Raw genomic sequence first — 288,358 nt, forward strand, 5'->3', positions numbered from 1 at the left:
CATCTAGCTTTACATTCCAATAATTGCTTAGCATAGGCTATAAAGTTTGGTAATGACATCTGCAAAGCATATTGTTGCTACATGATCCTCCAACAATTGTCACAGGCATATTAGATAATCTTGTTACTATTACTATGGCTTGAAGTAGTAGAGTGGAGGAAAGGAAGGAATGAGATATTGCATCTCATAGTTTACAAATTTGATTGTGGAGATAATTATAGATAGGAGGTGTGATTTACTCTACTTCTATATAGGGTGGTACCAAAATTGTTTGATGAAGCTTCAATCTTTTGAGTAATAAGTATAATGGATAGAATATCTATTATTGCCAAATTTAAAGGGTATTGATTTCAACCATGGAAAATCAAAATACACTTTTAAATTATTTTTTTGAAAATATTTATGGGACATGCTTAATGGAATTGTTAGAAAACCACAAGATGTAAATGAAGCAAGAAAGTGGTTAGCTAAAGATCGTAGGGCCATGATATGATGGCCTTAGTTTATTAGATTCATATTTGTATCACATTGATCAATTAAAGTCATCAATACAAATATGGGACTAGGTTCATATTTTGTTTGGTTCACAAGCTTCTAGAGCTAAGATGTCCATAAAAAATATTTTTTTTTGGTTGAAGATGAAAGCGGGAGAATATATTGTTCATCATATAACCACATTTTGTTTTCTCCTTAATCAAATTACAAGTGTAAACTCTAAAGTTTATGATGATGATTCCAAGGTGACCTTAATAAGTAGTATGCCTTTGAGTTTGACTATATTGTTTTTAGATTAAACAAAAAGAATCCTAGATTGGAAATTATTATTACCTATCTAATTGATGAAGGAAATAAGGCTCATAAGGGTTTTTAGTTGTTGAGTAAAGTGATCTTCTTTCTAGGGAAAAGTCCAACATTTCAACAAGAAAATAATGTTAGAGTAATAAAGTATTTTCTTATTAATTAAATCATATTGATTTAATTATTAAGCCACTTATTATCTCTAGTTTACTTAAGCTAAATTTTGGGCATATAATAATTAATTCTTTTATTAATTATTATAATACAACCTAAGTTAGTTACCCATTAGGGTTTTGATATCCTTTTATAAGGATTGATCTCTTTGTAATTCATTACTTCACTTTTGATAATAGCAATTTCTTTTTTTGCTCATCAAGAATGTCTCATCTATGGATCTAGGAATTCCAAACTCCATAGATTTTGCTTCTCTCTTTCTATAATAGGTGTTTGCATGTGGGTGATTCTTGGGAGATGTGGGGTTGATCTTTCATCAACTTATACATGGTATCAAAGTTCCAGATCTTCATGCCCTTGTTTTGTTTATGAGAAGTTTGGCTTGGCTTTGAGATTTGTGTTTTTTCTTTCAAAGTGTTTCATTTTTTCAAAGTTATTTTGTTTTGAATCTAGGGTGTTACTAATTTTCGGGTCACTTTGAGCCCAAATGGACATCACCATTGAGCTTATTGTGCCCAAAAACCCCTATTTTCATATAAAATTTGTCCAATTTGGACACAATTGGAATTTGAGGCAAAATAATATTGCTTTTGGATTGGGCACATTTCTCAAGGTAATGATTTTCTAATTCATTGGCACACTTCCCAAGGCAATAATTTTCTAATTTTCTTAACACGCTTCTCAAGATGATGATTTTTTTATTTATTTTTTTGGCATGCTTCTCAATACAGTGATTTTTTTATTTTTGCACACTTCCTAAGGCTATTATTTTTTGATTTTTGACATGCAAATCAAGATATTTTGTTCAAAACTTGAGATTTTTTGGCATTCAAATAAAAAATTTTGCACATAAATCGAGATAGTTTTGGTATAAACTGTCACACTTCATGAGGTAATTCCTGGTACTGGTGGACACATTTTTTGAGACATTTGGCATGAATCCAGAGGTGGTAATTTTGTTTTGTTTTACCCTTCCAATGCTTTTTTAAACCTACATGTGGTTGTTTGGCCATAACTTGCTCATCGGGACACCATTTTTCGCAAATGAGATATCGTTGGAAAGTTAATTCCAAACCCGTATGATGCAATTTATTTGGACTTTTGATTCTATTTGGTTTACATTTTATACAGTCAAAGTCAAAAGTTTTATTTTTCACTTAAGGAGACATCTTGAGACATTTTATTTTCTAGATTTTTCTCCAGGCACATCCCATTCAGTTTTTTGTTTTGATGCACTCTGGTGGATATCTTGGTTATTTTAAGTTCGAAGATTGATTTTTTTGCTTCAAATAATTTCTCATGGGTTGTACTATCTCTTGTATCAACCTTATGTCTCTTTTGATCTTTGTTGACATCCTTTTGTAGTATTTTTGCAAATGCACTGAGATAAAGTGTCACTCTATTGCATTTCGAGATTTTGCATATCTTTGTGTTTTGTTGTACTCACACTACATTATAGGGGGGTTATGTTGGTTCTATTGCTTTCTTGATTTGATGGAGTGATCTATGTATTCAATATTTGATCCTATGTACTAGGTGATTGTAGTGGTTGGATACCTATGCATTTTGTGAGATGGATCATTTACCATATAGACATTCTTTATTCCTATTTTTGGAGGCCATGAAAATACCTTCTATCTTTGATTGATCAACTCTTCATAATTAGTCTTCTCTACCTGGTCATGTTCTATATAGTGGAGGTCCTTCAAATCAGCATTTTGGCAGTGTTTATAGCTTCATACTTCAGTGGTGTTCTTCAAGATCATCCTTTTCTTCCTATCTTTTGGAACATTCTTTCCATCTCTTTTTGGAGTAGGGTTTTTCCCATGCGATTTTCTCTATTTCTCCTCTTTTCAAAAATTTGGTTGTGCTTGGGTACCTTACTAGGCCTTGTCGGGACCCAATTCTTCTTTTAGTACTATTTTTCAGGTTTTTAGCTACTCCCCAAGTTTACCTTAAGGGGGGGTGTTAGAGTAATAAAGTATTTTCTTATTAATTAAATCATATTGATTTAATTATTAAGCCACTTATTATCTCTAGTTTACTTAAGCTAAACTTTGGGCATATAATGATTAATTCTTTTATTAATTATTATAATGCAACCTAGGTTAGTTACTTGTTAGGATTTTAATCTCCTTTTATAAGGATTGATCTCTTTGTAATTCATTAATTCGCTTTTGATAATAGCAGTTTCTTTTTTTGCTCATCGGGAATGTCTCATCTATGGATATGGGAATTCTAGCCTCCATAGCTTTTGCTTCTTTCTTTGTATGACAAGTGTTTGCATGTAGGTGATTCTTAGGAGCTGTGGGGTTGATCTTTCATCAAATTTTGCAAATAATTCAAAAGGTAGTAATGTTATAAAACTAGACACAAGTGCAGATGAATTATATTTTGATGCAACCAAGCATGGTTTTGAGTGGAAGTTATGTTTGCGAGCTTGGGTTTAGGTTTGGGGCCTCTCTATGGATATTTTGCTATGTTTGCATAATGTTTGGATGGATAGTGTATAAGTTAGTTTTCTTTTGGTGGCTACTAGTAGCATATTCTTCCTTTGTTGGACAAACTTTGGAGATTTTTCTAGCGATCTTCAATTTGTGGGAATTAGCTTATGCAATCTTTGATAGCATTTGGACCTATGTCTAAGGTTGCATAGGTTTATTTTATCTTATGAGTTAGTTATGTTTTTAAACATGGGGTCCATCCTAAGTGTTTATTTAATATAATTTGCTAGGTCAAATTTGTGTCTTGATTTGGTATAAATAGAGGGTCTTGTGTTGTCTAGAAGAGTCATTAATTGTAAGTATGGAGTAACAAGTAGTATCTTGAGGGATTATATTTAGGAGGTGGATCTTTGCAGATTTGAGATGTTTAATTGTTTGTGAAATTATTTAAAAATTTTAACCATATGATACTGCCTATTTAAATTAACTAAATAAATCAAGAATCAAATTGTTCCTTTCTTTTTCTTACATTAGTAGATAATCACTAGTGGCATAAATATAAAATATTCAAACTCAGTTTCTAGCATCATGAATCATTGCTCATACTAGTCTATTACATGGGAAAATTTTCCAACTTGTAATATTTTTCTTCCATCTAGGATGGATAAGAATCACTATACCATATTTTCCCCTTTTAAGTTCTTAGTAATTAAAAAAAAACATTTTTCCATATAAAGTTGAAAACAATATCAACATGGAACCCCAATATGCTTATTTTAAGAGGAGATAGAGGAAATCCAAGTAGTCTTTGTCTTTACAAAAGGCTCTTAATACATACTTCCCATTTGAAGATTCGGGTGCATTCACATTCCAAATATAGATTTTGACAGTCACTATGCGAGGGGGGAGAATATTTGTGGTTCTTTAGAGCCTATAAAAACATTTAGGCATATTTTTAGTCTTATCTTACCTTTTCTTTGTAACCTTTTTTGGAGTAGTAGAATTAAGGGTTTTTACTTTGTCATTTAACTTCTTCTTTTTTTATTCCTTTGGTCCAATAGGAGACTTAATTACTAAAACATAAAATATTAGTATCAATACTTGAGCATAATGGATTCATATATGAAGCTACCAATTCTTTTTCAAAGGCTTCTTCACTTTCTTTAATATTAGAGTCATTGAAAATGCTAGTGTTTAACTCACTATGGTTGGACAACATTGTAGCTTGTCTTATCATTTCTACCTTCTCTTTTAGGGGTTCCAAGAATTTTTTTGGTCATTTTTAAGGACAAAGAGATGGGGTATATTTTATAGTAGACTTAATTGCTCTAATGTCCATGTTGGGAGGAGTTGTAGGCTTGGCTCTAATGACTTGAATATCACTCTCAACAATAGGTCCTCAAAGGGGTTCTTTGCAAAAATTTCAATGCCTAAATATAGGGGATTGATATTATTTATTTCAAATACCATCAATTTGGGGTTAGTAAATCCCCCTCAACATTGACAAAATTTTGCTTCAAACTAGTTGCTTGTGGAGGTTTGGAATATTCATCATTCATAATGGTATGCATAAAGGCCCCAAAATGATTAGATCTCAACCTAGGGAAATCCTTCTTCATATTCTAATTTAATTGCAAACAAAAAAAATATTTAGGGAGCCCAAAATGTAAAACTCATCATCAAATAATTATTGTTAATATTGAGGACCCTAGAGATTTCTATCTTTAGCATCAAAGAGATTTCTTTGTATTGATTTGTGGGAGGGTAACCCTAGATTCCTCCACTTGTAGTACATTCCCAATGGGTAAAAATTTCCACAACTCCAATGGAAAATTCTAGATTTTCACTTGATTAAGAGAGGATTTGGTGACAATTTCATCATAATTTTTCTTTGATTCCTTGGGAAAGACACAAATAATTAGTGGCTAACGTTCCAATATTCATTTTTTGCTACTTCATATTGCATACAAGTTTGATTCTAAAGAAAATAATGAACAAACCTTTTTGGATCATTTTATAGAAATAAGACACCTTTATTTCTCCTTAAAACCATAATGATCCATTCATTGAAGAATTTTCAAGAAGGATAAAAATTATAATCTAAAAAAAAATAAAAAATATTCCAACAATTTTTAATCTTGACTCCTTGAACCTTATAGATTCCAACATATTCTCTTTGGGAGAGATAGAAAGAATTTTCATAGGATTTTCAGAAGGCATCGTAACTTTTATTCCATTCATGAGGTTTTCATCTTTGAGGACACCTCTATCTCTACTTTTACTAGTCTTGGCATCTATAAATCATCAATCTCCCACATTGTACTTGGTGAAAATCATTTCTCCATCAATTGTAACAAATCTTTGAGAATTAGGAGTTTTAAGAGTCAAAGAATTTGTGTTGAGGGCCAATTTGTAAGATGTTATAACTACATTGCACATGTTATCTTTAATAGTCCCTAGAGCATTACCTTTCACATTGGTCTCATTAATTCCACTTTCAATAATGGTCTAGCCATTTGCAATATTGCTTGGTGATCTTGTATCCACATCAACAAAAAAACTAGTGTGGGTAGGGAGAAAAGATTCAGGTTCATATGAAGAAAACTCACTTTGCCCAAGAGAGATCAGTGACCAAGGATAAGAGAGAAATATGAAAGAGAGAAATTCATATATGATTCTATAATCAATCAAACAAACAATAAAACCTTAAATCTTGCAGATCAACCAAAAGACTTAAATTTACCAAGGAAACCACAAATGCCACCAATAGAAAAAGTGAATTAAGAGAAAACAAAAATGCTTGATGACTCAAAGGATGCAAAGAGCATGAATCTGGATCTTGAGAAGAAATGCAAAGCTCAAGCAAGCACCAATTGCAAATGACCATTTGACTTCATAGAGTTCTACATCAATGTCTATTACTTTTCATCATATTTTGAGTTCTAAAAAAGCTTTTTATTTGAAATGGATTTTAAAAGATTATTGTTGTTGTCAAATTGATTGGAGATGTTATTATTCTGCACTTATAGCGAGTTAGATGTTCAACGATGTTTCATAATTCTTATCTTAACTTAAAAAACATAATTTTAAATATATTCTTTTAGATTGCATCTCTATCTACTTAATTATAAGTAGTGTTAAAAATTAAAGATACTATCTATTAACATGAAAGCCAGATTTCTAAATGGACATACTTTAAGATTTAAAAAAATGATTATACATAACACATAAATATTTATATGTTAAACATGATAATATTATCCTTTAACACTAATATGTTGTAGACACTTCCTTATTTATTATTTAATATTTTGGATACTCTTATTTTGTCATAAATACATTTTTTTAAACTTTAGTTTTCCACAACTTCCATGACTACTTTATTATAATCTACTTTACGATTGCAACTTAATGGGTATGTCGAAGAGTTTGGAAGTACGAAGAGTTTGGAAGTATATGAGATCAAGTGTTATGCCACTTAGAAATTGATGTTTGTGCAACAAAGTCTAGATGCTTATAGTTTCAAATCAATCTTCTAAATCATAAAGGTAAATTTACATACTACATTACGCAGGGGTTTCCAAGAGACATAAAATCACATTTATAGTCTACATCTCCAAAGTTTCTTAATGGCCAATAGCACTATCACATGATTCATAAATTACATTATACTTATCTTTAGTAATATTTCACTACATAACTATTTCTCTATCTATATGGAGTTAACTAGCTTTCGTTTTTATATTCTTGAGTTAAAATTATACTTGTAATCTAAATGAATTTGACACACACACACACACACACACACATACTAAGATTAAATTTAGATTGAATTCAATTCGATTAGGAGTTTAAATTAACATTAGTTTGAATAGCATAACATTTAAAGTTATGTATTTGCATTCTATTGAGTGCAATATTGGTTATAATATGTTAGTGTTTACATGCACTAGCATTTGCGTTATTAACAAATGTAGTGAAATTGTCATTAAAAATGGATATGTGGACAAATTTAAATATTTGGTCATGATATGTGTCGATTTTTATGAGTTGCACAGATAGGGTCAAGTAGTAAAATATGACAAATATGTGAAATTACATTTGAATCAAATAGACAAGAATTCCTCAATATAACTTATAATCTTTGAAGCATACATATGGATATATAATCATTTGAAATTCTTCGATGATTATTGAAATATCTACATTAAATTATTTGAAATAATCACATAAATCTCATTCACCTAAAATATGTTTCCACATAAACAAAAAAAATATCAAATTAAATTTTGAAACACCAAATCTCAAGTTCCATCATTTTTGAAGATGTGGTCAAGTTGTATGATAAAATACTATCTCAAAAAAAATTATACATTAAACCTTGTTTAAGTGGTGATTATTTTTTCATCCTAGGCATTGCATACTCATTATTTTACCTACTTCAAAGAGGGACAAGCATACAATATACTACAAGATTGTTAGTACTCAAATTTTGAACCTTAACATAAATATGTGTATATATAAAATTATATAAATACATTTTAACGTTAATATGTTTATAAATCTATTCCACTGCTTACGTGATCCAAACTAATAAAATCATATATTATTGTAAACGAAAAACCGTTGCTCTCCTTTCGGATGTATATTCCCTGACCGTGAATATGTTTAGAAGAGTTTTCCATCGTCGATTTGACAGTTTTATGTTAAATGAATAAAACTAAAAATAGAGCTTAAAATCATCAGTTGACAGTTTGGCCGAGTGGTCTAAGGCGCCAGATTTAGGCTCTGGTCCGGAAGGGCGTGGGTTCAAATCCCACAGCTGTCATTTTGTTTTCCTAGTTTTTTCAGTCTCAATCGCTTATCAAAGTTCGATATTTGATAATTTTGACAATTCTATTTTATTGAATAATAATAAATAAATATTTGATGCTTCTGTTTTTTTAAGAAATCAAGAATTAAATTTTATTGGGAGAAATCATAATAGTAAAATTTTAATGTTATATTTTTCAAATTAGAATATGATAGCAAGCAAAAAATTTTTTTTTCATTATAACATATAAAATTATTTCTTCATTACAAAAATAGAAAAAGTCTTACATTAAACTTTGAGAAAAAATTAAGAATTTCAAGAAGTTTCTTATGGAGAAATTGTTGATTGGAAAAGTGAAGAGTTGGTGCAATATGAGAAGATTCTTCATGTTCTTGATTAAATAAAAGAGTTTGCACAAATGTATTGTTCAGATTTAGGGACTTCTTTTTCATGTGAGAATGGCTATCTATGTTCACTTCTCTTTTTTTAAACATGTTCTCAATATCTTTAATGTTAGTACATATTGTTGTAAACATTGTTTATTGGATTATAAGTACTTGTGGCAACTTTAACTCTTAAATTAGCTGTGTAATCATTGTTATAATCATATGTAGACATTTTAGATCATCAAGGTTTACATAAGCATAATATGTATAGAAAGTATATTGAATTAATGTAGAATACAAAGTAGTTGCTATAAGAAAGAACTAGGAAATATGAAACTAGAAATCAACAAATAAAAACTACATAATGCTGAGAAAGCAACGAAAAATGTACTAGCAGATATTACAATGACATATACAATTAAAAAAATGCAAGAAAAACTATAAAATAAGGACATAAACATTTGAGTGTTATATCTACAAAAAATTAAATAATATTTTTTCTATTTAACATAAAGTAACACAAGATAGTTTATCACAGTTTCATCGAGTCAAACATCACAATATAATTAAATCAAAAATAAAATGCAGGTTCAACACGGATCTAGGCATGTTAAGATCATCATCTCAATACATTAGATCAACATAAAACATATGAGAATATCAATAAAAGAGAGAGTATCATTAGTGTCTATTCTTTCATCCATGCAACCCATGATAGTGGTCCTTCAACCCACTTGAGCTATAGACCCTCTTCTCTAATAATAGTATTCAGATTGTTGAGGAGGGCAACCATTGGAGTAGCAAGGGGCCTGGGGAATGGGTTGGATAACAATGTTAGGGTACTTCCCTGTTATGATCTCCATAGAATTCTGAACAAGGATAGTAGCTTCCTTTGCTCCATTATTTGACAACATTCTATTAATTATCTTGCCAGATGTGATAACATCATCTGTTCGATTGACATCTTTAGAGTTCAGCCTTGAAATAGCCCGTATAATTGTTGGAACATTAGGTTCAACTTGTGCAGCAGGAGGATATTGAATGTTGGGCCTAGAACCACTTGGAGTATCAACAATAGGACTTGTAATAGCTTCAATCATCTTTCTTCTAACAATCTTGTTGGTCTTAGAATGGTTTTGACAATTGAATGTCAACACACTTGACCACTTTCTACATTGAAGCCGAGTACACTATGTATGCCGAGCCACAGTGTGTGCCGAGTCAGATTTCCAACAGGTGTCGAGTGACTTTAGGTGCCGAGCATTATATAAGTGCTGAGTGATATTTAAGTTCTGAGTCATAGTTGATGTGGAGCAATTCAGAATGCTTCATATGTCGAGTGAGTTAGAACTATACATGTGCCAAGCAAGACAGAATGTAATAGGTGCCGAGCAAATTAGGATAGTGTATGAGTCGAGCACCAGTAGTCCAGTATGTGCCGAGTAACATAGAATCAACATATGAGTTTGTGCCCTTACAAACTCAGATGTAAACCATTTGGAGCCAACATAGAAGGATTTCAAAGGAGAAAAAGGATAAGAACAAATCTTTTACATTTCCTATGCGATCAGCATGCAACCAATCAGAAAAATGGAGAAGGCATGGAACCAATGAGAAAAATGCAAGGAATAAGTGGGAACTTAAGATTCAATATGGATCGTAGATCCATACCTAACCCTAAGTCTTCACAATCTTTAACAGGAGGTTGAAAAACCCCATTGCATGTGTGGAAGAGAACAATGTATGGGTAAACTATAGCAAAATTTCAATGTCAAGTGAGAAAGGCTTAGAGGAACAGAGCAACAATTACATATCTAGTTGATCAGAACAGTACAAGGGACAAGGGACACGATCAGATATCAGATCTCAAAGGATCAAGACCAGAAGGAGCAGATCAAGTGCCTAAAATCAAAAATTTAAGATTGTAAGCAATCAAGTCAAAGGTTTCTAATACTTTCTTGCCATTGTATTAGATAGTGAAAACCCTATGTTGATAGGTTAGCTTAACAACTACTTTGTAGATCCTTTGAAGAGGTGACTAAATCCTTTAACGAAGTGACACTTCATGTAAAGTGTTTGTAAATCCTCTAACTAGGTCACTATTGACATAGTGTAAAGCCTTTAACAAGGCAGACCATCAGAAGTGGTCAAACAATTATTGCTGCAGTAATTTTTGTGGGTATCATCCCCGCCCCAGTTTTACCTTCTTATTCCTGGAGGGTTTTTGGGTTACCAAATCTGGTGTTAGGTGTGTTATGTTCATGTGTTTGCTTTATGTTTACTTAATATGACTACATCCATGCATCTTATTTTTAGTTATTTGATTTAAAGGATTAGAAAAGCTTAAAAGTGAGATATTTCTAATTCACCCCCACCACCCCCCCCTCTCAGAAGTACTCTTCCCATTTTGAACATTCAAACAAATCTGATCCAACATTTCTTTCAAGGTGCAGTCTTCTCCTTTGCTCTCCTTGGATTGAATCTCAAATGTCAACCCTTCATTCTGTAGTATGTCAGTACATTCCTTAATGACTCTATGAAAGTTCTTTCCTTTGATCTTGAAGCTAATAGAGACATGTAAACAAATATGTTTAATAATGAGTCTCTGAAGAGACCTAGTAAGAACCCTGCGTTTACTCTTGCATTTATCCTCATTTCTAAGTATCGACAAATGCCAAACTAGTAGAGAATAGAAAGTGGCCCAAAGGGTGTTAAGTTGTTTAGAGAAAACATGTATAAAGCCAGATACAATATGAAAAAGAGAGATGTGGTGTCCAACCTAGATACCAAACAAGCTCCAAACTCCCTTGGAAAAAGGACAATAAAAAAGGATATGATCTATTGACTCGAGAAGTTGATAGACTGAGCATGGATAGGGGTCCCCATAAACTTTAATAATAGGGAGCCTATGTAGTAGAACCTTCCAAATAAAGCATTATATTTTAGGCTCTATTGGTCTATGCAATACAAAATGGAAACATTTGATCCAAAAGAATTGCTCAAGGGTATTGTTCCATTTATCATTGGGATGCAAAAAGATAACATCTGAGTTAAATAGGAGGCCATACAAAAACTTGGCTTTTGTGACTACTAAGGGAGAGCCATTAGGCCATTTGACAAGTGGAAGTCTATCAATGCTGGAACCACACTCAAAAGGTAATCTTCTTGGACCTAGGCTTCTTTTAAGATGGAGTAGGTTCTTTTTTTGGTAAGGGGCAACGTATATCCAAGGGACAATTTTTGCCATGGGATCAAACCACCATTGCTAACAAGATCATTGAACTTAGAGATTCCTTGTTTACACCATAGTCTTGTTGAGAAACCTTGAAGTAGAGCAAGGGGTTTATCATTTCTTTCCAAACTCCACCAAGGGGATCTCTCACCACAAAGCTTGAAATAGTCATTAGTTAGTTTAGTTCTTGATATCCAGTGACTAATATGATCCCAACCCTTTCTAAATAACTTTAAATACATCAGATCCACCTGCATTATTTTCCATCTACCAGAGAGGAGGTTGTGTATATGCATATTTTTCCATGTTTTCCCTTCTTGAGGAGCCCCTCTACTAATATTGTTCCTAATCAATACCTTCCATGGTTCTTCCCCTTGAGTTTCTTTAGCAACCCATTTAACTGCCAATGCACACCCTTGCCACCTAAGACTTTTCAATTCCAATCCTCCAATTTCTTTCCTTCTAGGGCACCATTCCCACCTTACCACATGCTTCTTCTTAGCTTCTTTTCCATTTGACCATACACAATTTCTAATGATCTTTTGGACATAATTGATCTAGGCTTGGTTAAAAAAGCAAGCCGAAGAGTAGTAGACACTATAGTCTGAAAGGGTCTTTTGACAAACCTGAACCATGCTAGCCAGGGAAAGGTAGTTGTCGTTCCATCTCCAAAACTTCTTCTCAATTTTTTTAAACCTAGTTCCACATATTGTTGAGATTGGGAGAGATCAAAAAGGGTATCCCAAGATATTTGACTATGTGATTGGGACCCCAGGTATACCAAATTTATTATACCAATTAGGAGGGTTCACTTCCTACCCCAACACAATTGACTTGGAGATAGATATTTTTCTACCTGATGCTTTACAAAAGATATCTAATTTGGTGATGAGGTTTCCACATTCTCTTCAGATCTCTAAATAAGCAAGGCAACATCATCTACAAATTGGATATTTGAAATCTCTATTTCATTAGGTAGAAGGATTCCCTTCACTTTGAAGGAGATAACATCATCTCTAAGGATATAATGTAGACAATATACAACCATCACAAATAGGGAAGGGGAAAGAGGATAACCTAGCTGTATGGATCTTGACAGGGGAAAATCTTTGGACCTAGAACCATTGATTTCAACTGTAGCCATGGCATCCTTCATGAGCACAAATACCATCTTGACAAAGAATTTTGGAAATCCAAGGCTTTCCAAAATCATCCCTATAAACTTCCACTCCATCATGTCATAGGCATTTTCATAGCCAATTAGGAACATAGCTGAGTTTTGATATGATTGTTTGGCCACTCCATGGCTTTTTAGCAGGTGATGAAGTTTTCTAAGATATATTTGTCTTTCACAAAACCAATTTGAGTATGACAAATAACATTGGGTAACACATCTTTAACCCTTAGGGCCAATATTTTGGCCAGAATCTTGTATGACACATTAAGTAGAGTTATAGGCCTCTAGTGTTTTATCTCCCTCTTTAGGAACCAACTTAATAAGTCATTTGTTAATCTTAGGACCTAGTGTACCATTCTACATAGCATGATCATACAACAAGAGGAGATCTTGTCAGATCCATTCAATATGCTTTTTATAGAACTCCATTTGAATGTCATTAGGTCCAAGTGCTTTATGTTGCTTATTTGTGTAATTGTATTAGTAATTTCTTCTTTAGAGATAGGCTGGTTTAACCTATCTCTATCTTCTTTCTTTACTCTGTTGGGGATGAGTTGACTAGTCCTCTTCCTCTCCTCCTCCATTACAACTCTATTATCTTCAGAGATGAATAGTTGGTCACAGAGTTATGCAAATTCATTAAGAATCTCATTTTGATTTCAAAGTGTTTTATCTCCCTCTAGGATTACTTCAATCTTATCCCTTGCCTCTTCACACTTCAATAGCTGGAAAAAGTATTTGGAGCCCTTATCACCATACTCCAACTAGTTAATCCTAGCTTTGGTCTTAACACCTTGAATCCTATGATTTTTTTTTACTTTCCTTAAAGAATCTCTAGCACTCACAAGCTCATCAAGAGCTTTGGGTTTGGAGGGGTCATTTTGTAGCATAATCTCTACATCCACTAGGTTCTCATGTAATGTCTTCTCCAATTTCCTAGAGTCTTTGGCTTTCTTCTTTCCTATGGTTTGAAAAATATTCTTCCAACCATCAACCATGTTATTCCATATGTTGTTGGCATCAGAGTGCTAAAAAATACAAATATTATACCATCTCACTAAAAATGTTGCAAAGTTAACTACATCATCTTCTAATAGTGAGAGATTGAGAGAAAATTCTCCCTCTTTAGATTTAGTTGATTTGGGTTGGTTAATCAAAAAGATTGAGGCTACACTAGAGGGTGAAAGGATAGACTTGTACACATTCCCCCTCACCATCTCTAGTAAAAGAGAAATATTATTTTCTCACATAGAATCTATCTAGCCTACTATAAATCCCTTTTGGTCATTTTTGGAAGTTAGTCCATGTAAACTAGATTCCCTTATGTTCATTTCTATTACCAACAATGGGGTTCAAATAGCTGAAATTTACTTATAAGTTTTTCCCAAAAGAAGCTTTCCTCCTACTTCCATTCAACTCTATGCCCTCTTGATTTGTCTTGTTGCCTTTCTACCATATTAAAATCTCCAGCCAGAATCCAAGGGATATCTTTTAGTTGGTTCATCTAGCTCCTTAGTATTTCCCTACTACAACTATCATTTGGAGCATATATAGAACATAATCCAACCTCTTTACCTTGATAGTTGAGGATAACCCAAGCAATCCTATTACAAAAGGAGACGCCCCATTCCACAACATGTTTGGACCAATTGGGACCAATTAGGATAGTTTCTCCACCCCTACCTTTATCATGATTTGCAAACATTAGCTTGGCATCCTTCTAGATGCACTTAAGAGAAATATCCAACTAAAAATTGGAGGCTTTGATCTCTTGTAACAAGAGAAAATCAACATCAACACATGCTCTCAGGAGCCTCTTAAACACATATTTCCTATTTGGAGTTTCCAATCCTCTTGCATTCCAAGAAATAAATTTGGCATCCATTAGGAGATGGGATTGGGCTCAGAACTCACAACATTGTCTATGCTTTTATAAAAATTATGAAGTTTACTCTTTTGGATCTTATTAGGTTTCATAGATGCAATGGAGTTTGGGGGTTGACCCCTCTTCTTGGAACCAGTTTGCTCAACATCATTCTTGGCATTGCCTTCCATACTAACTTCTTCATTGTTACCTATAGACCCACTCCTAGGTTTTTCTTGATTTTCTTCTTTGCCTTGAATATAAAGGATTCTCCTTCAATCTCTTCATCCATCTCATTAGGTTGGCTCTTGTCCTTATCCCCATAACCTATGGGTTCCATAGTATCATCACCCTCAAGATCGAGGACATGGATAACTGATGCTAATCTAGCAAGTTGAGAGTGTTTCATTGGGTCACCAACTAAGGATCTCAGGTTGGAGGCTAGGATGACAACTAGGTCAAAATTGTGAAGTTTATCCTCCACTCTATAGGTGCTTGTACCAGTTTTAAGTCTTTCATATGAGTTACCCCCCTTCAAAGAGGGTACATTATTGGGGGTAAAGGAATTCCCATCAATATCCATATTTAGACTATCTGCTTGACTATCTAAAGAAGAGGAGGGCCTAGGTTTCCCAACCAATAAGACATCAACTTCTTTGGAAGGAGGAATAACTAGAGGGTTTTGATCCCTATTCCTGAATTTATCTACAAAGACTCTTTTAATTTTCTCAAGCACTATATGTTGAGAATTCATGGTACGATGCTTGGGCTTAGGAGGAGTTAATCCCAATGAGAAGGAGTTTGGTTTGGAGATCAATATGTTAAGGGAGTTTCCTTGGACTGAGTAGGGGTTTCCACACTCGGGGCCTTATAAGCTCCAAATAGAGAGTCTAGTTGTGAACACAATGTTTTGGATATAGAAGCATGGTTAATCTTGAGAGAGGGCACCGCAAATTTTTGTGTATTTCCACTAGATAGTTCCTACAATCCAAGTTTCTGATTGCATCTCTTTAGGATAGGGCAATCTTTTTGAATATGTCCCTCTTTTCTGTAAAGATAGCAAACATTGAGGCCACCAAGAAAGGTAATAGGGAAAGAGTAATGACGTCTACTAATAGAAAAGATAATTTCTTTAGGGAACTCCTTACCCAGGGCAATGGTTATAAGAATCCTAGCATCAGAATGTGGAAGAAAAGTTGAGAATCTATCAATCTCGATTACCTTGCCAACGGGTTCCAAAGCTTGAGATATGAGGTTCCAAAGAAATAGTGGAAGACTACCCACTGACACCTAATGTGGAGTAGAAAGGAATAATATGTTAAGCAAAATGGATTTTGGTGAACAAGGGAAAGCCCTAAATGTTGAAAAACCAATTTTCTAGAATTGTTTATTAAGAAATTATTTTTGAGCATTAGGTTCTTCAAAGAACAATATAAACAATTATGTCTAAATCATCCTAAGAAATGAGAACCAAAAATTGAGTTTCTTAATCCGATTATTATGCAACCATTCATTCAAAAAATCCCTAGAGAGAAGTTTGCTAAGGTCTTGGACAACAAGGAAGATGACATATTGTTACATTCTATAGATCTCTTCTTTAATGGTTGACTGCATTTGCGAGTTAGGAATGAGAATACATGTAGAGGATGGATTCTTACCCAAAGATCCCTCTTGTCCTCCTCCATCTCTAGGCGCTTGTCATTTCTCAATGCCTGGGCAAATGGCTTACTCAACAGACCAGTTTTGTTAACCACCTTCGATGGTGCAGAGGGATGAATAAAGCTAGGGGATTGGCAATGCATAATTAAAATACTTTGATAAGGCTTGCATTAATGGCACACAACTCTTGTACTCTTTGTTGGTGCTCATACCACCCAAGTTACAAATCCCCTTCCTTCACTGTAAAAAAATACAAAATGTTTGAGTAAGTTGAACAATTTTTTTTACCAATGATGACAGTTAGGGTCAACCTTAAACATCACACATAAAGGGATAAATTAAGTTTTGAAAAAGTAAGTCAACTTTGATTATTGAGCACTTTTAGCCTAGGAATCAAGCCTTGGTGTGTGATGTTCAAGCTGTCCAGACAACCACAAAATTGACATTTAAGGAGAAGAGAAACCAAAAGGAGAAGCAACTTATCTGCAAAGAAGAATCTTAGGCCTTGTGTCATTATGTGAACATTGTGATTTTATTAAAAATTATTGAAAGTATCTTTATTAAAATGGATTAGGAAGTTGTTTCTTTGAAATGATATATTATTATCAAATATTAGCTACATAATTACTATTATATATTCTATTTCTAATTATAGTTGTTCCATAACCAATTTTTCTTTTCTATGAACTTATATATTGATGTTGGATAAAATGACAAAATTGAAAGGATTCCTTTTACCTACAAATTCATTTTGCTACAAAGTTCTGCAAATTGATCATGTATGTTTCAATTGTTTGGGATAATTAGTTGTATGTATAAGTGACTATTATGATCATATCACTTCGATATAATCTCATTTTCTTGCCAAATCCATGCATGAGAGCTTTTAAATCATAGTCTTACAAGTCTAGATTAGCTAATAGTTCTTTTATGCAAATCATCTCTTTGACTGTTTGTTTTCTAATCAAATTTCACCTAGTCTTTTGTTGAGTCACAAGCATTACTAGGTCTTAGTAATTTGATTTTATTCAATTGTATCAACTTTATGTTGACTCAATATGGAAACACAGGAGGATATGTATCCACAATGGCATCAAAAGAAGTTGGGAGATTATTGCAACAAGCGTAAGATTCACACGAGTGTAATCCCCTTATTCAAGAAATAGTCCAAAAGCATGGAAATATTAGAGTTTATGTATAAACATTTGTTCATATTTGATTGTGTTTTGAATTTTTGTGTGGACATAAATTAGAAACTTATGTTGGTGGTGTGTAAATGTACGTTATGTTAAGGTGAGGTTTAGAGCAAGGAGCAAGTGTGTTGTCTAAGGGCTCTAACACATGCATAATATCAATTTTTTTATAGTCTTTGAATCTAGATGATTAAAATTAGTCTTAACCATTTCATAGTTGTAATAAGCATGTTTCATTAGTTATTTAAGGATTTGAGCAATACAAATCCACAAAGCCTGAAGAATACTTGCATGTAAAAACCTGTCACATCAAAGAAAAATACAAGAAGAGACAAGGGTTTTTCTATAAAAATATGCAAATGAGTCTGGATTTATCAAATCACCAGAAGGTTTAGTTTAAACAATTAAATAAGATACATAGACTATCTCGGGACGACATTGGTTAAATATGAACAACTGAATCACTAACTCTATGTGCCACTACCAAGGACATAAATCTTACACACTAAACAACACGATCAAGTGCAATTGCATATAATAACATAGTCAAGCAAAAAATTCATTAAATAACCTAATTTAACCATTTATTTAATTATATTGAATAAATTCATTTACATCACTCACTTTCACATAAAGCATCATAAAGAAAGAATGAAGTAAATAACCATACCACATAACCAATGAATCCAACATGGAAAATTCATTTCTAATTATTTAAGCATTTAATAATGGTTGTTTAAACAACATAAAATGACACTTAAAACACATAAGTGAACATGGTCAAATACATGACTAACCATTGCTACAGGAACCTAGTCGAGTGTAGCAGGATAGTAATACACAATGCAATCTCTACACACATCTTAGGGTAATCACGGAACAACATCATGATACCACATCGATCTTGGTAGCCACTGGCACAAACCTCAGTGAACCATCTAACACATCATAATCTTGTAAATCAGCCATAAGTCTAATCAAAGCAAGTGATATAGTAACATAAATCAAATCACCTCAAGGGTATAGACCACTCATGGTCCCAATCACAATCCCTTCTCTAGGAGAGATCAACAAGGTTGCATCCATTGGGATGACTTACAAAAATCAAATGGGAGAGGCACTACAACCATTGTAATAGATAGGGGGAAGTCTTAATCTATTTTTGTAAAATTGATTGAGGGGGGGCAGAGATGAAATTATCTATTGGTTATTTTGTCAAATGCTTAAGAATAAACAAGATTTAGCATATTTGAATCTGTAGGTTGTGGCATGTGGTTTTCTAATTTAAGTATATCTTTGGGTGATTTCATTCATTCTTAAACATTGTTTTGTTCTATATCTTCAGGGTTACATGTGCATTACAAGTTTGTAGGCTTGATGTTTTCACGTTTATAAATGAACATCATGATATCTTTTGCCTTTTTGTTTTAGGAAGATTAGATTAGTGATATGTAGTTCACTTATTTGTTTCTTTCTTATCATGCAAACATTATAATCACATCCGTTTAATGTTTATGAATGAATGTTAGAAAACCCTTTGTATCTTCAAGTTAAAGATGCGCCCTGTTATTTAATTCATTGAATATATTTTATGAGGGAGTTGTACCTCTCAATTTAGAGGAGAGTTATCAATCAATGATAACTCATCCAACTATTAGTAACTTTTTGTTCTTCCATTTGGGTGTATTGAGTCATATATTGCAATTCTTTTCAAAGGAGAAATATGTTTACTAATAGTATGTATCTTTCGAATGTAATATCCTCTTTATATATATATATATATATATATATATATATATATATATATATATATATATATATATATATGAGAGTGAGTAAAGAATAGACATGTCCCATCATGGGACATGTTTGTACATTAACATAATCACAATCTTTTATGTATGTATGTATGTATGTATGTATGTGCCATAGTTTATCCGAGAGAAGCTATAAAACATCAACACAAGTGGGCACCTATTGGTATTCATGAGTTTTTAGACAGTAATTAGGGGATTGGGTGAGTAAGGAGAAAATGGTTATTGGAACATGATCTTGCTTATGGGTACCAATAAATTTGCACAAATCTCAAGTCTACAAATTATAATTGGTTGAGATACAAGTAGACACTTGTAATTACATGATTTGATCTTTTGTTATTTTTTTACTAATGAATTATAGAGTATGATTCAACATGTTGATGAAAAAAGAGCATGCACAAACAAAACTAAAAGCCGAAATCACATAACTAGCTTTTGATTATCATTTTTTTTTGTTTCTTTAAAGTTATTGATTAAGGGGTTGGGCGAGCTAGGAGCAAATGGTCAAAGGAACATAGTATTGTCTATAAGTATCAATAAAGTAGCACACCTCCTTAGCCTACAAATTATAACTACTTGAGTTACAAGTGGGCAACTATTAGTATATGTGAAATATATTGATGCTGTAGTATGTAATAGGTGTCAATGTTAAATATAAAGTAGTTGTCAATTAATTACAATTGGTTGCCAAAATAGTAAGAAAAAATATAAGTACTCTTAATAGTTATTTGTAACTATTTATAGATGTATTAGGTGATTAATAATATAAGCAGTAAGTTCCCTTGCCCATTTTTCGTTCTTCTCCATCTTCATGTTTTAACTATTAATTAGTTTTTAGTTATCAATTTGTTTTAGTGGCGTTGAAGTTAGTAATTAGAGAGTTGATTTAACTAAAATTTAATGACCTTTAGAACATATTGGCTCTGAATTCCATAAATAAATATTTTTAAAGCTAGATTTGTGTCAGATTATTTAACATTTATTGAATCTCACCTTTGTAAGCATCGCCTAGATTCAATGACTACTAAGTGTTCCATTCATTCTCATAAGAAATGGGTTCTTGTGAACCAATACTCATGAAACATAAATCAATAAAATTTGACTAAAAACTACATTACAATATCACAATTTATTAAAACATTGAAAAAATAAATCTACAGCCTTTAGTCTTTTTGTATTCAAATAGTGTACTTAATGCTAACAAATAATTAGTTAAATGAACTTACACCTAATTTATAAACCCCAATCAAGTGTTCATAGCATTTGGGCCACAACAAACATTGAGTAGAGAGCTCCACACACATTGCACCAAAAACCTTCATCCAACATTGTTCAAATTGTACATTGCCCTAGCCTTGTCATTCATGACTTGCCTAATGTACCCATCATTGGTGTTGTTCCCATAAATGTTGACAATGAGGTTAGCAATTTCTACAAATTTGTAACTACTAATTTTAAACTTTAACTTATTACAACTTCATAAATGCAATTATCTTAAGGAGATGTCATTTTAATTTATAAAACCAAATGTCATGAGATGAATAAAACTAGAGACATGCTTCATGTATGCATACTCAATTATAACCATAATGATTCTTACTACAAAATTTTTTTGTCACTTTGAAAATAAACATATAGCACAAATAATTATGGGAACAACTATTCTTAGCAAAAAAATTTAAAATTCTCTTTTATTTAATAATAATTTGGACACTTCTGATTGATGCAATGCTCTTCTTGGATTAGATAGTGTAGCAATTTTTTAGCATCGACATTTCAGATCATACTACATGACCCATCATCAAGATGTAGGAGAGCAAAGGAATAGAAAAAATGAAAAGAGGGGATAAAGGGCTAAATAGGAAGGAGGGAGAGAGAAAGAAGACATGAAGACCAAGGAAGACAAGACAACCAAAACTTAAAATAAGAAATTGAACAAGTCCAACAAATTAAATTACAAGTTAAGTGAAAAGAGAATGTGTGAGAAACATCAAGCCTACTTACATAAATGAGAAAGAAACACCCAAAAGAAATTTAAAAACCAATTAAAATCAAAATGACCCAAAAGCCTAAAACAACCCCACACAAATCACACAACTAAAAAAGGGGCAAAGGCACTCAAAACTGTTAACATAAGAGGAGAACAAACACCTAAAATTGAAAATAAAGATTAAAAATAAATCCAACAATATAACGAGCCTAACTAATAGAAATCGAGCAAATTATTTATATATATAACCTAAAGGAATAACAAAAAACTAAAGAAAAGAATAATATACAAGAAAATAATTTAGAAGAAATAAATAATATACTAATTAATAATAATTCTAATATTAATTACCCCTTCAAAATTCAATTTATAATACACCAAAGCAAATTATATGCTTAAATAACCATATTAAAGCCAAGAATATCATAATATCTGTAGGAGGGTAAAAAAAACATGAATAAAAATACAAAAATGTCAAATATCTCTAACATTAAGTGAATAAACAAAGAAAAAGTAATAAAAAGTATAAAATTGTATGGATCAAAAGAAATAATTAATATGTGAATTAATAGTGGTTCATATATTAATTCTTTCTTTTGATTCATACTATTATATACCAAGAAGATACAAAAATAACAAAATATTGTCAAAATTGAATGAATAAAATATAAAATGTCAAATAAGATTAAGTACATAAACAAAAGAAAAGGTACAAATTTGTATGAATCAAAATAGGAATTAATATGTGAATAAATAGTGGCTCATATATTAATTATTCCTTTTGATTCATACTATTATATACCAAAGAAAATATATTAACAAAAATAACAAAAATGAAACATAAACTAAAGCTATATACAAAGCAAAAACTAAAATAATGCAAAGGAATTGACGTAAGGATTATTAGTCCCTGCATTTTAAAGGCTGGAGACTAAAATTTTCGTGTGACTTTTTTCAATTACTCATGTCTCGAAAACTGTGAATATGTGTAAACATTCCTACAAAATTCCTCTTCCTTCAAATTTCTTCATTAAAGATAAATTTTTAGTTGAATATTCCAGATTTTTTATTGGTAGATAACTTAGTGATGTCTTCCCAGTAGTTGCCTAAAGAAGCAATGGGCTAAGCACAACTTTTATCACAATTTCAGTCTTTTTCATTTTTTAGATCAGAAATTTCACAGAAAATATGAACCTAGAGATTATTGTCAATTGTCACAAGATAATGATGCATGGTAGTGAAGTTTTCTATGTAGATTACTATATGTGGCTTAAGCATGTTGCCTTGACAAACATGTGGCATTTGAAATATAAGTGATTCTCATTCTTGTTCCCTACTGAAATGGATTCTCATAGTATCATCCATTCTTGTTATGTCAAGGAAGAAGCCATAGGACCTTACAAAGCATCATCAAAATATTGTTGGATAAGAGTGCTTCCATATATTTTATAAATTAATATTTCTCCAGAGACATCTCTTCCCCTTTCAACTACCAATTTTATACACATAGCTGAGGATCCACCTAATGCTGCCAGAGAAGAGTCTAGCCCTTCCCCTAATTATATTTGTTCTCATCTTTGTTGTAGAAAAATTTCTATATATTAGGAGTTAGGTTTGAAGAAGAACCCTAATAAATATAAATATAAGAGTTGTGAGATTTTTGGTAAGTTCTTTCTTTTAAGATGTCATTTTAAAATTATTTTCACTTCCCTTGTTAATAAGGATAACACTAGTAACTAAAAAACCTAAGAATAAGATCATTTTATAAAATTGTATAATTCCTTAAGAGTCTAGATAAATTAGGGTATTACTACAAAGTTTGTATATATTATGATTTAATTAATTTTTAGATCTTCCATTTGTATTAAGGTTTTATGTTATATTTTGCATATCCATATCTGGTATAGTTTTATGTAGCACAAATTTTTTTCTACTTGAACGATATATTTCTCATCCCTTCTAATACCCTTCTTCACATCCTTCACTATCAATTTCTCTATATGGCAAGAGGAATGCCAGTGTATGTTTCATTAGAGATGGAGAATACAAATTTGGGGCCTCTAATAGATAAATCAGCTTTAAAATGGTGTTGGAAATTATGGGGGAAGGAAGAACATAGATTTGTAGGTGAGCTGATCCATCAAATGTATATTATAAGGAATCCTCCCTTACCTTTAATTTTTAAATGTGTATACTATCTCTCAAGAATCTTAACTACTAATGAATTTTCTTTCTTCGTATGGAACTAACTTTCAGTGACTACTGATGAATTCTCTTTCTCTATATGGAACTAACTTTGAGTGACCATTGTGAAATTTCTATAGTATTAGTTATGGAAAACAAGTTCTATAAAATTGAACAAGGAAGTTCTTTATTTTAGTTTTCATTCAACATTTTTTTTTCTTGTACAAACATGATAACCATGTATTTACAAATTACTTTAATATTTAAGGCTTTTCATTTAATGGAGGGAAAAAAATTGGTAAGAGATGTGTATATACAATATGAAATATATTTAGTATGTACAATATGAAATAGATTTAGGTGTAGCATAGCGAGGACATCTGGGGCAGTTAGATTGAGTTTTTAGGACTCTCTTATTGTATTAATGAGCACATATAAAATAGGCCTAACTAGCTACATATAAATGCACTCCTTTTAATTGAATTTTTTCTCTTTATAGTTAGCCACCAGTTATTGGTGTGCACCTTAACACTAGAAATGATAAATGATTCTCCCTTTCAAATGAGTGTGCACTTTTATGAGGTTCATTCCAATACATCGTGTGTGCCTATATGTAAAAATTATATCATTCTCTTCTTTTAGATAAGCGTGTTATCCTATTTACATCTCCATTCTCTTTAGCCTTTGAAAATATCTGACCATTTGGGGTTGCTCACTCCTTATTTCCATGTACAAAATATTTAATATCTAGGTTCCATTTTCACTCATGCATATTGAATCATCCCATTCTTTCATACCATTTGTGATTATCATTTCCAGATCTTGTGTTAATTTGTCACTAGAATCACTACCCAAGTGGTGGTTGTTGTAAGGATATACCATGTATGACCCACGTTGAAGATCTAGCGGAGAAATGCCAATGGTGTCTGTGAGAGATAGATCAAAGTCAAGTTCTTTTGACAAGTGTAAAACTGGAGACGCAGAACTTGCAATAGTAGATCCCTCATTAGAAAGTATTTTTTTCTTGAGAGAAGTATGCCAATAGTTATTTATTTCAGTGTTTGTCCTTCCTTGCAAGTGCTTTTCTATCTTTGCCCATCTGATACATCCAAAAACATTATATTAGATTAACATTGTGGACCACCATAGAAAGAATAAAAATTGTAAATTGCTTTTTAATTTCCATTTGCATTGTAATCTATTGTTGAGCATTGCATGAAGACAAATGATTAGGCTTTCTTCTTCATTGGAGAAATTTCCCCGCTTAATTCCTGGCCTTAGGTAATTTATCCACCTCAACCTACAACCCTTTCCACAACATTGCAATCCTGCATAAATTCCAACCTTTCTTAGAATATAATAATTCACTTTACATAGTTTTTTAGTAGATACATATATGATTACATGTGTTCTCTCTTGATTTATGATTCTTATCATAAGATTCATATATGTTTCCTAGTGTGTTCATTTTTTGAACAAAATTATTTGACATGAAATGATGATTTATCCACAATTGGATAGTTTGAGATACATAGAGGTAGCTTGATATATGAAAATTTATAAATGGTAATTGATTTTATTTTGCAATTCATTTTAGAACTAAAAAATTTAAAAAGAAAAAAGAAGGAACTTTATGTAGAGGAATATATTAAATAAATCTATAAGGGTCTCATCTCAGTCATAATTTTCTTTATAATTGTTTAACAACAAAGAAATTTGAGATAAAAGTTTGCAGAGTGAAATACAATTTATGTTTAGTAACTAAACTTCTTACTTTTAATTTTTAATATTTTTAAAATTTATCTTTTAATATTTTAAAATCTTATGATTATTAGTAAAGTGATATTTTAATTACTAAGGAAAGATCAATAACTATATTTGTGCATTAAGATTGAGATCAACAGATTCGTAAGACATAAAGACGTTAGAGCTAAGGTACAACTCCTCGAGTCAAGGACAACTCAATAGAATCCTTGACTCTAACTATTTGTCTAGGGGTGGGTTATATACTTCTCTATTTTGATTTAGGATTATGGGGATAAAACCTACAAAAAGAATTTAAAAATGATTTTGGTTGGTTGGTTGGTTATTGTTGGACAAGTGTCATTATTATATAAATTATCAAAGAATTCATCGTATTTTTTTATCTAAGTTATATTATGTGTATTCTAATATATCTTATAGTTGTCATTATTATTGATGATACTTTCCTTTGATTTTTGATAACTACTACAATTTTGACTCTAGCAGATACATATTCTTATTATTCTTCTTTGAATCTCAGATTAATTAGCACTTTATCTTTATTCAAATATAATGCCCTCCTACTTTTCTAAATTTATACTCATTACTATTGTCCCATATGCACAAATTTGTTTACTCATATTTAAACCGACAAACTCCTATTTTAACCATCTATGTTTCCAACTAATTATTTCCTTTTAAAATCTACTTCCCACTCTTCACAAAAGGCAGGGACTCAAGCTCTAACAGAGCTCTTGTTAAATTAATCCTTATATTAGTTTGTTTTGTCCAAACTATATTAATAAGTTCTCATTCTCCTTGCATTCTGATGATAGATCATGATGCTAAAAAATCGTTGAACAATCTAATCCTAGAAGAGTATTCCATCAATATGGATTGTGAAAATCTAATTGACTTGATTCTAATTGAATAAAATTTTGAACCATTCAATCAAAATTGAAATTATACAATGTGTGCATGAAGACGACAAATCCATATTAAGAACTATCATCAAACTTTTTACTAGTGAAGAAAATTGAAAAAACATAAGTGCACATTACGAATACAACATTTCTTTCAAATACGTTCTCTTTTTCTATACAAAGGAACAACATATTATTGATCTCATTTCTCCTTAATCTTATTTATTGATCTCTTTTCTCTTAGGAATAACTACACATTTCCGATACAATATTTATTTCAAATATATTCTCCTTTTTTAACATAAAGGAACAACATATTATTGATCTAGTTTCTCCTTAATCCTAATCTTATTCATATCTTTTTTCTCCTACTTTAAAAAATACGCACTAACAAGGAAAAAAACACTATGTTTTCCCCTTAATATAAACTTATTTTCCTCCGTTACATTGTTTTAAGATATTAACAACTTATATAAACTTATTTTCCTCCATTACATTGTTTTCTGATATTAACAAATTATGTAATGATTCATTCAATATAAAGATGTTTTCTCAATGAGATATACATTAAACAAAAAACATATCCTCATAGTCACCTTTGTACAATATTTTAGAAATTAATTGGTTACTAATATGCACTAACAAGTACTTGGCATCTCATCTTCAACAAGCACAATGAGTGTAGTATATTTCTAAATTTTGCAAATTCATTGATACTTGTTACACAATAATAACTTCTTTAACTATAAGCTTCTATTGAAATTTGCAACGACAAAAAATAGACACTATGCATCCTTTTTTTAAGTGAGGTGAAAGCTTGTGCAACTCAACTAGTCTACAAATGATAACTACTCCAAAAACAACATACAACTACAATATTGTTGTAGTATTTAAGAGTTGTCATTGGTAAACCACAAATTAGTTGTCAATGGTATACAATTACTTATCAACACAATTAATTAACAAACTAATACAAGCATTAAGTTTTCTCTTCTCCAAGATTTGATAATTAATCGATTATGGTGCTTAGCTTTTGGATTAGATTGTGTTGAAATTTTTACCATCAACATTTCGATTCACAATACGTGATCCATCATCAGGATGAGAGAACAAGAGATGTAAAACAATGTAAGTTGCAAATTTAGCATAGCCTCACAAAATAAAAGGACCAAGAAAAGAGGGATTGCACACACCCAAAAGCTAGATCCTCACGAGATGTAAAACAATATAAGTTTAGATATAACAGACTCACAAGATAAAGGGAACAAGAAAAGAGGGATCTAGCATTGGGGTGTGTGCAATCCCTCTTTTCTTGGTTCCTTTATCTTCCAATGTTGGGTTGTGTGCAAGATAAAGGGACCAAGAAAAGAGTGGTCTAGCATTCGAGTGTGCAAGATAAAGGGACCAAGAAAACAAGGATCTAGCATTAGGGTGTGTTCAATCCCTCTTTTCTTGGTCCCTTCTCATCATGTTGATGATAATAATCCCAACACAATCTAGTCCACAAGCACTATCATGAATCGTGGAGATCTGATATCCTTAATTACTCAATTTTTAGATAAAACTTGTTTTTATTGTTTCAAAATTTGACTTAATCGGTTTTTAAATAAAACTCGTTTTTATTGTTGCAAAATTTGACTTAATGAGTGAATAGACCTATCTTATGATGTGCTCCAAGTTCTAATAATTGAAGTGCTTTAAAATTAATAATTGTAGAGTTTATTTACTACATTAGAGAGTTGATTTACCACGTAGGGAATTGTCATTACAACATGATCTACTCTCAATCCCCAAAACAAATAATTTTTTTTTAAAGCCATATTTGTGTCATTATTTAACATTCATTGAACCATTGGAAAAATATCTTATAATCTTTTTTGTATTCAAATAATGTTCCTAACCATAAAAAGTAGTTAGTTAATTGATCCTAAACCTAATATGCAAAAATCTATAATTTAAGTATTCACAGCATTGGGGCCATAACAAGCATTCAGCACAGGGCTCCAAACCCACTGCACCAAAAACCTCCGTCCAACACTATTCAAATTATAAGCCGCACCAGCCTTGTCATTCATAACCTGCCCAGTATACCCACCGCCGGCACCGCTCCCATAAACCCCGACGCACAGGTCAGCAATTTCCGTCGGTGACGTGGGATCATCTCCCGCATACCAAGCATTCACCAGCGGATTAGACGACAGCTCAGCGAGCTCGTGGCCAATCACGCTGACCATCCCCTCCACGCCGATGTCCCCGTTGGGCGCCACGAAGGGCTTGAACCCTGTCTTCGCCACGTAGGACGGCACGGCGAACGGGAAAGCGCACACGTCAGCACACTGCCTGCCGGAGTTCCCCACCCACGCATACGGCAACGTGGCGCCCACGATGGACGGGAACGTGAAGTAGTGGAACCCGCAGACAGCTCGGCAGAAATCCTGAACCGTGACGTCATCCGACGTCAGCACGAGGTAGACCCCGTTCTGGGAGTCCACTGGTAGCGGGTTCGAAACCCCGGGGCTCACGGCGTTCTTGATCACGCTCTGTACGGTGAGGCGCGTGAGAGATTTTCCCTCCGAGTACTGTGAATCGTCACGCTCGGCGCCCAAAGTCAGGGTTTTGCTGATGTTCTTCCCCGTCTGGTCCGTGTAGAGCTGAATGGTTTTCCACCACTCGCTCACGGAGGGAGTGGGAGCGCGCGAATCAGAGAAGGAGAGGAGAAAATCCTTGATTATTTGCTTGCTGTAGGGCTTCCAGTCGCCGTACCAGATTATGTGCACGGTTATATTTTCCGTGAGGACGGGGCCCATGTGGTACTTGAGGTCAACCAGATCGGATGAGCCCTCGTTCCGCTTCGATGATTCGAACCCTAGACCTCGGAATGCCTTCAACTGCGCCGCGTCCGCCTGCCATGAAGCTACGATGATCGCCATGGCCATGAACAGGCTCAGGTTCAGGCTCCTCATTCTACAATTTACCTAGGGTTTCTGCAAGTCACCTAGGGTTTATCCTTTGCTGCTTCTAAATTTGACTGAGCGAGGGTTTTTTCGCATAATATTTCAGATCACACACTGTGATCCGTCAAGGAGAAGAAAAATGCGACCTAGACTAGAAAATGAGATGAATAATGAAAATTCCTAGGGTTTGTTAGGGTTCCTGCAATTTACCTAGGGTTTACCCTTTGCTGCTTCTAAATTTGACTGAACGAGAATTGTTTCCGCATACTATTTCAGATCACACACTTTGATCCGTCAATGATGAGAAAAATGAGACCTACACTGGAAAAAATGAGAAGAAAAATGAATCTACCTAGAGTTTATTATAATTTGTTGCAGAGAGCGATTTATATAGCGCTTGAAAGATCGAATTGAATCGAATTCGAATTTGGAATCCGCAAACGAAGACGTGTGATGTTAAATACAGCTGTAACGAAGAATCCCTGTGTGTGTGTATTCCAGCATGCCCGATAGAAGATACAGACCGGTTGATAATGGCTGCTTCATAATCTGTGCTGTTGAGTGTGACGGATTAAAGTATTCGTATTAATGCAAGCTGGAAAGTGGGGACGAGAGATAGATGGTAGGCATTACCTGCGTACTAGCTTCCATACTCTGCCAGCTATTTTGATTATAGAAAAAAAATGTCTCTTCCGCCCTCCAATGGAAATTGATCTGCTGGATGGAATCGTTATAAAGACAACCCTTACGGGAAGGTCACGGTACCCGGTTTTAAAGTGTTCTTAGCAAAAGAAGAGCTTCATTAGCTGTAGATTCATTCATTGAAGCTTCCACTGCACGTACACTGTTATTCGAGCCATTCTAGGGTTTTATATACATGTATTATTTGTTTGGAATCATATTTTTAAAGGTAGATTCATTTGAATGGATTCTTTCTAATGAGCTCATTACAAATCCCATTATGTTGGGTGAAACATTCATATTAGGAGATAGGAATAGGAGATAGGAACAAGGTTGGGAAGTGTGTCCCTAGTTGAATTTGGTAGAATAGATACACGAGTCTAAGAAGGTTAGTCTAAGGCTTGTGCTCCTATATAGTGTATACGAGAAATAAGCATGCAAGAAATACTAAATTAAGAAATCAAAAGCATTTACAAATTTATTAAACACAACATAAAGTGAGACAAAGAGGAAACAACTCAAATGAGAATATGAGCCATTAAGGACCTCTTTCAATAAAATTGTTCTCTTGTTTTAAGAATGTGTCTATTTGCTTAAATTTGGTATGTATGCTCAAAAACTCAAAATAGCTTCAATGGAGGATTTGGATTTTGGATGTGGGTATATGGTGGTTGATGTGAAACTTGCTCTCAAAACAACATTATGGCTTTAGGATGATGGAGTGTGTTAAAATGGCTTGGGAGAGGATTCCTTAAATAGGCAAAGGGCTTGAGGGATCAAGGGCTAGGATGCAAGAATGGGAGAAAGCTTATGGAAGGTTTAGATTGAATAAGAGGAGAGCACATGGATTGTGCTTCTTTATAGCCAATCAAGGAGTGACACATGTCACAGGTTCATTGGTTGGAGCAAGAGGGGTTGAGGGGTCAACAAAAGAAGCTCAAAGCTCATAAAGACCTTCATAATGGCTTGTAAAAGCAATGAATGAGCTTGTAAGAGTCATTTATGACTTTGTGGGCTTCATAAAGTTTTATAGTTGGGATATTTGTGAGAGAGTTGAGATATTTTGACTTGGGTTGGATTAAAAAAGTCTTAAGCTTGACTTAGGAATGTGCAAATGATTAAGGTTTGGATTAGGCTTGGGTTAAGATTAGATTAGGGATGTTAGAGATGGGCAAGTGGATGGCATTTAATGAGGGTGGGTGAGTTAGTAGCTAAGCTTGGTTAGTATGGGTGGATGGGGTGGATTAGGCTAAATGGGAGATTAGAGATAGGCTTAGGATGAGGATAAAGACTTTCTAGAAGAGTCTAGAACTTCATAGGATGAGGATAAATAAAGTTTTTAAGAAATAAATAAAGTTTTATTTATTTTAAGGGTTTGGGTTGAAGAGATATTTATTAAAATATTTTTAATAAACATGAGGATTAATATTTAATCTTAATTAAATATTTTGAGTTGGGATTAGGGGTAGGAAATGATGGGATGAACCTTTAATCGAAATTAAAAAAGGATTAGAAGATTTTGGAAGAGATTAGTGGTCTTAAAGAAATTGGCCAAGTTTTGGGCAAAAAATAAGTAAATTATTTATTTTGTTATTTTTGGTCAATTTATTAATTAAATAATTAATAAATAAAGAAATAATGTTTAAATAAGATTTAAACATTTTTGGGAGGGATTCCTTAATTAAATATTTTTAATTAAGATAAATGGATTTAATGGCATAAAAATAAATAAATAAATTAAATAATTAATTAATTAATTAATGATGATGTCATTAGGAACTTTTTCAGAGAATAAAAATACTTTATTTTCTAAAGGATTTAGGTGTCAATGTATAGAACACTGATTTATATTGCAAGATTATCATACATTTCATAATAATATAGAAACCCAAGAAAAACTATAATAGGGTGTGAACTATGATAGACTTCAAAGCATCTCCCACTCATGCATTGCCTTTATATCCATCCCAGAGATTGTTAACTTTCCCTTTTATTGTGCATTAACGATTCTTGGAATAGATACCCTTAACTAAGAGCATTAACCCAAGGCTTCATGTATAGAGAACCTAAAACACCTCCAACACTTGTTTATATCTCAAGATTATCATATGTTACATAATAATGTGAAAATCCTAACAAACCTGTGACAAGCTTTGCACCTCAAAGCATTCTTCAATTCATGCCTTGCCTTTATGTCCATGCCAAAGGTCTCTATCTTTCCCTTCTATCTTGCATCAGAAGTTTCTTTTGCTTTATCACTTCTACATATCCCACAACTAATCATCTTTTAGGTTGAGCAAATCATTAGTAATAATAGGATTCCACAAATAGAGCAAAAAAATAAAGGCTTACATATATCTTTGCCTTCTCCACAATCATCTTCAGATTCAACCAATTTTTATTATAAAATGAAGGTAAACATTTACCCAACTACGATTATATCTTGCACTAGCAATTCATCTTGCTTTGTCACTTTTACATATCTTCTAATTATCTTTTAGGTTAGGACAAATCATAAGTTCTGATAAGCTTCTATTGGGTGGACACCTAGACAAATGGTTGATTGTATGCATTACCAACACCACACTTCACATCCCATATAACACATCATTGATAGATAATATACCTATATTATTCCTCTAGTGAGATTTAACAATATAGAACACAACCTCTCACAACATGTATGAGGACCATGATTACAAAGCTCACTAATAAAGAAACATGTTCACCTAACTATGTCCTTATATATTAACAATAAACACAAGTATATTTGTTATTACTAATTAGTTTTGCATTGCCACTTTCAAATGTGAAGTCTAATTGTCCCAGCTCTTTATTATCCAAATAATCTACAACTTTGTTGTGCTCCTTATTACAATAAATCACCCTAGCTTGGTCATACTATCTAATTTGAAAATTATTCTAGATAGTTGCATTTACAACTATTTGTGAATCACCCTCTATTACCAAATTTCATTATCCTTTCAAAGAAAATATCCTTCGATATGACCTATGTTTTTCATGGTAAGAATGGTCTTGGATCCCAATCACTTTCCAAGGAGGTCATCTAGAGGGATGATCAAATATAATTGCAATTCTAAACAAGACTTTCAAGGCTCGATCTACATGAAGGGGTCAAATAATTTTTTTTCCATGAAGTGCCAAACCATGACATTATGTGGATAAAAGCCTCAATCCTCTAGATTTTAATGACATGCAACAAAATTCCTAGGAAACTTAATGAAAACCCTTTTAATTTTCTCGTGGTAGACTAAATAAATCACAAGGAAGTGTCTTTAGTTTCACGTATGAAGCCTTGAAGGAATCCCAACACAAATAAAATAGATATGGACAATTGCAAGAATCTTAGGACACACCTAAAATTTCTCTACCAAAAGAGGAGTTTTGTGATCCAAACCCCAACATTTTAAAAAAATTCATAAGAAAAACTAATATGTAAGAAAATCTATACTTGGAAAGCAAACAATATTCCCAAGAATATGGAAACTTCTCCATGACAATTCTAGTTTAATTGAAGTAATTGAGCTAAGAGAGCAAGGAAATAAAGTCCATTATCTACAACATTGTCTTATCTAACTAAATGGAAGAACCAAAATCTTTGTAAATTTTATCCAAGCATTTCATAGCATGTTTTAAATTTTTCTCCTCTTCAAGAAGAATGAGGAATGATTCATCTACAAAGTGGCTAATAACAACTTCATCCATTGAATTAGATAATGCAACACCTTTGATCAATGTTTGAGACATATAGTAGGGACGAAAGCCTTCAATTATGAGAACAAGAGAATAAGGTCTAAGAGAAAACCTTGTTGAATAGACTTTAATAATCCAAATACATTGGATTATTAACCATTAATGGTGATGCAACATAAGGCATTAATAAAGAGCATGGAAACAAATTAAATGAAGTGGAGTCCAAACCCCATAACTCAAAACATGGTCAAAATAAAGGGTCATTTAATAGTATCATACACATTAGAAAAACAAATTTAAATAATCTGTCATTCTATTGAGAGCACGTGTCCTATATCTTCCTAGACCACAATTGTATTGTTTATAAGGATGTGCACCTAGATTTAATGAAACTAGTTTTTTCTAACCATAATTTATAGAAGCAGATGGTGGACCTTCAAAGTCAAAGCTTCAATGATGATATTAAAGTTAACATTAACAAATTTGACATGTCTCTCATTGTAGATATCCTTTAGTTTCTAGATTTATTAAAGAACATGATATTTCCTTTATTTATAGGATATGGAACAAAAATATTCAAGATAAGAAATTTATAGATCATCACTAATACAAACATTGAGGCCCTTGTGAAACAGGGAACTGATCACAATCAAGAGTCTTGTCATCTTCTGTGGTGCCAATGACCTCTTTAAGATCAACAATAGACAAAAATTAATACAAAAGGACTATTGTGAAAAGAAAATATGGTAAGAAACAATCTCAAGGCATATTTAAAGGTCCTTCAAAATTAATTTTTTGGGTTGTAAATACTATTTGCGATTTAGAAATGAAGGAAATTATAAACAAGATCAAAGATCTCGTTATTCCAACATTGTAACAATGGAGTTGTTCAAATAAACACATACAAAACAAACATTGCATAACATTATATGTTTGATAAAAAAATACTCCATTTTCCTTCTATTAATCAATATCCAGTGTTATAATAAGTTCTCTAAAAAACACAATGTGCAAGGAGATATGAAGAATGAAGATTAAAGGATTAATGAAAACTCAATTAAGAAAAGGCAAAATAGTTATAATTTGGATGCAAAATGATCTTAAAATAATAGTCAAATTTCAATGCAAGAGATATTGAAAATGCAAGAGTGAGAGGGATGAAAGATATAAGAGGCTTAAATAAAGTGAGGGGAAAATGCATTTATAGTTGTTCTTGTATGGAAGAGAAGGTTTTAGGAGAAATGTGGGATAAAGAAGGTAGTTGGAGACAAGTATTTGACCCACATTTTCTAAGTGAATGCAAATGGTAGAAGTGAAAGTTATAAATAATTGAGTTTATGATATGGTAGGGGCTAGGGATATAATGGGTCTAGGTAGATTATAGATTCATTAAATAATTGGATTAATATGTAAATTGATTTAATGACTCATATAAATAATTTGATGATTAAATGATAGAAAATCATAGCGACGAATTAATTTAATGGATAATACAACCCATTTAATAAAAAGAAGAACTAAGATTAATCTTGAGGATTAGTTTATGTGTCTGCATTTTTCCCATCTTTGAGAATATATATCTTGTCAAGTTGTTTCAAAGAAAAATTGATTGATGTATGCCCTAGGTATATCCTGGTAAGAATGATGATAAATATGAAATTGCCTTTCGATAGATTGATTAGCTAAAGTTTGATAAGAATCTCTTGATAGATCATAAGGAAAAAAGATCTGATGATTGATATTGAGTGAGTGGTGAAGCTAAGATGCACATTTGATGAAGATGCACAAGTGATAAGCATAATTGAACAATTAATGAAAATCATCAATATATCCAAGATGATAAGTCAATTAAGTTGATTGAGAATGGTGCTAGTACAAGATAATTTGGCACAGTTATTTCTTGATTGGACGATCAAGGAGCAATGTGATTGCATGCTAAAAATAAGTTGATTGGCTTAAAATAGGAATTCAGAAGCATTTGAAAATTGGTTAAAGCAAGTTATTCGTCTCTGAGGTGATAAAGATGAAAAATGAGAATTATGACAAGATGATGAAAGCAATAGCTAATAAGAAAGAGATATGAAAGTGATGAATGAAATGCACTAATGAAGAAAATGATAGGATACAAATGGATGAGAGAAATGAAATGAAGAATGAAATAAGAGGAAGGGGGAAATTAGATGGATGTGAAAGGGATCATGAGAAGAAAAGGATATAAAGATGGTGATATTTATTGTTCCTTAAAGTACTTATATCACCATTAAGCTTATTATGGAAACAAGATGAACTCATTTGGATGTAGAAATTATCCAAATGAATCTACATACCCATTGTGCGGAGGAAGAAACATCAAATAGTTAAGGAATGTACCAATTTATATGAGACCTATACGTACTCGATGATGGTAGAAAATCATGTCCCAAGGTGAGGAGTCATATTACTAGAGAAAAAACCTCAAGAAACAAGAAACCAAACATTCCCCATCCCTATGCAACCCTATCTATCACAACAATGTAAGGAAGACCGTGAATCCTTACCACCTCTCTGTAGTGCCTGCCCCTAGATCGCATTTCTGTTATCATTGTCAAATTCTTTTAGGTTGATTTTATGCTTTGATTAGCTTTAGAGATACTAGATTTGTAATATTATGATATTATTTCATGACTTTGATTACAAATGTATCAGTTATTGTTGCTTAGTTGATTTCATTCAGGTGTCATTAATGATGTCTTAATGATTCCTAATTAGTAAATGTGGTTTCTTTTGTAACAATGTTAACGTGATATCTTTAATGATGATTATGTTGTATTGATAGAGATGCATTATTACTTGTGCGCATTTGATATTAGACTTGTGATTTTTACGATACTTACCCCATACTTGCATGTGTATGGTGCGCGTGTTTATTTTATCTTTCTGTCTGATGTGTTTGATGTGGTTAAGGGAGGGAGTCGTAGTCACCTGCTAGTCGGGATCTACACGATGAACCACTCCCTGCCATTGTCTATTTAGTTTAGATATATTATATACATGTACATGCTTGGCTTTTATGCAGGATGCAGGTACCAGGCATCGACTTCCCTGAATTGCCAGGATGAGCGTGCCCTATTACAAATACTCAAATGGTGAGAATGGGAAGATAATGATCAGGTCCAATCCTAGCCATAAGCCTATAATACTTGTCCTGCAAGGAGGACTCGTAACAGACTGTCTACCCTTTTTAAACCTGTGTGTATTTTGTGCGTATGTTGTTTTGTGAGTCTTTGATGAATTTCTATTAATTAAGTCTAATTAATAGATTAAATTAATAATTTAATTTAATAGAAAATTATTATGATATTATGAATATTTAATTATATTTAATTAATTGAGATATTAATTAAATATAAAGAATTAAATTGAAGATAAAAGTTTTAAGAGTAAATTTAGAACATGATAATATTTATTTAATTTAATAATAATATATTTAGAGTTCATTTTTAAATAAATGCTAAATATTATTGTTATCTAAGTTAATAAATATTTATCAAGTTAAATGTTCAAAAAAAATATTAAAAGGAGAAAGATATTAAATTATGAATATGTTTTAAGTTCACATGAATAAGTTTAAAATATAGAAATTAATTTAAAAGATAAAAACATGTGAACTTGAATAAAGGTATTTTAATAAAGTACGCATGAGATTAAAATTATAAATTAACTTTAAAAGCAAAGTCAAAGTGGAAAGTTAAATAAAGTAATTTAACAATTCACTTAAAGTGCATGAAGGAATAATAAAAGAATATCTTAATTAAAAAGAAAATTAATTGTGCATGAATGAATTAATTAAATAAGAGAGAATTAAATATTGGAGATAAAAGTTAAAGTTTAAATTTAGAACGTGATTATATTTATTTAATTTAATAATAATATATTTAGAGTGCATTTTTAAATAAATGCTAAATATTATTGTTATTTAAGTTAATAAATATTTTATCAATTAAGTTTCTAAAAATGAAATTAAAAGTGAAAAGATATTTAATTATCATAAAGATTATAGTTCGCATGAATTATGCATGAGTTAAAAATAAAATTAATTAAAAGATAAAAATGTGAACTTGAATAAAGATATTTTAATAATGTGCACATGAGATTTAAAAAGTTATAAATTTATTAAAGTAAAGTGGAAAGTTAAATAAAGTAATTTAACAATTCACTTAACGTGCATGAAAGGAATAATAAAATAATAATTTTAATTAAAAGGGAAATTAATTGTGCATGAATGAATTAATTAAATAAAGTAATTATTATTTTAGAGTTGTGGGGACAGAAGCCCTAAAAGGTAATTAGATTCTATATTAGAGGGTTTTGGGTCATTATTGCACACACAGGTTTTCAGGGAACACACTTTTGGAAAGGGGAGCAAAGAAATCTTTGGAAGCTTGGAAGGGTTCGGATTAGCAAGGGTTTCACCAGATTGTTAGCATCAGATCAAGGTAGGGTTTGTGAACCATTCTAGAAACACTTTCGGATCTTTGTCTTCTTCGTGCTTGTTGGAAATTGCTTTCTCAAATTTTATTGAATGAATCTTGCTACCTTTCTTCTGAATCTTTTGCGATTTGATTTCTTCTGGGAATCGGGATTGAAAAAAACTATTTAGAAAACCTTGTTCTACTTCTGAAAGAAATTTAGTATTAAATTGAAATTTGGGTTTTGAATTAAAATGGAATTAAGAAATTTAAATTTGGAAGGGGTTTGTTTTTGGAAATGAAAATCTTAGGATTGAAAATTCGAAGGGTTCAATTTATTTTTCCTATCAGTTTAATATCGTAAATGTTATTAAAATATGTATATATTAAAATAATATTTTTATGAAGTTCGTTGAGAAAAATATTATAAAATAAAGAATATAGAATTATAATACAATTCTTAAAATTTTCATATATAATAATTTATCTAAATTTATTAGAAGGGTTGTTCTTCTAATAAACAAAATTATTGAAATTTGACTTAGTTAAAAAAAAAAAATAATAATAATAATAAAAAAATTAAATAAATAAATTAAAAAAATTAATTTAAAAAAAAAAAAAAAAAAAACAAAATTTTTAATAACCCCTGCCGGCGCCGTACGCTACTGATGTAGGCTGCAACAGCAGTGGTACAGCGTACCACTACTGGCGCAGACCCTGCGCAGCAGGGTACGCTGCTCGGCAGCCCCTTTATGGGGAGGTCGGCGGCCCTTTATAAAGCCGGTGGGCTTTTAAAAAAATACGCTATGTTTATTAATCTTTTTTTTTATTAATTTTAAAATGTAATAATGTTTATTAATTTTATTAATGCAATTAATATGGTCAATAATATTTACTATTTAACCATTTGAATTATTAATGGAATTGGGAAATATTTCTATTTAGTAATCGAATAATTTAATAAATGATTAATATTACTTCTAAGTCTTGATATGTTACTATATGAACAAGAATGAGTTTAATTGCAAGGGTTAATTATGAAGGTTAACTGGAAAACTTACTTACTTGAAAACATGTATTAAGCTGGAAATTTAAAACCTTAATTCAAACAAATACACAGGTGTATTGTATGAGTAATACTGAGAATCGTATACACTTGAACATACATTGAAACGCAAATTGAAACTTATATTGAAGACTAAAATTGAAACCTTACATTAATTCAACAATATATTATCAATCAAATCCAATTGTGAGACTATGATGTTTTCTATGTACTATCTATATTTCTTTTTGGATTTTGGTGTTGTTTAGATGTCGACCAGTCTAGGATGTACACCAGAGGTTTTGTGAGATTTCTTGGATACTATTATGTGGCTAGATGTTATGATGATTCTTGTGATTCAAATTGGAGTTTATACTTATGAGATTTGTTTTGTGAGCATTTATGTGTATTTGGATTTAGTTTGATCCATCTTGTTATCAGGTTGCCTGTTAAGGAACCAAGTTTGATCTGTATGGGTGTTGTGGTATGGGACACAACTGTATTTTTATGTGGTTAGGAGAGGTTGTCTAGGTATGTGACTTGGGAGTGGCTTGCATAGGGGTCCGGGACCCAAAGTGGTCAGTACCAGGGTAACCTGATGCAAGTTATGTAATAAGTGATAACCTAGTAATTAAAATTTATGGGGGGGGGAAACACACTAAAAAGATAAGTTAGAGATTTTTGATTTACCCATGCCTTGAGTGCTTGTATAGACTAAGGATGGGAATGAGATGAGTGCCTCGTCTTCTTGAGAGGGCTTTCTAGTTTTCATATGTGTGATGTTGAGGGTCCGGGGTTCATAGTAACTAGTCCAGGGTAACTCAACGCTTGAGGGTCCAGGGTCTCTTAAGAGATCAGTCCAGGGTAACTCAAGTAGCCATGTGCTGACACTCCCTAGTATGTAGCCTGAGTCTCCTCTGTAGATTTTGTGTGTACCTCTGGTGGTGTACTTATTGTTGGTGGTGTATCTATTGTCGGATGTGTTTATTATAGTTACTTACTTTCATTGAGGATGATTGGTGATTCATGGATGTTGTACTTTTGACATGTGGTTTTTGACTTTAGATGATTATCTTTCGTTGACTTTATCTTATGATCTTGGTATTTGGTTTATACTTGGTTTGTGTATGATGTTTGGTTATGTGGTGTCAGTATTGGATTGAGCGTTCTTACTTTTGGATTATTTTATCTTCTTGAGTAGCATGTGTTACCTTTGAGGTAGTTTTGGCTATTAGGGGTACCTTGCCTAGGAATGTTTTATGTTTGATAGCCGTTTGTGGATCGTTCATTATCTTCCCTGCACGGTGGGAGTGGAAGCCTGACTAGGTAACCACGCAGTCGGGAGGTAGTGCCTTCTTACCATTTGGGTCCCCCTTCACATTGTTAGCTGTTGGATGTTCGTTGCAGAAGATGTACCTTTATCATTCTTAGTTCTTATCTTAGAGACTTCTTTTCTAATGATGTATATATGTTATCATATATCTTGGTGTATTGTATCTATTTTCACATACCCTGCGACATGTGCAGTGGATGTTATTGATTGGATGTACTTTCATTGTATTGTTTATACTTATGTATTTTCTTATGCGATTATGTATCTGTTATTTCTTTATGATCTTGATACATTGTACTTGGAACTTAAACTAATTAATTTAAAATTATTAAATGTGACTCAACGTAAAGGAACTCTTGAGGAATTGAAACTGTATCTATATTTGCATATGTGTATTTGTTGTGTATGTTCATATTGCTTCCGCATTAATGTTATCTTGATGTTGTTTTAACTTCAAAAAAAAAAATAGTTCAGTAAACATTGTAACATGTTAGGTTTAATTCTCTTGGGTTCCCGAGCGGGGCGTTACACTCTCTAAAGAACATATTTTCAATATGGGAATCATCATTTGTGCTCTTTCAAGGAAAAAACTAAGCTATCTTGATAAACCTATCCACCACCACAAATACAATGTCATGGCTCTTCTATGTTCTTGGAAAACCCATGACAAAATCCATGCTTATGTTATTCCATGGTTTATTTGGAATGGGCATTGGTTGGTACAAGCTTTTATTAGTAGACATTGCCTTATACCTTTGCCATATCACACAAGATTCTACAAATCTCTTGACATCGAATTGCATTTTAGGCCAAGAATAGTACCTTCTAACATCTCCAAATTCTTGTCAAGACCAAAATGTCACGCAAGCTCCCACATTGCTTCTCCTTGATGATATTGTCCCTCATAGAACATTTAGGGACACAAAACTGGTTTCTCTTAAACAACATTAAGCCTTCCTCCATCAAATATTACTTAGAGTACTCAACATGATATGTATTAGACAACTTTGCACACACCCTGTGGGATTTATGTAAATCTTCATCCTTTTTGTTCATAGACTTGAGAGAATCCACCTCGACACTTTGCAATTGTACCTCATGTATTGTCGAGGCCCTCCTACTCAAGGCATGTGCCACCTTGTTGGCTTGTCCTGTCTTATGTGTAATGTTGCATGTATAGGCTTGTATATATTTCACCCAATTCATGTGTTTGTGACAACTTATCATTACTATTTAAGAAACTTAGTGCTTGATTATCTATATAAACAATGAATTATTTAGATAAAAGATAATGACTCCATTTATTGAGGGCTTGTAAAAGTTCATATAATTCAAGATTATAAGAGGACTATTTCCTCTTTTCTTTATTTAATTTCTCATTAAAGAAGGCAATTAGTCTTCCTTCCTAGCATAGGACTTCTCCTAAGGCCATTACTTGTATCACATTCAATTGTGATTGATTTATCAAAATTGAGTAAAATAAGTACGATTTGTTGAGATACTTTATCTTCAATGTCTCAAATGCCTTGTTTTTTGTCTCTATCCAAGAAGACTTGCACTTTTTTCCCTCATTTGATAGTCTCCAACATGGGTGCATATATCTGACTAAAGACATTAATAAAATTCTTATAACATCTAGCTAGAACATGAAAAATCCTAAATTCCCCATTGTCTTTAGAGTTGACCAATGCACTATGGCTTCTACTTTCGATGGTTCCATCTTTAGAATTCCCTTAGAGATGACAAATCCAAGGTAAACTAGTTCTTGTTTCACGAATTCACACTTATCCAAGTTAATGAGCAACTTTTCCCCATACAAGTTCCTCGATGCCATATCCAAAAAAATTAGGTCCTCCTCCTTTTCCTTACTGAAATTGAGGATGTCATCTAAGTACACCACAAAAAATCCCCCTATCAATGCTTTAAGAAATTCATTTATTAGCCAGCTCATGAAATTTCTAGGGGCATTACTTAGGCCAAAAGGAATTACCGTACATTCATACATCCCTTTATGAGTTTTTAAGGTCATCTCCCACTCATCACCTTCCCTTATCCTCACTTGTTGGTATCCACTTTTCAAGTCTTTCCTGGAATAATAGAAATCCCCTCTTAAACAATCCACTTGATCCTCTATTCTTGGCTTGGGGAATTTGTACCTAATAGTGATTTTATTTATGGCCCTTGAATAAGTGCATAGCCTCCACTTGCCATTTTTCTTAGGTGGAACGATAGTAGTTGCTTGAAATGGATAGAGACTCTTTATGCTTAACCCTTTTTCAAGTAATTCCTACACGTTTTTAGAAATCTCCTCATTGTAATATGGATTCATCTTATATTTTGCCTTGTTTAGTAGGGTAGCCCCAAGGATGAATTCAACATGATGACTTACATCCCTAATTGGTGATAGAGAGTTAGGCATTTCCTCCAAAATAATACATTCATACTTTTGCAGCAACTCTATCACCTCCTTAGGGATATCCTTCCTCTTGTCATTGGATTGCTTTACCACCAAGGAAAATCCTACCTTCAAAGCTTGCAACATTTCCTTTTCTCTTACTAATAATAGTTGTCCTTGTTTCATATCTCCTACATTATCAAGTAAGGAGTTCATGATGTAACTCATACAATTGTATAAACATTCTTTTGCACATGTTGAACCTTTATATCATATCGCCAAGGGTGAACATGTAATAAGTAACATGCACCCATTGTAACTCCAACACAAAGAAACTATTTTATTCCCCTATTTGGAATTCTACCCATGTTTTCTTATCAACTAGAGTTTTGTGACCCTTAGCCATGACACAAAAACCCTCCTTAGTTTTAGTTTCTCCACCATTTCAAAGGACGCTAAATCATTTGTTGAACTAGAGTCTACAATTACCTTACATACCTTCCCATTACATTTGCATGAAGTCCTAAATAGTGACATCCTTTATGGAGGAGATTCTTGAGGGATTCATGTCTTCAATTAAGTCTTCCTCAATATCAAGATTTATCCTTGATCTATATTTGTAGGCCTATATGGAGATGCCACACTTTGATATTCCTGCTTTTGGATCAATTGTGTCCTTCTTTCACTACCTGATAATTGTTATGATATGGAGCCTAATCAGACTTAGAGGTTAATTTTTGCCCACTTTATTTAGTGTGGTCCCCCCCCCCCCCCCACCCAAGTTATTTCTATGGGGGGGGGGGGGGGGGGGGGGGGTTTGGGTGCAATGCCCCCAAGATGGGGTCAAGGGGAAGGGCCCTTTACAGTGTCCTAGGGCAAAGGGAGTAGACCCCTAGATGTGCTCCCTTTTGTAATACATGGTGGGGTCAAGGGGCAATGCCCTTGCAGGGGTTTTTGAGGGCAGTACCCCTGAAAGCTCAAGCAACTTTACTATTGTAGAAAGTGTTGACTGTTATTTTTTCTATAGGACGACTTATTCTAGCCCTAATTTTGTAAGCAACAAAAAACTTGTACAAAATGGCTTAGGGTTAAGGATTTCATAATGTACGATGAGATTGTAGCTTCTTGTGGAAATATTGAGTTGTAAGGGATTGCATATTGTAATTAGGTTGAATCACTAGATAGTAAGAATATTACACTCATTGTTTGGTGGACGTAGCCTAGAGATTGGGTGAACCATGTTAAATCTTTGTGTCTTGTGTTTTTTGCCGTATGATTTATTATTTTCTGATATTGGTTATATTTGCATGTAATTATTACTTGTATCTTGTTAATACTAACAATAATTACTATGGTTATCCTTAGGTAATTTAGTTACAAGATGTCCCACTTAGCCACAATATTAACGTCTACCAGTGAATGATTCATTCCCTCTTCATGATATTTTGAATCTTCATATTTCATTAGGTCTCCTTCCTCTGAATTTCTCTCTAAAGTTTGTGTTTCCCTACTTCTCCCCTTGGTTAGACTCTCCTTGAGTCCTTTAAGGTTGACTTCTTCTACCAAACCCCCCTCTACCTTTAAAATCCTCTTCTTATCTAAGTGCCAATTGGAAACACTTGCTCAATGTATCAAGGGCTAGGATATTTATTTCATCTTGGATATTATATTTAAAACCATTAAGGTATCTTTCAACCTTCTCTACCTCATCTTCATGATACTTGGATTTGAGGCTTAGTCTTTGGAACTCCTTATGTAGATGCTTACATATAGGTCTCTTTATTTCAAATTGTGCATCTTCCTATAAGGTTATACTTTATAGTCAGTTGGCATAAATTGGGCCTTTATTCTCCCTTGTCCTATCCTAGGATGTGATCATACTTATGCATTATTTCACCCTCTGCATGTGTGTGTGTGTGTGTGTGTGTGTGTGTGTGTGTGTGTGTGTGTGTAGATAATTATACCATGTAAGGGTTGCCCCATTCAAAATTGGTTTTGTAAACTTAACCCTCTTGTCTTCAAGAATCTCCTTGTACTCAAAGTGGTTATTCAATGGCTCTATCTAGTGTATAACTTCTTCTACATCAATTTTCTCACTAAACATAGGGATGCCACTTTTTCTATCTAATGAATCCCAACCAATAAACTTTAAGGCCTCAACCAATGCTCTTTTTTTCTGCAAGTAACTCTTATTCCCACCTTCAATCCACTTCCTCTTTCTCATTGTCATATTTATCTTCATCAATATGCAATCATCCCACTTTTCTTTTTCCTTTTTCTTTTTGATTTCCCTAGTCTTGGCTTCAAGTGCATCCTAAATCATTTTCTTAACCATCTCCTAGGTTAGTCCCCCTTTTGGAGGCATGCTTTCAGCCTCACTATCACTCCCTAACATACACCACTTGATCAATTATCCCAAATGATCAACCTACTATAATACCAATGTGATGCACTTCCCATAGGGCAACAATGGATGAATCACCCACAAACCACAATTCTCCTTCAATAGGACACTTTAATAGGTTACTCCAAACTAACACCACTTGTGGAGATCACATAATCTTTTGAAACTCTTTTAAAATCACTTTGACATATCAAACCAAGCTTTCTCCATGATACATCTTCGCATACCAAGGACTCCTTTTATAACATCTATCCTTATTATGTGTAACCCTATGCACATGGGATAACTTCACTCCAACTTCAAAGGGATGGATTAGAATTCATTTCTTTCCACAATCTAACATCAGGGTATCAAATTAACATCAATCAACCATTAGTGAGACCACACCAAAATTCTATGGTTATTTACCTAGTAGAGGGTTAGTTTGCTTCTAGCCTTACTTTAATTGTTTTTCCCCAAAAACTTAAAAATCCCACAGACAACCTACCAAACAAAACATAATTTAGAATACCCTTTTGGCCCTAAAAAAACATATATTAGTATGGGTTCTTGACTCCTTATCTATGGTCATAAGTGTTGATGGATCACATAGGCATAATTATCCAATTAGGCCACTTTTATAAAGAAACCCCTTAGATTTCAATTGATTCTATTGATAAAATTCTTGGAATAGGTCTATACACATGTGAATCCACCAAATCCACTCTTATATTGGGTCTAACCCACCCTCCAACACTTCTGCAACCACGTTTATAGTCAAACCACAACTAGTCACATAGAGATGTCTGGTTAATTATTGCCCATATCTCATTAATGCCACCACTTCCCTGTCTAATTCCAAGATCAATATAAAATACATTGGAAACCTTAACTCTCTTGTAGTGGCCAAAATTTCCCTATGGTGAAAATTTAAGATATCTCCTTTTACTTCTAAAAGACTAGGTAAGCAAGGTTTTGGTAATTGTCTTCAATAAATTTAATGTATCTCTCACCAAACTTAATGGAATTCCCTCAAACCATATGTAATTGAAATTTAACTCACCCCTCTATGCAATCATGTTAATTAGACAAACAAATGAATCACAAAGTAGGTTCATAGAGATTGATAGGGAAAATGAGGTGTTTCAATTGCATTCAACTCCAAATTTGTCAAGAACTCGTCTCTTGAATACCAAATCATTTTATAAACATGATTTAACCAACAAAATTTTCCCCAACCTAAATTGAAACCAAATCTGGTTGTTTGGGTCAAGTTGAACATATTATGCAAAAGTTGCACAAAAGTTGTTAATGTCGTCAATAAACATTTTGACAACATTTTACATCTTTGTGCATTTGGGATCCTACCTACCCATAGACACCTCAAAATGATAAATTATGATTCAAAACAACATGGAAGACCTATCCAATCCTTTCTTAGAATTCTATTGACACATTGACCAAGTTTGACCGAGTAGGTTTGTAGATGCCTATCAGGGCCAATGGCTTTACAAGAGGGTCTAAAACATTACAAATTGTTCCCAATTGGTCCTAAAGACTTTATTACATCCATATCTACTCATGACACATATTCTGTGAGGCACTAACTATGACAAGACAAGCTTTTTCAACAGGAGTATAGTTCAGTTCATAGCCCACTAGAGTATGACTGATATAATAAATACATCACTCTTTCCATCTATGTCATGTTGTGCCAAAAGTGTTACTAGAGTTATGGTACTTGCCAATACATAAAGGAGTAGGGGCTTGTCATTTGTAGGAGGTACTAAAATTGGTGGTGACATCAAGTATTCTTTGAGATGTTTGAAATATTGTTCACATTTTTTTTGAATAAAAGGGGTAAAAACTTTATTGAAGATCAGAAAACAACATTACAAAAATAGCCAGGAACTAAGGTCCCAAGTAAAAGAAAAAGCATCAAACCATCAACATCAATTGTTGCCATTCTCAACCTTATCTTCATCAAGAATATTCATTAAATCAAGGCAGATCTCCTGGGGAACCAATTCCCACTCCTCAATTCTCCATCCCTCAACATGCTCTAAAGCCCATTTTGCCAAACAATCAACTACCCTATTCCATTCTCTTGGGATATGGACAAATGTCACCATTTCCATCATACCTGTAAATTTTTTTGCACAAACCTAGCCAACTACCAACTAACATTAGTCACTTTCTACTCAATAAGAAAATTGATCAAAACTTGTGAATCTGATTCACAAACTATTCTCTGCCACCCCAAAACATGAGCTCTCTCAAGAGTGACCATAATAGCCAACCCTTCCACTAGGTTGATGGTCTGTATTCCTTCATATATCGAAAAGAGGAAGATCACTGAGCCCAAGGAATCCCTACCTATCCCACTAGTACCAGCTAAACCCGGATTGCCCTTTGAAGAACCATCAGTATTGATCTTCAAAATGCCATAACGAGGAAGTTTCCATTTGCCATTCCTATCAATTTTTTGTTTCCCCCGAGACCTTATCTTAGCCCTAGTCAAGGCCAAGGAAGAGCCCATAATCCCCAATCTCTCCACCAACTCCATATCCCTTTTCCCCAAAGGGAATTCGACTTCACATCTAGCTCCCACTGTCTCTTGAACCATACCCAATAACTTCTGCCAAATTTGCTGCACTAGTCTCTATTCTCCCTGAAAAATCCTTCGATTATGTTCTAGCCAAATAAGAAGATAGGTCCCACAAATCATACCTCCTACAAAAAGGGTGCCATAGAAGGAGGCTGGCCCATCCCTTGCCAATAATCGATCAAGGAAGAAGCATGAACACAAGGCGTTGTCCAAACATCCCACCAAAAATGCCAAAGTTATAGGGCAAAGTAGCAACAAAAGAACAAATGGGTAGAATCCTCCTCACTAGGACCATACATAAAACAAATAGAAGGACCAAGGAAACCTCTCTTCCAAATATTATCCCAAGTCAAACACTTATTCCAGGTCAACATCCAAGCAAAATAATTACATTTTTGCCAAGAAAGCTTGTTCTATACCTTTTTCCACTACTGAGTTTCAGGCCCAACCAATTTTTGAAACAATAACCTATTATAGCCAAAGGGTATAGTATAGATCCCCTTAGGATTGGGGGACTAGGCAAGCACATCATCTTCCCAGAGAGAGCAACATCTTCAAATGGAAAGGATATTCTACGACACAACACATTCCTTCTGCAAACCTGCAATCGATGACACATTTGGGGACTTCCAACTAGCCAACACTAGCTAACCACAGGGGACAAAAGATTTAAAGTCGCTCACCCGTGACCAACCAGCCTCTAGGAATCTTTGACAAAGAGCCAATAAGTTGGGAAACTGAGAGATAATGGGAGGAAATTCATCCCAAGAAGCAGACCAGAATTGGGCCTCTAACCCCCTCTTATAGATCCGAAATAATCCATCCTTAATAAGCATAGCCCCCTTCTTAAGAGTGTCCCATATCACAGATCCCTTACCAACAAGGGGATACCTAGAAATTTCAAGTTGAGGAATCCCTAGGAGATACTTATGGGAGAGAACCTTGGCCCAACTCTTATCTCACTCATTACACCACCTCCTATATAGTTTAGGAGCCAAAGCCTCCCCAGTCACAACCAACTGCCTCAGACCTAATCCACCATATTATTTCAGACTACAGACCACTAACCATCTTACCAAACTCCATTTGGAGGACTCCAAGCATCTTGCCCAATAAAAATTATCTCACCACAGAATGAAGATCTTTTAGGAAGCCCATAGGGGCAACTTGGAGCATGCATCTATAAATGGGCAAAGCCTGCACAACTGACTTAATCAACTGGACATGACTAGCAAAGGATAGCCAACAATGAGTCCAATGATTAACTTTCACTCGAAACTTATCCAAAATTATCTGCCAAGACTCCTTGGGAGGTCTCCTCACAAAGATGGGAATGCCAAGATAAGTCAAAGGGAGGTTGTTGATCTAAAATCTCAGAGTACGAGCAATCCTTTACTGAATAGGGCCCAGATGTTAAAAAAGAAGATGGAATATTTTCCTTCATTAATTTGCTGCCCAGAAGCAACCAGGTAAGCATCCAAGACCCTTCAGAAATTAGAGGCCTCCCTTATTGTAGCCATCCCCATCAAAGCAGTATCATCCACAAATTGCAAATGAGTCTGTGGAGGTAAGGTGCCACCCCATCTCCAACCTTGAATGAAACCATCCTCCACATTCCATTTAATCCATCTCCCCAAGCCTTCGGCCAAAAGAATAAACGAATAAGGGGAAAGAGGATCTCCCTGATGAAGCTCCTTAGAAGCCCCAAATAGCTTAGAATGGCTCCCATTAATAAGCACCAAAAAGGAAACTGAAGTTACACAACTCCAAACACATTGAATCCATTCTTCTGCAAAGCCAAAAGCACTAAGAATCCGCCAGAGGAAGGACCACCTCACTTTTTCATAAGCCTTAGCCATGTGCAGTTTGATAAACATCGCTTTTTCATTTGAGTTATCCATAGAATGGATGACTTCAGTTGCAATTACAATCCCATCCAAAATTTGCCTACCCACAAAAAAACCACTTTGCTCTTCAAAGATCAAATCTACAAGCCCCTTCTTCAACCTATCCGCAATAATTTTAGCAATAATTTGATAGATAACGTTGCATAAAGAGATGGGCTAAAATTGGCTTAACTTATTAGCCCCCTCATTCTTGGGAATAAGAGCAAGAAATGTAGCATTTAGAGCCCTTAACATCTACCTATTGTGTTGAGACTCATGAACCACTACTAGGAGATCAAGTTTATATCCTAGAATTCTTGAAAAAAATCAATTGGGAAGCCATCTGAACCTGGCACTTTCCCTTTCTTCATATTAAAAATAACCCCTTCAAGCTCTTCAAGCGAGATATCCCTCATGAGCTGTTGATTCAAATCTCTAGACACAAGAGAAGGGATACAAGAAAGAATTTGCGCTTCCTCAGGAGACCCCCCTTGCGAGTCCTCTCAAAAGAGAGATTCAAAGTACTACACCGCCTCCCTAGACATTTTTGAAAAAGAAGAAAGATGGTCTCCCCTATCATTCACCACTCCAGAGATAGAGTTACCATAATGCTTGGATTTCATAGAGTTGAAGAAAAAAGTTGTGTTTTTGTCCCCTTCTTGAAGCCACTCAATTTGCACCTTTTGTTTCCAATACAATTCCTCTCACAGTTCCCACTCTTCCAACAATTTCATAGCCCAAGCCTCATCTTGAAGCAATTCAACTGTTACCCCACCCTCCCTTATCCTTCTTGTGACACCATCTAGATCTGCCTAGGGTAATGCCTTTGCATGGAAGACATTTCCATAGTGCAAACAATTCCACCATTTGAGCTCAAATTTAACATACTGAAGTAGCTTAGCAAAGACATACATTGAAGTGCCATGGGTTGGTCTACCTTTCTTCCACCACTTAGAGACCAAGTCATTCAAGGATGAGTCCCGTAACTACATAATCTGGAACCTAAAAGAAGGTTTTTGAAGCATCTGAGCTGACTCTGTACAAAGTTTAATAGGTCAATGGTCTGAACCTCTCCAATCCAAGATTTTAGAGCAAGAAGTCCACATTCCTCCAACCCAATAACAAGAGACTAGAAATCGATCTAACCTTTCTGCAATACAAAACTCTCCAACCCATCAGTTGTTCCAGGTGAACTAACCATTGTTGGGTTTGATATCCACAAGATTTAGGGCATTGATATTGTCTCGAAATAGTAGTGCAGAAGGATCCAATCTTCCAGTTCCACCATGCTTCTTAGCTAACTCACAAATAGCATTGAAATCTCCAGCCAATATCCAACGATGAAAAGGCAACATGCTACGGATCAACTTGATGTGGGACCACACAAATTGTTTACCCTAAAGATCAATAGGAGCATAAATATTAGAAAATAATATGATGTCCCCTGTCTCTAGGAAAGTAGCAATCATAGACATAGAGGCTTTAGAGGAAATCCACCGAAGAGGTTGGATTTTTTGAGGATTCCATAAACATGTCAGACCCCCAGAAACTCCTAGAGCTCCAATGCATTGACACTCCCCACTTCTCCACAGCCTAGGCATCAAACCTTGCATACTGTCAACAGATAACTTAGTTTCCTACAAAAAAACAACATCAAGACCTTGCCTTCTAACTAACTCATGAATCACTTTTTGTCTAGGGCCGCTGTTCAAGCCCCATACATTCCATGATAGAAAAATCATTTCAAGGGGCTTGAAAAAGTAGAATCCAGAGGTTTAACTGCCCCTGACTCCACCAAATTTTCACCAACTAATTTAATCTTTTCCATATCCTTTTTCTTGCCAGGTTTAACAAATTTCTCTGCCCCACCTTTGATATCTTTCTACAAAATGCCCAATTTGGGAGGAGGCTTAGTCTTTGCTACCAAGTTTGAGCCACTATTCTGCCCAATAGACATGGAATCTACTCTAGTTGTAGTAACAATGGCCAAGGGTTCCTGCACCTCAAAAATCTTCCTTTGCTGATCCACTACTAGTTGCCAACAATCATCCCCAAGTGGATCCATTGAAGAATCAAGAACAAGATCCTCTTGAGCTAAGCTCACCAGCCCTTGATCCAAGTTGACCAAACCTGGGTTAACTTGTTGTTGGTTGAGCTCATCCAAAATCTCAAATCTGTTGAAGGTACCATCATCTTGCCTTTCTTTAAAAGGCCTCTTTTGACCCTTGTTCTGATTGCGAGCCCTAATTGGAGAAAATCTGTCAGAAGTACCTACCTCATTAGGAGAAATACGCTTCACTTTATCTGTCTCAAGAGGGTTGCTCATAGGTTGTGAAGACTAGGATTCCTGAGGTGTGTACCTTGGGCATTATCTTTGTAAATGACCACATTCTTGACACAACCGAAAACAAAAAGGAAGAGTTTCATAGTCCAAATGTTGCACCCAAGAATAATAACCCGCACACATCTCTATTGCATCTAGTAAAGTCCTACTTAGATCAATTTCAACACAATTGCATGCAAAAGTCATTACCTTTTTACCCAAGGTTTGGGATGAAGTCCCTACAGGATTTCCAAGCACTGAGGCCAAAAGGTGCAACACATCCTCTCAACAGCATTCCATCGAGAACCTCGACAAGTGAACCCACACTAGGACATGATTTGTAAGCTCCTCTGCAAGGTTGAAACCAACATGCCATGGTTGGATAAACAACCCGACCTTATTATGAAAATAATAGCCACCCTCAAATACCCAATTGTGATCTGTTGTGCAATTAAAAGTAACCATGAAATAGCTATTTGCCAAAAAAATTATCTCCATTTCCCCTTTTGACTCCCAAGTCCTCCAAGCCCAAACCTCCAAAAATTTCAAGGAGACCCTCATCCCCAAAAACTTATAGTATAAGGAGTGTTGTGAATAATACTCCACATCTTCAGCAATCATTTCAACCAGAATAACCAGTTTTGGCCTCTCCTTGCACCTCTCAAGACATCCATTAGTCTTCGTAATCCTTGACCCATTAGATAACCCCAAATCAGCAGTTCTAGATTTTGAAACAAACATATTTTTGTCAAAGGTCTTCATCCCTTGATTTGAAAACTTGGGGCCTAGAGCTACCCAAAAATCCAATTGAGACCTCCTCACAACCGTCTCTCCCTTGGCATCCTCCATTTTTTGACTACCAAAGAATGGGAAAAGGGGTCCTCCCCCACCCTAAATCTAATCTCCTTCCAATTCCAAACTCGCACCAATAATCCACCTATTCCTCGCAGAGGAGAACAAACCAAGGCTGCAACCAAGAAGATCTACAAACAACAGTCCCAACTTCCCACACACAGCACAAAAAAAACAACATGCACAATAAACCACCCACTCGTAGCTCAAAGCTCGACCACCAAAAATATGGCCCAATCCATGACCCGACAGGAAGAGCCACCCACTCCACGCCTTGCAGTGTAATGGGCACCTACTGGTTATAACTTCGTGAAACACTTTGCAAGCAAGCTCTAATACCACTGTAATGGACACCTAGGAATGCCCAAAAGGTAAACCAAGACTGAAATTATATTAATGCTGAGAATGTTGCAATCAATTACAAAGATATGTATTCCAAAGGCCAAACCCTAAGGGAATGACGTCTAGAATGTTACAATAGAGAATGAATGTTCTCTATTACCAAAAGAAGGGAGTGTGATTCACACATTCAAGCTCTTATCAAATGCAAGTCATAATCATCCGATGATTAGCAATATGACTTTCAGCCCTATTTATCCTTTTCTTCATCCTTCTGGAAGGAACTAAAACATTAATTAATTGCAAGAGCTAGAAACTTCCTCCTTCCAATAATTAATGCATGCCTAGAAATTCCTCCCTGGCAATAATTAATTAAATCATGAGAGGCTTCCGTCCTTCCAATAATTAATACATACCCTAGAAGCTACTCCCTTCTAATTAATAATTAAATTTAAATTAAATACAAAGTCACCTTTTAATTTTTAATTAAATGACTTTATAAGAAATTAATTTAATTTCTTCTTATCCTCCACTTAGACTTTGGAGAACGTGAAGGCCAAAAGATGGGATCATTACAAATCCACCCTCCTTGAAATTGCTTGTCCTCAAGAAATTAAGTACAATAATGGACTCCAACCTCCACCTAGATCCCACTATGTGATATCCATATGGAAGTTAAACCAACTGCAAACCTGCATCATCATGACCAACCCCTATAGCCTAACATTCAAAACTTGTGCTGATGAAGTTAGAATGTCACCATAAGGCAACTCCATAGAAGATTTAAGAAACGTCTTCTTCCCTGTATCCATCCACATAATATATATTGGACTGGAATGAATATTATCACCATCATGCATTGGAAAAGATGTAGCTGCAGGTGAACCATATGTACTCATGCTAACTGTATCAACAATAGGTGTTGCCGCATCGAAATAGATGGACATAGGAACAACATTAACTACTACAATAGAAAACTGAACTGCATTTGTAGTTGATGAAAACTCATAATCATCAACATGTGTGGCTTCATTAGAAAATACATCAACCACTGCATTTATACCATTAAACTCCTCATTGGATGGTTCAATTGACACAGAAGTGGCTGCTGATATGATAGTATCCTCATGTTCTCCTAATCCCACTATTACTGCAGCACCATCTCCCGATAAAGCTTCATATGTGGTCTCCTAACTTTACACACATGTTTCTACTGATTCTACTGAAACACCCATATCACCAACATCATACATGGGTGCCTCTATACATGTCTCGATCCCAACTGAGGAAACAACTTCTTTCTGCACTGGAGCAACATACAAGTTGTCAATATTGATGCCCATCTGTCTAGCCATAAGCTGCAATATCATATCCATTCGCCTATTTTGCTCATGTTGCATTTGTTGCCCCTCCTCTAATGTACCCAGTAACCTGAATATTGCATTTTCTTGATTTGGACTGGTATACATTTTGTCAAACTCTTTTCCCTTTATCTCATTTTTCCAAATTCCCTATAAGAACTCTATAGGATGGCAGGACTAATAGCTCTGATACCACTATAATGGGTACCTACTAGTTATAACTTCGTGAAACACTTTGCAAGCAAGCTCCGATACCACTGTAATGGACACCCAGGAATGCCCAAAAGCTAAATCAACTGCTGAAATTATATTAATTCTAAAATGCTGCAATCAAGTACAAAGAGATGTATTCCAAAGGCCAAACCCTAAGGGAATGATATCTAGAATGTTACAACAGAGAATGAATGTCCTCTATTGCCAAAAAAGGAGTGTGATTCACACATCCAATCTCTTATCAAATGCAAGTCATAGTCATCTGATGATCAACAATATGACTTTCAGCCCTATTTATCCTTTTCTTCATCCTTTTGGAAGGAACTGAAACATTAATTAATTGCAAGAGCTAGAAAATTCCTCCTTCCAATAATTAATGCATACCCTAGAAATTCCTCCCTGGCAAAAATTAATTAAATCACAAGAGGCTTCCGTCCTTTCAGTAATTAATGGATACCCAGGAATGCCCAAAAGCTAAATCAACTGCTAAAATTATATTAATTCTAAAAATGCTACAATCAAGTACAAAGAGATGTATTCCAAAGGCCAAACCCTAAGGGAATGACGTCTAAAATGTTACAACAGAGAATGAACGTCCTCTATTGCCAAAAAAGGAGTGTGATTCACACATCCAAGCTCTTATCAAATGGAAGTCATAGTTATTCGATGATCAACAATATGACTTTCAGCCCTATTTATCCTTTTCTTCATCCTTCTAGAAGGAACTAAAACATTAATTAATTGCAAGAGCTAGAAACTTCCTCCTTCCAATAATTAATGCATACCCTAGAAATTCCTTCCTCGTAATAATTAATTAAATCACGAGAGACTTTCGTCCTTCCAATAATTAATACATACCCTAGAAGCTACTCCCTTGTAATTAATAATTAAATTAATTAAATACAAAGTCACCTTTTAATTTTTAATTGAATGACTTTATAAGAAATTAATTTGATTTCTTCTTATCCTCCACTTAGACTTTGAAGGCCAAAAGATGGGATCATTACAAATTCGCCCTCCTTGAAAATGCTTGTCCTCAAGCAATTAAGTAACATAATGGACCCCAACCTCCACCTGGATCCCAATATGTGATATCCATATGGAAGTTAAACCAACTGCAAACCCGCATCATCAGGACCAACCCTTGTAGCCTAACATTCAAAACTTGTGCTGATGAAGTCAAAATGTCACCATAAGGCAACTCCATAGAAGATTTATGAAACATATTCTTCCCTGTATCCATCCACATAATATATATTGGATTGGAATGCATATTATCACCATCATGCATTGGAAAATATGTAGTTGCAGGTGAACCATATGTACTCATGCTAACTGTATCAACAATAGGTGTTGCTGCATCAAAATATATGGACATAGGAACTACATTAACTATTGCAACAGAAAATTGAACCGAATTTGTAGTTGATGAAAACTCATAATCATCAACATGTGTGGCTTCATTAGAAAATACATCAACCACTGCATTTATACCATTAAACTCCTCATTGGATGGTTTAACTGACATAGAAGTGGCTACTGATATGATAGTATCCTCATGTTCTCCTAATCCCACTATTACTGCAACACCATCTCCCGACAAAGCTTCATATGTGGTCTCCTGAATTTGCACACATGTTTCTACTGATTCTGCTAAAACACCCATATCACCAACATCATAGATGGGTGGCTCTATACGTGTCTCGATCCCACCTGAGGAAGCAACTACCTCCTGCACTGGAGCAACATACAAATCTTCAATATTGATGCCCATCTGTCTAGCCATAAGTTGCAACATCATATCCATTCACCTATTATGCTCTTGTTGCATCCGCTGCCCCTCCTCTAATGAACTAAGTAACCTAAGCATTGCATTTTCTTGATCTGGACTGGTATACATTTTGTCAAACTCTTTTCCCTTTATCTTACTGTTCCAAATTCCCTATAAGAACTCCATAGGATGGCAGGACTAATAGCTCTGATACCATTGTAATGGACACCCACTAGTTATAACTTCATGAAACACTTTGCAAGCAAGCTCTGATACCACTGTAATGGGCACCTACTAGTTATAACTTCATGAAACACTTTGCAAGCAAGCTCTGATACCACTATAATGGACACCCAGGAATGCCCAAAAGCCGAATCAACTGCTGAAATTATATTAATTCTAAAAATGTTGCAATCAAGTACAAAGAGATGTATTCCAAAGGCCAAACCCTAAGGGAATGATGTCTAGAATGTTACAACAGAGAATGAAAGTCCTCTATTGCCAAAAAAGGAGTGTGATTCACACATCCAAGCTCTTATCAAATGCAAGTCATAGTCATCCGATGATCAGCAATATGACTTTCAGCCCTATTTATCCTTTTCTTCATCTTTTTGGAAAGAACTAAAACATTAATTAATTGCAAGAGCTAGAAACTTCCTCCTTCCAATAATTAATGCATACCCTAGAAATTCCTCCCTGGCAATAATTAGTTAAATCACGAGAGGCTTCCGTCCTTCCTATAATTAATACATACCTTAGAAGCTACTCCCTTGTAATTAATAATTAAATACAAAGTCATCTTTTAATTTTTAATTAAATGACTTTATAAGAAATTAATTTAATTTCTTCTTATCCTCCACTTAGACTTTGAAGGCCAAAAGATGGGATCATTACATGCAGCCACCAATCTCCCACCTCTGCAATGCTAGAAGAAACCAGACAGAGCTAGGGCATGGGTGCCCTAGCTCAAGAAGTGTCTCAAATGCCCGTCGCTCACCATCCTCAGCTCTCATACCATATTGTTCACACTTATCATCCCATCTGAAAGGAACATTTCTACATAACATATATTGAAAGGGGTAGCATATATTTGCTAGTTGTTATTCCCTGCCTATATATAAGCAAGGAACTAATGTTTTCATTAATGCCCTTCAGTTAATTGACATGACACATAAAATTCACAATTGTAACTTTGTGATGGTAAATATTTTTAAAATCTATTTTCAGATATAAATCCATTTTTCTTATTGGTTAAAGATATTTTTGGTGGGGTTATTTTAATTTTTGAACACAAAAAAAAAACAAGAGCTCTATTGAGCTTAAGTCCCTGCCCTATGTGAAAATGCAAGATAGATTTATTAACAATTAAAGCATACAAACTACTTTTTGTTTATGTAAAACTATATATATAGACTTGATGAAATCATTTTTTAAATTTATCCACTTGTCTTTTAGAATTTAAAATATAAATTAAATTCAAAAGTTTTTTCTTTGATTTGAAATGTCTAACCTCAATTCCTAAATATTTAAAAACAAAAAATTATATATAATCTTTGAATAAAATGGAAGAAATTAAAATCACAAACTTCTTCAGCAACATGCTGATGTGCTTCTAGACTTTGAGTTGTGATGTCACACATGGATCCCGTTCATCGTCACTTGCCTTTTGTAACTTGTCCATGCTTTTTCGACAGTTGCCTCGAAATTTCTCATAAATTTGGAATTAGAGAGTTTGTCAATTCGGGTAAGATTGACAATCTAGAAGCCTCTAGATGGTTGCTCTGGATTATTCTGGACATATAATACTGTTATTTCTAAATGTGTTTATATATACACGTTGAATCCACGACCAATACAATATCAACAAGTTTACAAAATTTCAGTTATAACCTTTACAAAAATCATAGCATGGCACTTGCATCTATTCCTAGTGAAATTCAGAGAATGTTTGATTCTATGGACGAAAATGGCGATGGAATCCTCACTTTGCATGAAATCAATTGCTTTTTGAATAAGCTCAGAACACAACTAACAGAGGATGAATTAAAGTGTTTGGTGATGGGTGTTTCCCAGAGCAAAGATGATGATGATAGCTTAACATTTGATGAATTTGTTGGGCTTTACCAATATCTTGATCTGGATGAGAGTAGAAGTACTAGAAATGAAGAATTGCAAGAATCATCTTTAATGGAGGCATTCAAAGGCTATGATTTGAATGAAGATGGTTATATTTCTTCTTCTGAGCTTCAACATCAGGAGAGCCTTGACGAACCTGGCGAAACATGTAGAGCCCGAAGATGTGTTGTTTTTCCATTACAATGGCCATGGTGTTCGCCTAATAGACATTGGAACATTTTAGATCTTGAATTTTGTCAATTTTTTGCATCAAAAAATAAATTTTGCCTTTGGAAAAATTATGATTGACCAATCAAATATTAGAAATTACTGTTTAAAAATTAATTTAAAAATAAACTGCTTTATAAACATTAGAAATAGACAAAGAACTATTGTAATAAAAATTAATTATGACCATCAATGAAAATATTAGTACCCTGCCTATAGAGAGGCAGGGAATAACAAGAAAAAAGAACACGAGAAGAACAAATTAATTAGGCTTACAAAAAACTAGAAAATTCACACTTCACTTACAAATGAGGTATTGGGGGAAGTGCACTATTCGTCAACCCATTGTTATGAAATTGTCGGTCTTGAACATGTTAATATATTTCCTTAAAATATATACATTTAAATTTTAAATGTGATCACCTCCTTACTAGGAAATCATTGCATAGTTATTCACCTTATATGTTCATGTGATTCTTAATTCAAAAGATAATTAATGTAATTTTCACAGCGAAATCAGATCCAATGTCTCATAAATTCTAGAAAAAACAAGACCTCTTTGGAGCTCGAGTCCTTGCCTTTATAGTGGATGTCATATTTCTTTTGTACTATGTTCAAGTAGTCTATGTTCAAATTAGTTTTTTACATCTATACATCTTGAGTTGATGTAGGAAAAAACATAAAATATGTTGGATACAATTAAGTAATTGTGTATTGTCTTTGATGTTACACAAATGTCATATCAGTTATCAGACAGAGTCTACCGAGCTCAGTCGGTCAGTAAAAGCCTTTTGCAGTGTATACTGAGCGTTCCTGTATGTCAAACGGTGAGTTAGTGTTAACTGAGTTCACACGGTAAGCTAAGGAAAGTTTAGTTCTTACCGAGATCACTCGGGTATCAAAGGATTTTGTAGCAAACGGTTAGTGTTAACTGAGTTCGCACGGTAAGCTAAGGAAAGCTGAGTTTTCACCGAGCTCACTCGGTAGTCGAAGACAACTTTTACCGAGTCCAGTCGGTTTCCAAAGGAAGTGGCAGGTTTACCGAATTCCCCAGTAATTGTAGTTTTTACCGAGTTCTGCCGGTTAACACAGGAAGGAAGTTTTTGTTCTGTATTGACCGAGCAGCGTCGGCCAGTAAAGAATTTTGTTTTTTAGTTCAAGCCGACTTTGGAATATGTTTCGTCAAGTTGGTTGGGCAAGCCGACTTTGGAATTGTTTTGACAAGTTGGTTGGGCTGACCTGGTATTATGAATAATATATAAAGAGGTGCTCAAGATGCAAAAAAAAAGGAGAGAGAGTATGTACGAAAAGTGCAAGGAAGTGCAAGGAAGAGACTTGTGTGTGCCTAAGTAGAATTGAGCAAAGGGAAATCTTGGAGCTACAGAGATATATTTGATCAGTAAGGATCTTGTGGAGCTAAACTGAGATTTGTATTCAGCAAGATAAGTTGCATGTATTTTCAGATCATTCATTGTTGCTTTCTAACCATTGTAACAGTGATTCCAAAATCTCCTAACAGAGTTGGTTTAACAGCCATTCCATAAATCCTTTAACAGGGTGGCAATTCAGTTGAATTGTTCAAAAGACCTCTTACAAGGCCACTCCTAATAGGGTGATTAAATCCTCTAACAGGGTCACACCTAACAGTGTGTTTTGTAACCTTTAACAGGGTTGGCTCCTAACAGGGCTCACTTCAGAAGAGTGAAAATTGGTGACTAGTTGCTGGTGGTTTTTCCCATATTGAGTTTCCACGTAAATCTGGTGTCTACTGTGTTAATGATTACTTTCTTTTGCATAGTCGCTTATTTCAGTAAATGCTTCATAAATTAACTAAACATCTATCAAGTTTTAAGCAGTAATTTTTGTGTTTATCGAGTAGAAGCAGCAACTAAGTTTAAGGCATCTTTGGGACTTTAGAAAATGTTTTTGTGGTAACTGATTCACCCCTCCCCTCTCAGTTACCCCATCTTCATTTTTCAACAATTGGTATCAGAGCTTTTGGTGCTTGCAGGAGAAGATTTCAAAGATCTAAGCCAAAGATCAAGATGTCTTATAAGAGGGAAATCCTAAGGCTTAACCGAAACAACTTCTCAGCATGGTAGGGATTAATGAGACTTCATCTAGCTTCCATTGGTGACACTGGTCTGAAATATCTTGATGAGAAATATGTAGAACCATCAGGTACATTATCAGTCAATGACATTGCTATAAAGAAGACTCATAACATTATGATGATTGATATTGCATCTTCCTTGAGTTATGAAGAGTTTGATGATGTCAAGGACTGCACTACTGCCTATGAAATGTGGGAAAGACTGAAAGAGATCTATGGTGGAGATGACAATGTCAAAAGAGCCAAAGCTGAAAATCTGAGAGGACAGTTCGATCAGATGAAAATGAAAGAAGATGAAAATATTGCCAAATATGTTGAAAGAATTAAAGCATGTGTCAGTGCTATCAAAGCTTCTGGAGGAAGTATCAGTGAAGAGACAGTCATAAGTAAAGTTCTTAGAACTCTACTTCCAGTTTATGCCATCAGGGTATCAGCCATTCAAGAAAGAAGGTGTGAGGCCAATCACAAGATAAACCTAGAGGCCATAGTTGGAAGATTGACAGCATTTGAATTAGATAATTTTGATAATTATGTTCCAGCTGCAAAGAACATTGAGTCTGCATTTGAAGACAAGCTTTCACTCAAGGACAAAGGCAAAAAGAAGAAGGAATCTCAGTCAGAGAGTGAAGATCAATCAAATCAGAGCTCTGACAGCGACCTTGAAGTAATTGAAGCCCTACTTGCAAAGAAATATTCAAGAGGAAGAGGTAAATACAGAGGTAAAGTACCCCTAATCTGCTTTTCATGTGAAGAAGTCGGTCATATTGCTGCAAGGTGTCCAAACAAGAAAGATAAAGATGAAAAGAAAGATAAGAAATGGAACAGTAAGAAAGATTTCAAATCATTTAAGGATAAAAGTAAGAAATCATGTTTTATGGCTAAAGATTCTAATGATTCTAATGATGAAGAAGAGGATGAGATTGTTTACATTGCTGTAAAAGATGAATCTGACAATGAAGAAATGGAACTCATCTCTCACATAAGTAAGAATGATACATGGATCATTGATAGTGGCTGCTCACATCATATGACTGGAGATAAAACAAAGTTTGATCAATTTGAAGAGTATGATGGTGGCAGTGTAATATTTGGAAACAATGAACCTTGTTGCATCAAAGGAAAAGGAAGAATCACTCTAACCCAGGAACTTGTATGTGATAATGCTTATTGGGTAGAAGGACTAAAGCACAATTTATTGAGTGTGGCACAGTTACTCAACTATGGACTCAAAGTAGAATTCATCCAAGGCAAAGCAAGACTGTTGAACGGTAAAGGAAAGTTGATTGGATCTGGTATTCAAACTAAAGGTAACTTGTTCTATCTTGAACTTGATGAACATTCATGTTTTATTGTTCAAATAGAAGAGAGTTGGTTATGGCATAAAAGATTATGTCATGTGAATTTTGACAATCTGGTAAAGATAAGCAAATTCAAGAAAGTGAGAGGCATTCCTGATTTAAAGAAACCAGAAGTCGGTTTATGCAAGAATTGTCAAATTGGAAAGATGGGTAAGTCTAGTTTCAAAAGCAAAAATTATCAGTCTGAAGATTTATTAGAAATTGTGCATACTGACTTATGTGGACCTATTGAAATTGAAAGCTATACTGGTGAAAAATATTTTATTCTTTTTGTTGATGATTATTCAAGAATGATGACCATCATGTACCTAAGGAACAAATCAGAAGCATTTGAAAAGTTCAAATGGTATTTGGCAAGAGTAGAAAAAGAAACAGAGAAAAGATTGAAATGCCTAAGGTCAGACAGAGGTGGTGAATTTATTTCACATGAATTTAATAACTTTTGTATTGAAAGAGCAATCAAAAGACAGGTTTCAGCACCAGGTACTCCTGAACAAAATGGCATAGTTGAAAGAAGGAACAGATCCATCATGGATTGTGCAAGAACCTTGATGATAGAAAATAATGTTGCTATCAAATACTGGAAGGAGGCTATCAGTACAGCAGTTCATACCTTAAACCGAGTACAGTTAAAAAAGGACTCATTCAAAACTCCCTACGAAATATGGTATGGCTATAAACCCAATGTAAGTTATCTGAAAGTATTTGGAAGAAAATGTTATATCTTGAAAGAATCTAGAAAAGGTAAATTTGATGTAAAAGGTGATGAAGGTATATTTCTTGGATACTCATGCAAGAGTAAAGCATATAGATGCTTGAACTTATCTACTCACAAAGTCATAGAAAGTATACATGCGAAAGTTGATGAATTTGCAGAAAAGACTGAAGAAGAAAGCAGAAAAGAACCAGAAGATTACAAAAGATTCGTCTTCAGTGATTCGGATATAATATCAACTGCATCTGAAAATCAGAAATCTTCTTCTACCGAGTCATCACTAACCGAGTTGCAGGAAACATCTACCGAGCCAACATCTACCGAGCCAACGTCTACCAAGTCAGAAAATACCGAGTTAGAGATTACCGAGCCTGAGGTAACCGAGCAGGTACATACCGTGCCAGTTGATACCGAGCCAGACCAAACCGAGCAAGGAGGAGAAATGCAAGAAGATAACGACAAAATTCATCCAAAAGAAAAAGAACCTATTCTAGCCAAATATGTCAGGAGACATCATTCAGCAGATCAGATCATTGGAAATAAATCTGATGGAACCATCACAAGAAGTAAGTTGAAAGGTACTTGTTTACTTGCTGATTTTGAACCTAGAACGTCAAAGATGCATTAGAAAATGATAATTGGATTGAAGCAATGAATGAAGAAATAGAGCAGATAGAGAAAAACAAAACATGTACTCTTATACCCAGGCCTAAAGACAAAAATGTAATCGGTACAAAGTGGGTTTTCAGAAATAAGTTGGATGAAAATGGTAAAGTATCAAGAAACAAAGCTAGATTAGTGTGCAAAGGATATTCTCAAGAAGAAGGCATAGATTATGGAGAAAATTTTGCTCCCGTTGCTAGATTGGAAGGTGTTAGAACCTTATTAGCATATGCTGCCTACAAAGGATTTAAAGTTTATCAGATGGATGTCAAGTCAGCATTTCTAAATGGTATACTGGATGAAGAGGTCTACATTGAACAACCTGAAGGTTTTATTGATCCAGATAAAAAGAACATGGTTTGGAAATTGCACAAGGCATTGTATGGTCTAAAACAAGCCCCTAGAGCATGGTATGAAAGATTGCATAGCTATCTTATTCAAATTGGATTTCAAAGAAATAATGATAACAGTAGTTTGTATATCAAGGAAGGACCAGAAAATAAGATTGTCCTGGCAGAAATATTTGTAGATGATACTATTTTCACAGGGAATGATGATCTTTGCAGAGAATTTTCTAAACAAATGAGCAAGGAATTTGAAATGTCAATGTTCAGTGAAATCAAATTCTTTGTGGGACTTCAAATTCAACAGAACAAGAATGGCATCTACATCACTCAAGCAAAATATATCAAAGAGATATTGAAAAAGTTTGGTATGGAAGACTGTAAACCAGTTGGAACTCCCATGTGTACTGGACTAAAACTTACCAAAGAAGATGATTCAAAGGAAATAGATCAGACATTGTACAGATCTATGATTGGAAAGTTGCAATATGTAGTTCATACTAGGCCAGATATTGCTCTTGCAGTTGGAATTGTGGCAAGATTTTCAGCCAAACCAAGAGAAAATCACATGATGGCAATCAAGAGAATAATGAGATATCTGAAAGGAACTGAAGATTATGGATTATGGTATAAACTTGGAGGAAACCTAGACTTAAAAGTGTTTACTGATGCTGATTGGGCAGGAAACCTTGACGACAGAAAAAGCACAAGTGGAGGTGCATTCTTTCTTGGAAAGAGGTTGGTTTCTTGGATAAGCAAAAAGAAAAACTGTACAGCTCAATCAACAGCAGAGGCAGAGTATGTTGCTGCAGCAGTAAACTGTTCTAATATTGTTTGGTTCAAGCAATTGCTACAAGGCATGAAGATGGAAATCAAGGAACCATTCGTCATGTTTTGTGATAACACAAGTGCAATCAATATATCTAAAAATCCAGTAATGCATTCTAAGACTAAGCACATTGCAATCAAGTATCACTTTGTCAGAGAATTGGTGCAGGACAAGGAAATCAGATTGGAATATGTACATACAAAGGAACAGATTGCTGACATATTCACAAAGCCTTTACCTAAGGATGCATTTTTGTATCTCAAAGGTAAGTTAGGGGTTATTCCCCTATCTGAAGTTCACTAAAATAAGTTTTAGTGATGCATCAGCTCTTACAAAATTGAACAATCATCAGTTGATGCAGCAAATCAAGGAAATATTGCATATGAATCAGTACTAAAGGTACAATGAAATTCATTTGAAATTAGATGGTCTTTGGCATGTGTTGTCAAAGAGGGAGAGTTTTACTGTCATATCTTTTTCGAAATCCGAAATTTGATTAAGTAATTTCTTCACAGAGGGAGATTACTGTAAGAGGGAGAGTTCTCTATCTTAGAGGGAGAATTGTTAATTGTGTTGTGTTGCAGTAGACTTGCTTTCAAATTTCATTTCTGCTATGACATGTTGTGTTGCCATCAATGCCAAAGAGGGAGATTTTTGGATACAATTAAGTAATTGTGTATTGTCTTTGATGTTACACAAATGTCATATCAGTTATCAGACAGAGTCTACCGAGCTCAGTCGGTCAGTAAAAGCCTTTTGCAGTGTATACCGAGCGTTCCTGTATGTCAAACGGTGAGTTAGTGTTAACCGAGTTCACATGGTAAGCTAAGGAAAGTTTAGTTCTTACCGAGATCACTCGGGTATCAAAGAATTTTGTAGCGAACGGTTAGTGTTAACCGAGTTCGCACGGTAAGCTAAGGAAAGCTGAGTTTTCACCGAGCTCACTCGGTAGTCGAAGACAGCTTTTACCGAGTCCAGTCGGTTTCCAAAGGAAGTGGCAGGTTTACCGAATTCCCCGGTAATTGTAGTTTTTACCCAGTTCTGCCGGTTAACACAGGAAGGAAGTTTTTGTTCTGTATTGACCGAGCAGTGTCGGCCAGTGAAAAATTTTGTTTTTTAGTTCAAGCCGACTTTGGAATATGTTTCATCAAGTTGGTTGGGCAAGCCGACTTTGGAATTGTTTTGACAAGTTGGTTGGGCCGACCTGGTATTATGAATAATATATAAAGAGGTGCTCAAGATGCGAAAAAAAAGGAGAGAGAGTATGTACAGAAAGTGCAAGGAAGTGCAAGGAAGAGACTTGCGTGTGCCTAAGCAGAATTGAGCAGAGGGAAATCTTGGAGCTACAGAGATATATTTGATCAGTAAGGATCTTGTGGAGCTAAACTGAGATCTGTATTTAGCAAGATAAGTTGCATGTATTTTCAGATCATTCATTGTTGCTTTCTAACCATTGTAACAGTGATTCCAAAATCTCCTAACAGAGTTGGTTTAACAGCCATTTCATAAATCCTTTAACAGGGTGGCAATTCAGTTGAATTGTTCAAAAGACCTCTTACAAGGCCACTCCTAACAGGGTGATTAAATCCTCTAACAGGGTCACACCTAACAGTGTGTTTTGTAACCTTTAACAGGGTTGGCTCCTAACAGGGCTCACTTCAGAAGAGTGAAAATTGGTGACTAGTTGCTGGTGGTTTTTCCCATATTGGGTTTCTACGTAAATCTGGTGTCTACTGTGTTAATGATTACTTTCTTTTGCATAGTCGCTTATTTCAGTAAATGCTTCATAAATTAACTAAACATCTATCAAGTTTTAAGCAGTAATTTTTGTGTTTATCGAGTAGAAGCAGCAACTAAGTTTAAGGCATCTTTGGGACTTTAGAAAATGTTTTTGTGGTAACTGATTCACCCCTCCCCTCTCAGTTACCCCATCTTCATTTTCCAACAATTGTATACATTATTGAAGTGGCTGGTCAAAGTGTTACACCTATCTAGTTAATGTCTAATTTTGAAGGCAATCATTAGTACATAAAAATAAACACTGAAACAATGTACATAAAGCATTTTGAATATAGAAATTCTTTCATTTAGAATTAGCAATATAAGTATTTATATAAGTCTATGAGCTATGAGTTTTTAGATTACGGTAAAAGTAGGTTTTGAAAGGACCCCGAAACCCTTTAACAAAAAGCAAAAAGATAAAGCATTACAGCCCAATAGGAAAAAGAAACCTACAACAAACTATAGAACAGTTTCAAAATCAGGTTTTACAGGGACCTGAAACCACTAGAAAAGTCCAAAAACAAACTAAACCAAGTTTTACAGGAACCTGGAACCACTAATAGTCTAAACGAGAAAAACCAAAAACCAGGACCAGAGACCCCAACCAGAAACCAGCACCAGACAGGAGAAAAACCAGAGAACCCCACCCAGAGCCACTATTGCAACTCTAAGATCATTTTAGCAGCTTCCTTACCAATTGCTGCAGTCTCTTGAATGGTATCAGTAGCCGAAGCAGTAGTGAATTTCATTGCACTCTTCCTCGAGCTCTGCCTTGTTCTTTTGCTCGAACCCTCAGCCGAAGTGATATCTTCATTAGCCCTTTTGCCCAGGCTTGCAACGGTCGCACATATACTCAAGGTGACCTGCTTCATCTTAGTGCCGCTCTCTTTGATTAAAATTCTGAGGTTCTGCTCATAGTTGTTAAGTTTGTTAGGGATGTCTCCCATCTGCCCTTCTAGTTGGCTAAGTTTGGCATAGATAGTGTCCTGGTTTTGTTGCAGAATTTCCACCTTTTTCTTCAAACCCATCATTTGATTATAGATCCAGGAATCTACTTTGAGCATGGTGTCGGCTTTAACCTTTACAGAATGCAGGAAGGTGAGCATGGTATCCCTCTGCGTTGAATCACTATCACCTTTAGCAGTCTTGTGTGGGGGGGATCGGACATTGTCATTTTTATCCTCCATTTCTGTTTGATCCTCCTTTCGAGCCCCAAAAGAGTCCTCAATACGAGCAGAGTCCTTCCTTTTTTCTTCCTCTATCCCCTTGACAAGAGAAGCAGTCTTAGCCGTATGGTCCTCATTACTCTTCTCAACAGGGTTCCTGATAGTGTTATCTTCCACTTTATCACCCCCACTAGATATAGCCTGGTTACCCTCATTAACAGATTTACTCTATTCAGAATTATCTTCACTATTGGCTTCCTCTTTCCCTTTTTCATTATTACCTTTAGTCTCCAGGTACCCATCCAAATTAGAGCTTAAATCCCCGGCATCAGTATCATCCTCATCCTCAAGGTTAATATTCTCACGACTTTCCGAATTCTCGGTCTCAGACTCCTCATCCTCATGTTTTTGAGAAGCTGAGGGTTTCAAATTCAGGGCTTTATCTTTACCTTTAACAAAGTCCCCTTCTTACTCTTAATGGAGTCCTTCTTCTTGTCCTTAGAGGGAGTAGAGACAATGTGTTTATTTTTACAATACCCCTCAATAAGAAGAATCAACCCTTCATGTAAAATGGGTCTGGACTCCTTCTTCTTATGGGCTTCTAAACTATGAAGTAAAGAAAACCGCAAATAGAAGGGGAAAGATATTCTATCTTTGTGTCTAAAAGTGATTTAAAAAAACAAAGTGGCATTTATGAACTCTTTTACTTCTTCCATCAAGTATGAAATACTCACGGATACAGCAAAGAACATCCCTCCAGATCTCTTTTATTTGATGCACATCAAAGAAATCACCACTCTTTTCCAATTGCTTCTCCTCATCTTCCGTTTTTGGAAACTTTTTGTAGGCTGCATTTGAAATACTGGTTTGCTTGGTGAATTTTATGCCCGCCGTGGGGAACCCCGTGATTTTTGCAATAAAATCCTCTGTAAGTTTCACAGTAACACCATGGAGAGTGACTTTGTCGTTGGACCAGTTCTTAAAGAAAGCCATAGTGATGTGTGGCTTAAAACCTTTGAGTTGCTCCAGATAACAAGTCACATTTCCTTTCTGCAGAATTTTCCATACATCCTCACAGGCCTTCCAGGCATCACAGTTTTTTGGTTCCTGCTTGTGCGGTTCACCCCCCATCTGTAGAGAATAGAGAATGCACTCAAACCAGAGTAACCAGATGCAAAGAATGAAAGGGTTAAAATGAAAACTATTTTTCATCCCATCAAAAGAGATGCCCTTTTTCGGAGATACGTGTGAAAGCCACATCGCATTCATTTGAGTGTACTTCCTTGGGGAAGAAAATCTGGCAATAGTATGATCACTCCACGAAATCATTAACTTTCTAATCTTTACAAATCTTTCTCACTTGCACATGGATGGCTTCATAATGAATAATTGCTTTGAGATCAACTTGGTTAGTTAATTCATCGATCCACCTCACCATTTGCCCCGTTTGGACAACATAGTTGGCAATCCAATCAACAACACCATTGGCCTCCCGAAAGGTATGGGATATGACAATTTTTTCAAATTTTTGAATAAGGTATTTGATCTCCTTGATTGTGGCCTCTATCGACCATGAGATAGAACTTTTATTATTTAGGATATTAACAATATTTAAAGAGTCACCTTCCAACCATAAATTCGGACATCCCAAATCCACGGCAATTTTCATAGTATAAAGGGCAGCCGTTGCTTTAGCAATGTGACTATTAGTCCTGCCTATAGGGATTGCTATAACATCTTTAACATTTTCCATATGATCTCTCAACACACCTCCACAACCTGCACTTCCGGAGTTGCCCTTAGCAGTACCATCAAAGTTTCCTTTAATCCAACCATTAGGGGGAGAACTCCAAGAGATGGTCAATCTTGGGTTATTAGTTTGAAGTTTAGGATTTTTAGAAAGCATTGGATTATCAATAGGAAAGGTTTGATCAGGGTTCTTCAGAGATCTGAAATTCTCCTTAAAAGCTCTAATAATATTCTGACCAAGCACCCATCCTGGAACCTCTTTGTTTCTATTAATTCTATTATTTCTTTCTTTCCAAATACACCACCAGAGATGAGGAAGAGTAATTTTCCATAGGAATTGAACATCAGAATTCCTAGAAGGGCATTTCCAGCTATTAAAAGAAGATTCCACATTGTTTTGATGAACCCAGGTCAAGTTCCAATACATTAGGATCTCAATCTAGACTTGCTGGGTATAAGAGCAGTTCAGAAACAAGTGGTCTCTATCTTCAAATCCATTCTTGCATAAAATACACCTATTCACCAAATTTATACCTCTTTTCTGCAAGTTATCAAGGGTTAGAATTTTATTTTGAAGCAGGACCCAAAAGAAGATGTTAATTTTAGGAATGAGACCCTTAGTCCAAGCTTGGGACCAAAAGGGAAGATTTTCCTTCTCCTTAGAAACAAAGAAAGAAGAAACTTTGAATTGCCCACTAGGATCAGCATACCAAATAATCTCATCCTCAAAAGAAGGGTGGAGAGAAACAACATTGAGAGATAATTGGATGTGATTGAAGCTTTGATCAAAGTCCTTCAAGTTCACCCAAGAGTCGTTCTACCAGTAATGACTAACAAGAGTGCCATATCTCTGCTTGCATAAGTCAACTTGTGTCATATCTTGAACATCTTCAATCAGGGGGTGATCCTTAAGCTAGACATCTTCCCAAAATCTCACCCTAATCCCATTACCAATTTTCCAAGAGCACCCTTCTCCAAGAATTTTCTTTGTTCCCTGCACAGCTTCCCATATGGAGGAAGGATGAATAACATCAGATGAAGAGAAGAAACCAGAAAGAGAAACAGAATTAAGAAGGTACTTGTGTTTCCAAATGGTACTCCACTCTTTGTTTTCATGGAGAACACGCCATCCTTGTTTAGCTAGAAGAGCTTTATTCATGCTTCTGATTTTTCGGATGCCCAGTCCACCTTCCCTGACCAGTTTACAAACTTGGTCCCAAGCAATTAAAAGCATTCTCTTTTTTTCCTCTGAACCAGTCCATAAAAAATTCCTTTGAATTTTGTCAATAGCCTCAGCAAATTTAGTGGGGATTTTAAAAAGACTTAAAGCATAAGTTGGTATACTTTGGAGAGAAGCTTTAAGAAGAATTAATTTACCAGCCTGGCTTAAAAGGTTCCCTTTCCAACCAGCCAACTTCTTGCTGAATTTGTTAATAAGGTCTTCCCAGAAGGAATTCGGAGCTTTCAAGCCTAAAGGAAGACCCAAATAGGAAGAAGGGAAAGAACCTATAGAACATCCAAGGATTTTGGCAATTTTATGTTGTCTAAGAATAAGGGTATTGAGAAAAAACACAACACTTTTATTCCAGTTAACCAGTTGGCCTGAGGTAGAAGAATAAAGATTTATTGCTTGCTTCAAATTTCTGGCTTCCTTGACTTCACATTTCCCCATAAAGATGGTATCATCAACAAATTGGCCATGCGAACATATTAGAGGATGGGAAGAGGGTTGCAATCCCTTAATAACTCCTTTATGCACCAGATCCCCAATGTACCTCCCCAAACAATCAGCCATAATAACAGAGAGGATGGGGGATAAAGGGTCCCCTTGTCTCAATCCCCAAGAGGGATTAAAAAAATGAGAAGAGCTACCATTAACGAGGACAACAATAGAAGAAGTTGAGATCAATTGATGAATCAGTCCAACAACCTCGTTCTCAAAGCCAAAGGCAATCAAAATGGTTGAGAGAAAAGACCAATCAACTTTGTCATAGGCCTTAGCAACATCCACTTTCATTACAAATCCTTGCTTGTTAGAACAAGATAAAGAATGAATATTCTCATGAGTGGAAATAACAGAGTTGAGGATTTGTCTACTTGGAGTGAAGCCATTTTGTTGGTCAGCAATGATCAAAGGGGTCACCAGAAGCAATCTAGAAGTAAGAACTTTGGAGATAATTTTATAGAAAGAATTACAAAGATTGATCGGCCTAAACTGATCAGGCGAATTAGCTCCAATTTTCTTAGGAATCAGGCACAGGAAGGTGGAATTGACTTCCTTCAGCATTTGTTTTGCCCCAAAGAATTCCTTCACCGCATCACAAACATCTTTTCCAACAAGTTTCCAAAGTTTTTGAAAGAAAAACATGGGAAAGCCATCAGGACCAGGAGCTTTATCTCCTCCTAGAGAACAAACAACTTAAAAAATTTCATCATTCTTAGGAATTGAGCTTAACAATTTGTTCTGATCCTTTGAAACCAGAGTGGGGATCACTCTGAGGAACTCAGCCTGGTGTTCCATATTGATCTATGAGCTATGAGTTATTTTTAGAAAGTTAAGCTATTATGTTGAAAATAATAATAATAATAATTTGCATTTAATTGTTAACAAATGTTTGAGTTGAATAAATAACTTTTACACCTTCCTAACCAACAATAAATGCATAAATTATATTTTATGAACAAACAAATAAACAGGAACAAAAACTATTTTTGCTAATCACAAATTAAATTTAGTATATAATAATTTTATTATATTTTCTTTGTCAAAAAAGAAATAGGTGGAGAGTCAAATAAAAACATTAGCGATCACCAACTACCTGATATTACCTGTCATAATGAAGGTCCCTTTTGTAATATTGATATAGAAAAATCTTGTCAAGAAAAGTATACTGTTGTCGAAGTAATTGGATTTCTAAGAGATTGATGATACACACTTTTAATTTAATGAAGTGAAATCTATCGCTTGGATTCTCCCGTACTTTGCATACTAATACGATTTGTTCTGCAATATTGCTATCAAGATTCCGTCTGTATGAATATGAACAATTGTGTCCTGTTTTATGGGCACAACAATCTAAATGATAGAAGATTTGAAACTGCAAGCCCACAACTACAGGCTGAACAAGCTATGTCTGGAAGAGGGCTTGCAATATCCAAGGCCAAATGGCCCTATCTATCGATGTCATTATCCAACTAGGCAAAAGATGTAAAAATTCTCTAACATCTTCAAACTGCTGCAAAATTCATGCTGATTGTTATGAAAACCTTGTAACCATTGTGGAAGGCTTCCAAATCATGAAGAAGTGGATATCTCATGAATTGTTGCTCTCGGGTCTCTTTACAATGTTAGTATAATGGATGCAAGAATCGAAGCCATGGCTAGTCAACTTCATAGTCTTAAAATGTTGAATGTTTCAACATGTTATTTTTAACCTAATGCTACTATATTTGCCCTTGCCTAGGTCTGCATTGTCTTGGTCTTTGTGTTAGATATATACAAACTGAATTGGAATCCACAACACTGACCATAGTGCAACATATTTGCACCTAGCCACTGTCCACCTACATGTCTTGGCCTACTTGTGTCCTCGGTGTTGTTCTTCGCGAACAATAGTCAATGAAATAAGTTTCTCTTACCATGCAAATTAAAACTTTATTTTTTTAACCCAAACCATTTTCATATATTTTAAGATTTAGTTTAATGTGTAAAATTATATAGATAATATATTTTTATTTCTATATTTATAATGACATGTAAAAAATACATATATTATTAAATTTTAGATAAATATAAAACAAAAAATATTAAAATAACATAAAAATAATTAATTTTTAAAAAATAATTATTTTTCAATAGAAAATTTATTTATAATTAAATAATAATTATTTCATAATTGTTTAGTTAATTGATATAGGTACTCTATAAGTAATATTTAAATAATGCTTTATAATGTTGTAATTAAATTATTCTTTAATACAAATTAAATAGAGTAATTATAAACTATTGACAACATTAATTAAATTATAAAAAAGAAACTTAAAGGTTTTATCTATATTAATATTTTAATATATTGAAATAATTATATTATTGATATTACACTGTATTACATAGTTTTTTAGGGAAAATATTTTTTTTAAATGTCTAATTAATTAAAAATTCTAATATTTTTATTTTAAAAATAAAAGTAATATGATATTATAATTATATAGAAAACTATTAAATATGTAAACTTATAATTATTAAAAAATATATTATTTTTTAATATTCTATAATAATAAATTTAAATAAGATCTAAGAACCTATTATTAAAAGATTTATTTAAAACTAAATTATGTAAAGTTTTACCTATAATTCTAAATATTTAAATAAACATTAATCTATGATTTTTTATTATATTTAAAATATATTTTAAACTATAATTTCTAAATATTCAAATAAATAAATTATCTATAAAAATACTTTAAACTCATATTTCTAAATATTCAAAAAAAATATTAACTTAACTTGTCATCCAACTAAACCATATAATGCATAAGAAATTTGTTTCATTTTAAAAAAATCAAAATTTCCAACTTTAGATTCTTATGTCTTTTCATTTGTTGTCAGTCAAACAAATATATTTTTTCATGTCAGAGAAGGATGACAGGTTGAGGGTAGAGGGTAGACGGGCATTGCATCGTAGCCGGTGCCAAAATCCACAGTATATGAAGATGCTCCAAAACTTAGCTGGAGAAAATAATTTTTATTATTGTAAGACCACCACCTTTGAATTTTATGAATTTTCTGCTCATGAAAATAGACATAAACCCTAGGAAAATACTCACCGTCCAATCAAAATTTCAAAATTAGTTTATTATAATTAGTTTTAAAAATCTAACCTTACAAACTTTATAATATGACATTTGATTTCTGTGCAAAATTTAATATTGATGAAGCAACGGGGGTCTAACGGGAACATTAGTTCCCTGTCTTATATAAGGCAGGGACTAATAATCCTCTCCGGTGATATCTAAAACATTAACCATGCGAGTTTGACATTATAAATAAATAATTCATTGTGATAAATACATTTTAATTAAATATCAATTCTATTATATTTCTTTAATATGATCATAAATAAAGATTCTTTGAATATTATATTTCCTTCTTTTGTTATGTTGTTTAATATAGAATTACTATATTTTGATAGAGAATGGTTTTCTTAGAATATATTTCAATTAAATACTAATTTAGAGAGTATTATTTATTTATAATAAATATGATTTTTTTTCCTTTTTATTATAGGGAAAATTGAATATATATGAATGTAAATGGATTTGGTAATATAAGATAGTTTAAGATTAATTTTATTTGATTAATTGAAACAAACAAACAAATATTGTATTTATGCAATGTGATCTTTTAACATGATGGATCATATAATGTGATGGTAAAAGTGGATGTAAAAAGTTCTCTACAAAGCTGAATCTAGAAACATGATTATGGACTGCGGCAATCTATATCTTTGCATATTGTATTTTCTATTTATCATTTCCTATTTAGTTGAGTTGAGAATTTTGTATTGAATTCTAATTTTATTTTAAGGTGTACAATATATTTAAATAGTTAAAAAGATCGACTGTGTTATTTTCTATTTATTTTATTTTTTAGATTTACACTTTATTTTGAGTGCAATAATTCAGAATTCAATTGAAATATTTTATTAGAGTCATTGGGTTAGTATTGAATAGTTAACAATTAATACCAACATCAAACAACTATTCACATAGATGACTAAAAATTGAAGGACTAGACTTTTGATATGTATTAGGTGTAAAAGTTAGAAAGTTAATAGAAGAATTGTTTTTATGCTCTCACTTGTGTACTCATGAATTTCCTAATGTTATGTAGCATAGATGAACTTATTTTATTAGAATGGGCAACATGAAACTTTGTCAATATACCTATTTCAAAATCATGGAAAGTTAAGTATTTTATACAATGAGGAAAACACATAAATTTCTCAAGAAAATTTTGTGCCTAGAAATAAAAATGAATAGCAACAATGTAATTACACTTACATTAGTTGGAAGGAACATGTTATGTTACTTTTTGTCAAAACATCTCTTCCTTAAATTAGTTACCATTAGTTGACCTTAGAGGGAGCACTACTATTTGAGTCGAGATTGCAACTATAGTCATGGGTTATGTTCTGGACTGAAAGAATTAATTTAGAAATGATAATATGACCGATGGTAGAACAAATATTTACACACAATGTTCTAATCACAACAAACTTTTATTTGGCGCAAAAAATGATAATATCATAGGTGGTAGAACAATTATTCATACACAATGTTCTAATCATAAAAATATTCATCTTTCATTTTAAACAAAAGGCAGGGACTCTAGCTCCTCCAGAGCTTTTGTATTATAAAGTTGCAAATACATAATAGTTTCTTTTGTAATGATCATAGCTAACAATTTTTTTAGTGATATTTTTTTGATATATCTTTAACTTTAGCATGACTGAGATCAATTCCTTTAGCAAAACTAGTGTGATACAAGTGGATCTCAAGGACCTCAAAAAAGAAACTAACTCAGAATCTCCTAGAATAGGCATAAATGCATAGAACATGATAAAACATTCCAAAAATAACTTGAAGCATGTTAAAAGGAGTTTATTTTCTTGAGATATGTTTGGTCATAGTTTGAGAGAGCTAAGAACATTGAAGGTTGACCGAAAGGGGAAAAAACTAATCATCCCAAAATTGATATTAAAAAAATGGTCTCAAATTGAAGGGTCCATGAAGATTTTTCTAATACATTTTAAAGGGACCAAATCCAAGTCCATATGCAAAAATAATGGCCAATCAAGTTTCTGAAAAGGTGAGGTGGTAGTTGACTAATCATAAGGTGACACGTGGTGATATAAGGACATAAAAGGTTGTTGACATGGTATGGTCTAGTGTTGACATGTGGTAGCTTTAAAAATCAATACATGGACCACTCTTTACATAACACATGGCACCTTGGTATATCCTTACTAAATGTGGGTTTGTTTGGTTTGTTACAAGTTGAAGGGGAGGGTCAAAACCTTGACCAATACACCATAAATGAACTTTTTAATATAATGTGAGTTTTGTTTAATGTTAAAACTCTTTGCTTTACGGAAACCTCAAGCATGGCATTCCGCTAAAAAATTGTGCATTTTGTATTAGAGATTCTTTAATTGCGCTTTTTCAGGAGGCAAGGTTTCATAAAATGGTTATTCCTTAATAAACATTTATAATAGAAGAACTAGTATAGGAAAGAAAATGAAAATAGGTTCCTTTCATCATTGGATCTTGTAGACATCATTAAAATTCCTTCATTTATTCATATAACAATAAGTTTAAGCATAAGAGTAGATGCAAAAAGTCGCTCTTTTTACAAAAACATGGGAGAAAATATATTTTCAATGATTTTTTTAAAGTTCAATCTAAAAGATCAAATGGTCCATTGTTTGAAACTCTGTCAATAACAATGCTAACTTATAATGCTCATCGATGCCTTACAACCAAAGTGTTTTCCATCTTTCCAAGTCTCAAAAGGGTAGGAGCGCCACTCACATCTTCTAGATTTCTATCTCAATGAATTTCATTTCTGAGTTAGGGTTAAGTTTTTGCATGTTCCCAGATTAATTGTGGCACAAATAGCTAAGTGAATGTCATATCTGAATTCGGTTGACACAAAATGAGTCTCTTGTCCATTGTTGCCTTGTTGATATAGGTTGGTTTATGTAATTTGGTTGTATGATTTTGGTCCTTTAGCTTGTGTTTCATCTTTTATACTTATCAATACCTTTGACTACCCATGTATGCCATGGACTATTTGGCCTCTTGAAGGTTCTTCAGTTATTCATTCAACCAAACACTAATTATGTCGTAGGTGTTTCTTTTTTTGAGATGCTTAGTCTGATTTATTCAACCAATGGTTTACATTTCTCCTCAAGCATGGATGACCATTGAATTCATCATGTCCGTTTGTTTCTTTTTACCATACATAAGATTGCTTTATCCCTTTTGAGGTGGAATGACACCAGTTAGGCTAATGTGGGTCCAATGTGGGAAAGATCTATGGATCAGACAGAGGAGACTAGTGTTGCACTTGTTTTCCACTACTTAAGTAAGCGGATGGACAAGTATCGATAGCTACTTTAGGATTCTTAGGCATAATAATTATAGATATGTGTCAATCCTATTTGCAATCTGTCATCAAGTAGAGATTATGAGACTCTATATGTCATCTATATCATATATGTTACTTAACATAGATTATGCACCACTGAGTATATATTGGTTACTGTCTACTAATTTGACATGGAATCAATGCTTAGAATCTTTGAAATAGTCGTAGCTTTGTAAGAAATAATATTTTGATTTCTATGGTTTTCTCTCAGAGTTTAATATCAGAGACTTAGAGACTTTGTACTGACATGAAATCTGTCACAATAATAATGGTAGTCTAAGACTTTGTGATTTGACCTTTGATTTTTATCATCAAAATGATCATCTCAAGATGATAGTTTGCAATACATCATTGATGAGTTAACAAGATTCTTTGAACGTGTGTCCTCTTGTAAGATCTGGTCTCCAAAGCCATCAAACATCGTCCATCTTCTATCTAAGACATGAGTGTGGCCTAGGCACTTTTACCACGCCAACCATAGAGTGTTTAGCTCCCGTAGGGTCCTTCCTAATACAAAAAATGCCTCGACCCTAGCACGAGAAGCCTAGAAACTCAAAACAAGAGGATAAGATGGATCTGGTGCAGCTGTGATACATACTACTTCCACATATGTCAAGTAGCTTAATCATTAAATATGATAGGGAAAAATTAAAAAAGTACACTACACATCTACACATATGCAGTGAATAGTTGAAACACATCTACTCATATGTAATCAATAAAAGTAAGCATATCTACACATGCATTACAAAATAACAACATATCATATGTAGTAAAATAAAAATGGCTAGGCCAAGCACTTAATGTTAGAATTCATTGAAAAGGAGAAACAAAACGTAATGAATCCATCTTATCCAAAATTGGCAGGTAGAGAGAAACAAAACGTGATGAATCTATATCTAACCCTCTCATTGCCACATTACACCCAACCATAAAGAAGTAAATACGCTTTTACAAAGAAAAAACACCATGTCAAATTCTCATTTTCTTTATCATATACTTTCTGATAATCATCAATGAACTCTACATTTCCTTGAAGGAAACAAACTTCATATTTCTTGTAATGTATAAATTATCAAAATTACAACTCCAAGTTTATGTTGCATAGATAAACACCTATTGTCGGAAAAGGAAATTATTGCATAATACACAGCATGGTAAAACATTCACTAAGTTTCAAATAAGTCACAAAAGTAAAGGGATTATTCAACCAACAATGTTACAGATTTCAATTCCATTGACTAATCAAATTCTGAAGTGTGGCTTGTTACTGAGTATAGGAATAAGAAAGGTTTTGTCTCCAATCAAGATATCTATGTTTCCAATCTCAACAGTAAAAAAAACTACATATCACATTTACCCCTAGTAGTTTCTTTATTTCTATATACAATGCATTGTAATGAAGTTGTAATATTTCATTATTCTTCCTATACTACTTAGAAATTAAGGGACCAAAAGGTGTTTTGAAGAACTCGCAAGAGTAATTACATACAACTATCTAATAATTGAACCCTCGTGGACCAGATGGTTTAAACATCACACACTAAGCTTCATTCCAAGACTAAAAGTGTTAAATAGTTAAAGTTTAATTATTTTTTCCAAACTTAATTTTCTCCTTAGTGTGATGTTTAAGGGTGGCCCTCGCAGACTTTGTTGGGGTTCACAAGTTTTTAGAAATGAATGGATGCTCAACTCCTTCACTACTTTTCATTGTGTGAGATGAAAGTTCAGACCTAGGCATGCACCTATATGATATTTGATGATGCGAAACACTGGAATGTTATAAAGGAATTGATGTACTACTACAAAAAATAGAGTAAAAGTACAATACCACTCAGGGGTAGCGTATTTGGAGTAGTGGTGTACCATTTCCTTTATAGTGTCATCTCATTTTACAATCATCCATCCTATGATTTATTCTTTCATATGATCTTCTATTTACCTTCAAGAAAATATGCTTGAAAACCACTTTAGAGAGACCCATGCCAGCCAATATATTTGACTTGTATTTCAAATGCTCAATATTTGCTCACATAGATTCCTTATCAAGTTTGTAGAAACACTGAAAAAACTAGGTGTTGAGTATGAGAATCAAGAGATATCAATAGATGAAGCAAAGTAAACACAGTAAATTGGTCGCAAACATCAAAACAGACAAAGGAAGGAGCACCAAAGAAAAGGAAATGGAAACTAAAACATTTCTCAAGATATATTTTGGATTGAGAAGAAAGTAAGTGAGGTTGAAGGATAATGATGTTGTTAACTCCACGTTCACCAGATTTCCAATCACCAATTGCACAACCAATCCATCACTTTGCAACAATTTAGGATTAAGACGATCATACCTAGTTTTCTTTACTTTAGTTACCAAGACATCAATAATGGTAGGTTTTTCAATGGGTCCTTGGTCTTCTGGTGAAGTTGAATGGCTCACAAAGAGCCCACCAGGACTCAAGTCTTGCTGAGTGCAATGCTCTGACATCATAAGGAGTGAAGCCATGATCATGTCTCGAGTGATTTTAATGGCATGGTTGTCCCTCAATCCTTGGCTCTAAGCCGAAGAGGGACTTAGAGACAACTGGGTCGTATTGGATTCCTAAATCGTCTATGTGGTGGCCTTTGCTAGTTGGTAACTCGTAGGTTTTGTGTCTTGCTAGGTTGCCTTGCACGTTTGAACTCGAGTGCATACTAGAATAATGCTAATCTTTTTCCTTAATATGTTAGAAGAAAAAGAATAAAACATTAAGTTAGATTATAGAGAGTTATTGCTTATGTGATTCCACTGTGGATTGTATTGTGACAAGATAATTATTAGCAATTGACTCTAAAGTACATAGTCTTTTTTAGTAATTTGAAAGAATTTGATTATCTTTTCCTTTATTTTTGTGTAAAACAAAGAAAGTAACCACTTATTGCATATATTAAATTAATATCACTATCTTACGTTCATCACATTCTATCACTCAAGGGTTATAAATAAAACATAAAACTCCAAACTAACATCCTAATTTTAAGTGTTGTGTGGGCTGTAAAGGGCTATCCGAATATCCCCTTCCAAAAGGCTAACCCTATCTACCTTGACCACATTCTTGTCATGTTGAATCTTGCAACCACTTAGACACTCGCAACATGTAACATAATGAACTACTCACAAACATCATTGGCATAATCATTAATGTTACTATAGCAAAGAAGATGCAACATTTGATATAAACACACATCCATGCATTAATTAACCTTTTAATCACACATGGGAAAGACATTATTAAGTTTTGTAAATGAAATTAAGGTAATCCACTTGTAACATTCCTTGATCATTGTTGAAACAACATTTGACCAAATCAAAGCCACCTAAATTGCCACATAAGTAAGTATACTAAGAGAGTCGAACAATGAGACGTGACAACAATCCCAAGATCACATTATGGCACAATATGCCAAGACTCTTACAAAGCTTATCTTTGTTCTAACCAATGCATTTTATGCGAATTCTTGCAATGAGACATGCGTTTGAAGCATTATGTGAGGTCACTGACATTCTAGAAGCCAATTTAGGCCAATAGCGACTTTCATACTAAGCAACTCTTAATTGTCGTTCTTTGTTTTCTTATTAATTTTTTCTATTGCTAATGTGACTAAAATGCTTGTATTGGTTTTCAAGTTTGTCTTTTTGGTATAGGGATCTTGTTTAAGAATGGCTTAATAAGAGTTCTATGTTTATCACATATTAGGAAAAGAGGCACATTTTATACCTTGAGTTTATGACTGCTCAAGAATGGTAGAGCTATTAGTTGCACATCTATTGCATTAGTTCTATATATGTTTGCTTTGGAAAAAGATGTAGTAGGAAAAAGATTAAAAAATAGAAAATAAGGATTTTTATTTTATTTTATGGTAAAAAACAATCATACATGATTAGAAATATATTTTATTAAAATAAAATGAAGTTGAAAATAATATAGTTTATCAATGAAAATATTTATAAAATTTTGGTGTGACAATTTCACAGATTATATTTGATTAAAGTGATCAAAAAGGTGTAAAATGAAGTTGAAAAATATATTAAATGTATTTTTTTATAATGAAAATATTTTACATAGTTTAGTATGACTAACTTATAAATTGTATTTGATTAAAATGATCAAAAAGGTGTAAAATGAAGTTGAAAAGTATATTATATATTTTTATTTTTATTAAAATAATTACTTTTTATAAAATCAATAGAGCAATGATCTATAAATGTTCAATAACTAGGAATGGATATTAAAAAAGGTGTAAGATGAAGCTGACAAGTGTATAATTTGATGTCTTTTATAATTATTTATTGAAATAAATAACTAGTGTATTTGACTTTTATATCAATTGTTTAATTTCTTTTATAAAATTTCATAGGCTTTGTTGGCCATTTTTGCCCCCCATTCAACCCATCATTGATAACCAATCTAAGAGATTTTCAATGCGGTTGATTATTTGATGTGGGTTAACACACTTTTTAGTTGGGTTAACATCTCATGTTAACTCAGTTTCTTCAGAAGTCGAGTTGGCTCAATTCCTTCATTGACCGAGCTAGTTCAGTTTGTTCATTAACCAAGTTGGCTTGTTTTTCTTCATTTGTTGAGTTGTGGGTTAACATGCATTTTTTGTCGAGTTAACATTTTGTGTTAACCATTTTTGCCATTTTGGAGAATGACTTTTTTTGCTCTTGTTGAAATAATGAAATTCACTATTTCAGAAAGCTCATCTTTTTTGCTTCCACAAAATCGCAAAATCATTGCTGCCTCTTCAACCGTGCATTCGAGAAATATGTTGACCAACAATTTCATGCCACATGGTGGATGTTTCTTCTGTTGGGACACAAATCTTTAGATATGTTCTGGATGCATTTGGGTTGTCCATTCTTTTGAAGATCTTGATCTACAGTTGTGTTTTATTCATCTGTTGGGGAGATTTTTTGTAGCATCTTGGTCGTCCATATTTAAATAAAAATATACATCAATGGCTCATCTTATTGGGAGAAAACTAGATTTATTCCACACAGGTCAACTCCATTGCATGTTATCCCATCCCGCAATTTTCGACAGTGGTGCGAATTTATTTGTTGTGGCCATGACACGTGACAAGGACTATTCTTTAATGTTGAAACAACATTCTTTGGCCTTGTTTGCACAACATCTATGCATCTCCATGCCTCATTAATGATTGTAATGATCAAATCTCATGGGATTTGATTTCTTACGGCTGGGTGCATTTGTTTTGCCCTGCTTGTCAGTTCATTAAAATAGATTGATTTCAAGATCAGATTTAGTTCTAATATTCATTTATTGTTGCTTTCTGGAACTTGACTCCACCTTGGGTTGGGGTTTGAACTTCATAGTTTAGATATGAGTCATACTTGAACTCTTTAAAAGGCAGTTGCAAATACTTTTTTCCGAGTTCTTCTCTATCTGCATTTTTTACAGCAGCATTATGTTATCTAATTACTTGTCTTCCATTAATGAAATAGTTTTCCTTCTTTACCTCTTCTTGTCATTCGTCAATCGTGCATGTATCTTGCCTTTTGGTTGGTGTTTCTTTCTAGTTTTAAGGTTTTTATGTTGTGTCCAAACTAATGATGGTTGTTGTATATGTGAAGATCTTTCCTTTCAGCACTTGATCAGTTCCAAACCTACATGCGAGTTCTTGAAAATAGAATAGAGCCAGGATTTGTGTATTTGGACTTTTCATTGATGTGTTGTGCATACATGGACAAAATCATAACCATATTTCTATCTCGGTGCATCACCCCCCTTTCCCTTTCTGCAATTTATTTTTGTTTCCTTCTCCCTTTTCCTCTCAAGTAGTAGTTAAGGTGCACCCTAATAGTAAGGACGCCGACCTTCTCCAGAGATTTAGCCTAAGAGAGAAAGTCCCACACTTGGAGGCTATTTCCATGTTTCACAAGGTCACCTAAGAAGTAGTTCCTTAGGCAAGGGTGCAAACTTTTGTGACAACAATTTTTGGCATGCCCGGTGGGACAGATTTCAACTTCATAAGTCTGTTGGTAGCCATTGCAATCTTTATCCCTTGAGAAATTGGGTGTTTTATCTCAATTCCATCAGCCTTTGGAGGCATTCCATCTAACACCATGGTGACTCTAGTGTAAATCTATTGGTTTCAAGATGAAATAGTGCTGTTATGTAAAGATCATTCTTGATCTTTTTGGTGATTTTCATTTTTTTCTATGAAATTGCAGTTTTTATGAAACTATAACCATCGATCCATTACTCTTCCACTACTACTATTTTTAGGTTTAGGGGTTTTTGGCTTTCTCTTTTAGCTCTACATGCTTGGATCTCCAAATTCTAGGAACCAATTATTTCGAATTCAACTCAAATTTACCTTGTGCAAGGGGTTTTTTTATTGTGAAATTTGCTAATGTTGATGATAGAAATTCCATCCTAGGATGTGGCTTCTCTTGGGAGGAAAGGTTCCCCCTAATGGCCAAGCCTTGGTATTTGACTTTTAATCCGAATACTAAAATCTTCAATAAGATTCCTCTTTGGATTCGACTATCAAACCTCCCCCTTCATTTTTGGTTGGATTTAATCTTGGAGATTGTGGGGGAGGTGCTTGGAGATTTCTTGATGGTTGATGCGGCTTCCTCCAACATTTATAGGAAAATGTATGCCCACATCCTTGTGGAGATTGATGTCTCCAAGGGGCTTTTAGAAAAGATAAAGTTGGCTTCTTCTCATGGATCTTGGATTCAACTTCTTGATTATGAGGGTATCCCCTTTAGATGTAGGAAATGTCATATGACCAGTCATCTTGCAGCGCTTTGTATACGGTTTAGAAAGTGTCCACAGTGGTAGATGAGTTAGATTACTCTTCTCTTGCTAATTTGGATGAGGTTTCGGTTGTTGTCTCTAGCGATTTGAATGTTGTCCCTTTGACTACTAACAATTCTCTTATTGATGGCTCTTCTCCTATTGTTGACTTTGTTGATTCAATTGCTATCCCTTTGGTAGATTTGAATCAGAAGGTTGACGTTGGCCCTTTTTCTGCTGCTAACTCTAACCAGAACTCTCATGCTGATGCTTTTCCTGTAGCTATGGTTTTGGAGGTTAGTGGGGATTGGAAAAAGGTTGCTAGGAAGGTGGAGGATGGTTAGACATCAGTTAAAGGAAAAAAATGCAAGTCCACCAAACCCTCATTTGATATGGCTTTATGTTCTCAAAAGTCGGGACCAAAATGTAAATCTTGATGATCTTTGGTTTCTTGGGTTGTTTGCCCTCTTGTAGGGAATTTGGTTGTGTCCCTCTAGTTTGTCAGGTGGTTTTCCATAGTTATGTTATGGTCCTCATTGTTATATCTTTCTTCTCCCTTTGTACAAGGTTTCGGGTCCTTTCAAAACCTTTTTTTACTTAATCAAAACCATGGACCCATTTTGTAGAAATAACTACTATTCCCCCCCATATCATGACAATAATATTCCTCAACCCTTATATTGCCAATTTCAATTTCAATTGCCAGTATGCTCAAAAATTTTACTCTTCCCCTACCCCTACTCCGCCAATCCCAACATCCCCACATAGAAATCTTTAAGATATGATGTTGGAGTTCCAAAGGAAGATTGACTGCAAGTTCTAGGAGAGGAATGAGAGGATGGACGCATGGAATAAGAAAATGGATGAAAGCCATGAGCAAAAGTTGGACCTTGATAGGTGGCTTGACGAGGTTGCAAGACAGCAAGAGATATAAAGATAGCAGGAGGAGATAGCATACCAAGCCTATCTCCAACAACAAGAAGAAGAGAGGGAGAAATAGAGACATTTTGAGGAGAATCTTGCAAGGCAAGTTGTTGTAGCAAGAGAGGAGGAAATAAGGCTCCGGTTAGCTCATTTTCAGACCAAGGAAGGAAAGACAACCCCTTCTCCAAGATTTGTCACCCCAAGCTTCAAGAAGCCCCCTCCATTACAAGGGCTTGCTACTATAACCGCTCCACTCCATGTGCAAGAAAATTGGTTGGGTCATGAGTCTCCTGGGCCTATCACCATTTCACTTTTTGAGGGTGGACCGGTTTTATGGACTCTTGATGGCCCAAATAAGGAGTTTTGGGAGAGTGAAAACAAGCCCACAAAGCTATCATGGGAGGAGTTACAACCTATTGAGGAAGACAAAGAGGTAGCTATTGAGCTAAAGGAAGAGGACCCAATCCTCTTATTTGAAGAGCTTCCCTCTTTTGTTGAGGAAGAAAAAGAAGAAAAGGTTGTTCCTTTCTTTGAGGAACAAACCATGGCTTTTGAGCCTTTAGAAGAAGATGAGGATCTATTGCTAGAGAAGGAAGAAGGTCATTTGTTGCAACAGACAGTCCTCCATGATGTGGAGGATGGAAAAGAGAGCCTCAAGGATAGCTCTGTCCTTGAGGAGGAACATGTTTATATGCATGAGGTTGCCCCTCAACCTATGCATTTTATTGCAACAGAGCAAGAGGATTCTGATGAGGAGACTTTTTGGGATGAACTGGAGATGTTTTGTTCATCCTTGGACATGAAACAGTCTGCTCCTTCATCTGATGATCATGAGTTGAAGCAACAACAAGTGGAGACTCGCACCATACTAGTAGCTCCAAAGGAGGTGGCTCATGGGCATCATGAACAAGATGTGGAGATTATTTCTTCACAAGAGGAGGAGCCACATTCAAACCAGTAGGATACCAAGGTTGCAAAGCACAAAAATGTGGTCAAGGTTGATTTCTTAGACCTAGTGCCATCAAGAGGGTGCCCCATCAGGCATCTAGCTCTACAACAAATCAACATGTTGCCCCCGGTCATGCTTACACTTAAGCATGACGATGAAAATTACAAAGAGGAGCAAGTATGTTTTGCTCCAAAAGGCATCTTAGTGCTGGAGAGCTTCATTGTTTTCAACATTGGGAAAGAGGTTTTTCATGCAGTGGCGTGTTTGTTATGCTTGCTGCTATCTTTAGCTGCCCTCATGCATGGAAGGAAAAATCAGCTTGAGAGGAAGGACAGCTATTTTAACAAGCCAGTCAATAGCTTTGTTTAATTTTTTGCATTGTGAATACTTGTACATAGTAGAGTAGGACTTTTTTCTTTCCAAGAAGTGCACGAGCACATTTGCTCCTTTTGCTAGAGTTGTTCTGAGCTTCTCGGAGCTCCCTAGAGTTTTTTTTTTTGCTAGTTGCAAAATTTTGATAAGTTGCAGGTGGGATAACACAATCATTTCTTTTGGTGACTCTATGCCCAATGGATTGCTTAAGGCCATTGGTCTATGCTTAGCCGGCAAGCATCCCCTCTAAGTTGCCAAGAATGTTGGCCCTTTTTGCCCCCAATTCAGCCCATTATTGATAACCGATCTTAGAGATTTTCAATGGGCTAATTTTTTTGATGTGGGTTAACATGCTTTTCGGTTGGGTTAACATCTCGTGTTAACTCAGTTTCTTCACGAGCCAAGTTAGCTTGGTTCCTTCATTGGCTGAGCTAGTTTAGTTTATTCATTAACCGAGTTGGCTTGTTTTCCTTCATGTGTCAAGTTGCAGGTTAACATGCATTTTCTGTCAGGTTAACATTTTGCATTAACCATTTTTGCCATTTCGGAGAATGACTTTTCTGCTCTTTCTAAAATAGCAAAATTCACTATTTCAGAAAGCTTACTATTTTTGCTTCTGCAAAATTGTTGCTGCCTCTTCAATCGTGCATTCAAGAAATAGGTTGACCTATAGTTTAATGCCACGTGGCGGATCTTTCTTGTGCTAGGCTACAAATCTTTGGATATTTTTCGAATGCATCTAGGTTGTCCATTCTTTTGAAGAGGATCTTGATCTACGGTTGTGTTTTATTCATCTATTGGGGAGGATTTTGTAGCATCTTGGTTGTCCATATTTAAATGAAGATCTACATCGATGGCTCATCTTATTGGGGGCAAATCAGATTTATTCCACACAAGTCAACTCTAAATTTTTTGTGGTGGGTTAACATTGTGTTATCCCATCCTGCATTTTTTAACAATAGTGTGAATTTATTTTTTGTGGCCAGTACACGTGACAAGGGCTATTCTTTCATGTTGAATGACATTCTTTGGTCTTGTTTGCACAACATCTATGCATCTCCATGCCTCATTAATGATTGTAATGATCAAATCTCATAGGATTTGATTTCTTATGGCTAGGTGCATTCGTTTTGCCTTGCCTGTCACTTCATTACAATAGATTGTTTTCAAGATCAAATTTAGTTATGATATTCATTTATTGTTGCTTTCTGCAACTTGACTCTGTAGACACCTAAAAATCTTTTAGAAAATAAAGTATTTTTATTTTCTGAAAAATTCCCGATGACATCATCATTTATTAATTAATTAATTATTTAATTAATTAATTAATTAATTTTTATGCCATTAAATCCTTTTATCTTAATTAAAAATATTTAATTAAGGAATCCCTCCCAAAAATGTTTAAATCTTATTTAAACATTATTTCCTTATTTATTAATTATTTAATTAATAAATTGACCAAAAATCCTAAAATAAATAAAAAATTTATTTTTTTCCCAAAAGTTGGCCAATTTCCTTATGACCAATAACCTCTTCCAAAATCTTCTAATCCTTCTTTAATTTTGATTAAAGGCTAATCCCATCATTTCCTACCCCTAATCCCAACTCAAAATATTTAATTAAAATTAAATATTAATCCTCATGTTTATTAAAAAAGTTTTAATAAATATCTCCTCAACCCAAACCCTTGAAATAAATAAAACTTTATTTATTTTCTAAAAATTTAATTTATCCTCATCCTAAGAAGTTCTAGACTCTTCTAGAAAGTCTCCATCCTCATCCTAGGAAATTCTAGACTACTCTAGAAAGTCTTTATCCTCCTCCAAAATCTAGACTCTTCTAGAAGATGTCTTTAAACCTAATCCTAATCCCCTCCTAACCTTGTCACATTCCCTAAACATGAGTTAAAACTTCCTAACCCAAGCCAAAGTTAACAAATATCTCCTCCTTCACCCACCCTCATTAAATGCCATCCACTTGCCTATCCCTAAGCTAATCCTAAACCATCCTAATCCATCCTCTAATCATTTGCACAAGACTAAGCAAGCTTAAAACCTTCCTAATCAAGTCCAAGTCAAATTTGCTCTCATCACCCTCAAAATATCTCAACCATAAAACTTTATGAAGTCCACTAGGTCATAAATGACTCTTACAAGCCCTTTTATTGCTCTTACAAGTCATTATGAGGGTCTTTATGAAGATTTTATCTCTTGAGCCTCCTTTGTTGACTCATCCTTGCCCTTTCCTCCATCCTCTCACCATGTGACATGTGTCACTCCTTGATTGGCTATAAGGAAGCACAATCCATGTGCTCTCCTCTCATGCAATCTGAGCCTTCCATAAGCTTTTTCCCATCCTTGCATCTTAGCCCTCAATCCCTCAAGCCTCTTGCCTATAAATTGGATCCTTCCCCTTTACAAAATAACACAATCCATGAAGTAAAGTTATAATGCTATTTTGAGAGCCAAATCCATACTAAAGCCATCTATCCACACCAAAAATCCACACTCATCCATTGAAGCCTTTGGAAGCATATTGAGCATACATCCTATCCATTTAGATAAAGCTACTCAACAAGAGAGCTTCTTATTGAGAGAGTCCATTAATGGCTCATATTCTCAATTGAGAGCTCATCTTAGTCTATCTTGAAGTTTATGAATTTTGTTTAGTTTGTAGAAGCTTTATTTAAATTTGGTTTCTATTAGCATACTAACATTGCTCATATACATTTTGGCACGCCCGGTGGGACCCTGCATGGGTCATCTTCATTAGCTTTTTTTAGTCAAGTTTTGTATGTCATTTTCTAATTTTGGCTAATTTTTTTTGTTTTTGTGATTGGTAGGATTTTATAAATTGGTTTTGTAGGTCCACATGAGCATGAAGAAGACAAAGGAACTCATAATCTATCTCATAGTGTTTGCAGATTTTTCAAGCTTATAGGTGGACAAAGAACTTGAAATTCTTCTTCCTCTTCTTGTCTATATTCTTCTTATTCCATATACTTCTTCTTCTTCTTCTTGTGGGAGATCTTGGCCATTTTTTTTTAAGGAAGCAAAATCATACACACTTCTTTTTAGTGCTTAAAATGAACCCCCAAATCATACTTAAATCCATTGAAAAATTAAAAATTTGCAAAAAAGAAAAAATCTTTTAACAAGTGAAACTAAACCAATCTAATCATTTGCATCCTTGCAACATCAAGGTTTTAGATACATTCATGCAAAATTAGGAACACTTCATTTTTGGGAATTTAAAAAGAACTTCAAGTTTCCATTTCAAAAGGTTCAAAATCAACACTAAGTGCACACTAAAGTTCTTTTAAAAAATCTCATGAAAACTAAGAGTCCTAAATGGTTGCCAAAAATTGTCCTAAAAGCTTTGTTATTTGTTCCAAACAAATGTCTTATTGCAAAATCTTGAATGTTTCTTAGGATTTTCATGCATCAAAACAATCTAGGAATATCATTTTTGGGCTTAAAAAATGCAAACTAGAACACAAAATCTTGAATGAAAAGCAAAGTCCAAAGAGTCATTTTCACTTTTGAGTCCAAAACAATCTTGAATGATCTAAGCTTAAAACAAAGCACTTCAAAGTTCTTAAAACAACACACAAAATCTCAATCTTGAATGCTCAAAGGAAAAAATTTGAATGTTTAATCACTTGTCTTTGAATGCATGTTGCTAAACACACTCTTGAATGCTATGGATTAAAATCAAATTTTCCTTGAATGCATGATTAAAACAACAAATCCAATCTTGAATGCCAAGGATCAATTAACCATTGAAATATCAAACACTTCAAGTTTGGGCACTAAAATTGAACTATTGACGTGGAGGGCCTCCGGGCGCGCGCTTGGCAATCAAGTTTCACACATCTTTGTTTTGGGCTTAAAATAAACTCACACTCAATCTTGAATGCCTAAAAATCAATGAACATTGCATGGTTTTGACGCATTTTCAATGGCGCTCGCATTTCTTATGTTGACGATCTCTCGACTTTCATTATGCTAATGTTGCTGTCAAATTGGAATGAACATTGTATGCCATAATCACAAGTGTCTTCAATCATAGCTTACAAAATCTAAATCATCAATTGGAAAAGAACTCTGCTTTTTAGCCCAAGGTCATCTGAATCTTCTCTCCCCTTGTCGCCTTTGCAGGCCATCTTGGGTGCATAAGACTAGGATCCAAAACCTTGTTTTTAGTTTTAGGAGGCCTGCTTGGGGATTTCATCACCCCTTGGGACGACCTCAACTCTAGCATTCTGGCGGAGTATAAAGATTGGGAGGTGAATCCAAAGACACCTCTCTTGGGATCAAAATTTTGTCACTCGGGCTAAGCCTCAAGGAACTTTATACCCTTGAGAAGTGAAAGAGGAGAAGTGGGTTACCGCTCCTCTCGGCTGTGTGACATCTTTTTGGTTTCATCTACGGATTTGGGCCTCACGTACCTTGCGTATATCGAGGACTCCCTAGCTAAACCAAATTTCATCCTTGTAGAAAGCTTCCTAAGATGTTGGTGTGTTTGACGTGCTTGCTCAAAACTTTTGTCTGCTTGTTTGTTCATAGCTTTTGAATGAATGTTTGCCAATTTTGGTCAAAATCCCAGAAAAGCAGAAATCTCCCAACTCAAGGCATACTTAGCGTAGTCACTGCCTCATCAGAAAATCATCCAAGCTCCCCTGATACAACCGAATCTATCTAGTTCCTTGCTTTAGAACAATCCCAAATCCAAAGTCTCTCCAAATCATCCCCCCCAGCCAGCTAGAAACCCAATCCAAAATCACACCCAAGCCTTTAGAGAGTTGTTGTCATTCTGCTAGAATTTGTTATCCAATCAATCCGACCAATCCACTAGCCTCACCAAGGTTATCCCTTTGACAGAGCTTTGTCTAGGGTAATCTAGCTTTGTCACTTGTTATCCCTCATCACCTTGAGCTAAAGGTTGGGATCCACAAGTGGTCAATCTCGTGTCATGCCCGTAGGATCATTAGTCTATCCTTAAGTTGACACAATCTCCACCAATCCAACGCATAGGAAAGCAAAACTCTCACTTTTTGACAGCATGCCCTTGAAGTCTTCCATCCACACGAAAGCCAAAAATCTCCAGCCAATCCTCCTTAGGTCTGTCATACAGCTTTGACTCTCCTTAGGAAATCCTTCATCAACCAATCCAAAATCTGTGCTTAACCCAAATCCAACCATGAGCTTCTGTGTTCATCCATATGCAAGACCCCATACCCATCAAACTCACCATCAAAGCATGAAGTACCAATCCTATCATGATGTGTTTGGTCGCATTGTCCTTGCTCCCGCCACCTCCTATTCCAATGATGATGAAAATCTTGTTGACTATGACGGGTATATTGAAAGCCTTAGAAACATTCCCCCAAGCATCCCCCAAAATCCAAGAGTTATTCCAAACTATCTAGTCATGCCATCTGATATCCCGGCTTCCCCTCCATCACCCCATCAACCAAGCTTCCAATCTTCCACCCCCATCACACTAGCTATTCCTGTCAATCCACCTCCGCCTTCGACACACGAGTCTCCAAGGAATCTCCTAGAGGAAATACAAGAAAAGTTGCCTCCAACAGTCGATAAGCCATGTCATCTAATCCAACCATGTGAAGTAGTAAGTGATGAAGCTTCCCCATCTATAATATCACCTCCATCTCCCATAGCTATCATCCCCATACCATCCATCAAATTGCTTAAAATCCTTCCACTTCCCGCAAGCATCAAAATCCCACCACCTGTCAAATCCTTCCAAATCCTATCCACATCGCCTCCAAGCATTTCCCAAATCTCTTGTAATGACCCTTATGCATCCATCTTCTACTCACCCATTTCCACTACTGAATCTCCCATTTATCCATCCGCTGCCTTTGAAGAATCCATCCCTTCACCTCCTATCGCACCATCCACTCCAAACCAATCCTATCAAGATCCTGACCAAAAGCATGTTGACATCCCCCAAAGCATAAATGAAGATATCATCATACCACGTCTTCCATCCATAGTGCAGTCACCATCTCCTCCATCTCCAAAACCTCAAGCCATATCTCCTCCACTACAAGATATCTTGTCATCCCACCAGCTACATCAAGAACCTATCCTTCCATCTCCCCCGCTCCATGCTTCCATCTTACCACCTATCCAAGCTATTCCACCATCTATAATCTACCCTCTTGGTTCACTTACATTCATCCACGGTGGCCCTCTCTCAGCAGAAGAATTAAGAACAGTATCTCCCCATTGCAATACACCTAATAAATCACTTCTACCATTTTTTGCAAGAAAAAAGTTTCCTCGGCTTGTTCAAATGCTCAATCGATGGCATTATCAAGGTCAAGGTTTAGGACCACAAGAGCAAGGAATCAGAGAGCCTATTATTGCACAAAAAAATCTAGGATTTCATGGTCTTGGATATGTATCCAAAGGCTCACCATCTAAAGGTGTTGGTACACCACACCCCCAAACCAAGCCTATCTCCAAGCCCACCATGCCAGCCTCCCATCACTCCTTCAAGAAATCTTATGTCATCCCCCCTCCACCATCTTTGCAACCCAAAACAACCTACCATATCCCCCCTTCATCCGCTAAATCCATTTTGGGTCCCTATGTCCCAAAATCTACCATCCTCCATCCTCCTATTAGCCATCATAAAAATCCTATTCCATCCATTCCTATGCAAGATCAACAAAGGCACATATCAGGGCACATCATCCATCATCATCCCCCTACATGCTCTTTCATATCCTCTCCATCTCACAAAGCTTCTCCTAACCATCCTCCCAAAGCTTACCACAACAATGTGAATGCCAACTTCAAAATGCATAAAGCTAAAAATCCACATCCTAGGCAATCATATGTCTATTCTAAAAGACATACTCCAAAAAGGAAAAATCCAATCAAAGAATGCAAAACAATGCAAAAGCCTATGAAAAGAAAATCCAAAACCATGTGGATCCCCAAGAAAAAAGTTGAAACCCAATGCATAATGGCATCCACCATTGCTAATCCCCCATCTAGTGACTCATGTCCCCCATCTCCTAACTCCATCTTGGGTGCCTATATCCCCAAGCACGCTTCCACAAATCCTCCATCATGCCCGCATCTACCATCTATCCCCCATATGCTCTTTTCACACCCGTCCCAACATGTGCCAATGTTGCTCTTGCAAGCATCCCCATATCATGCTCCTTTCCAACCTTTTCATCCCTCCATCTCCTACCATCAATCCCATCTAATCCAATCTATTGCATAAATCACACATCCGGTGTACCAACAACTAGCAAGAAAATTGAACATTCCAACAGCCAGTGAAAAATCCCAAAAAAGCCAAAATAGCTGAAGAAAGCCAAAATCATTCCAGCTAAGTCCAAAAGTCAAAAAGTCAAAAAAAAAAAAAAAGAAAGAAAAAAAAAAAAAGAAAAAAAAAAAAAGCGTCCACTGGTGAAAACTTGGCAATTCAAGCACCTTGGACAAGTACCATGATGAAAACTTGGCAAACAAGTGTCATGCGTAATCCCGCCATCCCCAGCTTAGCCTATCACCCTCATGCTTTTGGTCATCTCTTGACATCCAACTCCATCTTCCAATCTATCCACCTATCCTCCATCCTCCAGCTTCCATCTCACACCATCCACTAATCTTATGCAGCTTCAACCAATCATCTCAGCTATCATCCATATCCCTAGCCCCTTCAGCTTTTTCCATCCTAGCTTCAATCCTATCACATCTATCATAAGACCTCCTTTCGCATGTTATCTTCTGATTGGGGGCACTATATTCCTTGGAGATCTTGTCTTGTCCATCCTCCCTTGTCATTGGTATCTAGCTCTAGGCTATCCTCATGCAAACCCAATGTCATCTCTTTATATCCATCATAATCCTAGCTATCTACCATCCTATCCAGCCATCGCATCCTGCTCCTCTAGCTATCCTTGGTCACAAAATCTCTCATCATCATTGGATGCATCCTGCCAAATCCATATCTTTTGCTATCACCCCACCCTTAGCTTTCGCATCTTGCACAACATCGAACCATCCCGCTATCCTATCATCCTGAGCTTTTGCCTACTTGTAAATATCTTGATTAGCTCACTTGTAAATATCTTGGTCTGTTAGCTTGTACCATATCTTGATTAGCCCGCTTATAAATATCTTGGTCTGTCAGCTTGTACATCCTCTTTAGCTTAGTACCATTGTATCTATCTAGTGTTCGTGTCAGTTTGTCCTTGATCAGCATCTTGCACCCATCACACATCTTGGTTAACTATTCCAACGCATCGTTTAGCTAGATTTCCTGTCACCAAAGTGTTATCTTTCTTAGTTCAGCTTGCCAGACGCATCACTCATCCAAATCCACCAACTTAGGTGCTCTCCGATAGGTCCTTGCAGGATATAGCTTTCCTCATGTCTGATCTTGGTCCGTTAGTACCTTGTCCTACCCATCTCGTTGGCAAACGGTTCTCTTTTGGATTTTCACTTTCTTTTGATTTAGAATCTTCCATTTTGGGTCTTGAAGTATCTTTTCCAAGCAATCTTTTTGTTCCCTCCTCAAGGTTGCCACGATCTTCCATATCATGGTATACTGTGAATGGGGCAATCTGGGCATACGGTTTTGATCAAGTCTGTCGTTTGTTTCTTTTTTGCTTGTGGGTTACCCAGTGTCGGTTCCACACTATTTCCTCCGAGTTTCATGTGTGATGTTGGGGCAATCCTTGTGTGTTTGTTTTGAGTCAGTCTGTTAGTCCTTTGGACGGTTGGTGAAAAGGCCTTGATGTTCTTGGTAACCTTGGCAATTAACCAATAGTCCTATAGCAAATCTAGTGCTCAACTACATGGTGGTACTTCTCTTTGAAGTATCCCCCCGCTCAAAAAGCTTCAATGGATTCCCTTCATCTCCATTATCCCCCATCCATATCCTACATCTGTTGCTCCTACCCCAGCTTATGCATCAGTATCTCTTTGAATCACTCCTCACGCTTAGCTTTAGGGATCCACAATCCTAGTCTTAGGGATCCACCAATCAAATCAATCCACCAAGCCTCATCTTTCGAGATCCACAATCCTAGTCCTAGGGATCTCCGAAACCCATCTTCCACCAATCTGACTCTTTGAAATCCTGTTGCATCAGCTTTATCATCCTATCATCCATCTCCCTATCCTAGATTCTTTTTTATAGCACTCTGCTCCTTCATCCTCTGCAATCCCTAAGGTCTTAAGCTTGCTTCCTCTTGTGCATCTGATTCTCCTTTATCATTCTCCCATAGTAAGAGTTTGAGCTAACTAAACCTCTTCTCTTAATCCAATCTGAGTCTCCTTGCTCATCCCAGATTCTTGTATTTTTCAAGAAGCCACCAAGCCTCGCTTTCTCTCCTCGTTGCCTTCTTGAGGGGGCATCTCATAGTCCATTCTCTCCTCTTCTGCTCTAGCCTTGGGCATCTTATTTTCTTATCTTTGATGTCATGCCACTTGCGGCATCACATCAAAGAGGGGCAAAATGTAGACACCTAAAAATCTTTTAGAAAATAAAGTATTTTTATTTTCTGAAAAATTCCCGATGACATCATCATTTATTAATTAATTAATTATTTAATTAATTAATTAATTAATTTTTATGCCATTAAATCCTTTTATCTTAATTAAAAATATTTAATTAAGGAATCCCTTCCAAAAATGTTTAAATCTTATTTAAACATTATTTCCTTATTTATTAATTATTTAATTAATAAATTGACCAAAAATCCTAAAATAAATAAAAAATTTATTTTTTTCCCAAAAGTTGGCCAATTTCCTTATGACCAATAACCTCTTCCAAAATCTTCTAATCCTTCTTTAATTTTGATTAAAGGCTAATCCCATCATTTCCTACCCCTAATCCCAACTCAAAATATTTAATTAAAATTAAATATTAATCCTCATGTTTATTAAAAAAGTTTTAATAAATATCTCCTCAACCCAAACCCTTGAAATAAATAAAACTTTATTTATTTTCTAAAAATTTAATTTATCCTCATCCTAAGAAGTTCTAGACTCTTCTAGAAAGTCTCCATCCTCATCCTAGGAAATTCTAGACTATTCTAGAAAGTCTTTATCCTCCTCCAAAATCTAGACTCTTCTAGAAGATGTCTTTAAACCTAATCCTAATCCCCTCCTAACCTTGTCACATTCCCTAAACATGAGTTAAAACTTCCTAACCCAAGCCAAAGTTAACAAATATCTCCTCCTTCACCCACCCTCATTAAATGCCATCCACTTGCCTATCCCTAAGCTAATCCTAAACCATCCTAATCCATCCTCTAATCATTTGCACAAGCCTAAGCAAGCTTAAAACCTTCCTAATCAAGTCCAAGTCGAATTTGCTCTCATCACCCTCAAAATATCTCAACCATAAAACTTTATGAAGTCCACTAGGTCATAAATGACTCTTACAAGCCCTTTTATTGCTCTTACAAGTCATTATGAGGGTCTTTATGAAGATTTTATCTCTTGAGCCTCCTTTGTTGACTCATCCTTGCCCTTTCCTCCATCCTCTCACCATGTGACATGTGTCACTCCTTGATTGGCTATAAGGAAGCACAATCCATGTGCTCTCCTCTCATGCAATCTGAGCCTTCCATAAGCTTTTTCCCATCCTTGCATCTTAGCCCTCAATCCCTCAAGCCTCTTGCCTATAAATTGGATCCTTCCCCTTTACAAAATAACACAATCCATGAAGTAAAGTTATAATGCTATTTTGAGAGCCAAATCCATACTAAAGCCATCTATCCACACCAAAAATCCACACTCATCCATTGAAGCCTTTGGAAGCATATTGAGCATACATCCTATCCATTTAGATAAAGCTACTCAACAAGAGAGCTTCTTATTGAGAGAGTCCATTAATGGCTCATATTCTCAATTGAGAGCTCATCTTAGTCTATCTTGAAGTTTATGAATTTTGTTTAGTTTGTAGAAGCTTTATTTAAATTTGGTTTCTATTAGCATACTAACATTGCTCATATACAGACTCCACCTTGGATTGGAGTTTGAACTTCATAGTTTAGATTTGAGTTATGCCTGAAAGGCAGTTGTAAATACTTTTTTGGGGTTCTTATCTATCTGCATTTTCTGCAACAACATTATGCTATGTAATTACTTGCCTTCCATTAATGAAATAGTTTTCCTTATTTACCTCTTCTTGGCATTCGTCGATCATGCATGTATCTTGCCTTTTGATTGGTGTTTCTTTCTAGTTTTAAGGTTTGTATGTTGTGTCCAAACTGTTGATGGTTGTTGTATATGTGAAGATGTCTTTTCTTTCAGCACTTGATTAGTTCCAAACTTGCATGTGAATTCTTTAAAATAGAATAGATCCAAGATCTGTGTACCTAGACTTTTCATTGATGTGTTGTGCATACATGGACAGTCATAACCATATTTCTATCTTGGTGCATCACCCTGCTTTCCCTTTCTGCAATTTATTTTTGTTTCCTTCTCCTTTTTCCTCTCAAGCAATAGTTTAGGTGCACCTTGATAGTAAGGAAGCCGACCTTCTCCAAGATTCAGCGTCAAAGCGCAAGTCCCACACTTGGAGGTTGTTTCCATGTTTCACAAGGTCGCCTGAGAAGTAGTTCCTCAGGCAAGGGTGCAAACTTTTGTGACAACAGGCTTTTCAAACAAATTCAAATTTAGGGGTGAGAAAAACCATGAATGGAAATCAAAAGGGTGTAAGGTAAAGTTATAAAAATATATTTGATTTTTTTATAATTAGTAATTGAAATAAATAACTAGTGTTTGATTTTTATATCAATTGCTTAATTTCTTTTAAGAGATTTTGTGGTCTTTTTCAGCAAATTCAATTTTAGGTGTGAGAAAAAGCATGCAATGATAATGATCACTTACCCTAATAGCCACACACGAACAATCCCAAAACCCCTATCGTGCCTCTATTACCTTGTATTCATTATGTCTACAAGGATTGGATAGGTATCTTTTCTTTCATAATATATTATTTTGTGTAAGATCCTATATCATGCATATCTATTTTGAAGTTCCATACTAGAATAGTGGTCGTATACAATGAGCAATGTGCAAAATTGGAAGATTAAAATATGTGAACCATCTCACCAAAAATTTCCTAACATATAACTCCCCATGCAAGATAGGTTACCAAGTTGTTACTCCAAAAGATAAATTTAATAGTACCAATGGGACAAGAGTACAAGTGAGGTAATTGCCCAAAAGATCAAGGGATCTCTTAGAAGAGAGATTCCCAACACATGAGATATGGTGTAAGATAAACTCATTTGAGGTAATTTGATGGAACATATAGAGTAGGATTTGGAGTGAGAAATAATACTAGTCCAATTACGTAAGTGGTGAAGGGGAGTTAAGCCAAGCAAAGAAGTGGCATTCTTGGAAATTGCAGTGATCTTGAATTGCATGAGCAATTCTTTTTATTCGTGTTGGTAATGACAATGAGCAATTCTTTTTATTCGTGTTGGTAATGACAATAGAGATGATTAAGAGAATGAGGAAGAGTGTGGATAAAAATATTGGAAAGCATACTTAAAAGTAATATCAAAAGAGCATCCATGGTAGATCAAATTGCTCAAAATAGTGATTCAAATGGGAACCCCACTCAAGAATGTAGTGATCATGAAATATTGAACACATTGTTGATTCAAAAAATACCCAGGACCTACAGTCTATACTATAATCTATAATTTAAGGAGATAGAGAGAGGTATGGAGATGGAGATGGAGATTGAGATTGAAATTGACAAGAAGAGGAATATGGAAGGGGGAGAAAACTAGAAATAGAGATGAAAACAAAGTGAGAGGATGGGAAATAAATAGAGATAGATAGATAGATAGATAGATAGATAGATGAGATATAAAGAAAGAGAAAGACATACACATGAATAAATACTAAGATGACCTTCTATACTTCCTCAGTGTACCTATTGCACACTAAGATGCAATTGCTAGTCATATTTCTCTTCATTCAACTAAACTCTAATTCTCTAATCCATTTTATATATTTTTTTTAAAGAAGTATGCACCAGAACCTTAAAACTCTCGCTTTCCTCTTGTACACGGAAATACTTTCGAGGCCCATTAACTGAGATTCGTGATAAGGCAAATTTGAGATATTTAGTTTTACTTTAGGTACTGTTTTGTTGCCCCAAGAGTACTCAATCAAAACATTTCATTTTCTTATACTTATTTGAATCTGTAACTAGGATTTAATTCAATTTTTGTGAAGTAAAACGATACGCTTATTAATTTCTTTATGCTTGGATTCAGATTGAAATCAGAACTTTTAGGAATTGCTCCTTGATTTATTTAAAGCCTTCATTTATTAGGCTATTTAGTTATTTCAACCATTAAATCCCCAATCTACCAGATTATGTTATTTCCTTTCCCTTATCATGTTTGCTTATGAAGTGCATTAATTCCAAAGATAGTAGATTCTCTCAGTGCTGTGCTACTAAGTTGCTTAACAGAAGAAAGGGAAAGAAAACAATTACATATCAGGAAGTAATGAAGAAGAGAGTTGACAGCTAAAAACTTATAGCTAAACAGGGAATTCCGGTTGGATTCATTATATGCTAAAAGTCTCCGAATGAACACTATTACAAAATGGCTACTTACTTCCGAACTAAGAAATGCCATAAATGCTTTAATAAAATTATTCTGGAGCGCACAGATATAGTTCAATGACACTCAACGGCAACGATTTTCTCATCATGTGAAGAGTTCCTTTCTGGCTCTAAAACATGTTGAGCATCCGTATGTATGAACTAATCGAATACTAGTCATTAATTGAGAGATGACATCATGGATTTTGGAGCCACCATAAGCAAATTCTCCCATGTTGCTTCATAATACAATAGTTATAGGGAAGAGAATCATAGTTCATCCTGCCGAAACAAGAAGAAAAGAAAACATCAGCCATCTTTCTGGGGGAGCAATGCAAATGCCATGTTAATATTTCATTGATAAAAAAAGAGTACTTAATCATTCTTGTTCAGAAAATCAAGAAATTTTTAATTGTGGAGAAGATTTACTTACATGATAGTCATCATAGTCATCATACTGCTTGAAATGAACAAATTAAAAAAGTCAGCTACCATTCAAAGAGTAAAATGAAACAACCAAATTCATTTAAATTTGTGCAGATAAATATAGAGGACCATCAGTGTGGTTCTAGACAATCAAAGAGATTGAATATTCATAACACCAGTTTAAACGATAAAAGCAAATTCAGTGTGACAGAAGATAAATTGTAAGCTACCCTTCGGTGTTTCTTCCTCATCCGGTCCCTCATGCGATCTCTATCTCGATATCCTCGGTCACGATCACGTTCTGATCTCCTTCGTTCACCCTCTCTTCTTGCTCGTTCAGCTTCCTGTTAAAATTGAGAAATTCAAATTTTAAATTTATGGAAACTTAAACAAGATTAAATAGAGAAAATACATCATCTAGAGCCTACCTGTGTCAGAATGTAATCAAAAGAAAAAGAAAATATATTAATGCTCACAAGCAACCAGAGTTGGCTAATGGGATTCAGACATACAGCCCTTACAATACAGAAAGTCCAAGGCTTAAATCAACCGTAGGAGCCTAAAGTTAGAAACTACTAAAACAATGTAAAGACAACAGGAGGTAATCACAAAGTAAATGAATTCTGAAGCTTGTTATTCAAACTAAATCTTAGGAAAAGAAACAGAACAAGACGCAAAATAGAAAAGTATATTGTATATTGATCTCCAAAGATGAGCAAATAGGTTAATATAACAAGTTGGCTGGTAGCAGACAGAAGGACATTTAACAAATTTCTAATGACCAATTAAAACAGAATTTGGAGATATTCCAAGAACATGGAAGACGAGAGTTAAAAAGATGGTTCTGAAGTTCATCCAAAAAAAATATAACACTTAAAATTGCAAACATTTGCTATTACCTCTTCCTCTTCTTTTTGCCGCTTTTTCTCTGCCTCATCAAAAGCCTCCTTTTCAGACTGAAAATTAACAGCCAATAATGCAAAGTATGAGCAGTGTAAAAAAGTAACCACCAACATGAATTTGAGTGTGAACCAACATGAATTACCTCCTTGTTTCTTCCCCACGTCTCCTCGACAACCTGCCGGGCATATTCAGGGTCATCGCAGACCAGAATATTGTCAAAGACTGAGCCTGCCTTTACCTGCATTCAAGTTAAAAGTGGGTGAGGGTCTAGCTGCTTACACCACTTCCCAACTAAATGATAAATGAGATATCTAAAGTGATTAGACCCTCACCTGCCAGACTTCAATCCCAATATATTTCAAAGGCTTGAGCACATAAAGATCTGGATCATCTTCAAATTCTGAAAAAGACAAGTTATGTAGGTAACATGAATAACACGGATGAATTGAAGTCAAACACATACAGGACATGCTTGTAAATGCTGATTCTAGAAAGAAAAAGTATTAATACACTTGAGAGACAAATGCCAAATGGAAACTGGACTGGCCATACCTGGATTGTCAATCCATGGAGTTTTCCACTTCCCTTTGTAATTTGGGTTTTTAATTTTCTGTTGATAATCATAAATGTTATTCAACTGATTGCGGCAGAAAATTGACATATAGAATGTAAGAGAATGTGGCCAAAAAAAAAAAATTGCTGTGTCACAAACCTTAGGCTTCCAAGGCCCCTTGTATGCTGGATTGGGAATCTTTGGTCGTTTCCATACCCCATCTTCATCCTCATCCCAATCATCCGGCTACAAAAGCAATACACAAGGTTCGTTGATGAAAACAACAATTAAATCAAAGTACTTAATCAAATCTTTTCAAGATGACTGTCACATTTCTTTCAGAAAGGTTCTGCATACCTCTTTAGCTTTTGGATCTGGTATTTCTTTTGGAATAGAATCGTAGCCCTGTATCATAAAATTGTATATATTGCATAGTTTCAGAACTCTTGTTGCATATTCTGATTTCAACCAACTTGGCCTAATGCAAAATCAAGTAAAATGCTTCTATGCACAATCCTACCTCTGGTTTTGTGGCATTAGGATCATCAATATATTCTCTATCATCCCAGTCCTTGGGCTGTTAAAAGTTGTACACGAGCAATCAAGTTAATAGAAAACAAAGTCATATTTATCAACAGAGTGATATGCAGTGCCAAATCTTGTAAGGAAAACAATTTTAAACTAAATTCATCACGATGAAATAACCTTTGAAAAACGACGTGAAAGATTAAAAACCATACCTTTTTGGCATTAACTTCTTTAATTTTACGGGGTGGAAGTATATCCCAATCACTGTATAGGCTTCCAGATTCCCTTTCTCTATTGTCGACAAGGATGCTGTAGGTTGCATCTGGTCTTATTATTAGAGTGTAGACATGTGTAAGTTTGTCTGTCTCACAGGTGAGCTCTTTCTTGATTGGATAATTCTGACCTTGATATGACACTATTGTATGAAGCTTCTTTGTTTGTGTACCACATATGTCAGGACCAAACATTACACTGCAGCAAGGAAGCATAACAGAATAAGAGATATTTGATAAACTAGCGTTAATATTTCAAATCAAGTAACATGTCTCCAGCATATCAAAAATTAGGCCTAGTTTCTATCCTTACCAATCAATTTTGTAGAGATTATTTTAATTTTGTTGTTCATGTCCTTTTCTAACAATTAATCCTTTCGCACAGAAAGCTTAGAAATGTCATATTCTGCTAGACAATCCCCAAAGTAACGTTTGGTATAGATCTCTTTGATATGAAAACTTAAATTAAATGGAATTCAACGCAAAGCTGTATTTTGTTAGGAGATCGTAACATCAAACTAGAAAGAAATGGCTCAGAATCTTTCTAGGCACAAGGCAGGCTTTACTATGAACAGCGCAAAAGAAAGGAGAAAGCAAAAAATGCAATTTCAGTATGTCCAAGCCCATCGTAGACTTGACAAATGGTACACCATAGCAAGTATTGAAAAATGCAAAATCGATGAAGAAATGATATGGATAAAGATGTCAACACTAAGAGAGTGAAAAAATAGGAAAAAGTGAAAACCGAAACAAGTGTGCAGCACCTTGATTCTGAAATGAGAATGTAAAACACCTTTACTTATTGATAGATTGTCGGGTAATAAAATCGGGTCCCAGAGTAAGCTAACAGACGTAGGCATAAAGGAAAAAGAAATTTCGGAAATTTCCTGGGAAAGTCGACAAATAGTTTGGAGGATACTTTCTTCTAGGACCAGTCCTAACTACTTTATAAACCTAAAATAAGCAGTAGTAGAGTTTTATCATGTCTTATTTGCAGTTTATCATTTTATATGACGACCATTAACATATCATTTTACTTAACGAACATATTTTGATTAGCTTTTTCAGATATTATTTAGTGACATCTTGGTCTCATGGCGAGGCACTCACCCAAAAACTACTAGATGAAAATTGAGAGATTAAAGCACCGAAGACTTCTAATGGACCCTAGACATCTGAACTTGAAATCAGGCGAATAAGTATTATGGTGACAAGCTTAGTGATGTTGATTCGACAGACTGAGTTCATCATATGCTCTAATCTGGATTTTAATGTTAAGATAAAAACAATTCACACTAACTAGAGTTGAATTGTTAGAGATGATCTCCAAAGGAGAACTACCGCTTGTAAAAATATTTTTTTGCTTTAAAAAGGAAGCAATTCGTAGCGAAGCACCCAAAATCTTGAAGGCTTTAAAACTGAACTGGAAATCAAAATAATCTTCCACCCCAAAAACTAAGGTATTCTAATTGACTTGCAGGGGTGAATAGAATCCATTCACAGCGATGACATAAAACTCCAAGTATAAAATAGTTACTGCCACAACAATGTAACATACCTGTAGGGCGTATCTTTACCAAACTTCTTTTGGTTTACATAGCCACTAAGAAGCTTTATATAGCCACCACCGCATTCTATATCTTGTTCGAATTTGATAGAATATTGCAGTACTAAAGTCCTGCCTTTGTTGTTAAACTCTGGGATCTTTGCTGAAATCGCAAAATGCCTGGCATCTGTGTGCGTCTGGATTCCTGTAGGCAAACGGACATGACAAAATCAGCACGGCAAGACCTCAACATCATGGCAATAGTAGTAAAGATAGATGTTGCAGCGTTAAAGCTGTTAAATATATCATTTCACACATAAAGGGTACAAAACTTTAAAAATAAAACAAAAGATTAAGAGGCAGTAGAACCTTTATCTTCGGGATCTCCAGGCCATTTCCCTGCGGAGTGTCTAAATGATCCAGCTAATCCTTCGCTTCGCTTCCAGTCAGATTTCACCCATCGGCTTTCCCATCCATCTTCAAAATACAAGATATGTAGAAAACATTTTCAATCATATCCTCACAAAGGTCTATTGGAACAGAGCAAGCTAAAATAGCATCTAGAGAAGATTCCTGCAGCCTATATGATATTTACCCTTGCTATATTAATCAGTTCTACAGAGGCCACATGCCAACCATTTCACTAAGCAGCTTAAGTTTACAAGTTATAACAATGCTATCAGATCCTATCATCATTTTTTAACAATTCGGGAAAGAAAAATCTAAACTTACAGTCTGAGTATCCTCATCCACAATAAAAAAGATCATAATAGAATCTACATATCTCTGCAGCGTATATGCTATTTATACATTGCTGCAAACAACTTACAGTAATAGTTGCTGCAAATAACTTACACTAATAATTTCTGTAACCACCAAAGCAAAACAAGTCAAAATTGTAGATCGTGAGCATGTTTCCTTAAATTTGGAAACAAACCCAAATACAACAATTGGTCCTGGTTTTCAGTTCCTATCCAGAAAATCCTAAAATATGCAAAGATATTTTGAAGAGGTCACTGTGACACATAGGCATCTATGATGCAGCGCTGACTACACATGGCAGAAAACCCTAAGTACTTGTTAACTACTCACCCGACACAGGAAAAGGGCCCCGCTGGAGCACTCAATCTAACACTACTTACAAGCCAAACACACAGATTGTTCTCTCTCAAAACAGTAAGTCCAACACACTTAACCTAACAAAAGAAGTCTCTTCGGAGACATCCGATAAAATTGGAACCTAACAAAAGAAGAACAAAACCAAAAGTATTTGAACAATCCTTTCCCACACATAGGACACAAATGGCGTTCCCCGAGGGCCTATTTACATGTAAATTGACGAAGACGAAGAATACACATTAAACTCAACCAAGGGTTTAATGGGCGTGTGTAGAACATCTTGCAAGTCTCATAAAAGAATTCATAGACACAAACCAAAACCGATCAGCCATTAAAAACATCGAGCTTTCAGAAGCTGAATATGCACAGATCATAGATATTCTCACTCTTCTTCCTCTACATACGCATAGAGAATTTGAAACTCTTCAAAAGACGAAATAAACACAAATGGAAAAATCAAAAGACCCACCCTCAAATCTTTCTTCAAAGATGATTTCTCCATAGCATTGGCAGTGTAATAGAAGGAAAAACAATAGAAGGAAATGATAAGCATTCCCCATCGGGATGAAGCTCAGACAGGAAGCGAATCATGCAATTCTGTGAAATGGGAAGGATGATCAAGGGAAACTATAAACACATACCACAGCTCCAAGTCAATGGATCTTCTGGTCTAGCAAGACCTTGACCCCGAGGCCTATTTCGACTGAGACTCTTAACGGGTGCGCACCTCTCAGTCTCGCCGACCAATCATCTCTATCGGACAGCGCATGTGATGGTTCTCATTGGCCCTCAATGTCCTAAAGTGTGCACTGGTTAATATGAAGAAAATGTCTTCTGTATATGAAGATATGCATCCCATTTTGACACGGCAAATTGGGGAAATTGACCGTGATAGTGGATAACGAAATTGCATACTGATTTCCTTTGATGAAAAAATTAAGGTATTTTCTATTTATATTTTTTACAAGGCAATTGTTAATTCAAGACAATAATAATAATAATTTTCTTCACTTTTAATGTTTAATGTTTAATATGTGGCTCATCCATTGGTCTTGATTGGAGGAGATGTGTAAATTTCGTCACTCCAGTAAAATGATTGGAACTTTTAAAAAATTGAAATAATTAAATATATATTGAGAGGGAAATGGATGAAATGGACACATTTAAGATTCTATGTATACCTAAGCACTATTAATTTTAATTAAATATGGAAAGTTGGATTTAAATAGATTATCAACAAATGTATTATTATTTTATTTAGAAAGTTTAATGTGGGAGTAAGCAAGAATTTCGAATGTAGGTTCAATGTTTTAGGATGTTAGTATTTATAATAATAATGAGGTTTCTATAATGTTAATTATTTTCTAATATTTGTGTTATTCATTCCTACAAAAACATAATACATATGTCAATTGTAATTCTATAGAATACTCTATAAATATGAAAGTAGTAGTGGATTAATAAAGACGTTCATTCTTTTGCAAGAGTTCTTAGAACAAATGTTTATTGACTTGCTAGTCTTAAATAAGTTCTCAATGTTTCTGAATAATTATGGGGTCGATGTTCTATACCTAAGTACTTTTAGTTTGAATTAAATATGAAAAGTTTGATTTAAATATATTATTAACAATTATAATTATTGAATAAGTTTTATGTGTAGGTTCAATGTTTTAGGGTGTTAGTTTTTATTTATTTTTTATTTTTTAAAGGCTTCTATAATGTTAATTATTTCTAAATATTTGTGTTATTCATTTCTTAAAAAAAAAAAAGATAAATCAATTGTAATTTATATAGAATACCTTATAAATATGAAAGTAATAGTGGATTAATAAAGATATTCATTCTTTTGCAAGAGTTCTTAGAACACGTGTTTATTGACTTGCTAGTCTTAAATAAACTCTCACAATTTAATAATTATGTCTAATAATTATTGGGGTCGAGTGCTTTATGGAGTATAAATATCATTTATCATTCAACAATTAGATTATTATTAAGTCATTAGCCTTCAACTTTTGTAGCCAAATGTTTTTTAAGGTGGGGACAGAAAGGGGAAGAGGTTAGGTCACTCATAGGGGTGCTTGTTTCTTTCGGTCAAGTGTTTCTATATAGATAAGTTTCTAATAGTGAATGTGTCTATTCATCAATAAATACATAACATTTAATTGAATCTAAGGTCATACATCAATTCTTCATCTCAATGTACATTCTATGATAAAAGATATTGGTTCTCCATAAGAGGAAAGATGAACTACAAGAAGAAATAAGTTTAAAACAAGAACATGAATTATCTCATACAATGATCTCAAATACTACTAGAGATGGAATGAAATTAATCTAGGAAATTCCAAGAGACCTATATATTTTGTGTTGGAGATTTTAAAAGCACCCACAGATCTTGTCCTAAATTGATTCTAAAATCAATAAATTAATATACTATACATTACATTTTAGTATGTTTATGTCCACTAGATGTGACAACCTAATGGTAATTGCCTTGTAAAATAAAAAGAGATGAGCTTAATCTTTATGCATGTGTTGAAACTAACTTAGTTCAACATAATAAGTAGTTTAAACTAGCATCCTCTATTGAGCAACCTCTTCTCTAAATACAATAGTTGGCTCCTCTTGAGCTCCCATGTTTGATGTCTTCACCTTGCCATTATAGATTTTTCAAAGATTGGAGATGGCCTAATAAAGGTAAGATTCGTTTCTTTCCCCTTAAAGTTGTTTATAAGAAGCTTCTCCCTACTCTCATGATTGCGCCTTCTCTTAATGCTAAATGAAAATGCAAATTTGGTTGGTCAAAATGGAACAAACTTAGCTTACAATTATGGAAATCCAAATAGAATGCCCAATCTCATCTCACTTGGAAAATCCTTCATGTCAAGTTGCCCATCAAAAATTGCTTCAAATTTCTTCATCCTTCGCCATCGTGTTCTTTTTGTGCTTGAGTAGAATCCATAAAACATGCCTTTTGGTTTTGTTCTCATGCACACAACATTTGGTGTTCCCTTTTCCGATCTCTTCTTTCTCTCTTCCAACATGGTTGGACATGGAGAATAACTCTACTTTGTAGCTCCCTCCATCGTAATATGCTCCACAACCTCATAGACAGGTCATCCTTTAGTCTATTTGAAAGTTATGTTGCTCCACTATCTACAATTCCATGTTCTTTCCCCTCCAAATTGAACTTCATATAATTTGCTCGATTCTTTCCATTTAGGTATCAAGTTTTTTCTAGAAAATCTTCAAGATAAACTCATCACAATATTGAACTTAAAGATTATATAGTCCATGAAAAAATCTACTTCTTCTTAATGTAATTATTCATAGCATAATGTCTAGTTGTTCTTGTTATTAGTGTTGATGTAGTTGGGTTTTAGTTGTTCTTTTAAAAAAGAAAAGATTTGTAATTTTTTTAAAATTCCAATTAAGAAAAAAAGGTTATACCACTCACTATTTTTAGTTATAATGAAACTATGATTGTATTGCTAAATTAGTATGCCCAAGTTATCATAAGAAAATAGAAGATATGGTTTTTTTAGAATGAAAATATCATAAAAGTTTATGGTAGGAAAGAATAAAAGAAACGATGCAAACAATCTCCAAGGAGGGTTTCTTCTAAAGCAAAGTAATGTTAAAAACTACTACTAGCAATGTTAACATAATTAGCTAAAGAAAGAAAATTAATAAAATGAACAATGGAGAGTGTCTTATTGATTTATCACAACCTCAATAAAAATCCATCACTCTCTCCCTCATCCTTAAACCTCTCCCTCTTTGGATGATTAAGATTCAATGTCATCTTCATCATTCTCACTTCTCATATGCTTACAATTAGGTTTGTCTCATCTATTGTCATTGTCATCTTCTTCCAACACTTGGTCGTTATTTTTTATTAAGTAAAACATGTTTTAATGGGTACCTGAAACCCCACTGTAAACAAAATAAGATTGAGTTAAAGTCCATAACATAAAGCAGAACAGTTAAAAAACAATAGGCCAAGGAAGGCCACTAACCAGTCCTAAGAAAAAAAACCCTCTGAAGGAGCAAGCAAGCCTAGCCAAACAAAAACCAGGGGGAAAAAATAGACAAGCCATGAGAATAGATCAGGGCACCATATCTTTGACCATTTCAATTGTCTTAAGCTCCAACTTATCCATGGTCTCTCTTGCTTAAGTCATTAGCTAATTGCCACTTGGCCATTGTTATCCTCGTCCTTAATTGATTTAATGTTTTTCACCACCTTCTCCAAATAATCATACTCATAAAAACCACTCTCATAACACACCGAAATCTAATTCCCCTACAGGTGTTCTTATTGGTGTGCGTAATTACACTGATACAATTTTTGTAAGAATTGCTCAATCACTTCCACCTATTTTCTAATAAATGTATAAAGTTGTTCCTTGCCATATCTATAATACATAAAACATTTTGTGGTCCTCTCTTTTCTCTAGTAGTTGGTATCAGGGTACTCCTCATTCTTGTGATTACTAGGATGTAAGACAATCAAGATAGAAATTTATCATAGTGAAGACATTGGAAAATTGAGGATATTCTGGGCATCTTGATATTTCAATGCATTAGAACATAATTTATTTGTCTAACTTCCACAAACTCATCCTTAGTTTGTCAAGGAAAGGAATTTGTATGGATAATGAGTAGATAGGTTGAAACTAGTTTTTCTTTTGGTGCATATCTTCATTCTTAGGGATGTTGGTGTAATGCCCACCCATAGTTTATTTTTCCATTATATTTACCAAACTCTTTTATGCCTATTTCATGGATGTGTTAGTTTCAAGGATATTATTTCATAACTTGGACTGGAGATATATCAACGATGATTACTTAGTTGACTATATTTCATGTGTTGTTTAATGATTATGGTTACTGGTGCATTAATGATGCTTTGATGATTCATAGTTAATAAATGTGATTTCTTTCATAGCAATGTCAAATGATGCTTTAATGATGATTACTTCATATTCGTAACAAGGCATTATTTTATTTGAGCATTTGATGTTTGACTTATAATTGTTATGGTACTTACCACATACTTGCATGTGTATGGTGCGTGTGTATGTTTTATCTTTCTATTTGTTATGTTTGATGTGGTTAAGGGAGGGAGTCGTAGTCACCTGCTAGTCAGGATCTACATGATGTACCACTCCTTGTCATTGCTTGTTTAGTTTAGATATATTCATATACATGTACATGCTCGTCTTTTATGCAAAATTTAGGTATCGAGCATCAACTTCCTTGAATTGGTAGGATAATCGTACCCTATCACAATAACTCAATGGTGAAAATGGGGAGATAATGTTCAGATGCAATTCCAGTCATAGCCTAATTACTTGTCCTGAGAAGGAGGACATGTATTTGACTTTCCACCTTTTTTAAAACCCATGAGTTTACCTTCGTATATGTTATTGATTTTGAGCTTTGATCTATTTTGGTAATGTTGCTTTTATGTGGATTTTGCTATGTGATTTAGTTGGTAAATGATTTAATTATAATATTTGTTAATCATATAATTAAATATTAATTGATTAAAAAGAAAATATTAAAGTATGAGAATATTTAATCAATTAAAAAACTAATTAAATATGTGTCTAAATTTAGAAAATTAGTTAAAGAGAAATTAGAACATGATGATATTTAATTAATTATTAATTAATTAAATATGTACTTCAGTTTAAAAGATTTAATTTAAAAGTCTGATCTGAGAAGTTGGACAAAAAAAGAATTAAAATATTAAATATTATTTTATCATAATTATTTATTTAATAATAATTGAATTAGAGTTGCATTTAAACAATGAGCTTTGATTATTATTATTAATTTAAATAATAAGCTACGCTTTAATTAGTGCTTGTGCTAATTAATAAACTGGAGGAAAAGAAAATATAAAATAATAATTTAATTAGAGAGTTCTTTAAGTGTGCATGAAAGGATTAAATAATAAAAGCTTATTTTAATGAGAGTCTTTTGCATGTTTGAAACCCTGAGTATAGTTAAACTCTTTATTAAGAGATTCGAGCTCATTTCTATACACAAGTTTGGAGCAAAATTCAGAATTGGATCAAAAGAATTGTTGAAAGTTTTGGAGAGTTTGGATTTGCATACATTCACAGATTGTCTCAGATTTTAGCTATGGTTTTTAGGTGGGGTTTGAAAAGTCATTGTAGAATTTTATTGAAAGATTTGTTTACTTCGTGTCTTCATAGGTGCTTGTATTATGCTTATTAATTTATTGTATTAATTTTGCATGAAGAATTATGTTGTAGATTTTGAAAAGAAAAACTTATTAATCAAGATAAGTTGATTGTGGAATCATTGTAGAAAATTATTATGATTGTATTCATTTAAACCCCTTTAGAAAATATAGGGAATATTTGATTATGGAAGTTTGGAAGAACATAATAACTTGAACAGTTAGAGTTTCAATTTTAAATTTGTATTAGAACCATGAGATTATCATGAATTTTCTAAATATAGAGAAATATTACTCTTATAGCTAAAATAATTTAATTGCAAAATTTATTGGAAAAAGATAAAAGATTAATTGAGAGGAAAGTATGTTGTAATTAAACTTATGCATGCATGTGAAAACAAATATACTAAAAATAAAAACTAAGTATAGTATGGTTACATGCATGTGAAAACAAATATGCTAAAATTAGAAACTAAATATAGTATGGTTACATGCATGTGAAAACAAATATGCTAAAAATAGAAAATTAAGTATAGTATGGTTGCATGATTTGAGAAATCAAAGACATGCGAAAATACTAATTGCATGTGTATTTTTATTTTATATAATTTAATTTTCAGATTTATTTATTTAAAAAATAATAATAATTTATTAATTTCTAAAATTAATTAAATATTATCCATTTAGTTATAAAGTAATGTTAGTATTAGTGATTATTTAAGTCTAATTAAACTCTTAGTTGCATATAAATTATTTTATATTTATTAATGTAAGAAGGAGGTTAATAAATAAATATTTAGAATTTTATTATATTTTAAGAGAAGTTGTGGTAGAGTTCACTTTGTAATCATTTATTTAATAACTATTTGACTTTATGAGAGAAATTATAAATAACTAAATTAAATTTATAATTTTATCTCTATTTGTATTATGAATTAAAGAAAAATTAAATGTTAATACTTGACTTAATAGAAGTTAAATTAATATTTTAGAAATGAAATTGATATTAGTATTTAATCTAATAATATACATTTATGTTATTTATAAAATTATTTATGATTTAAGATTATTTAAATTAAAAACATGATAATGTTGCATGATATTTTATATGCACAAGGAGATTTGATATTCAAATACTTATTGTTTTAAATAAGCATATTAGCATAACAATTTATATTAACATATATGTTCTTATTCTATTTCTAAACACATCCTTACGACCCAAACTAAATAAGAGAAATTGGTGGAATTAAATCATATGGCTGAAAACTATGTGTTTCCTAATATTCTATTTATAGTCTTGTGATGTTTATTTTCATGATGGTTTTTCTTTCTGGGTTGTTTAGTTGGCCAAGTTAGTATATGAACTAGAGGCGTTTTTGAGATTTCTTTTATGATTATTTGACTTGATGTCATGATGAACTTTGTGATTTGAATTGAAATTTATGTTTTATGAGCTTTATGCTATGGAACATTTATGAGAACTTGGTTTTTGAGAACTAATGTTATTTTTTGGGTTGCCTGTTAAGAAACCAAATTCGATCAATATTACTCTTGTGGTATGAGACATTATTGTGGTTTTTGATTTTTGGGAAGGTAGTCGAGGTGCATGTCTATGGGAGTGGCTTACAATGGGGGTTGGGGCCCAAAGTGGCTGCTAGGGTAACTCATTGTAAGTTGTGTAATAGTGATAATATAGTAATTAAAATACCTTGCCTATCCCTTTTCCTAGAGATACACTAAAAAGATAAGTTATAAATGTTTGCCTCACCCATGCCTTGAGTGCTTGTATAGGCTAAGGATGGGAATGGGATGACACCTAGTGAGACATATGACTAGTTTCCTCATCGTCACGAGAGGGTATTCTGGTTTTGCATAAAGTCACTAGGGGGTCGGGGGTTTGAGGGATTGCTAGGGTAACCTTAGAGTTGGCTAATGTGATGACACTCTATAGTATGGAGCTTGAGTCTCCTTCATGGTTTTTTTATATTTGCCTCTAGTGGTGTTCTTGTTGGATATTACTTTTGATGGTGCATTTATTGTGAGTTGTTACTCATTGATTGGATGTCATTTATTGTTGGTCTATTTGATTTTTATTAATGAATTTCAGTTATTCATTGGTGGTGTTTTTATTGTTGGAGTTAGTGATTGGTAGTTTACTTTTATTGATGCTAGTTGTTATTTGTTGGTCATTGTGCTTGTGACACTTGACATTGATTTTGAGGTGGTTGTATATTTTTGGTCTTGGTATTTGTATATTGACTTGGTATGTGGTGTTGGTACTGGATGAGTATCATTTTGATTTTGATTATCTCTTCTTCTTGAGTAGTTTGTGCTACCCTTGAGGTAGTTTTTGGCTATTAAGATTCCTTGTCTAGGATTATTTTATAATTTGATTATTTGTGTGTGGATCGTACATTATCTCTCCTCTACAGTGGGAGTGGGAGCCTGATTAGGTGACCATGTCGTTGAGAGGTAGTGTCTTCTTACCATTTGGGTCCCCCTCAAATTGACAGATTTTGGATGCTTGTTGATACAGTAGTACCATTATCATTCTTCCTCTTGTCCTGAAGACTTTAATTCATTTAATGTATCTATGTATCATTTGTTTTGAGATCCTACAGGATATTGTATTGTTTACTGATGTACTTGTATCTATTTTCACATACCTTGTGACATGTGCAATGGATGTTATTCATTAGATGTGCTTTCATATTATTAGTTATACTTATGCATTTGCTTATATGACTATGTAAATGTATATTCATTTTATGATTATGGATATTGTAATTGAGATTTAAACTTATTATTAAAACTTTCTTAAATGTGACTCAATGTGAAGGAACCCTTAAGGAATTGAAACTGTATTTTTAATTGATTACGTGTTCTTGATGTGTATGTATATATTGCTTCCACATTATTGTTACTTTGATGTTGTTTAAACTTTAAAAAAACAATAGTTTAGTAAACTTTGTAACATATTAGGTTTATTTCTTTTGAGTTCCTGAGCGAGGCGTTACAGTTGGGAATCACCAGTTATATTATTAGCATGATTGTTGTAAATATTGTGATGTTAGGTTTAAGGATCTACAAGTAATCTCTTCCCAAGAACTAAATAGATTAAAATGAAGACGTCCTAGAGGAATTGTCAAATAATTTTTCCAATGAGGTAACAAATGTTAACTGATGGAGGTATAAAAAGGATAACCAAGATACTATGGGGGTGGGGCAAATCAGAATCTTAAGCACTTTTACTTTTCACTAGATCATTCACACATTCATCAATTATCCTATGCATGTAAAACTTGTAAGAATGAACATGTTGTATCATGTAAATTTGATCTATCACATACATGAAAATAAACACATAACACAATATTTGTTACCCAGAAATCCTCCAAGGTGAAGGTAAAATTGGGGTGGGGATGACACCCACAAATCTTCATTACTATAATAATAAACTTAACCTATTATGGTTACAATGTTTGATAATAAAATATGATCTACCCTATGAGGGATCTACCTTGTTAAAGATTAAGAGACTGTTAGGTCTCACTTTGTTAGAGGATTTAGCACTTACAAAAAAGTAAGGACTTTGTTAAGAGATTTACAAAGATCTGTTAAGACTACTTTGTTAAGAGATTTTTCCTGATTCAAGTCGGTTAGAACTGATTTTGTACTTGACTCTCGGTATGCTTTGTAAGTTTATTTTGAGTCTTCTCCTTGCTAACTAATCATCTCCTCTGATATGATAATATTTGTCTTCCCCTTCCATTTCACTACTATGAATAGGTTACTTGCTTTATTAAGTGATAGCATATCCCTTTCATTGACTTTTGATCTGAACTTGATCCTTCACTTCACTAATCACACATTAATCTTTGTTCACATGCATACACTTCTCTTCTCCACTCTCTTTGTCTCTCTATATTACCCTTTCTATGTATATATGATCTAGGTTAAGATCTTCTCTATTCAAAGAGTTTCATAAAGAGTTTTCTAGATCCTTCCATAATAACCTCTCCATCTGAATCATTGATCACAAAACATAGGGATATGCAATCCATGCCATTCACATGTAAAACTCTTTGTAACAACCTCTACAAATATTAAATGTTCCTTCAATGTCAGCTCAAAAACGTGTTAACTCAAAATCTGTTCCATTCCTGACTTTTATGTAAACTCTGCATTAGTTGACCTTTAGCATTTTCTGAGACTTGACATTGTTGTTGCTTGGTCTATATTGTGCTTGGCACTTGTATGCTTGAAACTTGCTCAGTCGTTGTTGAGCTCAGTTTGTATAGAAAATACTCGATGACTATACACTTGCTGAGCTCCTATAGAGCTAGATACATAATTGCTTATGTACATGACTTGGCCTATGTAGAGTAGCTTAGTTGCAGTGATGACCATCTGGCTTTGCCTTGGAAATGACTAAGTTTTTAGCACTAATAGACAACAATAGTTAGAGATACCAACAATCTCCCCCTTTGACATTAGTAGAAATGACACTTTATCATATTTACATCCTTACAAATATAATAATATAATCTGGCATAAATTATCCCCCTAAGTCTTATGACTTATGCCAAAAATGAATAATGAATAAGCAATGTAAAATGAATATGTCATATCTATTTCCTAAATCCAATTCCCCCTTCTTCAAATCTACTTTCCCAAATCCAATTTCCCTTTATTTTTGAACACTTATGTCACAATTGTTGGGGTGGAATGGGTGGAAGCAATGTATATTTGTCAATGAATGTCTTGTGAACTTGGATGATCATGGAAAATGCATAATCCCATGTAGTTCTTGTTGCTCCCAAAATGTGATTCAACAACTGTACTCTTTCAATTAAATCAATTAAGTTGTTAGCCACTAAAAGATTGTGATCTTATGTGATAAGATCTTGGGCTGATTGTAGCTCCCTTTGCATAACCTCCAAATGAGGTATCATCATTACTTGAATAGAGATCAATTTAGATCTCATATTTCTGTCAGCTGACTGAAGATCGACCAATGTGCCTTAAGAATTTAATAGATTTTTTTTATGATCTATGGTAGATCCTGGTGACTATGAAATAATATTATTAGATCTCTTCATCTTATCTCGAATGTGATTTATTTGTGCTTGAAGATCACTTGTGAATCTTGGCATGTCTGACAAAATGTTGTACCTTTTGAATTAATTCTATCATAACCTATATTTCCTCTTGCAAATGCACTTTTTTCTCTACAATGGTTATGGAAGCTTTGTCCACAGCCTTATTTTTTAGCCTTCTTGGAGGCCAATCCATCAATTATTCATTTGACTTCATATTTCTAGTATTGACTTGATCAACAATGTTTACAAGTTGGGTGATGATTGGAACCTCTTCATTAAAATTTTGTATATCACACTACAACATTTGGGGTCAAATTGTGAGGGTAATTTGCAATGGCAATGTAATTTGTGGTCATTTTAATATTTTTTTTTGCAATTTTTCCTAATGCCATCACAATATTGATGTTGGCATTGTAATTATGACCTTTGCATGAGTATAAACCAAAAAAAGAAAACACGACATAAATTATTCCCCATTTGTTTTGATAGTGGAGAGTTGCACGCAAAAGAGGGTGGAGAGCTTTGAACGTTGTCATGCTCTTGTCATTAGTGCATTTTGTTGTTGTGATCTCTACATTTTGTTGCCATGCCTTTGCTCTAAAATTTCATTGTTGTGTATCTCTACATTTCATTGTCGTGCCTTTTCTCTACAATTTGGTTTTTATGCCCTTGTGATCTCTACATTTCATTGTCGTGCCCTTGCTCTATGATTTCATTGTTGCGCCCTAGCTTTGCAATTTTTTCCCATGTCATGCCCTTGCTCGGCGATTTTGGTTTCCTGCCCTAGCTTTGTTGTTTTCTTGAAGGGAGCTATGTAAATGTTTATTTCTTTTCCTTCTAAATAGATCTCTTTGTATTCCCTTCTAAAAATGTATAATTAGAGATTTTTTAAGGTTCTTATTAAATCTTAGCACAACAAAAAAATTGATCCAGTTACATACATATTCTAGAATCCAAATAATAAAATAATAAAGCTCACTCAACTCATGCTAATTGACTTACATCAAGATCCTCCACAAAAATAATGCAAACTAGGAAAAATGGGTAGATCATCACAAGGAGACTGTGGAAATACTTGAAACACTCTTATAAGCATTTGATATTTGGACTGTAAATTCTCAAAGACACTTGCAAGTGATTCCAATGTCATAGTACCTACCAAAACACTTTCCTGGATTCTATCTAGTGGATCTATAATATTTATTATAGCAACATGAGTAGAAAGAAGATGATTATGTAGTGCTTGATGATACTCCAAAAGTTGATGTTCTAGTCATTCCTCATGATGTGCAACAACAACAACAAAAAATACCACATACACTAGTGAATGTTAGATGGTCAAATAGGCAAATTAGACCTCCAGAAAGATTCTCTCCCTCTTTGTATTCAATTCTACTTATTGATGTTGGTGAACCTGAATGTTATGATGAAGTCGTGTAGGTGGATACTAAGATTCAATGGGAGTCTGCCATGAAAGTTGAAATGGACTCTTTGCTATAAAAAAAAAACTTGGGATTTATGCAAGTTGCCTGTAGGTAAAAAGGCTTTATAGAATAATTGGGTTTACAGGTTGAAAGGAAGGAGATACGAAAAGATTTAAAGCCAGGTTAGTTGTAAAAGGATTTGCACAGAAAAAAGGAATCGATTTTGATGAGATATTTTCTCCTGTTGTTAAGATGACTTCTATTTGTACTATTTTAAGTATTGTGGCTACTCAAGGTTTGAATTTAGAGCAACTTGATGTTAAAACAACCTTTCTTCATGGTGATTTAGATGAAGAGATATATATGGCTTAGCCATGTGGATTAGAGGTCAAAGGTAAGGAGAACTTAGTGTGCAAATTGAAGAAAAGTTTATATGGCTTGAAGCAACCACCTCGACAATGGTATCTAAAATTTGACAGTTTTATGCATGAGCACAGTTATAATAGGTGTCATTCAGATCACTGTGTTTACTTTAAGAGGTTGGATGATGATAGCTACATTTTTATGTTTATATGTTGATGATATTGTTAGAATTCTTTAGAATAACTGAGAGGGTGGGGGGGAGGGGGGGTGAATCAGTTATCCAAGGTCTAAATGCCCTAATAATACTTTTTCACTAATTATAGTGAGCCCATTAAACTATTCATCCATCCAAGCTTAAAACCAACCATCTTAGCAAGTTATAGCAAATCAACATGCAAGAATAAAACATGCAAGATCGACACATGACACAGTGATTTACGTAGAAACCCAATTTGGGAAAAACCATCAGTAACATGCTACTCAATTCTCACTCTTCTGAAGTGATGCCATGTTAAAGGCTTACAACACATTGTTAATTGTGACCTTGTTAGAGGATTTCACCATACTGTTAGGAATGGGCCTAGTCAAAGGACTTTGGAACATTCACTTGGAATGTCACCATGTTAAAGGATTTACAACATGGCTATTAAACCAACCTAAGTCCATAGGATTTATACTAACTGTTACAATTGCTAGAGAGTAACAATAATGGCTTTTGATCTGATACAACTCACAATATATCTTGCAGATTTCAGATCACACTTCAGTTCAATCCTTTGCTTGGCTTTAATCACTGCGGCTCTGACAACTTGTCTTCATCTCAAGCTTCATCTCCTTGAGTCTTCTTGCTCATCATACCAATGCAATCATCTTTGTGGTCATCTATCGAAATAGAGTTTCTATGTTCTCTTCCTCTTTAGCACCTGCTTCATTACTTCATGCTTTCATACTTGACCAACTCTTTGCTTCATGACCTTATGACTCCTAAAATAGAAATCTAGAATACTTTTCCTTCTCGATTCTCCCTCTCTAACTTTAGGGTTTCAATAGATTAGGTAGGATACAATGTATCTATCCCATATCTCGTCTTCATCTAGAAACTTCATTTAGAATCCAGTTGTATTCGTTAAAAATGTTTTACATAGTGTTCTGTGCCACCAGCTCATCATTCTTATCTTCTATATGGTTCACAAAATTCTAGATAACTACCATGTCAGCTCAGATCTGGTGAATCTTCAACTTTTCAAAAAAAATGCAGCAACTCGACATTATTGGTTTACCGATGCTTAGCTCCTTCTGTGTTACTCGGCTCCTATATCATGCTCGGCACCTGATCTTTACTCGACACTTGAAGATCACTTGGCACTTGATCTTCACTCGGCACCTGAAGGCTGCTCAGAACCTGAAGATCACTCGGCACTTGATCTTCACTCGGCACCTGAAGGCTGCTTGGCACTTAAAGATCACTCGGCACACACTAAAGTTGAACTTTTCTCGGCTTCAACTGAGAATCTATTTGACACTAACTAGCTTGCTCGACTCTCTCTAATGAACTTAGTTAGGCTTTACAAATGACTTAGCTAAACCTTACATCTTTGATGTGTTTTAGTGTGTCCATTTTCTGTTTCTTAGAGTATGTCATCAATACACTATTTTATCAATGGCTTAATTGATCCTTGTACTTCATTATAACAACATAACTTCAACCTTCCTCTAGGTGCTCTAGTTACATCTTATTGATTGCCTCCTCCTTGTCAATCAACCAATTGATAGTATTTGGATCACTAAAGCAATTGTCATTCTTGCAAGTAGCAAGTTTGACATCAATGACAAAACAATGATTGAAAACATTCTTTACTAGTTCCATTATTCTTCATTCATGATCTTTTCAATTATTTCCAACAATCTCCCTCTTTGGCATTGATGGCAAACCAAACTGATCAATTGATCAACTTAGTTACCACCAAAATTATATACGTTTTTTGCTTCTTTCTGCTTCTCCCTCTTGACTGCTACATCCTTACTATTGATCTCATATATCTCCATATCTTTACCTTTCATTGATCAGTTTCTCATAAATCTCCCTTAGCATCTTTAACATGCTAAATATAAGCTTTGCATCTCATGTTTTTCTCCCTCTGTCACCATGCTTGTGACTGATCTGGAGTTTCTGCTCCTGTTGTCATCCTCAACATCATTCTTCTGATATTTCAATGATTTGTTCCTATTGATGCAAGGCAGCTTCTTTCTTACTTTAAACTGCTTGAGTTAGGGGCATTACCCCCAACTTGCCTCTAAGATATTCATAAGTATCCTTGGGCAATAGTTTGGTGAAGATATCTGTAGTTTGTTCCTTTGTGTGAATGTACTCCATCTTCACTTGTTTGTCTTCTACCAATTCTCTGACATAGTGATACTTGATTGCATGCATTATTGGATTCTTGGATATGTTTATAGCACTTGTATTATCACAATACAATATCACAGGTTTGGTTACCTCTTCTTTCATTCCTTTCTATAGATGTTTGAGCCACACAATGTTTGTGCAATTGACTGTTGCTGCCACATATTTTGATTCTGCAGTGGACTAAGATGCACATATTTATTTCTTGCTAGTCCAAGTAACTAGCCTTTTACCTAAGAATAATGTTCCTCCACTTGTGTTTTTCCTATCATCAATGTTGCCTCCCCAATCTATGTCTGTGTATGCATTGAGCTCAAACTTCTCATTCTTTTTGTAATATAGTCCAAAATCATCAGTTCCTTTGAGATACCTCATTATTCTTTTTACTGCCATGAGATGATTTTCTTTAGGATTAGCAGAGAATCTAGCCACTATTCCAACTGCTAATGCTATGTCCGGTCTGCTATGTACAACATATTGTAATTTTTCAATCATGGATCTGTACATTGTTTGATTGACTTCAGCTGATTCATCATTTTTGGATAGCTTATGTCCTATTGCCATTGGTGTGCTGACTAGTTTGGAGTCTTCCAATCCAAACATTTTAAGTATCTCTTTGATGTACTTTGATTGTGTCACAAATATACCATGTTTTAGTTGATGTACTTTCAATCCAACAAAGAACTCGATTTGTCCAAACATAGACATCTCAAACTCATGTTTTATTTTGTCAGCAAAAATTTTGCAAAGCACTTCCTTTCCTCCAAAAACTATGTCATCCATAAAGATTTCAGATACAAGAATATCCTAACCTTCTTTTGATTTGATGTACATGTTTTTGTTATCATCAGTTCTTTCAAATCCTATTTGCACTAGATACTTGTGAAGTCTCTCATACCATCCTCTAGGTGCTTGTTTCAAACCATAGAGTGCTTTATGTAGTTTACAAACCATATCCCTGTTGTTCTCATCAACAAATCCCTTTGGTTTTTCAATATAGACTTCCTCTTCCAATATACCATTCAGAAAAGCAGACTTTACATCCATCTGATAGACTTTAAAACCTTTATATGCAACATATGCAAGTAAAGTTCTTACTCCGTCCATTCTAGCAATAGGGGCAAATGTTTCCCCATAGTCTAATCCTTCTTCTTGAGCATAACCCTTACATACTAGTCTAGCTTTGTTTCTAGTAATCTCACCATTCTCATCTAGCTTGTTTCTGAATACCCACTTGGTGCCAATCACATTCTTGTCAGCTGCTCTGGGAACCAAACTCCAAGTTTTGTTCTTCTTTATTTGATCAATCTCTTCTTCCATAGCTTTATACCAGTCCCCATCTTGCAACGCATCATATACTGTCTTAGGTTCAAATTTGCTTAACAGACATGATTCATTTCTTAGTCTATTCCTTGTCATTGGTCTTGCATCTTTGTCACCAATTATCTATTCAGCAAGGTGATGTCTCTTCACATATTTGGATAATCTTGGTCCTGTCCTTGTTTTCATGTTTGATCTTTTAGATTCAGGGTCACTATGCACTTCGTTGTCAGGTAGTTCTACATCTCTTTTATGTGTACTAACTTCAGAGCCAGAATGTGCATTTTCTTCATTCTGCAACTCGGCTTTTGAATGCAGCTTGGCATTCACTGGTTGTGACTCGGCTGAAATTGAAATTTGTTGTTGAATCCCAATTTGATTGATAGCATCCTCATCAATAGGCATTCCTTCATAAGAATACACAAAGGTTCTGTATTCATCCATTCTCTTTGGTTCTTCAACTTGGACTTCTGTATGCTCATCAAAGTTTACATTTGTACTCTCCACAATTTTGTCAGTGTTAGTATTTAAACACTTATATGCTTTACTTCTAGTGGAGTAACCAAGGAATATGCCTTCATCACTTTTTGCATCAAATTTTCCATTTCTAGTATCTATAAGGATAAAGCATTTGCAAGCAAATACTTTGAAATGCTTTACATTGGGTGAGTGACCATACCATAGTTCAAAAGGTGTTGCACCTATACCTTTCTTGACTTGTACTCGGTTCAGTGTATGAACAACCACACTTATAGCTTCTCTCCAATATTTTAGAGCAACAGTCTTTTCCATCATTAATGTTCTGGCACAGTCAATCACAGATCTATTTCTTCTCTTAGCAATTCCATTATGTGGGGGAGTTCTAGGAGCTGATGTTTGTCTCTTGATTCCTTTGTCATTGCAAAATGTCTCAAATTCATTTAATGTGAATTCACCACCTCTGTCTAATATTAGGCATTTCAAACTCTTTCCTATTTCTTTTTTAGCTCTAGCCACATACCACTTAAAAATTGAAAAGCATCAGATTTTTGCTTTAAGAACATAACAGTCATCATCCTGGAATAGTCAGCAACAAACACCATTATATATTTATCTCCTTTGTAGCTTTGTACTTCTATTGGACCACATAAATCAGTATGGACTAACTTAAGTACTTCTTTAAATGTATAGTTTTTACTCTTGAAACTTGACTTAGTCATCTTTCTTAGCTGACATTGTTTGCACATGATGATGTCAGGCTTCTTCAGTTTAGGTAAACCTCTGACTTTCTTCATTTTACTGATATTGACCAGATTATCAAAGTTGACATGACATAGCCTTTTATGCCATAACCATTCATCATCAAATTTTGCAACAAAAAAAGAAGCATTTTCCATATCAAGATAAAATAGATTAATTCTTGTTTGATCTCCTTTTCCTATCAATTTACCATCAGTATCATAGATTTTTGTAGTTTTTTTTCCAAATTCTACTTTGCACCCTATATTGCCTAACTGTGAGACACTCAACAAATTGTAGTTTAGTCCTTCAACATAGTATGCATTATCACATGAAATTTTCTCTGTAAGCTTAATGGAGCCTTTTCCTTTGATTTGACATGGAGCATCATTACCAAATCTAACACTATTTCCATTATACTGAGTAAAGTCAACAAACTTACTTTTGTCTCCTATCATGTGATGTGAACACCCACTATCTATGATCCATCTGTCATTCTTGGTCATAAATGTTACCAGTGTTGTAGGCTCTTCTTCATCAGACTGGTCCTTCATGGCCACATAAATAACTTCATCATCATTATCATCAAAATCCTCTCTAGCGATATAGCACTTCTTGCCTTTATCTTTGTAATCTCTCTTATCATCTTCTCTTCTATATTTGTACTTGTTGCCTTCCTTGTAATCCTTTTTCTATGTACACCTTGCAGCAATATGTCCTAGTTCATTGCAATTGAAACAAATGATAGGCAACTTACCCTTGAATTTTCCTTTGCTTTTGTGGAATCTTCTAGCTAGCAATGCTTCCAATTGTTCCACATCTTCCTCATCAGTGCTACTGTCACTGGATACATATTTCATCTTTCTTCCCTTTTTTGATTTCACTTGTTCAGTATCTTTTAGTGATAGCTTGGCCTTGAAAGCAGATTCAACATTCTCAGGTCTGTAGTTGTCAAAGTTAGATAACTCAAATGCAGTGAGTCTACCCACTATACCTTCAAAACTTAGATTGTTTCTTGGTACACATCTTAGCTCTTGTACAGCTGATACTCTAATAGCATAGATAGGGAGAAAGGTTCTTAAGAGCTTACTATTAATAGTATCATCATCTAATTGACCACTCAAACATCTTATTGCACTTACCACTTCCTTTATTCTAGAGGCATACTGAGCAACATTCTCACTTTCCTCCATTTTCATGTCATCAAACTTTCCTCTGAGGCTTTCTCTTTTTTCTCTTTGGACATTCTGATCTCCTCCAGAAATGTCTGACAGGGCTTTCCACATCTTAAATGTAGTGTCACATCCTTTGATATCATCAAATTCAACATAGTTGAGTGCAGAAGCAATCTCCAGCATTGTTTGATTATGTTCCTGTTTGTTTTTCAAATCTTCTGCAATAAGAGTATCAGTTGGATCAACATGTTCAGTAACAATTGAATTTTGGGCATAATCTCCTATGGATCCAAGATGTAGCTTCATCAAACTTTTCCATGCAACAAAGTTGTCTTTGTTGAGCTTGGGAACTTCTCTCTTAGGCATTTTGATCTTTTTTGCTTCTAGTCCCTTTAAACTAAATCAATAGTGATGCTTTGATACCAATTGTTAGAATTCTTTAGAATAACTGAGAGGCGAGGGGTGAATTAGTTATCCAAGGTCTAAATACCCTAATAATACTTTTTCACTAATTATAGTGAGCCTATTAAACTATTCATCCATCCAAGCTTAAAACTAACCATCTTAGCAAGTTACGACAAATTAACGTGCAGGAATAAAACATGCAAGATCAACACATGACACAGTGATTTATGTGGAAACCCAATTTGGGAAAAACCACTAGTAACATGCTACTTAATTCTCACTCTTTTGAAGTGATGCCCTATTAAAGGCTTACAACACATTGTTAAATGTGACCTTGTTAGAGGATTTCACCATACTATTAGGAATGGGCCTGGTCAAAGGACTTTGGAAAATTCACTTGGAATGTCACCCTATTAAAGGATTTACAACATGGCTATTAAACCAACCTAAGTCCATAGGATTTATACTAACTATTACAATTGCTAGAGAGTAACAATAATAGCTCTTGATTTGATACAACTCACAACATATCTTGCAGATTTCAGATCACACTTCAGTTCAATCCTTTGCTTGGATTTAATCACTGTGGCTCTGACAGCTTGTCTTCATCTCAAGCTTCGTCTCCTTGAGTCTTTTTGCTCATCATACCATTGCAATCATCTCTGTGGTCATTTATCGAAATAGAGTTTCTATGTTCTCTTCCTCCTTAGCACCTGCTTTAGCACTTCATGCTTTCATACTTGACCAACTCTTTGCTTCGTGACCTTATGACTCCTTAAATAGAAATTTGGAATACTTTTCCTGCTCGATTCTCCCTCTCTAACTTTAGGGTTTCAATAGATTAGGTAGGATACAATGTATCTGTCCCATATCTTGTCTTCATCTAGAAACTTCATCTAGAATCCAGTTGTATTCACAAAAAATGTTTTACATAGTGTTTTGTGCCATCAGCTTGTCATTCTTATCTTCTATTTGGTTCACAAAATTTTAGATAACTACCATGTCGGTTTAGATCTGGTGAATCTTCAACTTTTCAAAATAATGTAGCAACTCGACATTATTGGTTTACTGATGCCCAGCTCCTTCTGTGTTACTTGGCTCCTATATCATGCTCGACACCTGATCTTTATTCGACACTTGAAGATCACTCGACACTTGATCTTCACTCAGCACTTGAAGGATGCTTGGCACCTGAAGATCACTCGACACTTGATCTTCACTCGACACTTGAAGGCTACTTGACACCTAAAGATCACTCGGCACACACTAAAGTTGAACTTTGTTCGGCTTCAATTGAGAATCTGTTCGGCACTAACTAGCTTGCTCGGCTCTCTCTAATGAACTTAGTTAAGCTTTATAAATGACTTAGCTAAACTTTACATCTTTGATGTGTTTTAGTGTGTCCATTCTCTGTGTCTTAGAGTATGTCATCAATACACTATTTTATCAATGGCTTAACTGATCCTTGTACTTCATTATAACATCATAACTTCAACCTCCCTCTAGATGCTCTAGTTACATCTTATTGATTGCCTCCTCCTTGTTAATCAACCAATTGATAGTATTTAGATCATTAAAGCAATTGTCATTCCTACAAGTAGCAAGTTTGACATCAATGAAAAAACAATGATTGAAAACATTCTTTACTAGTTCCATTATTCTTCATTTGTGATCTTTTCAATCATTTCCAACAGATATGCTTGTAGTTGGGTCTAACATGGATCACAATAAGGGGCTGAAATGCCAGTTAGCACATGCATTTTCTATGAAGGATTTGGGGGCAGCAAAACAAATCTTTGGTATGAAGATTTGTAGAGATAGGAAGAACAGAACATTGATGCTATCTCAAGCTAATTATGTGGAGAAGGTGTTGCAATGTTTCTCTATGGAGAATGCTAAAGCTGTTAGCACATCTTTACCTGGTCATTTGAAGTTGACTAAGGAGATGTTCCCTAAGACATAAGAAGAGGAGGATAAGACATCCAAGGTACCCTATGCTTCAGTTGTAGGAAGCTTGATGTATGCCATGGTATGTACTAGGCCAGATATTGCACATGCAGTGGGAGTCATTAGCAGGTATATGAGTCATCCAAGAATTGAGCATTGGAATGCAGTCAAATGGATTCTCAGATATTTGAGAGGAACATCCAATAAGTGTTTACACTTTGGGGGCTCTACTACTAATTTATAGGGCTATGTTGACTCAAATTTGGTAGGGGATATTGATACTAGGCAGAGCACTACAGGTTATGTCTTTACTATTGATGGGGCAACCATGAGTTGGGTTTCTAGGTTACAAAAGGTTAATGCCTTATCCACTATAGAGGTAGCCAAGGAGATGATATGGCTTTAGTTCTTCTTGGAAGAATTGGGACATCCTCAAATGGATAATTATTTATTTACAGATAGTCAGAGTGCCATTTATCTTGTGAAGAATTCAGCTCTACATTCAAAGACAAAACACATACAGTTGCGATACCATTTCATTCGATCAATTTTGGAGGATGGACAGTTAAAGCTGGAGAAGATACATACAAATAACAATCCAACATATATGTTGACAAAGGTAGTAACAAGGGAGAAGTTGAACTCCTCTTTAGCTTCGGTTGGTCTTCTAGACTAAACATGAATAAAAGAACAGTAGAGTCCAGGGTGGTTTGATTCAGTGGGAGCCTCATGGAGTAGCGACATAGCTACAAGATCAGTCTTCAAGTGGGAGATTGTTAGATTGTGGTGATTGATCAGGAAAATACTATACATAATTCATAAATTCTTTGGGGCCCTATTTTATCAAGATTTTGGGCCAACATGTAATTATTAATTATAACCCTAAAGCAGTAAAAATACTTGTACAGAAGAGCTTAGGGTTAGGGATTGTTTTATAGTTGTGATACAAAATTGGTTCTTGCAGTGGTATTGAGTTGTAAGGGATTATAGATTGTAATCAAGTTATAATCATTAGATCGTAATAATATCAGACTTCCTATTTGGTGGATATAGCCTAAGGATTGGGTGAACCACATTAAATCTTGGTGCCTTATGTTCTTTTCTATGTGATATATTATTTTTTGATATTCATTATATTTGCATGTAATTATTTTTTCTATCCATGGCTTAATCCTAACAATATCTTCTATGTTGTCTAGCTGTTGTTTCTGTCATGTAGTCTCTTTCTAAAGTTGCTCTTTCTCCTTTGCTCTCATGCCTTAAATTTTGATTATCAAACTTCTGAATATCTACCTCTACCTTATCTAAAATTAACTTCATATTGTGTTGTAACTTTGGCATAGGTGTTTGATCATTGATAGTTTTCATTTCAGCATTCAAGTTTTCAAGATTGGTCAACACTCTTACTTTTAGACCTCTCATGTCAAGCACTTTCTATACTATTTTAACACCATGTTCTTGCTTTTGAGCTAACAATTCTTTAGGTGCATTTTCTTGTAAAATATTAATTTTGTTGAACAATTGTAAACTCTTAGAAAGTGCATTGTTGTTTTCATGTATGTATGTATATATAATAATGAATAATAATATTTTTTCATTTATGTCAAAATAATAACTAACATTACCATTAGATCATATAATAATGAAGTAATCAACCAAGCTAATCAACAACTAGATCGGTTTAACTGGTTTTTTCAATGTCATAGTACCTACTGCAACACTTTCCTGGATTCTATCTAGTGGCTTCCATAATATCCTCTATGTTTTCTAGTTGTTGTTTCTGTCATGCAATCTCTTTCTAAAGCCACTCCTTCTCCTTTGCTCTTGTGCCTTAAATTTTGATTATGAAACTTCTGAATATTTTCCTCTACCTTTTCTAAAATCAACTTCACAATGTGTTGTAACTTTGGCATAGGTGTATTTTCTTGTAAAACATTAATTTTGTTGAACAATTGTAAACTTTTAGAAAGTGCATTGTTGTTTTCACATATGTATGTATGTACACACACACACACACACACACACACACATATGTATGTATGTATGTACATATACAAAGAGATCTTGTAGATTATGGATTTTAAACAAAAAAGAAAAGAAAACATGACATTAATCATTCCCTAGTTGTTTTGATTGATTGTGGAGAGTTGCATGCGAAAGAGGGTGGAGAGCTTTGAACGTTGGTGGAGATCTAGGATTTTGTTGTCGTTCCCTTGTGATTGTTGAATTTCATTATCGTATCGTGCCCTTGTGATCTTTGTTCCCTTTCTTTGAATTTTCTTCAAGGGGAGAAGAGGTACCTATGTAAATGTTCTTTTTTTTTTCCCTTCTAAACATGTATCTCTTGTTCATATATAATAGCTTTGGTCAGATTCAAGGATAATTGATTATGATGACTATATGCATATGTGCATGTATGTATGTATATCAGTTCACTATGTGAACTACTTTACATGCATACATACACACTTGCATAGTACTTGTGCTAAATTAAATTAATCATTCATGTCTTGAATTCACATAAGCAATTATCCTTGCATTCAATCGAAACTAGTCATACCAAACTAAGTATATAGAAATCTATTCATGTTTGCATTCTTTCAATATCACATATATATAAATGACTAAAGTAATCTTAGGATATGACTTTTGCATTGATAAAAAAAATGTTTATTTACAATCTAGAAAAAAATGTGAAATAATGTTGATTTTTACACGATGATAGGAAATTGTATTTGGGAAAAAAAAGTACATTCATATTTCAATCAAAAGTAAATCAAAAGGGGCAACGATATAGAGCTAAATACATGGAATAAACTACAGAACCAAAATTAATGACAGTATGCTTTAAAAATCCTTCAATATCATTATGTAAATATTTGTCTCTCAAAGTAGCATGATTAAAATCTAACATGCTTTCTGTAAACAATTTATTTCAATGAAATTCTAAAATACTCATATTTGGCACAAAATCGAAGCAAATCTTCAACTTAAGTTAAATATTGCAAAGGCAATCATTACCTTTTAGAGAGGGATTGTCATATGCATGGATGATTTAAATTAAGAAAGAAATTATATAGCAAGCCTGGTAAAGATTTATGGTATTTCATTACCATGCCTACATTTGCACTTCAAAATTTTGCATAAAATATACAATAAAATAAGTCAAGTAGGCTGTTGAATCTTCATGCATTTATCCCTTCATTTACCATTGTAGAGGTGCTTCAATTCCTTTCACACCCAACTAACTAGCTTGTAATCGACCATGCAAATGTCAGAATCAATAATGGTGAAGTCAATAAAGCTTCCTTAGTCTATTTTTCCTACATAAATATTATAACATAAGAGTTGTATTATAATAGGTGTATTATTATTAAATATATTTCAACAATGATTCTTTCTTTCTAATAACAACTTTATTATGAAATATTTCAAATATTCAATATGATTGTTTGGATCACCTTTTTGTAGTTAGGAACACAATAATAGCTGAGAACAATGATAAAAATGGCTAGTTCTTGTTTTAGTTACAAAATTAATTGAATAAAATTATGTTAATGTTTAGTATTATTAATATGATTTATCTATCATTTTAATATACATGATAATGAAATGATAGTCAACTTTTTTTTTTATATGATAATTTTTTTACATTGATGAATGCTTCCACTGTAGAAGGCCTCTTAGCTTAATTATCTCTTGGTGATTGGGTAAAGATCAAATACAATTTTCCAAGGTGATAAAATTGCATATGTAGATGTATGTATGTATGTCCCTTTACATCTTTGCATTTCATTGGTGTGCCCTTGTGATCTTTGCATCTTGTTGTCATGCCCTTGTGATCTCTGTATATGTATGTATGTATATACATATATACATATGTCTATGTATGTATGTATATACATATATACATATGTATATGTATATATATGTCTATATATACATACATACATTGACACACACACACACACATGTGTGTGTGTGTATGTATGTATATATACACATACACATACATAAAGAGAAGTTTCTCTAATCACTTGCTAAGGGAAATATAAAGAGATACATGTTTAGAAGGAAAAGAAAATAACATTTACATAGGTATGTCTTCTCCCCTTGAAGAAAATCACAGAGCAAGCATTACTACATTTGGGCTCAAATTACACCACAAATTGCAAAAAACAAATATGGAAATTACCACAAATTACACCATCACCACAATTTGACCCCAAATATTGTAGTGCAAATGGCACAAAGATTACAAGGGCACAACAATAAAATCATAGAGTAAGGGCACAATGATCACAAGGGCATGACAATGAAATGCAGGGATCACAAGGGCATGATGATGAAATGAAGTGATCACAAGAGCATGACAATGAAATTGTAGATCTCCAATGACCTCCACCAAGGGCATGAAAATGAAATGTAGAGATTAGAAGGAAAAAAAAATGAAATGTAGTGATCACAAGGGCAAGAAAATGTAATCTCTACCAACATTTTGAGCTCAAAGCTCTCCACCAATGTTCAGAGCTCTCCACCCTCTTTCGTGCATAGCTCTCCACAATCAAAACAAATGGGGAATGATTTATGTCATGTTTTCTTTTTTTGTTTTATTTATATCTAAAATCAACTTCACATTGTGTTGTAACTCTAGCATATATTTTTAATCCTCAATAGCTTTCATTTCAGCATATCAACATTCAAGTTTTCAAGTTTCCTCTTCATTATATGTTTGGTTTATCAATGACTTCCTCTAGTTCAATTACAATGCATCTCAACTAGCTACTCCAATGATTCAATCACCCATCTATCTCCAAATAATGTAAGCACTTGTTGTATTATTGAATCTAGATAGATACTAAGAGTTCCAATGCCATAAACCTGAATACCATCATGTGTGTGTCCCAACAATGGAAGCCAAGGATGTAACCATGCATGTATTGGCACACTCTCCCTACGAGGATCCCAAGTATCTACTATTGCTATTAATTTGGGCATCACTATATGATCTAGAATGTTATGAAGTACTGAAGCGGGTAGTAACTTCTCCCATGTCTTCAAAAAATGTAGCACAGGTTTAGGGTCCCTTGGCTCCCAAGAATTTGTAACATAGGTTTAGGGTAATAACTCCTTACGTTCAACTCTTCACTGAAGTAATACTCAACCAATTTTACATTTGAATAAAGGCTCCCCTTATAAAATGAAGAATTTGTTCTTGGGGTTTATCATAAGACATTTCAATAGATGCAACCTAGTCTACCTGGCTTTTGATAATACAAGGCTAATCTCTGAGTTTCAACATTAACTTGATTGGTCTATTTAAACCCATTGATTATTGTCACAAGATTTTAAACATAACTATATAAGGAGTGAGTTAGGACATATATAGGTTAACCTTACATTAACTGTAAACTACAAGAAAAAGGTTGCACAAGGGTATTACAATATTTTAATTATAGAAAAAACCCTGATTTGCTTGAGTGGGTGTATGATGGCGAAGAGTTGTATTAGGTGAGTAAAGCTCACCAATGGTTATAGGAATAAAACTACATCAAAACAATTAGAAACTAGTATTAGATATTTGTTAGAGTGTGTAGTTCAAGCATCTTGATCCTGTGTATACAGGTATGTAGGCAGCTTGGTAGGTAGAGTATGCCTCCAATGTGTAGACACCTTGGACATAGTTAGGTAGCAGTTAACTATTTTAAGAAATTATATGTTAGCACATGAGACTCATTCCCTTCTTTAGAAGCATTTGCCACAATGACATTACCTCTAATCCATGCAAAGGATGTCGAAGTGGTTCCCAACCTTGAAACACTCTTATAAGAAATGACAAAGAAAATGCAAATGTAATACATATATTACTATTATTTATGTATATGTATGTATGTATATACATATATATACAAGCCATAACCCAGTTAAATGGGTCTACTTTTTGATTAGTTGGGTTGATTACAAATTCATGTAGAACTACCATCAGATTAGGTACAATAAAATAAATAATGAGTGATTCCTAACTAGTAGGATCAAATATAGTTTTCCAAGGTGATAAATTGCATATAGAGATGCATCACTTGAATGCCAAGAATGAAGTGAATTCCCCAATTTATAATGAATGGTTTGATATATAGGATCCATATGCTGGCCCAACAATGGAAGCCAAGAATGTAACCATGCATGTATTGACACACTCTCCCTCTGAGGATCCCAAGTATCTATTGCTACTGTTAATTTGGGCATCACTATATGATCCAAAATGTTATGAAAAGTTCTCCCATGTCTCCAAAAAATATAGCATAGGTTTAGGGTCCCTTGGCTCCTAAGAATTTGTAGCAGTTATTCTCACTGCTGGAAGAATAACTTCAGTGAAGAGTTGAGTCTAAGGAGTCAAAGAAGAAAATTCTTCTATGTATATGCTATAATCACAAGGCTCATTCCCTTGTAGAAACCTTTGCCACAATGAAATTACCTCTAAACCTTGCAAAGGATGAAAATGTATGTATGTATATGTATATATGCACGTGTATATGTATGTATGTAAGTAAGTATATATGTATGTATGCATATATATGTATGTATATGTATGTATGTATGTATGCATACATACATACATACATACATACATACATACATACATACGTACATACATACATACATACATACATATATATATATATATATATATATATATATATATACAGACTAGAAAAAATGGGCAGAATTAATGTCATTGTTAATGCGCATTATATTCCCCCCAAACCACCCCACCGCACCCCCCCCCCCCCCCCCCCCGCCCCCCCAACACACACACACATTGCCTATTAACTCTATATTATTTGTGTGCAAGATTTTGAGGTAAGTCACCTAACATGGGTTGAGTGAGTTTTATTGTTTTATTATTTAGATTCTAGAATATGTATGCAATTGGATCAATTTTTCTATTATGCTAAGATGTAATAAGAACCTTATAAAAGATCTCTCTCTATATATATACACACACATGCATACATGTATATGCATGTATGCATTTATGTATGTATGTATGTATGTATATGTATGCATGTATGTATATGTATGTATGTAATAGTGGAGATTGAGGATTTCGTTGTTGTGCCGTTGTGATCATTGCATTTCTTTGTCGTGCCCTTTTGATCTCTACATCTCATTGTCCTTCCTTTGTGATCTATGCATCTCATTCTTTTTATTGTACCTAATTTGATGATAGTTCTACAAGAATTTGTAATCAACCCAACTAATTAGTAACTATACCCATTTAACTGGGTTATGACTTGTTTCTTTTTAAAAATATTTGGTATGATATGTTTTTGTAAGATTTCTTTCGAACTCTGCCCATTTTTCCTGGTCTGCATTATTTTTGTGAAAGATCTTGAGGTAAGTCACTTAACACCTTAAAAAAGATCTATATCTATATATGTATATATGTATATGTATGTGTGTATGTATGTGCTCTTGTGATGGCTACATTTCATTGTGCATCTCGTTCATTTTATTGTACCTAATTTGATGATAGTTGTACAAGAATGTGTAATCAACCCAACTAATCAGCAACTAGACCCATTTAACTAGGTCATGACTTGTTTATTTTTAAAAATATTTTCTATGATATGTTTTTGTAAAATTTCTTGCGAACTCTGCCCATTTTTCCTAGTTTGCATTATTTTTTTGCAAGATCTTGAGGTAAGTCACTTAACACCTTAAAAAATATCTCTCTGTATACATACATACATACATATTTATTATGTATATATATGTATGTATGTATATATATGTATGTATGTGCTCTTGTGATCACTGCATTTCATTATCATGCCCTTCTGATCTCTGCATCTTGTTGTTGTGCCATTGTGATCTCTGTATATGTGTGTGTGTATGTATGCATATACATATATAAAAATATGTATATGTATATATACATACACAAATATGTGTGTGTCTATGTATGTATGTATGTATATAAACAAAGAGATCTTGGCACAACAAAAAAACAAAAAAACTCACTCAACACATAGCATGGCCATAGATGCAATGACAATGCCTATTGGTAAGTACATTCCTCTTTCTCTCTCTCATTTTTCATGTGTCTATTTCACTTGAACTATTTTTTTTTAGGGGGTATTTTGTAATATTAGATTCATTTTATGCAGGAGGTTATGAGGACATTCTTGGAAGTACCCATGTTAGATGTATGGGAATCAATAAAGAATTGTGATGAATTTCTTGTGAGAAATGAAATGGACTTTAGGAGGCAATGAGGAAATTCCAGGGACATTAAATATTGATCCTTTCTTAAAAAAATTAGATGTTAACAAGGAATCTAGATGTTGGGGGAGGGGGGGTAGAGAATATTAAACTATTATTGAAAGCAAGTGAAGCTCAACATTAACCTTATATGATTGATGATGTGACAACCAATCTTGCTCTAAAACCCCAAGCTCTCCAAGGTCTCCACTAGGTCATTCACTTGACCAAATAGGGTTTCTACACACCCTATGCCTCTGAGGATTCTATCCAATAGATTCTACTCCTTCAACTAGTGCACATCAATTAGATAGTACAAGCTTACTCATTAACTCCCACCAAAACACATAGCCCCAATGCTCATTGGATCTTCCCATATAGTTAAATGGATACCTAGGAATGTTTTAGGTCTCCCTCCAAGCTTCCACACCCAAAAAAATGTTACAACCCTAATAGAGTTGCAATCTACAAGTGTAAATGAACTCAAATGCTTGGAAAAAGGCTACAAGGATTAGCCCTCCAAATGCACAAAAACATAGACAACTTGAAAAACTCCTTAACAATGGCCAAAACAAATAACCATTATAGATACCCTTTTTAGAGTTCTTAGAGATTTTGGGGGTATAGGGTTTCCACACTGTTTGTATTGTACAGGCACAAATTTAGCCTAAATTCAAGGGTTTTATTGGTTGTCTACACATAAGAAACCATTACTCACCATGAGACTCTTCACATAGACCCCATTTGACTTGGGGCTTGAAAACCTTCCATGCTTAGGTTGAAGTTTCCATACGTTCAACCACTCCTATCAACTTTTCAATGGATTGTGACCCCTAACTAAATTGCTTTAACTTACCTAGGGAATCACTACAATATTAGCTCTTCCACTTTCTAGGGCTCATCTCCACTGTACATAATGTACATGGAGTCAAGTTCTGAATCCCAAGAGACTATATTGTACCTACGATGGGAAATGGCCCTATGACTTCATTTTCTTAGATAGTCTTTCTCAAGACAACAAACTGCTTAAAAACAAAACAATTAATCAAACCACACCAAAATGTGCGAAACACCCAACCAAATATATACATAACCTTTAAACAACTACTAGTAACTCTTCCAATACAAAGATTATAGAATCTAATCCATACTCAAACCAAGAACACAAAAACAAGAAACTATTATTGGAAATCTACTTGCTTAGTTTGTACAAGTGAAAAACCAAATTTCTCCAATTGAGTGAAAAGGTTCAAAATGACCTATAAATTCTCCCTAAGAGTTCTCCAAAAAATCTCTAACTAAAAAGTTTCTCATTTTGCAAGAAAATTGTCAAAAAGTTGTCACTGATAACTTTTGCAAGAATGAGCAATTTTTGCAATTTTGAGCATTCGCTTCTCAAACTTTCTCCAATTAATACCAAACTATGAAAAAGGCCTTAGATGGTTACTAAACACTTAATAAGGTCCTTAAAATTCTTACTTTCCCTATTTAGCCTTCAAACCCAAAAATGCTCTATAAAGCCAAATGAGCAATTTGTGAGCAACTAAGAGCAATATTACCATTTTGCGCTCTTCCAATCTACCTATCCAAACTTTAGGACCAAGTTAGTCCTCTTATTGATCTAGTTATGTGGCTAGCATCACTACAATTCAAAAACACCTAAGAAGCCCTAGGTGTACCACTAGCCTGCCTAGGTTGTCCTGCAACATACTCTGCCCCACTAAAAAAAAACTAAGTTGTACCTAATGGCAACATGTCTAGGGGAATGCCAACCTTCTTGAAATTTGTCTCAACAACCCAAGTAGCCTCTGAAGTTGGATTTCCCTTCCATTGGATTAGGTGCTCCATGTATACCTTGTGCCTTATAGACTTCTTCACTCTTGAATCTAACACCTTCTTTGCCTCCAATTTTCTCACACTAGGTGTTGCAAAAGGTTCAATGTCATCTTGAACACCTAGAATAGTCTAAGCTAATGTGCCTTTACATGTCACCAATTCCTATACATTGAAAATATGGGATATGCCTAGATTTGATGGTAAATCTACCTTATAGGCATTTGCTCCATACTTGACCAATGTTTTGCAAGGCCCTACCCTCTTCATTTGTATCTTGGTAGGCACACCTTTTTGTAGCCTTGATTTGTTCAAATGGACTAGAACATAGTCACCAACAAAAAATTGAACATCTTTCCTCTTTTTATCCACTTTGGCCTTTAGTTTTTGAGTGTTAGCTTGGATGGTTTGTTTGACTTGCTCCTGAATCTCCTTCATGGTTTGAACAAAATCTTCAACTTGACCACTTCTCTGATCCATGTCTCCAAGATACCTCAATCCACATACACCCCTTGGATACATTCCATAAACAATCTCAAAAGGACTCTTTCCAGTAGTCCTATTCTTGCTATCATTATAAGCATATTCTACTTGTGAGATGATAACATCCCAAGTTTGACCATATTCTTTAGTTAGGCACCTTAAAAGGTTACCTAGGGTCCTATTAACCACTTTAGTTTGACCATCAGTTTAGGGATGGTATGTTGAACCAAAAGACACATTTTTTCCAAGCTTTCTCCATAAAGTGATCCAAAAATGGCTCATAAATTTGACATTCCTATCTAATACTATGCTTAATGGAAGTCCATGGATCCTCACAACTTCTTTGAAAAAAAGATGGGCAATATGACTTGCATCATTAGTTATCCTATATGGGATGAAATGCCCCATTTTACTAAATCTATCAACAACAACATAAATGCTATCATACCCTTGCTTGGTCTTGGGAAAACCTATGATAAAATCCATACTCACACAATCCCATGGCCTATTTGGAATTGGTAAAGGTTGATAAAGACCTGCAATGCTCATTCTTCCTTTTGCTTTCGTGCATACAGTGCACTGCTCCACATACTTAGTCACATCCTTTACTAGTTTGGGCCAATAATAGAACCTTTGCACAAGTTCTATAGTTTTACTCACACCAAAGTGTCCACTTAGGTTGTGTAGGTGCACTTTCAATACACCATTTTAAAAACTTTTAAAGTCGCCTCCCATAAAGAATTTCCCAAAATTGTTCCTAGTATGCTTAACAAAATTTCTATGAAGGATTGAATTATTTTTGAGTCCAGATATGTAAATGTGGAAGCAAATAGAAGTCAAAGTTCATTTTTCTACCATGGAGAAGCACTTTTTGAATTTTTCACAATGGAGTAGTCAACTTGGGATTTTCCACCAAAGGGAAAAAGCAAAGTGGAAAACTCATTTTTTGCGGTGCCTTTTGCAGTCATTTTCAAATTTTCTATTGGAGAAGCACTTTTTGAATTTTTTGCAATGGAGTAGTCAACTTGGGATTTTCCACCAAAGGGAGAAGCGTAGTGGAAAACTCATTTTTCGCTACGCCTTTTGCAATCAAAGTTCAATTTTCCACATGAGGAGAGAAAAGGAAAATCTCAATCCAAAATGAAGATATATGGGGTCCAGTATCAAAATCACTTTAGAAAAATAATTTGGGAATCGATCCACATCAAAATGGTGCCCACTACATGAGAATGGAAAATTGAAGATTGGGTGCGCTTTTGCACTCAAAAATGGAATTTTCAAAAAGCGTTAAATCCACAATAGAGAGATGGAAAAGAGCTCTTAATTGATTAAACAAAGAATGGTAATCTCATAATGATTTATTGTTTGAAGATTTGGACATCAACATGACATTAAATATGAAGTGAAAAACTAATTTTCTGTTACGCCTTTCGCAGTCAGTTTGGAGTTTTCCACAAAGGGAGAAGACAAAAGTCAAATTTCCACAAAGGATGACTTAGAGTGTTTCATAGCCAGTGACCTGATAGCAAAGAAGAAGTATTGCTTGTTAATTATTTTCAAAGTGCAACTGTTACTAGAATGTGTGAATTTCACCTACAATAGAGAAGTGGAAAACAGAGAACTTGGTACGCTTTTCAACCTTCATTGGGGATTTTCCACCACAAGCATTCTAGAGAATCACTTCTAAAATTCAGCAAGGAATAAACATAGTAAGCATGGAAGATAACATAGTGGAAAATTGAAGACATCTGGGTTACATAGCATGTGAAGGAAGAGTGGCTGGAAACTTTATTTTATCAACTCTGATTTTGCAATAGTCATATAGACTAGTATTTAGTAGCTCATATCTTTTGACTCGGTGATTATTTTTTTGATCACTCTAGTCAGAATGAAGATAATTAGATTTTGAAAAACATATCCAAAGATGAGCTCGATTCAATAGTGGAATCAAAAGATATGCTATCCGAAACATTACCCATTTTTACCTGGCAACAGTATTTATTTTGTTGTCCGCTCAACAAAGGAAAGATTTTGATATTGATTTAAAATATTTAAATGTCAATTGTTAAAATATAATTTAAATATGTTAACATATATCATTATTAACTTTAAAAGTTAATAAGCATATTAGTTTTCAAAAGGAAAAATATGAGAAGTCGAAGAGACAAGATCAGTTACAGAACTGAAAAGTCACTAGAAGAAACCAAACGGTTGCTAGAAAATGTATTTATTGTAAAACCTTTTCATTTGAAGGGGTTCTTCTTTTCTACAAGAGTAGGTATTTCTAGAGTAGAGGGGAGACAATAGTTTATTTTATGCATTTCATTTCATGCATTGATTTTTGTAATAGATTTGGCCAGAGTTGCAGGCAAATAAAAATTAGAGCATTGTATTTGTTGTGTTCAAAACAAAGAAGAGTTTTTCTTCAAATCAAATGATTTGGGTTTTATTTTTTTGAATATATTCAATCAGAGCATTGTTGTATTCAATTTTGGACATTATCTTGTATCTTATGTCAAATAATGAAGGTGTTGTAGATCAGAGTATTTGCATATATTCCTATTGTAGAAATCTAAATATTAAATCTTCATTTATTCATTGCAGTCACATAATTTGCATCCATATTGCATTACCGGTATCAAGAAGTCATAGGAATTGTGGGTTCTTGGCATTGGATAGGTTTAGGAACTAAAATCTGCCTAAGTTAGTTCTGTCTAGGGCTGGCTTGGTTTTCTTCTTCCGTTCTTGGGTTAAGAACGTACCCAATTAGTTTAGGAACAAACAAATTCATGGAATATCATTGTTAAGGGAGCTATACCTTTCAATTCAGAGGAAATCTATCAATCTCATGATAGATTATCCAATTGTTGGTATCAAATTGTTTCTCACAGGTTCGAGCATATAAGAGTTACATTGGAAAGAACAATCTGTTTACCAACAGATTTTTGGCGACTCTAATGGGGAAGTGGAAAAGAAGAATAGTGCTAAAGTTTTACTTCCTCAATTTTTATTATTATCTCTACTTGAGATTGGCTCTATTTTGATTCTCATCATTTCTGGTTGAAGACTCCAGTGCTTTCATTTTTAGAATTATTATTATCTCTACTTGTAGGAGATTGGCAACTCTGTTATTAAAAGACCATGCCCATTAAAGTTGTGAAAAGAAGAAGGCTAGATCCTTCTTTGATTGAACTTCATCAAATGCATGATCCATTATTGCATAATCTTTTTGATGCTTTTAGAGAAAGCATTACTCATGGAAGAAAAATGAACTTGAGTGTCAAAGAAGATCATGCACCAGTTGTGTTATGAAAAGGTGTCTGTGCTAGGTATCACAAATTGAAAGAGCTAGAAGAGTTATTACAACACCGTGAGGAAAGGGTGTTGCCGATAAGAAATGAATTAAAGGTGGATGATGAAGTGGTTTCAGAAGTCCCACCTGATTCTATTTCTTATAATTTTTCAATCTTGGGTGAGCAAGAAGTTCAACCAAGAAAGAAAATCAGAAGGAAACCCACATTTAAAGAAATAAATGCTGAGAGTGATCCTAACCTAAAATTCCTTTGGGTTTCATTTAAACAAAGTATCACTAAAGCTGAAAGAAAAGGATTAAATCCCTCACAAGATCATCAATCCGCTCTATTGTTGAAGTGTGTGATCCAAGGATATTTTAATGTTGAAGACCAAAGAAAAGGGAAGTATGTTTCAACAAGTTTACCTGGAGGAAAATCAATAAAAGAAGAACCAATACTAGTGAATTGCTTGGTTCTTGGAGAACAAGAAATACCCCAACTTCCAGAGGCACAAATTTCAATGAACAAAGACACTCTTGACAGCGGCAAGGAAATGGTAAGCAAAATAGAAAATGAGGATTTACCCATGCTTTTCTTTTCTCCTGTTGTTGAAAGTTTTAGATTTGAAGAGAATAATGAAGATCACTCTTTGCATAATATTTCTTGTGAAAGTCATCCCTTGGTTTGTACACAAGCAAAATACGAAATTTTTAAGTTTGAAGAAGATGATATTAAAAATGATTTTCAATCTTCACGAGTTTATAATGATCCTGTATTAGAATCATTTTCTTTTTATGAAAGTCAAAAGTTAAACATTCCCAACGAACTATGTATCAACAAAAAGGTTGGATCATGTTTTAGTGATTATAAAATTAAGTCTGAAATTTTAGTTGAAGAAAAAGATGCAAGAATAGGTTTTGTACAGGGATCTTTAGTGGCTAACAAAATGTTGCAGCACCATGAAGATGATTCAGAACTGGATTATATTTTTCTTTATCACAAAATGGAAGCTAATCAAATCTTGATGCCGGCCAAATGTAAGTCATCTTATACTATTGATTTGCGTATTGAGATTTTAAATTTAGATGAATTTTTTTTAGAATTGATAGCCATGAAAAGTTCAGTTTGATCCTATGTGTGATGAAGAATCATTTTGTTTCAATCTCGGTTTGAAATCTAAAATTGCTATCAATGATGATTGTAGTGAATGTGAGTATGATGCAACATATGTTTTAGAATTGTGTGGACATTCAAATTTTTACAATCTCAATTTATCTACTGGGTTTCCTCTCAAGAGTGATTACGTCGATAGTTACAAGTGTGAAAATGTCACAGTTCCATTTTCAGAAGTGTGTGATTATTTTTATTTTCAGCAAAGGATGGTTGGATGTACAAGAAATGATGTGCAGGAGGGTACAGAGAAATCAAAAATCTATGATGAGGCATGGTTGTTTGGAAAGTATTTTTGGGTCACTAATTCCTTACACTATGGTAATTTTGTTTTCAGAAACAGAGATTTTGCTAGGAGAGCTTGGTTTTGGTTCAGCTTAGAAAAGCATAATACACTTCACCAAAGGGGCTCATATTTTTCTTTGTCGGTCAATGGCCATGTGTGAGCTTCTTCCTGCTTGCTCTTCTTTTGGTGAGGTATCCTCACCTGCATTTGTAAATAATCTTTTTTTTTTCGCAATTTTGGTGTGCTTAGCTTAGTGTTTCTCGCTTTCCCAGTTTTGGTTTTGCCTTGCTCCCCTGCACCCTCCCGACAAGCAGCTCTATGTTTACCCTCTTTTTGGCTTGACTTTGTAACCCAATGGATAAGGCACTTGTTGTCTGTTAGAGATTTTGGATTCTTTATGTACTTTGTAGCACATAATCCCCATTCAGAGCTAGTTGTAGGTGCACTTTCAGTACACCATTTTAAAAACTTTTAAAGTCGCCTCCCATAAAGAATTTCCCAAAATTGTTCCTAGTATGCTTAACAAAGTTTCTATGAAGGATTGAATTATTTTTGAGTCCAAATATGCAAATGTGGAAGCAAATAGAAGTTAGAGTTCATTTTTTCACCATGGAGAAGCACTTTTTGAATTTTTCGCAATGGAATTGTCAACTTGGGATTTTCCACCAAAGGGAGAAAGCAAAGTGGAAAACTCATTTTTCGCTGCACCTTTCACAGTCATTTTCATATTTTCCATTAGAGAAGCACTTTTTGAATTTTTTGCAATGGAGTAGTCAACTTGGGATTTTCCACCAAAGGGAGAAGCGTAGTGGAAAACTCATTTTCCACTATGCCTTTTGCAATCAAAGTTCAATTTTTCACATGAGGAGAGAAAAGGAAAATCTCAATTCAAAATGAAGATATATGGGGTCTAGTATCAAGATCACTCCAAAAAAATAATTTGGGAATCAATCTACATCAAAATGGTGCCCACTACATGAGAATGGAAAATTGAAGATTGGGTGCACTTTTCGCACTCAAAAATGGAATTTCCACAAACCATTAAATCCAAAATAGAGAGATAGGAAAGAGCTCTTAATTGATTAAACAAAGAATGGTAATCTCATAATGATTTATTGCTTGAAGATTTGGACATCAACATGACATTAAATATGAAGTGGAAAACTCATTTTTTGCTACGCCTTTCGCAGTCAGTTTGGAGTTTTCCACAAAGGGAGCAGATAAAAGTCAAATGTTCACAAAGGATGAATTAGAGTGTTTCATAGCCAGTGAGCTGATAGCAAATAAGAAGTATTGCATGTTAATTATTTTCAAAGTGCAGCTGTTACTAGAATGTGTGAATTTCACCTACAATAGAGAAGTGGAAAACTGAGAACTTGGTACGCTTTTCAACCTTCATTTGGGATTTTCCGCCACAAGCATTCTAGAGAATCACTTCCAAAATTCAGCAAGGAATAAACATGGTAAGCATGAAAGATAACATAGTGGCAAATTGAAGACATTTGGGTTACATAGCATGTGAAAGAAGAGTGCCTGGAAACTTTATTTTATCAATTCTGATTTTGCAACAGTCATATAGACCAGCATTCAGTAGCTCATATCTTTTGACTCGGTGATTATTTTTTTGATCACTCTAGTCAGAATGAAGATAATTAGATTTGGAAAAACATATTCAAAGATGAGTTCAATCCAACAATGGAATCAAAAGATATGCCCCTCGAAACATGACCCATTTTTACTTGGCAGCAGTATTTATTTTGCTGTCTGCTCAACAAAGGAAAGATTTTGATATTGATTTAACATATTTAAATGTCAATTGTTAAAATATAATTTAAATATGTTAATATATATCATTATTAACTTTAAAAGTTAATAAGCATATTAGTTTTCAAAAGGAAAAATATGAGAAGTCAAAGAGACACGATCAGTTACAGAACTAAATAAGTCACTGAAACAAACCAAACGGCTGCTGGAGAATGTATTTATTGTAAAACCTTTTCATTTGAAGGGGTTCTTCTTTTTTGCAAGAGTAGGTATTGCTAGAGTAGAGGGGAGACAGTAGTTTTTTTATGCATTTCATTTCATGCATTGATTTTTGTAATAGATTTGGCCAGAGTTGCATGCAAATAAAAATTAGAGCATTGTATTTGTTGTGTTCAAAACAAAGAAGAGTTTTTCTTCAAATCAAAGGATTTGGGTTTTATTTTTTGAATATATTCAATCAGAGCATTGTTGTATTCAGTTTTGGACATTATCTTGCATCTTATGTCAAATAATGAATGTGTTGTAGATCAAAGTATTTGCATATATTCCTATTGTAGAAATCTAAATATTAAATCTTCATTTCTTCATTGCATTCACATAATTTGCATCCATATTGCATTATCGATATGAAGAAGTCATAGGAATTGTGGGTTCTTGGCATTGGATAGGTTTAGGAACTAAAATCTGCCTGAGTTAGTTCTGTTTAGGGCTAGCTTGTTTTTTCTCTTCCATTCTCGGGTTAAGAACATACCCAATTAGTTTAGGAACAAACAAATTCATTGAATATCATTGATAAGGGAGCTGTACCTTTCAATTCAGAGGAAATCTATCGATCTCATGATAGATTATCCAACTGTTGGTATCAAATTATTTCTCACAGGTTTGAGCATGTAAGAGTTACATTGGAAAGAACAATATATTTACCAACAAGTTTCCATTATGTTTCTCATGTATTAGGTTCTCTCTTATTGAACCCCTTGGCACATGCAACTGGTTACCTTTGAATAACAATCCATTTTGCAAGGTATACTCTAAAAATTTTCTATGAAAATGATTCTCAAAATTAATGCATACCTTGTAGGCTTCAACAAAGTCCTCATCTTCCTTTTAGAGGTTCTTAAAGCTTTCTATCCTAATGCTTTGGAGCTAAATCTCTTGAACTATCATTATCCTTCTACTTAGTTCTTCAATTCCTCCTTCTTGTGTTTGATTATTAAGGTGAAGGCCTACAAGTACTCCATCCACTTCAATTAGATGTTGCTCAGTTTCTCTTGAGTGTTGATGAAGCTAAGAGCTTGATTATCTATAAACACAACAACTTCTTTGGGAAAAAAATTATGTCTCCACTTCCTATGACACTAAACTAAGGCATAGAGATCTAGGTCATAGTATAGATACTTCTTCTTGGCCTCATCAAGTTTCTCACTATAGAAGGCTACTGGCCTACCTTCTTGGCTCAAAACCCCACCTACTACTAAGCTACTTGCATCACATTCTAAGGTGAATAGTTTTTCAAAACTAGGCAATTGCAGGATAGGTTGAGTAGCTACTTGTTTCTTCAACATGTCAAATGACTTCTTAGCTTCTAAAAACCACTTAAACTTTGACTTGACTCTACCCTTTATAGTATCAAGAAAAGGTGCACAAATACCATTGAAATTCCTAATGAATTTCCTATAGAATTGGGATAGTCCATGAAAACTTCTTATCTTAGTAGATGTGGTAGGTGTTGGCCAATTTAGTATAGCAAGAACCTTCTCCTTATCTATCTTCAAAGATCCCTTGGATACCACAAAGCCCAAATACACCAATTCATACTTGAAAAGTCACAATTTTCAAGGTTGATGGCTAACTTCTCTTCATGAAGTCTCTTCAAAACTACCTCTACATGCTTAATATGGTCCTCCTTAGTCTTACTGTAGATGAGTATATCATCTAAGTATCCCACCACAAATCTACCTGTGAAGTCCTCAAGTAATTCATTCACGAGCCTCATGAATATGCAAGGAGCATTGGAAAGGCAAAATGGAATCACAAGACATTGATAAAGACCACCAGTAGTCTTAGATGTTGTCTTCCATTCATCTCCCTTTTTTATCTTGATTTGGCGATAACCACTCTTCAAGTCTAACTTGGTGAAATACATGGCACCTTCAAGAAAATCCATAAGGTCTTCAGTTCTTGGTATGGGAAACCTATACCTGATTGTAATTCAGTTAATAGCCCTTCAATTAGTGCACAACATCCATTTTTATCCCTTTTTGGATGCCAATACCACATGGATCGTACAAGGGCTTATGCTCTTTTGGATTAGACCTTGGTCTAACAATTCTTGGACTTGTCTTGCCACTTCCATGTTCTAGTCTGGAGTGATCTTGTAAGCTACTTTATTTGGCAAGGAGGCACTTGGAACAAAGTAAATTTGATGTCCTATCACTCTCCTAAGAGGTAGGGTAGCTGGAGTACCATCACTCACTACGTCCTTGTATTTTTCAAGAAAAGTTTGGACTTCAACTGGTAAGAGTTCCTTGACTAAATTTTCTTCATCTGTAGACTTCAATATCACTGCATATCCTTGGCTTTCCTCATGTTTGAGGTCCTTCAAAAACTCTTTTCCACTACATAACAACACACTAGGTACTTTAGACTGTGATTCCTCCCCTTCCGACAAAGACTAAATTTTAAAGGTCTTACCTCCCTTTTTGAAGGTTGTGGCATTAGCCCTACCATCCTACACAACCTCCCTATCAAATTTTCAAGGCCTACCTAGAAAAATATGACAAGCATCCATGGGAAAAACATCACACAACAATATGTCCTTGTACCCTGCAATGGAAAAATTCACCCAAGCTTTCTCATTGAACAAGATGCTCTGCCCTTTGTTAAGCTAAGTGACCTTGTAGGGGTTGTCATGGGGAGTCTTCTTCAGTTTCAACTTAGTAACAACCTCCTCTGATATCACATTATTAGTGGACCTTGAATCCACCACCACTTCGTACACTTTTCCTAGGATTTTGCATTTTATCATAAACAAGGCCCTTCTATGTCTAGGTTAATCGGGAGCTAGTTTTTTGATCAGTACTGTCCTAAACATGAGATTATCATATTTTTCAGATTCTATGTGGTCTATTTCTGTATCCTTACAACTTGAATTGTCTTCTTCAATATATGCCACTATTTTATCTTGGTGTGAGGAAGAAGGCTTCTCTAGGCATCTATAGGATGGATAGCCCAATTGACCACAGTTATAACATTTCATACTTCTAGAGTATGAGTTAGATCTACTTGGTCCTCTTCCCCTATTTTACCATTCTCGGTTGCCTCTCCCTTGATTATAACTACCTCTTGAGGAGTTGTCACTAGTTTTCTCTGTGAGATTGTTCTCACCTTGATTCTTCTGCTGATTACCTCTACTTTGGTAGCCTCCTCTTTGTCCTCTCTAATTTATGCCCTTGCCTCTATCTTTGAAATTGGAATCCCATTTCCTCTTATTCTTTTCCTCCACCTTTAGAGCTAGCTGATGGAACCTTTGGATAGTGGTACGTGCCCACAAAATAAGATCCTCTTGTATATTCCACTTCAAACCACTTAAATATCTAGCCACTTTGATTAGCTCTTCTTCTTGCTTTTTGGATCTTAGACATAGCCTCTAAAATTTGTCAACATAGGAGGTTACATCTTTTTGCTTCAGTCCTTGTCTTCTTTTATGGAGTTGGATCTCAAAGTCCTCAAGTAGAAAGTTCTCCTTCACTTTGGTGACCATATTATTCCAATTATCTATAGGAGTCTTTCCCATGTCGACTCTTTCATCTTGTACATATTTCTACCATGTTAGAGTTGAACCTCTGAGCCTTGAATTAGCCACTTCAACTCTTTGTGCCTTTGATACCCCCTCACATTCAAAATGATTCTCCATTCCATCTATCTAATCCATAATTACATCTATATCCATTTTCCATTGAAAAATGGCACACCTTCCAAAGATTTTCCTCCTAGGGTTTTGATAGCCTTTAAGAAGGGATCTTCATTCATGACAAGTTTAGGTTCAAGTACAACATCTTCCTCTACTACCTCCTTACCCTTTTCATTGTCTTCTTCTTCCTTCCTTTTTTCTGCATCAACAACTTCATCTAATTTTGTCTTCACCTCTTCCAAGGCTACTAAAAGGAGCCTATTCTTCTCCCTCTGTTCATCAACTTCCTTGGCTAGTTCTACATTAGTCACCATACTTGTTTCACCTACTTATTCCCTAGTAGCTATAGACATCCACTACTTTTCCCAAGTCTTTAACTTACTCTGAACCCCAAGCTCTCTAGGGTCTCCACTAGGTCATTTACTTGACCAAATAAGGTTTCTACACACCTTATGCCTCTAAAGATTCTAGCTAATAGATCCTACTCCTTCAACTGGTGCAAATCAATTAGATAGCACAAGCTTATTCATTAACTCCCATCAACACACATAGCCCTCAATTCTCATTGGATCTTCCCATATGACTATATTGTACCTATGGTGGGAAATGGCCCTATGACTCCATTTGTGTAGATAGTCTGTCTCAGGAGAACAGACTGCTTAAAAAAAAAAAAATTAATCCAACCACACCAAAATTTGCAAAATACCCAATCAACTATATACATAACCTTAAAAAAACTACTAGTAACTCTTCCAACACAAAGACTACAAAATTTAATCCACACTCAAACCAAGAACACAAAAACAAGAAATTGTTATTGGAAATATGCTTGCTCAGTTTGTACAAGTGGAAAACCATATTTCTCCAACTGAGTGAAAAGGCTGGAAATGACCTTATAAAGGATCCCCAAGAGCACTCCCAAATTTTTCAGAGTTGAAAATCTCTAACTAAAAAGTTGCTCATTTTGCAAGAAAATTGTCAAAAAGTTGTCAATGACAACTTTTGCAAGAATGAGCAATTTTTGCAATTTTGAGCATCTACTTCTCAAACTTGCTCCAATTGATACCAAACCATGAAAAAGGAATTAGATGGTTACCAAACACCTAATAAGGTCCTTAAAACACTTACTTTACCTGTTTAGCCTTCAAACCCAAAAATGCTCTATAAAGCCAAATGAGCAATTTGTGAGCAACTAGGAGCAACATTACCATTTTGGGCTCTTCCAACCTACCTATCCACACCTTATGACCAATTGAGTCCTCTTATTGATCTAGTGACGTGGCTTGCATCACTACAAGCAAAAAACACCTAAGAATCCCTAGGTCTACCACTAGCCTACCTAGGTGCTCCTGCACCAATTGCATGGCAACTAACTATATGAATCTCTTTGTTTCAGGGAATATAGAAGTAGGCCATAGTTCAATATGCAATCTAAATTCATATGCATATGGCATCAGGGGCAGCTGAAAAATGTAACAGGTTTGCATTTTTTCTTAAAGGTCTTTAATTAGGTATTTTAAGTTATAAACCATCACAAACATTCTTTTGGCCATAAAAACTAGAGTTTTAATGTTCATGGTGGTCTATAATTTTAAAAACTTAATAGACCTATTAAATAAATGTAATCATGCTTCATTTTTTTAGCTATTCCTATTGTCTATGCATATAGAATGCAGTTGCATGTGCATTCTTGATTTAGAGTGGTAGATTCTTATTTTGGATGTGATGGAAAAATGACATGCACCAGAAGATAGGAAAATGATGTCACCTTTGTAGGCCTAAATTTTTTTTTTGTACTTTAAAGATTGATCATTTCTTAAATATTTTAAATGTTAATGGGGAATTTAGATGTTATGGGGGGGGGGGGGGGGGGGGGGGTTGGCAAGTGAGCCTCCACCTTCACGCGGTTGGCCCTGCTTAGTAGAGAATATTAAAGTATTCTCAAAACCAAGTGAAGCTCAACATTAACCTATGATTTTATGAAAACTAACTGTTTGAATCTATTTTTTTTAGGAAATTTAGAAAGATGCCATAGTTCAATATGCAATCTCAATTCATATGCATACAAAATCAAGTGGAGCTGAAAAAATCCATCAAGTTTGCATTTTTGTTAGAGGTTTGCATAGACCTATTAAATAAAATGTAAATGTGGTGGGTTCTTTCAACTCCTTATATTGTCCATGCATATAGAACGCAGTTGCACATACATTCTCAATTCAAAGTGGAAGGATCTTATTTTGGATGGAACGAAAAAATGAGATGCACCAAAAGATGGGAAAATGATGTCACTTTTGTAGGTCTGGAACCTTTTTTGTACTTTAAAGATTAATCCTTTCTTAAAGATTTTAGACGTTAATAGGGAATTTATATTGGGGGGAGGGGGTTGCAAACAAGCTTCCATCTTCATGTGGTTGGCCCTAGTTAGTAGATAATATTAAAAACTATTCTTGAAATCAAGTGAAGCTCAATCTTAACCTATGATTGCATGACAACTAATTGTGTGAATCTACTATGAGCTATGAGAGCATCATAGATGACTTTGAGCCATTTTTAAAAATTAATATAGCAAGTCATCACAATTGTGATGGATTCTTTAGATGGCTAGCCATCACTTCCAGTGAATTGTTGTCATATACCCACCACTCCCACCGAATTGTTGTCACATACCAGTCACTATTGCGACAACATGTGCCGATGGCTAGCCATCATTCCCACAAAATTTTTTTTCACTTTCCATAATAATTGTGATGGTGTAAAAATTAACTCTTATCATGTTCTTGTTCCAAGGCACAAAAACTTTATCCATCGCGATTGTGACAGACTCCCTTGCTGTCATAATTTGCAATAGCAAAAGTTCGACGCTCATCCAATGACAACCAAATCATGTTGGTGTTGCTTGGGTGACGAGTGGCCATCACAAGTTAGGCCCAAATGTATTAGTGTCAAAAGAATTTAAAAAATATGCTTTACATTATAGAGTACCTACTTTTGCTTAAGCTCTCTCCTTAACTCTTCTTGTCATTTCCTCTTTGCCAAATCTCTTGTAGAAAAATAGTTTTCTCTAAGGTGAGATTTTCCAAGTCTAATTGTGACATCTCAATTACTTCATCTAGACTAACTTTAATATTTGGTGAAGTATCCTTAATCATTTTTCCTCTTTTCCTCGGCGAAGGAGTGTTTCTACTCGACACTACTTTGCAAGTTGGTGAAGGAGTTTCACCACTCAGTTGTGTTGGTGCATCAGTGCTCGAGACAACAATGGTCACACTCAGTTCAACTTTACTTATTTCTTTGTTTTCCTCAATATGAGGTGTTGAAACTGTAAGAATTTACCTAAGGACAAAATCCACCCAGGAACTAAGAACTCAAACACAAGCACATAGTAGACCAAAGAGAGAGAGAGTATGATCAGAATGACAATGTTATAATTAATGCAATGTAATGTAAAAGTACACTAGGAGTGCCTGTATATAAAGGCCTCTGAGATACATCTAGAATGTCTTGTAATCAGCACCATGAAGTGTCATACAACCAAGCACATCATGTCCACTAGATATGGGTTATCCTCTATTAAGCACAGAAGTATGTGCGATGATGAGAGGATAAGCCTACAAGGGTGTGTGACACAAATCGGTGTTGTAGACACCATCTGCTAAAATAGAGTTGCGTACTCCTGTGTTGTCAACATGACAAATGAAAAGGTGTGCAAACTCCTAAGTGTCTCACAAATAAAAATAATAAAATAATGCAAAATAATAAATTAATGCATTAATCTAAGTAAACTTAAGTAAGTGTAATAAGTAAATACTTATTTACACCAACACCCCCCCTTAAGTGCAACTTAGGGGAATGCCCTTAAGCTTACAAACTAGGAGGAAGATGCATAATGGGTCCCAGCTACTAGGCCATGTTAGGTACCCATGTACATAATGAAGATGCAATCTCCCATAAAGTGAGGAAAGAGGGAAAACCTCATGGGAAAAACCCTCCCTCGAAAAGAGAGATAAATAAGGATGCATCAATGGATGGAGTAGTCAAGACCCCCCCATTATGACATACATCCAATATATACATAAGAGAATGAGAGAAGGAAGAGAGACAGAATAGGCTCTCCCCCCCCCCCCCCCCCCCCCCCCAAAAGAAGAATGCCAACAAGTGAAAGCTGCTCGGATGAAGAAGCTGGTCCATGAATGTAGAAAGGTGTTCCTCCCCTTAGGAAGAAACAATGCCAAAGGTACACTCCTAAAGATGTGTGTTGGCCCTAAAACCTGCTCAAGTATTCCTATGCTAATGCTGAAGTTCTCCACTTCCAACTGTGCTAAAAAGAACGAATGCAGATCTGGCAAGGATGTCTATTGAACCTGTTCCACTAAAACATCTGTCTCCTCAACTGACAAAGAGACATCCATTAATTGTTGTTCATAAGGATCCACAATCACACCAACTTGAGAAGATTGATCATGTAGAGAATGGACATGAGGGTCATAGTGATCCCTCACAACAACTGTAGAAGAATCATCATCAATGAGAAGATGTAAGTCCTCAAGTCTGTCTCCCAAGTCAAGTGAAGCTGGAGTTGGAAGACAAGATGTACCATGTTGTGTTGGACCTTTCACTATGGTAATGCAAGCATGTGGACTGGACTGATGTGACCTCTCACTGCAACTGTTGATAGAACCCCATGTGTTTGAACCTATTGAAGCACTATCGCTGGTCTCACTATCAGTTTCCACGGTGTATGATGTGCAGAGAGGAGTAGAGGACAAGCTGGGTGAACTTTCCTCAAAGTGAACATCCTTCACCACAAAAATCTCATGTGTCTCTGGATCCATCAGTTTGCAAGCCTTCACATTGTCTTCATAACCGATGAAGGTACAAGGCCTAGGTGCTAGTGCCTTACAACTCTTGGAAGAAAGGTTAGCCCATGCTGGACAACCGAAGACTCTAAGGTGACTCACAACCAGTTTTCTGCCGCACCATGCCTCAAAATGAGTCTTGCCATCTAAGGTTGGATGAAGAGACCTATTAAGTATGTGAGTAGCACTGCTAATGGCTTCAACTTCAAGTGTAGGATCAAGAGACTTGGCCTTAATCATGAAACTTGCCATGGTCTTGAGAGTCCTAATCCTCATAGTTGTAACATCTGTCTTGTGCGAACTAAATGCTGGTGAGTTCTGAAGATCAATCCCCTCAATTCTGCAAAAGTTCTTGAGTCTTCTGTCAACATATCTATTCTCATTGTCCACCCTTAGTACCTTGATGGCTTTACTTGACTTGTGTTCAACATGAGCCTTGAAGGCTTGAAGCTTATGAACTACTTCATTCTTGTGATGAAGGAAGAAGACCCAAGTGAATCTCGAAAAGTCATCAACAAATGTGAGTATGTAGCGGCCTTGGCTGACTGAAGTCACTACAAAGGGTCCTACTAATACCATGTGAACTAGCTAAAGAACAACTGGAGCTCAAGAAGACTTTTTTTTATCATACTTCTCCTTGAGATTCATATCCACTAAACAAGATGAACATTCTCCCTTAGAAAAGATGATATTAGGTAGACCTTTGACCATATGTTTAGAGCAAAGTTGTTGAAGAGAGCAAAAGTCAAGGTGACCAAACTACTCATGCCATAAGTTGATTTGTGAAGTAGAGTGAGTTAACAAGGCTTGAGAAGGACTCTTAGGCACAAAGTGGGAGAAGGAGTATAACCTCTTCTCATCATTGACTTTCCCCACTACTACCAATGAATCATCTTTGAGACTTCACACGATCATTGAATCTGGAAGGAACTCAACCTTATGACCATCTCCAAGGTGAGTGATTTGGTAAACTGAGAGGAGATTAGAGCTTAGATTTGGAATGTAGAGAACATCTTTGAATTCCCCATCTTCCATTTCCACATGTCCTTTCCCTTCAGCTTCTACCTTAGCATCATCTCCCACGAAGATGTGTGGTACCTTTGACTACTTCAATGAAGAAAAGTCTTCCCTTGAAGAACCCATATGGTAAGAGGCACCTGAGTCAAGTATCCATTCCGAAGAAGAACTTGTGTTGGCCATAAGTGCTTGACCTTTACCTTTCAAAGAGGTAGGAGCTGAATCCTTGGAAGTACCTGGCACTTGAATCTTGTTCTTCTTGAGTAGATTTTCTAACTCATCGATTCTTTTTGTCTTGCAATGATGCTCGTCATGATTTGGCTTTTTGCAATATGCACAAAAGAGTTTGTCCTTCTTTTCATTACTTCCCTTCTTGTTTGAAGAAGAACCGCCTTGTTGAGAGGAGGATTGTTCTATCTCAGATTATGTTTTCTGCTTCTTGTTGTTGTTGTTTTTTTCCCCTTGACTTGATTTGTGATCATCACTAGCCACCAAGGCTTTTGTCTTAGATGACTTGAGAAGTCCAAAATCCACCAAGTGAGATTTTTCAACAATCAACATGTCTGCAAATTTGTCAAAGGAAGGCTTTTGGTAAGTAGATCCCATGGTTAACCTGTGAGTATTAAAACTCGAAACAAATTTGGCATACTCAGAAGGTAGCCTCTTCAGGATGTGATGAATCAACCTGTCATCCTTTGTGGGATTTCCACAATCTTTAAGAAGTGCCCTACACTCATTGACTTTGATGATGTAATCTTGAATTGTGTCATAATTCTTAGGATCCAAGAGAAGTAGATCATCTTCAATTTGAAATCCTTTTTCTTCATCCACTTTACCATACAACTGTTCAAGTTTATCCCAAGCTTCCTTAGATTTTGAACAGTTTTTAATGTGGAAGAGAAGATCGCTATGTACACAACTCCTGATAACACCTAAAGCTTGTCGATCTTGATTTTTCCAATCAATGAGTTCTTTAGCATCAGTAGGTTTGGTAATTATACTATCTACATAAAGACTAAATCCTTTTTCCATTAATCTACTCCATGCAATATCTTTCCATGTAGAATAGTTGCGTGAAGTTAATAGGACATTTAAAACCCATGATGCAGAAATGAAAATAGCACAAAATAGAGAGACACAAAAACACAGTACACACCCCCCATTTTCACTCAATCAAAAGACCCCCCCACAAGAGATGCTTTGGCACTTTATAAGTAGTGCGTTTACAATGGGCCACTTGTCAAAAATGAACAAAGTGGACTTTCTAATTTTGCTTTTACAACTACCTTATAAGGCTGAAATCTGTCACCTAAGCACTATAGCTTAGATTTACAAAAAATTTGAAAAAGAACCGAAGCTTTATAATGCCAAAGAAGGCCTAATTCTGAAAGTGAAAAAATGGTCCACACAACACTAGAACCTAACTTTAGATGTGGAAAGTAGATGAAAAAATACACACTTTCAAAAAAAATGGAACCTGTAAAAGTGACCAGATGTGCCCGTACAGAGCTTCTGAAGTTGCAAAACGCAGGATTATGCAAGTACAGTCACCAAAAAATGCAATTTTTATAAAATTTGTGCACCAAAACTAGAAAAAAACACCACCACTAGAAAATTCAAAATTTTTTACCCGATTTCAAAAAAAATTGCACCTAAATCAAAGTCCGGATGTCCAAGATATGAGCTCGCAAAGTCAGGCTGCCAAACTGAAAAGCAATTTGAAGAGGGGTTTGGAAGAAAAATTGCGAGTCTAAATTTGACAATCAAATGGCCATCACTACAGTTGAAAAATGCCTGAGAATGACGGTTAGATGACTGTCAATTTTAACATAGTGTTTTGCTGATGTCAACAAAAAATTAGCACCCTAGATGACGTGGCAGCTGAGTCAGCTTGTCTGTACTGTACGGACAAGACAGGTGTCAATATGTTCGGCTATCTACATGGATGACATGGAAATTTTGGGTTTGTGCTGATTGGGCGATCTTGCATGTCTACGTGTATGAAGTAATTGAAATTTGCCACGTGGCGGCTCCTTGTTCGGTCACAGGCGTGATGACTATAGTCGTGGGCGGGAGTAGAAGTCACAGATTTAAAAATGTCATTGTCAGAAAGAGAAAACCATTGTCATGGATCCTTCATGGTTGGGAAATGTATTAAAAAACAGCTATGATTTTCCAAACCCTTGTTGCTGCCGGAATCTCTGCTTGCGATGCTGGGAGATTACTAAACACAATGTCAGATTTCATAGTGAATATGTCACTATTAAACATTGCACTACTGAGAAAAATGCATGGAGTGACTGGAAAATGGAGATCGCGCTGGAAGTTTTGGACGCTGCTACTACCAGAGATAACAAATGCTACATCGAAATTCACAGATCGATTATAGAATGAATCACAACTGCCAAGATATAGTGTAGGTTGCCGAGATCTTCAAAAATTCACACCAAAATTCTTTGAGCAAGATCCCACATTGTTGCGGGTGTGGTGTTTTAAAACCTTTAAATAAGACTCAAGCCACAGGCAAAATAAGGATGCCGCGTGGAGGTGTAGGCACCAGATGTGGTTAGATTTCACCGAGGGTTTAAGCTATCCTGCCAATATTTAGTATACAGGCCGAATTTGCAAGCTCTCAGAGGTATATGGCAGTAGAATTAAAGAAGCCAAAAATTAAATAATGGAACCCTATGAAACAATAAATACCTCTAAAAATGGTAGATCCGGGGTGTCACTGCCCGGGTCTGCTAAAAAATTTTCTCTGTCAAAAATTAAATCTAAAAAATTTGTAGAAAAATATGATGGAAATACAACAGAAAAATGCACAGATCCAAAAAATTAAATTATTGATTTGAAAATAAGATCATACCCATACTGCAAATCGGGGCCTCCGAGTTTTGATTTGCAAAAAAAAAAATTGCCTCGCAGTCAACTTTGGGCCAAGGTAGCCGAGTTTATAGTCAATTTTCACTGATTTAGTGTTCCAAATGCAATGGCGAGGTTAGATCTGGGTCTAGACACTCCCAATTTTTGCAGCACTCCAGATTCGGGCTAAAGTGACGAAGCAAACATTGTCTCGAATGGCTATGTGATGAGAAAATCTCCAAGTTGCTTTAGTACCATGTAAGAATTTTCCTAAGGGAAAAATTCACCCAGGAACTAAGAACTCAAACACAAGCACACAATAGACCAAAGAGAAAGAGAGTATGATCAGAATGACAATGTCATAATTAATGCAGTGTAATGTAAAAGTACACTAGGAGTGCCTATATGTAAAGGCCTCTGAGATACATCTAGAATGTCTTGTAATCAGCACCATGAAGTGTCATACAACCAAGCACATGTCCACCAGATATGGGTTATCCTCTATTAAGCATGAAAGTATGTGCAATGATGAGAGGATAAGCCTACAAGGGTGTGACACACAAATCAGTGTTGTAGACACCATGTGTTAAAATAGAGTTGCGTACTCCTGTGTTGTCAACATGACAATTGAAAAGGTGTGCAAACTCCTAAGTGTCTCACAAATAAAAATCATAAAATAATGCAAAATAATAAACTAATTCATTAACCTAAGTAAACTTAAGTAAGTGTAATAAGTAAATACTTATTTACACCAATAGAAACAATCTTACTATTTGCACTTGTGTCTTTTGCCTTAGTTCTTGCCTCTGTATTTGTAAGCCTTGACTACTCAACTTTTGGAGTGTCAAGGGTGTCAACATGTACTGGTGACATGCTGCTTTGTGGACTCAAGACACATGAGCTTTATCCACTATTGTAATCATCTTTAATGTTTATAGTTGTTGTCTCTATTGCCTTGGTAGATAATCCAAAAATACCTTTCCAAAGTAATTTATCCTGATGTGCTATAACTTCCATTTTATTCTGTAAGATCAAAACATTTTGTATTTAGGAACATATATGCTTCTGTACTTTTCCAAAAATGTGTCCTATTGATCTTGGGAAAGATCAGGCATAACTTTGACTAATGTGTTAATCCTTATATTTTTCTCTTTTACCTTTTCTTGTTGACATCTTATTTTTAATCTCTCAAATAAATCCTTAGGTATTTTCTTCTCAATTTCATTAGGAGATAACTTAAGATTAGAAATCATATCCCTCATAGCCTCCTCAATTTTGGTTTGGTCAGTATTATCCAATGTATCATACTTTATAAATCTAAAATTAGATAATCCTGAAGATCCTCATAGATTTGCACATACCTCTTCAATAGATTTAGATAGCTCTTTAGGTGATCCTCTAACCAATCTCCTTCTCTTTGTTCTAGGGGCACAGGGCTCTGTAGTCTCTTCTAGTCTCTATTTTGCAGACTACTTGGCACTAGAAATTGCCCTAGTCCTTGGCTTATTTGGTGCTGGAGGAGAGAGAGGTTTCACTATTGGATTCTTCTTGGCTCCTTGATCCTTCTTGCTTAGTAGAGTGAGAAGAACTAAAACTTTACTCTTTTCTCCTTCTGCTTCTTCCTCTTCCTCATCACCACTATCTTTTTCTTCATCCTTTCCAAGTCCTTGTGTTAACTGTAGTGATTCCTTTCTCTTGCCTATGGTACCCAATTTTTCTTCTAGGTCTTCAATCATTATTTTCCTTTTCTTCTCCTTAGAAGAAATATTGATATTTACAGTTATTCCTTCTTTAGCTAACTCATTTTTACCAAAAGGTTTAACCTTAGTGCCTATCTCTTCATTCAAGAGTGCAACAATGTTTGCACTTACCAGATCACTATCAATTTCATAGTCAAAACTTTGTAGCAAAGCCTTACTCGGCTTCACTACCTGCACAAATGTGTTGTCTGTATCTACAATAAAACATATGTCACTGTAATACCTTGTGACCAATTCTTCTAGTATACTCATCCTCATTTTTATTCTTTTCTTAAATTCCTCAAAGTAAGCATCCATATCATTCTCAAAATTTGCTCCTAATTGAGTAATGTATTCATTTACCTATCTAGTCAGTAGTTTGTCTTTTTCCAAAATAATATCACCAACACTGGGAAAATACTTCTGGATATAAAAGAAAATACATACAATGAGTGATCCAAACTTGCACATTAAATTCATTTCTTTCCTTATAGATGATAGATTTTGTGCAAGTTGTAATTTTTGTAGCTCGGCAAGATCATATTCATTATCTTTTACCACTAACTTCCATGCTTGATCCACTGCCATACATGACACAATATTCAATCTAATTAACTAGTAAAACTTATTAGTTATAACCCTCACCGCAAATTCAATTAGTGGATCAGAAATGTTTGTAATGGACATACCTCATCCATTCCACTCAGCTCTAGTGTTTGCCTCAACTTCTTCTTAACTCAGGGATCGCATGGTTTTCTTCTTATCTAGGGTTGGATAGCTTGTACTAATTCTTTGAATCATTTTCTTCATGATCTCCATAGTGTGTGCTAAAATGTTGTCACACTTCTATGAGTCATTACATGTAAGAAAACTCAAGAACGAGCCCTCACAAATTGATCCATAGCTCTCTACTCACAGAGTGCAAGGGTTTGCAATGGAGGCCCTCAGTTTGACCTATTTTTGTGCCCATGCAAGTACACCATGAGATGAGAGATTCAAAGAGGAAAAGCAAGAATGCTAGTCTCCATGATCTTCAAATATGCATGAAAATAAGATCTAATCTATGAAAGAAAAATCTATTCTATAAATGCAAGATCTAAGCTAAAAGCCCATGATGGGTGCAAGAGAGAAAAAGACAAGAAAATAGAAGCTCTCCACAAAAAGCTTTTGTATTCAAATTCCTTCAAAATTGGTCTTCAAACCTGTAGCATAACGATAGCATAATCATGGGTGTCTAACATGAGGAGAGGGCTCTCCCTTATAAAGAAAATTATGGAGGTGAGAGGCTTCTCACAACCAATATGGGATAATAGAGCTTGATCCATGTGAGACAAAATTCCACCAATTAGAAAAGAGGAGTGGTCGAGGAGAAAGTGGAAATATAAATCCCACTTAGATCACATTTTTAAGTGTAGAGAAATTAAATAAAAAGAATTTATTTTATTTCCTTTTTTCATCAAAAGAGATATTTAAGTGGGATTTTTATTTAATTAAAAGGGAGCAAGTTCTTTTTAATTAAATAGAAGATATTTAATTAAATTAAAAGAGAGGTTTTTCTCTTAATTAATTAAATGTGGATGAACTATTTAATTAAAAGAGAGGTTTTCTTTTAATTAAATGGGGATTTTATTTTATTTAATTAAAAGAGAAGATTTTCTTTTAATTAAATAAGACTTGGAATAAAATGATCAATCTTAGAAATGAAATAAATCGAATTTGATCAAGGAAATTGATTTGAATTGATTTAATAAAATATTACAAACCATTGATTCAGAAAATTTGATAAATTGATAAATTGAATAATGGGGGCCCGTAGTCTAGGCGACCATTTTTGGGTGCATACACATAGGTCCATTATATAACCAATACTTCATGTCATGGATTATTCTCATAATAATCTTAATCCATTCAATCTTGAAATTATTCGAGAATTCTAGGGCACAATTAACCCTTTCCTCTCAACAACTTTATATTCATCCTTAAAGATTCTTTCATTGCATAACTTTTCATATGTATCTTTGATCTCATAGTCTCCCACTTCTCTGATTTTACACATGTATCAAATCCTAACATCATGGATCATAATAACTTTGGATGGTATTGAGGACAACGCACTGATTGAATCTCCTTTCATCACAATTTCTAGAATAGCACTAAACTTTGGTGGAGGAAAAATGTCACTCTTCACTAGTTGAATTTTACTAACCTCTTAGCTCACTCCAATGATAGATGAAGTTGTCATATTCGCTATTAGGGTTCTAAGTCTCTTCTTTCACCTTTGAATTACTTTACATGGTTTAGATCTTCACTTGTTTAGGCTTCTTGTCCAAATCACTCTTGAAATCTTTTCTAATCACTTTGTGCTCTTGAAATCTGTATGTAAGATATGACATAATGTCTTCAAAATTTGATATATACCTTCTTTTGAATAGGGTCTCCATTAATGTTGTGTACTCAAGTAGGTGGAAGCCAACTATCTCGGTCGATATTGGTGCCTTTTGAACTAGGTCTTTACTTTATAGCATAGTCTCTTCCATATTACTTGGTCTCAATCTTTTCATTCAATCTCTACCATTTCATTGTGAAGTTCTTGATATATGTTGCAATGCTTGGTCAACATAAGAAATTTTACCGATGCTTGACAATCCTTCATAAATTTGTTGTTATACGTCTTTATATATGCAAATATGAACTTTGGCACATTTCATGTAAGGAACTGATGTATGATATTTTTTCTAGACTTTTAGTCTATCCCTTTTAAGCTTCCGTTTTGATGGTATTCATTGCAATTATGTTCAGTTGTTTGTCTAGACAACTTCTAGGTGGCTTTCTTCTCGTCAAGCTCCCCAAGGCTCCCACTTTGTATCTTTTTTGGGTTTCCCTTGCTCCACCTCCCCTTATGCCTCCTTGCATAATTCTTTTCATCCCACTACATTAAGGTCTTAGGTGACCTAGGTATGCATTGGATATTGCTTGAGTGTCTTCCCAATGAGAAGAGAGTCTTACTTGCTTCTTTGATTCTATTCCTATCTTAGAAGGCATGTTTTCTTCATATCCTGAACCATCTAGCTAGCTATCTACCCTTGGAAAACTTCATCGAGTAGGAATATGAAGAAAAAATTTATGAAAACATCTATAGATATACACCCACTCATTTTATGGTGAAATACGAAGAGGAGCAAAGACATAGAGCTAAGAAACTCTCAAATTGAAATTCCAAAACTAGATTTCATTTATGTGCAGAGAGATGGAGCTTCATATTTTTAGCTAACTATTTTCTAGAAATGAACTTGTTCTATTTTGTTCCCAAAGCTAAGAAAACTTGTGCTCCATTCAAGAGATTTCATGCATTAAGTAAACCTAGGTGCAGTGTTGTAGAAAAGTTCATCCAGTCCCTTGATGTGTATCACTAAGATGATGAATCCACAGTCAACAATTCATTTCAAATATATATAAGATAAAAGACCAAGTCAAAGGAAAATGCTTCAAAATGCTTCTCTTTTTAGAAAATGAAAGTCTCAATGGTGCATTTCCATCTTTTGGAGATGTCCAAGGCTTGTTTTTTGACCGATAAGAAAAGTAAAGAATTTTGAAAGTATAGCATAAAGAAATTTTGCAGAGATACCCGAAAGATGCTTCTAGAGAAGTTAGTCATATAGGTGCATCCTAGATATAAAATAAATCAAGTGTTCAAATGATCGATGCACAAAATCTATTTCACCGAATTCCCCAAGTTAGGTTGTGAAATTAAGAAAAGAAGCCTTGCACAAAAAATAAAGAAACAAGGTGCCCAAGGTATCAAAGGAGTATTGCTCATGCTACAATCCCAAATTAAAGAAGAAGGAAAGCTTGTGGAAAGATATGACTATGATTTATCCTCCACATATAAAGAATTGGTGTGTGAGCCCTTGATCTAGATTCCAAAGTAAATAGGGGAGTTCCTATTAAAGTCAAAATCAGCTGAATTGGTAAAGTGGTTAATCTCGCTGCTATATGAGCTTTAAGTAAATTACATAATTATAAGATTTATGAATCTCCATTTGTGGGTTGAAGTGAATTTTTTTAAATAGTTGTTAACCATCAAATTAATTACAAATCCTACCATTACAACCATTGGTTGTGATTTACTTCATTCATGTGGTGCCAACGTTCAAATTTTTGCATCTATATGATCAAATTTTGTCTAAGCATAGTTCTCCAGTGCCTTAATGACTATTTATTGAGAAATTTATCCCCTTTATGAAATTTTAAATTAATGGCTATGATCATCTAATTAGTCTAGAAAGTGAATTCAAGAGCTTCTCAGATACCTCATTCAAGTTCTATGATTTAGGTGATCTACATAGAAGGCTCAACTCTTAGCCAATTCACCCAATAACCTAGAAGTTGAAGGAAAGTGGATCAATTAAAGCTACTAGATTCCCCATGGTTGTGCAAGCACCATAACTAGTAAAGGAATGTATTGAAAGGTATAATCTAGAGACAAAGAAAATATTGCTATGTAATCAATTCATTCTGCTATCTATAAACAAAGCATTAATGTAATTTGCATTTGGCATTCCAACAAAAGAGAAATACTATGATATTGAATTCTCATCCTATATGTTGATGTTCAATAAAAAGAAGACTCTAAGAAGAGAAGACATGCAGATAACTTGGTTCCAAACACCTTGTTCTAAAAAGAGTAAAATGCCCAAGACTCTTTTTGGAACCAATTTAAAAAAAGAGATTGTGGACATCTTGGAAATATTACTAAGATTGAAAGGAAGGGAGGAAATCTTAGATTTCATAGAATTCCACTTCTTCTTGGTGCATTCCATATGTGCCAATGGACTATAGATCAATTGGACTGAGATCATATGTGAAGAACTTGCTCTTGGCTAGGTTCAGCTAAGGCATTCAGATAGTTCTATATGTCGTCATACTTAATATGCCTTAGCCACACATCACCTCTGGCTGGGTCTTCCTAATATCAAAGACTATGATGAAGATATGAAGGTGTATGAGTTCTTTACCCACCTATAGTTGCAACGTAGCTTTTAAGAGTATGTGAAAGTTAATGACACCTTCACAATGAGGTTGTGTCAAGAATTGTAAGGATTCCCCAAGCAAAGGTTTTAACCTAAAGCTACTTTGGCTACATGCCAGTTCAAATGTTATTTTATCAAAATTTTGACCTTCTCCTACTTGAGGATTGGCACATTTGATTTTTCCCAAAAGGCTTCCTAGGTATCCTAAGGACAAGCTTGTTCTTGTTGAATTATGTTGACAAATGCCAAAAGTGAACACCTTTTGTTCCAATCTGAAGAAGTTAGTTGGGATTTCCTTCCTTATAGTGGTTGAACCTTACTCCTGTGCTTCTAGATCTGATGCCCAAGATCTTGTCAAAAGTTTTGAGAGTAAGATTAAACTAGTTTATTATGAGGTGATAAGGCCTTAATATGACCCAATGAACTTTGTGAGAGATCATTTGAAGTTTGGGTATGCTCATAGACATATTCTAGATATTGAAGACTATTGATCCAGAAGCTATGATGAATACCAAACCAAGGAGAGGTATTGGTTCAGGCTAATAATTGATGAAATTAAAATGTATAATGAAATTGTTGATTTTTCAAATCTTGAAAATGATGGCCCCTACATGCATCCCTCGTCCTATGAGAAAATGAAGAAGATTCCCATTATGTCAACTCTACTTGAAGGTCCTATTGTTGATATAATGGAGGTCCTAATGCATAGGATCATCAAAATGATGGATAAGTGGGTGGAATGGACCAGAGAAAGGAAGAAAATAATGAGAAGTACAAGATCTATCAGAGGAGTAGCTTTCAAAATTGCTCAGTCAACCGTAGCTTCCTCCACAACTATCACTACCACAACATCAGTAGGTCCAGCCCAATCTACCAGTGGAGGCTGAGATTAACCTCTTGAGAAGAAAGTTTAGATGGAGGATCTCTACCAAACATATGAAAGGTTGGGGATAATGAGAAGATCAAAGAAAAGGGGTAGGAGAAGTCAGTAGCCAAGCCTTCTGATCACATGAAGAAACATATGTCTTTTTGACCCTTTTTGTGAACATTTGTTTATAACATGCTGAACTTTGTCATCCTTTAAGTATAGTATTTTGTACTTTTTGATGTATAAGATATGAACATATGGCATAGAAATGATAATCAAAATTATGTCTAAAAAGGGTTCATATTATTGGTAAAAATCTTTCTTCATGAATGTTTGGCATGCGTAGATCTTCCTGCAACCGAAGAGATTACAAAGACTGTTAATTGAATATTAATGCTTTTTCTTTATAAATTAATACTTATAAATAAATTATTATAGGAAGTCTTGTGTGCATTAAATGGTGACCACATGTATCCAAGGGTAAAAGCACAAACCTGTGTCACCTTTTATGAAGAAACGTGATATCAGAATGCGATAGTTCAACATTAATGACAAAAAAAATGGCATTTGTGTTTAGAATTTGAAAATGATGTAAACTAATGAAATGTTTAGAATTTGATGAACTTTATGCCTATCATATTTTAAAAAAAATTGAGTAAGAATTTATTCATTTCTTTTATTTTGAAGTCCTTTTTTTAACTATAAAAAATATAGGGTGTAGTTCCCGTCAAAGAAAAAAATGCAAATCATCTTTTTTTGTTTTGATTTGAAAATATCTTATAGATGACATGTATATCTAGTGCACAAAAAAAGAAATAATTATTTTTGATCTATATTTTCTTTTTTATAAGTACTCAAGCTCGACCTTTTCAGAAGCCAATAGTTTTTTCCTCCTGTCAAAACTTCCCAATCAAATCTAAAAATTCTTGAGAAAAAATTACATATTCACGAAGAGGATTCTCTCCTCTAGAGATAAATATAATTTTTTTGTTTTTTTGGTATGATTTACTATTTTTTCCATTTTTTAAGTGAGCATCTTCTGAAATGTTGAAATATTGACTTATAATATTTTGAAATTCTAACATATTATAACTAATCAAAACACTCATAAATTTATATAATGATGATATTGAATCTAAGATCTATAAAAGGGTATTTTTAGTTTTTGAATAAAATTGAGTTTTGATAGAGAAATGAAATTTGACCAAAACAGGTTTTGATATCACAAACGGTGACATAGATCTGTGGTTTTACCCCCAAGCTAAGTCAGAATTGGTCAAAACAACTCAAGCAAAGGACTAGTACTGTTGAATCACAAGTATTAAAGGAGGAGTGTCATGGCACCGTTGCACCTGGAAACTTAGAAGTAAAACTAGAAGGGACCTATTCTAATAGAATAAGAGGGACCTGATGAAGCGGCTAAGCAGGAAAGCAAGCATCTAGGCAATCAGTTAAACATGCAAGAAATTGTTACATAGTACCTAGATTCTTGGAAGTTACCAAAGTCATATAGCAGAGTAGATCTAGCATCCGCTATGCTCTGTATTTATGGGAATTTAAGGAGATACCCAATGGTTTTATGTTGCATACTTGCATGAATATTGAGTTGTAATGAACTATCCTTTATGAGGAAGTTCTGATTGTAGGAATCTTTATTTCCTTCCTTTCAAATAAGACCTTCTCTATATCTAAAAGGTCAAGTAGTAAGTAGATTGATAGAGTTATCAGACATTCTATTTTCCAAGCAAGTGTAACATTGCCTATTGAATGAATACATGAGTTTACTGAGTTTCTACACTTTCGTTTGAGTTAATATTTTCTTCATTCTTCCATGGGGGCCCATGCGGAAGGTGGAGTTTACTTTAGTAGTTAGGAGTTAGACTCAATTTTCTAAGTTAAGTTTAGAACTGTTGTTCTTGTAGCCACTGGAAATAGAACCAATTACTATTCTTGTAGTAGTAGGTGCATATATGTATGGTTAAGTAATTAGAAGTTTCCTTCCAAGCATTCAGTAGTTGTCTTTCTTTATGATAAAATAGATTTTCCTTAATGGTTATTTTATTCAAGGTAGTAGTGACTTTTAGTAGAGACTAGAGCATATACTTTGCAGACATCATCTCAAGTTCACACTCCTAAATTTATATTTAATGAAAGATCAACATAGTACTTTGGTAGTAAAGGATGTCCAATCCTTCAACTAAAAGGGCATTATATTGGTTAGACATTTTTGGCACCATTGCTGGGGATGGTGTCAGTCTAGTGTTCACTATTGAGTCATCTAGTTAGTTTCATTCTTTAGTATTTTGCATGCATAGGAGAAGAGACCACCTTGGAAGATTTCTTTCCAACTTCAATCAGGAAGATCCCTTTCATCTTGGTCCTAAATAAGAAGAAAGAGAAGAAGAAGAAGAACTCTTTGAGAACATGTTTGTAGAAGCACTTGATCAAGTACAACCACCAACCACATCTGAAGAATCCTTCCATTTAAATAATATTTTTGCTAAGCCAGAATATCAAGATAATCCATTAGCTCTAGTCATTTACCAACCACCAATAGGAAATCCACAAATGGCAACTTCTTAGCCTACCTTTCCCCTTCCGATCCCCACTTAGCAGGGTAATCAAAATCTAAAAAATATACCCTCAGCTACCCTGCCAAAGTTCTATGGCCTTATTACTGAAGACCCATAAACCTTTCTTTTTGAGTTTGACATTATTTTTCAAAGTTATGATTACACCACAGATGCTCATAAACTAAAATTGTTCCCATCAACTCTCAAAGAAGCTACCTTAAGATGGTTTATGATTCTAGATGCCAATGCTGTGATAGATTGGCTAACTATGAGTCACTTGTTCCTTACTAAATATAAGGAATATTGTAGGGGCCATGACTTAAAAGGAGATGAAATTTTAAAAATGTCATAGAAGGAGGATGAAACTTTGGAGGATTATGTTGCATGATTCATGTTCAACTTGCAGCGTAACATGCAGTATTAGCTGAACGAGGAGTCCCAAAAGCATCTCTTTTTAAAAGGAGTGCATGAAAGGAGTATGGAAGCCTTGGACTTAATTGTTGGAGGTGACATTACACAAAAGATGTGGGCTGAAATCTAGAACATTTTCTTGAACTATTCTAGAGCAACAATAAAAAAAGCACGAGTCTTGAGGGACTTACTCCAAAAATCTCCTAGTGCAGGAGTATCCAAGATAGAACTATCAAACCTCTTATCAGATTTCAAGCAAGACATCATTAATGATGTTGCTACACAACTGGACATCATGCAAGCATGGAGGAAGAAGGAGGATGCTGACATTATGTTAGTAGAATATTGTCCTCACTATAGAGAAAAGAAATGTAACTGCTAATGCAAGCCTATTGCTAGTCTAGAGTCACAACACGTGCCTACTAAATTTAAGGCAATTGATGAAGATGGAAAAGTCCTCTATGTTGCTTAATGAAGGCCTTAGGCTCTAAGATCAAGTATTCCTCAAGACCCAGTTCATAATTATAATGGTAATAGTCAATGGAAACAACATCAAAATGGTGGTTATAACAATTTTAATAATTGGCAATAACCTCAGTAAGGCTGACAGTAGCCTAACCAAGGTTGGCAACAACCTAACCAAGGTTGGTAGTAGCCTAACCAAGGTTGGCAGCAACCTTAGCAAGGTTGACAACAACCTAACCAAGGTTGGCAACAACCTTAGCAAGGTTGGCACCAACCCCAAAACTGGCAACAACAATAGCCTCAACGAGCTTTGATGTGACCTCCTTAACAACAAGCCTTAATGCCTTCTGTAGCCAATACAACCCCTCCAAAATAGCCACAATTGCTTGCACAATCTACTCCCAATCTTAATAATGCAAAGCCTTCAACCCAACAAAAAAGCTATTCCATTACCTTAAATGAAATTCATTTATGGTCTGGGACAACACTCCCATCACTTCAGTAGCCCATTATAATAGAATTTGATGATACCTCTACTGAGTTAGTTCAAGAGCCTACAACTACTATCTCTCCTGTAGTAAAGAAACCACAATTTCCTTGTAGGTTAATAGAGCAAGCTTTGCTAGTTGAGACTCAAGCTGCACTGGATTTTCTTGAACAACTCAAGTAAATGATAGTAAAAATTTCCTTTCTCGATGCACTAAAGGAAGTACCCGTATATACCAAAGCCATCAAAGAAGCTTGTACTAAAAATCTAGGAAGGAAAAAGACTGACCCAAAGACTATCCATGTCCTTGGCCAACTTTTTGATCTTATGCTTGATAATCTTAAGATACCCAAGTATGCTGACCCTGGAAGTCTAGTAGTAACACTTGCCATCTAAGGAATATAAGTGTAGAATGCCCTAGTAGACTTAGGAACATCCATCAATGTAATGACCAGGGAAGTCATGTCCAAATGACATATCATTGGTCTTAGAGAAACACCAATAATTTTGCAATTAGCAGATAGTTCAACCATCATTCTTGATGGTATGTTAGAAGATGTCACTGTTACACTACATTCATGGGATTACCCAATTGATTTCATGGTACTCTCTCCAAAAAAAAGTACTGGTGGATATCCTATCATTCTAGGGTGCCCATGGTTAGCCACAATAGATGCTTATATTGCATTTTGATCAAGGAAAATGACCATCTTAGATGGTATGAACACTAAAAAATTAACCTTGTTTTCTCTTGCTCAACCTTTGCTGCAGGATGATCAAGTTGTCTGGCCCAATTTAGGTGATTCTGATATGGACATGAATTCTATTAAATAATTGATGATGATCTCAAGAGATTCGTTTGTAAGCACTAAAGATTAGGATGAAGTCATTTCTTCCATCATATTGAATGAGTATGGCATACAACCTAAGACATGTTTTGAAGAAGCTTGCATTTTAGAAAGTATTCTACCATTACCTTATGAACTCCACTATTCTAAGTATGCACAGCTTCTACATTTTCTCTTACCACATGAAATAGACTCACCACCAATTGCTCAGATTTCAATGGCTAAAAAAGTAGATAAAATAGCAATTTCCCTAGGGAGAGAACTAAACATGAGTAAATCCTTATCTTAGGCACAACAAAATGACATCCTGTAGTTGTTACAAAAGCACCAAGATGCTTTTGCCTAGGAATATATAGATATGAAAGGTTTGGACCCTGCATTCTGTACTCATAGGATCTATATAAGTCCTGATTGCAAACCTATAAGACAACCTCAGTGTAGGGTAAACCCAACATTACGAGATATTGTTAAAAACAAACTCTAAAAGTTACTCAATGTTGGCTTTATATATCCTATTTTAGATAGTCAATGGGTTTCACCATTGGTTATTGTTCCAAAGAAGGGAGGAAAATGGCGAGTTTGCATAGATTATAGAGAACTCAACTTAGCTACTAAGAAGGATCATTTTCCTGCCATTTGTAGATTAGGTTCTCGACAATCTTGCAAGAAAGAAGTACTTTTCCTTCTTGGATCGGTTTGGTGGCTACAATCAAATCCAGATAGCACCAAAGGATCAAAACAAGACCACATTTTCATGTCCATGGGGAATGTTTTCTTATTCAGTCCTACCATTTGGTTTGTGGAATGCACCTACAACTTTCCAAAGAGCTATTATTAGTATTTTTTTTGATATATCTACAAACTGCTTGGAGGTGTATATGGATGACTTCACTACATATGGGTAGACCTTTGAAGAAGCCAAAGAAAACTTGGAAAAGGTTTTGCAAGATGTAAAGACTACAACTTGTCCTTAAGTAGTGAAAAGTGTTTCATGATGATGTAGGAGGGTGTGGTGTTGGGACACTTTATTTCCCCTAAAGGAATTGAAGTAGATCCAACAAAAATAAAGGTTATATGCACATTGGTTATACCAGCTAAGTTAAACGATGTTAGGAGCTTTCTAGGACATGCAAGGTACTATCAACATTTTATCAAGGACTTCAGTCAAATTGCTGCCTCTTTGTATAACTTGCTTCAGAAAGATGCAGAGTTCTTCTGGAATTCTGACTACACAAATGCCTTCCTACAGCTTAAGGAAGTCCCCTTAATAGCACTAGTTCTCCAAGGACCAAATTGGGAGCTACCTTTTCACATACATACTGATGCCTCATATCATGCAATTGGAGCAGTGCTTAAACAAAAAATGGATTCAATGGAACATGCAATTTTCTATATTAGTAAAAATCTCCAAGGATTCAAGTATAATTACACTATGACTAAGAAAGAATTGCTCACTGTAATTTATGCTCTAAATAAATTCAGACAATATGTTATAGGTTACCAGATATTTATACATACTATAGGACCAAAAAATGGGTTAGAAGCATAACACACTATGAGCAAATCACAAACTCAATCAACATGTATTAGCACCCACTAGTCTACCATGAAAGCCAAACTAATCAAAAGAAAGCAAACATGATCAAAAACTCCCTTTTCTGTTTGTAGCTCCCATGTCCTTCTTTCTTCTCTGAATGATTGTAGCTCCAATTTGCCTATAGTGCACACAAGATTGAAGAAAAAGCCTATGATAGGGATAAAGCCATGAGAATACTTGAAGTGTGATTTTATTGTGGGAGCGAGAATGCAAAATGCAAATTAGTAGAGACTCAAAAACTCAAAGATTCAAGGACTCAAGACTTAAGCATTCTAGATTCAAGGACCAAAAATGAGAGAAAGAGTGTCCAATTTATAATTGACACTCAAAGTGAGGGCATTGATTTGTCACCCACAGACATGTGATGTGGCAAATAATTCCTATGCCGCATATGATAGAATATGCCAAAAGTAAGATTCTATGACACGAGAGTCAAATTTGGAAGAGAATCTATGACGCGTCATAAGATTCCTCAACTCACTTAAAGCCAAGAATCTATGACGAATAAGCCAAATAGGGACATGCATAAGAGGTAATAATATTTGATTATGACAAATCTCAGCCAAGTGTCCAAGGAGAATCCATGAGGTGTCACATCCAAGTGTCATGATGATGAAATATTTTATGGAATATTTGAATTAAAAATCCTTTTATTCCACAAAATAAGAATTAGTAGAAAATGGAATTAATGATGGAAAATGGAACTTAGGAAATTGTAAATTTCCATGGTTTGCAGATAATGAATCAATTAATTAATAAAATTAATTAATTGAGGATGATAATCAGGAAGAATAATTAGTGAGAATAACATAATTAAATTATGGGTTATTTAAACCTATAGAGAAAATTAGTAGATGATTGGCCAAATTGATTAAATGAATGCGACCGTATCCTTTGATGAAAATGTGACGATGATGGATATCGAATAAGATGATGAAAGGTAGACCAAATCCATGGTCAAATTAATTGATAGATCAAAATTGATAACATGCCAAGGACACATGACATGAATTAATTGATATGTAACATTTAACTGATATTGTAAATGCTACAGGATTGAAATTGATTGATAAGGTTTGATCATAATAACACTGACGGACACTGTCAATATTATTAAAATGGTTGATTATGCCATGATCTGACATTGGAAGCCTCAACAACATCAAAGATTGAATGACATGAATGATATTTTGACCTAGTATTGAGAGCCATGACAGTACTAAGGTCAGATTGATAAGATTGATAAGTTGATAGGTTTCCAAGGCACTGAAAGCCACAACAATGCCTAGGAGCAGATGAATGATGATTGATTTGGGATGTTTGATATGTTTTGGGTTTATTAGGACCAATTTTGAGTGATTTTGAGTTGATTTGGGGTGATTTCGAGTTGATTTGATATGATTCTGAGTTGATTTGATATGATTCTGAGTTGATATGAAATTGATGTGAAAGGGGATATAAATGACAAAATATGGTCAATCTGGCCAAAAGATCAAAGTTAGTAGAATGAGAAAATGGAACAAATTAGTATGAAAAAGTGATGAGGTTGTTGATGTGAACCATTTTTGAGCATCTACACATACAAATCACTCCACCATCAAATATCTGATGAATAAACTAGCAATCTCTAGATGTTTGGCTCGATGGTTACTACGAATACAAGAATTTGACATTACCATTATCGAGAAACCAGGTAAGACAAATGTTGTAGTTGATTTCTTATCTCATCTTCAAACACCTAATGATCCTGTAGCCATAGAAGACAACTTTCTCGATGAGCATCTCTTTCTTTTGTCAGCACAAAACCCTTGGTATGCTGACATTGCCAACCACTTAACAACTGGTAAAACACCTCCACATTTGAAAGACGATTGTTGGCTGAGAAGAGTTTTAACTATTTATGGATCTCTAGGTTCATGTTTTATACTAGACCAGATCAGGTGACACGAAAATGTCTCAGAGAGGATGAAACTTATGATGTTCTGTGCGCTTATCATGATGAACCCTGTGGTGGCCACTTTGCTTCCAAGAGGACCACATTGAAGATTTTAAATACAGGCTATTAATGGTCCACACTTTACAAGGATACAACTCAATATACCAAAAGATGTGACAAATTCTAGAGAATGGGTCGACCAACAAAAATAGATGAAATGCCCCTACATCCACAGATAGTGGTAGCACCATTTTATAAATTGGGGATTGATTTTGTTGGCCCTATTGAGCCACCTTCAAAAGGGAAGAGTTACATCCTAGTTTGCACCAATTATGTCACCAAATGGGCAGAAGTGAAACCAATGAAGCACCCTCATGATAACAATGTTGCAAAGTTCCTGTAGGAATGTATCTTTAAAAGGTTTGGTGTCCCAAGAGAATTACAATCAAATCAAGGTCCTCAATTTACATCTAATTTGATAGCTACACTCATGGAGGAATACAACATTCAGCATGGAAAATCTTCCCCATATCATCCACAGGCCAATGGACAGGTTGAAGTGACAAATAGAGAGTTGGAAAATATACTCACTAAAAAAATGTCCTTGCATAGAAAAGATTGGTGGCTCAACTTCTTGAAGCCTTATTGGCATACATAACAACATGAAAATCTACTACTGGTTTTACACATTTTGAGCTCTTATATGGTAAGACAGTTGTCATGCCCATTGAATTTGAACATAAGACTCTACAGATAGCTTTGGAACTTGGTATTACTCTACCTGCAGCACAACAAGATCATATTTTGCATCTCAATGAGTTGGACGAATGGTGGAAGTTAGCCCTTCATAACACATAACTAATTCAGAGTCAGAGGAAGCAATGGTGTGACATAGTCATTAAAGATAGAGAGTTCTTTGTTGGTGATTAGGCGCTCCTGTATGACTCCTGATATTAGCACCACCAAGGGAAATTTTAGACCAGATGGCTTGGCCCATATGAAATTGTTGCAATTTTTAACAATGGAGTAGTTTAATTGTAAACAATTGGTCCGATCAAATTCAAGCTCCTGGTTAATGGACATTGCTTGAAGATATATCACAAACCAGCAACCCAAGAGGAATTTCTTAAATAGTTCAACACAATAGAAACATCCCTTCCTGCAACCACTTTGTCTGAGTCTTCCACTTAGATGCCTACAACCCCTTGAATTTATTTCAAGGCCTTCATAATAAAATTTTGTATTTTATGTGAAATCCATTTCTTTTTCTGCCTCACTCCATCTCATTCTCTTGTCTTTCCATTCGCACTCCACTTCATTAATTTCTATAGTATGGTACCACTTGGAGCACCCTTCCTATCGTGTATCAGGTTAGTTACACTTGACCTCTCTACATTTATTTAATTTATTATTTGTTTAGAAAAGTGTGTTATTTCAATTTTCAGAATTTACAATCTCTAAGGTCTGGTGGGACCCTGTCTTTGATAAGTTGGGGGGAGGGAAAATCTAAATCATAAATTGAAATCATAAATTGATCTTAATTTGGTATGTATGATGTACGGGGGAAAGGTCACCTTAGTGATGAGCTAGTGGCTCTTTGTACTTTCGTGGTGTGCAAAAAATAATTAAAAACAAACCAGCCATTAAATTATGATTTCAGAAAGTACACAACCCCTCATTAATATGGCATATGTTTTGGGCATGATCTTTATCTTCATTATGTTTTGGTGATTAAAATGTTGTCACGAAGTATTGAAGGATATGATATTTTTAGGTGCCTAACTAGAAGTGTTTAAAAATTGTTTCTCTTTCCCAATACACGATTATTTTAATTGAAACCCCTGTAGGTATTTCCATTCGAAATTTCAATCAACCACATTGAATTTATCAGCTACAACATTTTTCAAAGGATAATATGGGTGGAGAACCTTAGTGGCATGAACCAGCAGATCATAGAGTCCTACTGGCAAACCCAAGAACATGTAATTTTTTTCAACAACAGGGTTGGTTAGCTTACTACCTCAGCCTCAAGCAATTTGATCAAGAAATTGCATTGCAATTTTGTAATACACTAATGGATATGCAATTGTCAAGGGTGTTTGGATATAATTTATAAAATAGATGGTGGCAGAGGTTACTGGTCTACCTACAAATGGGGAAAAATGGCCAGAAGATATGGATGCATGAGTTGCAAAGGAACAATTCATAGTGCATGGAGACCCTTTGCTAGAGGAAAACAAGAAGCAAGGTACATTACAGTTATCTCTTCCCCTTCAATTCATTCAACTTGCTGAGTTTATCATAAGGTATTTTACTTGTGAAGGGTGGTATACCTATTTACATACTATTCATTTCAAGATTTTTAGTGGTTTGTGGCATGGTGAATATCCTATAAATCTTCCTAGTTTCCTTTACAATATTGTCAAAAGGAAAGCTACCTATGTGCAACAAGGTAAAACCTAGTCAGTGTCCCACCATTGTTTAATAAGAGCGATAGTTGAAAGGGAACCGACTAGGCAGCATCTAGGTACATAGGATGATTTTGTAAAACTCAAAATAGTGGGACCCCAAAGGGGTGGGCCTATAGGGCAAGGAATGGGGACAAGAGAGAAAACTATCATAGGAGTTAGAAGGGTAGTATATACAATAGTTCAAGAAGCTTCAGCTTCCGTGTCCACACCCAAGACTATGAAAAAGAGAACTCCACCTTCAGAGGCTTTAACCTCTAAAAGGAGAAAACCACACACAAATACAACAAGGAAAGGTTTGGAGGAAGCACCTCCAGTGCCATAGGAAACCATACTTGACCTTAATAAAGGAAAATCTATTGATAATAAGGGTAAACAAACAATCTCTACCCTACGACAAGTTACTAGACTATCCTGAGTAAGCCTGAATACTTAATCTTCCATTCCACCTATTGATTTAGAAAATCTAATGCATATGCCTGCACAATCTCCAGAGCATGTAATCCATGCCCCTGAACATGGAAATGTTCCTGAGAAAGCTTCTCCAAAGACAAATAGCCCTAATATTAGCTTTGTTAATATTGATAGTGATTAGACTCTTTACAGAAAATAATGTCTTTTGAATAGCAAGTACAAGAGGCTGAAGATTTTCCACCAGAAGAGTATCCATCATTTGCACTGGAAATAGTCCAAGAAATTTTTGAAACATTTCAAACTAATAAGGCTATGGTGCTATATACTGCAGCCATTGTGCCTTCAAAAATATACCTTCAAAAAATGTGCCTTCAAAAAAAGTTGATAGTCCTGTTGTTTGTCACCCTGAAAATGATAGCCCTTTTTCCCATCACCATTCTAAAAACAATAGCCTTGTTTGTCATGACACACCACTGGACATTTCTACTCCATTAATAGTCAATCTTAGTTTGTACCAACAATTTCAATGGGAAAAGGAAAATAGGCAAAACAAATTGAAGAAAAAGACAGTGAAATCACAGTCCTACAGTAACATGTCACAAAGGTGACAGAGCTCATTCCAGAGCTTATGAACTACACATCACCATCTCCAATTTATACACTATTCTTAAAGGAGAAAATGATTAATTTTCAATTGTCTCAAATTGCGTGGGGGTTAAATTCTTCTTTGCACACTCCCCATGATTTTTATGCATCATTCAAATAAGTCCCAATGGCTCTACGAAATCTCCTCTATAAGCTATATGTCCATAACCTTGATGTTCCAAATGATAGGGATTGGAATTTACTATTATATGTAGGGATGTACAGTTTAGAGTGATCATGTCATGAATGTAGAATGAGATCAATTGAGAGAATTAGGCTGCCCCTTAAATAAATGTTGGAACCACTGTACATTCGACCTAAGGTACAAAATACTCATAGGGTGTTCTTTGATTGGCTCTTTGTTAATAATAATAAAAGTGGTGCTGCTAAAATTTACCCTATCCGAGAATATAAATTTCTAGATTGGGAACAACGTTGTTCCACAATTGCTCCTGACGCCATAAGAGCTTCTACTAAAAGATGGGTTCAATTGTCAGAAGATTTGAAAACAAGGGAATTGCACTCTCCTCAAAATTTGGAGTTGGCTATTAGAAGGATGCCCAAGTATATGATGCTAGGCAAAAATCAAAAGAGTTATTGGGTTTCTCTTCATTTCCAACCACCAATACTCTTGCATCCTATGCTCGGAAAGCATGATTATTTTGCTAGTTATAATATGGCCATTGAAGATTAGAAATGGGAAAGGTTAAAACAAAATCATGGATACTTTAACTACAGGGCTAATGAAGCAGGTGAAAAGATCACTAATGATCTTAGGCTGTGGACAAGGATAAAATTTTTATAAATTCTTAAGGGACCATCATCAGGTTGGTTGGGGGGAAAAATGATGACATGAAGAAATAGATGTCTTTTTGACCCTTTCACGAACATTTGTTTATAACATGTTGAACTTTGTCATCCTTTAAGTATAGTATTTTATACTTTTTGATGTATAAGATATGGACATATGGCATAAAAATGATAATCAAAATTATGTCTAAAAAGGGTTCATATTGTTGATAAAAATCTTTCTTCATGAATGTTTGGCATGGGTAGATTTTCCTATAGCCGAAGAGATTGCAAAAATTGTTAATTGAATATTAATGCTTTTTATTTATAAATTAATAAATATAAATGAATTCTTTTAGGAAGTCTTGTGTGCATTTAATGGTGACCACAGGTATCCAAGCTAAGTCAAAATCTGTCAAAACAACTCAAGTGAAGGACGAGTGCTATTGAATCACAAGTATTAAAGGAGGAGTGTTATGGCACTGTTGTAGCCAGAAACTTAACAAAAAAACTAGAAGGGACCTATTCTAATAGAATAAGAGGGACCTGATGAAGCAGTTAAGAGGGAAAGCAAGCATCTAGGTGATTAGTTAAACATGCAAGAAATTGTTACATGGTACCTAGATTCCTAGAAGTTACTAAAATCAGATAGCAGAGCAGATCTAGCATCTGCTATGTTGTGTATTTATGAGAATTTAAGGAGATACCTGATGGTTTTATTTTGCATACTTGCATGAATCTTGAGTTGTAATGAACTATCTTTTATGAGGAAGTCATGATTGTAGGAATCTATTATTTCCTTCCTTTTAAATAAGACCTTGTCTGTATCTAAAAGGTCAAGTAGTAAGTAGATTGATAGAGTTATTAGACATTATGTTTTCCAAGAAAGTGTAACATTGCCTATTGAATGAATACACGAGTTTACTAAGTTTCTACACTTTCTTCTGAGTTAATCTTTTCTTCATTCTTCTATGGGGGCCCACACAGAAGGTGGAGTTTACTTTAGTAGTTAAGAGTTAGACTTAGTTTTCTAAGTTAAGTTTAGAACTACTGTTCCTGTAGCCAATGGAAATAGAACCAGTTACTGTTCCTATAACAGTAGGTGCATAGATGTATGGTTAAGTAATTAGAAGTTTCCTTCTAAGCATTCAGTAGTTGTCTTTCTTTCTGATAAAATAGATTTCGTTAATGGTTATTTTATTCAAGGTAGTAGTGACTTTTAGTAGAGACTAGAGTATATACTTTGCAAACATCATCTCAAGTTCACACTCCCAGATTGATATTTAATGAAAGATCAGCATAGTAATTTGGTACTAAAGGATGTCCAATCCTTCAACTAAAAAGGTGTTATATTGGTTAGACACCTTCCTCTCTTGTGCAAGTCATCAACCTTGATGGTGACAACAATCCCCTCGATGATCAAGCATAAGATGCATCTTAGGAGGGTGACACTCTAGCCCTCTTAGTCACCAAGGTAACTACTTTCCCCACTACTAATTAGAGAAAGGTAACACCCCCAGTAGTGAGGAAGCTCTTTGATCCTACAACCCTATATTTTGTAATCAATGTCCTTTCAATTGAGTCATGGTTAGAAGAGACTATTGATCAAAAGAAGAGAAGGTACGAGGAAGCTGCCCCTTCCAAGGACCTCATCATGCAATCAACTTTGTCTCAGCTACAATCAAAGAATGTGAAGAAGAAAAAGACTATAGCAACATTGGCCACTAACTCTTCTATTGCTCATATGCTAATGGAGATAGAAGAACTTTAGAAGGAGGGTAAGTTTCATGAGTTGAATGTTGATGATTTCCACATTAGAGCTCTCAACATTGGTATTCTTGTGCATGATTCCATGGTCAACATATGGAAATCAATGAATGAGAAGATTGAAGATAGAATAGAAGAGTTGAGGGTAGAGAAAGAGGTACTCAAGGCCTCGAATAAGGAATTGATGGATTGCATTAGAGCTACACTTGGAATCACCCCTACAAGTGCATTTGACCCTAGTGTAAAGGAGAATAAAAATCTGCTACTAAAGCTACAACAGGTAAGGCAATTCAGTCAAATTGGACATGCTTAGATTAATCAAATGAAGGCCCAAGATCCCCTGTAATTGAGAACCTTGGTAATTTTCTATTAGACATTGAAAAATTGAGAGAAGTAGTGTCCAGTCATCAAACTACAATGCATAAAGCATAAATGAATTTAATAGAGTAGTTGGCCTTGTTGTAGGAGGTAATTAATATGAAAACTAATGTTGCTATGACCCATGAGACTCTTAAAATAGGCCAAGAACCATTGGTTCATTGGAAGAAACCATTGAAATTCATGGTTGAGAGCTCATTAAGATTTGCAAATGAGCTAAAGGATGTAAGTGAGTTAGTGCAGAAGGTCATGGAAAAGATATTTGGATATCTAAAGGTGCTGCATACTAAATCATATATCACCAATGATGGTAAACTAGTTGAAATTGAGCAGATGAAAGTCAAAATTCTAGCATTTGTGGAGGAAGCCACCAATCCATCCAACTTATAGATGTCAAAGTTTGAAAATCTTTCAATAGCATACTCATTCTAAAGCATGCATCAGAAAAGCTCCAATCAAAGATCACCAAAGTCAAGGAGTTGACAGAGATGCATGATCACTAGATGATTCAAGATGATAACATGATCATCCCAAGTGTCGATGAATTGAATAACATAACTGAAACAATTAGAGCATACATAGGCAAGGCTATGACTCTAAAGAAAAATTGATGCTCTAACGTTGTCTTTGACAAGTGTCACCTCTTCCCTTTCTTAAAATCTAATATTGTAGCCATTTTTGGCATTCATCTCGTAGGCTAGACTCTATAACGGATGATGACTTAGTTAAATCCTATTTTTAGTGTCCATCTATTTAGATATTATCAGTGATAAAATCATCAGATGTAACTAGTCATCGCAAAGAAACCTATAAATGTAACTTTTTGAGAAATTAATAAGATTGACAAAATTATTTTGTGGGAAAACTTGTGCTGCTGGGACTACTATGTGAGACTTTGAGTCTATATTTTAATTTTGATGTTCATTAGTTTATGTATGGTATTTGGGATGAAATGTGGTGTAAATGAAAACATAAAGATTGCAAATAAACTTGGTTTTGTTTCTTTCATTTTAGTAGATTGTAAGCTTTACTTTATTCACTACAATATTTTTTTTTTACATGCTAGGTCATATGCATTTCATTTTTGTATGAGAAGTTTGGGATATGGTTAATGAAAGCAACTAAGTAGGAAGCAATTTGGATATTGTTAAATCTTAGATGTTGAGCAGTTTGGTCATTTTCAAGTTAATCATTCTTTCTCTTCTCATGTAGTGGTATATAGTCTTACATTGTTACAATGTTGTATTCAAAGGTAGAATAGATTGAATTTTAAGTGTTAGATGGGATTAACTATGGTTCATATTCATTCGTAGTTATGGAAGTTGAGAGTCAAAATTTGAAATCACCTGGATTGTTTGAAGTGTTAGGCAATTTGGTCATACCTCTTTTTCTCATTGGTTAAGAGTATACCCCAAAATCTAAAAGGGAGTTGAAACTAAAAATCAACATCACCAACAAGGGATCTAACAAATAGTAGAATATACACATCTTCCTCAACAACATTGAGAATCCCACAAGCTATATTGAATGCTTGAATGTGGCAGCTAGGATCTTGATCATTTCCTCTAGCATACTTAGAAAAGTTCTTTTTGATCTGATAGGCATGGCTATGAAATAAGGCAAACCAAAAGGACCAAAATGTGGCTGCCATGATTGAGTAACAATCAAGTCCATCTTTATACTGGATTTATTTTACCAAATATATCAAAGTCACCAACCTCTATCTTTAGGGAGGTACCTTTAGATATCCATGGAAAGAAAGCACTAGAACTTCACTTTCTCTCCCCAGCAAAGTCACTAAATATCTATTAGTGAAAATATTTGTCCTTCTACAATAATGAAATACATTAACTCTCTAATACCCAGAAAGAAAAACAAACAAAACTAACAAATGGATAGATTATCATTGCATTGATAATCTTCCTCTAAATTGAGAGGTATAGATCCCTCCTAGAAATATCTACAATGAATTAAATAACAGAGTGTATCTTTAACCTGAAGATACAAAGAGATTTTTGAAATTCATTCATAAGCATTAAATGAATGCGATTATAAGATTTGTGGGATAAGAAAGAAACAAATAAGTGAACTACAAATCACTCATCTAATCTTTCTAAATAGAAAGGCAAAGGAGATCTTGATGTTCATTTATAAATGTGAAAACATCAAGCCCACAAACTTGTAATTCACATATAACCTTTAAGATATGGGAGATAACAATATTTGTTAATGATTAAAATCACCTACAAATATATTTCAATAAGAAAACCACACACCATAACCTAAAAATTCAAATATACTAAATTATCTTTATTCTTAAGCATTTGACAAAATAATCAACAAATAATTTCATCTCTACCCCCTTTCAACTAGTTTTACAAACAAAAACATTAAGACTTCCCCCCTATTGTCTACTACAATGACACTCAAAAAATGTGTCCTCTTCTTGTCGTAGCCTCAAGACTCTCCACTATGAAAAGAAGAGCCCTTTTTTTCCTCCAAGGTGTTCCAATAAATAACATTTATGAGTTGTTATTCAGTTATGATAACTACTATTTGGAAGAAAATATAGTTACTTAAAATAATGCAAGTCTTCTCTTGTCATTAAAAGTAGCATTGAACCCAACTTCTTTCATATTTTTTATCGACAGGTGTAGATGAAATTTGTCTCCACTTTATAGTTCAAATATTAAATACTTCATACTAAGCCCTTCATTTTGATATACACCATCTTCATGATTATTAAGATCAATGTTGAGCTCAAAGTAACATATAACTTTAATTGGTTCTCCATATCTATCATTTATCCTGAAATTGGATTAATCGAGAAGAATTGAAATTTAGGGTGCTCCAATACCCATGAAACTGATCCATTCTAAATGTAAGGTAGGTATTGGTATCACTATGTCTACTTCATTAATCTATAGAATTACTTGTATGGAAATTGATCTCAAGCCAAGCATTTCCTAAACTGACCTCTAAATATCTTAAATAGTGTTGAGGTTCACAATTCACTTTGATGATGGAGCTCAACCTTTATCAGGTTTTCCATAACCCTATCAATGATAAATTACATACTGTTGATATAAATAATGAGACATGACTATCATAGTCATGATTGACATCACTCTCCCCAATCCTTTTCATGGTGACTTAGAAATGAATTCTCTCTTCTCATTTGTAGGCTTAGGCCATGATATTTCTAGTTCATGAGACTCCCATCAAATTTTATCACTGTCACCACTATCACTCAATGACACAATACATGTTTGCAACATAAAATGGGAATTTTGGGTACTTAAGTTATTGACTAGTCACAATGAATAATTAGTATCGGGTTTCATCTTCACAGGCTCAAATCATATTTTCACAAGTCATCCTAACAATAGGGAATTTTGTTAAACAAATCATGAGAATCCTTCTTTGTGATGAGAAATCTCCTTTATGTAAGTGCCCACACAATTCATATTTGAGGGATGTTGCACTTATTGATTCTCCCCTTTACTATCATTCATTCTTTTCATTGGTCAATGGAGACCAATATGTTGCACTATTAATCCATGAATTGGTTTTCTATTGTGATTTTCAACACTTTCTTGTACAAGCCTTATCATGGATTCATGGTGTGAGCCCTGAATTGTTCCTTATAACAACCTACAACTACGAGGATGGAAGCATAATCATTGACACCCACAACTTTGATTAGGATTTGATGTGTCAAGGTATGAGAAGGAATCATCATAGTCATTAGGTTCATCTTATTTGTAATGAGACTTTACACCTTCATCTTTGAATTTCAACACGAACTATTCACACATTGCATTTGACTAGGACCATGTGAATAAGTTATCATCTACACATGCCTTGAAAATAGTATATGTAATTTGGTATACAATGGATATTCTCAAGTTATTTGGGGAATCCAAATGATGTATAATAAGCTTTTCCTCATATATCAAAGATTGAGTATGAACCATATTCCAATATGTCTATTGACTTGGTGCATTTGTAAATAACCCTTTATATTCCATGACTTTCTACTTTAAATTAATATATCCACACTTGGGATGACTGACATGCCCTATTCTTAGGGGTGACTCGTGTTGTGCATTGAACTTCTAAATTTAGATCCTGAATAACCTACACTTGGAATCTAAAATTCTGAACTAAACCACTTGAATCCTTTTGCTAAGATTTTGAAAAGAACCTTCAAACTTTGAGTGATGGAATTTTGAGTTTGAACTTTGAATTGTGGATCTATATTTGAAAACTAGATTGCAAATTGGTTACTTGTGTTCTCAAACCCAAAGTCTAAACTTTTTAAAGATGGGCCTTTGATGAATCTAGAATCTAAACCTTGAATTGCGGATGTCAAGCCTTCAAACTCTGAATATTTGCACCTGAACTACATGACCTCCTTGAACCGTTGCTTTTGAATTGAACCTCTGAACTGGAGAATCTTAAACTTTGCTTGTACACTTCAATATTTGAACTTAGAACCACTGAATATGAACTAGGATTTGAACCTTGACTCTCTAAATTGCAAGCTCAATTTTGAACTTTTAACTCGAACCTCTAAATTTTGAGGTTCAAAGTTCAAGTTCAACATATCCCTAAAACATTGTCTTCTTCACAAGCCATAGTCTACAAACCATCATTAGAAATAAAAAACAACTAAAGATTCCTTCTATGGAGTTGATTTTGAAGTTTAAAATGCAGGTACTAAATCATGCTTACAGATAATAAGTGTCCTTTGAATAGTAAACCTTCCTCCAACATCTAATCAATAAAATTAACTTTGAAACCTTGTTTGAATTTTTCACATACCTCATAGGCATCTTTGAAGTCTTTATCCTCCTTGTAGAGGTCTCTTAGATCATTCATCCCAACACTCTACAATTGTATCTCCTATATGGCTAGTACTCTTCTACTGAGAGCATCAACAACCTTGTTGCTCACACCTTTCTTGTGCTCAATCACAAAGGTAAATTCTTGCAAATATTCCACCCACTTGAGCTATCTCTGATTTAACTTCTCCTGTCCATTCAAGAAGGTAAGGGCATGGTTGTCTGTATACACTAAAAATTCCTTTGGTAGGAGGTAGTGCATCCACTTTTAAAAGGATTGGACCATTGCATATAATTCAAGGTCATAAGTAGAGTATCTTTGTTTTGCCTCATTCAAGTTTTTAGAGAAGAATGCTATAAGATGTCCTTCTTAACTTAGCACTACCCAAATGGTTAGCTTACTAGCATCACACTCTACAAAAAATGGATGATTGAATTTTGGAAACCTTAGGGTAGGTAGGGCTGAAATCCTCCTCTTAAATATTTCAAACCCCTTATTTGTTGCCTCTGTCCAATTAAACTAACATTTTATGCCTCCTTTGACGGTGTTAAGGATAGGTGCACATAAATGGTTGAATCCTCTCATATACTTCCTATAATAAGATGAAAATCAATGAAAACTCCTAACATCTCCTATGTGTTTAGGTGTTAGCCACTCAGATATGGACTTGACCTTATTTGGATCCATTTTAATACACCCATTGGAAACAAAAAACCCAAGATATACTAATTCAGTTTTCAAAAACTCACACTTTTCTTGATTAATCATTAGCTTCTCTTGATGTAGCTTCCTCAAGACCATCTCCAAGTGCTTCATATTCTCCTCTTTGGACCTGCTAAAGATTAAATCCAAATAAGGAGTGAAAAACTTACCTATGAAGTCTGCTAGCACCTCATTCATTATCCTCATGAAGGTACTTGAGGCATTTGTCAAGCCAAAGGGCATCACTAGCCACTCATACAACTCTTCATTTGTCTTGAATATTATCTTCCATTCATCACCAGGCCTAACTCTAATTTGGTGATACCCTAATTTCAAATCTACCCTGGAGAAGTAATAGGATCATCCCAAATTATCTAACAAAACCTCAATCCTTGGTATAGAGAATCTATATTTGATGGTGATCTTGTTGATTTCCCTAGATTTAATGCACATTCTCCACTCACCATCTTTCTTAGGTGCAAGAATATTTGGTACAATAAAAGGGCTCAAGCTCTTCCTTATTAGGCCTTTTTCCAACAAATCTTGTATTTTTTTTGCAATTTGACCATTCTAACTTGCAGTCATCTTTTAAGTTGCTTTTTTAGGTAAATTTTCTCTTGGTATCAAGTCTATTTGATGAGTTACCTCTCTCATTGTTGGTAATGCACTAGGTAGCCCATTGTACACTATTTCATGGTATCTTTCCAATAACTACTACACTTCTTGAGGTACATGGATTTTCTCCTTAGTTTCTTCTCTAGGTCTTACCATAACAAAGTCCTTTCTCCTTCTTCATGGCCTTTAAGAACTCCTTCCCAATCAATAACATCACACTTTCCCCCACATGTTTCTCTTCCTTAGGTTTAGTCAAAGGGTCCATCTGAAACTTCTTGTCATGCTTGGTGATCACATAACTATTATTCTCCCCATCATGTATAGCCTTTACATTATATTGCCATGGATTCCCTAACAAGAGATGACAAGAATCCATAGGCTTTATGTCATATAGCACATTTTCCTTTTATTTCCCTATCTCAAATTCTACACATGTTTGTAGGAGTGGTGTGGGGTACCCTCTTGAGATTCAAGTTATCTATGATCTTTGTAGATACTATAATCTTAGTGGAACTAAAGTCAACTATCACTCTAAAAATCTTTCCATGTGACCTGCAAGCGGTCTTAAAGAAGCTCTTCCTCTGAGGTGGTTCTACCATATTAGGTACCTTCAAAAAAGTTCTTCTCAACATTAAATTCTCATCATCCAATACTAGTCTTACCTTGGAAATAGGTGATGTGATGCTTTGGGTGTCATCCTCTTGCACCAATTGTGTTCTCCTTTCTCCCATGAATGAAGTGGAATCCTTCTTAAGACATCCACCCATAGTGTGGCCCACCTGATTATAGGTATAACATCTATGAGTGAAAACATAATTATGTCTACCTTAGGACTAAAACTTTCCTCTAGGTGGTACTCTTCCTCTATATCCCTCTCTTTGGAATGTGTTCTTGCTTTGGTTACTCCCATTATCATTTACTTGAGTCTCTTTTGGCCTACTTGTCCTTGTCCATTGCCAAAGTTACCCGTGCCTTTGAAACCTCTATTATCTCTGCCTCTTTGTTGTGCATGATGTCTTCTTCTATCCTTTTCTTCTACCCTCAAGGTTAACTGAAAACATTTATGCATACTGTCAGGGATCATCGTGCTGATCTCATCTTGAATCCCTTACCTCAATCCATTGAGGTATCTTGCCACTATTTCCACTTCCTATTCTTGTCTTCTCACTCTTAGGCTTAATTTGTTGAACTCCTCAGTGTAGGCTCTCACTATGAGGTCCCTCTACCTTAGGTTTTTCAACTTTTTATACATTTGTATTTCATAATCTGTGGGTAGGAATTGTGCCCTTAATCTGATCTTCATCCTCTCCTAAGACACTATCTTTTTCTTTCCTCGTGCTACTCTATCATCCTGCATCATGTTCCACCATACTAGTGTTGATCCCTTGAGTCTAGCCTTAACATAGATGAATCTCTTCTCATCTTTGACTTCCATGTAATCAAACTAATTATCAATGGCCTCGAGCCAATCTAACAATTCTCCACCATTCATGCTTACACAATAATAAGGAATATGCTCCATGCTATCTTTGTTGAGGGATTTAAAGGCATCCAAGAACACCTTATGTTCCTTCTCCACCTCTAGGTCCTTTCCTCTTTTAGATGTCTCCCCTATTTGACTATCAGCATATATCTCATCTCATCTCCCCATTCTATGATTTTCTTCTTACTCTTTGGGTCTGCATGATTGGCTTTGGCCAATAGATTTGATGTGGAGCTTCTTCACCTAAGAACTTTATTTCTCTTCCCAAGATATTCCTAGCCTACTTAGGGTTTCTTCACCTAGCCCTAACCTAAAGGATCCCTCTACAATACCCTTTCTCCAAGAAACTCTCCCAACAATTTAAGTTCCAATACTATTCCTCCAAATCACCCTATATGCATTCTTTGACCTAGAATGCCAAAACTTTACCATATGTGCCAAGTGGCTCAAAATCAAGGTTGAACCTTCCTCCTAAGGATCTTGACCAATTTCCCATCATTCTGCATCATTCTTTTGAGTTTCTCACTCACAAATCACCAAATTGCCTAGTTAGTCCTTGTAGCCCTAAGAGCCCCTATTAGCCCTCCTAGAAACAAGGAAAAGTGCAATAACTCACAAAAAAAATTAATAAGGCCCCTTGGTATATTCAAGAATTTTGTTCCCTATGATCTAACCTTGAGGATTTTTTAGGTCTTGAGCCCAGAATTGGTCATTCAGTACAGCTTTAGAAAACCCTCTTTTAAGGGTTTCGAAGGACATGTTTATGTTTTCTTTACCACAACTATCAAACTCTATCTCCAACCTCCTCCTCTGAGATTTGATCCCTTCATACACTAATCATACATTTCCAACTCAAGATTGACCCATGCCAATCTTTTTTTCACCACAAAACTCCATTGTAAACATTTCCTTGCACCTTGCCAAGCTCTCTTGCTTGTCCAAGGCTCACTTGTAAAAACAACATTTGGCCTTCCACAAACTCCAAAAACCATTTTTAGGCTTCAAAAAACCCTCTTTTTAAGGGTTTTAAAGGAAATTTTTATGTTTTCTTCACCACAAGCATCAAACTCCATCTCCAACCTCCTCCACTGAGTTTTGATCCCTTCACACATTGCTTCTACATTTCCATCTCAAGATTGACCAATGCCAATCTTTTGTTCACCACAAAACTCCATTACAACCATTTCCTTACACCTTGCCAAGCTTGCTTTCTTGGCTAGGTATCACCTGTAAAAATAGAATTTGGCCTTTCACAAACTCCAAAAATCATATTTACACTATATACAAAGGCTATTGCTTTGTCTCCAAGAGCCATGGTATTTTGACCAAGGACACTCAAACCATATCCACTTTCATGGTTGCACTACAAAATCAGATAGAAAGATTCCAAAAACAAAACAATTTTGTAAACCCTATCAAATACTTACTTATAATAAAAAAAAATGCACATAGATTCAAAACATGATCAAAATATACTATTCCATAAAAAACAATTCATTGTTCAATCCAAAAGCTCTATTCAAACTTAAAAAACCACGTTCTAATGCACAATATAGCTCTGTTACAAGTGTTGTCCATACAACCAACTATCCAACCCTTGGAAATGAGTTGGAAAAGTCTTAAATAGACTTCATTCTCCATTATGGATTTCAGTTCAAACCATAACTACCCAATTTATTGGTTAAACTGCATAAAAAGTTGACAAGCAATTTTGCAAAATTGAAAAGTTGTCAATGCAACTTTTTGACAACTTTCATAATTTTGTTCATTAGACCTCCAAACTAAGCCAATTTTATCCTAAACCTCCTAAAATGACCTTATTACATCTAAGGACCCTTCTAATACACTCCTTGCCCCTTCTTGAAGTATTTTACCACATTTTGCTACCTAGAGCAACTTTTGAGTAATTTTACCTATTAGGACCTAATTGACACGATTTGCCTCCCATGCCACATCCTACCTATTCAATCCACCTAGAATCCCCTTGTTGTTTTGTCACTAGCCCATATTACCCCAATTATTGGTTAGGTCATCTATAAACTAAAATTTAGATTAGGGCTTTACCTTACCCTAGCTGCTCCTACACCATTCTCCCCCTACAAGAAGAAGTCTAAGGTAGTTTTGGAGATAAGAACTCCTTGCTGATGCCAAGCTTATTTAAATCACCCTTAGCAATCCAAGTTTCCTCCGCCTTAGGTAAATCCATCCATTTCACCAAATGTTCCTTATAGGCTTTGTTCCAAATAGTAGGGGGCTAAACTAGGAAACTCTCCTACTATTTTATGGGCTAGCCCCACCCACCTTACTGGCATAGCACCCCTAGCCTTTAGAAGAGCAAGCAAGTAGGGCACCCACCTACAAAGTTATATATGGTTAGTCTCAACCCCACCATCCATAGCCACCCTACTAGTGTATTATTCCCACCCCCTTACACCCTTATAATAAGTTTTAGGTCCCTTAGCCTACAATTCTAAGGGGAGGGAACAATCCTACACCAATCTACATTCTTCCAAATATGATATGCCTATACCGATCTGGCTAGCCCCAATGTGTGCTTATGCTTGAGTACCAATATGCCCTATAATCTAATAGAAGGGTGTTATCCCTCACACCAAAATGCACCTTCCTAATTGACTATAGAAATATTGGACCAATATGTGACAAGGGATTCTTTAGCCACCTTAGTACCATTAGTGGACCTAGAAAACCTTGAACATCCCTCCTTTTTATTGGAATTGGGTGGCCCCTACAATTTTATAGGTGAATCACCTTTAGAGAGAGATGAGTACTCCTATTATCCCATAGGGCACCCATTGAGTTGTAGGGTTTGGAATGTGATCCTGCTATTAGTGGTGGGCTTGTTCCATTATAGCAATATAAGGGATATAGATGATAGGGGAAGGGAAGGGTTCTCTCATCTCCTTTTGCCTTAGAATAGTAGGGGAGGGCGAGAGTGGGCATCAAGATTTTATTCTAAAAATAGGCCCCAATTTTCCCTTGCAGGAGTTGATGAAATCCAACTCCGCAGTTGCCAAGATCACCTACATGCAAATAGCTTGCTGAAGAGAAAGCGAAGGAGCAAGAGCTTGAAGCAAACAATGCAAGAGAAAATATTTCACAATAGGAAAATGAAATTGCTATGTGAATTGATGAATTTACAATGAGAGAGAGACCGTTTATAAAGGCCTCAAGAAAGCTTGTAGAACAAGCTGGAAGGAGGTAGAAGATAAGGTTGACAACTAAGCACTCTTCCACAAAAAGGTGGAACATGCTAGAAGGGAACAAACTCCCGTGTTGTCAACAAATCATCACTACAACTATTAACTACTAAATATTAAATAAATCCATTAACCTAAGTAAGTTTAAGTAAATAGAATAAATAATTATTAATTAATTATTTATTTACTCTAACACCCCCCCTTAAGTGCAACTTAGGGGAATGCCTTAAGCTCACAAAAAAATAAGAGAAAATGTAGAATGGGTCCTGACGACAAGGCCATGTTAGGTACCCATGTACAATGCAAAGAAATGCAACCTCTAAAAATGGAGAAAGAGGGAAAACCTCATGGGAAAAACCCTCCCCCAAAAAGAGGTTAAAAACATGCTGAAAAAATTATGAAGTAAAGGAAGGAAGGAAGGAAGGCCTCAACAACACCCCCCAAGGACAACTTCCACCAAAAATGTTTCAAGAGACTCTCTCAAAACCATAAGTACAACCAACACCCCAATGAGAATAGACACCAAAGCCCCCCTAGAATGATGGAGCTCCTATAGAAATGATCAAACCAATGAAACTCCAATGTGAAAGGAACAAAGGCACATAACAAGGGAACCCCTGGATGAGAGAGGAAATTGGAAGGCCTAGTTGATGCCCAAAGGAAAAAGTATGAGGATCTAGAAATGGAATCCCCAAGGTAGGTGTGATGACATTGTCATGAATGTCCACTATAGTATTCACAACAAGTGTACCTAGAGTCTCAATGAATGGAGTTGGAGGATTAGGCAAGCAAAAGAAGAAGAATCCTATTGAAGAGAAAAGTCCTCGACTGGATGTGGCATGGCAGTCAAAATAGGGATCTGAGGAACAATACAAAGGTTCAAGTATCCTAACTGCACCACATGACACTCCTGCAAAAGAGAAGTAGTTTGCTCCAACAATGGAGATGGTGGACCAAAGTGCGAGAAGGTGTAGAGATGAGTAGAAGGATCAACTACCCCAATAGCAATAAGACTTCCTATTACATGATCTTGAATGAATACTGATAGATTATTTGACCCCCTAGGCATAAAATACTAGTGGGGTTCAAATGAGAGGCTATTCCTGCTAGCTGGAGAATTCTAGTTCTAGTTCCTCACCCTCACTCTAAACAGGGCTGGCCTCATGGATCAATCATCCACTCACCCCATTCATCTTTCCCTACTATTCAAAGAAGGGGGTAGGGCCATAAGAGGGGGGCTAGGATAGAACCTAGATAGCCCTACTATTCTAAAGGTTTGAGAAACTATATGCCTATAACTTGAATGCCTACTATTTATTCTAAGGGGTAGGCAAGTGCCCTACCATTCTATAGGTGTCAGGGTTGGTATCGAATCCTATAAACTCTTATGGGCTAGCCCTTATGGCGCCACCCTGGAGGTAGGGTTCCCTATACCCACTAAAATATAGGGTGGGGTGTCCTATAAGATGGTAGGGGCCTACAATAGAATGATGGTTTGGGGTTCTATGGTGGCTATTCTACATGTTACCCCACCCTATATTTTAGTGGGGACCCCCACAATTTTATAGGGCCATTATGGGGGAATCTGCCCATTCTAGGCATTGCCTAGAGCCTATAGAATGGTAGGCCCATAGAATAGTAGGATCGCCACTTCTGTGATAGTTTCAAATATTCCCTATATAATGTGGGGTAACATGCATGCCCCTAGCAATGAAAATTCAATTGAAGAAAGTTTCTTTGGAGAGATGACCCATCGACCCACTATTTTATGGTCTTGCATCAATCATCACATTGGGATCAAAACATTATTAATCAATTAGTCCCATATAATTTTAGGGCCACCCACCCAACCCTTGGCGAATAGTAGGGCTCCCTGGCCCCACCCTATTATAGGTAGGCTATCCTTCATGTGTGGGGTTGGAACTCTAGTTTCCCTCCAACTACACCATGCATGAACCCACCCCTATGTCATGATTCAAGCTTCTTTACTAGTTTCTCCACCATGGAATAGGAGGGGCAGGGGTGGGCATTGATATAGTTGGCCTTGAATAGAATCAGGTAGGCTAGGCATTGATCTAATTGGTGATGCAACCAACTCTAGTTAGATTTTTCTACGGACACGTGATAGTACCTGTTTATTTGATAAGTGGAGTGAGTCACTCTGTCATGTTTATTCAATGAGTCTAGTGAGTCATTATCCATTAGATTCATCCACCCTTGATGAACTACCCAAATGCATCTAGATGAAATCAAGTACCTTCAACACTATCAAGAATCTTGTTCCGGAGCACTTTTGCTTAAGAAAGAGCACTTCACCATGAACTACATGTAGGATCGATAGAAAGGTGAGTGCACTTGATCCATCATGATCAGGCTACATGCATGTCTAATTTTCCACATGACCCTATCTATTCTATCTAGAAGGGATGGTAGCTTATCTATTCTATCTGCCCCGACTAGATTTTGAACCCCAATTCTACCGATAGGGTATCGACCTATGAACCTATATTCACCCTAGAATCTAAAACTTTCTCAACCTGTTGTTCCTTCTTTTTAGGTACCTTTAGGTCTATCACATCCTTGTTTAGTTATTATTAGTACTCTAATTCATCCATATTAGGACCTTTATAGGGTACTAGGTCTTTAACATGGAAAATTGGAGAGAGAGCCATGTCCTTTGGTAGATCTATCTTGTAGGCATTGGGTCAATACTGTATAGTCTTAAAATGGAAGTACTTCCATGTTAAGAGCATTTGGCCCTCCAAGTATGTTGTCTGGGGTCATGTCAAGCACCTTGAATGGGTCTTTGCATGAATTCGGTAGTTTCCCCCTTGTTATTCTTTTCTCTCTTTATTTCTAACCTATTTTTGAAAAACTATTTTGTGAAACTGAGAACTTTGGCCTTTGCATCAAGGAAGACCTTCTAGGTCAAGGTCAACATGGACCCTAACCTAGGTGAAGGATGATCTCAACTATAACCTAGGGCAGGGTTGATTTTTTTCTTGACCCCAGGTTCCATTTTTAGTTTCCAAGAGTTTTAGGATCTTGGGCTTTGGAAAGTTTCTTTTCCCACTTTTGGGTCGATTGTTTTGCGTTTTAGAATGGTAAACTCTTAAATTACATTTAATCTAGGTCTATTCCTAGGGGTTAAGGTTAATAGGATTTAATGCTCCCATGTTGGCCTTCTCTAATAGTTAATGCTTGTTGGTGTAATTAAATATTCACTAATTACACTTACTTAAGCTTACTTAGGATAATGAATTGCATAGTAGTTTGTGACATCTCCCTCATATGAACTCCTTTTTCTGAGCATTTTTTTTGGTTTTGGGGTAGAATTTTACAATCTACACAGTGGTATAGGTGATTTTGGATCTCTACTTATGAATTTTTCTAAAAATTGCCAGTCCCATTTTTTGAAACTTTCAAGGCTCTATTTGGGAACATTTAGTAACATTTTTAGGTGCAATTTGTTTTGAAAGTGCATGATTTTTCCTCTACTTTGTAGATCTGCAATCAGATTTCAGTGATTTAGAATGGACATATCACTTTTAGAAATAGGTCTTTTTTGGCTATATTTGCACTTGGTGAATACTTGGATTTCAATTTTCTTAATTGAATTAGTAATTTGAAGGAGTTATTAGTTGATTTTAGTCATTCTTTGATTCATTATGGATTTTTCAAAAGTTCCATTACTCACTCCATATAACTATCATAAATGGAAACAAGCATTTTCCAATTAGTTGATGAGTATTGGATTGCTTAGAATGATTCTTCGACATGATCTAGAACCAGCTACAAGTGTTGCAAAAAGAAGGAAATGGTTTGATAGAAGGGATAAAACACTTGGGTCTCTTAGATCTACCATCTCCAATGATTTTCTATATCATATTGCATCCTAGACACATCCTCATGATGCCTAGACAACATTAGAAGGAATCTTTGGTAAACCTAATAGAATAAGAAAACTCAAATTGGAGAATGAGCCTATAGGTCTAAGTCCATGTGATTTTGACAATATTTGAGACTTTTTCTCTATGTTCAATTCTATTAGATTGGAGCTTTCTAATTGTGGCATTACTAAAGATGATGAGCAATTGATACTATCTAGTCTTTCCAAGCTAGGTCTTGAATATTCAATATTTGTTTCCACATTCTATGCTACTATGGATGCTCTTGATAGTGCATATAAAATGCCTTCTCTTGATGAATTTGCAGCTCAAATCAGAAGGGAACAAGCAACATTAGCACACATGGGTCAATTAAAGCCTTCAAAGCATCAAATATTGGTTACAAATGAATCCTCTCCAAAGGCTCCCAAAGGAAAGAGAAACAAACGACACAAGGATCCTAAGCAACATGAAAAAGGTGATGGCTCTCCTTCACAACAATATGTTGAATCCAAGTCCTCTTCAACAGAGGAATCATCTAGAAGAAAGAGAGATAAATATGCTTATTGCAAAAAGTTAGGACACGATGAGCATAAATGTTTCCATAAGAAGATTAATGAGCTTACTCACATTCTTCAAAAGAACAATATCCAGTTGCCCTCATCCGTGTCTTCTCCTTCTTCTCAATATCAAGTAGTTGCTACATCTACATTTTCATCTAGAGGAAAAGGACAAGCACTCATTGCTTCCACACATCTTGAGCAAGGTAAATGGCTTCTTGATTCAAGTGCATCACATCATATGGCATCTTCTATGGATATGTTTTCTTCTATTGAGCCTTGTAATTCTCCACCTATATTGATTTGTAATACTACATACATGAAGGTTTGTGGGAAAGTTTCTATTCCTATGGGACAAGGTACATTTAATGATGTTCTTTGTGTACCATCCTTGACCACCAATATCCTTTCCATTTACCAAATTACTCATGGGGCACAGGGTAAAATTGTTGAGTTCCCTCCTGATTATGTCTATATTAGGGACATGGAGAATAGAGATGTCATAGCTATGGGAGTTGTTGATCATACATCATGCTTGTGTTCTTTTGCACATTTTATTGATAATGATGATGATATTCATTATGTACCTAACCCTTTATCAAGGGTGAATAATTCATGTGAGGAGAAAATTGGACACTTGAATTGTTTTTTATTGATACAAGTGTTGAACTTCCTACTCCTCCACCTCCTTTTTCTTCAGAGATGAGTTCTAGAATTCAACAGGATGATCTTTATGCTTCAGATCTTGTAGTGTGGGATGAATTCCTAGATGCTCTTTCATATGAGTCACATAATACAGATTTGGTTAATACATCTAAGCGGGTTTCTCTTCGAGATACTTCTTCACCTTCTTTGGAGATTGGATTTCCCAACTCTTCATGTTCTCTTATTTTTTCACATCTCATAGGTTATATGGATGGTGTGACAAAATCTTTGAGCTTGGAGACACCTATTTAGTCTTTAGAGATGCATACATGGAGACCTCCTTCCTCACTTTTTACATGGAGTGGCTTCTTCATCTTTTGATGTATTTATCTCTTCCTAAGGAGAGAAATGTTTCTTGTAGGTATTAGATTATATTTTGCTTGCAAGTACTCTTCATATACATTGGAGCTTCTTCATTATGGGGGGGATATTATATCTCCTTATTTCCTTCATATGGGGGGATCATTCTTTGTATATACATGATGTATGCAATTTTTGGGGGGTCTTGAGTACTCCATCCATCCATGCATCTTGTTTCATCTCTCTTTTTGGGGGAGGGTTTTTCCCATGAGGTTTTCTCTCTTTCTCCACTTTATGAGAGATTATATTTCATGTATTGCATTGCATATTGTACATGGATACCTAAAATGGCCTAGTAGCCAAGACCATCTTGCATTGTGAGTTTAAGTGCATTCCTCTAAGTTACACTTAAGGGGGGGTGTTGGTGTAATTAAATATTCACTAATTACACTTACTTAAGATTACTTAGGATTATGCATTGCATGATAGTTTGTGATTGAGACACTTAGGAGTTTTCACCTGAATTAAACACATGGTGTAGGAGAATTCCACTATGGGTGGTCATAGTTGTTATCTCATTCCATTTTTAGTGTACTTATCGCATTATCATCCTCATCATTGCACATACTTCATTATATAATGGAGGATGATCCACCTTTGGTGGCCATGTGATTCAAACTTGTGTGGGTGATAACTTATCTTCTCCTTGTCATTGTCTCTTATCACCTCTCCTATATAAGGAGGCCTATTATGTACATCTCAAATCAATCCATTTGACGTAAATCAAGTCCATTATCAATAATAGCATTCTTGCATCTTCATACAATTGTCTTGTCAATCTCTTGTGGAAGTTTTCTTGGTCTTTCATTTGATCCTGGGGGTTTTGTAGAGTCACGTAAGACTCTAATAGTGCTCTAGATCTCTATATAAGGAAGCCTTCTTCCCTAATTTTGATATCTACTTTCCATCCATAACTTCATTAGTGCATCCACTATCTACAATCAACCTATGATCAATTTATGAAGTGAACTTTTGTAAAAAATTCAAGTGTTCAAGCATCCAATTCATCAAGGAGATCCATTATTAGCCATTGAAGGATTCAATCTCTATGGAGCCCTTTTGTTGAAGATTTCATCCACATCCATTCAAGCCTTATTCTATGCAAAGATACATTAGAGATTGGTGTTGAAGATATAATGACATTGATTTGAGACATCCTACATACATCCTACGTACATTCTACATACATTAGGAGCATCAATACTTGTGGATTCAAGGATTTGAATCCTCCACAATGTTTTCTATATAAGCAACATGAATTATTTAATTTAATTTGTTTATGCATATATATTTTTTCAATTATATTTCAAGGTTAATTCCAAATAGGGGCTTAATTGAGGCAAACCCCCAATCAACAAACAAACCATTTTTCTTGCAGATACAGGTGTGGAACAATGAATCAGAGAGTAGATTCAAATACCCTTTTTGTCAAACTTGTGGGATCCATGAACATAAATTTCATCAGAGTAATGCAGGTCAAGGACAAATTTTTGGGGTTCACTTGTGTCTCAAGGTAAGATTGTGCCCTGTCAATAGTGTCAAGGTCGACCTCCCTACAAAAAGACAAAATATTTCTAGGTTTTCTCTGTCTTGAGATTTCCAGTCCATAACCAATTGCAAATTTTCTAGAAACTTCATACAAACAACGGAAAACAACATTTTCTAGATTCAAGATCAGTATTTTTTCTTTTATCTATTTTAGGTTTTTGGCACATACTCTTTTGTAATAGAAAGATAACACATAACTCCCCTCTTTCCCTCCATTTTTTAATCACTTGATCCATTTTTGTATTGAACACCTTCTTGTGTTTAATCAATTTGGATCATTCCTTTTGAAAATTAGGGTTGTGAAGAGGGTTTTCCATTTTCTTTGTATTTAGATACTTCTCAAGGACTTTGCATGGCCCAATCCTCCTCATTTGAGGGATTCCTTTCTATAACTAGGCCTTGTGTAGATGCACCATTTCTAAGTCTCCCACCTGAAACTGCAACTCTCTTCTCCCCTCATCCTTTTTCTCTTTCAAATTATGATTTGCTTTGATCAAATATTGCTTCAATTGATCATGCACCTCTTTCATTGATTAAAAAAAGTCATCAGCTTTCCCACTGATCTTGTCATGTAAATGTAGGTCCCTTAACTCCATGATACCTCTTGGGTGAGTGCCATACACCACTTAGAATGGGCTTAACCCTGTTGTCCTATTCTTACTATCATTGTATGCAAATTCAGCTTGGGGAATGATTTTCTCCTAATTTTGTCCATACTCTTTAGTGAGGAACCTTAATAGGTTTCCCAATACCTTGTTTATTACCTCTATCGAACCATCAATTTAAGGATGGTAGGTAGATCTATGTGCTAGGTTTGTTCCAAGCCTCTTCCATAGGGTCTTCTAAAAGTGCCCCCTAAACTTGACATCCCTGTTAGCCACTATGTTCCTTGGCAGGCCATGTATCCTAACCACCTCCTTGTAGAATAGGCTAGCAACATTACTTGCATCATGTGTTGTCTTGCATCATATAAAGTGGCTGATCTTGCTGAACCTGTCTAGTATGAAAATTACACCATCCATCCCTATTCTAGTTCTTGGTAAGACCACTATAAAGTCCATGCTGATGCATTCCCAAGGCCTATTTGGAATGGGGAGAGGTTGGTAGAGTCTTGCATTTGATGAAGTTCTCTTTACCTTCTGACATATGCTGCATTGCTCCACAGACCTCCTAACATCTCTTTGCATTTTGGGCCAATAATAGAACCTTTCCACAAGGTCCAAAGTTTTGTTCAAACCAAAGTGCCCCCTTAGGCTCCCATTGTGCTTCTCTTGTATGAAATTTTCCCTCATGGATCCTCTTGGGATGCACAACTATTGACCTTTGAACAATAGTCAATTTTACATGGTGTATTTAGAAAAAATAATATGGAAATAATTAGAAAAGTTAGTACACACCTTGTAAGCCTCTAAGAAATCAATGTCCTCCTCATATAGATATTTGAATCCATTCAAGCCAATGCTCTACAACTTGACTTCTTGCACTGTCAACAACCTCCTACTCAAGGCATCTGCCACCTTATTGTTTGTCCCCTTCTTATGCTATGAGTTAATAAAACTCAAAGCTTGGTTGTTTATGAAAACAACAAACTCCTTAGGAAAAAAGTATTGCCTCCACCTCTTGATAGCTTGGAAAAATGCATAGAGCTCTAGGTCATATGCTGAGTACCTTGTCTTGGCTTCATTAAGCCTCTAACTAAAAAATGCCACTAGTCTTCCCTCCTGGCTCAAAACTATCCCAACTGCTATGTTTCTAGCATCACACTCCACCACTAATGGTTTCTCAAAACTAGGTAGAACCAAGATAGGTTGGGTTACTACCTCTTTCTTCAATCTCTCAAAACTCTGATCTAGTTTTCATGCCCACTTTAATGGTATCCATCATTGATGCACAAATTTCACTAAACCTCTTCCTATAAAATTGTGCCAATCTATGAAAACTCATGACCTTAGTAGCAGATCTAGGTGTAGGCCAACTCAAAATAGCCTCTACCTCATCTTTGTCCATATTGAGACATCCTTGGGATACTAAAAACCACAAATACATCAGTTCCTCTTTCATGAACTCACTCTTTTCCAAGTTTACTATCAACTTCTCCTCTTGGAGCTTCCTCAACACCAATTCTAGGTGTTTCATATGTTCCTCCTATTAGAAATAATTGTCCATCCAATTAAAACATTTATCAACCTTAATTAATCTTAACCATTCAATCAAAGTAAATAGAAACCATAACAAGATGCATAAACACAATTAAACCAAATTTGTTAACTAGGGAAACCCTTGATCAAAGGGGAAAACCCTAGTGGGAATGATGCCCACAAAGATATACTAATATATATATATATATATATATATATATATATATATATATATATATATATATATATATATATATATATATATATATATATATATATATATATATATATATATTCCTTGTTAGAGGATGTACCCTATTAAGAGTCTATAAACACATTTGTTACATAAGAGTCCCTGTTAGGAGACTTTGAATCCTTGTTAGAAGATTCCAACCCTATTAGGAGTTGTGCCAACCTTGTTAAGAGTTGTAGAAGGTAGAAGGACCCACTATCCAAACAACTTCTGGGGCAAGAGCACTAAACTTCACTGTCCAATTGATCTCTCAACTATTCCTTGCAGAATGATTGTATGTATTGTGCTTTATCCTCCTCGCTCTATCTTGTCAACCAGATCAATCATTGTCAAACCTTGTAGACTAGATCACAAGCCTTGGATCCAAATATCAAACTTTAGATCTCAAAATAAAACCTTGGCAACAAAATTTTCTTCAACTTCACTTTGCTCTGCTTATCTTCACAATTACTCAACATTAATCTCTTTTCTCCTCTTTTTTTCTCTTCGTACTTCTCTAAATTGTTAGATTGTGTGATTGATCAAGAAAGTACTATACATACTTCATAAAAAAAAATTGGGCCCTATTTTATTGGGATTTTGGGCCGACATGCAATTATTAATTGTAACCTTAAAGTGATAAAGATACTTGTATAAAAGGGCTTAGGGTTAGGGATTGTTTCATAGTTGTGATGTGAAATTTGTTCTTGCGATGGTATTGAGTTGTAAGGGATTATAGATTGTAATCAGGTTGTAATCACTGGATCGTAAAACTATTGAACTTGTTGTTTGGTGGACGTAGCCTAGGGATTGGGTGAATCATGTTAAATTTTGGTATCTTGTGTTATTTTTCTATGTGATCTATTATTTTCTTATGTTGTTTATATTTGCATGTAATTGTTATTTTTGTCCATAGTTTAATCCTAACAAGTGGTATCAGAGCGAGGTTTTTTTAGTTTTTATTTTTTAGTTATCCTCTACAGAAAAGTCTCACCATTAAGTGGGAGTCTCATGGTTGAGTGGGAGTGATGGTAGACGAGGGTAAGCTAAGGGTTGACAGGTTTAATGGGTAGAACTTCCAGCTATGGAAGATGCAAATAGAAGACTATCTTTATTAGAAGGATTTATTGAAGCCGTTAGAAGGTAAAGCCAAGAATCAGGGATCTATGTCAAATGATGAATGGGATCTTTTGGATAGAAAGGTACTTGGAAGCATTCAATTATGTCTAGCACCATCGGTGGCATTTAATATTACAAAAGCGAAGACAATAGAAGAATTGATGCAAACCCTAGCGAAACTATATGAAAAGCCCTTAGCTTCAAACAAGGTATTTCTAATGAAGCATTTATTTAATATGAAAATGGCAGAAGGTGGATCTATTGCAGATCATTTAAATAAGTTTAATACTATTACTAGTCACTTATCTTCTATCCATATCAATTTTGATGAAGAAACTAGGGCTCTCTTGATTTTGTGTTCTTTGCTTGAAAGCTGGAATGGCTTGGTAATGGCTGTGAGTAATTTTTTTCTTGGATCTAGTACCCTAAAATATGATGATGTGATCGGTGTTATTTTTGAGTGAGAAAACTCGTAGGAAAATCGTAGGTGGATCTACATCAAGAACTACTTTGAATACAAAATGCATGGGCGGATCGACTTAGAGAGGAAGTAATTCTAGAATGCATGGAAAATCAAGAAGAAAGTCAAAGGGGAGGATGTCTCAATTGAGAGGACTGAATGACTGCTAGTACTATGGGAAACCAGAGCACAGAAAGAAAGATTTTTGGAATCGAAAGAAAAATGAAGGAGATAAACTAGATGGAGGCAAGGAGGAAAATGTGGTAACAAATCCAAAGACGATGCTTTTCTTTTGTCTTAAGAAAGTGTTGATGATTCATGGGTTTTAGATTTTGATGCTTCATTTCATGCTACACCTCATAGAGGTTATTTCATTGATTATGTCCAAGGGGATTTTGGACTTATTTATTTGGGGGATAATGAACCTTGTTAGATTGTTGGAAAGGGAAAAGTTAAGATTAAGTTGCAGAATGGGAATCATTGGCTACTACATGAGCTAAGACATGTTCGAAAGTTGAGTAGGAATTTAATTTCAGCAAGGCAACTCAGTGATAAGGGTTATCTAGTTACTTTTAATGATAAAAATTGGAAGGTTTCAAAATGTTCCCTTGTAGTAGCAAAAGGTGTGAAAGTAGGAACCTTATATCTTTGTATAGGTCATATTTTTCCTTCTACTTTAATTGTTTTAGAAAAAAATGAATGTTCAAAAATAGTTGTTGCAGTTGATCAAGAAGAACAAATAGTTGTTATAAATTATGATAAAACACTATGGCACAATAGACTTGGGCACATGAGTGAGAAAGGTATGAAAGCACTTCATTTAAAGAAAGTTCTACTAGGTTTGAAATGTGTTAATATGGATTTTTATGAAAGTTGTGTGTATGGAAAACAAAAGAAAGTGAGTTTTGTGAAGACTGGAAAGGAAAACAAAAAAGAGAAATTAAAGCTTGTGCATACTAATGTATGGGGACTGACTTAGGTATCTTCCCTTGGTGGATCTCATTATTATGTTACATTTATTGATGATGCAACTATAAAAGTATGGATTTATTTCCTTAGATAGAAATATGATGTATTTCAAACTTTTAAGGGATATAAATGCTTGGTTGAAAATGAGACTTGTAAGAAATTAAAATGTGTCAGATTTGATAATGGTGGTGAGTATTGTAGTTATGAATTTGAAGATTATTGCTCCACTAATGGTATTTGTAGACAGAAAACTATTCCAAGAACTCCATATGAAAATGGAGTGGCTAAACACATAAACAAGACTATAATGGAGTGTGCAAGGAGCATGGGGTTGCATGCTAGATTGCCCTTACACATGTGGGCAAAGGCTGTCAATACTACTATATATTTGATTAATAGAGGTCCCTCTAATCCTTTGGGTTGTGGTATTCCAAAGAAAGTATGGACTAGTAAGAAGGTGAGTTATTCTTTTCTTAAAATCTTTGGTTGTGAAGCATTTGTTCACATAGATTTTGAAAATAGAACCAAGCTAGAAGCTAAGTCAAAGAAATGTTTATTTTTTGGATATGGAAATAATGAATTTGGTTATAGGCTTTGGGATTTTGAAAATCATAAAATTGTAAGAAGTAGGGATGTCATATTCAATGAGAAAGTGTTGTACAAAGATTTGTTGCAGCAACATGAGAAGAAAGAAGATGATTATGTAGTGCTGGATGATACTCCAAAAGCTGATGTTCCAGCCATTCCTCATGATGTGCAACAATCGTAACAAAAAATACCACACACACCAGTGAATGTTAGATGGTCAACAAGGCAAATTAGACCTCTAGAAAGATTCTCTCCCTCTTTGTATTCAATTTTACTTACCAATGTTGGTGAACCTGAATGTTATGATGAAGTTGTGCAGGTGGATACTAAGATTCAGTGGGAGTCTACAATGAATGAATTGAACTCTCTGCTGAAGAATAAGACATGGGATTTATGCAAGTTGCCTATAGGTAAAAGAGATTTACAGAATAAGTGGGTTTACAGGTTAAAAGAGGAGGATGGAGGTAAGAAAAGATTTAAAGCCAGGTTAGTTGTAAAAGGATTTGCATAGAAAAAGGACATTGATTTTGATGATATATTTTCTCCTGTTGTTAAGATGACTTCTATGCGTACTATTTTAAGTGTTGTGGCTATTGAAGATTTGCATTTAGAGTAGCTTGATGTTAAAACAACCTTCCTTCATGGTGATTTGGATGAAGAGATATATATGGCTTAGCCATAGGGATTTGTAGTCAAAGGTAAGGAGAATTTAGTGTGCAAATTGAAGAAAAGTTTATATGGCTTTAATTAAGCATCTCGACAATGGTATCTAAAATTTGATAGGTTAGTGCATGAGCATGGATACAATAGGTGTCATTCAGATCATTGCATTTATTTTAAGAGGTTAGATGATGATAGCTACATTATTTTATGTTTATATGTTGATGATATGCTTATAGTTTGGTCTAACATGGATCTTATTAAGGGGCTCAAATGCCAGTTAGCACATGCATTTTCTATGAAGGATTTGGGGGCAGCAAAAAAAATCCTTGATATGAAGATTTGTAGAGATAGGAAGAATAGGAAATTGACACTATCTCAGGCTGATTATGTGGAGAAGGTGTTTCAACATTTCTCTATGGAGAATGCTAAAGCTGTCAGTACATCTTTACTTGTTCATTTGAAGTTGACTAAGGAGATGTGTCCCAACACACAAGAAGATGAGGATAATATGTCCAAGGTACCCTATGCTTCAACTGTAGGAAGCATTATGTATGCTATGGTATGTACTAGGCCAGATATTGCACATGTAGTAGGAGTTGTTAGCAGGTATATGAGTCATCTAGGAATTGAGCATTGGAACGTAGTCAAATGGATTCTTAGATATTTGAGAGGAACATCCATAGGTGTTTACACTTTGGGGGCTCTACTACTGATTTATAGGGCTATGTTGACTCAAATTTTGCTAGGGATATTGATACCAGGTGGAGTACTATAGGTTATGTCTTTACTATTGGTAGGGCAGTGGCAAGCTAGGTTTCTAGGTTATAGAAGATTAATGCTCTATCCACTACGAAGGCAGATTATGTTGCTACTGTAGAGGCAACCAAAGAGATGATATGGCTTTAGTTCTTCTTATAAGAATTGGGAAACCCTCAGAAGGATAATTATTTGTTTACAGATAGTCAGAGTTCCATTCATCTTGCCAAGAATTTAGCTTTGCATTCAAAGACCAAACACATACAGTTGTGGTACCATTTCATTCAGTTAGTTTTGGAGGATGGATAGTTAAAGCTAGACAAGATACATATAGATGAGAATCCAACATATATGTTTACAAAGGTAGTAACAAGGGAGAAGTTGAACTCCTATTTAGCTTCGGTTGGTCTTCTAGACTAACCATGAATAAAAGAACAACAGAGTCTAGGGTGGTTTCATCCAGTGGGAGCCTCATGGAGTAGCGGTCAGTCTCCAAGTGGGAGATTTTTGTTTAGTGTAGAGCTTGGTTAGTCCCCAAGTGGGAGATTGTTAGATTGTGGTGACTGATTGAGATTTTGGGCCAACATATAATTATTAATTATAACCCTAAAGTGGTAAAATACTTGTATAAAAGGGCTTAGGGTTAAGGATTGTTTCATAGTTGTGATACAAAATTGGTTCTTGCAACAGTATTTAGTTGTAAGGGATTATAGATTGTAATAAGGTTTTAATCACTAGATCGTAAAAATATTGGACTTGCTATTTGGTGGACATAGCCTAGGGATTGGGTGAACCACGTTAAATCTTGGTGTCTTGTGTTCTTTTTCTATGCAATCTATTATTTTTGATATTGTTTATATTTGCATGTAATTGTTATTTTTTGTCTATGGTTTAATCCTAACAACAATCAGTTATGTATAAAAAAGGAAAATTCCCTTGCTTTATATCAAATCCATAAAACAATTCTCTTGAGTTGGCTATTACACCTTCTCAATCAATTATTAGAGGACCTCATTAAGAACATGTTTTACTTAGTGATAACATTTGATATTATGATGAGAAAAATTAGCCATGTCATCTCCAAAATGTCTTCTACATGCCTTTAATATTTCTTCTTATAATAACAAATCTGTTAAGAGATATAACAAGTTTACCAGAACATGCTTTTGTAAACTGTAGGGCCCACTTGCCGTTGCACCAAAAGCCATGACTATTAGTGAACATGGAACACCACATAATTAACCACCTGTGGGCAGGGGAGCGCGTCGCATCACCCAACAATCTCCCCCTCGACGCGCATACCAGGTGCTTACGCAGGTCGGGATGGCACCGGGGAGATTTGAACCCATGACCAGGCCAAAACTAGGCTCTGATACCAATTGTTGGGCCCATTTTTCGTTGTGCCAAAAGCCATGACTGTTAGTGAACATGGAACACCACATAATTAACCACCTGTGGGCAGGGGAGCGCGTCGCATCACCCAACATAAACTCTATCTCAAAACAATCTTCACCAAAACTTGCAAATTTTTCTAGACTTAAATATCTTTTTCTTCCGAGGTTAGATGCATATACTAGAAACTTAGTAGTATCTCCCTGTAACCTCACTAGTGAAAATACTCAATGATCTATCTATACCAACTTGATCTTTACTGTTGTTCTTCTGTCAGAAACCATAGAAAACTGCTATGTTGACATCAATGATAAACATAGTCATGCTTCTATAATGCTCCCCCATAGAAGTACCATCAATATTCATGGTTCCAACAATCTCCCTCTTTGGCATTGATGGCAAGATAGATGAAAAAACATCTAGTTCCAAGAATACCAAATATTAAAGACTATTTGTCCTTTCTTTTCAAATCCTCTTCATCAATGATTTTTCAAGTCCTCTTCATCAATCATTGTCCCCCATTGATGTAACTTCTCCATGTATCAAAATGTTTTTCATGATGTAATCTCTCCCCCATTGACATCAATGTCAAGGGTTTCAACAACCATCTATCATTGCATCTTGTCAATCTCTACAATAATGGTCTCTAACTTGCTCAAGTGTCCAAAGAAACTATTTAAAAAAATCTATCAAGAGTCCTAGATGACTCTATCCATCACAGCTACTCCCCCAAATAGGAAGCATCAACATTTAGTCTAGACAAACAATAATGCTCTGTATCACTAGACTGATGCACTCTTGCATCATCTACTTTAATGTAGGTAGGGGCATAACCCCCAGCATACTTCAAAAATATTCAAAAGTTTCTTTGGGAAGAGGCTTGGTAAAAATATCTACAATCTTCTCTTTGGTGCTTACATACTCCAGTTTGATTTCCTTTTCTAAAACTTTCTCTCTCAACATGTGATATTTGATAGAAATGTGCTTAGTCTTAGAATGCAACACTAGATTCTTAGACATATTCACTATGCTTTTGTTATCACAATGTATGACAATAGGTTCATTGAATTCTATCATTATATCCTTTAGTATCTACTTCATCCAAACAACTTAATTACAATTGTTTACTATTGTAATATATTTTGCATCTGTTGTACTTTGTGAGATACAATCCTACTTTTTTCTTAACAAAGAGACCAATCTTCCTCCAAGAAAAAATGCTCCACCACTGGTGCTATTTTTTTCATCCATACTACCTACCCAATCAACATTAATATAAGCATATAAAGTGAAATCATTAGATTTTTCATACCACAATCTGAACTTTGGTGTTCCCTTCAGATATATAAATATCCTTTTAACTAATGCATAATCTGCTTTGCTATGTCTAGCCTTGTGTGAGTCATATGTTACAATCCTTCAATCATAGATTTTTACTTCTTCTTCTCAACAATAGGTGTCTCACCATTTGTAGATAACTTGTGTCTAGTTATAATAGGTGTTCCAACTTTTTTACATGTTTCCAAACCAAACCTTTTCAATAAATCTTTCAAATACTTAGTTTGAGAAATAAAGATTCCTTCTTTATCCTACACAATCCATAACCCTAGGAAGTATTTCATTTCCCCTATCATGCTCATTTCAAATTCCTTCTTTATTTCTCTTGCAAACTTTTCACTTTTATTGTCATCTCCTCCAAACATGATATCATCAACAAACATTACCAAAGTCATCAATCCATTATCTATTTCTTTCTAGTAGAGATTATTTTCTGCCATACCTTTGCTAAATCCAAGTTTTGTCAAATGCTTATCCAACCTTGCATACTAGGTTCTGGCTGCTTATTTTAAGCCATACAATGCTTTCTTTAATCTACATACCATGTCCTCATCATCTGTTAAAGGAAAACCTTTAGGCTATTCTATGTATACCTCTTCTTTAAGTTCTCCATTTAGAAATGTTGACTTGACATCCATCTAATACACTTTGAATTTCTTATGTGTTGCACAGGTTAAGAATAACCTTACTACTTTAATTCTTGCCATAAGAGCATAGGTTTCTTCATAGTCTATTCCTTCTTGTTGTGAGTAATCTTTACATATAAATCTTTCTTTGTTCCTTATAAATTCACCTTGTTCATTCATCTTGTTCTTGAATACCCATTTTGTTCCTATCACATTCTTGTCTACTAGTCTAGGGACCAATTCCCTTGTCTCATACTTCACTATCTGATCCAATTCTTCTTTCATAGCTTGCTTCCAATAGTCATATTTGCATGCCTCATCTACATTCTTTGGTTCTACTTAAGATATCAAACATAGTTCTTCACTAATTCTATTTCTTGTCATCACACATTTATCTTTTCTATCGATGATCTACTCTGGTGGATGATTCTTTGTCTTATTCTTACTAGAAGTAGGAGTTGTTATCTGAACTCTTAGCTCCATTCTAGGTTTTGAACTTTATTCCTACCTTATCTAACCTTCATTCTACAAATCATTGTTAGTCTTAAAAAATACTCCATCATTCCTTGGTTTAGAAACAACAACATTCTCATCATCAGAATTGTAGTCAACTATTCTTTCTTGTATTCTGAATTTCTCATCAACTCTTACACTTGCACTTTCAACAATAGCATTAGTTCTCAAATTATAACATCTATAAGCTCTTCTTTTCAATGAATAACCAAGAAACATACCTTCATCACTTCTAGAATCAAATTTACAAACATCATTATCTCTTTTGATATAACATTTGCTACCAAAAATTCTAAAATACTAAACTATAGGTGAGTGACCAAACCATAGTTCATAAGGGGTCTTGTTTGTGTCTTTCTTGACCTACACTCTATTCATAGTATAAACTACTATATTCATATCTTGTCTCCAAAATGTCTTGGATATATCATTCTCAGCTAACATAGCTCTTGTTGCTTCTATTACTGACCTATTTCTTATTTATGCAATGCCATTTTATTTAGGGGTTCTAGGAGTTGAACGTTGTCTTTTGATTCCATTAGCTTTAAAAAAGATGTTAAAATCATTTGAAGTAAACTCTCCTCCTCTATCTAATCTTAAAAATCTATTCTTCATGCCTGATTCATTCTGAACTCTATTCTTGAATATCTTGAACTTGTCAAATGTCTTTGATTTCTCTTTAAGAAATGTAACCCACATCATTCTAGAAAAATCATCAATAGTAATCATGAAGTATCTTTCACCATAGAATCCTTTAGTCTTTGTAGGATCACTAAAATTTGTGTATATGATCTCCAAATTTTTTGTAGTAGCAAACCTCTTGTTGGGAAAAGAAGCTTTGTTACGTTTTGCCAATACACACTCTCTACAAATTGTATTAGTAGGCTTTACAATCTTAAGAAAATCTCTGACTGCAAACATATTACTAATTTTCACAATGCTATCAAAGTTGATATGACAAATCTCTTATGCCATAACCAACTATCATCTACCTTTGCAACCAAACATGTCATTTCAATGGGATTCAGCTGAAATACATTACCTTTAGATTTTGTTCCTATTCCAATTACCTTTCCATCTTTTTATTTGATCATGCATGTCTTCTATGTGAACTAAAACTGATAAACTTTATCCGCTAGTTGTCCAAAACTCAAAAGATTGTGTTTTAAACCATCAACAAAATATACATACTCAGTGTTAGTCTTACCATCAAGAGTTATAGATCCAATACCTTTAACATGGCAAGCTACATTATTTCCAACTCTAACAATGCCTCCATCATAACTTCTAAAGTAAAAAAAATTGTTCATATCATGATTCATATGATGTGAATAATCACTGTCAATTATCCAATTAGATTTCTTTTCAACATGTGATATCAAAACCATTTTCTCTGGACTTTCTTCTTTAATAGCCACAAATCCTATTTCATCATCACTAGCACTTACTGCTTGTTCATCAGATTCATCTTCTTCATTGACATACAAACAATCTTTATATCTTCTAGGTTTGAACTTTCCTTTATACCTTTTCTCTTTTTTAGGACACTTAGATGCATAATGACCAAACTCATTACAAGTCCAAAATTTAAATATTTTCTTACCGTCTTTTTCTCTTCTTACAGGAAGGGCTACTCCTACTTCTATCTTTCTGTCCTCATCTAATCTTCTACTGCTAGCAAAATCTCCTCTAACACTTGTGCTCCTTGATAGATTAGGTTGAATATTTAGGGCACTAATGGCTATCTCTATTCTAGACAATTCTCTAGACTATCTAAGCTCATTCTCAACTGCTTCAAGTCTCCCAAGTAATGTTTCCTTGGTGCAATCTTGAATAGAAGTGATCAACAACTGTATCATTTGAATTGCTTACTTAAATGGTGGTGTTAAACTCTTCAATATCTTCCAAATCACCTCATCATCTTCCTTGGTTCCTCCTTGAGATTTGATACCTATAGTAATTTTTGATATTCTACCTACATAGGTTCGTATAGATTCCTCTTCCACCATTTTAGCATCTTGAAATGCAAAAATCCAACTTTCTAGCCTCATTTTCTTAGAATGTTCATCACCTTCAAAGCTATTTTCTATAGCTTTCCAAATATCAAGCGTTTTTACCCGATTATAACTTATTTCAGGAAGTGTAGACAAAGTGCTTCTCTAGCTCTCATGCTGCACATAAAAAGTTCTCTCATCCTCTGTACAAGTTTCCATGTCTTTTCTAATTTTGTCAAGATCCAATATCTTAGACCCATACATAGTAGATGTGTCTTCATCTTTTCCTTCCCGCTACCATAATTTGTTCCATAAAAATTCAGACTATCCTTTCTGAATATGCTACTCATGGATTTCCCAAAGTTGTTAAACTTTATCTTCAAGGACCTATTGCTCTGATACCAATTATTAGAAATAATAGTCCACCAAGATAATGGGGGGGGGGGGGAGGTGGTGGCTGAATCAATTATCCAATTAAAACATTTATCAAACCTAATTAACCTTAACCATTCAATCATAGTAAACAACAACCATAACAAGATGTACATACACAATTACACCAGATTTATTAACTATGGAAAACCTTGATCAAAGGGAAAACCCTAGTGGGAATGATGCCCATAAATATATACTAATGTATATATTCCTTGTTGGAGGATGGACCATTTTAGGAGTCTATAAACACATTTAGTATAGAAGAGCCCCTGTTAGGAGACTTTGAATCCTTGTTAGAAGATTGCAACCCTATTAGGAGTTGTGCAAACCATGTTAGGAGTTACAGAAGCCAGAAGGACCCAGTGTCCAAATAGCTTATGGGGAAAGACCACTGAACTTCACTGTCCAACTGATCTCTCAACTATTCCTTGTAGAATAGTTGTACGTACTATGCTTTATCATCTTTCTTTTGTCCTATCAATTGGACCAATCACTATCAAACCTTGTAGACTAGGTCAAAAACCTCAGATCTCAAAATAAAACCTCAGCAATGAAGTTTTCTTCAACTTCACTCTACTCTACTTATCTTCACAATTACTCAGCATTCATCTCTTTTCTCCTCTTTTTTTCTCTTCATACTTCTTGCAATCATTCATGTAGAACAAAGGAAAATGTCCTTTCTTTATACCAAATCCATAAAACACTTCTCTTGAGTCAGCTATTACACCTTCTTAATTAATTATTCTAGGACCTCATTAAGAACATGTTTTACTTAGCGATAACATCAATGTGTCACCTTGTAACTTGAATGAATTTCCGTGTGAGTGATATCATGAAAAATAATGTTAGCCACATCATCTCCAACATGTCTTCTACATACCTTTAATCTTCCTTCTTAGCATAATAACTCTTCTAAGAGATATAACAAGTTTACCAGAATATGCTTCTATAAACTCTATCTTAGAACAGTCTTCACCAAAACTTGCATAACTTCTTCTACAGTTAATATCTTTTTCTCCCAAGGTTAGCTACATATAATAGACACTTAGTAGTATCTCCCTTTAACCTAACTTGTGAAAATACTCAATGATATGTCCATACCAATTTGATCTTTACCGCTATTCTTCTATCAGATACCACAAAAAATTGCTATGTTGACATCAATGATAAACATATTCATGAATGTTACATATAATCATGATAATGATATAATCATGTTTCCACAATACTCCCCTATAGGAGTATCATCAACATTTATGCTTCCAACACATCCTTGGTCTTACTAAAGATGAGGATGTCATCTTAGTATACAAAAAGAAATACCCCTATGTAGTCTTTCAAGACCTCATTCATGACTCTCATGAAGATATTTGGTGCATTGTTATGACCAAATGACATTACCAACCACTCATAGAGATCTTTAGCATTCTTAAATTCAGATTTACAATCATCTCCTTCTTTCATCCTAATTTGATAGTATCCACTTTAAGATCAATTTTCCTAGCTCCACCTAGACAGTCCATTAAATCCTCTATCCTAGGAAAAGGAAATCTATACCTAAATGTGATTCTATTAATTTCTTTGGAATTAGTACAGATTCTCCACTTACCTTCCTTTTTGGGTTCTAAGATCACTGATATGACACATGGGCTGATGCTCTTTCTAATCAGCCCCTAGTCAAGTAGCTCTTGAACTTTCCTTGCAATCTCCTTGTTATGCTTTGGAGTCATCTTTTATGCAGCTTTGCTTGGTAGTGATTCTCCTGGTATGAAGTCAATTTGATGACTTATGGATCTCTTAGGTGATAGGGTTGGTGGTGCTCCATCACAAATGATATCTTTAAATTGATCCAATAACTCTTTCACTTCTACACATATAGGTTGGGTGAAGGTGAATTCTCTTCCTTGGGTTTCACCATAATAACATATCCAATTCCTTCACCCTCCTTCAAGTCCTTGAGGAATTCTTTCCCACTCATGACCAATTTCTTATCCCTAGTCTTCTCCACCTTGTCTTCTTCCACTATAGACTAGATCCTATAAGTGACTCCATCCTTCTTGAAGGAATACTTGTTATCTTTCCCATGATGTGCTTCCTCCCCATCATACTTCCAAGGTCTTCCCAACAATAAGTGACAAGCATCCATGGGAAGCACATCATATAAGATCTTGTCCTGATACTTGCCAATGGTGATATTTTCCCACACTTGTTCATTTACTAGGATATTCTACCCCTTATTCAACGAAATCACCCTATAAGGACACACATGTGGAATCTTGGTCAAGCCAAGCTTTTGTACTACCTCCTCTGACAAGACATTATCAGTAGACCCTGAATCTATAATCACTTTGCATACCTTGCCCAATAGTTTTCATGTTGTTCTAAACAATGCTCTTCCCTATTTTGGTTCATCTTTAACTAGATCCTTAACCAATACTCTCCTCAACATGAGGTTCTCACCCTACTCAACATCAAGGTCCACTTCTCCTACCTTCTAATTGTCTTCTTCTTTTATGTATGTGATTTTATTTTCCCCATAAGCAGATGAGGCTTTCTCTGGACATCTGTAAGAAGGGTGTCCCAACTTGCCATAGTTATAACACTTCGTGTTACTAAATTTCAAACCTCTGCTACTAATTTTGTATCTGCCTCTACCAACATTATTGGATCGTCTACCTCTACTAGAGCCTCCCCTCGGACTAGACTCACTAGCCTGCTCATTCCACTTGACCCTCCCCTCTAACTAGACTCACTAGCCTAATCATTCCACTTCAAGTCTCCATATCTTCTCTACTCATTATTCTGGGCACTAGAACCTCTTGCTGACCCACTTCTAAAGTCCTTACCTCTACCCTTGTTCTTGGAATTTGAGTCCCCTTTATTCCTTAGTTTTTCTTCCACTTCTCTAGACATTTGAAAACAACTTTGTAGAGTGGCGAGGATAAAAAAGCTCAAATCATCTTAGATGGACCATTTAAGGCCATTTAAATATTTGGCCACCTTTATGCTCTCCACTTCTTGCACACTTGATCTTAAGGCCAATTTTTGAAACCCCTTAGTATAGGTAGCCACATCAAGGTCCTGCTGCCTTAGATTCTGCCTCTTCTTGTGAATCTAAATCTCATAGTCTTCTAGTAGATAGTTTTCTTTTATCTTTGCCACCATAGCCTTCCAATTAGCTATAGGCTTCTTCCCTTCACTCTCTCTTTCATCTTCTACAAACCTCCACCATGTCAAAGCTTGACCTTTCAACCTAGATTTTCCAAACCTCACCTTTTGGGCCTCTATTGTCCCTTTACTCTCAAAGTAGTTCTTAATGCTCTCAAGCCATTCTAGGACTACCTCTACATCCATCTTGCCATGGAATAAGGAAAAATTCTCTAGGATCTTCCCTCCAAATGCCTTGAGGGCTTTAAAGAATGGTTCCTTCTCACCAAGTGGAGGATCTTTTTTAGGAATCTCAACCTCCAAACTAACTGTTTCTTTACCCTTTCCAAAGTCTTTAGCTTCCTTAGCTTGGGCTGCATCCTCTATCTCTTTCAACTTATCTTTCACCTCTTCTAGGGCCTCATCTAGAACCTTGGTCTTCTCTTCTAGGAGCTTCTTTTTATCATCTACCTCCTTTTCCAACTCTGCATTGGTAACCATCTTTGTAGACCCACTTGACTCCATAGAATACAATATACCACCACAAACCTAATCATATGGCTCTAATACCACTTTGATGGGGAGCTTCTTCACCTAAGAGATTTATTTCTCTTCCTAGGATACTCTTAGCCTACTTAGGGCTTCTTCATCTAATCTTAACCTAGAGGATCCCTCTACAATTCCCTTTCTCCAAGAAACTCTCCCAATAATTCAAGTTCCAATACTATTCCTCCAAATCACCCTGTATGCATTCTTTGACCTAGAATGCCAAAACTTCACCATATGCATAAAGTGGCCCAAAATAAAGGTTTAACCTTCCTACTAAGGTTCTTGACCCATTTCCCATCATTATGCATAATTCTTTTGAGTTTCTCACTCACAAATCACCAAATTGCCTAGTTAGTACTTGTAGTCCTAAGAGCCCCTATTAGCCCTCCTCAAAATAAGGAAAAGTGAAATAAATCACAAAAAAATTAAGTAAGGCCCCTTGGTATATTCAAGAATTTTTTTACTTATGACCTAACCTTGAGGATTTTTTAGGTCTTTGGCTCCAGAATTGGCCGTACAATATGACTTCAAAAAACCCTCTTTTTAAGGGTTTCAAAGGCAATGTTTATGTTTTCTTCACCATAGGTGTCAAACTCCATCCCCAAACTCCTCTAAGTTTTTATCACTTCATACACTTTTCCTACATTTATAACTCAAGATTGACCCATGCCAATCTTTTGTTCAACACAAAACTCCATTTCCTTGCACCTTGCCAAACTTGCTTGCTTGCCTAGGGCTCACTTGTAAAAACAACATTTGGCCTTCCAAAAAATCCAAAAATGATATTTACACTATTTACAAAGGATATTTCTTGGTCTCCAAGATCCATGGTGTCTTGACCAATGACACTCAAGCCATAGTCACTTTCATGCTTGCACTACAAAATTAGATAGTGAGATTCCTAAACCAAAACAATTTTGTACACCCTATCAAATACTTACTTGAAATTTGAAAAAAATGCACAAAAGTTAAAAACATGATCACAAGATACTATTCCATAAAAAATAGTTCATTGTTAAATCCAAAAACTCTATTCAAACTTCAAAAACCACTCTCCAATGCACAATATAGCTCTGTTATAGGTGTTGTTCGTACACCCAACTGTCCAACCCTTGGAAATGAGTTGGAAAAGTCTTAAATAGACTTCATGCTCCATTATAGCCTTTAGTTTGAACCATAACTACCCAATTTTTTGGGTTTTTTAAAAACTTCATAAAATGTTGTCAAGCAATTACACAAAATTGAAAAGTTGTCAATGCAACTTTTGCAATTTTTCTCATTAGACCTCCAAACTTGGCCAATTTTCTCCTAAAAATGTTAAAATGACCTTAGTACATCTAAGGACCCTTCTAACATACTCCTTGCCCCTTCTTGAATCATTTTACCACTTGTTTTCACCTAGAGCAACTTTTGAGCAATTAGGATCTAATTGACAAGATTTGCCTCCCATGCCACAGCCTACCTATTCAAACCACCTAGAATCACCTTGGGACTTTATAAATAGTCCTTATTACCCCAATGGTTTATTAGACCATCTAAAAGAAAAAAATTAGATTAGGGATTTACCTTACCCTAGGTGCTCTTGCACCAATATCCTTGACCAAATCCACAATTGTAACCTTGCTCATTTCCTTGGGTGACATATTATCAACCTCTTGACCATATTCCATGTTTGACATACACCAAACTAAAAGTTGGCTTTGATACCAATCTGATACAAAGGGTTATAGGGTTCAAACACTTAACCACTCCTAATTAAGGATCTAATACTTGAACCATCCAATGGTTCTTGTTTCCTTGATCTTTCCACCAATCTTAGCCTCCAATAATCTTACCCCAACTTGTCTCCTTAGTATAATTGGGTTGGTGTAGACTCAAACTCCTTTACCAAGGCACTAATCATACTAGCCCTTCCTTCCCTTAGAACCCTAACCCTTGCTTAGGATATTTATCTCACCCTTCATTGGCCTCTACTAATGTTGTCAGTACCATCCATATCCTTTTTGACCTTTTCCAATGCCTCTAGTCATCTAAATAATGACTAAAAAGTCACTATCTTCAAATAGGACTAATTAGGCCTATTTGCTTTAGGTCTAGTAACCCTATTTTATTCCATTTTCCCAAATAATTTCAAAAAACCTCATGGAAGAACTTAGAAATCTCAAAGATATCACTTAGCACTCCTAGATTCCAAATTTGTAGAGCCCCAAAGCACCCACAACCCTATTCACCCTTGAGCCCTAGTTTCTAGCCTATATTTAGGCCTCTGAACCAGTTTTCACTAAAAGGATTTTAAGTCCTTTCAAACTTAAAATCATTACTTAAAATTAATTGTTCCTTAAATTTAATATCCTAGGTCTCTGGTACATGCCATTAGTTTGGCCCAAACTGATCCTGGGTGTGCTCTGCAACAACATCTTTTCACTGTCTTGGCTCACCTACTCCTAGTAGCCAGCCTAGGGCATCACTCCAATACTTGGAAACCAATCAAAAAAATGAAAAAATAATGAAATAAATTTATTTAAAGTGTCTAACCTATCATCCCAAAAGCTTTCACACATTTTCCACTGTGGGTGATTAGGTTGAACCATTATTTTGGTAACAAGCTTGTGAAAGAGAATCACAAATCAGTCACCAAGAACCCTTCACTACTCACTAACCATGAAACTTGAGATAGAATGTGAATATGAAAAACAAAGGTAAAAAAATCACTACAATTTCCTAAAGTTAGATCATCAGTGCCAATTCATACACAATCGTACTAGCACATTAAACACTACAAAAATAATGGAAAAATTAGGAAAACATTTGTACAACAGGCTCATACATGCATAATCTATCTTGAAACATTCCAACCTTCTAAAATATGATCCCCATGCTCAAATGACTGAGAATGGGTAGTTACAACTTCCCAAACCACCATTTACAACCTTTTTGCCAAAATTGCAAAAGTTACTCAAGCAACTTTGCATCTTTTGGTCAAATGGGTCCACCTAGGACCATTCTAGGACCCTAGTCAATATTCCTAGGAACTATTAGGTAAAAAAATACTTTAGTTTCCCATCCCTAACAAATTTTAACCCATTGAGAAACTTTTGGCTCATTGAGAAACTTTTGACCAACTTAGGACGTAAGGAGAAATTTTGTCTCTTTCTACAAACACCTTGGGACTAGTTGCATTCCAAGGACTCTTGGAACTTATTAAACACACAAAAATTCTAAAATAACCCTTAACAACTTGTAAAACCAAAAATAAGGGAGATGCCCTGCACCACTCATCCCTTTTGCTACCTCATCTAGAATTCAAAGATGGAGAATATAAGGTCGAAGTACTCTTCAGACCTAATGTACCTAATAATACCGAATCATGGAAATTTTTTACCAATGATAGGCCAATCCAATATTTCTTAGAAGGAGTTGAACCTTTCACTGACTAGTTCTTTGAAGGAAGTGAAATCGTCTGCTGAGAGTTCTCCCCAAATAGCAAGAAAGATTTGGAGCTTGGCATTGAGCAACTTAAAGGTAAATTTTTTTTTAGGCATCTAATCTATTTAGAAAATATGTTCAAGAGAAATGATACATACATTAGAAGAGAAAGGGGTAGGAAAGGAGGAATCTCTAGAGATTATGAGGGAATGAATATAGGGATTGAGTTTAAGCCTAAAATGATTAATATTGGTAGTATTTTTTCTAATGAATAAAGGAAAAGGGCTAAAATTTTGCTCTCTAAATACCAAGATATTTTTTCTTGGGGATATGAGGATCTAAAACTTTCAAAAAATGGTGAGTTTAAACATAAAATTCCCCTTAAGCCAAAGGCAACTCCTTTTAGACAAAACCAACACAACTACAATCCAATGATCCCAAGTCTCATATTTAGAGAAATCCATAAAATGCTAGAAGCAAGGATCATATATCCTATACACCATTCAACTTGGATAACTAACATTGTCCCTATCCAAAAAAAGAATGGGGAGATAAGAATCTGTGTTGACTTTAGAAACCTAAATCACGCTTCTCTTAAAGACAACTATGTTCTCCCTAACATGGATCATCTACTAAAGATAATGGCATGATATAAGATGATGTCCATGTTGGATGGTTTCTTAGGATTCAATCAAATTGAAGTAGACCCAAGTGATCAGTTTAAAATAATATTCAACACTCCTTGTGGAACCTTTGCTTATAACAAAATGCCTTTTGGGATAATTAACACCAGAGCTACTTTTTAGAAGGCCATGAATTCATCCTCATAGATCTAAAGGATAAAATTATTGTCATCTATCTAAATGATTTAATAGTATTCTCCAAGAAATGAGAAGGTCATTTTAAGGACTTGGAAAAAGCATTGATGAGATGTAGGCAATATGAAATTTCCCTTAACCACAAGAATATATATTTTCTATGTTATAGAGGGCAAGATTCTAAGCCATATAGTGTCTCAAGAAGGCATTAATATTGATCCTGATCATGACAATTCTATCCAGAAGCTCAACTTACCAGCAAGAAAATTTGAGATTAAATCCTTCTTTGGACAAGTAAATTTCTTGAGAAGTTTTGTTCCCGATTTCTTTGAAATTACCAAGTGCATAATTGACATGATGAAGGGCAGTCAATAATTTAAGTGGTATGACTTTTGAAGGAAGTGATTTGACAAAATCAAAGTTGTTGTTGCCAAGGCCTCTATCCTAATTCATCCATATTATACCAAAGAGTTTAATTTGTATTGTTATGCATCAACTCATACATTATCTGCCATAGTCATGCAAGAAAGCGAGAAAGGTATTCAAGCACCCATTGCCTTTATGAGAACCCCTCTCAAGAAGCATGATCTAAAGTACTCTCAGATGGAAAAGCATGCTTATGTTGTGGTAAGAGCACTTAAAAATTTTAGATTCTATGTTTTATATTTGCATTCTATTGTGCATGTTCTCCATTCAACAGTCAAGAGTATCTTGACTCAGCATGAGATACGATGCAATACTAGAGGAGTGTAGATAGACAAGGTCTAGGAATATGAAATTTAGTTAAAACCAAAAAAATTGATCTGAGGAAATGACTTGTGCAAAATAATTGTAGAAAATTAGGAGCCAAGAAAAGAAGAAGAAATGCCAAGACTTTTAATTGTAAGTCTCTAAGACACTTGGTTTTCAAACATTTCTTACTTCCTAACTTACGAAGAAGGTCAACATGGATTGACATACAAGAAGAAAATATATTTTAGGACTAAGCCAAGAAAGTATGTCATTTATGATGCTCAATTGTATAAGAGGGCAATTGATGGAACCTTCTTGAGGTGTGTGGATAAGCCTTAACAAGAAAGGTTGCTCCAAGCATTTCATAGTGAAGCTTGTGGTGGAAATTTTTATTCTAGAATAACAACTTATAAAAATTTGAGGTAGTGCTATTATTGTCCCAGTATGTTCAAAGATGCTTATAAGTGGATAGCTCAGTGTGACAAATGTAAGATGTTTTCTAGCAAACCTTAGTTGGCTGCCTTACCACTAAAGCCAATAGTAATAGAAGGCCCCTTTAAGTAGTCGGGAATTAACTTCATTGGTCCAATTAATCTCTCCTCTTTTGGTCATCTATACACTCTAACTACTATAGACTACTTCAGCAAGTGGGTGGAAGCAAGGCCTACCAAGAGAACCACCTCTAAAGTCATCTGTAGGTTTATCAAGGAGAGCATCCTTGTGAGATTTGGTGTCCCATTAAACCTTGTCATGGATAATGCTATGTATTTTTCTTCAACATAGATTGTGGAATTATGTTATGAAAATAACATTCATCTAAGTCATTCTTCATACTACTTTCCTTAAGGGAATGGTTAGACAAAATCAAGCAATAAAAACTTAATCAACATTATGAAAAAAAATTGGTCCATGAGAATTAGAAGGATTGGTACAAGAAGTTACATGAATCTCTTTGGGTGGATAGGGTGACACCTAAAAAATCTATCAACATCTGTTGGGTGATGCAACGCACTCCCCTGACCACAGGTGGTTAATTATGTGGTGTTCCATGTTCACTAACAGTCATGGCTTTTGGTGCAACGACAAATGGGCTCTACAATTGGTATCAGAGCCTGGTTTTGGCCTGGTCATGGGTTCAAATCTCCCTGGTGCCTTCCTGACCTGCGTAAGCACCTGGTATGTGCGTCGAGGGGGAGATTTTTGGGTGATGCGATGCATTCCATTTCCCATAGGTGGTTAATTATGTGGTGTTCCATGTTCACTAATAGTCATGGCTTTTGGTGCAATGGCAAATGGGCTCTACAACATCTCCCCATTTGAACTAGTATACAAAATAAAAGCTAGTCTTCCCTTGCCATTGGAGATATCCATTTGCAAGTTGCAGCAAGTAACTAAGAACCCAGTATTTCAAGGTGGTCTGGAAAACAAATTATGTATCTCACCAAGTTGGAAGAGGAATGTGAGAAATTATTTGATCATATTGAAAAACATCAAAAGTGTGTGAAGAGCTTCTTTGACAAGAAAGCAAGGCCAAGAAAATTCATGAAAGATGATCTGGTCCTAATGTGGGATAAGTGACATGAACCTAAATGTATACATCATAAGTTTGATTCTCTTTGGAAAGGTACCTTCAAAGTTGTGCAAGTGAATCAGAATAACTTTTTCATCCTAGCCTATCCTACTGGAGAGGTTCTTCCATTGTCCTACAATGGCCAGGACCTAAAGTTCTATAAGATCCACAATTGAGAGTAGGTAACACATGCAGTTAGAGCTTAGTGTAGATAGGTTTGTGTTCCATGTTTCATTTACTACTTCTTTAGCCTAGTTTTCCTTTCTTTCATGTGCTTATCTTAGTAGTTTCCCCTTTTAAGTTTATCATTTCAGCTATGCAAAACTAGAGATACTAGGTCCCTTCTCAAGTATTTGCAATTCCTTAGTCCCCAGTCATAGCTAGTTATTGCCAAATTTTCAATCTATCTCTTTTGAGCTTCTAGTTTGATGGTATTCATTGCAATTATTTTCTATTGTTTGTTTAGAAAACCCATAGGTGGCTTTGTTCTCATCAAGCTCCCCAAGGCTCTCACTTTGTGTCTTTTCTATGTTTCCCTTTCTCCACCTCCCCTTATACCTCCTTGCAAGATTCTTGTCATCCCACTACATTAAGGACTTAGGTGATCTCGGTATACATCAAATATTTTTTGAGCATCTTCCCGATGAGAAGAGAGTCTTGCTTGCTTCTACAATTCAATTCTTACATCAAAAGGCATGTTTTCTTTGGATCTTGAACCATTCGACTAGCTATCCACCTTTGGAAAACTTCATCGAATAGGAATCTAAAGAACATAAGTACGATAGAATCTATAGATATACACCCACTCACTTTATAGTGAAAATATGAAGAGGAGAAAAGGCATAGAGCTAATAAACTCTCAAATAAAAATTTCAAAGCCAGAATTCATTTCTGTGTAAAGAGATGGAGCTTCATGTTTTTAGCTAACCATATGATGGAAATGAACTTATTCTATTATGTTCCCAAAGCTAAGAAAACACAAGGTCCATTCAAGAGATTTCATGCATTAAGTGAACCTAGGTGCAGTGTTGTAAAGAAGTTCATCCAGACCCTTGATGTGCATCACTAAGCTAATGAATCCATAGTCAACAATAGATAAAATTCCAATTCAAAGGAAAATTCTTCAAAATGCTTCTCTTTTTGGAAAATAAACATCTCAATGGTGCATTTCTATCTTTCAAAAATGTCCAAGGCTTCTTTTCTGATAGATGTGATAAGTAAATAATTCTAAAAATATAGCATAAAGAGATTCTATGGAGATGCTAGAAAGATGCTTCTAGAAAAGTCTGTCATAAAGGTGTGCTCCAAATATAAAAGAAATCAAGTGGTCAAATGATCGATACACAAAATGTATTTCATTGGATTCCCCAAGTTAGGTTGTGAAATTAAGCAAAGAATCCTTGAGTGAAAAACAAAGAAACAAGGTGCCTAATGTATCAAAGGAGTATTATTCGCGATATGATCCTGAATTAAAGAAAAAGGAAAGCTTGCAACAAGATAGGACTATGCTTTCTCCTCCACATATGAAGAATTATTGCGTAAGCCCTTGATCTAGATTCCAAAGTAAATGGGGGAGTTCCCATTAAAGTCAAAATCAGTTGAATTGATAAAGTGGCTAATCTTGCTACTAAATGAGTTTTAAGTAAATGGCATGATTACTAGATTTATGAATCTCCATTTGTGGGTTGAAGTGGAAAATTTTAACAAGTTTTTAACCATCAAATTTATTATAAATCCTACCATTATTGTTGTTGGTTATGATTTACTTCATTCGTGTGGTGCCAGCATTCAGATTTCTGCATCTATATGATCAAATTTTGTCCAAGCATAGTTCTCCAGTGTCTTAACAACTATTTATTGAGAAATTTATCCCCTTATGAAATTGTAAGTTAATGGAAATTAGAGTGGCAAGGTATGATCATCTAATTGGTCTAGAAAGTGAACTCATATAACTCATTCAAGCTCTATGATTTAGATGATCTACATAGAAGGCTCAAGTCTTAGCCAATTCACCCAATAACCTAGAAGTTGAAGGAAAGTAGATTAGTTGAAGTTGCTAGATTCGCCATGGCTATGCAATCATCAAAGATGGTAAAGGAATGTATTGAAAGGTACAATCCAAAGACAAATAAAATATTGCTACTTGATCAATCCATTCTTCTATATATAAACAAAGCATTAATGCAATCTACATTTGGCACTCCAACAAAAGAGCAATACTATGATATTGGCTTCTCTTCCTCTATGTCAATGTTTAATGAAAAGAAGACTCTGAGAAGAGAAGACTTGCAAAGAACTTGGTTCCAGACAACTCATTCCAAAAAGAGTAAAATGCCAAAGATTCTTTTTGGAACAAATTTTTAAAAAGAGACTGTGGACATCTTGGCAATATTGTTGAGATTGAAAGGAAGGGAGGAAATCTTAGTTTTCATTGAACACCACTTCTTCTTGGTGCGTGCCATATGTACCAATAAACTGCAGATCAACTAGGATGAGATCATATGTGAAGAGCTTGCTTCTTGGCTAGGTTTGGCTAAGGCATTCAAATAGTTCTATATGTCTTCATACCTAATATATGCCTTAGCCACACATCACCTTTGGTCGGGTCTTCCTAGTATCAAAGATTACGATGAAAATATGAAGGTGTATGAGTTCAATCCCTAATTACAGCTATAAAGGAGCTTCAAAGAATATGTGAAAGTTAATGATGCCTTCATAATGAGGCTGTGTCAAGAATTGCAAGGCTGCCTTGAGTGAAGGTTTTCACCTAAAGCTATTTTGACTATAAGCTAGTTTAGATTCTCTTTTATCCTATTCCTAACCTTATCCTACCTAAGGATGGGCACATTTGATAGTTTTTCCAAGGATAAGGTTATTATTGTTGAATTATATCATAAATTATTGGAAGTGAACACCTTGTGTTCCAATGTAAAGAAGGTAGCTGAGATTTCCTTCCCAATAGTGGTTTGACCTTACTCTTGTGCTTGTAGATTTGATGCCTGAAATCTAGTCAACATTTTTGAGAGAAAGATTCAACTAGTTGATTATGAGGCGATAAGGCCTTAATATGACCCAGTGAACTTTGTGAGAGATTATTTGAAGCTTTGGTATGCTCACGGACATGTTCCAGATATTAAAGACTATTAGGCTAGATGCTATGATGAGTACCAAACTAGGAAGAGGTATTGGTCTAGGCAAACAATTAATGAATTTAAAATGTATAATGACACTATTGATGTTTTTGATCTTGTAAACGATGGCTCCTACATGCATCCCTCATCCTATGAGAAAATTAAGAAGACTCCTATTGTGTCAACTCTGCCGAAAGGTGCTATTATGGACACAATGGAGGTCCTAATGTTTGACATCATCAAAAGGATAGATAAGTGGGTGGAATGAACCAGAGCAAGGAAGAAAAGAATAGGAAGTACAAGCTCTACCAAAGGAGTAGCTTCCAAAACATCTCAGTCAACTATAACTATCACAACAATTGTCGCTACCTCAACATCAGTAGGTCTAGCCTAGTCTATCAGTGGAGGAAAAGATCAACCTCCTGAGAAGAAAGTCCAAATTACTCCAACTTTTAGAGGAGGATCTGTATTAGAAATAGGAAAGGTTGGGGATAATGAGAAGATCAAAGAAAAGGGGCAAGACAAGTTAGTGGCCAAGCCTTCCTCTCCTGTGTAAGTCATCAACCTTGATGGTGATGATAATCCCCTTGATGGTCAAGAGAAATATGCATCTCAGTAGGGTGGCACTCTAGCTCTCTTAGTTACCAAAGTAACTACTTTCCCCACACTAGTAAATTTAGCCCTAAATTTTGATGTGAAAAGGTCAAAATTGTGACCAGAGTAGGTCGAGTAGATGACTAAACTTGTTGTCAGTCTTTTTTAGTCAATTTTTTAACCCAAACATTTTTGCTTCAAAATTTTGACTTCATAAAGGTGGAGTTACCAATGCAAATTTCGTCGATTTCTCTTGTCCTTATTTTCCCATTTTTGGGCATCCTTGGTCAAAATTTTGACGTAAACCCTTTGACATGCGACAACAAAATGACCAACCTGTCATCGAAATTGTGACCAACACCCCTTAATTTTCTATGTCGTTGCCATACATTCAACATCAAAGGGAAGACATGAGTGTCAAAATTGAGACCAACACTAGGTAGAAATTTAGATGATCTATGCCAATCATTGTAAAATCTTTGCTCTCATAGGAGCCTTCTAAACTACACAAAATTTGATTCTTAAGTGTAATTGCTTAGTGCATGAGACTCAGGGTATCGTGCACATTTCTACCTCGACACCATTGTTTCATTCATCACATGGTTTATTTCATAGAAAACAATGGAAGGAGGAAGAAATGTGCACGATATCCTTACTCTCCATGAAGCAATTATGCTTTACAATCAAATTTTGTGCAGTTTAAAAGGCTCCTATGAGAGCAAAGCCTTTGCACTAATTGGCACATCCCGTCTAAATTTTGGTTCTTGAGACACCATTTCTTGTAAAGATTGCAGGGAAAAATAAAATTAGGAAAGAATCATTTATCAGGAATGAAAGCCAATAACACTAACTAATCTTTATTTTTCAAATAGATAAACATGACAAAAAAACTTACAGTCCCAATCACATTATCATAAGAGAACATATATAACTATAACTATAACTATGTCTAAAACCAACATAATTTACAAATATGCACAATTCAAATATTATCCCTTGATGTTTTATTTAATGCAAAGTTTTAAGTCAACTATGTTATTTCCCTGGATGTAATACCAAACTATCATTAGGCTAAAGACTGTAGCAAGATTTACAAATGCAAGGAGAACTACCCAACCAAAGTAGAAAGTGACATGAAAAGTTAACAATCTATAAATTGACACCTCTAGATGAAATATTTCTAGCAATTGAAATGTATGTTATGGAAACAAAAATTACCTTAAAATTGACACCTCACTAGTTGTAGTTCATTTGCATCCATAACGGCTTCACAAAAGTTGAAAGCTTACGATTTGTCAAGAACACAAAAGGCACTCATAGTTCAACTGCATCAATAAAAGTAAAGTAGTTTAGTTGCATGGTGAGGGCAAGAGACTATCAATATCAATTGTGGAGTTGCAGATAGGTAAGTGATAAACATAAAAAGGTAGATAAATCTATTTAGGCAGTACCAAAGTAAATCAAAGTTTCAGCTTGCTGTGACACCTAAATAGAACAAGCAGTTTGATTACAAGTTCTAAACTATTGGCATCAATCTTTCAGAATCAAATCGATCACCAAGGTTTTTGCACAAAAAGGTCTACTATTGTTTTTTATAAGAATCAAGGACCATGTCATGAAAGAGTTCATAGAAGTCTGATTATTTTATGAATATTGCATTCCTATTGTGATATATAACATAATTTTTTGAGTTTAGACCTTTATCAGACAAGAAAGACCATCTACACATTAACTCATTTATCCTGACATCAAACCAAATGCTACAACATTTCAAAGATAGTAATATAGACAAACAATTTAAGAAAAGGGTTTGTCTATACTTAGCACACATTATGGAATGGTCAATGTACTAGTTCAATATATCCATGAATATGAAGTTTCAACATATATCATGGTTCAATAATTTATACTAATATAGTCAAACATAGTATATGAAATCCCAATATGTTTAATGAATCATTGGAATCACATATCTAGTATAACAAGGAATATAAGGATTCCTCAACAATAATTACTCTTTGATATAACATTTCTTACAACAATTTCACCTTTAGCAAAACTAATTTAGTTATTAAGTACATAGACTCAACATAACTCTAAATCAATCATATTACAAACTCTTACCAAACATAAGAATAAATGAAGTGCATTAGATTATATGCTTACACTATGTTCTACCAAGCATATTGTTAAACCAATGCCAAAAAAAAGATTTGTAATGGTTCAGAGAAGTATTAAAGTGCAGATGTTACTATTCTACATAGGCCCACATACCCAAGTTTAGAAGAGTAAAGATGAAATTAGTAAATTTAGCCCTTGTGTTGGTCTCTGAGTCTTGTAACAATACATTCATGTAACTAGATCGAACTTAAGTTGTACTATGACACCTATCAACACTTTTAAAATCAACCATTACATTTCCTAGTTGCTTCATCCACTACCTCTAAAAACTATGTATTCATCTTGTCCCTACGAGTTCATGGATTTAATTTACCATTCTTTTAAACTTCACATTATCCAACTAGATATCTTGTTAGTTTGAGGAAGGCAACATCCTTGTTACTATATCATTGTTATGATGTTTTTTGCAGTCAACAATCTTGTGGGTTTAGTATTTATTGATTCATATTTCTTTAAAAGGTACTCACATTTACCAGGATTTGTTCAACCTTCAAATCCTTACTTCCATGTGCAAACAAGTAGTCGATATGTTCAAAGAAGTAGTCGATATGTCTAAATTTTCCCAAATATAAATAAATGTAGCATGGTGCAGGGATTGGATTATTGTTTCTTATTGTGTCCAAAGCTCAGTTGGCTATAGTGTATTCGTCTGACCCATATGTTGTCACATGCCTCAGTAAATTATCATTGTTTCTTCTTTTTAAATTTTTACCTCCCCCCCCCCCCCCCACCATCCCCCCTCCTATTTGATGACTTCTTCTGTATATGTGTGCAAAGGGATAAGGAAGTCGAGCCTTTCTTATCTTTTATTTACTAATTCTGTTTAATAAATATATAATATTGGTATTTTGTTAAAATTGATAAACATGAAATAACAGCTTGTAAAATGTGCATATTAGAACCAATGATTTGAGTATTTGGGGAAATTACTTCAAGGTTTCCATGTAATTGACTACCATATTTCTTCCTTGAATTGATGAATATAATCAATTTCTTAAATAGATTCTTTAAGTTCCAATTAGTGTTGAACCCTTGGTTACTCATGGCTATCATGATTTTTGAGTTTCCATCCAAAATCTATTTCTACACTACATTATTGAAAGCTAATCTCATCCTAATTGCTAAATCTTTTCCTTCTGCTACAATTTTTTTGTATTTCTAGTGAAGAAGGTTCAAACACTAGGAATTCACCTAAGTGATTCTACAACATACACCCATCGCAAAGGTGCTTGGATTCCCATTATAAGGTCCATTAAGAATTTTCTTTAGCCTCACCCGTTAGAGGAGAATTCCCTTCGATGCCTTTCTTGGGTTCTTACATTTCATTGATGTCAAATCTACTTAACTTATAACTGCTTTATTAAAATTTAACACTATATTATCATATTTCATTTTTTAAAATAATGTAAAGTTAGAATTTTTTTAGGATCATAAGCACTAACAAACCTCCTTGGTGTAGACACCTAAATCCTTTAGAAAATAAAGTATTTTTATTTTCTTAAAAAGTCCCTAATGACATCATCATTTATTTATTAATTAATTATTTAATTAATTTATTTATTTTTATGCCATTAAATCCCATTATCTTAATTAAAAATATTTAATTAAGGAATCCCTCCCAAAAATGTTTAAATCTTATTTAAACATTATTTCCTTATTTATTAATTATTTAATTAATAAATTGACCAAAAATCCCAAAATAAATAATTTATTTATTTTTTGCCCAAAACTTGGCCAATTTCCTTAAGACCACTAACCTCTTCCAAAATCTTCTAATCCTTCTTTAATTTCAATTAAAGGCTAATCCCATCATTTCCTACCCCTAATCCCAACTCAAAATATTTAATTAAGATTAAATATTAATCCTCATGTTTAAAAATATTTTAATAAATATCTCCTCAACCCAAACCCTTGAAATAAATAAAACTTTATTTATTTCCTAAAAAGTTTATTTATCCTCATCCTAGGAAGTTCTAGACTCGTCTAGAAAGTCTTCATCCTCATCCAAAGCCTAGACTCTTCTAGAAGATGTCAATCCTTATCTTTGACCCTAATCCTAATCCCCCCCCCTAACCTTGTCACATTCCCTAAACATGGGTTAAGACTTGCTAACCCAAGCCAAAGTCAACAAATATCTCCTCCTTCACCCACCTTCATTAAATGCCATCCACTTGCCCATCTCTAAGAAGCCTAATCTAATCTTAACCCAAGCCTAATCCAAGCCTTAATCATTTGCACATTCCTAATTCAAGCTTAAGACTTTCTTAATCCAACCCAAGTCAAAATATCTCAACTCTCTCACAAATATCCCAACCATAAAACTTTATGAAGCCTACAAAGCCATAAACGACTCTTACAAGTTCATTCATTGCTCTTACAAGCCATTATGAGGGTCTTTATGAGCTTTGAGCCTCCTTTGTTGACCCCTCAACCCCTCTTGCTGTAACCAATAACCCTATGACATGTGTCACTCCTTGATTGGCTATAAAGAAGCACAATCCATGTGCTCTCTTCTCATTCAATCTAAACCTTCCATAAGCTTTCTCCCATCCTTGCATCCTAGCCCTTGATCCCTCAAGCCCTTTGCCTATTTAAGGAATCCTCTCCCAAGCCATTTTAACACAATCACCCATATTAACAAAGTAATGCCATTTTGATCATGAAGTAAAGCCATAATGCCATTTTTGAGAAGCCATTTTACATCAAATCCATTCACCCAAGCCAAAATCCATCAAGAACACCATTGCAGCCTTTGGAGAATCGAGCATACATCTTATCTAATTAGACAAAGCTACTCAACAAGAGAGCTTCTCATTGAGAGAGCTCATTAATGGCTCATATTCTCAATTGAGAGCTCATCTTAGTCTATCTTGAAGTTACATTTATTTAGTTTTATGAATACTTTTGATTTGATATTTAGTGTTCTTTGCATTACTAATCCTCGTATACACTTGGTACAGAATTATACTTTGATACACAATTGTTCCTTAATTTTGTAAACTTAATCTTGACTCTCTTTAAGTGGTTTGTAAAAATATATGTTTTTTGAACATCAATTGGACCATACAATGGCATATGGTTCCTTCTCATGTTTTATAATGAATAGCATCTCTACTTCCTCTATGCATTCTTGAATTAGTTAAAGGCTAAAGCTAATGTTTGTACATGTTTTAATGAATTTTACATATTTATTGGCTTGCCAGGCATACATGTATTCAGGTGTAAGTTACTGCAAGTGAGACATCAATTTGGTGTATGGGAGCCTCTTATGCAAGCATCTCACATTTTATAATAAAATAGCATGTTGATTTCCTCTATGCATTCTTGAATTAGTTGAAGGCTAAAGCTTAAGTTTGCACTTGTTTTAATGCATTTTACATATTTATTGGCCTACCATGTATGCTTGTATTTAGGTGTATATTGCTATGTGTGTATATAATGCTAAAATTTGAAAGATGTTATATATTCTATTGTATTTACTATTTTACCAATCATTTACATAGGCATGGTCTTAGGGGTGAAGTCTCTATAGATTCCAAGATAGACCTCAATTACTTTAAGGAGTCACATAATCATGGTATCTACAATTATTTGTCCCATTGGGTCTATCCACTACATGCCAAGAAGGGTTGTAAATGTTGGAGTTGATGAAATCCAACTCCAAAGATGCCCAAGATCACCTGCATGTGAAAACTTGTCAAAGAGAAGTCAAGGGGAGAAGAGCATGAAGAAAGAAAAAAACCCTAAACGGACATGAGAGAGAAAATATGCAAACACAAGAGAAAATGTATTTACAATATGCCTTGATGATGAAAATACAAAGAGGGAGCCTGAATATAAAGAGCTCTAGGAATCTCCTAGAACAAGCTAGAAGATGCTAGGAGATAAGTGCGACAACTAAGCATACATCCACATTAGGTGGAAAGTCCTCGAATAATGTGAGAGGATAAGTATGACTTAGGAGAGAAAAAACTCCCATATTGTCAACAACTTATAACGAACTCCTAGGCTACAACTAATTAATGAATGCATTTATCTAAGTAAGCTTAAGTAAATAGAATAAATAATTAGTAAATTAATTATTTACTCTAATAGTAAACACAAGGACTAGGAAGTATTCAAAACGAACATTATCTTCCCAAAATTCTATAGGTTCTACAATAGCAAATAAGTAAATATCTTTCAAATCAATTTCAAATAATTTCACTTTTTATCAGAAAGAGATATATTCCAACAGAAGACATGGCTCACTATTACACATAATTTCAGCATTAGTTGGGAATGAAGTGACATTTGAGGAGCCAAATATTGATGCTCTTGGACAAAGTGGAGATTTAGATAAGCCATCATAAGGAAATAAATCAAATGTGTTTGGCTCATTATCAGAAACTGAATCACTTGCTGTTGAAGATCCTTCCAGTTTAGGATAGTCAGTACCCACTAGAAATATTAGCAGGAATGGGAATCCAAGAGTGCTAAATGAAGATTTAGTTCCTGGTGCAACTTTTATAGGGATAGTGAGAAGAATATGGTCATTTGGCACTTTTGTTGATTTTGGAGCTCTCATGGATGGGCTAGTACATGTATCCAAGCTTAGTGATAGCTTTGTGCACTCAAGGTCATCATGAGGCATTCCACAAGGACCCTGCACTACACCACCTTCCTAGAGAATTCATGAGTAAGATAACAAGGTTTTAGAATGTTAGGAATATTATGAATCTAGACACTAAGTATAAATCTACACATAATGTTCACACTATTCTTATTTAAGAATCTAGACACTGAATATTTATCTAAGAATAGTATCCTAAAACACTATTGAAGATAATAAGGTTTTAGGTTGTGTCTAGACACTGAGTATGAATCTACACATAATGTTCACCTTTCTCTTTCTCGTTCATAATCAAAACACTCAATCTTAAATATCAATTCATAACACAATGTATAACTCTTTAAAGTTGTTATTCAATTTTATAAAAGATATTTCTTGTAAATTGAACATAATTCATATTATACATATAAACTAAGAAAAGAAATAAGAAGTAATCTAATTGACTTTACCAAAAAAACCTAATTCTATACAAATAAAAGAAAATTCTTAACAACTTTAAAAATAGAATAAAATATACTAGAAAAAAGAATTATGTCAAATTAAGACTTAACTATTAGAAATGGTTATTATGTCTGATGTTGATGGCATTCCTTCACCCATTTCATTCTCTATCCAAAATCTGCCCAAGAAGAAAAATTATTCAAACAATATGGAAATCAATTCATAAAATGTACTACAATTAGTCAGAAAAAATATCTCCCAATTACCTATAGACATCATCTAGAACCTCTTTTATCTTATGTTTGAAATGTCTTTCTATACCCAAGCTCTCCAAATGATTTACCATTGAGAGGCCAATAATCAAATTGATAGGATAAGCACCAAGCACTGCACCAACAAACAAATGTCTCTTACATTTACATGATCATTATAAAAATATCATCGAACTATATAATAAAATATTTAAAGACCAACCTATATCATAAGCAGAAAGAGATGAATATATTCTCTTAATTTCCAAGAACAACATATTTATCCTTGTAATATTATCATCTATGCACATCGAACCAAATGATTTGTTCTCTATGTTCTCTTTCTCAACCTGCCATATAACGAGATGAGTGCCTATCAAAGAACAACATATATAGTTAAATGTAAAGAGTATAGTAGGTAATATAGTTAAATACATTGGAGAAATTTTCAACACTCATAGATTTTACTTTCTGATGTGTTCTTGTATTGAACTTCTTTCTTCCATTGAAGTTGAAATTAGAGGCCCCTAGATTAAAGATATTATTACAAATCAGTTCAAGAAAACTCAATGATAAAATTGATTATGAAATGAATATATGAATGAGTATAAAATTGTAGATTGTGCACTAATTGTACCCCTTCCAAACTGTAAATAAATTGGACTATGAGTATGGAAAACACAAATGCTTAACCACAAAATTGTTGTAGTATTCAACTATGTTCTTCATTAGCCTATAAAAGCTAACTAAGGTTGCAACGTTTATAATGAATATAGAAAAAAATATAAATTAAAACAAGTAGGAATGCTTTAAAATTTATCTAAAGAAGACATTGGCATGATATAACCTATAGATCTTATCAAGACATGGTATTTTGTATCTCTGGACTGCCCTTGAAGATTCGAAGATGACAGCTTAGGAATTGCATAGTTGGCAGTGGTCATCTAGAGGTAATTAAAATCAATGTAGAATAAGCCACCATGTACTCATGTTATGCTTTAGATGTCTATGGAAAGAATAATAAGTACAACACATGAAACTTACAAGCCTGAATCTTTTCAAGCTTATTATGATGGCATGTTGAGATCATTAATTCTTCATCCCGAGGTCATTAAAATCAATGTAGAATAAGCCACCGTGTACTCATGTTATGTTTTAGATGTCTATGGAAAGAATAATAAGTACAACACATGAAACTTACAAGTCTAAATCTTTTCAAGCTTATTATGATGACATGTTGAGATCAATTGATGTCAAAGTACCGGTGATGAGATATTTGGTGGACAATTGGAGAATGAAAGTCTATCCAGAAGCTCATTTCATAAGTTGAACTATATAAACATTAGAGAATTATAACCTTTCTACTAAAAAATAGCAGCTTTTGAAGCTTGAACTATATGCTGTCAGTTTTTGCCACCTAAGAGGTAGAGATGTACCTAACACAAGCCATAAAACACAAAGTAGAAAACCAAGGGGCAAGAATTTCACTTGTTATATACTTTAAGTCTGTTGTTGGATTTTATACAAATTTGACTTGATGCTAATTCCCTCTTTGGATGTTGGTCACTACTCTTTGAACAAGTTCTTATGCTGATTGGATCAATGTATATGCTTCATTTGGAATGATTGCTTGATAATTTTTATGGCTTCAACTATCATGGTCTTCTTTCCTTTATATCTTGATGTCTCAATGAAAAGAGACAACCGTAGGTAAGTTACTACCCTTTTAGCAATGGTTATATTCGTTCACTAATAAAAAAACATAAAGGAATCAAGACTTATCACCTAAACATACTTCCATATGCTTTTAGCACTCTAGGGTAGAAAATAACAAATGTAGCACACACCAGTAGAAAGAAAAGGATATAAATGGGTCATATATTCTTAGTACTTGCTTCTAATTTAGCAAATAGAAATAGAAATATCAATCAAATTCTCTCTTACTCCTTCCATGTGGCAATTTAAAATAAAGACATTGATTACATTCTTCTAACTTATTGACAATTAAAAATGAAGAATAGATCATATACTTCTATTTCTTTATTTTCTCTCATTTGTGAATCTAAAATAAAATAATAGATATAGAATATGTTATTGATTTAAATGTAGAATGAAATCGTTCTAAGTATGCATTTCTACCACATGCAAATAATGTTGAGATACAGACCTGTGCAATCCAATCTTCCAAGGAATAGACAACACCACTTATCACCATCTTTGCCAAAACATGATTTCTCATAAAGTGATGTTAAAATAGCTACTAAAATGGTCATAAATTATGTTGTTATAGTAAAAGAATACTTTAACTTAAGAAAAAAACTACACAATATTAAAACATGACATCGTGCTTTAAAAACTAAAAAGGTACCTGTAACGAAGAACTTCATTTGGACTTGCTAATTGGTTGTCACTATTAACTATAAGCTTATCTTTAAAGTTTGAGCTTCACTTGGTTTTGAGAATAGTTTAATATTCTCTACTAAATAGGGCCAACCACGTGAAGCTAGAAGCTCATTTGCCCCCCCCTCCCAACAACATCACTCTAAATTCCCCATTAACATTTAATAACATTCATTCATTCATCCATTTTTGAAATATAACATTCAATCATTATAATCACATGATGACATTCATTAACACATAAAATTCATTAACACACAACATTCATGAATAATTCATTAACACACAACATTCAAGAGTAAGTCATTCATGAATAATTCATTAACACCCAACATTAATGAATAATATTCGTTAACAATATTCATTAACACAATATCCATTAACAATATTCAAGAGTAAGTCATTCATGAATAATCACTTATTTTTGGCTTTCTTGCTAATTTTTTTTTCCATAAAATTTCTAAGAGGAATATCAATGTCTTCATCATCTCCCTCCTCTATTGGTTCTAACGCATGTCTCCTCCTCATCCATTCAGGAACATCATGAGGCCGCTGCACCAAAGGGGGGTTCGCTACACTAACAAGTACTTCATGAGTTAAATTCAAACCATTTTATATTAGTGAATTACAAGTTTTTATTTAATTAAAAGAACTATAAATCAAAAAATTAATTTAAAAGAACAAAACATAGATTTTCTTTACTTGAATGTGCAACATGATCTACCTACTAATCAGTCTAAACATCCTCTAGCACTCGTTCAACATGACATGATTCTATATCCTCTAAAATAAACATCAAAAGGTTAGACCAAGTTCAATTAAAGATGTTAAATTGTATTAATAATTACATAATTATTTTTAAATACCAAATGAGCACCTCCATGGATAGTACGATGCACATCAAGGGCTTCATGATGCTGCATATGATCTGCGTCATGATTAACAGGCTGCATTGCAATGTCATGCACATTATTATCAAATAGATTCTTGCTCAAGTATTCAATTTCTATATATTTTTTGGCATATTTACCTGTGCACATGATGTAGTAGATTGTTCGGTTGGGGCAATGGAAGTTTGCTGTAGACGTTCAACCACGGTTGCATAACCTTGCTTGAAGGCAATTTTTTTGTGTTCTTCCATGGCCTCTAGATTAAAATCAGTGCCCTACATTTTTTTATTAATTAACAAAATTATTTGCATTTTATAAATAATTTTTCTCTACAATTCATTTACTGCTACTTACAACTTATGCTTTGATTTTTGAATATCACCCAGAGCCAAGTCTGTGCTGCCCAACCTTTTCTAGCTTGGCCTTTGTTGCCTTTGATGTGTCCTGCAACCTATGAAAAGTTTGAAATATGTTAGATGATATAGATATAAAGATAAGTACTAATTAGTGGATTATTACATTAATGTACTAGTAGTTAATACTATTGCATACCTTTTTAGATTTGCTAGTGTACTTTCTTTTTGACCTTCCCCTTTCTCCTTTGCTTCCAAAATGAACTCATTCCACTCCCTCACTGAAACAAAGGGAGGATGCTCGTACTTTAGGTTTAGGACAAGACTCTTTCTATATGAGTCCCTCATAACCTTAAGATGTTTGCAAGCTTTCTGTAACAATTTCTTATGATAAAAAATATTACTACCAAACTCATGCTCTATATCTTTGATGAGCTCATCTTTTAATTTTTGATCTTGGAAGTTCCACCTTTTAAGAAAAAACACAAAATTGTTAGATATAGCTAGTATAAGAAAAGACTTGAATGAAAGAAAAATGTTGCACCAATTAATGATATGAAAAAAAATAGTGGGATAAAATTAGTTTAGTTATGATGTTCCACCTTGTACGTATGGTGGGCGCGAATCTTCGCAGCGTGAGGTCATAAAGTCTCCTATAAAATGTATCATTTCCTGCAAAAAATGTCATGGGATAATTAATAGTAAGAATCATTAAAATGAATCATGCGAAGAATACTTTTCATAGTGAATAACATTATATTAAATATTCCACTCCACTCAAACTATTATTTTATGCAAAAAACTAAGTATACATTAGAAAGGAATTGACTTGTACCATAGCAAGCTATAGAATCTAAATTGAAAACCATTTTTTCCCCTTTATAGTATACAATTGTGTAGTTGCCGATGTCAAAATCTATCAGTCAAACTAGTCAAACTCTACGAGGGTTCTGTTGCTGATGTCAAAATTCAGCCAAATTCGGCTTGTGAATTCTCCTTAGCAAACCCACATTCTAAATGCAGGACCTTTGCCATATTTGGACTAGGTCACACTGGACCTAGAATCTAGACTTCCAGGGAAGAATCTAGCAGTGTAGCTTTTTAATGAACATATGCAGGAATAAGTAATATGGTTCATTATTTAGTTTTACACATGCTTTTTAAAAGTTTTTGTCAAATTAATTTGCCAAATTTTTCCAAAGATTTTACAAAGTCTCAAGTTTGTTAAAAAATGGGTCCGTAGAGTAATTTGTCTAGTCTAAGTTTTCAAAGTATGATTGAAAATTTTAAAAAACATTAAGGATGTAGAAAAAGTTATTGCAATAACCAACATCAGACATAGCCCAACAAACATTTTCTTTCAATCATTTCCATTACATACACAACATACCAAACTTAAAAATGTACTGTGACTATATTAATCAGTATACCTTGAAAAAAATATAGCTCATAATACATATAACTTGCCATGACCTTCATTTTTTGTCATTCTTAATTGATGTTGTCACTTATCATACCTGGGATATTATGGAAAACAAATATTGCTAAAATAGACAGTGAAGCTGAAAGTGAGCACTCTAAAACTCTAACAAGCAATAGCAATGATGTTGGAAATCATTGAAAATAGAATATTGAATATGAAAGAAGACTCCCACTTTTGGTTCTCTATAGAAAAATTGGTTAGTATCTTCTAGTGTTAAAGCATGATATTGCAATGTACCGAATGGCACATCTCAATGGTACACACACTTCTACTATTTAGATCATACAGTACCAGTAGAAATATTTAGATCAAATTTGGAACTCACATATCCAGTTCAAAAACATTAAGTTCAAAAACATTAAAATGCAAAATAGACTTGTAGAGGGTTGTGCCCTAGCATAATAGACTTGTTAAATATCAATAGAGGAAATCATGAACTATAAATTACAAGTGATATAAATGTACATGTTTCTTTTGGTCTCCAATCAATGTACCTACAATATTACCATTTGAGCAATCCAAATTAAAACCACCACAGGTACTGAATCAAATACTTCATAGCTCAAAATGAATTACTAAACTAGAGAATTATTGGTATAGATAAAAGGTCATTGATAATTTAGATGATCCTACCAAACCCCTAATAAAAAGGAATTCTAGAATAATTAAACAACTTGCACAATATGACATACTAAAGAAGGTCATGAGGCATCACTCCACATGAAAAGCCCTTGCATTCACCACTTCCTATCATGTTTATGTCTTGAAAGAAAATCCTTATTAAAATATAGAAAATAATTATTTAATGTACATGGAATCTTAGGACATTTTAAAGGCATTGATTCATCATTGTTAATCAACAACAATGTTTGCATAGCTCCCATGCTAGAAATATGGGTAGCTCTAGGAAATGATGGTGAATTATCACCAATACATGCACTATGATTTGCATCTGGCAACATAGGAGAGGGCGCATCTCCTACCACAAAAAAAAATCCACTATGTGATGCACCCAAGATTAAAGTACAAATTATCAACTCATAATTAACACAAAACTAAATATAGCAAAAGAAGGATTTACCAACTAGACGTCCCCTTGTTGCTAACATTGTAGTCGACAATCTCCTATGGGCATTCATCAACCTCATAGGAGTCTCCTGCACTAGATGACCTAAACAATACATTTTTTTATATTAGATAAACAGGTTTTACAAAGATCTTGAAACCCAAGTTGAAACAAGAAAAAAGGTTGAAAATAAGCAATTAAAGCCCAAACAAAGGACAAAGGCCAAAAAAAAGGCCAGTACATCAGATCACCAAAAAAAAGGTGACCAAAGTGGCATCACGACAACCACCAACACAAGTTTTTCCTAGGCTCTTGAAACCAAAAGAATAAAGGGAAAGAAATCCCCAACCATGATGCACAACAAAGATCAATAGGCCAAAAGCCAGGGGGCAAAAAAGAACAACAGATCAGAAAAAATCATGCATTGCCTTTAGATCCCTTCTTATGAGACCGTAATGCCATATCAAAAGAGGCAGAGGATGGCCTCATATTTTTAGCTTTTACTATGGTCCATCCATCCTCCACCAAATCCGCTACCTTCTGCCAATGTAAATTAGCAGCACCAAAACTGCCAAAAATCCCTGAGACTAGGGAAGAGGCCTCAATAGGAATAATTGTATCCAGAGAAGAAGATATAGGAAGGGACACCCCAGATGAAACAAAAGAGGAGGGCATGACCAAATTACGATTAATAGAGGTCCTTCCAACCTCCACTGAACCAGCAGCCAACTGGCACTGAGAAACAAAAAGGCCACAACTAGACCCTGGAACCCCTGAAGCCAGGGGAAAAATTGCCACAGAGGAATTTATAGTAGGAATAGGAGAAGGAATATCTACCTGAGAAGGAGCCAGAGAGGTGGCTGCCCCTAAGGCACCAAAAGACAAATTAGCTGCAACCACAGAAGGATCCGAAGGAGGATCCTCCTTCAAAGCACCAGAAGATGGGACAACAATAACTAAAGACTGATTTGCTACCATTAAAGGTACCAAAGGATGATCCTTAGCCAAAGAACTGAGAATAGTAGAAGAGACCTCCACCAAAATATCTTGAAGAGAGTCATCTTCCCATGAAGAGAGGACCTTGTGGACCATGTAGTGATCTTTAGAGGCCCCTTTCCACCAAGAAGGGGGCAGCTTCAGCCCAGATTTACCTACGGAGCAGCCAAAAGCTAGGTGACCAGTCTTGTGGCACTTCCTACTATGGAAGGGGATACCCTCATAGTCAAGAAGGATATCCCATGACCCTAAAGAAGAAGCTACAGAAATCATGTCTAGAAGTCCCTTGGAAACATCGATCTCAACTAGTATGGAAGCATACATAGTGTGAAAAACATTGGAAGAAACCTTATCAATGTAGCCGAAAGCACCAAGGGAACTCCCCACCTCCTCCAAAAAAGAATCTACCTAAAGGTGAAGGGGGAGATTCAACAACCTAACCCAAACAGGGAACGTATTAAGAGATTTATTCAATGGGTTGAAATCTTTATGCCAAGGTTTAGCCATCAAGGGATACTTCAATTTCCAGTAGAAGACATGGTGAAGGATGGCAACCCTATCAGCAACAGATTCAAATTTGACAATGAACAAACCCCTAGGAAAAGGGTAGATATGGGTTGTCTCTAAAATTAAGGGGTCCCATTTACAAAAAATCTAGGCATGCAAATCTGACAAAGAAGACCAAAAACCCTTAAAGAAAAAGATAGCAGCATTGGCTGAGAAGTTAGCCAAATAGCTAGAGATCACATCAACAATAGAAGGTTCTAAATCAATCTTTAAAGGTTACTAGCTGCAATCAAAGACCTAGAACACATGGTAGTATGAAGCCCTAGCTTAATAGCAGGTCCACCAAGACCAGCCTCAAAGGCAGCAACATCAGCATAAGAAATGGTTGAACCACCTGCACCAGACGAATCGAACCTTGAAGCCGAAGGGACCTCCATAGAGCCAAAAAAATGAAAAAAAAAACTCGAAGCAAAACCAGTCGCTAGAATAAGAGCAGGACCCACGTTGGAGCTGAGGCCAAAACCAAGAATAGAGGCCGAGCCAGAGTTAGATCTAGGCACAAAGGTAGGATCAAAGCCAGGGGCCAAAATCAAAGTTGAAGCCTGGTGTAGGGAGCTAGGTGAGAAAAATAAAAAATAAGAAGAGCCTAACAACGAAACGAACCAAAACTAGTCATTGGAGAAAGAGCAGGACTCACGTTGGAGCCGAGGCCAAAACTAGGAACAGAAGCCAAGCCGAAGTCAGAACCATTCTTAGCAAAGACATTCTGAAATAATAAAAGTAAGAGTTAACTTAAGAAGTTTTAAATTTTTGAAATGAAAATTTCCTTCTAACTTGTCAACTAAAAGATTATTTTACCAGTGGCAATCAGAGCTCTACTACTACCAGCCTCACCGCGTTGTCCTTGACTAGGTTGTGGATTAGTTGCCAAAAAATCTTGTATAACAAGAACTTAGTAGTTAAAGTTTCTTACAACTCTTTAAAAACATTGCATCAATAAAGTATTTTTGCACATATTACATATTTTACTTCACAACATAAAAGATTATAAAATATAAATCTTTATTGAACTTTTGTTATAACTAAAGATTCATTACTACTTAATTCATAATGAAGAGCTTGTGCTCTAAAATCTTATAGCCTCTTCATCATCTCCTCAGATGGAATATTTGCCTCATCAAAAATTTTCATTATTTCTAAATTATTTTTTAAAATTTTTTTCTTCAGCATTTTTGTTACATTGGGAGTTTCAACAATATCCTCATTAGAAGGTGTAGCTAGTGGCTTGATACTTACCGCTGATGCTTTTCCCTTATCCTAAACATCAAATTGTGAGAGGAATATCAGTAACTATCATAAAAACTCAAAAATCATAAATAAAATAATGTAATAATATAACATTTTTCAACTATCTAATTTGTAAAATTTCAATAAGGATTACTCACACTAAAGAAAGGGTGGGAGCAGCATCCTAGTGGCCTCTATCATCTATCAAATCCATATCGTTCTATCACAAAGATTAAATATAAAAAATTCAGCTAACTGAAAGCAATAGACAAAAAAAAAAACTTATTAACAAAATGGTATATAGTACTTACAACCCTCATGATAGTAACTTTGTTTGTATCTATGTGATTTAAATGGTAATCTATTAGCAGTTCTTCCCCTGCACTTATTGATTTTATTGCACAAACAAAAACTTCATTCCCCTCATGTGCCTCAAATATGCAATTGGGTTGATTACTAGTTGAGGAAGGTCGATTACTATTTATAAAACCTACAATATTACCTATTGCTTTTGGTCTCCCATCAATGTACATAGAAAATCTTTTACTTTGATCCTTTTTTTTCTATTGTATATAATTAGTTGATAGTGCATACCTATGCATACTTTTTTTATATCGAACAATCCACATCCAATCATTGTAATTGTAACATGGACCAACATAATTGAACAATTCGACAACTTTTTTGTAACATACCTATATCCCATCCATGGAAAATAGGCCCAAACCATGTAATGAGGATGGAGCAATGCAATATATCCTCTCATTAACAAAAAAATGTGTGTTAATTGGAGGTAGCTCATTGGGTACCCATTCTTTCTCAATGTGCATGTATCAAAAGGGCACCTTGATGTCGCCTTTGGTCTCATCATCATAAGAACATGACCCCCCATTAGCAAGGAAAAATTGCTTGCATTTATCAAATTTTTTTCTAATCTTTTGACCTCTAGTTGATCCCCCTATTTTAGCCATACTACATGTAGAGCTTTCACCTACCATTTCTTCATTTGCCTCATTTGATGTAGATAGATCTGATAAGTACCTATTTGGTGGGTCCTGCAATCCATCAAATGGAAAGTGAAAGTGACAAATATAAAATGTAGTAAGTTGAAAGTGATTATATAATTATATTTCTATATGGACCTTCTTTTTCTAAATATACATTATATGATTATATAATATGTTTATTTATAACATACGTGCTCAATGATAAACAAGAAGAATATAAAAAAATTATGTTTATTTATTGACTTATACCTGTTGATCCATGTCACTATGCATGATCCACACCAAAGGGGTCAAATTTCTTGCATATGTTAATCATTTATCTTAACTTAGCTAAAAATTATATGATAAATGTAAACATGAACAAATTTACCTTATATATGGAATTCAAGATCGTCAATAGAAGGGGTGACAATGTACCTGTAGTCAATTGATTGTTTGCAAAAAGGGTAATAATCAGACACAATATAAACATTGGTAATTATAAATAACATATGTTGTAATCATTAGAAATGAACACAATAAATATCTAATCAAATTTCCTGCATATATTAATCATTTATCTTAAGTTAGTTAAAAATTACATGATACACATATGTTACAAATAACTTAGAAGACAACATGAACAATATGCAACATCGTAAACATGAATAAATTTACCTTATATATGGAATGCAAGATCGTCAAGAAAAGGGGTGACAATATTTGTAGTCTTTGATTATCTTCTTCTTCTTCATCATCATCATCATCATCATCATCATCATTGCCATCATCACCATCATCATCGCCATCATCGCCATCATCATCACCATCATCACAATCATCATCGCCATCATCACCATCACCATCACCATCACCATCATCATCATCATCACCAGCATCATCATCATCATCACCATCATCGTCATCACCATCATCTTAATCTTTTTCATCTGCTTCTTCATCATCTTCAATATCTTCTTCTTCCATAACATTATACTTTATTGGCCTTCCTCTTGGATCATGTCTAACAGAAAATGGCCAACCCTGTTTATGTGGAACCTTTGAGTAAAATGCTTGCTCACATTGGCTTGGAAGAACATAGGGCTCATCTCCAACTGGCTCAAATGACCTTGTATTCATCATTGTAAATCCATTATCATGTTGAATAACCATTCTATCTAGATCATTTTGATTTAGTTGTAACCTATACCATTTGACAAAAATTAGAACTACTTTGAAGGTGTTAAAGTCACACTCAATTATATCATACAAGATGCCATAGTATTGATTTTGAGATTGGTGAGAATGTATGTCGTTTCTAGATTATATATTGGTGACCTCAAAAATTGTAGTTATCCCAAAATCACAAGTTTTCTTTGTGTCATCCAACTTTTTTGTGCAAAATTTGTGGCCATGATAGTACATAGCTTTGTGGTGCTTGACCTACAATTTTTGAAGTGTGGTTAAATTATTTGCATCGTGAGTTGATACAAAACATACATCAAGTTATGATCATTAATAAATTTCTACGTACCTCTCCACCTCTTAAACCCTTTACTAGATCAACTACCATCGACATAACATTGGAATCTCCATTACGATGAGCTTCTATAAACAATGAAGCAACACCTTCCCATGTTAATGAGCAACCATTTTCTTGATATCATTCAATCCATTCCGTCATCCAATCAAGATTGTTCGCAATATATGAATTTATTGCATCCCATTCTTGACCACTTGTTTCAAAAAAAATACAACAATTATAAATAACTTATATTAAAGATTTATAAGAATTAATTAACTAAAATAACATCTTAGATTTATTTCTCACTTTCCTTGATCTACCTTTTCCCATCAAGTACTCCCCTTTGAATTTGTTAATTGAGTTGGGATCCCAAATACTATCTACATGGATCTTTGCTGCAAACTTAGGAAGATATTCACTAATGTACACCATGGTCTTCTATACCATATATCCGTCCACCATAGAACCCTCAGGATGTGCTCTCTATCGAACCAAGCCTTTCAAAAATTTCAAGTGCCTCTTAACCATCCACATTGACCTAGTTGGTTGGTACAGGTCCACACAATTCAATCTCCTCAACTTGATGTATGAGGTAGTGTTCTTGTGCATCGAAACAACTTGGAGGTAGACACTTTTACATTTCACACATAAGAAGAGGAATTTTTCTCTTCCAATATTTTATATCTTCTTTATTGATTTATTTAGATGACAACCACCTCATGTATTTTCCTAGATCATATATAACTTGTTTGACATTGTTGGCAAAGTGGTGTGAGAGAGATAGAGGTAGAACGTACTGCAATATTTGTAAAATGATCTTGTCAATATTTTATAAAAGAATGCAATTAAAACTACATGCAGTATATAAATATATAGTGAATACAAAATAACATGAATTACCTTAATAAATGTATGCCAATCGTGTGTTTTCAACCCTGGCCCAAATTCACTTTTATTTGATATGAGATTGTTTATGTTCATAGAAAATCCTATGGGAAATCGTATTTTTTTTATGACTTCTTTTATAGCATTGCTTTGCTACTCTGACAATAACCAACTAAGGGCATTTGTATCAATCTAGTTTCCATTTTTATTTGATCAAATGCCATTTTTCATTGCATGCTTGGATTCTTCAATGTCACTACAAGTTTTGACAATTTGGTCTTTGTCACACCTTCCATCTAAGATTTTCCATAATGTCTCTGTTACATTCTTTCCAATATGCATAGGATCAAACAAATGCACAATTGGGAGTTTCTCATAGTATGGTAACCTAGTAAATTGTGTAGGATAAATTTTTAGTCCTTTTGGAAGTTGGTCATTGATGCCTTGACGACCTTCACAAGCATCAATCACATCATTAGTAAACAAAACACAATATCAAAATATAAATTTGAAACAAAAACTATCAGATGGAATGACATTACCTCAACGCTTTATTTTATTTTATGCCAACTTCCATAGGCAAGGTGTCATTCTCTGTGGCTTTGACATAGTCTCTTCTTTCCCATTGAAAATATGTTTTTTGGTAATTTGATACTTATGATTTATGTGCAGAAAGTTTCTATTCTCATCAAACACTTGCTTTCTTAAACTTTTTGAATGACAATATTTTGTCTTTGGACCACAAACTAAACATGCAAATTTTCCCTTTTTCTAAAGACCTACAAGATCATGTATAATTGGATTAAATGTGTTAACTATGACATACCCAAAAAGAGGTGTTAAGAAGAGAACATGCCACAAAAATGTGTTAGCCCAGGGGCATCATGCATTGTCCATACAAGCATTGCATGAAATTGAAATTGTCTTTGTCCTATTGGTCTATAGATGTCATACATAGTAACCCCATTTCATAACACCATCAACTCATCAATAAGGGGTTCAATATATACATAGATATCTTTAACTTGGTACTTACCTAGTTGAATGAACAAAAACATTACATAATTATTATGACCATTTTGATGGATTAGTAATAATAAATTAATTTAGATGACCATTAAATCAAAAAATACGTAGAAAAATAAGTGTCAACATAATTTTCTCTCTCTTTATGGACAACCAAGGAGGTATGTTATTGTTGGTAACAAAAATAGGCCACACCGAGTAAGTAGATCTCATCTCTCCAAAAGGATTGACACTGTCTACTGCCAATGAAAGCTTGAGATTATGAGGTTCTTCTTTAAAGTGTGGCCATTTTTCCTCTATTTCTTTAAATGCCAAACCATCTATAGGCATTCACATAATGTCATCTTGATTTCTTTTGCATGCATGGTAATCCATAAATTGTGCCAAGCTATTGCACCTAAATAATCATTGTAGACATGGAATAATGGGAATATGCTGAAGAACCTTGCGAGGCACCTTTTTTGTTAATCGATCTGATTGATATCTACTAATATGAAAAATAGGGAATTGTGTTGAAAATTCATGTTATTTATGATATATAATATGATCATTTAGACATGCACGTATTGTTTGATACTCCATTCCAATATCTTTCATGATGACAGATAATTCTCGGTATGAGCAAGGTAGAATGTTTGATGGTGGTAACAAACACTCACCTATCAACCTATGACCAAAAATATAATTTGTTAATTTAAAGAATATTAATTGCTACACAAACCCAATGTTAATTTTAAGGGAACTATGAGTAAAATAATGAAAGAAGATGACATACCTTAACATACGTGTCATTGATACATTGGATAAACCATTCATAACCTTCAAGTTCACCAACAACAATATAGTAGCAAGAAGAGTTGTTTTGGAGCCTTTATATAGGGACTCATGTCCCTTCTCAAGTATAGGTACATCAAGCTTTGCGTCAACATCATCATCATCATCATCGTGATCATCTTGATCATCATGATCTTCATCATCATGGTCTTCTTCCATGGTATCATTACCTTCTACTTCAATATTCACACCTCCATGTTCCCTCATTTTGAAATCCATATTCTTTGAATTGTCATGGTCCATAACATGAAACTCAGGGACATTGACCCATATGAAAATGATGACCTTATATTAACCATGACCATGATGTCATCATCAAATCATGTCTTATGTAATTTATAAACTATTAAAATACATACCAATGGACGATATTCATTTCCCCCTTCAATGTGACCATGTTGCCTACAATGTTGCTTAGCTGTTGTGATTAGATATCTTAGAGTCTTTAAGCCCTTACAAATTTTGCAAGGAAAATAACATTTTTCATCACCTTTTCTTTTTAAGTTAGACCATAGTCTAGCAATTGTCTCCCTATTTTTTTGTGCATTGATATCGTCAGACATGGTCTTTCTTGAATGGAATGATTTGTTGGTGGAAGAAAGATGATTTGTTTGCAACCTACAGATGGAGTAGTAAGATGAAGGCACATATAGAAATGAATACTAAAGCAAGACAAATAGAAAGAGGTATAGATAGAGAGATAGATTGATAAAGAGATAAAGAAATATAAAAAATGAAAAGAAACAAATACTTAGTTGACCTTCCATAACTCTACCTCTACATATTGCACTTGCTACATACAAGCACTTCCTGACAAAATGGGTACCAGTAGCCAAGAAGGGAATAGGAGAGTCCATTTGGTTCAAGAGGAGGTTGCACAAAGTGACCAAGGGGCAAGAGGAAATGTTGATCCAGAGAGAGAAGAGTCTCTAATGTTCAATAGAACCCTACTGAAGACTATCACAGAGCAAGAACCTCCCCAAAGAAATACATTTTTTGGAACTCTTTGCAAGGTAAGAGGTAAGGTCTGCAAAGTTATTGTAGATTTTGGTTCAACTGATAATATAGCCTTAGTAGAAATGGTAGAGAAGCTTGCATTGAAGAATTTGCCTCATCTTGACCCTTATAAGGTTTCATGGCTAAATAAGGAGTAACAGGTCATAGTAAATGTAAAAGTTCATGTTCAATTTCAAATAGGGTAGTACAAAGACAAGATTGTCTATGATGTTGCAGAAAGGGATGCTTGTCACCTATTTTTAGGTAGGCCCTAGCAATTTGATGTCAATTCTAAGCCAAAAATGGGAAGGAATACACCATGAGACCACTTCCAAAAGATAGCAAGGAGATCCAACATGCATCTAGTGTGATGATGGTTGGAGAGAAGGAGTTTTTGAAGATCCTCAAGCTCAAAAACAACCCTTGCTTTGCCATAGTAGTAAAGCCAAAACTTGAAGAAAAAGGAAAGGAGTTAGGTTTGTGAACCAAGTAGGAGTTAGGACATGCTGCAGTGGGGTCAGCCCAAGATAGTTTGAAATCTTCAAGAACCTAGTAAAGGGTATCTGGAAAGGTGAAAATAAACAAGTATTTTTACAGCTACAAAGGAGGAATTGATAGCATTATAAATAATGAAGAAGAAACTTAAATCCATACGGCTTCACCTCTATTTACAATTTGACCTTTCTACATGTGAAATATGAAAATATACAAAATTTCCAGTCACATTTTCATTTAAAAAAGAACACCAAATATACCTTTTCTACAATATCTTCTTCAGATTCTTCGCTATTAGATTCTTCAAAATTGCAAGCTCCTATGTAGAAAAAAGATGAGATGTACTAAGTAATTTTTGATGGGCAATATTTTAAAAAATCAACTATGAAAAAAACAATTTATGAAATTTAGTTGCTTTATTATGTACTGAAGACTTGGCAAGATGTTCTCACTTCTATCTATAGAATGCCTATCTACATGGTTGTTTGCAAATAGTCTAGTATGGTGCCTCTTTTGAACAACAAAAAATGTCACTGGGGCTATTAATTTGGCTCAGGAGATGCACAAGCCTATTGACACCACATAAATTTTAGTTCATATAGCATTCAACTATCTTCTTTAATAAAGTCCAAAGAGAATACAAACAAACTAATGAGCCATGTCAATCTCAATTGAAAAGCAAGTACTATAGTAAGTATTAGGAAACTGACCCTACAAATAGCATCTAGTTCATAAAGTAGAACTTGGTAAAACTGTCCTTCACTTACACCATCTTTGAATAAATACCAAAGTTGTCACTAAGGAGACATAAGAAATGAAAAACTAAATCTCACCACAAAAAACAATCAAAATGAAATAAATTACCTATAAAATATGATTCGCAGAGGCTTTTTTCCTATTGCTCTGTGAAAATAAATCAATAGCTCCCTACAAAGAATCAAAGTGAAATAATCATCCAAATTTCCTAATATCATACTTTAAATTTTGAGTAGCAAGTGAATTTCCAAAAATCATATTTTTTTATTTTGCAAAGCAATAACTTGTCTAAGAATTTTCAATTTCATTGGTTGGTTCAGTGTTAATAAAATTCATAATAATCAAGGCAAAAATTATGCTCTTGAGCGTTTTCTCCTCTTTGTCATTTAGTAATTTAGAACATGTCCCTAATCCATGGTGTGTGAAGTTGTAAAAGTTTTCCCCAAGTTAATTCTTTGTGACTTTAGGCTAGTCTTGAGACGTAACCACCTGACATTTGCACCAAACCCAAAATATTAACATAAGCATTTCTCATATGAATTGTGTGAACCATAACAACAACAAACAATGATCTATATTGAAAACCTACTGCCGCTATTGATGGACTAGAATCTTCTCTAGGGTGTGGATGTGTAATATCTACCCCACAAGAGTCTAAAAGACATTGTGAACTTTTTAATCAAGTAATGTTTCTTACTTGTAAGAAAACCTTAGAAACACAAAAGTCAATAATCTGAAAAGTTCTCCACAATTGCACATTGAATAAATAGCAATAGATCTGCAAAATAATAAAAAGGAAATTCAACACCAAATTTTATCGAGAATAATTGATCAAACTCGGATCACCTCAACGTGAAAATTCATTTAAGATATGGTGATTAAAAGTTAGGTTTTTTCTCAAAATAACTGCAACTTAGAGGACCAAAGCTTTGCTAATTAGTTTAACATAGATTGGTGAACAAAAAATTCATAATAAAAATCTGATTTTTTTCCACACTTGTTCAAACCATATGATGAATGAAAAAAAAAAGAATTGTATACGAGTCACTCCAAATCCTTAGCTTTTAATACGCTTCATAAATGAGATTGCATTATATGGTTTGAACAAGATGTGGAAAAAAATGAAATGACAGAGTCACTCCAAATCCATAGCTTTTAATACGCTTCATAGATGAGATTGATCATGACTCTATTGATGATTTGGAGTGATAAGGATACAAATAGAGTGTAGTTTCTTTGTAAGCTCATGGTTTGTAAGTCATTTTGAAGGTCACTATGTTAGAACAGTCAGACTTGAACCAAAGGAGTGTATGGTAGGGTTGGAATATGTTTTAGTACTTAAAAAAGGGTGTCCATAAATACTATTACTTTTTCAAGTGATGTGGGAAAATGTCAAGTTATTTAGGCTTTTATGCCGTTGCAGGTTTGCTAGTTTGTCAAATAGGTCTCCTAAGGTGCATTGGAGGAATTGGGCATAGGGAGTTGGGTCTAGCCAATTGGATGGTTAAATCTAGTGGAATACACATTATATAACTCATAAAAGTCTTATTTAACCCTTGGTTAAGTCTTTTGTATATTTGGAGTCATTTGGAGTCACTTGAGGTTTGTAGGTGTTTTTGGGCAACTTGGGCAACTTGCTACTTGAAGAAGTTTGGAAGTGGAGTTAGTCTTGTGAAGTCAAAGGTGTGGAGCTCAGTGTGTTAACCTTTTGAATGATTATCCTCTAATAAAAGATTGAGTGGGTTGGGTCATTGTTTCAGTTACATTTGTGGAAGATATAAGGGCATTGTTACAAAATAAAGAGATAGTTAGTTGTCTCATGCATTAAATCAAGGGTTGATGACTGACCTCTGCATCAATTATCTATTTCCTCTAGTATTGGACTTTGAAACAAGGAATCACCATTTGGCCTACAATATACACCAAGCATCATGCACTCCTTGAATTTAACATAGAGTTTAGTAGAAGAGAAGCACTACAAAGGACAAAAATAATTCCATATTAATTGCATAATACTTACTACCTAGCATAGAGGAAGCTCTTCTGGAAAAGTTCCACAAACCTCAATTAAAACTTTGTGAATGGCCCATTTCCTATTGCATAGAATCCTTCAAGTTAAAAGGTAATCAGCCAAGTTGATTGGATAAAATACACCATCGATTATGTACAAATACATATAAGCATGAGATTTAATATAGAATATATACAAAAGCCAATATAACTCCTATTAATTTAATAAATATACTTACCCATTAGTGATATATTCCACACTCTAGAGCATTCCATGGCAATCGTACTTCATAGACAATATTAATATGGACTTCCATTTAAGCTATGTCAAATATTTGATAAACTCCTTGGCATCAGTAATGCTTCCCCAAAAAATGGTGAAATTATAAAATTCTTTCATAGGCATACCCCTACTGGCCATATGGAGGGGAAAATGGAGGAAAGCATTAGATCACTTTAAACAAAAGAGGAAGTGGGAATTTTGCAACAATTACAATACTTGAAGGCGTGAGAATACCAGACACTCTCATAAATAATCCTGAAGAGTATACCAAAAGTTAGAAATGAATTTAGCAAGTGAGCTTTAAGTAATATATGAGATCTAAAATCACTTCTAACATCAAACAACCACTTTGATATGGCTTAGAGAACCTAAAAATCCAAACATTATAGGGAAGCATCTAGCACAAAGAAAGTATTTTTCACATAAGGTTTCATGGATGATAATTTTACAAACTTGGAGACAAATAAAGCTCACTTAACCTTGGACAAAACTAATATTTGTTCTTCAAAAGTAATGAAGATAGTAGAATACCCAAAAGAATTAACTTAGATTTGGTTGAATTTAACAAGAAGGTTCTAAAGACCATTCATTAGAGAAATCAATTCAAAGGTGATGTCTTGTTGCATATGGTAAGAGAATTTCACTTTCTAAAAGAAATAGAATGCTTACTAGCTCTGTGACACATTTTGATACAAATAATTATAGTGACTAGTCAAAATATCAATATGCTCAATTTGGTATTATATGAAAATTTTTATAGTGCAACTTGACTTCGAAAGGCATAGGTACTATCTTCAGTTTCTTAGCTCCTATTATTTAAGTAGACTTTGATGCAATGAAGTTTGAACTCTATTTTGAAAAGAAAAGAGTTGTTGATTATTTAACTTCCACTAGTGCCACTTATCAAATTTACATAAAAAGAATACCATCAATATTTGATAATAATTTCCACGATAAGTTGATGTAAAAAGAAGTAGAATGAAAGTATAGTAATAGTCCAGATTGAGTTGAAGAAAAATTTATGGTATTCGTTGATTGTGAAGGATATCAAAATCATATATTATAGTTCAAAATTTTGAAATAGAAGAAGATGTGAATGTTAATTTTAGTTCTAATCCAAGATATAGTGCTAGATATTTTTAATGGTTATATACATAATCTTGTCAAGAAATAAGGTTATTATTTTTAAAATAACATTTAATCTTCAAAGCCACCCAAATGAAAACACACAATATTTGGTCTTTTTGTTTCAATAATCCACTTATCCAATGAGCAATCATATCATTAAAAGCTTCATTATAGTATTTATAAAGGTCTTAAATTTTGTCAATTACAATCTTCCATAGAAAGAAAAGAAGTTACCAATTGCCCAGCCTAGATAATTTTGTTAAAGGAGATCTATGTTGTGGAACACTTCCAAGAAATGCAAGTTACACTTCAAAACAAACAAAGAAACATAAAGTTAGATGGTACTTTCTACTTCTATAAATTCCATTTAATCCCAATATTAACATAAAATAGAACGAGTTTAAATGACCATAAAGAAATTGGCTTTAGAAAATTTCATTAATTCTTGGAAAATTTTGAAAAATTTAAATTGAAACCCAAAGTAACATGAATATTTGAACTTAGTTATCAAATCTTATTTTACTAGCTATGTACTAGCAAGACAAACTAAAATAGTTTGCAGAATGGGTTGTTACATATATGCACTAGTTACAAATTATTGCAATATAGAAAAACAAAAAAAATGGAAAGTGAACCAAAAAAATCTACAAACGGGCATAGAACCAATGGGAAAAGGATCTACAACACAAAGATTGGTGATAAAAGAAGCTAATTTTATAATGAAGTTCATCATAATACTATATTTGGAAGTAGAATGTACATATTAGTTAAGATGAGACAAAATGGCAAAAGTTGTGAAGAAAAGACAACTTATCCCCTTGGTAAATCATTAAAGTAGATCATAAGTCTAGAGGAAATAATTAATCAGATCATTTTATTTACACTACATACTGAGGACTCCAAGAGCCTTACAACAACCAAGGAGGGTGGAAGTAATCCACCATTGGTAAGAAATTAAGATTGCATGTGCATATAGCCTCAATTAGAGAGGATGATCTTAACAAGAACATCACATAAGAAATAAGATTAAATATTAGAAAAAATGATAAAAAACTTTAGACTGGCCATTATATCAAGCCATCATTTGGATAAAAAAGTGAATCATCACATACACAAAATTGATGAACATCAGAAATAGTGATGAGCATATTACTTTCAGATTGATTTAACGTTATATATTTGATTGATATAGTATAGAAATAATATTCACAAATCATCCATTCTTCTCACATCTTTGAATTATGACACAGTGATTAAACTTAGATCAATACAATCTCTATATATATTATAAATTCATATCATTCCTTGCCATATCAATGTGTATCTTGCATTGGCTTGATCTAGATTCTAGACGATCTCCATAAATCAACATTTCTACCAAAGTCAAATCAGATATTGCAATTGTTCATTCAATCCATATATTTGTAGATCGATATTTATTTTCCCTTATAGTTGTAGATCAATATCTATTATATTAGTGATCATCTTGAACAAAGCATTTTGGATATAATGTTAAAAAAGTTGATATTTGTTGATCAAAGACTTTCTTCATCACCCACATTGTTTATTGATTTCAGATTAGAGGATCATATTAGAATTATTTTTTGGCAATAAAATCTTGTAGTATAGTCTTCAATATTATCAAGGTAGCAGACATTTCATGTAAGAAGCCTTCAAGGCTCTAACTGCTGAACTGACTATGGTTATTTTTGGTTTTTATTGTTTTCCATTTTTTTGTGTTTTTGAGATGGTTTGACATAAAAAACACTACATGTGCTGAATTAAAGCTTCTAAAATTTGCAAACTAAATACTAGGAAACAAAACTAAATATTTCAACTCTTCTTCTTCATTATTTCATAGAGAAAAAAACTCATTACGATCAAATAGCATACTCGAGTAGTGGAAGAAACCCTTTTAACATTCGTTGCCCAAAAAAGAAAGTCAACAATATAAAACCCTTCACCAATTAGCAGTTAAAACTTCAAGAGATGATACCAAACCCTACTGTAGCCCTACGCTTCTTATATTTTTTGTTGATTTTTTTTGTGCCCCTTTAACCAAAATTGAACTGTGTATGAAAGAGCAGGTAGGGAAGATGAAGAACCAACAAAAAAAAAGATTTTGAACCACTGTAAACAACCAATAGTTTCACAATTTGATGTCCTCAATCTGCCATAAAACCCTCTTCCAATTTTATCAGCTCAAGAAGGAAAAGTGAAGGATGAAGTTAGCCACACAGATTGGCATTATAAATTGAAGCTGCATATACCATAGAAATAGTTGCATTTTCCCCTTACCTTTGATGGCGGTAAGTCTTCAAGTGGCCCTATATGCTCAAATGATGCTCCAATCGATGAAGAATGCTGGAAAGCTTCAAATTCTCTGCTCGAGCGAAATGCCCTCAAGAACAATTTTAAAGCCCTTTCCTAACTGCATGAAATTAAAGGGGAAGAAATTACTAGAGCATGGAAAGCAAAGGATCTCTCCCAGCAAAAACCTCTAGACAACATGGGAAAGCAAAAAACCTAAGGAAAACCCATCTACTTGGTACCCACTAAAAATCCCTTAGAAGAAATCTATCATGGAAGGATCGGGAGAAGGTTAGTAGATTGTTGAAAATGAAAAAAACCAAAAAAGTAGAGACTTTGCCAAATCTCACAAATAGGACCACTATGCCCTCCACTATGTGAAATGCTAGAACGATGCTCAAGTGAAATGTGTTTTTGTACTCTTTTAAAAAAAAAAAAATTTGTGTAGCCGTGTGTGTCGCAATTGAGACCAACACAAAATACAAATAATTGGTCGCAATTGCGACCAACATAGGCATGTTATTAAAAAAAAAACAAAAGTTTGCTTTATAATGCAACCAACCAAGCCATTTAAAAGAGTTGGTCAAAATTCAGGGTTAAATGCACTAGTGCCACTACTACTTAAAGAAAGTAACACCCCTAGTGGTGAGGAAGCTCTTCAATCCTTCAACCCTACTATTAGAAATCAATGTCATTTCAATTGAGTCATGGTTGGAAGAAACCATTGATCGAAAGAAGAGAAGGTGTGAGGAAGCTGCCCCTTCCAAGGAACTCATCATGCAAGAAACTTCGTCTCAACCATAATCAAAGAAGGAAAAGAAGTAGAAACTATAGCAACATTGGCCAATGACTCTTCTACTAGTCATATGCTAATGGAGATAGCAAAACCTCAGAAGGAGGGTAAGTCTCATGAGCTATATGCTGATAATTTCCAGATCAGAACTATTGTCATTGGTATTCATGTGCATGATTCCATGGTCAACATATGGAAATTAATTAATGAGAAGTTTGAAGATAGACTAGAATAGTTGAGGGCATAGAAAGAGGTACTCAATGTCTCAAATAAGGAATTGACAGATTGCATTAGCACTGCATTTGGAAGCACCTCTATAAGTACATTTGACCCCAATGTAGAGGAGAATAAAAATCTTCTATTGAAGCTACAACATGAGAGGAAATTAAGTGAAATTGGCTATGCCTGGATTGATCAAATGAAGTCCCAAGGTCCCCTTCTAATTGAGAACCATGGAAACTTTCTATTAGACATTGAAAAATTGACAGAAGCAGTGTTCAATCATCAAAGTACAATGTACAAAGCATTAGAGAATTTAACAGAGTAGTTGGCCTTGTTGCAAAAGTAATTAATATGAAAACTAATGTTTCTATGACCCATGGGAATCTTAAAATATGCTAAGAACCATTGCTTCAATAGAAGAAATCATTGGAATTAATAGATGAGAGCTCATTAAGATCTACAAATGAGCTAAAGGATGTAAATGAGTTAGTGCAAAAAGTCGAAAAAGATATTTGAATATCTAAAGGTGTTTCATTCTGAATCATATATCACAGTAATGGTAAATTTATTGACATTGAGCAGTTGAAAGCCAAATTTCTAGAATTTATGGAGGAAGCCACCAATCTATTCAACTTCTAGATTTTGAAGATCCAAGAGATTTCAAAAATAGACTCCATTCTAAAGCGTGCATTAGAAAAGCTCCAACCAAAGATCTCTAGAGTTGAGGAGTTGATAGAGATGCATGATTACTTGATGATTCAAGCTAATAATATTATCATCCTAGGCATCGAAAAATTGAATAATATAACTAATACAATGAGAGTATATAGAGCAAAGTCTATGAATCTAAAGAAAAATTGATGCTCTGACACTTTCTTCGATGAGTGTCACCTCTTCTCTTTCTTAAAATATAATATTGCAGCCATTTTTTGCATTCTCCTCATAGGCTATACTCTATAACGAATGATGAATCAATCAAATCCTATTTTCAGTGTCCATTTGTTTAGAGATTCTCTGTGATAAAATCATCAGATGTAAGTAGCCATCCAATAGAGGCCTATAAATGCAACTTTTTGAGAAATTAATAAGATCGACAAAATTATTTTGTGGGAAAACCCTTGTTGCTGGGACTACTATTTGAGACTTTGAATCTATATTTTAATTTTGTTTTTCATTAGTTCATGTATGGTATTTGTGATGAAATGTGGTGTAAATGAAAACTAAAAGATTGCAAATAAACTTGTTTTTATTTCTTTCATTTTAGTAGACTGTAAGCTTTACTTTATTCACTACAATATTATCTTTTGCCCTTGTTTTGTATGTTTTAGGTCATATGCATTTCATTGTTGTATGAAAATTTTAGGACATGGTTAATGAAAGAAAATGAGTAGGAAGCAATCTAGGTACGGTTAAATCTTAGTAACTTGAGCAGTCTAGGCATTATCAAGTTAATCATTCTTTCTACTCTCATGTATTGGTACATAGTCTTGCATTGTTACAATTTTGTATTCAAAGGTAGAATAGATTGCATTTTAAGTGTTAGATGGGATCAACTATGACTCATATTCATTTATAGTTGCAGAAGCTAAGAGTCAAAATATGAAATTGCCTAGATTGCTTGAAGTGTTAAGCAATCTGGTCATACCTCTTTTGCTCTCTGGTTAAGAGCATACCCCAAAATCTAAAGTAAATTCATTACAATTTTTTATATTATAAGGGAGTTGTACCTTTCAATTTGGGGGTCATTAATAGATCACTATACGGACCCATTTTTTCATTAACTATTTTTTTTTCCATCAATATTGGGCACATTGAGAGTCAACGTACAAACCAAGAAACTAAGGAAGACAAACTATTAACCAAAAAATATATCAATTGAATATACAGTTCCATACATACTTCTCTTTCTTAGTTTGAGATGACATGATCACCTTCTCCATTGGATTGGGTGACCTTAGCTCCATTTGCTCCACTATTTCCATCTGTTGTTCTCTTTTCCATTTTTGATTCATTTCCTTCTTAATTTTCTCAATGTCTACTTTTCCTTTGCCTTTGTCTTTTGTTTGATTTTCTAATTGTACTTGAGTCCTACAATTCTTTCTTAGATGTCCAAATTTTTAACATTTGGAGCATGCATTGTTAGGTGCATTATTTTCTCATACTTATGACAATTATAAAAATATCCTTCAAATCTAGGTGTAGTAGATGCATTTCTCATTCTTTACCTACACTCATGTATTTGATGCCTTTGTTTCTTGCAATAAAAATAGTAATCAATAAACATAGGTTTAGGGTTTTGAATACCATATTTTCTTTGACAAATATTTGCAGTATGACCAAGTTTTCCACAGTGATAGCATGTTAGTTTGTCCTTTGCTTTTTCATTGCTCAACTCTCCTTTCCTGGATTATTCTGTCATGACACATTAGAACAACTAGATGACTTCATAAGTTATTCAAAGTACTTCATTTCCTCTTTAGGCTTTTTGAATCTCTCCATAAATTCTTTCTTAGTTTTCAGTTTATTCTTCAGTATGTCCTTTTGTGATTTGAGATTTGCAATTTCCACATCCTTGTGATTCAATTGCTGATTTGAAAACATTGGTTGATTCATCATGTCTAGTTGTGTGTTTGTGAGCTTTTGCACATCTAATATCATTTCTTCTAGTCTTGTAGCCATTATTCTTTTGTCTTCCTCAACCATAGTTTTGTCTTCTTCAACTTTCTTCTTTTGTTCAATCACTTCACATAATCTTATTGATTAAATTTTATGTTCTCTTTTTAGTCCTCTTATTTAGATTCATTTAGGAGTTTTTTCTTTTCAAGTAGATCTATAGATACTTTGTCATTTGGATTGATTGATTCAAACAATCCTTCAATCTTCACTTCTTCATAAGAAAATTGTTTTATCTAGATGATTTCCTTTCTCCTTTTTAGGGAATCTTTCAGATCTTGTCTCTCTTTCTCAAGTTTTTGTAGTATGAGTTGGATATCAATCACTTGATTGTCAATAGCTTTGTCTAGTTTGAAAGCCTCCATCTCTAAGATCTAATCTCCAACCAACTAAGCTTCTCTAAGAGAACCAATTCACTAATACCAATTGTTGATTGATGGAGGTATAAACAAGATAACCAAGATACTAAGAGGGGGGTGAATCAAAATCTTAAGCACTTTACTTTTCACCAATTCATTCACATATTCACCAGTTATCCTATGCATGTAAAACCTCTAATGATGAAATTGTTGTATCATGTAAATTTGATCTATCCCATGCATGAAAATAAACACATAACACAATTTTTTTTACCTAGAAAGCCTCCAAGATGAAGGTAAAATTGGGGTGGGGATGACACCCACAAATCTTCACTACTACAATAATAAACTTAACCTATTATGATTACAATGTTTGATCGTAAAATATGATCTACCCTGTGAGGGGTCTGCCCTATTAAAAGCTTAAGAAATTGTTAGATCTCACCTTATTAGAGGATTTAACACTTACAAAAAAGTAGGGACTCTATTAGGATATTTACAAAGATCTATCCAGACCACTCTATTAAGAGATTTACCCTTATTCAAGTCAGTTAGAACTGATTCAGTACCTGACTCTTGGTATGACTCTCGATATGCTCTGTAAGCTAATTTCAAGTCTTCTCATTGCTAACTGATCATCTCCTTTGATCTAATAATACTTTTCTTCTCCTTCCACTTCACTACTATGAATAGGTTACCTACTCTGTTAAGTGATAAAAAACCCCTTTCATTGACTTCTGATTTGATTTTAATCCTTCGCTGCATTAATCACATATTACTCCTTGCTTTCATGCATACACTTCTCTTCTCTTCTCCACTCTCTCTATCTCTCTATATCGCCCTTTCTCTTTATATATGATCTAGGTTAAGACCTTCTCTATTTAAAGAGTTCCATAAAGAGTTTTCTAGATCCTTTTATAATAGCCTCTCCATCTGAATCGTTGATCACAAAATATAGGGATATGTAATCTACATCATTCATGTGTAAAACTCTATGTAAAAACCTCTAAAAATATTAAATGTTCCTTCCATGTTAGCTTGAAAATATGTTACCTCAAAATCTATTCCATTCTTGACTTTTATGTAAACCCTGCATTACTCAACCTTTACTATTTTCTGACACTTGACATTATTGTTGCTTTGTCTATATTGTGCTTGGCACAAACTATGTCACTCGCCACTTGTATGATTGAAAATTTCTTAGTTGTTGTTGAGCTCATCTCATATAGAAAATACTCAGTGACCATACACTTACTCGGATCCTATAGAGCTTGGTACATACTTGCTTATGAACATGACTTAGCTTATGTAGAGTAGCTTAGTTGTAGTGATGACTGTCTGAGTCGGCCTTGTAAATTACTAAGTGTTTAATACTAATAGACAACAGTAGTTAGAGATACCAACAAAAAAATTGAAAAATACATATAAGGAGTGTTGGTACAAAGATATTCATGGTATGGGGATTAGATGAGAAAATCTTCTATAAATGGTTTCTATCCATGTTAGAGATAAAGGTCATTTGACTTTAGTGTATGGTATACCTTGCTAGTGATGTAAATTTTTTCTTTAATATATGTGGAGGAAGAAGTTGTAACAAGAATTATATGCATCTCAATAAACAAGGGTGAATAGCTAACCAACATGGAAGAGCATATACCACCATTTTAGAGGGTATGAAGAATAAGTTGATGTATGTGTGTCCTTGAATAAAGCCACCAATGCACTTTGCTGAAAAATTGATTATTGAAGATAATAGAACAACCATATAATAATTTTTTTACTTAGTTCTCATTTAATTGACCATACCATGAAAATCACATTGATACAATTGGTACATGCATATGTGGAGGTTTAGGTATCTGATTAAAGTATTAAAAAAGATAAATTTTTGAAAATACATAGAAAAGAAGAATCCATAAAGATTTATGGTTGACCTATGATTGATTATATCACTTCATGTAAGTACACATATGATCTAATTTCCTATAATGCTCTTTTGTGTTTGTTATCATAAAATTTTAAGGAATGTTTACATTTTATAAAATCAAGATTTTGCTGGATAAGTATCTTGGTTTTAACTTCCATACAAGGATAATAAAAATCCAAATGTAACTAATAGATAAAAATTTATGGGGAATTGTAAATGGAAATTAAAAATTGCCAACATATGAAAAATGATTATTAGATTAGAATAAAAAAGATGATAAAGTAACAACTATTATTGGTCTTAGTTTTTGTGACTTTGAATTACATCATATTGATTAAAGAAAATTGTCAAATGAGATTTGGAATACTCCCAATTAAGTATTTGGAGCAAAAGTTGTCAATGCAAATTCTTCTCTAAATATTTAGGCTCCTAATCAGGTTCAATCTGGTCTAGAAGGGTTCATCTTGAGAAGTAAGGTCAATCTAGAAACGTCACCTTATGTCACTGATTTACAATATTTGAATCACAAAATAGATTCTGAATCTCTCAAGTTCTCCAAAAAGGATATATGAATTTGCAATCTATTTTTCCTTCTGAAATTAGCAACCTGCAAGAAACATTGATTTTTTTTTTGACGAGGTTTTGTCTTGGTCAATCCAAAATTTAAGAACTAACCATGAAATTGAAATATTGAAAATGTAAATTAAATGTACAAATTCACCTTAGAATAGTAGGATATTTCAAATCAAATGCAACATGCTCACTTTACCAATTGAATGGATCAAGAAGATGCAAATGTAGAAGAAATATGAATATAAAAGGCCTTCTTTTATGACAAGCTCCATTATCACAAATGAAGGAAGTTAGCTCGTATAAGGTTGTGGCATGAACATGGATGATATGATGAAGCCCCCAAATGAAAATCTTGGATCTCCTTGAAAGAACTTTGAATGAATGACATTTATCCAATGGCTTGCAAAGGATCTCCTTGAATGTACTTGAATGCTTGAATATTTGGTGCTTGGATGTGTGTATGAAATGGATGGATGAAAAATAAGACAAATGGATGGGCTTATAAAGGGCTTGGAAGAAGCTTTCTTTTGTTGACTAACCAAACATGAAATATATGCCTCAGATCAACCCCAACTTAGTGCTCGAGAAAGAGACCTAAAACTAGGTCTCTAGTAGGGATGCACTACTTCATCACCTAATTCCAAAGTCTAGAAACCCTTGAGATTCCCTCAATGTCCCAGAAGATGTCCCTATCTTGGGAAATCAGGTGCAAATCTTGAGAAAATCCTATTTCCATGAGGAAAAGAGATTCAAAGTGACTGAAGGAAGGAAATAGAGGACCCAAGTGGATAGGTCCTACCTCAAAATTTATGCCATGAAATCAGAATGCCATGGAGGATCATTAAATCCTACCTCAATTCTATCTAGGAGGAATAAGAAGAGATACAAAGAAAGGAGAGAACATGAATGAAATGTAAGTCCAGTAATAAATCTCACTAAATAGGAGCTAAACCATCATTAAATTGAAGTGCTTCTAATTTAAGATGGTAAAATTTTAAATATTGAATTTTTAGAGGTACACAAAATAATTGACAAGGCTTAAAAAATAAATAAAAAAAAATTTAGAAAAAGGTATATAATTTATGTATCTACATAAAATCACCAAGTCAACAAATTAAAGGAATAAAATCCCACACTTTAAGTAGCACATAGATGACATATTGTATAACTCAACAACTATTTTACTACAAATGATAAGTTACAAATTAGGAAAAATGTGGGTCATAAAATTCACTTTATAAACATGTGAGCTATAAAATCCATTCATAAACCATTTCAAAGGAGGAAACATGTGAGTTGTAACATTCACTTTATGAAGTCTCAACTATAAAAACCATAAGCAAACTTAAGGAATATGTATAATCAAGGCTAAGCTTCCATCTAAAAACTACTTCCAATTTTCAATAAACCCTCTACATCAACTAAAAATTGCTCCCAAATTTTATGAAATCCTAACACGTCATTGAAATATAATGCTAAGTAATTTTCTTTAGGGTTTAATAGTTTTAGCTTCAAGAACCTTATTTAGCGTTTAATATTTCTTTATGTTGAAAATTAAAATATAGGCTCAAGAATCTAGATGACAATACCAATAGAGGAAACAATTTAAAAATACAAATAAAACTTAATTATCGATTATTTTTAGACAACTATGAAACATCATTAACTCTGCTACATGTAAGTCCATAACACTCCCCATTGAGAAATTTAAAAAAAATGATCAAAAAGTAGTTTGTCCTATAAAAAACCCCACTTTTACATCTCAATAAAGTAAATACATGTGCACCATCAAAATAATTTGTATAGGGTCTTCCAAGATGATGATGTCGGTACAAGTTTTCTTTTTTAATTTTAAATATATATATTGAATCAAGGAAACGTTACAAAGAATAACAACTTTTTCAGTTAGCTTGATGAGAAATGCATATTCCAATAAATATGAATAACACCAATTCAATACATAAAGGATCATTAGTGAACAAATTGTCCTCCAAAGAAATAAACACAAATTAACTCTAAATGCCTGAGTAGGAAGACTAATTAGCACTAACAGTTGGGTCACTTCACTATTGAAAGAGTGTAGGCGCCCTTTGAATTTATCTGGGTACAGCTTCCTGTATATGATAACAAATTTAAATATGAATGCTTTTATCTAAAAAGCATGAAAGAGTTACAAACATCTACCTGTAAACACAAAATAGATGCGAAAAGCTAAATGACTACAAGAATATAAACAACAAATGACACAAAGTCCATTTGCATGCTGCATTACAAAGAAAAAGAAAGTCTAAGAAAGCAAAGAATTAGAGCTTTAAAGACACTTTAAAATCAAACATATTAAAAAAATCATGACATTGAATGTGTTTAGAGAAAACTAAAAGTTACACAAAGATAATGATCAGTGGAAAGAAAATTTGCCCAAATTCAAAGTTTTGGTATGCAATTGTCTCCTAAGTCTCCCTTCTCTAAAAATGCAAAAGACAACAAAGATCTCATTACATTTTGCATCAAAATCACAATCTAAAAAGGAAACATAAATTCCCTCCCTTGTATTACATTCAAAATCAAAATATTCCCTCTTTTCTAACGCACAGTTTCAAAAAAATAAACAAAAGCTTTGCTCCCTTTCTCCCAGAGGAACTGAAGAATCTAGAAAAACTCTTCCTTCCTACTATAGCACCAAGCTTGTAATCAGGAAAGGAAAAAGTGGAACCCCCTGCTCTTACTATTGCTAGCTTATTTATTATCTTCTCATTTCCCGAGAAAACTTTTTAGTTTCCCTAACTAAATCTTGAAAAACCTTATGATTTCTCTTTTTACATGTATTTATATCATTATAAACATTATCTTATATCTTTGCAAATACGAGGCCCCTCTGATATATGCATGCATAGGTGGCATCTTCAAAGTTTGAAAAGGAAAATGAATTTTATAAAAGATAGGTGCCCCGTAGCCAATGTTTCTTTATGTAACATCTTTAGGCTCAAATAATAATCTCCATATGTTATTATTTACCAACAACACATCTCTCGTGATAGATGTCAAAAGTAGATATAAAAATTTTCAATGTTTAAACATTGTCCATTTCTCTTAACTACACTTATTAAATGACTCTTCATATCTTAATTAACAAATTCCTAATTTTGTGGCCTCTGTGGCTGACGAATTTACAACTCACGATCTGCATCTGAGTAATGGATTTCAATTCAAAAACTGCATTTGTTTTCTTTATCTAAGAAATCTGAATTCATGCTCTTCCTTCAAGCACTTTACATTTTTGGCTTTCTAAATTAGAGGGGCTATAATAAAAAAATATAACACCCTTTGAATTCTTACGCATGAGTTGTCAAGGTGGCATGGTTAATGCCCTTATAGTTTTCTAATTTATTCAGTGGCTACTTGGATCGGCAACAATACTATTGACATTAATTTCATGACCACACTTCCTTCTGTCCAATTGATGATCCATGTTATTCCATCAGGCACGATTGGTGAACATGAAGATGAATCGGGCGATTGAAAACGTTTGGTGCCCAAACTCCACAGCTAATCTTCGAACCATCTGCACTTCGGCATATTTTAATCTCTATATGAAGGTGGCGAGCGACATTAGTGACCATGAATTCATCGTAGGTAGGGAGCATGCTCTCACTAAAAACTTGCTTCACATCCTTACCATAACTGGCTATCTATCATAAGAAGCTATCCACACTCGTTTGAGTAGACAAACCAGACATTGCTTCTGTTATTGCCCACGATGCTCAGTTTGAGAAACTGATCTCATTAGATGCATCCTCTATTCTATATATCTAGGCTTGGGCGTATAATCAAGCCGATCCTCGATCAAACATTCAATTGACCAACTTTACTAATTGACGATACTAAGCCATGGAACTCCATCTTTGTGGGTGTCGTGTATTTGCCGATACCAAATGTGTATCTTCTCTTCATTTTATAGACTGTAAACTCCAATTCGATGCAAGCATGTTGTGCTGCTTGGATCAACAACAATACTATTGACATTGATTCATGACCACACTTCCTTCTGTCCAACTGATGATCCATGTATTCCATTAGGCATGATTGGTGAACATGAAAATGAATCGGGCGATTGAAAATGTTTGGTGCCCAAACTCCAGAGCTAATCTTTGAACCATCTACACTTCATCATATTTTAATCTTTGTATGAAGGTGGTGAGTGACATTAGTGACCATGAATTCATCGCAAGTAGGGACCATGCTCTCACTCGAACCATAACCAGCTATCTATCATAAGAATCTATCCACACTCGTTTGAGTAGACAAACCAGACATTACTTCTGTTATTGCCCACAATGCTTGGTTTGAGAAACTGATCTCATTAGATGCATCCTCTATTCCATATGCCTAAGCTTGGGCATATAATCAAGTTGATCCTCGATCAAAACATTCGAATGACCAACTTTACTAATTGATGATACTAAGCCATGGAACTCCATCTTTGTGGGTGTCGTGTATTTGTCGATACCAAACGTGTATCTTCTCTTCATTTTACAAACTGTAAACTCCAGTTTGATGCAAGCTTGACAGCATGTTGCATATGAGTCCTACATTTTGTTCTACTTTCCACAGACCCCACAAGCATTGTTTTTGGATGTTCAGAACCGCCTATACATACATTTGGAACATAATCCCATGTACAAAAGAATGGTGATGAGTGCATACGCATTATGTGCAATTTCATGCTCATGAGTTCTGAGTGCATGCTCATGATCTTGGTAGGCTGGTTCACAAATGTTACCTATGTTTTTTAAGATTGATTCCATGTTCATGAGCTGCTGAGGTGCTTTCGACATAGGTTGAGACGTCCCTATTAGATCGATATCAAGCTTGTAGGGGAGTTTTTACACAAAGCGCAAGGCATTTTTCCATCGAGTTTTATTATTGAGAAACCTGATTACTCTATCTTGGCTTAATTCAAACTAATCTCTGGCATTCTCCTCCAAGTTTTTCATGACTAATTTCAGTGACTGGAATGCTTAATAGGCAGTGTGTATAATCCACATGCCTGTCAATGATCCTTTAACAATTAGCACATGACCTTATTGCCAAGGCCGTGGGCACCTTGATGACTCCATGTATTTGAGAGCTCAAAACAAGGACAAACCTGCAAATTTGTTGAATAATTCATTTTTAACAAATGTGCTTCTTGCATATCCTTACATACTTGATGCTCTCTATTGAGGAATTTTGTGTATGCAGCCAAGAGCTCGGATTGTTTCAAAACCTATTTAGAGTTTCACACTTGCGATCACACACTTTACACATGAACACTTTACAATATTCTCATGAGACGGAGAAGTTTGAATTCAACACTATCTACAAATCTTGACACCCACATGTAGTTTGTAGCTTTCATTCTAATTCAAAACATTTCTCACTGTTGGTGAAAGTTCTAAAATTTAATGGGTTCACTAATTTTGGTGCCGAAGTTTAGTCCATTATTGTTATCTAGTTATTCATTGTGTTGATTGAAAATTTAACTACATTTATAGACCTAATCTTTAAACTTAAAATTGAATCTTGAAACTAATTCTGAATTCAATTCTGTGCTTTGGGTTGCCGATCTTCTGAATCTGCATTCCAAAATCTGATAATCTGGAGCTTGAAACTTGAACTTGCTTATGAAAACTTGAACCACCTCAAAGCAATTTGAACTTTCTGGATCTCTGAACAACTAAAATATTGCATTGAATATTCTAACTATAACCTTGCATTTATGTTTACTATTCTTTGAACACATTTGTTATGCCACATCGAACCAACAAGCTCGTAAAATCAGTTGAACCCATTCCAGCAAGCTGAACCAATTTGTACTGCTTTGAACCAATTTGAACCACTTTGAACCAAGTTCGAAGTACTTTAGAGAGGTTCAAAATGTGAAACTAAAAGTTTAAAATCTGGGTCCATATGTGTACTAATAGGGACTTTGACTATGGGACTATTTTTGATGCAAAAACAAAGAACTCCAGCAATCTTTGGTAAAAGATGAGTGCCTTAACCATTGGGCAATAGGGTCCACCAAGAAGAGAAAATTGGGTGTTGCTTGCAGAGAGGGCAGAGGGGAGCAGGGAAAAGCCAACAAACCCAAAAATATCTAAACTACCAGCAAGACCAAAGGTTGCACATTATTCATACTAACACTATGCACACCCAAAACATATTGCCAAACTATACACAAAGGTAGAAAAAGGACCTACCACGAAACTAGAAGAAAGAAAAAGGGATCACATGAAACCATTTACCGGCTAGGAGAAGTAGGAGCCTTTCCACAACCACTGCCTTCTGGCAATCTCTTCAATGCTAAAAATTAAGCTCACAATATGCAAAATTTTGGAAACCTGACATTCCATATTGAACAACCAAAGCTCATTGTAGCATTCTTCATCTTCAGATGGATTTTTTATATGATCTTTCTCATAAAATGTATGAGGCCTGGCTTCTAACTCATCAATCAACACATTATGACCAATTTTAGGATCAACAAAGCAAATATCTACATCATTACTTGCAAAAATCGAGGATACCAATTTGAAACTATGTTTTACCTCAGCCACACAAATATGGTTTTCATCATGTATATTTGTAGTCTCTTGGAAATTACCAACTCCTCCTCCTTTACTTTCCTCCAATAACCAAGAATCATTTATAGGAGAAGACTTTAAAGGGCTGTCATTCTTTGAACATAGTTTCTTGCTGAAATCTTCCACGACTTCTATAGGTAGGCATACTATACTCCCGCTACATTCTTGAGTATTCAAAGATGAATTATCCTCAATTTTTACTTGTTCATCATGGTGAGGGATGCCTTGTATTTCTTCACCATGAATTATTTCTTGATGTTGTTGATCTATCAAGTTTACTGGATCAATGTCAATGGATGGAAAGACATTAGAAACTACAAATGCAAAGGAATCAAATCCTTGAAATGGAGAAGCCATTGATATATTTTTATTGATCTTATCATCACCAAGATCTTTTTCAATGGGGGAATGGCTCCTACTATTACATTTCATTCCACATAATAGCATAGCATCATCTATTTTAATTGCTTTTTTTTGAGCATCTCTTAGATTTTGCACATTTTGATACTTTAACTGGAATTTAATTTCAGTTTCCATTGCAGCAACAAAATTGCATAATTGATTATTTTTAGTTGGTTGGCATGCTAGAAATATCTTTCCAACACATCTATTAAATCTATCTATAAAATCTCTTATAGATTCATCTTCCATTATTTGGATTTGCAAGAAATTTGATAACATTTTACCAACATCAATTGGAGGCCTGAATCTTTTAATAAATTTCACTTTCAAATCATCCCAACAAGTGATACAATCATCCTACAAGTTTTGGAACCAATTAGCAACATTTTCAATGAGGCTTCCAGAAAACAATCTGACAAAGACATCCTCTTCTTGTACACCAAGAATCCTGCATGTGAGTGTAACTAGTTTGATGTGGTCATCTGGATCTTGTGTTTTATCTCCAAGAAACTTGGGAAGGTATTCCCATGATCTTTTAGGTAAGTCTGAATACTGGGCCAAGGCAAATGGTCCGATCTGAGCCCCCCACGACTGAGCTGCAACCACCACCATAAAATACATTGGAACTCAAAAATCAATGATTTAACAAGTTTGTAACATAGAGTTGCCAATCTCCTCTACACAGAGATAACCATAAAACTGAGGAAACAACTTAGGCAATGATCTTCATTTTCGATCCCAAGCAGAGTCACCAAAAATCTGTTAGTGAACAGATTGTCCTTCAAAGAAACAAACACAAATTAACTCTAAATGCCCGAGTAGGACTACTAATCAACACTAAATGGGCATATGCACCGAGTTGTGGTGCCAAAAAGATGACAAGTTTTTTTTCTTCTAATTTTCAATAGCGCGAACGCGCTATAGTACGTACGCACTATAGCGCGTACGCGCTATAGCACGTACGCGCTATTCTGATGTCCAAAAAGTTATATGATGGGCTGCAAACCCGCGGCCCATCATTTTCATTTTTTATTTGGCTCTCCAACAGCGCGTATGCGGGTTTGACAGCAAAAATTCACCACCATTTGCCAAAATGCCTCCTCACCGACGAAATCCAAGACAACGAGCACACCCACGACGACGAAGTAAGTGATATAAACTTAACTTTGCATTGTTTAATATGTTTTCCATATTGTTTTATTAGTTTTTGATATTCTTTTGTAGGATTTTTACAAATTTCATTTAGATTTGTTTATTTAGTTGGATTTCAATTGATTTTTTATCAGGAAATGTCCATAATCAACCGAAAAATCCACAAAACCCTCAAGAACCTCAAAATCAAAACCCTCCTCAAGAAGAACAACAAATTCCACAACCCGAACCAATTGCAAGACCTCCGCCAGGCACACAAGAAAATATAAGAAATGAAATACAGAGAGGCAAAATTGAATTAGAAAGACTCATTGCTCGGTTGAAAGAATCTAGACAAACCAATCCAATGAGGGCTCAATTGGCATCATCCCTCGAATCCATTAATACTTAGATGGCCTCAGTTAGTGGTCAGTTAGATATTTAGCGGGCTAAGAGGGATGAACAAAAAAGATTTTATGCAAATAAATTGTCATATGAAGATGTTAAAAAAAAAGAAATATCAAAAGGTAGTATATGTGCATTATTTAGAAAACCCGGTGAGCCAAATACTGTTAGAGAGGGTACTAAATGATTTCCCATCCATTGGTGCATACACGATGCTATTAGAAATAATTTATGGGATAGATGGTGGATGGTTTTTGATGCCCCTCCTTGCAACAATCACGAGGTCCCCATGTATTTTTTGAAGAAATTATATTGTGAGTTTGTCCTTGGGGAGATCCCCAATTATTTTGATATGTTAGACTCCCAGGGTAGAGGTGGTGGGTCATCATTTCAGAGGCCAGGAGCACGTCATGACCCTAATGTAGTTAGGGCACCTGTGGTCCATCCACAACACAAGCATGTGATTATTCCTTCAGTTGTGAAGGAACATGTAGAGGCCAGCACTCTAGGGACCATTAATGCTTTGATGCAGACCCTCATCCATTCCACGAGCCCATTAGTTGAGGGGGAGCCTTCTATACGTCATGGTCACATGTGCACTTCATGCGAATCCCTATGCACATTTGGCACTCATGCCAGAGATGCTGCAGATGATAGGCTTGTTCTCTCTACTCTACATTTGGCACTACTACCTACTATCTCTCTCTCTCAAGTTCTCTCTCTCCCTCTCTACTCTCTCTCCCCCATCTTGTACAAGCTTTCTCTGCCTCTCCCACTCTCTCTCCCATCGCCTACTTTCTCTCCCCCATCCCCTGCTCTCTCTCGTCTCCCATCCCCTACTCTCTCACACTCTCCCCCATCCCCTACTCTCTTTCTTCTCTCCCATCCCCTACTCTCTCACACTTTCACTCTCTCCCATCCCCTACTCTCTCACACTCTCACTCTCTCCCATCCCCTACTCTATCTCTCTTACACATACACCCCCATCCCTCCCTCTCTCTTTCCCTCTCCCACACCTACTTTCTCTCCCCCATTTTCGTATACTCTCTCTCTCTCTGCCACCCCCTACTCTCACACTCTCACACTCTATCCCATCCCCTACTCTATCTCTCTTACACACACACTCCCATCCCCCCCTCTCTCTTTTCCTCTCCCACCGCCTACTTTCTCTCCCCCGTCGTCGTTCTCTCTCTCTACCACCCCCTACTTTCTCAAAACACATCACTCCCCATCCTCCCTACTCTCTCTCCCATCCCCTCCCTCTCTCTCTTCCTACTCTCTCCCATCCTTTACTCTCTCTCACTCTCCCTCTCCCACCACCTACTCTCTCTACCTCTCACCCCCTCTCCTCTCCCATCCCCGGCTCTTTAGATCTCTCACACACACTCTTATCCCCCCTATCTCTCTCCCTCTCCCTCTCCTACCACCTAATTTCTCTCCCCCATCCCCTACTCTCTCTCTTCTCTCCCATCCCCTACTTTGTCTCTCTTACACACATTCCCATTCCCCCTCTCTCTCCCTCTCCCATCACCTAATTTCTCTCCCCCATCGTCGTACTCTCTCTACCACCCCCTACTCTCTCTCACCCTCACACTACTAGTACCTCTCTCACCCTCACACTACTAGTACCTACTATCTCTCTCTCTCTCTCAAGTTCTCTCTCTCCCTCTCTACTCTCTCTCCCCCATCTTGTACAAGCTCTCTCTGCCTCTCCCACTCTCTCTCCCATCGCCTACTTTCTCTTCCCCATCTCCTGATCTCTCTCTCATCTCCCATCCCCTACTCTCTCACACTCTCACACTCTCCCCCATCCCCTACTCTCTCTCTTCTCTCCCATCCCCTACTCTCTCAAACTCTCACTCTCTCCCATCCCCTACTCTCTCACACTCTCACTCTCTCCCATCCCCTACTCTATCTCTCTTACACATACACCCCCATCCCCCCTCTCTCTTTCCCTCTCCCACCGCCTACTTTCTCTCCCCCATCATCATACTCTCTCTCTACCACCCCCTACTCTCACACTCTCACACTTTGTCCCATCCCTTGCTCTGTCTCTCTTACACACACACTCCCATCCCCCCTCTCTCTTTTCCTCTCCCACCGCCTACTTTCTCTCCCCTGTTGTCGTACTCTCTCTTTGCCACCCCCTACTTTCTCAAAACACATCACTCTCCATCCTCCCTACTCTCTATCCTCCCTACTCTCTCTCCCATCCCCTCCCTCTCTCTCTTCCTACTCTCTCCCATCCTTTACTCTCTCTCACTCTCCCTTTCCCACCACCTACTCTCTCTACCTCTCTCACCCCCTCTCCTCTCCCATCCCTGGCTCTTTAGATCTCTCACACACACTCTTATCCCCCCTATCTCTCTCCCTCTCCTACCACCTAATTTCTGTCCCCCATCCCCTACTCTCTCTCTTCTCTTCCATCCCCTAATTTTTCACTCTTACACACATTCCCATTCCCCCTCTCTCTCCCTCTCCCACTGCCTACTTTCTCTCCCCCATCGTCGTACTCTCTCTACCACCCCCTACTCTCTCTCACACTCACACTACTACTAGCTACTATCTCTCTCTCTCAAGTTCTCTCTCTCCCTCTCTACTCTCTCTCTCTCCCATCTTGTACAAGCTCTCTCTGCCTCTCCCACTCTCTCTCCCACTGCCTACTTTCTCTCCCCCATCCCTTGCTCTCTCTCTCATCTCCCATCCCCTACTCTCTCACACTCTCACACTCTCCCCATCCCCTACTCTCTCTCTCCTCTCCCATCCCCTACTCTCTCACACTCTCACTCTCTCCCATCCTGTACTCTATCTCTCTTACACATACACCCCCATCCCCCCTCTCTCTTTCCCTCTCCCACTGCATACTTTCCCTCCCCCATCATCGTACTCTCTCTCTCTCTCTCTCTCTCTCTCTCATCCACCCCCTACTCTCACACTCTCACTCTCTCTCCCATCCCCTGCTCTATCTCTCTTACACACACACACACTCCCATCCCCCCTCTCTCTTTTCCTCTACCATCGCCTACTTTCTCTCCCCCATCATTGTACTCTCTCTGCCACCCCCTACTTTCACACTTTCACACTCTCTCCCATCCCCTACTCTCTCACTTTCATAGATACACACACTCTTATCCCTCCACTCTTCTTCTTCTCTCCCATTCCCTACTCTCTACATCTATCACACACACTCCCATCCCCCTATTTCTCTCCCTCTCCCTCTCCCTCTCCCACTCCCTCTCCTACTGCCTACTATCTATCTCTCTCAAGTTCTCTTTCTTCCTCTCTACTCTCTCTCTCTCTCTCTCTCTCTCTCTCTCTCCCATCCCTTACTCTCACTCTCTCTCCCATCCCCTACTACTTTCTCTCAAACTCTCACACTCTCTCCCATCTTTTACTCTATCTTTCTTATAAATAAATACACATTCCCATTCCCCCCCCCTCTCTCTCTCTCTCATAGTCCTTGTCCCACTACCTACTCTCTCCCATCCCCTACTCTATCTCTCTTAAATGCTTCCATTCCACCTCTCTCTCCCTCCCACTCCCTCTCCCACCACCTAATCTCTCTCTCTCTCTCTCTCCCATCCCTCTACCATTCCCTACTCTCTCTATCTCTCTCTCCCCTCTCTCATTCTTGACTCTCTCTCTTTGACACACACACACCCATCCCCCCTCTTTCCTCTGCCATCCCCTACTTTTTCTCTCACTTGCTCTCCCTCTCCCACTCCCTCTCCCACTACCTACTCTCTCTCTCTCACTCTTACTCTCTCCCTCTCCACTCTCTCTCTCTCTGCTACCCTCTAGTCTCTCTTAAATTTTTAGATTCTCTCCTATCCCCTACTCTCTCTCTCTCTCTCTCTCACACACACACACACACACACACACACACACACACACACACACACACACACACACACACACAGATTTCTATTCCCCCCTATCTCCCCCTCTCCCACTCCCTCTCCCATCACCTATTCTCTCTTCCATCCCCTACTCTCTCTTGAGCTACTTTGTCTTCCCCCTCTCCCATTCCATACTCTCTCTCTTTCACACACATGCACTCCCATCATCCTCTCTCTCAAATTCTTCCTCTCCCACTCTGTCTCCCATCACCTACTCTCTCTCTCCTCCATCCCATACTCTTAATCTCTCTCTCCCAACCTGTACTCTCTCTCACACTTCCTCTCTCTCCCATCCCCTACTTTAAATCTCTTTCCCCCATCCAGCACTCTCTTTTCCACCCGTACTCTCTCTCACACTTCCTCTCTTTGCCACCCCTACTCTCTCTCTCTCTCTCATCCTATACTCTCTTTGCCACCCCTACTCTTTCTCGCTTTCTCTCTCCCATCCTGTACTCTCTCCCCTCTCCTATCCCCTACTTTCTCTCTATCTCTTTCATGCACACACATAGCCATTCCCCTCTCCCCCCCCCACCTAGTTCTCTTTTGCAACTTACATCTTAATAGTGTGTGTGCACTATAGTGCTTACACCCTATAGTGTGCACGCGCTATTAAGAGCTGAAGTTTAAATAGGGCATGTACGCTATACCGCGTGCGCGCTATAGGGCGCACACGCTATTTAAACCTTAATCAAACTCAAGCCTAAGGCTTGGTTTTGCCTTGGAAATCCAACCCAAAGGTTTGGATTTGATGAACAGGCCTGAGATGTGTTTTCTAGCAAACATACAAAAAATGATTATTTTTTCTTTTGTGCTCCCCTTCATGATTTCTCGTGGTTGGGTATCGATAAGATTAGGTTACATAGCATTATAGGTCTCTGTGTTAGCTATCTAACCATATAATTTATTTTTAATTTGAACTATTTCAAGCCTATCATTTATAATTTCTTTTGAATGTATGTTCATTTTTTGTCAAAAACCACCACGTACTAATTGGGCTATAGATTTTAGCTCGTTCATCGAATTTTGTAACAACTTAGATTTTTAGAAACTAGACTCCATTCTACACACTTTGAAAAAAAGAAGTTTTGATTTTAGATTAGTTTTTAATTATTTCTAGGGGGAGCACACAGATATTTCACGTTTTTGGGATGTGTCTAGTTAAAAAATTCGTTAAAAAAAAAATAGACATTATAAAATTACTCGAAAAATCTGGGATAAACTACATAGTGTTAAGTAACTTTTGACTAGAGCAATTAAAAAATTTCAAAAAAAAAGTTAAAAATTTAGGGGGGCCACACTTTGTACTGTGCTATGTTTTTTTGGAATAAACAGTACCACTTTTTGTGGCCCCCTTTTTTGAGACCCTAAAACTAAACCATTTTGAAAAAAAATTAGTAGTTTAGAAACTAGATTCAAAGGACTACGACTTTTTTTTTGTCATATTTGAAAATTTTGAGCTTAACTATCTTCAAATTCTTGTTGAAGTTCAAAATTTGCAAATTTCAGGAAAAAGGTGTCCACTTATACCCCCCTTTTGGCACCACAACTTTGTGCACTTACCCAAATAGCTAGGTCACTTCACTATTGAAAGAGTTTAAGTGCCCTCTAGATTTATCTAGGTCCAACTCCCTGTATATGATAACAAATTTAAATATGAATTCTTTTAACTAGAAAGCACAAAAGTGTTACAAACATGTACCTATAAACACAAAGTAGATGCGAAAAGCTAAATGACTGCAAGAATATAAAAAACAAATGACACAAAGTCCATTTGCATGCTGCATTACAAAGAGAAAGAAAGTTTGAGAAAGTGAAGAATCAGAGCTTTAAAGACACTTTGAAATCAAACATATTCAGAAAACCATGACATTGAATGTGTTTAGAGAAAACTAAAAGTTACACAAAGATAATTATCACTGGAATTTTTTTTTTCCCAAATTCAAAGTTTTGGTATGCAATTGTCTCTTGAGTCTCCCTTCTCTAATAATGAAAAAGACAAAAAAGATCTCATTACATTTTGCATCAAAATCATAGTCTAAAAAGGAAACATAAATTCCCTCCCTTGTATTACATTCAAAATCAAAATATCCCCTCTTTTCTAACACACAGTTTCAAAAAAATAAACAAAAGCTCTACTCCCTCTCTCCCAGAAGAACTAAAGAATCTAGAAAAACTCTTCCTTTTGACTATAGCATCAAGTCTATAATTAGGAAAGGAAAAAGTGGAACCCCCTACTCTTACTGCTGTTGGCTTATTTATTATCTTCTCATTTCTCTTGAAAACTTTTCAGTTTCCCTAACTAAATCTTGAAAAACCTTATGATTTCCCCTTTTCCATGTATTTATAGCATTATAAACATTATCTTATATATTTGCAAATACAAGGCCCCTATGATATATGCATGGATAGGTGACATCTTCAAAGTTTGAAAAGGAAAATGAATTTTATAAAAGATAGGTGCCCCGTAGCCCATGCTTCTTTATGTAACATCTTTAGCTTCAAATAATAATCTCCATATGTTATTATTTACCAACAACACATCTCTCGTGATAGATGTCAAAAGTAGATATAAAAGTTTGCAATGTTTAAACATTGTCCATTTCTCTTAATTGACACCTATTAAATGACTCTTCATATGTTAATTAACAAATTACCAATTTTGTGGCCTCTGTGAATGACGAGTTTACACCTCATGATCTGCATCCGAGAAATGGATTTGAATTTAGAAACTAGATTTTTTTTCTTTATCTAAGAAATTCAAATTCATGCTCTCCCTTCATGCACTTTACATTTTCAATTTTCTGAATTAGAGGGGCTATAATCAAAAAACATAACACCCTTTAAATTCTTACGCATGAATTGTCAAGGTGGCATGGTTAATGCCCATATGGTTTTCTAATTTATTCAATGGCTGCTTGGATCAACAACAATACTATTGACATTGATTCATGACCACACTTCCTTCTGTCCAACTGATGATCCATTTTATTCCATTAGGCATGATTGGTGAACATGAAAATGAATCGGGCGATTGAAAATGTTTGGTGCCCAAACTCCAGAGCTAATCTTTGAACCATCTACACTTCATCATATTTTAGTCTTTGTATGAAGGTGGTGAGTGACATTAGTGACCATGAATTCATCGCAAGTAGGGACCATGCTCTCACTCGAACCATAACCAGCTATCTATCATAAGAAGCTATCCACACTCATTTGAGTAGACAAACCAGACATTACTTCTGTTATTGCCCACAATGCTTGGTTTGAGAAACTGATCTCATTAGATGCATCCTCTATTCCATATGCCTAAGCTTGGGCATATAATCAAGTTGATCCTCGATCAAAACATTCAAATGACCAACTTTACTAATTGATGATACTAAGCCATGGAACTCCATCTTTGTGGGTGTCGTGTATTTGTCGATACCAAACGTGTATCTTCACTTCATTTTACAAACTGTAAACTCCAGTTTGATGCAAGCTTGACAACATGTTGCATATGAGTCCTATGTTATGTTCTACTTTCCACAGACCCCACAAGCATTATTTTTGGATGTTCAAAATTGCCTGTACATACATTTGAAATAGAATCCCATGCATGAAAGAATGGTGATGAGTGCATATGCATTATCTGCAATTCCATGCTCATGGGTTCTGAGTGCGTGCTCACAATCTTGGTTGGCTGGTTCACAAACATTACCTATGTTTTCTAAGATTGATTCCATGTTCATGAGCTACCGAGGCACTTTCAAGGTAGGTCGAGACTTCCCTATCAGATTGACGTTGAGCTTGTAGGGGAGTTTTTACACAAAGCATAGGGCATTTTTCCATCGAGTTTTATTATTTAGAAACCTGATTACTCTATCTTGTGTTAATTCAAATTAATCTCTAGCATTTTCCTCCAAGTTTGTCATGACTGGTTTCGGTGATTGGAATGCTTAATAGGTAGTGTATATAATCCACATGCCTTTCGATAATTCTTTAACAATTGGCACATGACCTTATTGCCAAGGCCACAAGTACCTTTGATGACTCCATGTATTTGAGAGCTCAAAACAGGGACAAACCCAAAAATTTGTTGAATAATACATATTCAACAAATGTGCTTCTTGCATATCCTTACATACTTGATGCTCCCTATTGAGGAATTTTGTGTATGCGGCCAGGAGCTCAGATTTTTTCAAAACCTATTTAGAGTTTCACACTTGTGATTACACACTTTACACATGAACACTTTATGATATTCTCATGAGATGGAGAAGTTTGACTTCAACACTATCTAAAAATCTTGACACCCACACATAGACCGTAGCTCTCATTCTAATTCAGAACATTTCTCATTGTTGGTTAAAGTTTTAAAATTTAATAGGTTCACTGATTTTGATGCTGAAGTTTTGTCCATTATTGTGATCTAGTTATTCATTGTGTTGATTGAAAATTTAACTGCATTTATAGCCCTAATCTTTCAACTTAAAATTGAATCTTGAAACTGACTTTGAATTAAGTTCTGAGCTTTGGGTTGCTGATCTTCTGAAATTACATTCCAAAATCTGACAATTTGGAACTTGAAACTTGAACTTGCTTATGAAACTTTGAACCACCTCAAAGCGATTTGAACTTTTTGGATCTCTAAACCACTGAAATATTGCACTAAAGATTCTGACCATAACCTTGCATTTCTGATGACTATTCTTTGAACACATCTATTATGCCACATTGAACCAACAAGCTCGTATAATCATTTGAACCTATTCTAGCAAAATGAACCACTTTAAACCAAGCTAGAAGTACTTTAGAGAGGTTCAAAACCTGAAACTAAAAGTTTAAAATCTGGGTCCATATGTGTATAAACAGGGACTCTAACTATGGGATTGTTTTTGATGCAAAAATAGAGAACTCAAGCAATCTATAGAAAAAGATGAGTGCGTCAACCATTGGGCAATAGGGTCCACCAAGAAGAGAAAACCATGTGTTTCTTGCAGAGAGGGCACAGGGGAGCAGGGCAAAGCCAACAAACCCAAAAACACCTAAACTAGCAGCAAGCCCAAAGCTTGCACATTATTCAGACTAACACTATGCACACCCAAAACATTTTTACAAAATACGCACAAAGGTAGGAAAAGGACCTACCAAAAAAATGGAAGAAAGAAAAAGGGATCACGTGAAACCATTTATCGGTTGGGAGAAGTAGGAGCCTTTCCGCAACAACAAACCATGCCTTAACAGAGCAGCTCCAAACTATTGCCTTTTGGCAATCTCTTCAATGCTGAAAATTAAGCTCATAATATACAAAATTTTGGCAACCTGACATTCCATACTGAACAACCAAAGCTCATTGCAGCATTCTTCATCTTTAGATGGCTTTTTTATATCATCATTCTCATAGAACGTATGAGGCCTAGATTCTAACTCATCAATCAACACATTATGACCAATTTTAGGATCAACAAAGTAGATATCTACATCATTAGTTGTAGAAATCAAGGATACCAAGTTGAAACTATGTTTTACCTCAGCCACACTTATATGTTTTCATCATGTATATTTGTAGTCTCTTGGAAATTACCAACTAATCCTACTTCACTTTCCTTGAATAACCAAGAATCATTTATAGGAGAAGACTTTGAAGGGCCGTCATTCTTTGAACATAGTTCCTTGCTGAAATCTTCCATGACTTCTATAGGTGAGCATACTATACTCCTATAAATGATATCTACATCATTAGTTGTAGAAATCAAGGATACCAAGTTGAAACTATGTTTTACCTCAGCCACACTTATATGTTTTCATCATATATATTTGTAGTCTCTTGGAAATTACCAACTAATCCTCCTTCACTTTCCTCGAATAACCAAGAATCATTTATAGGAGAAGACTTTGAAGGGCTGTCATTCTTTGAACATAGTTCCTTGCTGAAATCTTCCATGACTTCTATAGGTGAGTATACTATACTCTTGTTGCTTGCTTGAGTATCCAAAGATGAATTATCCTCATTTTTTACTTGTTCATCAAGGTGAGAAATGCCTTGTATTTCTTCACCATGAATTCTTTCTTGATGTTGTTGATCTATCAAGTTTACTGGATCAACATTAATGGCTAGAAAGACATTAGAAACTGCAAATGTAAAGGAATCAAATGCATGAAATGGAGAAGCCATTGATAGATTTTTATTAACCTTATCATCACCAAGCCCTTGTTTAGTAGAGGAATGGCTCCTACTATTACATTTCATTCCACATAATAGCATAGCATCATCTATTTTAATTAGTTCTTTTTGAGCATCTTTTAGATTTTGCACATTTTGATACTTTACCTAGAATTTAATTTTAGTTTCCATTGCAGCAACCAAAATGCATAATTGATTACTTTCAGTTGGTTGGCATGCTAGAGGGATCTTTCCAACACATCTATTAAATCTATCAATAAAATCTCTTATAGATTCATCTTCCATTATTCAAATTTGCAAGAAATTTGATAACATTTTACCAACATCAACTGGAGGCCTGAATGTTTCAAGAAATTTCACTTTCAAGTCATCCCAACAAGTGATACAACCATCCTGCAAGTTTTGGAACCAATCAGCAACATTTTCAATGAGGCTCCCAGCAAACAATCTGACAAAGACATTCTCTTCTTGCACACCAAGAATCTTGCATGTGACTATAACTGGTTTTCTATGGTCATCTAGATCTTGTGTTTTATCTCTAAGAAACCTAGGAAGGTATTCCCATTATCTTCTAGGTAAGGCTGAATACTGGGCCAAGACAAATGGTCCGATTTGAGCCCCCCATGGCTGAGCTGCAACCACCACCATAAAACACACTAGAACTCCAAAATCAAGGATTTAACAAGTTTGTAACATAGAGTTGCCAATCTCATGTACACAAAGATAACCATAAAATTGAGGAAACAAATGTTAGGCAATGATCTTCATTTTTTATCCCCAATAGAGTCGTCAAAAATCTGTTAGTGAGTAGATTGTCCTCCAAAGAAACAAACACAAATTAACTCTAAATTCTTGAGTAGGAACTAATCAACACTAATAGTTGGGTCACTTCACTATTGAAAGAGTGTAAGCTCCCTTTGAATTTATCTAGGTACAACTCTCTGTATATGATAACAAATTTAAATATGAATGCTTTTAAGTAGAAAACACAAAAAGGTTACAAACATCTACCTATAAACACAAAGTAGAAGCGAAAAGCTAAATGATTGCAATAATATAAACATCAAATGACATAAAGTCCATTTGCATGCTGCATTACAAAGAGAAAGAAAGTCTGAGAAAGAAAAGAATCAGATCTTTAAAGACACTTTGAAATCAAACATATTCAGAAAACCATGACATTGAATATGTTTAGAGAAAACTAAAAGTTACACAAAGATAACAATAAGTGGAAAGAAAATTTGCCCAAATTCAAAGTTTTGGTATGTAATTGTCTCTAGAGTCTCCCTTCTCTAAAAATGCAAATGACAAAAAAGATCTTGTTACATTTTGCATCAAAATCATAGTCTAAAAAGGAAATATAAATTCCCTCCCTTGAAATACATTCAAAATCAAAATATCCCCTCTTTTCTAACACAGTTTCAGAAAAATAAACAAAAGCTCTGCTCCCTCTCTCCCAGAAGAACTAAAGAATCTAGAAAAAATCTTCCTTCCTACTGTAGCACCAAGTCTGTAATTAGGAAAGGAAAAAGTGGAAGCCCCTGCTCTTACTGCTGTTGGCTTATTTATTATCTTCTCATTTCTCGTGAAAACTTTTCAGTTTGCCTAACTAAATCTTGAAAAACCTTATGATTTCCCCTTTTCCATGTATTTATATCATTATAAACATTATCTTATATCTTTGCAAATACGAGGCCCCTGTGATATATATCTTATATCATTGCAAATACGAGGCCCCTGTGATATATATCTTATATCTTTGCAAATACGAGGCCCCTGTGATATATGCATGGAAAGGTGGTATCTTCAAAGTTTGAAAAGGAAAATCAATTTTATAAAAGATATGTGCTCCGTAGCCCATATTTCTTTGTGTAACATCTTTGGGCTCAAATAATAACCTCCATATGTTATTAGCTACCAACAACACATCTCTCATGATAGATGTCAAAGGTAGATATAATTTTTTTTTAATGTTTAGACATTGTCCATTTCTCTTAACTGACACGTGTTAAATGACTCTTCATATCTTAATTAACAAATTCCCAATTTTGTGGCCTCTATGACTGATGAATTTAAACCTCATGATTTGCGTCCAAGCAATGGATTTGAATTCAAAAACTAGATTTGTTTGCTTTATCTAATAAATTTAAATTCATGCTCTCCCTTCAGGAACTTTACATTTTTGGCTTTCTAAATTAGACAGGCTATAATCAGAAAACATAACACCCTTTGAATTCTTACACACACCTTATCAAGGTGTCATGGTTAATGCCCATATGGTTTTCTAATTTATTCAATGACTACTTGGATTGGCATCAATACTATTGACATTAATCCATGACCACATTTCCTTTTGTCTAACTGATGATCCATGTTATTCCATCAGGCACAATTGGTGAACATGAAGATGAATTGGGTGATTGAAAACATTTTGTGTCCAAACTCTACAACTGATCTTCAAACCATCTACACTTCAACATATTTTAATCTCTGTATGAAGGTGGTAAGAGAAATCAGTGACCATGAATTCATCATAGGTAGGGACCATGCTCTCACTCGAAACTTTCCTCACATCCTTACCATAACTGGCTATCTATCATAAGAAGCTATCTACACTCATTTGAGTAGATAAATTAGACATTGCTTTTGTTATTGCCCATGATGCTCGATTTGAGAAACTGATCTCATTAGATGCATCCTCTATTCCATATACCTAGGCTCGGGCATATAATCAAGCTGATCCTTGATCAAAACATTCGAATGACCAAATTTATTAATTGACAATACCAAGCCATGGAACTCCATCTTTGCGAGTGTTATGTATTTGCCGATACCAAATTTGTATCTTCTCTTTGTTCTACAGATTGTAAACTCCAGTTCGATGCAAGCTTGACAACATGTTGCATACGAGTCCTATGTTTTTTTCTACTTTCCATAAACCCTACGAGTGTTGTTTTTGGATGTTTAGAACTACTTGTACATACATTTGGAACATAATCCCATGCATGAAAGAATGGTGATGCGTGCATACACATTATGTGCAATTCCATGCTCGCAAGTTCTGAGTGTGTGCTCATGATCTTGGCAAGCTGGTTCACAAATGTTACATGTGTTTTCTAAGATTGATTTCATGTTCATGAGCTACCGAGGTGCTTTCGAGGTAGGTCTAGAGTTCCCTATCAGATCAACATCAAGTTTGTAGGGGAGTTTTTACACAAAGCACAGGGCATTTTTCCATCAAGTTTTATTATTGAGAAATAGGATTACTCTATCTTGGGTTAATTCAAACTAATCTTTGGCATTTTCCTCTAAGTTTGTCATGATTGATTTTAGTACTAGAATGTTTAATAGGAAATGTGTATAATTCACATGCTTGTCGATGATTCTTTAACAATTAGCACATGACCTTATTGCCAAGGCCGCGAGCACCTTTGATGACTCCATGTATTTGAGAGCTCAAAATAGGCACAAACCCAAAAATTTGTTGAATAATTCATTTTCAACAAATGTACTTCTTACATATCCTTACATACTTGATGCTCCCTATTGAGGAATTTTGTGTATGCAACTAAGAGCTCAGATTTTTTCAAAACCTATTTAGAGTTTCACACTTGTGATTACACACTTTACACATGAACACTTTACAATATTCTCCTGAGATGGAGAAGTTTGACTTCAACACTATCTACAAATCTTGACACCCACATGTAGACCTTATCTCTCATTCTAATTCAATACATTTCTCACTATTGGTGACAGTTTTAAAATTTAACGGGTTTGCTGATTTTGGTGCCAAAGTTTAGTCCATTACTGTGATCTAGTTATTCATTGTGTTGATTGAAAACTTAACTGCATTTATAGCCCCAATCTTTCAACTTAAAACTGAATCTTGAAACTGATTCTGAATTTAGTTATGAGATTTGGGCTGCCGATCTTCTGAATTTGCATTCCAAAATCTGACAATCTGGAGCTTGAAACTTGAACTTGCTTATGAAAACTTGAACCACCTCGAAGCAATTTGAACTTCTTGTATCTCTAAACCATTGAAATATTGTACCAAAGATTTTGACCATAACCTTGCATTTCTGATTACTATTCTCCGAACACATTTGTTGTGCCAAATTGAACCAATAAGCTCGTAGAATCATTTGAACCCATTCCAGCAAATTGAACCAATTCGAACCACTTTGAACCAATTTGAACCACTTTGAACCAAGTTCAAAGTACTTCAAAGAGGTTCAAAACCTGAAACTTAAATTTTAAAATTTGGGTCCATATGTGTACTAACAAGAATATGAAAAAAACACATGCAAAGTAGGCCAATGGTAGTACAACAAAGGAATATGACAAAATACTTTAACTATATCCAAAAATTGCTTTAAAGTTGGTTCTCTTGGTTTTTAAGTTGTTGAGTCATGCCATGGCTGAAAAATTCCTCCTAAATAAGTTTTGAAGTTGAGATAACAGAAAAGGTAGCCTAAAAAACTATATCAAAGAACCACATTAAGATACAACTTTCTTGAAAATAATTGTTTCAAAATATAACAATAAATCTAGTTTTCCAAATATGCCTTTAAAAAACTTTCCTAATAGAATTATCAATAACATTATTATGCAACCCAAGGCCAAAGTGATCTTCCCACCAATTCCATTTATGATGAAAATTAGCTAAAAAGTATTTAATGATAAAATTCCATTATTTTTTAATGAAGGAATAGCCCCAAAATATATGCTTCATATCTTTAGTATGCATGAAATAGGGGTGATTAATTAGTTTCACTACAGATTTCTTTTAGTTTGTTACCTACTAGAAACTTATGGGGCAACACCTTCCAAGCCAACAATTGAGATTCCACATTAGCTTTGGATTTCCACACTTGTGTACTCAAGTTGATCCATCTTTTCATATTAAATTTGTATTTCCATTTTTTTATTGAGACAAGGATAAATCAACAAGGCAAGGAATACAAATACACTTTCTTAAGTGGAAGATTATTAAAAAAAAATGAATCAAGTAATTGTTAACTTCATAATGGTTTTTGACACTTGAGTGCCAATACACTTACCTACTTTCTATATTGGAGCCGAGTACACCATGCATGCCAAGCTACAACAAATGCCGAGTTAGGAAAAACTTCAGGTTTCGAGTGATCTTCATGTGTCGAGTAGTTTTCAGATGCTGAGTGAAGATCAGATACCGAGTGAAGTGTTAACAAGTTCCAAGCAACATAAGGTGCCAAGTGTTAACAAGTGCTGAGTAACATAAGGTGCTGAGTGTTAACAAGTGCCGAGCAACATAAGGTGCCGAGTGTTAACAAGTGCCGAGTAACATAAGGTGCCGAGTGATACAGTTTTGTTTAGGTGTTGAGCTATCCAAGAAATAGCATGTGCTGAGTATTAGCAATACTTCAGGAGCCGAGTAACTCAGAATATCAGCATAAGAGTTTGTAATTGCACAAACTATGATGCAAACAATTTTTGCAGCCGACATAAGGTAAATCTCGAAGGATTTAATGATAAGATCAAATATTTTATCTTTCCTATGCAATCTACATGCAGCTAATAAGAAAAATGATAAAGGCATGCAACCAATAGAAGAAATACAAATAATAAGTGAAAAATGGAGATTGAATATGGATCGTAGATCCATACCTAACCCTAAATCCTCAAATGTCTTCATAAGGAAGAAAAAATTTCATTGTAAAATATATGAGTGGACATACAAGGGTGCACAAGGAAATCTATTTTCAAAAGTGAGGGTTATTAGATCACAAAAGGATCAAGATCAGAGAAAGTAGAATAGGTGCCTACATTCAGCAATCAAGGATTGTAATCTATCAGGTTCATTATACCTAATACTTTCTAGCAATTGTATTAGAATGAAAATCCTATGGTGATAGGTTAGCTTAAAAAATATTTCATAGATCCTTTAACAGGGTGACACTTCATGTAAAGTGTTTGTAAAGCCTCTAACCAGGTCACTATTAATAAAGTGTAAAGCCTTTAACAGGGCAGACCGTCAGAAGTGGTTGAACAATATTGCTGTAGTAATTTTTGTGGGTATCATCCCCACCCCAGTTTTACCTTCTTATTCCTGGAGGGTTTCTGGGTTACCAAATTCCAGTGTTATGAGTTGTTGATGCATGTCTTAGTTTCATGTTTACTTGATGTATTTACATGAATGCAATTTACTTTTAGTTAAAAGTTTTATTGGTTAAAGTGTGATATTTCTGATTCACCCCCCCTCTCATAAGTACTCTTTCCATATTTGAATATTCCAAAAATTGGTATCAGGGCATCCAGATTCTCACAAGAAAAAGCCTAACAGCTTGGAGGAAAAGATCTAAAGATGGAAGCTTTCAAACTTGGAAAGATCATTGAAAATCAGGTGATAGATGTGCAACTTGCTCTGCATAGCTTGGAGGAATTTAGAAACAAGTTGAGAAACTCATTAAAAAAAAGGAAGGATCTAGCCATAGCTGAAAATGATATACACTACAAGGAGATTGATACCACCAACATATTTTCCAACGAAGATACTAAAGAGTTTGATGCAGCAATAGCAGAACTGATGGAGAAAAATAAAGTTCAAGCAGATGAGATAAGATCTCTCAAGATGGAACATGAGTCACAGGCCATAATGATATGTGAAATCACTGAACACAAGAAACGAGCAGTTGAAGATAAAGTTATGATGGAAAATGACAAAAGAAATCTTGCAAACAGACTTGAAGAAAAATGTACTAAATTAATAAGGATCTCAAACATGCAGATGGATACACTTGCCCAAATGATGAACCTTCATCATGAACTCTATGTGAAAGATATTGAGATCTCTACTTTAAAGATGCAGAATGAACAAATGCAGAATGAATTGAACAGAGAAAAAGAGGTAGCAGAGAATCTCAAAAAGTCAAGTGAAGCCATCAAGTATTTTGAACAGTTGCTGAAATCCCCAAAATCTGCCCATGATACATCAGGACTAGGATACAATAGCACTGAAGTTGGAGAATCATCAAAGAATGTTGAACAAAGAAGTGACAAAGGTAAGAATTCAAAACCCACTTGTCATTACTGTAATAAGAAGGGGCATACAACTAATGTGTGCAGGAGTAGAAGATTCAATCAATCAAACACACCCAAAAGTAAGAGTTTCTGTCACAAGTGCAACATGCAAGGACATATGACACAAAATTGCAGATCCAATGTCACAAGGACTCAGAGATTTGATGGACATTGTTATAATTGCAAAAAGTATGGACATAGGCATTTGAGTGTAGATCAAAACCTATGTGGACATCAAATCAACTAGCAAAAACAGAAGGGAATGAAAGTCATTATCATTGGGATTACAATACTAGGTATAGTTGTCATTATTGTCAAGAATATGGACATATACCACAAAACTGCATAAGAACACACTTCAGAGGGAACTACAAAAGATTGTTGAATCAAACTACATGTTTCAGTTGTTTGAAAATTGGTCATATCAGTAGAAACTGTCCTACAAGATCAAAGGCACCCAAGACTGAAGAAAACAAGGGAAAAGAAAAAATTGATGTCGAAAAGATAAGAAGGAAAATGAATAAGACTTGGAAAAAGAAAGATGAGTGCAACACATCAAGTGGAGGGATCACTTCATCCAATGGGTCAAGTGATCACACTTCATCAAACTACGCACGAGGAGTATACGAGACTGATATACAAAGCTATATCTCACATTAGTCCCAAGACAAAGAAGCCATGCTAAGTATAAATTTGCATGAAATAAGATGTCAAGACAAAAACTAAATGTTGTTGCCGAGCTGTCTTTGGATGCCGAGTTAAATTCCAACACATGTCGATCTCCTAATAGTGATCGAGTTGATAACTGATGCCGAGTTGGTTAACTCGAATGGAAGTCGAGCAAAGTGAAAATATAGTGCAAGCCGAGTTAGGTCAAGATTTCTTCAAAAGCCGATTTGGTAGTTGAGCATTTAATGCGATGGAAATAGGGTATATTATTGCAATTTCAATCAGTTTTACTCATCGCGATCAAAGAGAAAAGAAGAAGAAAGAGAGATGAGTGACTTCATCGCAAGAATCTAGCATTTCAAGTAGATTACAACCTCATTCAACACATGTTTCATCAATCTTAAGATATTTTCATTTGTGCCGAGCTACGCAGTTTCGTATCTTTTTATTGTGAAAACCCTAGTTTGCATAAATGGTGTCAAGTTCGAAGAAAACTGAGGATAAAGAAACGTTTGAAGTTCAATTAGTTTCAAATGAGATCAAGAAACTTGATTTTTGACCCATTCCCGAAGTTGCCTACAAAAGTGACCTAGCTGAAGCTCTCTCCCAAATTTCCCCAAAAGTTGTAATGGTCCAAGATGTGAGAAAATGTTACAACTGTAAGATAGTTGCCCTAGGAGACATGGAAATAAGACAAGCTTATGAAAAATTGTGCGTAGATGGAGTCTTGAAAGATGAATTCAAAATCGTTGAAAGAAAGGGTTTAACCCGAGTTTTGAGCTTTCCCACTGTATTCAAAACAGAATGGGTTAGACTTGTGCTGAGCAGAATTCATGGTGGAAATTTGTGGTTAGAAGATACTCCCATCAAATTGGCAAAAGAAATCATA

At 34.8% G+C, this 288,358-nt stretch overlaps 1 protein-coding gene, 1 non-coding gene and 1 pseudogene across 3 annotated transcripts; 1 reads left to right on the forward strand and 2 right to left on the reverse strand.

The window, feature by feature from the left end:
- The first annotated feature begins 8,164 nt into the window (after nucleotides 1-8,164).
- On the forward strand, nucleotides 8,165-8,244 carry TRNAL-UAG (transfer RNA leucine (anticodon UAG)). Its single transcript has one exon. It is a non-coding gene; the product is annotated as a tRNA-Leu (tRNA).
- A 20,005-nt stretch (nucleotides 8,245-28,249) lies between these two features.
- Nucleotides 28,250-30,238, reverse strand: LOC149550683 (protein EXORDIUM-like 3 pseudogene; annotated as a pseudogene). The gene has a single exon (XR_016352554.1). The product of XR_016352554.1 is annotated as a protein EXORDIUM-like 3 pseudogene (transcript).
- Nucleotides 30,239-100,593: 70,355 nt separating this feature from the next.
- Nucleotides 100,594-239,858, reverse strand: LOC149550684 (uncharacterized). Its single transcript, XM_089789568.1, has 15 exons — nucleotides 238,990-239,858; nucleotides 106,652-106,704; nucleotides 105,261-105,368; nucleotides 104,904-105,096; nucleotides 103,286-103,544; nucleotides 103,066-103,122; nucleotides 102,903-102,950; nucleotides 102,705-102,791; nucleotides 102,545-102,602; nucleotides 102,325-102,392; nucleotides 102,135-102,230; nucleotides 101,989-102,045; nucleotides 101,320-101,433; nucleotides 101,097-101,120; nucleotides 100,594-100,945 (listed from the first exon to the last, which is right to left on the reverse strand). The coding sequence occupies exons 1-15, from the start codon at nucleotides 239,856-239,858 to the stop codon at nucleotides 100,934-100,936; spliced, it is 2,103 nt and encodes a 700-aa protein (XP_089645694.1). The 3' UTR covers nucleotides 100,594-100,933.
- Between the last annotated feature and the right edge of the window lie 48,500 nt (nucleotides 239,859-288,358).

Source organism: Cupressus sempervirens, chromosome 6, assembly GCF_028749045.1.
Source record: "Cupressus sempervirens isolate cs-2001-9-10 chromosome 6, ASM2874904v1, whole genome shotgun sequence".
NCBI classification, from domain to species: Eukaryota; Viridiplantae; Streptophyta; class Pinopsida; order Cupressales; family Cupressaceae; genus Cupressus; species Cupressus sempervirens.

Coding starts and splice junctions, on each gene's coding strand:
- LOC149550684 (XM_089789568.1), bottom strand. CDS start 239,858: ATGTATGCTTCCATACTAGTTGAGATCGATGTTTCCAAGGGACTTCTA. Junction 102,231..102,324: donor TTGGGATTGAAGTCTGGCAG/GTGAGGGTCTAA, acceptor ACTTGAATGCAG/GTAAAGGCAGGCTCAGTCTT. Junction 102,046..102,134: donor CGTGGGGAAGAAACAAGGAG/GTAATTCATGTT, acceptor GTTAATTTTCAG/TCTGAAAAGGAGGCTTTTGA.